The sequence below is a fragment of the Enhydra lutris genome, unplaced genomic scaffold (assembly GCF_002288905.1).
Source record: "Enhydra lutris kenyoni isolate GAN:26980312 unplaced genomic scaffold, ASM228890v2 scaffoldscaffold16, whole genome shotgun sequence".
Taxonomy (NCBI): Eukaryota; Metazoa; Chordata; class Mammalia; order Carnivora; family Mustelidae; genus Enhydra; species Enhydra lutris.
In genome coordinates, this window is record NW_019154100.1 from 24,880,547 (window position 1) to 25,124,339 (window position 243,793).

At 38.5% G+C, this 243,793-nt stretch overlaps 2 protein-coding genes and 1 pseudogene across 3 annotated transcripts; 2 read left to right on the plus strand and 1 right to left on the minus strand.

The window, feature by feature from the left end:
* Positions 1–106,940: 106,940 nt before the first annotated feature.
* On the plus strand, positions 106,941–173,334 carry LOC111147350 (membrane palmitoylated protein 6). 2 transcript variants are annotated; one of them, XM_022503352.1, is made up of 12 exons: positions 106,941–107,057; positions 123,321–123,473; positions 127,446–127,598; positions 128,350–128,577; positions 144,432–144,473; positions 145,948–146,079; positions 147,821–147,920; positions 148,262–148,330; positions 149,874–150,035; positions 161,837–162,039; positions 163,068–163,196; positions 169,763–173,334. In XM_022503352.1, the coding sequence occupies exons 1-12, from the start codon at positions 106,941–106,943 to the stop codon at positions 169,937–169,939; spliced, it is 1,665 nt and encodes a 554-aa protein (XP_022359060.1). In that variant the 3' UTR covers positions 169,940–173,334. The 2 variants fall into 2 exon arrangements, with proteins under 2 accessions (XP_022359060.1, XP_022359061.1); XM_022503353.1 differs by lacking the exon at positions 144,432–144,473.
* Positions 168,968–169,368, plus strand: LOC111147352 (annotated as a pseudogene).
* Positions 173,335–179,461: 6,127 nt separating the features above from the next.
* On the minus strand, positions 179,462–243,437 carry LOC111147351 (gasdermin E). The gene is made up of 9 exons (XM_022503354.1): positions 242,992–243,437; positions 239,865–240,057; positions 209,304–209,475; positions 207,350–207,470; positions 202,565–202,726; positions 200,492–200,619; positions 198,494–198,689; positions 182,720–182,793; positions 179,462–179,881 (listed from the first exon to the last, which is right to left on the minus strand). Exons 1-9 carry the CDS (start codon positions 243,200–243,202, stop codon positions 179,651–179,653), a joined length of 1,488 nt encoding a protein of 495 aa, XP_022359062.1. The 5' UTR covers positions 243,203–243,437; the 3' UTR covers positions 179,462–179,650.
* Positions 243,438–243,793: the final 356 nt, after the last annotated feature.

Consider the following 243,793-nt stretch of genomic DNA (forward strand, 5'->3'; position numbering starts at 1 on the left):
GGTTATTAGCTTCTTAAGCTTCCAGGTGCAATATTGTGCAGAAGTCATTTCATTTCACAGCAAAGCAAAGGAGACACAACCTCCATATGAAAGCAATAGAAGTGTGCATATAGAATTGAACCAGTTTTTCTTTGTTGGAAACTATGCTGCAATTGTCTGAACCACAATCCTTTAGGAAACCGACTGGAGACCCAGGACTCGGAAAATGTTGAGGAATTTTACCAGAAAATAAAACCACAAACACTTGTCCTCTGTGTTGTTAAGTCTTTAAGCAGAGATACCAACATGATGTCACGCCCCCAAAGTGCATATTTTTCAGGGCAAAATTAGCTTCATAACTTTGGACCAGAATGGTCTAAAATACTTTATTCCTTTAACTGGCAGGTACCAAAGCACCCTGACAGATAAACTAGATATTGTGGTGTAATGATGAGAGCAGCATTTTGAAGCCCACACTGGTATCTTTGCATCTCTGTCAGGAAGGCATCCTAGGTTGGAGAAGCCTGACTTCCCAGCTGAGAGTCTCTCTCTGAACAGGGACACACTGGGGTCAAGGTCCTGCAAGTGTATGTGCCTCAGAGCTCAAGAACTAAGTAACCGTGCCTGAACAGTCTCAGATCTGACCCTACTGTGGAAATAGATTAACAATGCTTAATATCAATGAGGAAAAATTAAGACATTCTTAATACAGAGGGACACAAAACCTTGGATGCAAACAATGTAGGTTTCTAGTAGTTCCGACAAAAACAAGACCTCAGGCAGAGAATAACACGATGTTTGTAAATGAGCTTGGGCAGATGAAGAATTTCTGTTCAGTAGCCTGCTGGGGCTGTGTCCAGGGGAAACTGCATGAGAAGCTCCAAATTGCTTTTCTGCTGTCTCAGGAGACAGAACAGAGCAAAGAGGGGTGGCTAAGGCTGCCATGGCTTTCAAAGAATGAGCTCAAAATGGACCCTCTGATGACAGCTCCATCAGAGAACAATCAGATACACTTAAAAAATGAACATCTCTGTTCACATTTTTTGGCGATGATGGCCAAGCCTGTCCAATTTCTGCTTAAAGATCAGCAAACTTAAGTGGAGGCGCTCCAGATGAGAAGCGGTTACGTTTTTGAAGAGCACCACCTCTCCGAAGGTAGGTCTGTCTGCGCTTGTGAGGGCAATCTGGCCTGCAAAGCACAGCGCAGCTGGCATTGTGCAAGACAGACACAGAATACAGATGTGAGGCAGGGGAGGGCTGGGGAGAGCCGGACTCCGACATCACATCCAGGAAGAAATATGCAGGGAGCATTCTTCACGGCTTTATGTTTCCACATCTCGGCTCGGGGCATATTGATTGCTTAGTAGTTAGTTATACCAAGCAATTCAGGGAACTTAAAATCCAGGCAGGATTTGCTCCCTTCTAGGGAGGATGTTTTGGTTTGCAAATTGCTACGAGACAGGCTGGAGCAGAACTGAGTCTTGGGGTGTTGTAAGGGTTTCCACACCGCTCTGCCTTTTTCTCCTTCCCAATGCCAGCGCCCTGGGGAAAGCTGGAGGAAGGTCTGCCTGGTGAGGGAGAGCAGCCCTGAGGGAAGCAGTCCCACACAGGACCAACACCTGTGGACAGCACTCTGTGTGTTTGTCAGATGGGCTCATCCTGCATTCAGCTTGGGGGTCTGTCTGAAGCAGAAGATCTCCCTCACATAGCTATTCCGCCTTCGCCAAGACAAATGGTGAATTGTGAATTGTTTGTTCTCTCCAAAGGATATCCTGAGTGCTGAAACCTCCAAGATGAAAACCAGTGCCCCTAATTCTGGATTCAGCTCACACACAGCAAGTTGTGCAATCTCTTGGGACCAACAGAAAATTAAAACCAATTTGGCCAGATAATAAGGAGCCACGGACATAACTCTTTTTTCTTAATTTGCCAGAAATCTGACGTTCCCACGGGGATGACAGTGAGGCATTTAGAGAGGTTTTAAGAGAAAAGAAGTTGAAAGGGAATGTACCCTGTTCCATTTTCTTTTCCCTGAAGGATTGTAATGCTTAATCCAGACCTACAGCAAAAAGATTCATGAAGTGAGAGGACATAGGAGTTGTGCTTGTTACCAAAAACATTTCCCGTAGTGCTGAATTAGCAAAAGAAGGTATTTCTGTGGAGCTGAATAGACAGAGGTCCTCCATACAGAATCTAACTCAGAGATATCTTGAGTTGTGAAATGATTTTTGTCGCTACATGTGTTAATAGAGACCTCAGAATTATTTTTTTATGTCTGTGCTCTTAACTACTAGACTGTATTGCCTCTCAGGAGGCTTTAATCTTATTTTTCCCACTCTGGCAGGTGTAGTATGAGATAAGTATAAAAAACAGAGGTTTGAGGTATCCCCAATTTTTGATACCCCCCAATCTGATTCTATAGTGAAATAAAGTAAATAGTGCCACACACTTGTATTGTTAACATAACTTCTCTTAAGGTATTTCTATATGAGTAATGAAATCAGTCATTCAAAGGATTCCAATAGTAAATAGTAATATGTAAATATTCCTAATCAAGCTATTTAATTGAACATTTTTCAAGTCTCAAATCTTTCTCTAGACCTCCACTCCCAAGTTAAAATTAATAAAGTCAGTGAATACCACTAGAGAACAAATAGAAAGATGCTATGTTTCTATTGTTAAAAATAGAAAATAAAACATACAATTTTAATGTTATTAATATGGAGAATGTTATTGCCAATTTTACTTGCATCATTGCTCTGCCTTTGATTCTGTTCCATTGATCTATGCAGCTGTTTTTGTGCCACTACCATACTGTTTCGATTACTATCAATTCAGTGATTGTAACTCTGTGTCATTAGTAAAAGATATGTTCATAGCCTTGTTCTTGCTCTCATGAAATGCAGATATAGACATGCTTTACATGCACCTTTCATCTGCCCTTGCCTTCTTGCCTGTTAAAAATATATTCATAGGTAAAATTAAAAAATAAACAGAAGTGGCTGGATCACACATTACATAGTTATTTGTAAGCACAATTAGAACAGCACATCAGTGACTATCAAAAGAAATCATATGACAATGGAAGAATGGAGCCATAGCATTACAAATGTATCCTTGAATTAACTCCAATATCTTTTTTTTTAAAGATTTTTTTTATTTATTTGACAGAGATCACAAGTAGGCAGAGAGGCAGGCAGAGAGAGGGGAGGAAGCAGGCTCCCTGCTGAGCAGAGAGCATGATGCTGGGCTCGATCCCAGGACCCTGGGATCATGACCTGAGCCAAACACAGAGGCTTTAACCCACTGAGCCACCCAGGCGCCCTCCAATATCTTTTTTTAAAAAAGGAAAGAAAAATCATTCCAGAACCCTGATATTTTATAATTGTTAACCAATTAGTTTCTATGTGTTTCATAATTTGTCACAATACATCGTGTGTCCTGACTTTATAGATTAGAATAACCAAGCTGGATGAATTTTGCCGCAGTTCAGTTCAGATATTCATTCAATCAACAGATATATTTACTGAGTACTTCCCATGTGTCCCCAAATATTTGCCCCTTATTGGCATCTCATCAGAAATCAAATTCCCTGTACCTTGTGCCTAATAAAAATGCTCTGTGTATCGAATGATATCATTTTCATTAAATATTTTGGACTTTCCTGCCTTCTAGCTTCAATTCCCTTTCCTGGCAGCCTCCTTCCCAAATGAGTGGTTTTCTCCAGGACAGCACAGGAGAAGGCAAAGACCTTTCTTTTTAGTCCAAAACACCCTCTACAGATTTCATTTCTCGTCTGAGTAAATCAGAGCTGAATAACTTGAGAATCTCAGTGATAAAGTATCCTGAGCTGGTGCTCATTGTCACCTGCCCCTGGCTGTTTGTCGTCAGCCTGCCTGAAAGCCACACTGTCTTGTCCGTCATTGTTTGGAAGCAGATGGAGGAGAAATGTGCAAGGATGGTTGCCGTTAGTGAAAGGAATCAACGTTTCTAGTGAGAGGCAGAGTACTTCAGAAATGATTCAAAGGCTTTTCGCTTTAAAAAAAAAAAAAAGATGATCAGTGAATTAGTAAATTGCGCTGGACGTCTAACTCGAAATTTGATTTTGGCCTCAGGGAAGTCAAAGTCAATCTTGAGAGGGGAAGTTAAGGTGGTGAACTCTGAGCAAAAAAAAATTATACCGTTGTTCTATCGTGACTATATTCCAAGTGCCATAATTAGAAACCTCTGAAAACCTTACTCCCTCTCTCTCTCTCTCTCTTGCTCTCTATAGCTCTGAATTTCAAAAATATGATGGATTTATTCTGCTTGAAAATAACATTCTTAGGGATGAAAGACACTTGGGAAATCCTAGAACAGGAAATTATCCAACCTCTACAAAGCAATTAGCAGTCAATCAAAGTATATTTATTTGCTTTTCATAAAAAAAAAACACTTCATTGTTTACATGACTGCATTGAATTTTTATGAAGCCCATAATAGAAACTTACTGACTCATCGACAGAGCTTGAATTGATTCAGAAAATACTGTGATAAAAATCTCAGCTCGGTATTTTTGGCCTTCTCATAGAAGAGAGGATCTCAGTAGCTCCTTAAAACAAATCCTGAAAACACAGTCCATTACTGGACTATTTGTTTTTTCTTTTTAGCCATCCTGTGTCTGGGTTTTCTCCTGTATTAATCATTTAGTGGCATCCTTTGGTCTACCTTGAAATAATGAACAGATGATGCAAATCACAATCGCAAAATTCATTTAACAGACACCAGAAAGCAAATGAATCACAGGACCATTGGGAGATGGATTTTTAACTTGTTACTGAAGCACAAAACAAGACTTGTGTCTAAGCCAGCAGCCTTTTTCCTTTCACAGCAGATGTGAAATGTGTTCTCTTCCCTTGGCAATGAGCCATAAGAGGTTGGGGGAGCTAGTCTGGCTTAATTCAAAGTCACCTGAAGTCTGTTTGAAGTTCATTAGGGCAATCCAATGCAATTCCACAAACAGTTAGAGAGCTACCTTGTGCAAGAATGTATGTGTGCTGAAGTCTATGGGAGCCACGGTGAGGCCTGAGACACCATGAGCACAGCCCCCCAGAATTCAGATAACAGGCATCCCCAGCAACATCCCCACAACCTTCATCCTAATTGGTTTCAGTGATCCTATAAAACTTAGTAGGCATTGAACCACCTTGAAAACCAAAATAAGTCTAAGCATCCTATTTCCTAGAACTTCTGGAGTCTCCAAATTCTAGACAAAAATTGGAAAAGGAAAAGTCAAGCATTTAACGTGTGATTCACTTCAGAAACCCTTTTCTCACCCATCAGTTTTTATAGCTATGTAATGTTTATGCCAGTGTGTTTTCTCTGTGATAATAATTTACTAAGTTTTAACAAGCTTATTGAGATTTATTTAGACTGAATTAATTTAATTTTTAAAAGAGTTCCAATTTTTAATTACATCTTTAAAATTTGCATAGTTAGTTCTCTATGTCTCCTATCATTTTTTTCAGAGTATAGTCATGGTAGCTAGCATTCACTGCATTTGCTCTGAGCCCAGAACTTTAATACATTACTGCATCTAATCCTCACTCTACCCTTATGGGGTGGATATAATTACCATCTCATTTTACAGATGGTGAAATTGAGACTTAGTGAAATTAAGTAACTTGCCTGAAGTTATACAGTCACTGAGTGGATTTGAATGCTTGTTTGTTTCCTTCATCCCCAACCGGCTCCTCCTTCCATATTACCCATCTACTACCTTCTTCCACCTTTCCAGCTTCAGATTTACTTGCTTCCTTTACACTCCTGGCTCCACACAAAACAACCAGAAGAGCTATTCCCTGCACTGTGTGAGTCTCAAGTTCCTGTCCCAACTCTGAAGTCATCATCCTTATTCTGCGCCATAATCCATCCTAGTCTACATTTGTGGTTCTCAAACAGGGGTGATGTTGCCACCCTGGAGACATTTGGCAGTGGCTGGATATATTTCCAGTTGTCAAAACTGGTGGTGGGGGGTTAGTACTAGCATCTAATGGGTAGAGCCCAGGGATGCTGCTGGATATTCCAACATTGAACAAGACAGTTATCCAGACTAAAATGCCAATAGTGATGAAGAAGTTGAGAAATCCTCTACATGATTTTTCTACGTGATTGATCGACAGGATACACTATGCATTTAGAATAGGATCTCTTCTACTGTGAATTGTATGTTTTTGACATCCAATTTACTAATTAGATTATCCAGAGGAGCTAATCCAGCACTTCTGAACCTCCAGAGGGCTGACACACACTTTGCCCAGAACATGGATTTAATATATCAGTAATGACAAGCCACTTATCCCTTTATTCGCTCACTTCCCTCACTGTTCCATACATAGTTATTCAATATCATTTTATGGTAGGTACCAAACTGGACAGTGGGAATAAAATGTTAACAACACAAATATACCCCAACTTTCAAGAAGCTTATAGTCTAGCAGGAACTCAAACCATATTTGAAGTGCTGAGTGCTGGAGTGGGAGATATATGGGAACTAGGGGTTGGGGAGGCATAGCAGGAGTAAATAACCAGAGAGGATGAGGTGGTGAGAGAGGCTTCCTGGAGGAAGGGACAATTAAACAAAGACCCAAAGGATGAGTGGGAGTTAAACAAATGAAGAGGAGGAAGTGTTCTAAGCAGACGACATAGCATGTACAAAGGCCAAGAGATGAGAAAATAACACAAGTATGGGTGTTCATGCTGCAAGGGACAAGTAAAGGGAAACCAAGGGCCTCGAAGCTATGCACAAATGTTGGGTTTTATGGGAAGGATAACAGGAAGCCACTGAAAGCCTTTACACAAGAGAGTGATTGCATCTGAGTTTGTTTTTAAAGAATTACCCCAGCTCCACATTATTTGTCTTCAGAGAAATACAAATTAAAACTACAATGAGATATCACACACACCTATTAAAATGGCCAAAATCTGGAATAATGACAACACCATATGTTGGCAAAGAAGTGGAACAATAGGAACTCTCATTGAGTGCTGGTGGGAGTGCATAGTGGTGCAGCCACTTTGGAAGACAGTTTGGTAGTTTCTTACAAAACTCTTACAATACTCTAACAATATAATCCAGTGATCACACTCATTGGTATTTACCTAAAGGAGCTGAACATTTATGTCCACACATGGATGTTCATAGCACTTTATTCATAATTGCCAAAACCTAAAAGCAATGAAGATGTCCTTCAGCGGGTGAATGGGTTAATAAACTGTGACACATCCAGACAATGGAAAACTAGTCTACACCAAAAAGACATGAGCTCTTAAGCCATGAAAAGACATGGAGGAAGCTTAAATGCATATGACAAAGGGACAGGAGCCAGTGTGAAAAGGCTACCGCCTGTGTGATAACAACCACATGACATTCTGGGAAAGGCAAACTATGGAGAAGATAGAAAGATCAGTGGTTGCCAGGGGTTAGGGGCAAGAAGGGGTTAAGCAGGCAGAGCATAGTGGATTTCTAGGAGAGTGAAACTGCTCTGGATGATACTATAGTGTTAGATACATGCCTCTAAATCTTTCCAAATCCAGAGCACACGACCCCAAGAGTATACACTAATTGAACTCTGGACTTTTTGCCAGTTCACTGGCATATGCCAGTTCACTGAACTTCAGATGGGAATAATGTGTCATTGTAGGTTCATCCGTTGTAACAAATGTGCCACTCTGGTGGTGGTTGGGGGGGCAGGGAGATTGGTAGTGGGGACACTAGGCATGTGTAGAGGGAGGGGGTACGTAGAAAATCTCTGTACCTCCCACTCAATTTTGTTATAAACTTAAAACTGTTCTAAAATAATTGTTAAGAATTAAAAAAGATTCACTCTGGTTGCTGTGCTTAGAATTGGATGGGAAGTTAACCGTTAACGACAGTCACAGGGAAGAATTTCTTTGGGGCCACAAAGTGCCTCTACAACTTGATGTCAAGATTTCAAAACGTATGAGGAATGACTGAGGAGTACTACAAATCCTAACCAGTGAAGGTGACTGCAATACACGAAAGTCGAAATCTTCGCACACGTATCACACTCAGGCTGGAGTAAGACTGCATTGCTACCAGAGCACGTCAGCCTGCAGGCTGAAACAGGCAGAGCAGAAAGTGAGCATTGAGCTGTATGTCTTTAGTACAAGCTTCCAGACTCGAAGGTGCAGCCCAATGGTATAAATGAGGATATTAGTCTATCATAACTCATGACATCAGCTGTTGATTTCATCCTGCCTAGTAGGCATTCAATAAATATTTTTTTTGCAGTGAATTGGATCAAATTGGATTCCATGCTCACCAAGCAACTTTCTGATCACAATTTGTCTTCCTGTGAATCTTTCTTATGAACATAAAATGTACTGATTAGCTGACACAAGCTTTCTAGTCTGGTTTACATTTCTATTTTTGCCATAAACAACTAAGCTGGTGTTATGATTGATGGATCCTTCCTCTCCGTGTTTGGTCCGTATAGTGGACACTTGTGACTGTTTATCCAGCATCCCATACCCCTCCCATCAGCAAACCCGTTTTCCATGTAGTTACCCAGAATTCCACCCCACAGTCCTTGTACTTCTGGGCTAGCTGTAGGTGGGCCCTGACTGTCTTAAGTCAATCATCACATTTGACCAGGGCCACGGTGGTTGGTTTAAATGCTGGCATGGGAACTACACCAGCGTAATCCAAGGGAAATTCAAAAGACCTTCTTGGAAAATTGGGCCAGAGATGGTCTCATTCCTGATGATGAAGGAAGTATGTATTTCATGGACACAGCTGCAAGCCAGATTGCTATTAAGTTGGTTAAGTTTAAGTGTCAGCATGGCAAGACTACAGTGCCCAGTTGCTTGATCAAACATATGTCTAGATATGGCCGTGAATGTATTTTTCAGATGTGATAAATCTTTAAATCAGTAGACCTTGAATGAAGCAGATTACCCTTCATAATACGTGTGGCCTCACCCAGTTAATTGAAGGCCTTAACAGAAAAGACTGAGGTATCCCAGAGAGGAAGGAATTTTGTCTCCAGAATGGTTTTGAATTCAAGACTGCAACATCACCTCTTCCCTGGGTCTCCAGCTTACTGGCCTATCCTGCAAATTTTGGACTTGCTAGCCCCTACAAATCCTTAAAATAAATTATTTTGATAGATAATAGATAGATATAATAGATATAGAGATATCTATATACAGAAAGATAGAGGTAGATATAAGGATGGAGAGGTTGATAGATCTCCCATTGATTTTGTTTCTATGAAGAACCTTGACTAGGATACCTATTACCAAGAAACAAAGCAAACACACAGAGGGGACAGGGACAAGACAATTTTAGCAGACACAAAGCCAGAGCCTGGATCAAACCTGGTCTGAGGCCCACATGTATCAATCAGGATGACTTCAGCTGCAAGCAACAGAAAGCCCAACTGCCTTAAACAGTGTGGCAACACATCACTTAAAAGTGGAAATTCCAGTAGCAGAAGAGGCATCAGGGTCAGTTGATCCAGCAGGTCATTGTCACCAAGGAACACTGCTCCACTATCCACAATGCATCTAAGTCTGACACTCTCATTTTCATGGGAGCACAGTGATAACAACCAGGGATGCCCACTGGATTTCCATGGTTCTGTCTCTCAAAAGTGAGGAGTGTTCTTCCTCTACCTCACGTTAGCTCAGATTGGCATAAGTTTGCCCAACCCTGGACCAGTAATTTTCAAGGTGGTAGAAAAAGTGGGGATTATCACAATTAGCTTAAATTCACCAGGCCTACCTGTAGGCCCCTGACTGGCCAACAGTTCAGTGCATCCAAGCAACATGTACTGTTTCAACTTTCAGAACTGCTTTTCCTTCCAATTGCTGCATTTCTTGACCATGGCCAAAAAATCTCAGAATCATCTGTAATTTTTTTTCTCTCCCCCTATTTATTTAATCACTACAGTCTTATTTCTTTCTCTTTGAAAATTCTCAAAAATGCACCTTTTCTCTATAATTACAAAGGGAGGGGTGTGGATATAATGCCCTCCATAGTCCAAGCGCTCTCCTCCTCATGTCTGTGCTGCCTCTAGCACTGTCTTTTGCCCTGCCCTTTCACCTTGTCTCCAGTCTCCCCAGTCCTTACCATTTCGTTACCTAATGATGACCTCTTTCAGCTTTGGGTTCTATTCAAAAACACACCAGAGCTCCTCCTTGCCCCCTGAAGTAAGCCAGAGTCTTGTGGCTCTTGTCAGGGTCTCCTCTGATGAGGTCCCATCAATTTCTATTCTCCAGTTAGATCTGTCTTCCTGGATCTTATATCCCCAGCTGGTGGTGCACTAGGTAAAAATGACTTATTCTGCAAAGGAGCTGAGCAGAGCTAACCAAAAAATTTTATTGCAAGTATTAATGATTTATCTATTTTTCCATTTAGCAACATACACTTATTGGATTCTTTCTGTATACCCAGATAGTGTGGGAGGCAGGAAGAAGTAAAAAACAGAGTCCTGTCTTTGAATAATTCACCATCTAGTCAGAGAACCAAAGACAAGCACTTAATAATAACAATAATAACTCCAAAACTCAAAAATAGTTTTTTTAATTATCACACAAAAACAAAAATTGCTCATCACAAAGCTTATATATGCATGTAGTGCATATATTTTGTAAAAACTCAGAAGTATATGAAGTAGTATATATATTACAGAAGTATATAAAATAGTGAAAGAACCCTGATGTTCTGCCTCGCTAATTCTTACTTAGAGTAAATATTTATAGCTAACACATAATACATGCATATATACACACAAATCCATATATGTTTGTTTGCATTTTACAAAAGATAGGATCATTCTATACATACTATTCTGCAATGTTTTCTCACTCAATAATAATGTCTTTCAATGACATACCTGATTCTTTTCTTAATGGCTGCATAGTATTCTTTTGAATTCAATAGTCCTCTATAGATAATCACTTATCCCTCCTATTTTCCTCTATCACAAATAAGGCTTCAATGAGCATTCTTTTACACGTTTTCGGTAGTATGCTGATAATCTTTTAACATTTGGCTCTCTGAATTAAAAACAAAACAAAACAAAAAGCTGTCCTGCTTTGTATATTTGCCAGTTTTCATGGTGTAAATATTCCCACTATCAGTGATTTCAAGCTACCAATGTGATAGGACAGTGGGCAGAGCTAGGATGACAGGTAGGCAAGCAGCCCCGCTAGCCAGTCCCACCAGCTCTGGAATACTGCTGTACATTTTATGGCACACATTCTTTTGAGTGTTTTACAACACAGGAAAGCAAGATATTAAAAGACAATTATCACCCTGCCAGACGGAAGAAACATAACTACCTTATTAGCTGTAATAAAGTTGAGCCATGAATTAAATGCATTTCTTTTGGATTCTAAAGAAGGTCCTTTATCTGTTACCTTAAATAGATTCTGTTTAAATGCGGAGGAAACTTCAAAGTGTTTCTTTTTATTTTGCCACCTGAGAAAATCACTTAAGCCAAGTAGACTGGATGTAGGACAAACTACATTTTAAAGATTCAATAAAAGTACACTTAAATTCACCAATTAGTATATTTGGGCACAAACACACATGAGAAAAAAGAATGCTGACCCTTCCTCTCATTTTAACAAGGCTAAATTACACAGAGGTGCACAGAAGAACCACCTAAAACCTGGCAGTGTGTCAGAGTCATGTGGAAGGCCTAATTTTTTTTTTTTTAATTTTTGCTGAGGCAACAGTGTTTACATGGAAGGTTTATTAAACCCCTAACACTAGGCCCCAGCCCCACTGTTCCCGATGCCATAAGCCCAGCGTAAGGCTAACAATGTGCATTTCTGTGGAGTTCTCCAGTGATGCTAATGCTGCTGTTCTAGAGACCACACTTGGAGAACCATCAGTCTACATGGATTCTGGGCCCAAAGGCCAGGTAATCTTCCATATTCTGGTATCCTGTGAATTTCTACCACTGGATGAGATCTCTTTAGCTAGACACATTCTCCTGTTAAACCACAAGTCAATTTAGAAACATAGTGGGTTCTTATCAGTAATCAGAATATTTGAGAATAGGCTTAATAGGGGAATGGCACAAATCCCTTTTTATAGAGAAAAGCATACCGAGATGTGTTTTCTGTAAATGAAGGGCAAAGTTAATGACTGCCATTAGTGTTAATAGAAAGGGTAAACCTTCAAAGTAGTATCAGTAGTTAAGGAGTTCAAACTTACTCACACTAGTGGTCTCCCGGACATCTGGCTGTGAATCCTGTCCCTGCCACTTAACTGTATAACCTTGAGCAATGTATTTAATCTCTCTGTGCCTCAGTTTATTATCTATAAAATGGGGATGATCATATGAAGATATGAAAGCTCCATGACCTGTCATGTGGGAAGAACCCAATGAATATTGGCTGTAAATTAGATCTCCAGTTCCATATTAAGAAGAAAGTATTCTTTAGGCAAGTAAATTTGGGAAATACTGAGAAACAAAGTAAGTATATTTCTTTGTTACAGGACTTCCAGGTACCTTTAATACACCAGTTGTATACTGTGAATCTGCTAGAAGAAGGTATGATTCATAGTGTTTCCACGTATTATTCAGCCACAGAATATTTTTTGCAAGTATCATTTATCATTTTGAGGATAACAATTTTTATATTATTACGATTATGATAATAAACCAGTGTTATTGACTTAATATATAGCTGAAAGAAACTGGCATGTGGTCCCAGTATACCTAAACTATAGGGGCAAGATTGGGATAGAACAAAAAAAAAAAAGTCTTTGTTAGCCATAAGAATTTTCTACAGCCCTTCTGAAGTGATAATATTTCCCCCATTCATCCCTTTATTCTTCTCTACATTCAATATTTCCAACAAATATTCATTAAGTGCCTCTAAGTAACAGGAAATAGGTCCTGGTGACTCAATATAGAATAAAATGTAAAAAGTTCTGGTCCTCATAGAGTTTACCTTCTAGAAGACAGAAAATACACAAATAAGCAAGTAAATATGTGGTATGTCAAATGGTGGTAAATTTAATGAAAAAACTGAGGTGGGCAAAAGAGAGAAGAAAAACTATGCAAGGCAGTGGCCGTTGAAGCAGAGATGTGGAGGAAATGAGGGAACTAGTTCTGGGGACACCGCAGGGAACCCTGCAGTCCAGGCAGAGGGAAGTGAAGTACAAAGAACTATCCGAAAGTGGAACATGCCTGCATGGCAAAGCTGCATGAGGGAAAGAGAAAGAGAAGTCACAGGGGAGGCTGGAAAGGTACAGGAGTCCACACGGGGAGAAATTTGTATTAGCTATCTTTTTGCTGCATAACAAATCATCCTAAAACTTGCTGTTTGAAACAACAATAGCTACTTACCTCCCCCTAACAGTTTCTATGTTTGAGGAATATGGGATGGTTCAATGGGTTCTGGCTTGGAGTTCCTCATGAGGTTCTGCCAGGTGTCAGCTGGGACTGCCGTCATTCAAAGACTTAATGGGGGCTGGAAGATTCACTTTTAGGACGGCTCAGCACACACTTAGCAAGTTGGTGTTGGCCGTTGCCTGGGATACTCATTTCCTTTCCGTGTGCTCTCTCCAGGGAGCTGTGGAGGGTTCTACCTATTCACTGGCTTCCCTCAGAGCAGCACTCTAAGAGACTGAAGCAGAGACTGCAATGCCTCTTAAGCCCTAAATTTGCAAGTCACATGCTGATGCTGCATGCAAAGACATGAAAAAGGCATAAAAATCAGGATGTGAAGATCATTGACAGCCATATGGGAGGCTGGCTACCACACCATTCTAGGGTTTCTAGCTTTTACTTTGAGTGAGATAGAGCAGTTGAGGTTTGGGACAGAAGAGTAATATGGTCTGACTTGCATTTGTAAAGGATTGTTCTGAATGCTGTGTTGAGAACAGATTATGAAGCGACGAGTAGGAAGGGTGGAGGTGGAAAGCAGAGTTAGAAGGCAATCTCAATATTCCAAGTGAGAGGTTATGACGGCTGGGACCCAGATGGTAGTGGTAAATGTAGGACGTGATATAGAGTGCTCTGGATATACTTTGAAGTTAGAGCCAACGGAATGCCTGATGGATTAAATGTGGGCTGTGAAAAAAGGAGAGTCAAAAATTATCCCAGAGCTTCTGACCTTGTGCCTTTTTAGCCCTCTGCTACCTCCTGGCACTAGCCCTTTACCTTGCCATGGAAATTTATAGAATGGTGGGGGCTTCCAGGGTGTTGATAGAAGATTATTCAAAGTCTGTCCAAATGACACTATTCAATATCCAGCATTTTGCATAAAAGGATCCAGGTGTTGTTTCAAGTGAACTATAAAACCCCCAAATTGCTGCAAACCATTAAGAGTTTTAAGGCACTTGTGGATGTTCCCAAAACTATAGCTGGGCCAATTATAATCTCTCTGCCCTCACTCCCCCCACCTTATTGTTTTTAGGTGATAAAATGTGGCTCTCCACTTTTTGTTTGAACTCCCCATTAACAGAAAAATTCCTGGAATCTGTCATCAGTAGAACAGGTCCCACCACTCCAGATTTAAATGATCTTTCTTTGTTTTATAAAACAAGCAATGCTTATTTAAACTTTTAGCTTTTATAAGGATTAAAAAATTGCTCATTTGATCTGATATCCAAATATTTCTGCTGAATATTCCAAATCACCGTGGAGATCAGCACTCTGCCGAACAATGCTGGAGTTACAAATATTTGCAGTTTAATTGACTAAGAACTGATCGGGTCGGGCCTGGTTAGTACTTGGATGGGAGATCTGGTCTAAACTAAGTATGTCTTTCCATAGATTCTGAGTTTTTGGAGTCTTTGAAAATTGGCAAAGCGATTTTACAAAAATTTTTGAAGACTCCATGTTTAATTATTATAACGGGTCTTTGAAAATGCTATCCTTCCTTCGTTTAGTCACGTATCCATCCCATATTGATCTTACATGACATTTAAGTCTTGTGCTCTGTGCTGGTGATTCAAATGTAGACAGATCCTTGACCTTAAGAGCTTATACTCTACTGGGAAAGAGATTAGAAAATACACAAAGAGCTACTGTAGAAGAAGGACAGGACACTGTGGGAACATGGAAGAAGGACCCCTGCTCAGTCTTGAAGAGCCAAGGAAGGGAGGTTATGAATAAGCCAAGAGCTTAAGCACAGAGTTGGGTGCAAGGGCACTCCCAGAAAGAAAGAATCTGGTACAACATAGCACAAGGAACATGCAGTGAACAGCAAGGCAATTCAATAAGGTTAAAGCTTACTATAGACAGTGGAAAGTGAAAAGACCTCCAGAGAGGTGAACTGATACTAACCCAGAAAAAGCCTAAAATTTCAAGAAGTTCATGGTTCATCCAGAAGTAATGAGGAATCATTGAACGGTTTCAAGTAGGAAAGCTCTACAGTATGTTGGTAATTTGGAAATTTCACTCTAACAACAGTTCAGAATATGGACTTAGGATGGAAAGAAATCCAGCCTTTCTTTTATCTCTTCATCCTATTACCACATTCAAGTCACTATCATCTCTCTCTGGTACCATGCATCAGTCCCCACAGGAGCCCTTTAATCCATTCTCACCAGGCAACTAAATATGCAAGTCAGGGGACACTTGGGTGGCTCAGTTGATTAAGCATCTGCCTTTGGCTTAGGTCATGATCCCAGGGTCCTGGAATCGAGTACTGCATTGGGCTCCTTGCTCAGAGGAGAGCCTGCTACTCCCTCTGCCTGCTGCTCCCCCTGCTTGCACCCTCTCTCTGATAAATGAATGAATGAATGAATGAATGAAGTCTTTTTAAAATAAATAAAATAAAAATACAAATCAGATCAAGTCACTCTCCACTGAAACATTGTTTTGGCATTCCACTGTCCTTACAAAAAAGCCAAAATCCTTAATAGGGTTTAGGAGTCTTTGTTCAGTTAGGTCTAAGTTTCCCATGCAGTTTCAACCTAGCTATACTTCCTCAGGTCTTTTCTTTCTTTTTCTTTCTTTCTTTCTCTCCCTTTTTTTTTTTTTTTTTTTTTTTTTAGAGAGAGAGAAGGAGCAAGGGGATTGGTGAAGAGGGAGGGAATGGACAGAAAGAATACAAGTGGGGAGGAGGTGCAGGGACACAAACTCAAGCAGGCTCTGCAACCATCATGGAGCCCAATGCCAGGCTCAGTCTCATGACCCTGAGACCATAACCGGAGCTGAAATCCAAGTTTGATGTTTAAATAACTGAGCCACCCAGGTGCCCGTTTCCTTGGGTCTTGCAATTCCATTCATGATGGGCTTTCTTCCAGTTCTTCCAAGGGACCAAGCTCTTATTCCCACTTGTTTCTGGAACTTCAGAGGGGCTTTTTCTTCTGCCCAGAACACTGGACTTATCTGTCTCTGGCTAATTTACGCTTTTCATCTGCATTTTAGCCTAACATTCACTATCCCAGGGTTGTGGTACTTTATCTCTTAGACTAAATTAAGCTCCCCACCACACACTAGACACTCTCATTACATCTCATACCTCCCTTCTCATTTCACTTTATTAAAGATGCTTATTGAATGCCAGCCTTTCCTAGTAGACTGAACTTCTCCTTCCCACTTCTCTTGTTAGTCATGGTTCCCCCATAACCTAGCACAATACTGGCTCAATGTATCACTCACTCATTATACAGAAAGTCCCCAACTTATAATGGTTTGACTTAGGATTTTATTTTACTTGAAAATGGTCCAAAGGCAGTACACATTCATTAGACACATACTTCAAATTCTACATTTTGATCTTTTGGGGGCTTGTAGTAGAACACTTTCTCATAGTGCTGTGGGGCAGCTGTGAGTGACAGCTCCCAGTCAGCTTCATATCACAAGGGTAAACATTACTGACACACAACCATTCTATACACATACAACCATTCTGTTCTTCCCTTTCAGTACAGTATTAAATAAATTACATGAGCTATTCAATACTTTGTTCTAAAATAAACTTTGTGTTGGATTATTTTGTTCAACTGTAGCCTAATGTAAGTGTTCTGAGCACGTTTAAGGTAAGCTAAGCTAAGCTGTGATGGTTGGTGGGGTAGCGGTATTAAGTGCAAATTCAACTTATGATATTTTCAATTTATGATGGATATATCGGGCTGGAACCCCATCATAAGTGGAGGAAGATCTATATATTGAATAAATGAATGATGTCAAGAAGACAGTTAAGAGATGTGTCTGAACTGAAGAGGTAGAAAGAAAGGATGGATTTGAGTCTTGAGTGCTCAGAGAAACTGGAAATCAGCTGGAAATGAGAGGGAAGAATTGGGGAGGAAGGACAGGTTCTTATGCATCTGGTTCTCCACTGTGTTGATGAGTATTGGCTGATGCCTGGTACATGGTAAAACAATAAATATCTGTGTCAAATGAGTGAGGCTCAGTGGGTGGCGCCATCACTAGGGTTTCTGTGGAGCTCTAGTGAGCAGCTCTCTTCCCTAAGAGAAGGAAAATGGGACCCAAAGTACTTAACCAGCAGGGCTTCCAGCAGCACTCAGCGATTTGATTTTGAAGAGGCTATACAAGTATTCACCATGACATTCTACCAATAAAAAGGAAAACAGAGCATGAGTGTGTTTGAAGTATTATTGGACTGTATTCAATTTGGTGTTTATATGAGTATCTTAATACTTTAAATTGTAACCAGTTATTTTCATTAGAATTATTTCATCTGATTGATTTCCAATTTTGAGAAAGACAAGATAAGTTTTTGGATGAGATGCCTCTGAACATTGTGGCTACAAATTGCAAACAAAACAAAATAAAACTCCTTCCTCTTAAAGGGGAAAAATTACAGAGATTCTCTGAAAACCTCTCTCCTGTGACCACTTAACTGTCTTTTAACTTTAAAATTGTAACAGTGTTTCCATTTGGGATTTAAAAAACCTTCTGGAACTAGATAGTAGCAATGGTTGCACAATGTTGTGAATGTACTTATTGGCACTGGATTGTATACTTTAAAACGGTTACAATGACAAATTTTACATTTTGTGTCTTTTACAACACACACACACACACACACACACATTTAATACAAAACATGTGTTCCCCAGACCTAAAAGAGCTTGACCACTTTATGCAACTTAGATATTTTAGAAATGTGAGAAGCTTCTCTCTGCCTATGAGATCCTTTTGAAAAGTCCAGCGGGGCAAGGCTGTGGAGATTTTTTCTGGCAAGAAGATTTGGAACCCAGTGTCTGGGAAAGGAATGAAATGCAGGTTGTTTGTGACATGACTTTGCAAGAAAGGAAAAGGGAATCTAAGAAATTCCTAGGTCTTTACAAGAAAAGGATTGTTCTTGATTCTCCTTCCATCTAATTAGGTTTGCTTCTCAAAAGTTGGGACTGCTGGAGAATGTGACTCCGGATACAATTCTGTGCTTAAGAAATCCAAGGATGTGGGGCACCTGGGTGGCTCAGTGAGTTAAAGCCTCTGCCTTCGGCTCAGGTCATGATCCCAGGGTCCTGGGATCGAGCCCCATGTCGGGCTCTCTGCTTGGCAGGGAGCCTGCTTCCTCCTCTCTCTCTGCCTGCCTCTCTGCCTACTTGTGATTTCTCTCTGTCAAATAAATACATAAAATCTTTAAAAAAAAAAAAATGTGGCCTATATGGTAGTTTTCAGCTTTGTCACCAACAAGAACACATTTATTTATTATTTTCCTTCAGGGATTGCATGTTTTGAGAGGTAATTTCTATAAGACAACATCAAATAAACTGCTGTTGTTAACTAAAATGAATTCATTCCTGATTTTCTGCTCATCAGCTCTGCAACATGTATATACCCCCATCTGTCTCTGATTAGCGTGAGGTAGCCAGTACAATACTCAGTTGACATAAAGCCAGGTAAAATCAAAGAATTGATATTTACATTTATCTGTCAGCTTTTTTTTTTAAAGATTTATTTATTTATTTGACAGAGATTACAAGTAGGCAGAGAGGCAGACAGAGAGAAAGAGAGGGAAGCAGGCTCCCCACTAAGCAGAGAGCCCGATGTGGGGCTCAATCCCAGGACCCTGGGATCATGACCTGAGCCAAAGGCAGAGGCTTAAACACTTCCATTGCGACCTTCCTGGGTTCTAATGAGGAATCCCTACTCTACTAATTGGTATTTCTATCAATGTATCTTAACAGAAAGGAGGCACCCACCTTAATCATGTTTATTTAAAATTACCTCCAGGACTTGCTCAAACTCTGCATTTCCCAGAGCCCCTGCAGAGAACCTGGTACATCTTCTGAGTAGAGGCAGGTTGATGGGGGTGGGTTTTTTTTCTCTCTTGAGAATTACTGGTGCTGTAGTGAACCACTCTGTCCAATGAGAGGGAATTGTACTCTCTTTCAAGTGAATTAGGGCCAAGATATGAGTAAGAACCAAACACTGATTTATAAAACCCTTCATGTGAAGCTTCCATAGCAAAATAAATTTCTAATGGCAAGTTGTTGTCTCATTGTCTGCACTGAATAATGTGGGCAAAGAAACAATACATAAAGTGCTCAAACAAACTGATAAGAAAAAAATATTAAATTTCCAATAAAAATGAGCAACAATAATGAACAATTCATAGGAGAAACTAAAGCTACAAACTGATATTGGGGTGGGAATGTGGGGGAATATCTCAACCTGACGAGGACCCCAGAAAAGTAAAATTTCAGTGTGGGCTTGACTTCTGCTTCCAAACAAATGGATTAACAATGACCAGATTTGTCCTCACAATGAAACAATGAAAACCAAACAAGCTATAGGAAATAGCGATTTGTATGACACTAGACATCAGTCAATGGGAAGACTGATTCCTGAGAAGAAGGCAGAAAAATGAGATGAGCCACATGATTGTCCAGCTTCAGCCTGGAGAGAGAGTTTCCAGGCTGTGGCATAGGGCGGAAGACTCAGGCAGGGCCTAGGGAGCTCCCTGAATTGAAAAGATGGAGCAGAGAGAGAGACTTCAGGGAAACTAAGGCATCTAGAATTTGTAGGATAGAATAATGTGAAGGAAAAAGCTGCATACAGAGAGAACCCTAGAAATCTGCAGAAGGAGGTCCCTGTTCAGTCTTTAGCTAAGTACTGAACAGCACATTCATGTGAGGAAAACACCAGAGGCCAGGGAAAGAACCCCAGAAGGACTGAAGTAGACACTGCCTTGCACTCACCTAGGGACTGTCCCATCAGCCAGACTGATTCACATGACCTGGTGTAATACTCAAAAGAGTCTTGCCTCACTAATAGGGAATTCATCTTTGAATGAACATTGCTCTGGTCCCACCTAACATATCTTAAAAGACCTAAAAGGATCAGACTGTTTCCAAGTAATTTATCTGCATTCCAGAACAAATCCCAGTGTGAATACAAAAATATTTAGCACCCAGCAAGGTAAGATTCACAAGGACTAGAATCCAATGAAAAATCCAGCAGGCACATTAAAAAGAAAGAAAATAAGACTTATAAAGTGGAGATAAATTAATCACACTGCTGGTTAATGTAGTAGTATTAGGGGGCGCCTGGGTGGCTCAGTCCATTAAACGTCTGACTTTAGCTCAGGTCATGATCTCAAGGTCCCGGGATCTAGCCTGGCATCATGCACCCCTCTCAGCAAGGAGGTAGCTTTCCCTGTCCTTCTGCCCCTCCCCCTGCTCATGCTCTGTCTCTCTCTCAAATAAATAAGTAAAATCTTTTTTTTTAATGTAATAGTGTTAGAATTGGCAACTAAAGACAATAAAGCAGTTAGTATGTAAATATATTCCATATATTTAAAAAGTTAGAGACCTAGAAGACCAAAAAAAAACAAAAATCCACATCAGACTTGAAGATGAAGATTCCAGTAGGTAGGAATAATAACACACTGGATGAGATTAATAGGAAGAAAAATATTAGTGAATTTGAAGACACAGCAATAGAAACTTTCTCAAATATACTGAAAGAAAAAAGAATCAGAAAAATAAACAGAGCATTAGAGAACTGTGGGCCAACTTCAAGGGGTGAAGCATACACAAGACAGGAGTCCTCCAAAGAGTGGGGAGAGGCAGGAAAATATTTGTTGGAACAAGGATCAAAATTTTTTCAAATTTGATGAAAACTATAAACCCACAGATCTAATGCCAACTAACCCCAAACACAAGAAAGATAAATTAAGTTACAAAAAGGCATATCATAATAAAGTTGTTCAAAACCAGCAAAGAAAAAAATCTTAATATTAGCCAGAGAAAGAAGATATGTTCCGTGCAGAAGAAGAAAATTTAGTATGACAGCAGATATGTCACTGGGAAAAAATGCTAGTGGAAGAGAGTAGAAGAATACTGAAAATACTAAATACTAAAAGAAAAATATTATTAACCCAGAACTCTATATCCAGGGAAAATAACTTTCAAAAATGAAGGCAAATTAGAGGCTCTTTCAGACATGCAAAAGACACAAAAGCTAAAAGAATTAATCAGCAGCAGCAGTAATTAATTAACTATAAGAAAAGTGATGAAAGTCCTCAGACAGAAAATGGCATCATACTGAAATACAATGGAATGAGGAGATCCAAAATGGGAACTATGTGGGTAAATATAAAAGACTGTTTTCATTATTAAAATTTCTTCAAAAGATACAATCTGTTTAAACAAAAATGATAACAGTGAAGCATGGCTTTAACCCATTTGTACAAGTTAAATGTACAGCAACAACACACAAAAGGTGGACGGGAAAAAAATAGAAAAATAATGTTGTTTCTTACCCTCCTATACTTAAAGGCCATTTGGCAATATCAGTCAAATCTTTGCCACACTCTGTAACCATCAGTCTATCCTGCAGGTATATTCCCTCAAAGCCATACAAACAGATGCCTAGGGCTGTTTGAGGCAACATCATTTGCAATAGCAAAGAAGAGCAAACGTCCTAAATGTTGGTCAACAAAGGAATGGTTAAATCAATTTGGATACATAGGCATCATGAGGGATGAGGTGCTAAAAATAATGAAATAGGTCTCCATCTGCTGATTTGTATTCAAGACATAGTAAGAAAAGGTAGGTTGCAGAATAGGTAGAGTGAGATATCACTAGAAGAGAAAGATGGTAGATAGATAGATACATACATACATAGCAGGTAGGTGGGTACAAAGGTAGGTAGGTAGGTAAATCATTTGGATATGCATAACAAGTCTGGAAGAATTCAGTGGAGATTTGTGACTTTTCACTTACTGTCTTGTATTATTTACAGTGTGCATTCACCCTCAGAGCCCAGTGCTCAGGCCAATATTCTCCGACACACTAAGCCTTTTCATGAATGCTTGCCCACACTGTTTCTTCTGCCTGAAATGTTTCCCCTTTCCTCCTTTACCTCACAAACTCCTTTTTTCCAGTAAGGGTTCCAGCTCAGTGCTACATGTTCAAGACACTGTCTTCAGAGTTCCTACTCTGCTTTCATTATCTGTTAGCACTTTCCACACCTTTACTGGCTCTCTCTCTCTTTTTTCTTTTAGCATGCTACCTCCCTCACTAAAAAGGAAGCTTCTCAAGACAAAAACTATGACTTTATAACTTTTCAGAATCTAAAACCATGCTTGGCACCTAATAAGTACCTGCTAAGTGTTTGCTATTAAAAAAAGAAAAAAAGGAATAACTTTTCCAAATATGAAAGTCTAACTCCGAGCAAAAAGAAATTAGCCTCAGCACCCTAATATGATAAATCTGGAATTTCTTTTAAAATTCCCATTTAAGGAAAAAAAAAAGTCTGCAGATCAGGAAGATATGGAGGCCCAATATTGTTAAAATAAGGTTTAATCAAGGGATGCTTTGAATTAAATGAATATCTTGAGTAAATGTTGAGATTTAGTCACATACTTTAAAGAAATTATTCTCTATCAAATCTTAATCATCTTCCATTTCAACTAAGTTTTCAACTTTTGTTTATACAAGGAAAAAATATAAGTGACTGAATTTTTTGGCATTTGTCAGTTATAATCTTATTTTTAAAAATACATGATTGTAGTGTTGATTAAAGGTTATATCTTCTTTTTTCAATGATTTTATTTGTTTATTTGAGAGAGAGAGACAGGAGAGAGAGCACAAGAGCGGGGTAAGGGGCAGAAGGAAAGGCAGACTCCCCAATGAGTGGGGAGCCCGATGTGGGACTTGATCCCAGGACCCTGAGATCATGACCTGAGGGGAAGGCAGACACTTAACCACTGAGGCACCCAGTCATCCCTAAAGGTCATATATTTTTGTAATCCTTTTTTTTTCTAATGTTGAAACTCCTATTCTTGTCTTATTCTTTACTGTAGTTCAGACATGAGGAAAAGGTAAGGAAAGGAGCAGAATTTGACTGGCAGCAAACATAAATCTTAACCAACTCTTCCCAAAGAGACTACAATGGAATGGAAATAATAATATAAATTGCAGGGGAGACTCCTGGCTCAGTGGTGGAGCATGTGACTCTTGGTCCCGGGGCCATGAGTTCGAGCCCCCAGTGTAGAGATTACTAAAAAATAATAATTACATAAGTTGAAAAAAAGTGAAAATCAGTTTCCACATATAGAATGTGCCTCTTGGTTTCTTGGAAGCAGGAAGTGTTGGGATGATTGATGGATGGATGGACATGTGTCCTCTCTGTCTTTAACAAATCACAACAGAGTCCTTTGATAATGCTAATAATTCAGGGATTCAGATAAATGGCAATGCATTCTAAAATTTCCATGGATTGTTGTGATTTCAAATATTTGTCTGATTGTCTCACGAATATATCTTTCATACCGTATGTCTTAAATTTCACTTCTGAGAATACAGCTTACTGGAGTTTTAGACTAATTGTTATATAAATAACTTAGGAAGAATATTGTTTTGTTTAGGAGAGTAAGATTCGATCGTTCTTTTAAGTCTTCTGAATAAACTGTGGGACTTCCCTGTAATAAGAAGTTATTCATATGGAACAGATCAACTGTCCACAGCCAACGGTTGCTCCTAATCATTGCCTATATCCCTTAGCACTTGGTACTGTTCCTTACACAAAATGACCTTTTCAGTAAGTAGTCATTGAATTAATGAAAAGAGTGGAATTCAGGAGTCATGTCTTTAAGCCACTCAGAGAAATTGATCTTCTCTTCTAAACATGACTCTAATTTTGCATTTGCCCAGAACTGGTGATTTTCTGGGGTGTTGCCCCACAGCCCCTAGGACTGAGCATGAAATCCTACTCAGTTTATCTCAAAGCCAACAGAGAAGTGCTTGGATTTTCAGCATACCAACACCCACAAACCCTGTCATCCCCTGCCCACTCTACTCGCTGGGCTTCAAATAATATCTTTGATACTCCATTCATTTGCTTTTGTGGTATTTGTCTTAGAAATTTAAAAGTGCCTTTGTTTGTATTTTTATTGGATTTCAAAATTCAAATGTCTGGAATGAGAAAAAATACTGCTGAAAACAAACTTTCTATGCTTTATTCTTGAATAACCCGGTGATTAAATAGGATCAGTTGAAGATGGCATTTTACTTGTCATTTCTCACAAAAGAGATCTAAGCTTCCTCTGACTATTGGAAATTAAGAAAATTTCAGAGTGAAGATGTGTAATTGAATTAAAAAAATTTTTTGTCATGATATGCAGATTTGCGAAGTTTTTCACACAGCAGCCAGCAGCAGGGATCTCTTTAAAAATCTGATCACAACCCCACTGCCTAAAACTTTTCAATGGTTTTCCATTTGCCCTACAATTAAGTCTGAACCTCTCACACCAGCCTTTAAAGCCCTGCCTGACCAATTCACTGGTCTCATCTTATACCCTTTCTCCTCGGCCCTCACAACTAGACTTAGCAAGTTCTCCTTTTAGGCTTCTCTCCACTAGAAACTTCTTGTGTGCTCTTGCCCTGCTTGCAGCACTCTACCCTCCAGCCAATGCCACCTCATCTCTTCCATGCCCACACCCCCTTCCTACCTTCGCCTGACTACTCCACCTTCCATTTTCAACATAAAAGTTACCTCCTCACATAAGATGCTTTTGTTTCCATAGCATCTAGCAAGTTCTCTTCACAATGACTTCTACAATGTCTGTCTTCCACACTGAGTTGGATGGTTTCTGAGAGTGGGGGTTGGGTCTAACCTTGGCCCTGGTGGATCCTTAACTCAAGCGCAGTGCTCAGCCCGCACTTCTGTAACCATGAATGAGACAGTATTACAGATGTAATACCACAAATGATCAGGGTTCGAATGTGATAGATCTTTCAATTTAGATCTAAATGACGGATAAACATTGAATAATCTTTTTCATCTGTTGATGACTCAAGGTTTAAAGGCACAATTGACCCAAAGGGGCTAAAGGCCTTCAGCTGTGAAGAAAACAAGACAGGATGAAAGAATAAATTCTTACTTTTTCAAAAATTTTACCCATGGTTTACCTGCTGAGAATCATGGAATTCAGCATAGCTTTTTAGTTGTTTTTTTCCAAGTTTATGATGAGCTTAGCCACTTTATATACAGGTTTCCTCCGCTATCCAAAAGTGGAGTGTTCCTATGAAGCCTTTCATAGGCCAAAGTGGCTAAAATGAAGAGGCAATTACCATTTTATAAAAGCAAAAATCCTCTTGGGATTTCTTTCAAATTAGCAAAAAAAAAAAAAAAAAAAAAAGGCCTAATGTTCTTCTGTAAAAGCAAAATAGTGTTAAGCAAGCTTTCAGATAGCAAGGGAAGCCTATATTTCAATATTGTACAGATGAAGGAGTAAAGGAGGGAAGTAAGACATTGTGAAGTGAATGCTGAGTCAGACTCACCCTTGGCCAGAGACTGTGAGGTCTGCTGGGCTACAGCTGCCACAGGTCTCCCTTGGATGTGGCTTCCCCACAGCTCCCATAGGAAACCAGGAATCTACTCACAAGACTGCATTCCAAAGGCAGGAAGGGCTGGGATCTATAGTCTTTATATTCATAGGACTATCCAGAAGCACATGGTCGCTATTTGGAGAACATTTTTTACTGTACTTTACTGTATATCCATTTTTAATATAAAATATAATTTGTATAATTAAAAATATATAAAGCATATATATGTGTTTATATACCCTATACAGATAAAGTAACAGTTTTATCGAGATATAATTCACAAACCATACAATTCATCTGCTTAAAGTATATAATTCGAAGGTTTCAGTATTTTCATAGAGTTGTGCAACAATCACCACATTAAAATTTGAGACCATTTTCATCACCTTACACAGCAACCCTGTATAGATTAGCAGCCATTCCTCACTAAGCCCCAATCCCACATTCCCTTAGGCAACAATTAATTGACTTTTTGTCTCTGCAGATTTGCCCATTCTGGGCGTTTCATATAAATGGAATCATAGTATGTGTTTTTTTTGTGCCTGACTGCTTTCATTTAGTGTGTTTCAAAGTCCATCCACGTAGTAGCATGTATCAGTACTTCATTCTTTTTATTGTTGAATAATATTCTACTGTATGGATATACCACATTATATTTATCCATTCATCAGTTTATAGACAGTTGGGTGGTTCTACTTTTTGGCTATTATGAACAGTGCTTCTCTGAACACTTGTGTATACATTTTTATATGGATATATGATTTTAATATCTCTTGGATATATAACTAGGAGTAGAATTGCTGGATAATATGTTGACTTCATGCTTAACCTTTTGAGCAACTTCCAGACTTTTCCAAAGTGGTGACACCATCCCCCAGCACGGTATGAGGGTTACATTCCCACCAGCAATGTCTTAGAGTTCCAATTTTTCCACATCCTCACCAACATTTGGTGTTGGTTGTCTTGTGATTATAGCCATCCTAGTAAGTATGCAGTGGTGTCTTATGGTTTTGATTGGTGTTCTCTCCTGATGGCTAACAACGTGGAATATCTTTTAATTTGTTTATTGGCCATTTGCATTTCTTTTGAGAGTAATACCTATTCAGATTCATTGCCAATCATTCAATCTGGTAGGTTTTTTTGTATTATTGAGATATAAGAGTTCTTTATTCTGAATACAAATCCCTTATCAGCTACATTATTGGCAAATGTTTTCTTCCATTCTTTTCACTTTCTTGATGGTATCCTTGAAGTATGAAAGATTTTAATTGTGATGGAGTCCAATTTACCTATTTTCTTCTTTTGTCACTTGTGGTTTTGGTGTCATATCTAAGAAGACTTTGCTTGACTTGAGGTCACAAAGTTTTAACCCTAAATTTCCTAAGAGCTTTTTATTTTTTTATATTTTTTAACTTGACATTTAGGTCTTTGATCCATTTTGAGTTAATTTTTGTGCACAGTGTAAGGAAGATGTACAACTTCATCCTTTTACATATGGATATCCAGTTTTCCCAGAACCATTTGTTGAAAGGATTATTTTTCACCATTGGATTGTCTTGGTACCCTTGTTGAAATTGACCATAAATGTGAGGGGTTGTCAGTATCTCAGTTCTATTCCATTAATCTATTTATCTATCACTATGCAAGTACCACAGTGTCTTGATTATGTAGCTTTGTAGTAAGTTTTAAAACCAAGGAATGTGAGTTTTTCAACTTGGTTCTCCTTTTTCAGGATTGTTTTGGATATTCTGGGTCCCTTGCATTTTCATGCATACTTTAAGATCAGCTTTCATTTCTGTAAAAGGTCATCTTGAATTGTGGGAGGAATGATTATAGAACTGCAGATCAATTTGGGAATACTGACATCTTAATAATATTAAGTCTTTTGCTCAAAGAACATGGGCTGTCTTTCCACTTAGTTAGGTCTTCTTTAATTTATTTCAATAGTATTTTGCAGTTTTCACCATTTAAGTTGTATACTTCTTGTCTTTAATTTATCTCTAAGTATTTTTTGATGCTTATAAAAGAGGGTGGTTATCTTGTTTTTTTTTTTTTCAACTATTGTATGAAAGAAAACCAAGGTATATAAGGAGAAGTGGAATAATGTTATGGAATTCTTATAAAGTACTATATGATCTTGTAGTGTACAAAAATGTGTACCCTCACAAAAAAAATTAAAACTGACTGACCAAAGAGATTACTCAATGAAAGGAACAGAACCACCAGAAAAGATCAGTTTTTCTTATCAGTAGATAAGATCCCTGAGTTCTAATGATTGGGCTCCAAAAGTTGAAAGAGGGTACAAGTTAATGAATTAATCAAATATGGAATGGGCCACCTCATGAATTTTGACTCATGAGAATGTTCAGAAATAATAAGTCTTTTTCAACTTCTAGATTCTACCCTATTCATTGCATGATCTGAGCAAGTCCTTAATTTTTCTGGACCCCAGTTATTTCAGCTGCAAAATGAAAGGATGGAATCAGGTGAGCACTAAGGTCTCTTCTAACAATGTTTCCAGAGTATTACTTTATTAAATTTAGACAAGAAAAGAAAGTAATGGCAAATGCTAATTTCTGCCCCCCAAATAGGCACACTCTTTCTAAGAAAGCACTGTACACAAAAATTTTGTCTCTCTCAAGATTATATCTAATGCCTTCCCATTACATATGGTGTTTATGATCAAAATCTATAAATATACTCATTAGTCTTCTTTCCTAATTTTCTACAAATTTTTGTATTTTATTATAGCACAAATGTTATATACCCTTCCTTATTACTCATTTTAGCATTTAAATACCTCTGGTGCCTAACTTGGCCCCTAACTATTTTCCAATTCAGAACCTCCTATGGGGTGGCAGGGTAGACTACTGCTTAAGTAGTACACTGATTTATAGCAGCTGGAGATAGTCTCTAAGGCTCCTAATGTTCCTTACTTGTTTACCACTTCTAGAAATTCTTTATAAAGACTGAGAGAACACTGATACAAACAGAAAACATGTTTGACTTTAAATTTATAATAAATCAACTGATTTTTGAAAAATTTATCATGTGACATCTTCTAAAACTGTAAAGTATAATAAAAATAGTTTTAAAGTGTAAAAAAGCATAATAATAATTTTTAACCATTAAAGGTACAGGCAGTCAGGATCTGACATGGGAGGTAATGAAAATAAACAGCAAAGAGGAGGCAGAATAGACAACTGTGTGATGGGGGCTTTGGAGGAGACAAAAAATATACACACTAAGGGCCCTGAAAATAATCTTTGACTAAGGAACCAATTTGCCTAGGAGATGAATAAATAGATGGATGGATTGATAGACATAATCTTCTAGGAAAATTGGCAAATGTATGTGATATGATGTTATATCACATCATATACCATTTGGACGGCAGTAGGAAATTTGGAGAACTTATCTTGGGCATTAGAAATCATAGTGCATGGCACAAAAATAGACACAGAGATCAATAAAACAGAACAGAAAACCCAGAAATGAGCACACAGCTATAGGGTCAATTAATCTTTAACAAAGCAGGAAAGGATATCCAATAGGAAAGATAGTCTCTTTAACAGATGGTGTTGGGAAAACTGGACAGCTCATGCAGAAGAATGAAACTGGGCCACTTTCTTAAACCATACAGAAAACTAAATTCAAAATGGGTTAAAGACCTAAATATGAGAAAGAAACCATGAAAATCCTAGAGGAAAACACAGGCAGTTACCTCTTTGACACCAGCCATCGCACCTTCTTACTAGATATGTCCCCTGAGACAAGGGAAACAAAGGCAAAAATAAACTATTTGGACTTCATCAAAATAAAAAGCTTCTGAACAGCACAGTAGACAATCAACAAATCTAAAAGGCAACCTATGGAATGGGAGAAGATATTTGTAAATGACATATCTGATAAAAGTTTATTAGTATCCAAAATATATAAAGAACATACAAAACTCAACACCACCCCAAATAATCTAATTTTAAAATGAGCAGAACACATGAATAGACATTTCTCCAAAGAAGACATACAGATGGTCAACAGACACATGAAAAGATGCTCAAAATCACACACGATCAGGGAATGCAATCAAAACCACAATGAGATATTACTTCACACCTGTCAGAATGGTTAAAATCAACAACAAAAGAAACTACAGGTGTTGGTGAGGATGTGAAGAAAGGGGAACCCCTTGTATGGTAGGTGGAAATGCAAACTGGTGCAGTCACTCTGGAAAACAGTATGGAGGTTCCTCAAAAAGCTAAAAATAGAACTACCCTACGATGCAGCAATTGCACTACTAGGTATTAACCCAAAGAATACAAAAATACTAATTTGAAGGGTTACATGCACCCCAATATTTATGGCAGCATTATCAACAATAGCCACATTATAGAAAGAGCCCAAATGTCCACTGACTGATGAATGGATTAAGAAGATGTGGGGGATAGATCGATATCTAGTAACGAGATTGAAGCAGTGATCAAAAACCTCCCAAAAAACAAGAGCCCAGGACCTGATGGATTCCCTGGGGAATTCTACCAAACTTTCAAAGAAGAAATAACACCTATTCTCCTGAAGCTGTTTCAAAAAATTGAAGCAGAAGGAAAACTTCCAGACTCTTTTTATGAAGCCAGCATTAACCCTGATCCCCAAACCAGGCAAAGACCACATCAAAAAGGAGAATTTCAGACCAATACCACTGATGAATATGGATGCTAAGATTCTCAACAAGATCCTAGCAAACAGGATCCAACAGCACATTAAAAAGATTATCCACCATGACCAGATTGGATTCATCCCTGGGTTACAAGGATGGTTCAACATTCGCAAATCAATCAATGTGATAGAACAAATCAATAAGAGAAGAGAGAAGAACCACATGGTCCTCTCAATTGATGCAGAAAAAGCATTTGACAAAGTCCAGCATCCATTCCTGATTAAAACGCTTCAAAGTATAGGGATAGAGGGAACATTCCTGAACTTCATAAAATCAATCTATGAAAGACCCACAGCAAATATCATCCTCAATGGGAAAAAGCTCGCAGCCTTCCTGTTGAGATCAGGAACACGACAAGGATGCCTACTCTCACCACTCTTGTTCAACATAGAATTAGAAGTCCTAGCAACAGCAATCAGACAACAAAGAGAAATAAAAGGTATCCAAATTGGCAATGAAGAAGTCAAACTCTCTCTCTTTGCAGATGACATGATTCTTTATATGGAAAACCCAAAAGACTCCACCCCCAAACTACTAGAACTCATACAGCAATTCAGTAACGTGGCAGGATACAAAGTCAATGTACAGAAATCAGTGGCTTTCTTATACACTAACAATGAAAATACAGAAAGGGAAATTAGAGAATCAATTCCATTTACTATAGCACCAAGAACCATAAGATACCTGGGAATAAACCTAACCAAAGAGGTAAAGGATCTGTACTCGAGGAACTACAGAACACTCATGAAAGAAATTGAAGAATACACAAAAAGATGGAAGACCATTCCATGCTCTTGGATTGGAAGAATAAACATTGTTAAAATGTCTATACTGCCTAGAGCAATCTATACTTTTAATGCCATTCTGATCAAAATTCCACCGGTATTTTTCAAAGAGCTGGAGCAAATAATCTTAAAATTTGTATGGAATCAGAAGAGACCCCGAATTGCTAAGGAAATGTTGAAAAACAAAAATAAAACTGGCGGCATCCCGTTACCTGATTTCAAGCTTTACTACAAAGCTGTGATCACCAAGACAGCATGGTACTGGCATAAAAACAGACACATAGACCAGTGGAATAGGGTAGAGAGCCCAGATATGGACCCTCAATTCTATGGTCAAATAATCTTCGACAAAGCAGGAAAAAAATATACAGTGAGAAAAAGACAGTCTCTTCAATAAATGGTGCTGGGAAAATTGGACAGCTATATGTAGAAGAATGAAACTCGACCATTCTCTTACACCGTACACAAACATAAACTTGAAATGGATAAAAGACCTCAACGTAAGACAGGAATCCATCAGAATCCTAGAGGAGAACATAGACAATAACCTCTTTGATGTCAGCCACAGCAACTTCTTTCAAGATATGTCTCCAAAGGCAAAGGAAACAAAAGCAAAATGAACTTTTGGGACTTCATCAAGATCAAAAGCTTCTGCACAGCAAAGGAAACAGCCAATAAAACAAAGAGGCAACCCACGGAATGGGAGAAGATAGTGCAAATGACAGTACAGACAAAAGGTTGATATCCAGGATCTATAAAGAACTCCTCAAACTCAACACACTCAAAACAGATAATCATATCAAAAAATGGGCAGAAGATATGAACAGACACTTCTCCAATGAAGACATACAAATGGCTATCAGACACATGAAAAAATGCTTATCATCACTAGCCATCAGGGAGATTCAAATTAAAACCACATTGAGATATCACCTCACACCAGTTAGAATGGCCAAAACTAGCAAGACAGGAAACAACGTGTGTTGGAGAGGATGTGGAGAAAGGGGAACCCTTTTACACTGTTGGTGGAAATGCAAGTTGATGCAGCCACTTTGGAGAACAGTGTGGAGATTCCTCAAGAAATTAAAAATAGAGCTTCCCTATGACCCTGCAATTGCACTACTGGGTATTTACCCCAAAGATACAGATGTAGTGAAAAGAAGGGCCATCTGTACCCCAATGTTTATAGCAGCAATGGCCACGGTTGCCAAACTGTAGAAAGAGCCAAGATGCCCTCAACAGACGAATGGATAAGGAAGATGTGGTCCATATACACTATGGAGTATGATGCCTCCATCAGAAAGGATGAATACCCAACTTTTGTAGCAACATGGATGGGACGGGAAGAGATTATGCTGAGTGAAATAAGTCAAACAGAGAGAGTCAATTATCATATGGTTTCACTTATTTGTGGAGCATAACAAATAACATGGAGGACATGGGGAGATGGAGAAGAGAAGGGAGTTGGGGGAAATTGGAAGGGGAGGTGAACCATGAGAGACTATGGACTCTTAAAAACAACCTGAGGGTTGTGAAGGGGCAGGGGTGGGGGTGGGAGGTTGGGGGAGCCAGGTGGTGGATATTAAGGAGGGCACATATTGCATGGAGCGTGTGGTGCAAAAACAATGAATACTGTTACGCTGAAAAGAAATTTAAAAAAAAGATGTAGGGTGTGTGTGTGCGTGCATGTGTGTATGAAATGGAATATTACTCAGTCATAAAAAGAATGAAATCCTGCCATTTGCACTGACACGGATGGAGTTAGAGAATATAATGCGAAGTGAAATAAGCCTGAGAAAAACAAATACCATGTGATTTTACTCATATGTGGAATTTAAAAAACTGAACAAATGATCCTAGGGGAAGAAAGAGAGAGGGAAACCAAGAAACAGACCCTTCACTGTAGAGAACAAACTGATGGTTACCAGCGGGGAGGTGGGTGGGGGGATGGGTTAAATAGGTGATGGGGGTTAAGGAGGGCACTTGTTGTGAGGAGCACCAAGTATTGTATGCAAGTGTCGAATCACTAAATTGTACACGTGAAACTAATATTACACTGTACGTTAACAAACTGGCATTTAAATTAAAAGAAAAAAGGAAGTCACAGTGCACTACTTAGATAACAGTCTGCCCTGCTTTTCCCAAAAGATATTCTGAATAAGAAAATAGTTGGGGCCAAGTTAGACACCAAAGTTATTTAAAGATGCTAAAATGAGCAATAAGAAAGGAGACTATACACACACATACATGCATGTATATGTATACATAAATATACACATGTATACATGTTACATTACCCAGATTTGGGAAGTATCATTCTGTATTCACGAAGATAATATTTATGACTGTCCACTATATGTTAGGTACCATTCTCAACCCTGGAGTTTTATCAGTAAACAAAACAGAGAGGTTACATTCTATTGTTATATTGGATTTTACTGGCTATAGCACCTAGCATATAGGATATGCTTACTTCTTCTGACTATAATATGGGACATTATCTGTATCAGTCCATGTTTGGCGAGAGAAGGACAGTTCCTTCAGTATTATGGAAGAAGGGACTTCTAGAATTGAGCTCGCACGGTTATGACGAGCTGGGAAATGAAGAGCTGGTAGTGAATCTGGGGTCACTCTCCAGTCATGCTGAGAAATTCCGACTCCGGGCTAAGAAGGGGAGCAGAAGGGACAGTGCCAGGAAGCCACAACTTGGGCTTGGTGGTGGGCATGGGCCAGCTGCTGGTCAGCAGTTGGGAAGAGGAGCTGGACAGGAACCAACTGGAACTGGCTGCGCGTCTGTGTGTCTGCCCAGCACTGATCAGACTGTGACGACCAGCTGAGATTCCTGGCCGATCCACCGCTTCTGTAGATCAACGTCCTGCATCTTAACCAGAGTGACACAGCCCAGAACACCACATCTGTCGTCGAGGCAATATGACGTGCCAACGGATTCTAGGGTGGCCCTCATGCCTCCTGCCTCTGAGTGTCCACACCTGGGTAGCACGCCCTCCACCTGGTGCAGGTGGGACCTGTGACTTGCTTCTCTTCAACAGAATGCAGCAAAGGTGATGACTATCACTCCCGTGATTATGTTGCGTTATGTGAAGCTCAGTTTTGAGCAGACTGGAGCTACAGAGGTTCTCCAGCTGGCCCTGAAGGAGCAAACAACCACGTCATGAACTGCCTATGGAGAGCACGCCTTGGAAGGAGCTTCTGGTTGTACCTTTTCTTGTTTCACCCTAGTACAGGGTTTCTCAGTCTCGGTGCTGCGGACACTGCAGGCTGGAGAACATGTGTGGGGAGCTGTCCTGTGCATTGTAGAAGCTTTAGCAGCATCTCTGGCTTCTACAACCTAAACACTATTATTATTCACCACTCCCCCACCCCGTCCCAGTTACAGCAACCCAAATGTTTCCAAACATTGCCAAATATGCCCTGAGGAGTAAAACGGCTCTGTCTGAGAACGACTATTCTAGAATAAGAGCTGCTGTGGCATGGAGTTCTGTGTGGCCAAAAGGAAATCTTTAAAAAGAGAAAGATAAGTCTTGGGCACAGTTAATTTGCACACTAGAAAAATCTATTTTCTAAGCACATACCCCCAAAAGTCAAAGCTGGTGTTTGCAGTCCTAGGTTCAATAGCTTTTTTCATCTTGCTTGCCAGCTAATAACGAAGAAAGTGCTCGTGTGAACACATTACAGGTGCAAGTTCTTTGGAAAACAAGCCTGTATTTCAAACAATGCATTGTAGGAGCAGTTGACTTAACCATTTAATAGCACGGTGTAGATGCAAATCCTGTTCAAACAGCTCCTGCTCGGCAGGAAAATCTCTGAAAAGACATATCTTGAGAAATGCTTCACAAGTGACTGAAGATACAGTGGATCTTCCTGAAATATTTGCTTGAGGTCCCAGGATCCATTCTCATCATTTCAGCAGAAGCTGCCATGCTGCGTGAAGTGCTGGGCCCAAGTGATATTGTAGGATATTAATGCTGATATGAAATGCTCTAAGTGGCACCAATTAAGCATAGAATTGTTTGGAAACAGATATCCGAGGTGCTACTAGGATAACAACTCCTCTGGTAACAGAGCTTTTTAAAAAAATAATAAAATTGACCAAAATATGAATGAATGAGTGAATGAATGAGTTCTTGTCACTTGTCTTTATTGAAAAACAACCACACATCAGGCACTGCTGTCATTTCTAGAGATGCAGTAGGTAAAGGGCGAGATTTAATGACTGGGGTTACAGAAATGATAAGGCTCCTGGTTTAATGGAAGAGACGGAAGAATAATTGCATGAACAGGTGTGGTGTGATAACAATGTCATGCGCAGAGTCCTGTGGGAGCAGAGAAAGAAGGCACCCAGCTCAGCAGGGAGATCAGTGAAGCTTCCCATCAGAAGGATTTGTTTGCATCTGTCACGTGAGAGAAACTAGAAAAGTGCCGCAAGCAGAAAGAACAACACAAGGGAACTTGAGAAGTGTCATCCAGGGAAGACCCAAGGAGAGAACAGGTGAGCAAGTGGTAAGAGATGAGCCTAGATGGGGACGAGGAGTCAGGTGACAACTGGCCTTTCATGACAGGCCAAGAAATTTTAACAATGTCCTGAAGGTGGTGGGAAGCGCTTAGATTTCAGGCAGGGCTGTGACACGTGGAAATCGACATTCCCGGAAGGGTTGGCTTCTGCTCTTCTAGTCTACGGAGTGTGGCCTAGACTTGGACAAATCACGAGTTAGGAAGACCAGTGGGCAGCGAGGGCACAAGCAGTGTTAAAGATATTCATGAAAGCTTGCCTTGACACAGCAGGGATGGAGAAGAGAAGATAGAGGATTCGGGTAAGTTCTCACCTCCTGGTGTTGGGTCTGTAAAGGCTCTCAGGGCCTGCCTCTCAGAAAGGGAAGAAAAGCAGAAAGAAGTCACCTGCTTGGATTCTGTAGGCAACAATGCACATCCAGAACACATTCCTGAATGTCTCAAATAGTTACTGTTACCACCGTAGTCATATGATTTGGAGTAGAAGTTTACTAGTCCCTAAGGAAAGATGTCATTTGGAACACATAGTCATTAAAAAGGAATTCTCATGCTTTACACATCTGTCTGAGATTGTCAAATCTTGCCTTTAGTGTCTCCAAAGAAGATCATCCTGGTAGATGTGCGTGTAAACCACACTTCATTTTTCCCTCCTAAGTCTACTTCGTAGACATCACTCAGTACGGCAAACAATAAGTAATCTATTTTATACATTTGTGCCGAATAAAAACTGCTAGATTCAATGATATTTCAAGTGACAGAGAAATAACCCATAAAAACGGAAAGTAGCAAGATGTTCAAACTAAGTACGTAAACACAACTTTTCAGGAATATATTTATTGTGGATGTCAAGGAGCTCTTCTGCTATAGTAAAAATGTTGTTTAGCTATGTCATGCTACTGGCTTGGCACCGGTTTGTAATTTAAAGCAAAGACTCAGGCCTTGCCTCTTTCAGGCCCAACAAATGGGCTAATTTTAAAATGAAGGGAAGCAGAGATAAATGCGATAGCTTCATTCATATAAACATAGACTGGACAGACTCAAGAACTTAGAGATGATCTGCCCAGAAACCTCTAAAACTGTATTTATTAATACCTAGATCATTTAAAGTAGAATGAACTGTAGATCAAGTCTGAACCAGCAAAATTTGCTCCATTTGTTTCTATTTTCCAGTTATCTAGGCTGATCTTAAGTTTAAATACATTTTCAAGCTTAATTAAATGAAACACTTAAATTATACAAGCATTTAATACTTAACTGGAAATTGAAAAACAGATATCATGAAATCCCTAGGTAAAAAGAAAAATGAAGCAACATCTGCTAGTCCCATTTCTCTATCACTTGGGGATGAATGTATTTAGAAAGACCCACATTTGAAAATATCCAAATGCCTCTGAAATGATTTTAACCTTTTGCACAGTATTGCTGATCAGTTAAAAGGCCTGGAGACCCTTGCAGAGCTGTTACCAAAGAATGTTTCCCAAGGGCATCAGGATGGGGCAGCACCAACCACAAGTGTTCAGAGGATCACTTCTTGGAGCTTGGAAATTCTGGGAAGGTAGGAGAGAACCTAATTCCTGATCACAGCTATTCCAGGATCCAGAGTGCTTACTATTTTGGTATGAATTTTATAGTGATCCATTTATGAAAACTTTCTCCCTGACATTTAACAGTGCTATCTTATAGTAATAAAAAAAGGAAAGAGATTTTTAATAAGTAATGGAAAAATTATAGCACAGCACCTTCCATCCACTTAACACACACTGCTGAATGAATTAATAAGTGAGATCACCCTTCCCCCTGCAATAGAGCATAAGAAACAGAATTCACAAACAGTCAGAAGCCTTAAAGATCATCCACCTTGCATCTCATGACCCCAGGCACACCCAATTCTAAAGATGAACAAACTGAGACCCAGGACTTGAAATAATTTGCCCAAAGTCATGAAGTTAATTTACTAGTGATAGCTAGAGCTACAACACAAATAGAGGACGTTGCTCATTTATTTCCTCCCTCATTAGAGTCTGCTAACTTCTTTATCTTCGTGTATCTCTAGGGCCTCCCTTTTGCCTGCACAATATAGGTACTCAATAAATACCTGTGAAATCAATTCATTATTTATTCACTCATTCATTCATATCATCTGTATGGAATACTTACTCTCTTCTAGACATCAGGTATAGCATCATTTAGATCATTTTCTCCTCCAAAAAAAATGTATTAGAATCAAATATATATATGTTTGTTTCTTGAGTAAACATTAATATTCCTATGTCAGATCATATCATCAGTCTGTCTAGTACTATACTCTACCTTCAGTGGGATTCTCTAGGTGGGGCTCTTGTGGAAACATTGAATCTTCCCACCCCAAAGCTTACTTAGCCCACTGTGCAATGCTGCACATGACCATGGGTTCTCAACTGACTGAATAGCTCAGGCTGTCTGTTAATATTCTGTTTCATAAGATCTGACTACCCTTGTCGTGGCACTTTACACAACCATAGATGTTCGCTGGTAACCACAATAGAATTCAGTTCACTCAAACTTGTCCTAACACTAACTCCAGGAACAACTCACTAAATTCCACAGGAGCATAAAATAGAATACTTCTGTTCACCTCTATGTTATTTATGACATGTGCTCTTTGACATCATTATTTTTTATCTTTTCTCCACCTTACCTTTTTAATTTGGTAAGTTTTCATCCCTGTTCAGTTTCCATCAAAGATCAGATTAGCCTAATTTATAACACTTTATCATCATACATATCCTTGTTTAATGCAACTAAGCTTTTATTTCAAACATTACTAAACACTCGTCATGTGGCATTATAGCATTTCATACTGGAGCCCTGTGAGGTTTTGCCCTGAATCACATGCTTTATACAGATTAACTTGCTCTATCAAATATAGCTTAAAATATTCTAAAAAAGTATTCTAAATGATTCAAGATGACATTAATCACTATATTTTATTTCCAATTAACCAGTTGTTCTCAAACATAAGTGTGCATGAGAATCACCTGGTGGGTTTAGGGGCGCCTGGGTGGCTCAGTTAGTTAAGCTTCTGACACTTGATTTTGGCTCAGGTCATGATCTCAGGGTCATGGGATTGAGCCCTGCATCAGGCTCTGTGCTCAGCAGGGAGTCTGCTGCAGATTCTCTCCCTCTTCCTCTACCCCTTGCCCATACTCTCTCTCACTCTCTCTCAAATAAATAAATAAATCTTAAAAAAAAAAAAAGAAGAAGAAAAAGAATCACCTGGAGGGTGTGTTAAAACACATCTTGCCAGGGGGAAGCAACCTAAGTATCCATGAATGGACAAACGGATAAACAAAATGTGGCATATACATATAAACTGAATACCTATTATTCAGTATTAAAAAGGAAGGAAAGTCTGACACTTGCTATCACATGGATGAACCTTGGGGGTATATCATGCTAAGCCAGTCACAAAAAGACAAATACTGTAAGATTCCACTATTATGAGGGGCATGGAAGAGTCAAATTCACAAAGAAAGAAAGTAGAATGGTGGCCACCAGGGGATGAGGAGAGATGAAATGGAGAGTTGTTGTTTAGTGGGTTTAGCGTTTCAGTTTTACAAGATTTAAAAAGCTCTGGAAATGGATGGTAGTGATGGTTTCACTATAATGTAAATGTATTTAACACTATTGAACTGTACACTTAAAAATGATCAAGATGGCAAATTCAATGTTATGTGTATTTTACTTGAATTAAACACACACACACACACACACACACACACACACACACACTGCCCAGATTGCCAGACTCTACACCAAATTACAGCTATAGGAGGTCTGAGGGGAAGTCTAAGAAATTACGTTGCTAATAAATTCTTAGGCGGTTTTAATGCTGCTGGTTCAGGGTCTTGAGAATGATGGTGATGAACAAAGTTAGTGGGAACTCCAGAATCTCTCTGTAAGAGGAGTTTATGGGTAATAGTCTGGTAGGAAGAAGGATAAAGGGATTTGCCCTTCTAGTTGCAAGCATGCTGTCTTTAGGTTGCATGTTAATCTGCAGAAGCTCTAATGGGGGAGCTGAAGAAATGATGCCCGGTTGCCCACATCTCAGAACCACCTCTTGCTGACAATCTATACCTAGCCAATTGCTCAGGTCAGCTCAAAACTCTAAGTATAAAGGGGAAAACTTAAGAACCTGACATTCTTGCACTTAACAGGTACATTCTCCTTTTATAATTTTTTAATTGGAAAAAGAAAAGTAGACATTTTTAAAAGAATATAGAAAAATACAAAATGCCAATCTAGCAAAGAGCCATGTATTGAACACCTGCTAAAAAGAGCAGATATTTGTTGTTTTGTGCAAACTAAGCACGAAGCAATGTGATAACCCCTACCAAATTAAAATTCATAATACTCCCTGGGGTGTGATAGAGCAGCAGTCTCATCAGCTGCGGTTGAGAATGTAGACGTTCACAAGAACCCTGTAAAGATTTGACCATAGACGTCAACTACCCATAACTTTCACTCAGTAATCCCACTTACAGAGATAGACCTTAAAGAAATAACAGGGTCGAACATAAGAATATTTATCACGACATAATATGTACCAGCAAGACCTGAAAACAACCTAAAAGTAAAGATGGAGACCCGCGAGGGGCGAAATTGATTACAGCGTATCCACATAACAGAATTGGCAGCTGCAGATGATGTCTGTTCTTTGGGGGCTGTTTTACCACCCCTCTTTCGGGCACTTCAGCTTCCTTTATTCTGTTGGTCTCTGATGGTACTGTCACTCAAGAGACCCCCCCACCCACCCACAGACTCACCCACTTCTAACATAGGAGAACCATTCAAGTGCTCAAAACTCATTCAGGGCCAGAGTCCTTTTGGAGGGTTGGGGGCACAGATATGAGTGCTTGACAAGAAAAGTCCTCTTGCCTTGTGAGATTGCAGGCTGTAAGAGCAGTGGGAAACACTCCCTAAGCCTGCCAATAGAGAAGCTGGCACTGAGGAAAGAAGAGGTGAGAGATGGAGAGAGAAGAGCATTCTTACCACCATTGTGTGAGTCCCTGGATCCCACTGTACCTGAAGGTAGCCGGACTGCCTTTGGATTTCCCAGTCATATGAATCAATAAATGCCTCACTTTTTTTTTCTTAAACTCACAACTAAAAGATTCTTGATTTATGTGCTATCATCAAAACTGTATTTTATATGAATGCATAAGAATACATTGACTCAATTTAAATGTATACATATTTGAGGAATACTGAAATGCTTATGATGTTACAGCATTATAGATCAAAAATTTTACTTTCAAAGATTCTTCACTTTAAAAAAATTTGTTTAATGTCTTACATCCTGGCTACTGAATATTCTTTTTTTTTTTTTTTAAAGATTTTGTTTATTTGACAGAGATCACAAGTGGACAGAGAGGCAGGCAGAGAGAGAGAGGAGGAAACAGACTCCCTGCGGAGCAGAGAGCCCGATGTGGGACTCGATCCCAGGACCCTGAGATCATGACCTGAGCTGAAAGCAGAGGCTTAACCCACTGAGCCACCCAGGTGCCCCCTGGCTACTGAATATTCTAAGAGAGAAAGTCTATTGCATAAAATATAGGCGCATATTTCACAGATCACTTGTGGGAATGTAAAATGGCATAATCCTGTTGGAGAAATTTGTCAATATCTAACAAAATTACATATGCCTTTTCTTTTGGACAGCAATACCAACTCTAAGACTCTATCCCAAGGTACAGTTGCAAAATGTGAAGACGTGCACAAAACTACTAATTGCAACAATTAGGGACTGATTGAATAAACTAAGGTACCTCCTCACAATTGAATACAATGCAGATGTGAAAAGAAATAAGGAAGATCTTGTTAAACTCTATTACACAGAGACCCGCAGGATATATAATTTAAGAGAGAAAAGCAATGTGCAAAACAGGAAACAGTACGTATAGTGTTACACTTTGTATGATACAGTGGTATATGTATATTTTTTTTTCCTTTTCTTGCAAAAATAAATAAGGGAAGAATAAGCCGGAAACTAGTACAAATGATTAGTCATCAGGGAAAGCACAATAAAAGCGCAGTGAGACACTCACCAGAAGGAATAATATTACTAAGACAGAAATTATCAAGTGTTGGCAAAGATGAGGAACAAATGGCACTTTTATACATTACTGGAAGAAGCGTAAATTGGAGCATCCACTTATAGAAACTCTTTGGCAATATCTGCTAAAGCCTGAACACACACACATACCATATGACCCAGCAATTCTACTCCTGGGAATCTACCCACCAGAAATACATATGTGCATTGAAAGACACATACAAGAATGTTCTAAGAAACAGTGTGGTTATAGCCCCAAACTAGAAACCCTTATCTCCAACAACAGCAGAATGGATAAATTATGGTATGCTATAAATGCAATACAGTAGAATACATTAACAGCAATGGAAAGAGTGAACACTTCTATTTTACACAGCAACATGGATGCATCTTGTAAATACACTGTTGAATGAAAGAAGCATAACACAAAAGAATGCACACTCAATTACTCTACTTACGTATAGTCCTATGTGTGGCAAAATTAATCTATAGTGTCTGAAGTCAGGAGAGCAGTTGTCTCTGGGAAGAAGAGTGGCATAGGAGTCAGAAGGGCAAAGAACAATCTCTGAGATGCTAGAAGATTTCTTATTTCTGCATCTGGATGGTGCGTACCTGGGTATTTTCAGCTTACAAGAATGCGTGAAGCAGCATGTTCTCTCTGAAGGGAGGGGGAGAACAGGTGGAAAAGACACAATGGGAAGTAAGACTTTTCTGGGTCTACCTCATTATACAGTTTTGGCTTTGGAATCATGTACATGTTTTATATATTAAAAAATAAATTTAATAAAAAGAAGAGACCGTATAGACGCATGTATTAAATAGAGGTAATTAAAACTGTGTTTTGCCAAGTGTTAAATTCCAATGATGAATGACTATGTATATATATATATATATTTTTTTTTTTTTCCCTCTCTTCTAAGGGTACTCTATAGCAGGCTGTTCTTTCAGGATTTAACAGGAGTCTGAAAATGGACAAAGCCAAGTCCTCTGAAGTGCTAGAATGATAATTCTAGGTTGGTTTAACAGCCTGAAAAAAGATTATGAATACTAAAAACTCAAAAGCTCAAGCCGTAGGGAAACAAAGAAGGAAGAAAGAAGAACAGCTGGAAAAGCACTCGCTATTATCCAAAACAAACAGATGTACTACAGTTAGGCATGTTATTAACCTAATGGCCTTTGGAATAAATGCCCGCACAGAGCCCCCACTCACTTGGCCTTGGGCTAAGTCCGTTCTTCAGGACATTTAGTACTGACAACTGCAGTACTGTGCAAAATGTGAGTGAAAAAGATGGTCAGGTGATTCATAAATGTTTTTCATCATGAACTTTAGCTGCTGCTTTTAACTACTTCATGCCAAAGATTTTCCCAGAGGGTCCCCATGGAAAATATCCCCTAACAGAGGAGGAAAGATGATGGGAAGAAGACTAGAATTCTCATCTTGGGGAAAGGCAAGAAATGTAATCATACAGGTATATACAATGAGCAATCTGGATCTAATCTGCAGAAAAGTCTGACTCCCCATCCCCTAATGGATATTACACCATATATGGGATCAGGAGTTTGAACACCCCTCAAATTAGAGGGTTCACATTCAGCTCTGTACCTTATTGATTTTGGGACCTTGGCTATGTTCCTTAATCTCCTTGGGCCTCAACTTTCCTCATCTATAACATGTTAAGAAACCCTATGGAGTAATTCTACGTTTAGATCAGGTAAGGCACATGAAGTCTTTAGCACAGTGTGTTTAAGACACGCTAGCATTACCATGCCACCACACTGTATCTTCTCTTTATGCATGACTAACTAAAAAAATAAGTAAAACAGGGAAGGGGATGGATTAATACTTATTCACCATCTATTATTTGTTAAATGCTTCAGCAAGCATTTAAAGAGTGTAAGATTTTATTTTATTTCATCTTTACAAAATTCTTCTGAGGTTACAAATGAGGAAATAGTGTTCAATCTCAAAAGGTCAGTAAGTGGCAGAATGAGGATTTGAGCCCACCGTCCTCTGACTCCAGAAGTTATTTTTTTCTGTGTCTACAAGGAAGCAATCATCAAGATGAAGAAAGAGCATCAGAAAGAAAGTCTGTGACTGCCAGGAAAGCATTCATCAGTCTTTCATAAAGTAGCTCCCCCCAACACAGTAAGAACCAAGAAGTACCAAACTAAAGGGCTTACTCCCTCTTAGAACGGACAGAGACAGTTCTCTTTGGGAGATGGGGGGTGGCTGGAATGATACAGCGAGGGCAAGTCGGATTTGGTGGCCTCGACAACAGTGACTGGCACAATAAAGGAGTAAAGAAGACATTTAACACAGAGAAAAGGGTCCTCAGTCACTACCAGTCCTCTGGGTGAAGCTGAGGTCAGCACTTAAGGGGTCAAGGCAAACAGGAAGACTTGGGCCAAAGAACATACATTATGAACCAAAGCCAGGGATCATAGAATAAAATATTTAAAGTGTCCTGAAGAATCCAGGCAAGACTGACCTTACCAATAGAGATAAGCAAAAGGCTGGGCAGGGCTCGTAGGTGGAGGAGGAGAATATGCGTAAGGCTCTGACCACTGCAGATCAGATGGGGCAACAGACTAAACAGGGAGGGAAGGAAACAGGGACTAAGCAGGGCGACACCATCCGTTTCACCTGTGAATCCCAAGACAGTGGCTGTTTGCCTACATTTCCGGTTTTATTTAATTATGTTAAGAAGAGTATGTAATGGATCACATTATAAAATGTATTATTTACTATGAGCCCTGAAATCTTCTGTTTTAGGGAATGTGGGACCTACCTGTACCTTATACTGCTGTTAATGGCAGGGAAAGGAGCCACAGTTGTAGATTAGGAAAGAACTGCGGTCTGGATATGCCTCAACGGGTGGCCACACCTTAATAAAATCACTGTTTCCTGGGTGAGGAAATCTGATTGTGCTGCCCATGAAAAGATGGCCAGTATCTTAGGACTGACTCGTTTGTTAATTTCAAACAAGAAATATGGCTGCGCGAAGCTATTCGGATCACTCCCTCCCTGTGGGAAAAATCTGCCCAGGTAGTTGCAGGAGAATGTGGCTTGGCACACACTGAATCAGAAACAGTAATTAGTTTGATAATGTAAGTGGTAGTGACATCTGGGTGTGAAAACTATCTCTGGTAATAATAATTAATAGCAGCAAGCCTGTACTGGGAGCTTATTGTATGTCAGGCATTGTACTCAACACTTTATATCTCATTTAATCCTCACCCTGTGAGGTTTTTCACTGCGGAGATGAGATACACCTGCCAAGCAGATGGCATATTGATGTCCGTTAGACAACCTATAGCACTCGTAAATAAATGCCCACACATTTTCTCTCTGACTCCACTGTACCTGACTCTGCTAATCCTGCCTGCTAACACTGTGTTCCCACCCTTGCCGGAACAATATTCCTGAGGTTAACAAGGAGTTCCAGCGGGCACATAAACTACAGAGTAACGTGGAAATTTTCCCAAAGAATCAACATTCCTTGATGGTAAACAATTTGAAATATTTTTATGTGCAATGAACTGGATATGTTACTGAAAAACAATGAAGAAATTTCATTCTTAAAGTAAAAACCTTGAGATTTTTCTTTCAGGGTACTTGGTGGAAAAGCTTTAAAATCATAGTCTAAGGGCAACACAGAACAAGTTAGTAGAAATCTTTCCTGAATCATAATCACACATTTTTCAACCTTCTTGAGACACTGAGTGAATTAGGTGTTTTAAATTTCATGGGGAATGCCTGGTGGCTCAGTCAGTTGAGCGTCTGCCTTCAGCTCTGATGTCTCAGGATTGAGCCCCATGTCGGGCTCTCTTCTCAGTGGGGAGTCTACTTCTCTTTCTCCCTCCCCCTGCTCCTTCTCTCTATCTCAAATAAAATATTTTATTAATTAGTTAATTTCATGAGCCCCATTATCTCTTAGGCTCTTCCTATAGATAGCGAATTTTATCCATCAACATTTTTTTTTCCAAAATTAGAGTGTATTCTTTCTCTGACCCAACAAGGAACATAAGACTTACTGTGGAAAGTTTTGAAAATCTAGAGAAACATAAAGAAAAAACATAAAGAAAAAAAATAAAGAAAAAAATTTAAGTGCCTTATGCTCATCAGTAGGAAATAAGACTGTCAACATTCTGACAGTCAATTATTTTTGAGTTCCTGCTATGTGTCCAGTAACTATTCTAAGCTTTGGGGCTATGCTATGTATCAGACAGTCAAAATCCCTGCCTTCAAAGACATCCTAGTTCTTCTTTCTTATAGTTAGAGATGATAGATATACAAATACACATGTGTATTTTTATGAGACTTGGATACTACTACACATATTCTTTCATTAGCTGACTTTTTATTTAACAATATGTTATAAACATGAGTTTATTTTATTACATATTCATCCACATCATATTTGCCAAAAGCTGCAGAGTAACATGCTCTATATTATCCAATAAACCTACCTCTTATTGTTGGAGTTTACGTTGTTTTCAGTTTTTGTTCTTAGAAACATGCTAAGACTAACATTTTTATAGACCCATTTGTGTGTGTGTGTGTGTGTGTGTGTGTGTGTAAATGGTTATTTCCTTTGGATGAATTTATTTCAGACCAACGTGATCCTCTTTATGGGTCAAAGGTCATGCATATTTTCAAGACTTTTGATGTCTCACCAAATTGTTTCCCAGAAAGATTTATACCAGCTTCTATTTCTTTCTTTTTTTTTTTTTTTTAAAGATTTTATTTATTTATTTGACAGGGACAGATCACAAGTAGGCAGAGAGGCAGGCAGAGAGAGAGAGAGAGAGAGAGAGAGAGAGAGGGAAGCAGGCTCCCTGCCAAGCAGAGAGCCCGATGTGGGGCTCGATCCCAGGACCCTGAGATCATGACCTGAGCCGAAGGCAGCGGCTTAACCCACTGAGCCACCCAGGCGCCCCACCAGCTTCTATTTCTAAAAGCAGTTTACAATAATATCTCTTTTCCCATTTCCTCAACAACATTAGTATTTATTATTAAAAATTTTAAACCAATTTGTAGGTGAAAATTGGTTTCTTGTTTTAATTTGCTTTTCTAATTTCTCTTGAGGTTAAGCATTCATTGGTCTCTGTAGTTCATCTTTGGTGAATTGCCTTTTCATGGCTATGGCCCTCTTTCTATTCAGGTAGTTCTCTTTCTCTTTTATCTAAGGGCTTCTTTTCTTCTAAATAAAATGGAAGATGACTTGTCGGCCATGTATGATACAGCTAATTTTCACAATTTATAACTTGCATTTTGTTTACTGAGTTTGATTTTGAAGAATTTTTAAATTTTATGGGGTCATATTTATCAGTAATTTCATTTTATAACTTCTGTTCTGGTTTGTAGCTTAGAAAGGCCTCTCCCAGGGGCATCTGGGTGGCTCAATGAGTTAAGTGTCTGCCTCCAGCTCAGGTCATGATCCCAGGGTTCTGGGATCAAGCCCTGTATCACTTAACAGGGAGCCTGCTTCTCCTTCTCCCTCTGCCTGCCACTATGCCTGCTTGTACTCTCCCTGCCAAATAAATAAATAAAATCTTAAAAAAAAAAAAAAAAAGAAAGAAAGAAAGACCTCTTCCACCTTAACATCTGTTACCCTCTCCATTCTTTCTGACTTTAAAGAATAACATCACAAAATGTCTTGGAAACATTCTGAATAGCTCCCAGATTTGAGAGAAGCAATAAGATCCTTCAATTTTCAGCAGAAACTGGGGTGGGGAGGGTTAGCAACAGAGAGGAGGGGCAGGTAGTGCTCTGAGGCAGGCATATTACTGTCTTTTCTGCCCAGAAAGCAACTGGACTCCAATCCAGTGGCCTTGGGTAGGACCCGAGAATTTGCATGTCCAACAAGTTCTAAGATGAGGCTTGAGGCTGCTCTAGTCTATAACAACAGATGAGAACACTGGAATTCCTTAATGTAACAATCAATTTAAAGAATGTATTCTTCTTTTGGGGCACCTGGGTGGCTCAGTGGGTTAAAGCCTCTGCCTTCGGCTCAGGTCATGGTCCTACTGTCCTGGGATCGAGCCCCACATCGGGCTCTGTGCTCTGCAGGGAGCCTGCTTCCACCTCTCTCTATCTGTCTGCTTCTATGCCTACTTGTGATCTCTGTCTGTCAAATAAATAAAATCTTTAAAAAAAAAAAAAAGAATGCATTCTTCTTTTTTCTAATGTAATAACTTTCACTAACCTGACACATGAAGATAAACTTAGGCGTCTGAGCAAAGTTTCTCTACTGTGCCTGTCCCCACTCAGCAGTGACCACGCAAAACCTAGCCATGTGAGAAGGACTCTGTCTAGATGCTGAGTTTTCAGAAGATCGTCATGGCTCCCTGCACACCCAAGATGCTCCTGAAATCACTGGGCCAGGTCTGATTCTGCTGGAGTGCTAGGAGAGGGCCCATTCTTTCTTGCTTCAGTAACTACTTTATAGATAACCTCTGTGATGAATGGAATGTCAAACTCTCCTCTGAGCTAAAAAGTGGTTTTGGTTTTTTTTTCTTTTTAAGTAACAAACCGAATTCCCACTTCTGAGATTTATATTTATTTTCAAACTAAGAAGTTATAACAAGTCAGACCTTAAAGCCAGTTAATATCACCATGCCTCTCATCTCTGTCATCCCAGTCTAGATGCAAGCCCCCAAGGGCTTAACTTTCAACCTGCATGCTCTTCAAAGACTCCTTGGCTGGGTCTGCTCCCCATCCCCCATCATTTCCACTATGCCTTCTGAAATCTCTCCTCTACCTTCTTCCGTGCTTTCCCCACATTTTTGGAGTCATCCCAAACGCTTTCCTGATTTCCTGCATCCAGATACCAAATCTAGGAGACCATGCCCTCTTAATGTCTCTCAGACCTGTCCATTCTTTTCATCCTTGTTGCAACTGCCTTAATTCAAGCCCTCATGATCCATCCCCTGGAAAAGCAGTAGGATACAGGAAAAAAAACTACACCAGTGACTTGGTATCAGAGGGACATGTGCTTGATTCACATCCACTGCTTATTAGTGGCCTGACACTGGAACAATTCCTTGACATTTCCTAGGCTTTCTCTTTGTTAAAATGGAAGTCAAATCAATCTCACAGGCATGCCATGAGGGTTAATGGGATAGCACATGTGAGAGACTTGACATGCTCCTCCACTGAGTATGTCTTCAACAAATATGGGTTTCCTTCTTCTACCCATTTTTTGGTTTTGGTTTTTGGTTTTGATCAGTGTTTCCTAACAGATGCAAGGGAGCAGCTTTTCTGAATCAGAAATCTGCTCTTTGAAAAAAGCAATTAGTGTCTTACTTTTGCTCACAGGACAAAGCCACTCCAGAAGGTGCTTCATTCACTGCCTTCCATCTGCCTTTGAAGACTCATCTTCTATGTCTCCCCTTCTAGATGCTTCCTGAAGTTATACACTCCTCTGAACACACCTTTAGTCCTTCCTGACTTCCCAATTCTGGGGGTTATGGCAAATATCTTTCTCTTTCCCCAATTTTGTGCACCTAATTCCTTGCTCTTCATACCTAAGGCCCACCTGAAGCATTTCCAACTTTAAGAATCTTTCTCTGAACTATTTATAATTGATCTGACTTCCTTTTCTGCCACTACTACACTTGGTATAAAACGTGACTACATCCTTTATAACACTGTAGTATGACTACTTGGATGTCTATTTCTCTACCAGACTCTGAATTCATTGAACATTGAGATCACACACTAGATAGCCTGACATGGCCAACACCTAACAAATATGACCATCTTCACTCTAAGTCCTCTAGACTTTATCACACTTTGCATTGAATATGTTAAAATAAACACACATCCCATAACTCATATAACTTTTTGTTACAATATTTTAAAATAATTTTATAATTTTGCTTTTAAAATTATTTAGTTATAAATAACTGGTTTAATTCTCAAAGGGCTATGATGTCCAAGCAATCATTAAGCAGACTTACCATTCTCCCAAAGTAGGAAATGTTACCTAAAAATTATTTTTAAATATAATGAAAAGGTAAATTAGCCATCATATTTTTCAAATATTTAATAAAATCATTATTATTTTAAATTTAATCATGTTTTTTCTTTCCTCTTTCTATTTATTTTTTTGGGTTTTTTTGGACCCAACAATAAAGGTTTTCAGCTCTCAGATATTTTCAAAGCTCTGAAAAGCTTGTGGACCACAAAAACTGTTCTTATGGTATATAATCGACATGATGCTTCAGTTGACACATACTGGATATTAAATAAATGATAACTGTTTTGGTGGATTAATAAAAATGATGTGGCCTTTTCTCATTTTTTAAATTTTTAGCTATCATTTATTTAGCCTTTACCAACTGGCTGGCACTGTATTAAGTTATTTTTATATATGTTAACCAAATTATACTCATCATTATCTCCATTGTTACAGATGGAAAATCCTGATTCTCAAGGATATTAAGGAATTTGTCCACTCATTTCATCAATGGCAGAGCTAAGATTTGTCAGGCTGTCTGACTCTGAGACCATGTCTTAACCACTACACAATATCACCTTTAATAAACCCCTTAAACAACTGACTGACAGCTTCCTCACCCACAAGCTAGAAATAAATACAGTTTATCTTCCTCTCCCCTCTCAAAATATCTATAGATATAGATATAGATATATAGTTTTTTTTGGTTAACATATAATGTATTATTTGTTTCAGGAGTACAGGTCTGTGAATCATCAGCCTTACACAGTTCACAGCGCTCACCATAGCACATACCCTCCCCAATGTCTATCACCCCACCACCCCATCCCTCCCACCCAACTCCCCTCCAGCAACCCTCAGTTTATTTCCTGAGATTAAGAGTCTCTTGTGGTTTGTCTCCCGCTCTGGTTTCATCTTGTTTCTTTTTTCCCTCCCTTCCCCTATGATCCTCTGTCTTGTTTCTCAAATTCCTCATATCAGTGAGATCATACAATAATTGTGTTTTTCTGATTGAATTATATTTTTTAACATGAAATGAAGAGTGCCTAGCATAGTACTGGGACATAGTCAGTATTCAACAAATAATTTAAGTTGCTTGCTAGGGATTGGAAACAATTCTGCTGTGCTAGAATAATAATAGGTGAGCTTGGTATTCCCTATTATATGCTCCCACAGCAGCTGGACTTCCTTTATTTGAAGCACCTATATTGAATCTAATGCATTTGCTTGTTTTAATTGTCTCCCTGTCTATACTATAAGCTCCATGAGGACAGGACCTATGCATTAGTCACCTTTGTACTCAGGTTCCTAACATACAATCTGACATATATCTTAAGTGCTTGAAAGAAAAATTAGTTGAAATGGTTAATTTAGCAAGGTGCAAATAATTTAGCAGGTGCAAATAACACCAGGAAAGAAGTAGAAATCAAATCTTTAGCCAAAAAGTAGCCTGCACTCTAGCTGGGATAAAAAAAAAAATGAATCATAGGGCAATATTTCCAAAGCAATACGTACTCAAATTATTTGCATAGTAACAATTCATAAGACCTTAACACTTTTTCTATCCAAAGAATCCCAGAAAGTCTATAGTATGAAAAAATTGCCGTAATTCTGCTAATATTCTTTTAGCATACTAAGACATCACTAAAATGTTAGAAGAGAATGAAAAAAACCATCAAGCCCATAATAAAATGCAAATGATATTGATCTAATCAGTCATGTTTGCTGTCATAAAGAAGTCCACATGATTACAAAATATTTCACATATTGTGTGAACATTATTATAGACTGCATCATCATCATTAAAACCCATCTGTATAAAGCAGTCTGCTAGGTACCACGCAAAAGGCTTTAATTAAAACAAGTACAATCCCTACACTTTGGGAATCAAATTCATTCAAGGTATCCTCTTTAAAAAAAAATGTTTCCTGATACTTTGTTTTAAATTTAAAGAATAACTTGAGCAACAGGATTCTATTGATACTTTAATAAATTTTTAAGTGCAAAAGAACATCGATTCAACCTAGTTTACATTTGTCATATATTAATTTAAACTACATCTGCTCATTTATATCTATACTAATTTTTAGATATTCTTTATGAATGATAACACTTTGTCATGGATTTCACTTGTATTTCTAAATTTATCATTTGACTTTCAACTTTGTTTATGGCATCTTTTACTCCAAATAATTTTGTGTAGCCACAGTTTTTAGTCTTTTGATGACAGTTTCTGTCCTGGTAAAACGGTGTATTTTCTTTGGTCACTCATACGGTTTAATCTTTTAGATTTAGCTCTTCAACTGGAATTTATGTTGTGGATGGTATTTTAAAAACATTTTGCCAATTATCTTCACTCCATCTTTTCATCTTTTTTGAGTATCCAAACTTTGTCTAGCTATTATAAACAATTAATTTTGCACTCCCAAATTTCTATATATACAGAGGTCTATGTCTTGACTATTTTGTCCTATAAATCTACCCATTTATTCTTTCTCCTATACTGTATGTTTCAATTACTTTGGTTTTATAGTTCATTTCTGGTATGACACATTTGTGTTGCTATTTTGATTGAGATATTTGCTTTTTCAGTTTAATTTTCTGTCTTGTTATTATATCTATGGAAATGAATTACCTCTTGTATATTTTGATCAGATCTGATTATTTTTCAAATATTTTTTTATTCTATTAGTTCTTTTAGTTGATTATTCATCTAGAGCTACAATTTTGTCATCTGTAAATAATGATCACTTTGTCTCTCCTTTCTAATATGAATATCATATCTCTTCTCTTTCTTATCATATTTCACTGTCTAGAAATTCCAGACCAATGTTTAACGGTAGTAAATATAATGGAAACTTAGTCTTCTTGGAGAAGAAAGATCATCAAATAAGAGAATTCTTCACTTACAAATATGCACTAAATATAATTAGCAAATGGTCATTTGCTATTTTACAATTACTGTGAAAATAATATAGTCAATAATTTCTCTCTGCTCTGAGCAAGCATTTTACAGGTTTAATTTATAATCCTGAAATATCCTGTAAGGTAGGACGATTCTATCTGTTTTGCTGATGAAAAAAAAAAAGAAAGGCTTTCATATATTGAATAACTTGCCCAAAGTTACCCAGCTTACAAGAAGTAAATCTAGAAACAGAACCTAGAGCTCTTTGATTCTAAAACTCTCGCACCCTATTACCTGCATTATAGAAATATCATCTTGCCTTAATTCTGAAATACATGAATAGATATATCTGGGCAACTGGTATATGTTGCAGTGATACACTTTAACATATTTTAAGTACGTATTCAACTTGGGAGAATTACATATTGACTTCGAATGAGATGAATTGCAGTAATCACTTCTTGATTTAAAAAAAATGGAATGAGTTAATCAAATAAATGTTTAGTACCAATAATATGTCTGTGTCTTCATAATTGCCTATCATATAATCATATGATTGTTTTGTGAGTTAACATTTCATAAGCATATAATTTCTCCTCCAAATAGATTGTCTATAAGTCAGAACTCTGTTAGTGACAAGTGATAGGAATCCAATTCAAATTAGTTTAATTTAAAAATGGTCTTGCAAACTTATGTAACCAGAAGAGTCCAGGGCTAGCCTCAGGCATGACTAAATCTTCCTTTCCCAAGTTTCTCTAAGTGTTGATTAGAAGAAAGAAAGAAAAAAAAAATCTTTCTCCTTACTGTAGTATATAAAAATCCCAACTTTCCTTGATTTAGGTAACATATCTACTTCTTGGACTAATCACTTTGGCTCAGGGCAGGGAGTCCTCCGATTGTTTTTGCCTATGTCACATGGCCACTCCTATGACTTGAGAGGTTGGGAAGGATACCATAATTAGCAGCCCTACTGGAATTTAATGCAGTGAGTAGTGACAGAAACATTTCTCTAAAGGAAAAGAGAAGCTGCAATTATCAGAACATAAGAGAAAGATAGATTAACAATTTTAGGTATCCATCATAAATTATAAGTTCTTCTGAGTCAACAAAGTTTCTTTCACTTAGCTGTATCCCTCATAACAACCAGCAAAGCAATTATCCATGTGGATAGAAGACATTCAAACAATGCATAAATAAAAACAATACATACATACAAAAAATTAAATAGATTCAGAATCAGCCATGAATCTTCCTTGAGACAACTGAATTAGCACATAAGACTTGATTATGTTTTCACGTTAAGGTAAAGAAATGTGTGAGGTATGAATTAAAATGTGCCCCTTTCTTGTATCACCTGTTGCAATCTCTGAGAGGCAGACTCTGAGACAGAGTTCAGTGTGTAGTTCAGTAGGTGCATTGGATGAACACCTGTGAAGGAAGAAAAGGTAGCAAGATTGGGCTGAGAGAGAAATCAGTATGGAATGCAGACCTGAACAACAGTCTTAGCTGATTCCACAGGGACATTGAGCTAAGAATAATCACTCAGTAGCTGGACCTTTAGATCCCCTACCCTCTCCATCAGTCATTTAATGTGGATCATCCTGGAAAGGGCTTGGGGGATGAATTTGAGCATATGGGTTTTCTGCAGCTCAGGACATCCCTGAAGGGCTACCGGAAGCTGGAGTCTTTCTTCTGACAGCTCTCCTGCAGCTGGAGTAACAAGTCTTTCCTTGAAGGATATCTGGAGAGTGTCTCTCTGCATCGACCACATCCTTCAGAGAAGGTGAAGTTAATAGGCAAAGAGAAAGAGGGGGGGAAAACCACCAAAAACTGGAGTAATAGTTTCTGTTATGCTCTATTAACAATAATTTACATACACTGCTTTAAAAAGTATTTCACTTAATCCTACCATTATCCTTTCCTGGTAGAGACGTGGATTGACACATCGTGAAGCTGAATTGATGTTCTCCATTCCTTTCTTACTTGCTAAGAACCGGTAGTATAAAACCATCTTCAGTGCAATGTGTTGACGGCTAAACAATGGCCATTCTAAATGGGTAGAAAAAACTTTTCTTAGTCTTCTTTAAGGTGTTGTTTATTTCCTATTTTATTCATTACTCTTTTATTTCTTAAAAAGCCTAGTTCAAAAAAATTTGCACTTTTCTATAACACACTTCTACTGTAACAACAATAACAACAAAAATAGCCTTTCCACAAATGCTACATTGTTCAAATACACACTCACAGTAAGTTTGAAAATCGTGGTGATGAATCCAAGTTAAATGACATGTTACAGAGAACCCTTAATTGTGGCAACTTGTACTATAATTCATTCCAGTTGAATGGACCTGAGAATTACAAAGCACTCTGTATATGAGGTGTGGGAATGAGCAGGAGCTCTGCATTTGAACTGACTCAAACATTTCTAGCTTGGAGCCTTGGGAAGGCTAACTTTACCCTCTTCACTCGTTTCCTTGTTTGTACAGTGGTGGTGATAATAATGATTCAAATGGGATAAAAAGACACAAAGCACTGTCTTCCACAAGGTGTGAGCTCAATCGGTAGTTATCATAATTCACTTATTATTATCAAGATGGGATTGTTTTGAAAGACTGGACTTCCATATTTATAAGCAGCTCTCTTAAGCTGGAATAAGCTCTCTTGAGAAGGAATGAAGTGCTCTGTACTAACATGAAGATGGCATCACTTTAGAATGGGCCATTAAGTTCTTGCACTTTTTAACAGCCGAAGTTGCTTGCCCTCACCACCTTCTATATGCACACATATACACCTGCTCCTGTCTTTGTTCCCAGGCTGCTGATCCTGACCAACTTTCTCTCATTCATATAACAAAAAATGTCCTAAATGCCTGGTATGCACACTCATGACTTGGTTTTACCTTCATAATGAATGGCTCTTCAGTCTTCTGGAGGAGCATCAGACTCCGAGAGTTTTACCATTTGCTTTTGTGGTTGATCACTATTCAGATACTCTTTTTTAGTATAATGGCATAAAACTCCTCAAAAAGACTTCCTCTACCCTCCATGATTCATGCCTCTGCCTCTCCAATGAAGACTATATTTTTTTTCCTGTTTTCATATCTTTCTAAATCTTCATTTGGTACCTGAGTAGGAGGTCTTTTTTTTTTCCCTCAACTTATATATAAATGGGAGATGTGGAATTTAGAGGTTAATTTTAAATGAGAACCCCAAGGGGTTAATTAGACATAGAGGTTGACTGCTGACAAGATAAAGTCAAGCAGCTCTGTTAGGGTCCCTGCCTGAAATCTGATTGTCTTGTAAGAGCCATAACTTGCATATTCAAGAATAGGAGTTCAAGTCTAATTAGCAACATTTTTGCCATTTCATTTTCCTTAATTTAAGCTCACCAATTACTTTATCTATTTCCATAAATAAACCCCTACTATGGTCAATATTGTGTCAAGTTCCACAGGCATTTCTGTACACAGCACCCTGAACTCTTATTTGCAAACAAGAAGGGGCCAGGGATGGTGGTGAAAAGAGTGTTAAGATTAATATTCACAAACATAAATGATGCTATTATGAAGTAGAATAGGAAAAGGGCCATGAGAGATCATCAAAGTGTTATTGGAATTCAAAAGAAAGTAATTGCCTCTTTTTAGGGTGGGGCAAGAAAGTTTTAATAGAAAACGAGGATGTGAAATAGGCATAGAAGTTTCTGTTTGATCAGCAGAGATGTGCATTCCTGCCAAAACAAAGGGGTGGGAATATGAAGGTGCAAGATATGACTGATGTATAATATCCACACATGGGGGAGCCTTAAAGATTGCTGTGAATGACCTTGGGAATGGAGTTCCACAGGAGGCTGGGATGATATGCCTGACACCTGGCATTCAGGTGTGCATGAGATCGGACAAAGAAACTGTAGGGTTAGAGGAAATGGATAAGAGAATCTACTGTAACATTGAGAAGGTGAACATCACAGGACCTGGGTGCAGGCTAGGCTGTCTTTGTTATGGAGAGGGTAAAAAGAGGTGAGGAAAGGGGGGGGCTGTAAGGGAAATTTGCAGGAGGGGATTGAGTAGGGTAGCAGAAGCAATGAATTTTATTTTAGACGTGTTCATTTGAGCTTGAATGGCTTATCCAGCTGGATACATTCAACAGGAAGTTGAAAACATCCCTCAGGGGAGAGTATAACTGTAGATACAGATGTGGAATCATTAAAGATGGCGTTCTAAGGGTCATGATATTCTTTTTTTTTTTTAGATTTATTTATTTATTTGACAGACATAGATCACAAGCAGGCAGAGATGCAGGCAGAGAGAGAGAGGAGGAAGCAGGCTCCCCATGGAGCAGAGAGCCTGATGTGGGGCTTGATCCCAGGACCCTGGGACCATAAGGGTCATGATATTCTTGAGAGAAGCAGTGGTCTCTTTTTCTACACTTTCTCCTTTAAAAGTCTCTTCCTTCTTAGTGTAATATTTTAGTTTAGGAAGTGGGAGGACATGATGCAACAAGAGGTCAGACAAGGAATAATCAGAGAAGTCAAAGAAGTTTCTGGGTTGTACAGTATCAGAGGAATGAAAGGAGAGGAGAACTTTAAAAGGTTGTTGGGGGGCGGGTTGTGCTCGTAAACCTCCTCAAACATTGCAGAGAAGTTGGGTTGTTTGAATACTAAGCTAAGGTTCTCCCTCCACGATTCCATTGTGTCTGCTTAAGATTTCTGACATAGTACTTATCACATGACATTTAAATTGCTTATTATTCTCTGCCATAAGGTAGGGATAATTTGATAATGTTAATTATTTTATTTCCAGCAATTATCACTATTAAATTAGTGAGTGAATGAATAAACACATAAATGAAAATGTCAGTTGTGACATAGTTTCAATAGAGAGGTGGATGTGGAGGCTAATTCCATTATCTAAAGAAAAAGAGTGGTGGTAAGGAGAGTCAGGGAGATATATGAAGAGATATATAGCTCTTATCTTGTAAGAAACAAGAAACAACCCCAAATACATAAATTTTTATAATTGTTGGCTTTCCTTGTGGTGATCAAAAAATGATCTGCCATTGTATCAGGGAAGGTTCTGATTTCAGGTGGGTAGGAGAAAGTTCCGCTAAGAATAACATTTCTGTTTATTTTGAGATTGTCTGTTGACCTGGTGGGACTTCAGAGAGATTTAGATGACAAGAAAAGCCTCTGACAGGTATCTATGAAAACTGGATTAAAACAATAATATATACAATCAACTGTGGTCCAAGGGCTTGTAAACCAGTGCCAGATGGAATGCTCAGAGAACTGGGAACAGCGATCTTTAGGCAGCCAGGTGAGACTAATCTGGAGAAGCTTTAGGAAGGAGATAAATTTAAGCTGTTTTGAAAGGGGACTATTCTAGTCAATTGGCAAAGAGTCTTAGAGCACAGGATTAGGTATTTTAATTTGATTACTTGAGGTAATTTGGAGCCACCCCAATATTCTGAGAAGACTTGGTATAAACGTTGTTTGGAAGATGACTCATTTCAGTAGTTCTTAACTCTAGCTACATTTTAGAATTACTGGCAGAGCTCTGAAAAATCCTGATGCCCATGCTGCACCCCAGAAAAACTAAATCTAGAGGCAAAACCCAGCTATTAGTGATGTTTGTTCGTTTTTTGTTTTTAAAGTTCTCTGGATCACCCCAATAAATAACCAAAAGCAGAAGCACTGTTCTAAGCGTAGGAAAAATTGCAAGCAAACAAGAGAGATAGTTGAATTAGAAAGGTTAGCAAGGTTGGCTGGAAATTGGAGTCTGACCTAGCTTAGTGAACAGGGATAAAAGGGGTGAGGCTAAATAAAGTATTCTGGAGGAAAGCTTGGTTGGACTCTGTGTTGCATGTCAATTGCAATTTTTCATAAAGCTATATTGCAGGAGCATCACTGCTCTTATTATGACGGATTAGTTAGAAAATGAGTAACTTGCTTTGCTAAAATTTGGGGCTTGTTCCTTAGTAAAATTCTCAGTTTCTGACGTAGCAAAGCAGGTCAGAAGAGAAAAGAAAACACAATCATATTAAAAGTATGGACGCTTTTGTTTATATCAGAAGGAGGAAATAAAGCCAACGATGGATGCTGTGGAATTAAGAATCAAAATTCAGACTTTAATTGAGTTATGGTTAGGAGATAGCAGGCTGTGGTAAGATTACCCCTCTAGAGTAACCTTGAAGAAAATGAAAAGTCAGATCATTAAGGACACCGAAGAGAAGGATTCCCCATCATTTTCAATCATAACATTCCCCTTTCTGGAATGAAAAAGTTGTAACAGATACGGGAAATGGATGGGTCATGTCTCAGAAATTATGACCTCTCAGAAGGGTGGGCTGGCAAGCAATGATGAGAGTTCCAATGTTCCTATTAGATCACTTTAAATTTATTCTGGCGTGTCCCACCTCTTAAGTTTAGAGGAAGGGCAGAATGTCATAAAGTGGCATATTATTATAAAAAGAAGTAGTGTTTCATAACATAACCTGTATATGAGTATTTGATAAAATATAGATGCTGAAAGAGAAACTTCACTAGCAAGAGAATCATGAAGAGAAGCAATTGAAGCCATAGATGTGAAGCAAAATCATTTTTCTGGCTCTGAGGATGAGGCGGTCTTACAACTGTGATAAGCCTCTAATAGCTGCAGTCATTATTTAGAGAATAAACTTAGAATTGTAAATAAAATATAATTGTTCTATATTCCCCCTTCAAATGCTGGGTCCTTGGTACATGCAGGAATAAGGGAGTTAAGCCAGGGCTGGTCCTAGCTGGAAGGCAGTGAGGTGTACATGTGATTTGAGAGGCAGAGACTCCCCAACTCTTCCTCCCCAAAACTTCCTCCTATTTGCAGGGTATGGAGGTAGAGTAGGAAGTTAGGACATTGTTTCCAGAAGACCCTTGAGAAAATGAAAGTGCACTACAGGGATCAAAAACACATCCCAAAATGACATTCATCCCCTCCCTCCCAGAGGAGCTTCAGGCACCAGCTGGACAGGAGGGGATGTGGTAAAATTGGGGGTCAGAAGGGAGAAGAGAATAAAAGTTCAGAGGCCTGGGTAGAGAGGGTGTAGCAGGAATGAGCCACCGGGTATCCTGTGGGAAGCAAATGAACCTGGGGGAAGCAAGAAGAGGAAAAGCAAGACGTGAAAGTTACGCTGAGTCTCTGAGAAGAGAAACCTCCTTCTTCCATTCTGCCTCCCCCTTGCCTCACTCTTGGGCACACAACCCACTGTACTTCATTTCACCCAGCTGGCCTGACTGTGGGGGGGGGGGCACCACATGTGCCCAGAGCTACTCTGTTCCCTTTAGTACATTCAAATCTCTGTAAATGCTTCCAACGTCTCCTCCTCAGGATGGCTGCTCCAGAAAAGAAGGTTCTCAATACTCTACAAACTCCCTCTGCATGTTGGTTTGCAAAAGTAATGATCCTACTGGAAAAGTAAACTAATCTTTGATGCTTGGTTGAGGCTAAGGAGAAAAAAACTCTTTAGGGAACGAGGCCACCTTAACCCACCTCATCCATGGTATTCTGTCCCTCTCTTTCACGCTAACCACACTCACAGAGAGGGAGGAACCTACACAGTTTGAAACTCCATCTCTTGAGTCCAAAGGACCATCATGCATCCACTCATCCTGCAAATGTTTACTAAATCCTGTACTGCTCTTGCAGCACAGTGCGACAAGCCCAAGAGAAGCCAAGAAAGACTGCATAGAGGTCTCCTGATGGGATATTCCTCATTTGTCAAGTTCTACTCGCACTTTCTACAGCCACTGTTTGAAAGGACTGCAGTAAACATTTTGCAAAATTTAAATAACATCTTCATAGTTTCTCCGGCTTCAGGAAGAACACAAAAGCTTTTTCAAAAGTCTCCAATCACAGGGCTGACAGTTCACAGACATCTTTGGGGATCAGGTAGCCCTTAAAGGAATTGGAAGTTCTCCTATTGCCTTGCTGTGTTTTTCTAGCCAGAGTCTTTGCTGCACTGCATTGCTCAGTTCCTTTCAAATGAAAAATTCAATTTGCGCTCCTGTTGAAATGTGTCATCTCACCCCCGGACACTAATCACAGTTCACCATACTCCACGCCGAGCCAGAGTTGAGGTGGCAAGGATGGCGCAGTCGCCCCTTCCGAGGTCTGGGAAGGCCAGAGGTTGGGGAGGTGCTGAACAACTGATGCCGGGGGAATGTCCGGCAAAGCCAGCTCTGGGAGTTCCACGGGATAGTCGGTGCTATGAGAAGAGCTCATGTCCGTCCATTTCCTCGGGTGTGAATCTCACTCGCTGGTTGGGCCTTTGGGAGAAAATTCATGAAAGACACCCTCGGCGTTGTAGATCCTGCCAAATACACAGCAGAACCAGGGGTGTGTGTATGCAGGGAAGGGAGGAGATTCTCCAGAGGCTTTTCTTCGCGTCTGTTTATGCCTTGTGCCCCGCGACTGGGTTCTTTGAATGTAAACTCTTGGAAACGGCAGGGAGGGGCGTCTTTTACGCCCCATAGAGTACCTCGCCTATCAGTAAATGTTGAATGACAGCGGAGATTTCGGCCGGAAGCCCAGGCGCGAATTGGGGGATTGGGTCTCACCGACCCACTCGATTCGCGGCCCGCGCCGGGAGACACTGGGTGAGGCCGCTGGGCGCTAGCGGCACACTCAGGCCCCGGCGCCGCGGGCGCAGTCTGCGGGCGCTCGGAGGGGGGCTCCACCTGGCCGCCGCGCCGCGGCCGGAGGGGCGGGGCCGGGCTTCGCGGAGGCGCTGACGCCTCCTTGCGCCCGAGCGCGCGCTCCTCGGCGTTCGGCGCACGCGCGGGGCCGGGAGGGAGCGCGCCCCCGACAGCGGCGGCGCGAGGAGCAGGAGGGGGAAGAGCAGGAGGAGGGTTGCTGAGGGGAGGCCGGCCGAGCGCGCTGTGGCGGCGGTGGCGGCGCCGGCGACCGGAGCCGGGGCGGAGTGGGGAGCGAGGGAGGGGGGCGGAGGGAAGGGGGAAGAGAGGAGAGAGAGCCGCATTTCCAATTCCCAACTACGAGCCCCGAGTTTGTAGATGGGGCTGCTCGGCGGCGCCTGCGGCTGAGCGAGAGCAGCAGCGGCGGGCGCAGGGGAGCGGTGGCGGCGCGGAGGCGGCCGAGGTGCGAGCCGGTGAGTTACTGCGGCCCCCACGCTGCTCGGGTAACGGTCTCGCTGCGCGCCCAGGCGGTCGGAGGGCGCCCTGTTGCTCGTCGCCGTGCGCCACGCGGGGACCCCGGTCCGCCCCGCCCCCTCAGCACCTGGGCTTGGTGAGCCGGGGACCCGGGCGGCGGAGGCGGCGCGGGTGGGGAGGGCTGCTAGCGTGCCTAGCCCGGCCCGGCCGGCGCAGATGGGGTGCGCTTTGCCGGGCCCCTGGCCCGGGGGCTGCGGGAGGGAGGGTGGGCGGGCCAGAGCGCTGCAACGTGTCTGGCCCGTGCTGCGGGCCGCCGCGCGGAGGCCGGCTCTCCACGCGGTCCCCGGCGCGGCCCCGGCTGGAGCAAGGCTGGAGTTGGGGGCGCGCGGGGCCCCCTCCGGGCGCCTGGAGCCGTGCGCGGGCGCCGACACCCTCTGCGGCGGGAGTGGCGTTTAAGGCATGAATGGAGAGCGGCGCCGGGGGCGGTAGTTGCTGTGACTGACACCTTTGGGGTCAGTGCCGAGAGGGGGCGATTCAGCCGGGTTCTGGCGTGCTCCCGAGCCCCAAGTTCTTGGGGGAGGAGGCTTTCTGCAACTACTGCTGCTACTTCCGAAGCACGAGACTCATTTGGCCAAAGTGGTTGTGGGCCGAGCACACGCTGCTCCGGAGGCGTTCGCCGCTGAGGCAGTGTTTTCGATCCTGGGTACATAATCTAGAACCGAAAAGGTGCGGGGCTTTTTTTTTTTTTTTTTTTTTAATTTTTTTATTGGCGGGGTGGAGGGCCAGGAGGGAGTCGCTTGAGGGATCATACGGCCGGTATGATGACAGGCTGTGGATTAGTTGGTGGATATATATATATTTTTTTCCCAGAAGGACTTTTTAACACTTTACTGGGAGTTTAGTCTCAATCTCACGAGCTCCTGGGATTACAGCCGGAGATTACATCCGTTAAACTTCTTCAGATGGGGCATGCATTTATGTAAGGGGGTTGCGGGCAGGCGAGGAAGGGAATTGAAGGCTGATGGGGAAGCTCAGAAAATTCTCCGCATTACTTATAAACAGCCTGTTAAGGTCAAGCTAGCCACGTTTTACTCTTTCCTACGGCTTTGGGGATTGTTAGTATTTTACTTTATGCTTTCTAAATTGGTCTTCTTGTAATATGGCTTGGAACATTTGAGGTGTGTTAAAATGCTCTTCAATTGGAGTATGATTTAGCAGCCATTTCTACCCGTGAAATCTTTCAAATCGCCGTTTGGAAACTTATGTATGTCGACTATATTAGGCGAGGTAACAGTGTTATCAATGCAGAGATAGTTGCGGTACAAACGTATAACAACAGACCTCAGGTAATAATGCTTATTTTAGGTACCGACTGTGCAGTTATGGTAAGGTATCAGGCCTGATTATAGTAATATGTTTTGAGGCCTCATTACAGTAAACAAAGAACTTTTATGGGTTGTGTCATTTTGAGGTCATTTGTATCTGAAATCTATCATATTTAAATACATGTTTAAATACATGTTTGCACAACATGTTACTTTTTAAGGTCCTTTTTAAATTTTAGACTAGGGTTACATAATAGTCAAATGGTAACACTTATATTCTGTTTTGTCCTTTGGGGTTGCACACTAATTATCTTTATGAAAAAACATCCATGAGTGTGTGTGTGTGTCCTTTTCCAATTGATACTACTCAGCTCCTTTCTCACCTGGAATTTCAAAACTGAATTATTTTACATTCTAGATTAAATAAACACTGGAAGAATTAAGATGCTTAAGCAAGTCTGGAAGCGCTATATAAGAGAAAATCATTTTTTTGTTCTTTGAGCCAACTGTTGGATTTTTTAAAAATGAATCATATTTTTCTTAAACATTTGAGGGAGCAGTTTTTTTCCCCCCCTGAGTCTCATTTCAGGCTGAAATTGTTGGAGAAGACTACACAGTCTCCTTCTCTCCCTCCCCACCTCCCACCTTTTTAGCTTGGGATAACCGGGACAACCACAATTGTGTTACCTTTTTAAAAGGCTCTTTTTAAATTGAAGTTGAGTGCCTACCATCTTTTTCTAATTTTCTTTACCACTTAATAATGGATGGTTAGAAGACAACAGATGTTTTAATTAAATGCCTTTCACATTTTTGACATTCAAGCTTTGTTAAAAGCAAGTAACAGCAAATTATTGCTGAGAGTTGCGAATAATACAGGGTTAGTGCTAGTCAAAGGTTATCTAAGTTTAAGAACACCAAGAAAAATATTAGAAGAAACAAGAGGGCTCATTTGTATATTTGACATCACTTACTGTATTATAAATTATCTAGTTCTAGGTGGTTTTTGAAAGTGTTTTCCAAAGTAGACATTAGGTATAGAGCGCTGATAATTTTCTTTTCCAAGGCAGTTCATTTGGTAAGTGACTAAATTTGCACCAGAACTCTAATTCAGGTAATGTGGTTAACTTGCAAGGGATGTGCTGATACTTACTTCAGAAGAACTGAACATCTGCCTGTTTTAGATAAAACAAATACTGGGCTCTCTGAAGATATTGTTTATTCCTTTAAAAATATATGCTGAGAAAAATATGCTAGTTTTATTTTACCTGTAGGTTCTTTCCTTCCAAAAATAGGCTTCACATTTATGAATACCATAGGAGCAGATAAGCATAAAAGATCTCTTTACTGATAGGTTGCTAGTATTGAATTAAAATTTTTATTTCTTTCTTGTAGGGACCAGGTTCTGTATAGTGTATTTTTGGTCAGTCCCACAGAAGCTGCAATGATTTCCGCACTCTTCTTGTTATTTGTCTGTGACCACTGGGGGGAGACTTTATACAATTTAGATTGACCATATCCCTCCCTTTACATACACTTGCTGCTAATCATCCCTGGGCACTTTGCCAAATGCTGGATCTGTGTTGAGGAGGATGCACTCAGAGAATCAAGTCTTGATCGAAGTGTCTAGTGACTTTTATTTTTTTAACTCACACCACCACTCACAAAGTACCTCTCTTCATAGATTGTATTATTAACGTTCTACTTTTTGGTCTGTTGTTACGTGAGCTAACTAAATATCTCACATAATGAAAGATGAGATTCATAAATACATTAGAGCTTTCAAAGGCTGACTTTACTGACATTAATCTTAGTAGCAATGTAAGTTTAATCACTTGCTTAGTGTACACAGATATTAGCTGTCTGAAAAGATCTGGAGATACAGGTGTGCTATATGTGAACCTCTTCAAACAGATTGGGCTTCTATTTTAAAAAGCTTTCAGAGGAAGAGGTATTTCAGCATCCCTTGTACCCAATTTTACCACAAAGGGGAAGTTCTTCCTTTTTCATAGTAGTAAAGATAAGATTAAGACTCACAACTTGGGGCGCCTGGGTGGCTCAGTGGGTTAAAGCCTCTGCCTGCCTTCGGCTCAGGTCATGGTCCCAGGGTCCTGGCATCGAGCCCCACATCGGGCTCTTTGCTCAGCAGGGAGCCTGCTTCTCTTCCTCTCTCTCTGCCTGCCTCTCTGCCTACTTGTGATCTCTGTCAAATAAATAAGTAAAATCTTAAAAAAAAATAAAACACACAACTTTATTGACCATTATATCATGGCTATTCTTTTTTTTTTTAAAGATTTTATTTACTTATTTAACAGAGAGAGATCACAGGAGAGAGAGAGGAAGGGAAACAGGCTCCCCGCCGAGCAGAGAGCCCGATTCGGGGCTCGATCCCAGGACACGGATCACGACCTGAGCCGAAGGCAGAGGCTTTAACCCACTGAACCACCCAGGTGCCCCAATCGTGGCTATTCTTAAAGTCAGAAGTCTGGTTTCCACGTTTGGCAATGTCCAGTTGAATAATAGTGAACTCAGTAAACCAAGGATATTATGTTTATAGTAACTTAGAAAGAAGTTTTGTATTCTTTCATAACTAAGACCTTTGTACATTCCTGATCATAGTAGATAGGATAGAATTTGGAATAGTTTCTAACGTTTTATCATCCTAAATTCTTTAAAAATCGCTTTTCTTTTTTCCTAAATAAAAAATAATGTTGATGGTATACCAGAAATGATGTTTTTTCCTTAGGAAATGTTCTTTTCTAGCTTACTTCAAGATTGTGTCAAATACTTGGGGATGGTAATTTTTAAAGGCCCGTTTTGTTAAAGTTATCCAATGCAAGGCAATATGAGAATTAAAGATAATATACTGTGTTTTTTGTAAAGCTCAAGTTATTCACATCTTTTTCTACTGCCTACTAGTTGCTATACATGAACTGATCCCTACTTGACTAACTTAATATCTTTTCCTTTTAGATTACTCCCTGTTCACTATATTCTATCTTCATTGCCCTTCTTTTTGTCCCTCAGAAATGTCAGGGTTTGTTCCTAACTTAGGACTGTTCTCTCTGCCTGGAATTCTCTTCCTAAAACATTACATGGCTAGCTCCTTTTCATCATTTCAGATTTCAGTTCAGAAATGATCTTCTCAGATAAGTAGTATTCTCTAACCACCCGTTTAGAATGACACTATGCTTATTTCCTTCTGTCTCATTACCTTTAAAAAAAATTTCTGCAAACCGCTTATCACTATCTCAAATTGTATTGTTATATTATTTCATTGTCTGTCTACTCTCAGTAGAATAAGCCCCATGGAAACAGCAATTGTAGCCCTTTTATTTAACTATATTTCAAGGACTCAGATATGTTCCTGGGACACATATGTCATTAAATATTCCTTTTTTTTTTTTTTTTTTTAAATATCTGAGGTTCTGTCCTTCCTCAATTTCATTAAATTGTTCCTTTATGGAATGATATGAATAGATGGTAGTTGTAGTAAGTAGGCTACTTTTGGCTCTAAGTAAAGGTAAGACACATTGTAAAGATGCAGGGAGTATCTGATGGAATCCAAAGGTTGGGACTCAGGATTTCATCCAGTGCTAGCATGATACACTTCATCTCTTTATTCTGGACATGCATTTCCTTCATTTCTTTTTTTGCTGCAGAGGATCACTTCCTAGTCCTCTTAATGGAAAATATGGCTGCCAGCATCTCCTGAATTTTTTCAGTACTAGCCCAGACAACCGGAAGAGATTCATCTAGTACCCTTCACTCCCCTGTTCAACAAACTATATTGTATTATTAGAACTTGGTGGTATTTGCTATAACCATGTGAAATGGAATTGGAGAGAAAACCCGAGTAGATAGTATAATGATAATTAACGTTCACCCTTGACCACCTCTAAAAGTTTGGTTTCCCATCTTTTAAATTTTGCTGGTATATGAAGTTAGAAGATCTGAAAAGCACTGTCCTGGGGATATTGAAAAGAAATGTCCTTTCATGGAAGGAATTTACAGTTTGGTTGAGAACAGTAAGATATATACATGAAGGAAAGAAACGATCAAAAATAGCAGGTGATAATACAGAAACAGGAAAATATTTGCAGCTTGTATTGCAGACAAAAGGTGAACTTCCTTGATATATAACGAATACCTATAAGTTGATAAGAAAAAGACCAGCAATAAAGTTGGGTAAAGATTATAGACAGAATTCATAGAAATGGAAATCTGAGTGGTTCCTAAGCATATATATTCAACCTCACACATAGTATAAATATCGTAATTAAACCAATGAGGTACTGTACTGCTTGTTCAAGAGGGCTGTGATTAAAAATCTTGAAGCATTGTTCCTGCCAAGGTAGTTTTCTTGCATTTTGCTCTTCATTTCAGCATGTGTGTGGGTGTGGATGTTTATAAACAAGACTAAGTCTGATTTCATAAGGGCTTTCTAATATTAATTCTGTCCAATAGAATATGACTTTTTGCTTTGATATTAAAAATCAATGAGTAAAGCAAAAGCTAGTGAAATGTGTTAGCAGCACGCAGAACAAAAACTTTCAACTATATCTCTTGTTATACAGTACATTGTCATGTGAAGGTGTAAATTGGAAGAAATGTTGATTCTGTTTGTAACTGATATTGTGAAGCCTTTTATGAGCTTTAAAATAAAGTTCATCTTATGGTGTCATTTCTAAAAAAAAAATTAGAAGGATCAAAAAAGAATTTGATAATTTTTTCAGGAGGATAGAGACTAACAGGTGCTCACTTACATTGCTGGTGGAAATATAAATCAATAGAATTTGATGTGATTAAAATTTCTGAAGAGTACTAGGGTAAATAGAAATACTTGAGAATATGCATAAATTGGTGTTAGGTGTTTGTGGGAGAGGAAAGTGCTAATGTACAATTTAATTATCTGAACACTAACTTGTGTTGCTTTATTTTTAGCTTTAGTCATGAAACAAGCCCAGGCTAAGTAAATCCAGCAAGGTCACATACCCTCCTAACCCTGAACAAAGGAGTCTCCTTTTAGGATAATATTCAGTTCATCTTCCCAGATCACCCTTTCTTTTACTCTAGTGCTGGTGAAGTTTGTTTTTTTTTTTTTTTTTTTTTTTTTTTTTTTTTAAGATTTTATTTATTTATTTGTCAGAGAGAGAGAGAGAGAGCAAGCACAGGCAGACAGAATGGCAGGCAGAGGCAGAGGGAGAAGCAGGCTCCCCGCTGAGCAAGGAGCCCGATGTGGGACTCGATCCCAGGACACCAGGATTACGACCCGAGCCGAAGGCAGCTGCCCAACCAACTGAGCCACCCAGGCGTCCCTGAAGTTTGTTTTTAAATCACTGAGATTTCTATATACTTTGTATCTTTCAGAGCCTAGCACTTTGTTAACTGCTTAGTAGCACTCAAGTAGATTGAAGGGAACTGTTCTTAGCTTATTAGCTTCTCATAGACCCACTTCATAATTTTATGCTTTTGGAGATCTTTTGTAAAAAGTGATTTAGAATTTCATTTGGTAAATGTACTTCAGATTTTATTACAATAAATGGTGAATAGGGCAGTTTTATAAATTGTTTATAATGTAGTGTATTAGTGAAACCTTACTTTTACATGGTTCCTTTGTTCTGTAAAATACTGTTAGGTCTTAGTTGGGTTAGATAGATATGAAAAGTGGGATAGGGCAGCTGAGGATGCATGAAATCTTTGTGAGGATTGTGAAGAACAATTTGTGAGGAAGTATGAGGAAAATGAGCAGATCAAGGGCATATGGTTTAGAGAAGGTATAAGGTGGATCATAGAAGGGCTACATCTTAGAAGGGGTTTTAACCTAGGAAAATGCTAAGCCAATTTAGCTGAATATATACTTCAAGGATATGATATATACTTTATAATATTTTTATTTTCTAGGTCATTTACCACGAATTGACTTTGGTACAGGGGTTCTCCACCTAACTAGGCATCAGAATCCTTTAGAGTTATTCTATACCAAAGGATTCTTATTTGGTAAGTCTGGTGTAGGGCCAGATCATGTTTATGTTTTTAAAACCAACAAGAGCCAATATTTGTCAAGAAATACATTATGTAAAATACTCTCTTTAATAACCAATTCAGTTAGTGTAGCTTTTAGGATCCTATACCATTTACATAACTCTAACCCTAGAATTTGGTCTCCTACCATGGTGTCTACTTTAGCCACATCGATATCTCTACAAGCATCAGATTTCCAATGCTTTGCTAACTTTTATACGCTCCCTTTTTTTTGTTCCCTTGTTTCTTCTTTACTAATAAATGTTCAAACTTGCCTCTTCCAAGAAGCTTCATTGACTGGCCTCATGCACAGATTATCTTTTCAGTACAAAACAAATTAGAGCACAACACTTATATAAGGCAATTACACACCATTTCAGTAGCTGATTTGTGTGCTTTCGCTCACATGAGCCTTGTATGTATATGCCTGGTTTTACAGTTTGAACCTCCTTAGTTTTTCCTCTCAGTACCAAGAGCTTGGAGCTCAGTCCTAGTATCAGTGGCATGAACAATATTATTGAGGACTACACTAAATGCTTTCCATACATGATCTCATTTGCTTATTGGATTTTTGAAATCGGAAACCCTTATATAATTGTGTCAGTTTTCTGTGTCTGCTATATAACAAATTCCCATAAACTTGGTGGCTTAAAACAAAAGACATTTATTTATTCTCTCACATTCTAGAGGCCAGAGGTCTGAAATAAGTATCATTGCACCAAAACCAGGGAGTTGGCAGGGCTGTGCTCCCTCACAGGCTTAAGAAGAGAATCTGTTCTTTGCCTCTTCCATGTTTCCGGTGGCTGCCAGCATTCTCTGGCTTGTGGTTCCATTGCTTTAATCTTTGGTGGCTTCGGATCTGTCTCAGCTCTGTTCTTAACACCTTCTCCTGTGTGCATGAGAGAAAGAGAAATCTCCCTTTGACTTGCTTTTTAAGGACACTTATAATGGCATTTAGGGCCCACCTAATAACCCTTGATAATCCAAATAAGGTAACATTCACAGGTTCCAGGGCCTACGACCTGGTTGGTTATCTTTGGAGGACTACTAGCCTACTACACTAGGAATTCAGATAGTCCAGAAAAGGAGGGCTGGTGAAAGTCTTTTTACCCCATCTTGTCCCTCTCTTTGTAAATCAGTGTTTCTTAGGCAGGGATGATTTGCTACCCTCCCTTCACTTCCCTCAAGGACATTTAGCTGTCATAACTGGAGGGGATTGCTGCTATTGGAATCTATCAGATAGAGGCCAGGGAGACTACAGCAGTGCACAGGACAGACTTCCACAGCAAAGAATTCTCCAGCCCTAAATGTCATAATGTTGAGGTTGAGAAACACTGTTTTGAAGGTGACTATTGCCAGGAGTTTCTTGTGTATCATTCCTAGAAAAAGTTTTATACCTACACCAGCACATTATCATGAACAAAACCCTCTAATCTGAGTTGATTATGACTGGTGGTAGTTTGTAGTTCACTGAAAGTTGATTTAAGTGAGGAATAAAAAAATGATTCACACATACTTTAAGTAATATATTTTTACTTAAAAATATAAATATTCTGTACATTTATCTGCCAGTGTTTTCTTTCAGTATGTATCTTTTGCCTGGAGTTCTGTGTCATTATTCTTCTAATTATTCTAGTGCATTATCACTGATTCCTAGCTTTCGAGTAAGAACTTAAAAATTTATGCAAGAATCTGAGTGTAGGATCCTTGTAGTGTTTTATGACTCCTCAGTTGTTTTTAGTTGTGTGCTTATATTTAATTATATAGTACATAGCATTTTGTTTTCTTGGTTTTTTTGTCACTTGCTTTCTTTGGGTCTTTCCAAAGCATTCAACTTGGTTTTCATATGAGGAATGATATAACTCCATGGTTTTGTATTAAATAAAATATTGTGTGTGTGTATATTTGTAAAATACATTTTTATATATGAGGAAATACATGTTTAATGTTAAAAATTATATATAAAGAAATTCTGTTTTGTATAAAAAATAATGACTCCTTAAGCTATTGGGAATACTACTCCCAGATGAGCTAATTTGCATAGTTTCTTATCTGGTGATATGATGACAGCTCATGTTCTAGCAGCTTCTAAATTTTTGGAATTTGTAGAAAATTCTGTCTTAATACAAATGAGAGTTTATAAATTATAGGATAATACTTTATGTACTTTATTGCTATACCATCTTAATGCTTGACTTCCTCTTCTACTAAAGGAAACATTGGCTTTTCATTAACTATGGTAAATATTACTTGGGATTTTGCTTACTAGCAAAATATTTTTACTGCTTGCATAGTTAAATCCTACAATTCCTTGAAATTAGGGTTTGCATTTTATCATTTTCTTACTTAACATGGCAGGATAGTTAGAGACATGGGTTGTAATCCCACTTTTTCTAACTTTCAGCTCTTTTACTTTTTCAGAACTCAGTTCTATGTGGTACAAACAATAAGACTGCTGGCAAACATGTCTGCTGTTAGCACTGAACTCAATATACCTCATCTCTAAAACAGAGGTCATAATATCTATTGTGTTAGTGTAAGATTTTAATTAGATAATATAGTCTTCTTAGCACAGACTCTGGTACATTTTAAGTGTTCAGTAATTGTCAGTATCATTTTCTTTTCTTACTATTTGGTACAGTGTTATATGTGCAGTGAATAATATTTGTTGAATAACATTTTCAGTTGCCTTTGCCTGATTCATAACTTCCATTTTCTTTCACTGCGGTCATAACTTCCATTTTCTTTCACTGCAGTCATAACTTCCATTTTCTTTCACTGCAGTATGAGCTATGTCTCATTTAGTAAATATTTTTTTAAAAGAACTCTTCTTTTAAAGTAGTTCAGTAAATTATGTGCTGTTAACTAAAGTTAATAAGTCTTATTTTTTTACATGACATTTAAATGTGTTTATAAAGGGAGATTGAGTGGAAAGAGACTATGTGACCTCAAAGATTCCTTCCAACAAATAAGATTTTATAAAACTCACATAATCCTGATTTTTCCTCCTGCTTTCCCTCTAAAAATCTACAGAAGTAAATAGTGTTTGATAATGTAGCTTTTTTTCTTTTTAATGAAGAGAATGACCATAGTTGCAATATGTTCCTAATGGTCCATTATCATATAAAAGGAATTTTTTAGTATTTTGGATGAATGTGGCTGTCTTCAAATGGATGTGTCTTTCTCTTTTATTTAGAATATATATGTCTTTATATGTATAATAAAATGTTTCATGGAAAATTTAGCTTTAATAAATAAAATTTTGTGCCTTTTTTTCATCTATTAAATCTCTTCTATTTGGGACTTTGATATAGGAAACGTGGGCAACTGAGTTATATTTAATTCATTGAAATTACTTATTTCAGATATTAAACAGTGATCATGGTTATTTTTATGTAAGTTGATTCAAATGCTTTTCATTTTCTTTTTCAAGCTAGTAATCTTTTGGAATAGGGGATAAATGAAAAACTTTTTACCATGTTTTTAAGAAGGTTGGAGCACCTTGTGAGGCATATAGGCGAAGTCGTCAGTGGATGTCTTCATCATTCTTAGCATTAGACTCTTGAAAACCTTAATGTAGAGAAATTCCCTGAAGGAATTTTTTTTTTTTTTAAAGATTTTATTTATTTATTTGACACTCAGAGATCACAAGCAGGCAGAGAGGCAGGCAGAGAGAGAAGAGGAAGCAGGCTCCCCGCCGAGCAGAGAGCTCGATGCGGGGCTCAATCCCAGGACCCTGGGATCATGACCCGAGCCGAAGGCAGAGGCTTTAACTCACTGAGCCACTCAGGTGCCCCTCCCTGAAGGAATTTAAGATGTTATGGGAGAAATAAGAATAAGGAGCTGTGGGGCGCCTGGGTGGCTCAGTGGGTTGAGCCTCTGCCTTCGGCTCAGGTCATGATCTCAGGGTCCTGGGATCGAGTCCCGCATCGGGCTCTCTGCTCGGCGGGGAGCCTGCTTCTCCCTCTCTCTCTCTCTGCCTGCCTCTCTGCCTACTTGTGATCTCTCTCTGTCAAATAAATAAATAAATTCTTAAAAAAAAAAAAAAAAAAAGAATAAGGAGCTGTGGTTGTAAATGAACCTTTAAAAATCCTTATACACTTTTAATGTTCATCCAATTAAAACCTTGAATAAAATATATCAGATTATCAACAACATTTTATGCAATAAATTTGGAAATACCAGGGATGATACAGTATTTTCCATTTACCCCTACTTTCTTAAACTTTTCAGGATTTCCAATCTGGGGGGAATTGGGTGGAGAGTTCTTAACATCTTAAGAAGGATTTTTTAAGGGTGTCTTATAAAAAAGAGCCTTTCTTATTTCCACTTAAAAGTTACCCCAACTTGTGTTTCCAACTGTTGTTCTAGAGATAGCATAACTTGGATATTTAAAAATTTTTTAAAAAAAATAAGCTTTTAGTAACCTTTATTTAACTCACTCAGCTTGCTAGAGCTGCGTAAGTATTTATAGTTCTTTTCTACCCATGATAATTTCATGCCAGCACTCGTCAGAACATAACATAATGGAACAGTTACTTGGCTCTGTCCTTCTCATTCCCATATCCTTTCTCTCCTTCCCAATAGACTGTTTCCAGATCGAAGGCTGGAAATTGTTTTATCTCTTCTGTCTCTTCTAAGAGTGCACTGCCAATATCTTCTACTCCTACTCTGCCATCTTTTAATTTCCCTTCTTTTTTATCTTCTAAAACTCAGTTCCCCTTTTCTCAAAATACCTGCAAAAAGAGCAGCTTAGAATTTGTTATACTCAAGTAGAAATTTTAACCAAAAGTGAATCTGTGTGTATATATGTATATACTGGAATTTCACACAATAAAAGGGTTACTTTATATAGTTTACCTGAAGAAAGAAATGGTCTTTTTTGCATAGCTTCAACCAAGCATTGTCCCATGCTCATAGGCTGTGTTTAATATTTATTACTGAAATTGGGAAACAACACAAATTAGCATGTAAATAGTATTTTATCATGTGCGGCTAAGTTCTGAAAGAGTTTGAAGTTTAGAAGAAGAAATTCTTACCCGTAGGGAGGGTCTTGCCATTCATTTGATCGAATTAATTTTGAAATGAGTCCTTTTAACTCTAAAATTTTGATTCTAAAAACAAGAAGTGTGTCATAAATTATTAGGTATTGAACAGCTAAGAAACAATATTGTTGGGTGGGGTAACATGAGTGGAGGCATTTAAATAGGAAGAGATATGTAGCTGTGCATGCAGTAAGTAAAAAGAACAATGTGGTTGGAATAGTTAGTTTATATTAGAGAATAGAGGAATTCGGCTGAATAGATAAAAAGCTAGATATTTAAGAGAAACTTAAACATTTTCAGATAATGAAAGTTTTTCTAATCTAGTATTGTCCTTAGAATGACATTTTTACATGATAGTCTTGTGCTGAGTGGATTATAGTGATGAATAGTGGGAAGAGACTTGCAATAATAATTTAAGGTGAAGCAATAAGAGCTTGAAAGTGGTGGCAGAAGGAATGGAGAATAAGAGATGAATGTAGGGAAATTATGAATCCAGTGTGGCCTATCAAATGACCTACAGAGGTATCTCGAAGTTTTCAAGGGATCCTCAGACCAAGGGCAGTCCCTGGATTTTCAGGGTTTCGGGATGTTTTCCTAAGGTAAGCCCTCATCTTGTTTTAAAGGTTCATCTAGGGGGGCGCCTGGGTGGCTCAGTGGGTTAAAGCCTCTGCCTTCGGCTCAGGTCATGATCCCAGGGTCCTGGGATTGAGCCCCACATCGGGCTCTCTGCTCAGCGGGGAGCCTGCTTCTCCCTCTCTCTCTCTGCCTGCCTCTCTGCCTACTTGTGATCTCTCTCTCTGTCAAATAAATAAATAAAATCTTAAAAAAAAAAAAAGGTTCATCTAGGCTCTTGTTTTCTTTTTTTAAGATTTATTTATTTATTTATCTGAGAGAGAGCGTGCATGCACATGCAGTGTGCTTGCACACCGGCAAGTATGTGCTGCAAGCAGGGTGAGGGAGGGCAGATGGAGAGAGGGAAAGGGAAAGAGAATCTCAAACAGACTCCCCTCTGAACAGGGAGCCACCTTGGGGGTCAATCTCACGATGCTTAGATCATGTAGGTTCTTTTTTTTTTCCCTTAAGATTTTATTTATTTATTTATTTTTCAGGGTTCTGGATTGAGCCCCATATCTGGCTCCCTGCTCAGCGGGAAGACTGCTTCACCGTCTCCCACTCCTCCTGCTTGTATTCCCTCTCTCTCTCAAATAAGTAAATAAAATCTTAAAAAAATTATGGAAAAGAAAAACTTAGAAAATCAAGACACTGATAGTGCAGAAGACTGTAAGAATGTTAAACAGGTAATTTTAATTTTTAAAAAAATTTTATTTGACAGAGAGTGAGATCACAAGTAGGCATCGAGGCAGGCAGAGAGAGAGGGGGAGGCAGGCTCCCCGCTGAGCAGAGAGCCCGATTCATCACCCGATCCCAGGACCCTGAGATCATGACCCCACCCAGGACCCTGGGATCATGACCCGAGCAAAGGCAGAGGCTTAACCCACTGAGCCACCCAGGTGTCCCTAAACAAGTAATTTTAAAACAAATTTTAAAAGTGTTCAAATGGGGGCACCTGGGTGGCTCAGTGGTTTAGGCCTCTGCCTTCGGCTCAGGTCATGATCTAAGGATCCTGGGATCAAGCCCCACATCGGGCTCTCTGCTCAGCGGGGAGCCTGCTTCCTCCTCTCTCTCTCTGCCTGCCTCTCTACCTCCTTGTGATCTCTATCTGTCAACTAAATAAATAAAATCTTAAAAAAAAAAAAAAAGTGTTCAAATGCCTAAAAGATGCGTGAAACAGTGTTCGAAGTTGTGGGCAAATAAGAGAAGTATGTGACTTGATTTTTATTATTAGATAGCATATGTAAAGTATGGTCAGCAAATATTTCTTATAACCATGACCATACTTTTTATATAAAGCCACGTTACTGTGAGATATTTTCTGGGTAAGCAAGAGAATTGAAGTGTTCTGTTGTTAGAAATATCAAACGGTATTAGCTTGGTGCATCTATTTGCATTATTTAAAATATACCACTGATTTAGGGGGCAGTTTCGCCTCCCACAAGATATTTGGTAATATTTGAAGACCTTTTTGGTTGTCACCATTTGGGGTGGAGGTGGGGATGCTTATTATCATCTGGTGGGTAGAGGGGCACCTTGGTGGCTCAGTCATTAAGCTTCTGCCTTTGGCTCAGATCATGGTTTCAGGGTCCTAGGATGGAGTCCCTATCAGGCTCCCTGCTCAGTGGGGAGCCTGCTTCTCCCTCTCCCTGACACTCCCCCTGCTTGTGTTCCCTCTCTCTCTGTCAAATAAATAAAATTAAAAAAAAAATTATCATCTAGTGGGTAGAGATCAGAGATACTGCTAAACCATTTATAGGACAACCCAATGTCAGTAGTGCCAAGATTGAGAAATCCTGGAATATAGGGTAGGCAAGTTGTGCTGTGGGCAGTTTTATAGACCTATCAATTTCTTTTTTTCTAGGATTGACCAGAAACCGTCTTTCTCTTAACACTCCTTTTTCCCCAGCATCTTATAGTACACTTGGTTGTCACTGATTTATTATGCTCTTATCCTAAGGGTATATATCTTAGACACTTCAATTGGATGAATATTTCCAGTAGTTCTACCTCTCTTAGGGTGGCTTTTTTTCTGCCAACTTTCTGTGTTTTCTTTCACTAATTTAATTCTTGAGGGATCACCCTATTTCCAAATTCTGAGTCTCTTGATATGATTTCCTAAGTATTTTCTTTTGCAACAAGGCTTTTATGTGCTTTAAGGTGCTTCATGTGTCAGGTCTGGGTTGAGCTAGTTCTTGAATCTAGGTTTTTTCTGGTAGTGTTTGCATCTGTTCTATCTTGTTTATGCAAGATATTTTTTTCTAACAGTATTTGAATCTTTTCTAATTTTTCTATACACAAGAAGTTAATTTAAATAAAATGCTTAGCTGAAAAGAAAAAAACATCTAGTATTTCTTTTAGAATAATTTATCCCTGTTTATACATAAAGATTGCCTTAGATACAAACAGCTACATGTGAAAAGGTTTTATAATAGTTTTGTAATGATAAATGAAAAATATTGAAATTCTAGAATGAAACAAATTATGCAAAATGTTTTTTTTTTAAAGGAGTATTTTTTTTTAAGATTTTATTTATTTATTTGACAGAGAGATCACAACTAGGCAGAGAGGCAGGCAGAGAGAGAGGGGGGGGAAGCAGGCTCTCCGCCGAGCAGAGAGCCCGATGCGGGGCTCGATCCCAGGACCCTGGGATCATGACCTGAGCCGAAGGCAGAGGCTTTAACCCACTGAGCCACCCAGGCGCCCCGATTGGTGTTTATTGTTAAACAGTGCAAAATAATTCATTGGAATATAAAGACGAAAGTTGAATGAACATATCACTGATGGAGAAAGACATTTTGAAAGAACCTTAACCACTTCAGTTTGATGTTGATCTAAACATATTGGCTATTTAGTGAAATATACCCATGTATACTAGCTACTCCATGTGAAATAAAGGAATAGAGAGGGAAAGCAAAAGTGTAAAAAAAAAAAAAATCTCTTCTGTAGTGGTCAGGGTGTGGTTATAAAAGGAGAGAGATAAGAGAGAGAGAACATTGAGAATTTGTCATCCTTGAGAGGCAAACTTGTGGAGTAATTGCAGGTTTTCTTTTTAGTAGATAACTTTGTGTCTGCCTCTGGTATGCATAAATTCTGTTTTCACCTTCATTTTCATCTGTGCAAGTGTTTCATTAATTGACCTTCCATCAAATCGAAAACTGATCTGCCTTGTTGTTAGATCAGTTATTAACAACAGTAGGCTTTCATTAGTTTACTAAATGATATATTCTTTTTTTTTTTTTTTAAGATTTTATTATTTGACAGACAGAGATCACAAGTAGGCAGAGAGACAGGCAGAGAGAGAGGAGGAAACAGGCTCCCCGCTGAGGGCTCGATCCCAGGACCCTGGAATCATGACCTGAGCCTAAGGCAGAGGCTTTAACCCACCGAGCCACCCAGGTGCTCCTAAGTGATATATTCTTGAACTGCACCACAGAACCATCCTACCCCACCACTTCAAATATATATGGTTATCTGTCTTGAGTCTTCTTGTTAGCTGTGGAAAGCATTGGTGCTGCAGCTGCTGCCTCACAGAAGAGGTATCATGTCCTCACTTGCATAAGCACACAGCCCACATCAGTAAGCTTATTTTAATTGTGGAGATATTTTAGCTAAGGAACATTTAAATGTTTGAAGAGACTACTCTTCTGAGTCTAGGAATTCTGGGGTAATTGAATACACAGCATTCGTGGTCTGAACAACCCAGTTTATTTGGAGGGAGGAAATTATGTTGACCGGTGGTAAATAGACAGCTTTTCCTCTTTAGTTATTTGTGATAAACTTTTTTTAATTAAGCTTTTAAAAAGTATGTGTTGTGGTGAGCGCTGTGTATTATGTAAGACTGATGAATCACAGACCTGTACCTCTGAAACAAATAATACATTATATGTTAATAAAAAAAATAGTGTTACATGGTAGAGTTAAGCTAGTATAGAAAAATGAACATGCAGTGAAAGTTAAAAAATTTCTGTTCTCAGTCTTACTTCATAGAGTTAATCACTGATAACAGTTTTAGATTTAGTTAGTAAAGTGTTTCTCAACAATTCATAATTAGCATTTTGGCAGTTCTATGTTGTCTGGGATCATCCTGAGCACATCTTAATTTTTAGTGCCGCTGTTCTCTGCCACAGCCATGGAGGCATCAAAAATGCCCTTACTTATTTTCAGATGCTCCTTGGTTAGGGGGTGATATTTATTGTTGGTGAGAGTATTATAATTTTTCTAAACTATACCACATGTCTTAGAAAATGTGTCTTTTTTCAGTTTTACACAGTAACTATATTGACTCCACTATAAAAGAAGACTATATGAACACACATGTACTTCTCAAGGAAGGCCCAGAGGAAATCCACTTGGGAAGAACTGAATGTCATAGATTATAATGTTTATTCAATCTTATCTGCTTTCCTTTATGACAGTGTTACTGTCTTGTGTTTTCAATTACCTTTTTTTTTCTTTCTTGAGTGTTTGTGGTTTTCGAGTTTTGAGCTTGTGCTTTGCAGGGTTTTAGTGAAAGGATTCAGGTTAAATAGCACATTCTTCCAAGGAAGATTTGCTAAGGCTTTTCTTTGACATCTCTAATTTTTCTCCTCAGGGTTTTCTGAACTGGTAGGTATATTGGAACCCTGAATCCTTGAGAGTAGGCCATGGTTACACAATCTCAGGTGATATTCCCCCGACATGGTGGGGGTGATATCCAAGCTGAGATAGGCTAATACTCATTGGCTTCCTTGGCCAGCAGGTATGTCTTTGCTAAGCCACTCTTTTACAAGGTGGGGTTATTCATGTAAGGTCCCAGTCTTCTATGGAGAGTCTCCCTTTCAGTTCTCCGTCTTGGATAGACCCAAGTCCTAAACTGCTGCCGCTGAACTTCTAGGAACTGAAATCTGCAAACCCCAGAGCAGCCATGGTTTAAGCACCTGCTTACCACTTTTCTTTCTTCTTCATGTGGACCCATGGAGATTTTCTTGGCTTGTTTTTATATTTGAGAGGATGTTTTTGGTATTTTATATAGCATTCCTAGCTATTTTATAAATGTGGGAATTATTTTCAGATTGTCAAGTCTAATTTTTTGCTGGACCTTCAAGCCTCATTCATCTTCTTTCTAACTTCTAGGAATTTCCTAAAATTTTTGGTTTGGATAATCTCTTTCATTTCCCTCCCACCTCACCTCCAGTATTGTTGGCATTTTATTCTTTTTAAAAAGTATCCTTTCTGTCATTTCACTGTGACCTTAGGAGAGAATGTAGGCATGTGTGCTCAGTTTTCCATTTTGGCTGGCGGCTTGTCTGTTTTTAGATCTAAGCTCGTTAGGGCTAACTGATAAAAAGTAAATCTCTATAAATGCCTTTTCATTTAACTTTGATTTTGTAGTTTGAACTTGAAGAGCATGATCTTTGGCTATAAAAGAAGCAAGGGGGCAGGGACAGAAGATGAAGTTCAGACCATTAACTGCAGTTGAGCAATGTCTTCCTGGAGTGCGGAACAGTGAGGATCTTGCCATAATGTCTAAAATTTTAGGGTAAAACACATTAAAATGGTGAGAAATCACAATTTTAAAATTACGTGCAAAAACTATTAACTGCAGTATGCATGTCTGCCATAATACTGAGAATTAAAGTTCAAAGATATATATGATGTCATTCCTGTTCTCAGAGAGCCCACTAATTTTGTAGTGGAGACAGATGTGCAAAGGAAAATATGGTCAATTTTCATTATTCATGATAGTTATGTCTTAGAATTCCTTGTGACTACTGAATTAGCAAATGCTGAGCCCATGCTTCTAGGGGAATATTCAAGGATATGTTCCTATGAGCCTCTGATCACATTTTCATTAATTGGTCAATATATAACCCTGTTATTTGTGTGTTTTTTGAGTATTGTTGGTTCATTAACATTGAATGGCCAATGGCATCATAACTCATGCCTGAAGGAAGCTCATTGAACACCTGGTTTTTTTTTTTTCTGTAAGGCACTTCCCCAGCCTTCTTGTCCTTAGGAACATTAAACAATATCACTATGCTTGGGACATTTTAGACAGCAGAATCATTGTGAAAAAGCACAAAAATGTGAAAAACATGACACTAAATAGACCATGAAAAGGATACTTGTTTTCAGTGTGATAGGTGAAACGAAAGGGCCAAGTGTCCCCGTATTGCACCCAAGCTGGGGATGGACGCACTGGGAACATGTTTTTGCCTCTGTGCCTGTCTGCAGGTGACCACAAAAGCATGGCAAATACTGACTTTTAACAAGTAGGCAAATTCACAAATACGGAATTCATGAATAATGAGGATTGACTCTACTATATATTGAGTGCTATACTTCTAAATCTGCTAGGATGGGTCAGGAAAGGCTTCATTTTAAACAATTAAGGTGAAGTTCTAGTAGTATGAAGCAGTGGATTTAAGGAATAGCAAATGGCCCAGTGTGGCCAGAATCAAAAGGGCTCTTCTGAGAATTAGCAGGAGAGCATGTTTAAATAGTTAAGGAGGGAGATGTGAGGCCCTTGTGCCATATTAAGGAATCTCGATTTTATAAATGACAGAGAGTTACTGAGTGATATTAACTTAGGCATAAGCATGGTTATATTTGTATTTTGGAAAGCTCACTGTAATGGTGGTATTGAGGATAGATGAAAATAAATAGAATGTTATAGAGGTTAAGGTGAGAGATGATGAGAGAATGAACTAAGGCAGTGACAGTGGAGATAAACTGATATATTTGAAAGATATGAAATATATTACATTAAAAGATCTTGGCAGCAGGTTAGCTAGAGGGAATAAAAAAGGTTAACCAGGTGTTCCTGGGTTCCTTTAACTGAGATAGGGAATATAGGAATCACACCAGATTGAGGAAGTAATGCGATACTTGGATGCACTGAGTTTATAGTGTCCATGAAACATCTTTACAGAGATGTAGGCAAGGAAATATGATAGAGATATCAAGATATCAAGAGACAGAGCTTTGAAAGACATTAGAATGCATTTATGAATTGATAAATATCTCAGTGCCTACTATGTGTCAAGTTACTCTCCTAGTGCCAGAGTGAAACAATGAATGATTTTTTTTTTCAAGTGAAGAGAGAGACGGACAACAAGCAGAGCTGCTTCAAATAAGTACTCTGATGAAAACAAACCTAGTTGGAGGGCAAGTGGCTAAGTGTGTATGTGTGTGGGAGAGACTAGTTTGGATCAAATGTTGAGGATTAGTTTCTGGGGAGGTAACATACTGAGACAAATGAGAGAAAAAGGATAGATGTGTGGATATCTGGAAAGATCATTTCAAGCAGAGAGAACAGACAATGGTAAAGATGAGAAATGGGAAATGAGACACGTTTGAAGCAGGGAAGGCAGGCCAGTGCAACTGGAGATGAGCAGATGAGGGAGAGATTGTCACGGGGGTACTCAGCAGGGCACACGGAGTGCCTAGTCAGGAAGGCTGGTATAGTTCATAGTCAGGTTTGGGACATTTTCAAAGTGTAGTGGGAAGCCACTAGACAGTTTTAGCAGAACAATAACAAAATCTTTTTTCTGTTTTAAAATGATGTCTCTAGCCACTCTAGAGAATATTGTTGAGAACTAGAGTGAAAGTAAATGACCAGTTGAGTGCCTGCTGAAGTAAATAAGCAAGAGGTGATGGTGGCTTAGAGTAAGATGTGCCAGTAGAGCCACGAGATCAGGTTTTCAGTTAGTTACTTTTCTTCAATCACCCCTGTCATGGCTGAATTTTTAAAAACCACTTTATCACTGGATCTGTAATGAATTCTAGGTATTTTTGTCAGTGCATATATGAAATGTTATCTTAAAAAAAGAAACTTGATGAAATTTATTACTCTAAAATAACCTAGTTTTGAGATACAAATTTTCGTGTTTAATAAGATCTGGCAGTGATCCTGTAGTCATATTTCAGGTTTATTAGTGCTTATTAGTTATGTAAAAACACTTCCAGACAATTCAACTGGTTTAGTTATAACACTGCATATTTTTCTTTTCTTTTTTCTTTTTTTTTTAAAAGATTTTATTTATTTATTTGACACAGAGAGAGTGATCACCAGTAGGCAGAGAGGCAGGCAGAGAGAAAAGGGGAAGCAGGCTCCCCGCTGAGCAGAGAGCCCAATGCGGGGCTCGATCCCAGGACCCTGAGATCATGACCTGAGCTGAAGGCAGAGGCTTAACCCACTGAGCCACCCAGGTGCCCCAACACTGCATATTTTCTTATAATAAAGTAATGAAGCTTTGACCTGCTTTGTTAATTAGTGGTAAGGTCAGTAAAAATAGTCAAAGTAGAGCTACTACACTGTGAGAGTAAATTAGGGACATTACTGTTATTTACCTGAGCTGTTTAAAAAAGAATCTCTGTAGATCTAGCTTTACTCTGGATGAGCTCTGCACTTTAACTGGGATACTTCCAGTCATAATATGGAGCAGGCACTAGGGTGGGGAAGGACTGGGGGTTGGTAGGCTAGTTAAGGGAATTTTAAAATAGTCTATGCAAAAGAAGATAAAAACTGTATACCAGTGGTCTGAGAGTGGAAATTTTGAAGAAGATGAAATTGAATCTTTTATGAAGCAGGGTAAAAATATTTGGAAGAAAATTAGATGGAGGTTAGGGAGAAGAAAGAAAGTCAGATGATTCTGAGATTTTAAGCTTTGGATAATGGGTGGATGATCGTGATGTCATAATAGGTAGAATCTATAGTGGGAGGAATAGGCTCAATTAGGTGAGTGAGTAGTTTTGAAAATGGTAAATTAAAAGCACCATCTTTGGGACTCCCCAGGGAAGTATGTTAAGAAGGCAGTCAGAGAAAGGTGAGTGCTGTCACTAGATTTCAAAATCATATTCATGTGGAAACTAAAGATCTAAAAGTGAATGAGATCGCTCAAGAAAAGAATGAAAACCTGAGAGATGTCAGTAGCAGTGATGGTCTGTCCTCAGACAGGGTGAGGACAGATAATATAACTGATTTATCATTCAGGTCATTCTTAAATTTATTTACAAAGTTTGAGGAGAGCAGTGGCTGAGATGGGAAGGGTGGAGAATTGAACTACTCTTTAGAGGAGCTTGGTGCAGTGGGAAAAGGAGGGAAGGCTATGTCTTAGGGAAAAGGGAAGTGGGGTTCCAAATAGTAATTTTTTAAAAAAGTATTACTGAAGGATGAAGAAGATGTTAATACATTTATAAAAATGTGCAAGTATCAAATGAGGAAGAAGTACTGAAGGTACAAGAAAGGGATGATGTGTTTCATGATCCCACAGTGGGTGGGAAGGACTTGATTCATTGTAGTCTTGTAGGGGAGGAGGGGTATATTTTCTTCTGATGTTGGAAAAAAGGAAGTAAGGAATGGTGCTGACATTTGATTCTAGAAGTGGAGGGGAATTTTAATAAATCATAAATGATACCCTCTTTTTTCCTTTCTCTCCTAACAAAATCCTCTGTTGGCAGTTTAGTGTAGTGAATGTTTGAAATGGGATGGGAGGGAACCCATGAAGGGACAAAGTAATGGAATAGTGCAGGAATATTTGGGACCTTGTTGATTTTTGGAGAACCCAAAGAAGTTGGAACATATTGAAAACCTGGAGAAAAGAATAGATAGGAGTGCCCTGAAATGAAGGAATGAGCTGTGGACATCAGAGGCGAGCAGAGAAGACAAACTTGATTCCCTGACAGTTTTGTCTAGGGCTACCGATACTGAACCAAGTGTTGACAAGCTTTAGCCAGGACACTGGGTGACTTTTTTCACTAAGTGTAAATGTAAACTACACCATTAATGCTATTTTATCAGACCAAAGGATATGAAAACATTCTGCTACAGCAGAAAACTATCATTATAGAAAAGGACTTATAAAACATCCTGCAATATTTGAAATAATATTTTTGTGTAACCTTTTAAAATTGATGAAAAACCAAATCACCATATTTTTAGTTCATTTTGTTACCAATATTCTCAAAACATGGTATCCAGTTTGATCCTTAACTACTAGAAATGCAGCCTTTTAAGGATATCCAGTTGTGTCCAGTGTTTATGCTTGCCATAGGGAAATTTACAATGAGAAAAAGATTTAAGTAGTACCAGTGTTCAATTGTCATTTCATCTGTTTGGAGTACTCTTTGATCACTTTGAATATATTGCATATTCTTCAAGGTTACTGTAACTGGAAAGTCTTCCACATACAAAATGTGAGGTTAAAGCCCAAAATAATCCTTTCATTTTGGATAGCTATAATTTGCTGCTCTCACCAAAGTAGGACCTCTTTGGATTCCCTAAATTTCTAAAACTTTATTAAATAATTAGACTATTCTATGCAGGGTTTTCATCTGGACATATAAAATCAAAGTCTTCTAATATTTGGACTGTTTTGACATTCCTGTGACAAGGACTTATGTGGGGATCCTGTGTCCCCCGTCTTCTCACTTGAGCATTCCTGCCCAGAGGGAATGACCGAGTGACATTATACCTTTAAGAATATTTCCCACTTCTTTTTCACCACCAAAAACAGATTTTTGTGCTTATTTTTAATGCAATGCCTTGTACTTACTTTTACGTAATGTTTTGCTCAGTGCTTTAAAGGCTGGTATAAGTAGAAATGGACAAAGCCTGAGTGCTGAGGCAATAAAACATTCCAAATAGATAGCTAATTCTAGTAGCTTATAAAATATATTTGCATAAAGATATCTCTGTCACCTTGGCATAACATTATTATAATCTGGATTGCATTTGAGTACAGGTCATTAATTTTTAAGTCCCAGTTTTTTGTTAGGGTGGAATTGGTAGGTACGAGTTAAGGAAAATGATTTGGTTGATACTAGATAAACATGGCACTAAGTAGAAGCAGTTTTATGATGAGTTAAAATGAGATTGACTAAAAAGTTTCCTTTAGTTTAAGTTAAATCTGTACACTCATGAATGTAGAAAATATATCTTTTGAAAATTGAAAATATTCTTTGTAGGCTTTTAAATATTGATTTTATTTATGTTATTGATATATTTTAGTGGAATATTTCCCTCAAATGTATTTCATGTCATAATGTATACAAAGAAGAATTTAATGAAGCATATCATCCAAGGACAGCGTGGTGTTCCCCAAGCTTTCACCTTCAAAGAAAAAGTGCTATTTGTTTTTAGCTCTAAAAGAATGGTTATAATTCTCTTGATTTTTCTGCATTCAAAGAGACATTACTATTTATACATGAGAGATGTATTTTATTGTACTTTTTAAAAACTGAAATTGTTAGAGCATATATAGGTGAAAGGCTAGCAGTGCTCCCTAATTCTCTTTTCTATTTCTTGCTCCCCAGAAGCTACTACTTTGAACTTTTTAGCTGTGTCAATAAATGTCATGCTAATGTTGCTGATTCTTGACTTGTCAGTTTTAACCATTATGGAAGATGAACATTTCGCTCTTTTTCCACTCTACTCCCACTCTCTTTATAAATGCCTCATATACACTTCTGATCCCTCAATTCTTCTAACATAATTATATTAGTAATCTTGATTAGATCAGTATGTGTTAATTGATCCATTAGTAAACTATAGTCACCTTTCTCCTTTCTTGTATTTTTATTTGCTTGGAGTTCATAATTATTTGCTTAGTTTTCTGTGTATAACAATTATCAATAATTCAGTCCCCAAATCTCTGCTAGTTTTCTAAATCACTTTTCAGTATGTTAATTCAAATTGATCAATTTTATTTTTTTTTTGAAGATGTCACTCGTGGAGGCTGACCTATTGACTAGGGACTCATTATTCTCCATACCTGATACACACTTGTCACCATCTTCCTGAGAATCATCTTTGCCTTTCTTCTGGTTCGGGTCTTCTAGTTCCTGTAGTTCCTGTATTTCATGTCTTTCCTTTTTCTATTTTGCCACTTTGTTTCATGCTTAGAGGATAGCACATCTTTTTCTTTTTCTTATTTTCTTCTTCTTTTTTTTTTTAATCTGAGAAAAAGTGTTTGTAGTAGATTAATTTTGTGAAGCCTTGTAAGCAAGTCTGAAAATAATTTTTAACTACCCTCACACTTGATTGATACGTAGGCAGGGTAAAGAATATTAGGATGGAAATTTTTTAAATGGATCATTTCATCATCTTCTGTCTTTAGATGTCATTATTGAAAAGTTCAAAAGCACTGATTTCTGATTCTTGACATGTATGTGTATGTGTGTGTGTGTTTTTTTTCCTTTGTCCCTAGTTTTGTAAAATCTCAGTGATGTGTTGTGCAGTAAGCCTCTCTTTCTTGATTTCATAGGGTGCTCCATGTACCATTTAGTCTAGGAACTTAATATTTTCCAGAATCAAAAGCAATAAGAATAAGCATTTTATCAACATTTTCCTCCTTTACATAACTTCTTGCTTAGATATCCTCTATCAGGTCTTGTAATTCCTTTGTTTTTCCTGCCTCCGTGCTTTTCTACTTTTTTGGTATTTCCCCAAACGTATCTTCTATGATTTCTACTGAATTTTTTATTTCTACTTTTGTATATTTATTTTCTTAGAGCTCTTTTGTTTCCTGTGGATGTTCCTGCCCTAGAGCAATCTTATTCTGATTTCACAAATACAATATTCTTTTATTTCTCTGAGAATGTTAATGATGTTTGGTTTTCTTTATCCTGACTAGTTTCATTATTCCAAGTAGATTTTACCTGTTCGATTGTTTATTTTGATCTGTATCTTTCATGTTCTAGGCTTTTCTCAGCATATAGTATTGATAATAAGGTTATTAGCTCATTGTTGAGAGTGAAAAACAAAACACGAAGCTCTTTTTGCATATTGGACTTCTCTGTAGCCAGTGTTAATCATAGCATCCAGCATCTCTGGACCCTCCTGACTGCAAATAGTTTTTAATGGCCATTTCTGACCATTAATCTTAAATTTTATTTCGGTCATCTACTATTCTTGCAAGCATTTATTTCAAACACTGGCTGCTCCTGAGCACCTTATTACTGGCAATTCATTTTCTTCCATTGTACTAAACTTTGCAACTGCTTTCAAGTCTCTCCAAGGTATTTCTGATTCCATTAGTATGTCCAGATGTAGGAATGATGAGAGATAGCTGATGTTGGCCTGTGGAAATTTGTGTCTACTTTTTCAAGGCTAAAATCATAACAAAGTCATACTGCATAGTGGTAAGACTAGAACTAGAAACTGTATTTTCTCATGCCTGGTTCTTTCTCCAGAGTAGATTATTTCATGATTTTTCTTCATACCTGCCACATGTTGAAATGCAAACTCTTAGTGATAGAACTGAGCTCATGATATCCCTATGCTTGTGGGCAGTTCCTTGCAAAATGTCCTGACTTGCTATCTTTCCAGTGTCTTGGACATTATCCTTCTTTTTGTTTGGGGAAGATATTGAGGTTGCTTTATTAGAGGGATTATGCATGGGAAGTGCTGTTTATAATCTGTGATTACAGCTGAGAAAGTTGAACATCGTTTGGGGCCAGTCAGTTGAAACGAACTCTTAATTTCTTTTTCTCCTATTGACCCCCTCTAGCATTTCTCTTAAAGTTTTGGGGCTCTTTTTTTCATCTATAAAATGGAAATAATACCTATCCCATCCAGTGTTCAGCATTTTTTAAGACTAAAATGGGATAGACGATGTAGGAAAGGGTAATAATCGACACATAGGTGGTTACTATTCGAACTCAAGTAATGACTTAGATTTACTAAGGGAAAATGCAAAGGTGGATATTGAATTGACTAATGTAGGTGGGAGGCAATGGACTACCAACCTAAAAATGAAGTGGAAATAAGGTAGTGGGTATATCTATGGTGGTATTCAGGCAAAATTCAGTGGTGGTAGAGTTATAAAGAATACCTGTTGTTAAGACTTCTACCACCAGTACCACTTGATGACTTTTGGTTAAATTATCAAGTGTAGGTGGGTGTTTATATTAGCAGAAAAGTCTAAGAGAGCTCTTATAAAAGGGCTCCTTAAAGCAACAATAGTAAGAAATTATTCCTAAGTCATAAAGTATTAATACAAAATGTTGTTTTATCATTTCATAATTGTGAGAGTAATGTAATATAGGTGAGTAAGAAAAGTCCTCTGGCTTGATAAATATTTATCAAGAATCAATATAGAATTTAATTCTTAGTAATCTCAAACCAAATACCCTGGAGCTGCGTGTGGGAACTATGATGTGTGTGTAGCTTAAAGTGGAAGGTTAAGTTGTTTTCACTTATAATCACACTGTCTTGAAGGTTCTGTTTTCTCTCTTGAAATCTATAAAGGTTGTGATTAGGGTGAAAATATTTGGAGAAAAAAATCTGATTTGTAAGATGAAATTTAAAGAATTAAGAGTGCTTGTTAATGAGTTTCATTTACTGTAATTCTTAACTGTAGGCATTAAAGAAGCCTTGTAACTTAAAGCGTGCCATTAAAGTTATTAAAAGGTATTATTTAGTATGACATAGCTGAAATGGCTTACTAGGGAAGAAGTCCATGATGAATAGTACAAACTAATATATGAAGCACAGGATAGTTAAGGGATGAAGTATCCTCTCTGAGGAGATGCTCTTTAGCAAATTCATGACTTGAGAAATGAGGCTAAGCATTTTTGCCCAATAAAATCGTATAGATAATAGTACTTAATTTTATTAGGTAAAATGGTTTTCTTTAATCCTTATGGGTCTATATAAAAAGCTCTAAGAACCCTCATGATAATGACTTTACAAATATGCAATTCATAGCTAGAACAACCCATTTGTTAAGTTACTGTTTTGTTACACAGGGTATACATAAGTATATTAATTTTGTAACAGTTACCAGATAGAGCCAAGACTAACCCTTCTTTCAATCTCTGCTCCTTCCCCAGGGGTGATACCCGTTATACTTTGTTTTATATCTTTTTAGACTTATTCCTGTATACTAACATTTATACCTATGGAAAATATAAAGTACAGTTTTGTGTGCTTGGTTTCTATAAATAAACACTTGTTTTTTTTTCTACAGAAAAATTTGTTTTGGAGAGCATTTTCATGTTAGTGTGTAAAACCATGTTCTTTTAACTGTCAGTTTATTCATCGGGTGGGTTTTTAGCCACTCCCCTCCTAAGGAACATTAAAGGTTGTTTCTGTTTTCTTATGTTTTCGAATGATGTCACAAAGAACATCCTAAAAAATTGCCTCAGTAGAGGTAATATTACTAATTATGATCTTTTTCACTTGATAGTAAGTTGTGATGGTGAAGGTTTGGTATAGTTAAAACATTGAAAATCTGTTATAAAAGATATTACTTGAATTCTGGTAATCGTGGTATGAAGAGGCTGGCAGTTCTCCTCTGCAAAAAATAAATATAAAACTGGACAAAGTCATCAAAAACAGCCATTTAAGCGTACTGGAATTTGACCAAAGTCAGTTAAAAAATTGATATTGCACAGCTGTTAGGGCTTGGGGTGAGAACAGTGTGAGTCTGTAGCCTTCATGCCTGGGCTCTTCCCAGACACCATCCCAGTATCCCTGTGCCCTCTCAGTCGGTGAGAACTATTAAGTTTCAGGTTGGCACTAACAGAAAACCAGCAGCTTTGCTGACAGAATTAAGGAGTGATATAATTCAGGGAATAGGAGAGTGGACAGAAAAACCTATGGCTTTGCTGGTGAAAAGTGGTAGAAATAGAGACCTGCTGCCTTGCTGGCTTAAGGTTGTGGAACCTGGTTTGGGGTGAGCAATTGGACAAGTAGAAATTTCATAGGGAAATCCTAGAAAGGAGAGAGCCACAGATGGGGTAAGACAACCTCTCCACACAGCTCTGGTTGCCTGGGAAACCACGTATGTGGAGGGGAGACCTGAGGGAGCCTGGCAAAAAGTTCAAAGCAAGGGAGAGTAGAGAACTGGCTGTAAGTTTGAATCTGTTCCCCACTCTGTACACAAACCAACTGGCAGATGGTGCAAATCTTATAGGCTTGAAATGTTTTAGCACAACTTTTGCTCAAGTTAGTGGCTAACCATTTAGCTATATAGACATAGGCACAACTCCTAGAAAACCAATCTAAAATATAAAAATAAGAATTAAAAAAACTAAACATATACATCCCAACTGTAAACCGTAGAGGGAAACATATTCTGTGGTTTAAATCCAGATGAATTGGAGCGCCTGGGTGGCTCAGTTGGTTAAAGCCTCTGCCTTCGGCTCAGGTCATGGTCCCAAGGTCCTGGGTTCGAGCCCTGCGTCGGGCTCTCTGCTCCACAGGGAGCCTGCTTCCTCCTCTCTCTCTCTGCCTGCCTCTCTGCCTACTTGTGATCTCTCTCTCTGTCAAATAAATAAATAAAATCTTTAAAAAAAAAAATCCAGATGAGTTACTAAAAAGATCCAATGATTCTGAAAAATAAAATGAATGCACAGTTACTATAATACATTAAAGATTCAGTTTTCAGGCAGAAACTGAAGGAAAAAGAAAGGGAAGAAAGAAAAAAGCCAGAGAAGTATGACCTATAATCAGGAAAAACAGGCAATGGACTCTGAACGTGATGTTGGATTTAACAAAAACGTCAAATTGGCTTTTAAATATGTTAAGAGAATTAAAAGACAGTATACTCAACAAATAAAGAATCCCAATAAAGAAACAAATTAAAGAAGAACCAAATAGAAATTTGTATTTGAAAAGTACAGTAATTAAAATGAATTCATTGGATAGCCTCAACAGCAGATTTGAGGTGGCATAGAAAATGTGAAGATGAATAAAAGATATTCAGTCCAAAGAAGGGAGAGAAAAAAAATGTTAAAAAAGTAAACAGAGCCTCAGAGACCTTTGGGACAATGTCCAGCATTTCAACATACATGTAATGCAAGTTCCCAGAAAGACACGAAGGAGAGAAAGAGAAAAAATATTTGAAGAAATAATGGCACCAAACCACCGCAAATTTGGTGGAAAATATAACTTGTTTACAAAGGGTTCCAGGAAGGAGGCGTAAACATGCTACACCCTCTCTCCCAGTGAATGCAGCTATAAAAATTGGCCTGAATACAGGAATAGCTATTTGTAGACTAAAAAGTCAATAGTAGCAGGCAGGTTGGAGAAGACAACCAAAAATTTAAATACCACTGAATCAGAGGTGAGTTTACTCTTTTTCCCCTTGGTATCTCCTACCAACTATATCCTTAAACCCAGAAGTTGGCATCAGAATGTGCAGCGAGAACTTCAGAAACCTTCTGCTTCTGGTTAAAAGAATAAGATACTCAGAGTGCAGAAATCTCTTTCTTCTTTTTCTTATTCTGAGTTGTCTTGCACCCCAGCTCCCAGCAAATCCTTTGGTAGTAATGTTGAAGCAGTTGCAGCAGCCAAGGGGACCCTAACTCCAGGGGAGGAAACCTTCCTCTTCCATTGAAAAGTTGTGGTTGTAGGAAGTATATGGCAGAATGGCTTAAATAGAGCCCCTGATCTCTGGCCAGAGCATTGATAAAGAGCATCACAGAAAATAGAAGTACCGGACAAATTTATAGAGAGGGAGTAGGCCTGGAGAAACTCCTTAAAGTTGTTTGTGCACTCCTGGACTCACCCTTGAGCTGTGTGCGTGCGTGCGTGTGTGTGTTTGTGTGTATCTGACCATAAGAGTATACACAGATGTTAGGCGCTGAAATGCTGATAGACCACCTTGAGCTGCGTGTGTGTGTGTGTGTGTGTATCTAACCATAAGAGTATACACAGATGTTAGGCGCTGAAATGCTGATAGATCACTACCAAAGTCCCAGACTGACTAGTAGGTAGTACATAATGTGGGACAGATCAAAATAACATGGTGAAAGTTTTGAACAGTTTAGTAGTTTCTCATAAAGTTAAATGTATACTTATCATGTGAACTAGCAGTCTCACTCCTAGGTATTTACTGGAGAGAAATGAAAACTTATCTACATCCTTTTTTGTGAATTTAAGCATGGAAGACTAAACTAAAATGGCAGTAGTACTTCAGAGAGTCAGAATTTAAGGTCTGAAGTCAACTGAGTAAATTGCTTGCTACCACAAAAATATCAACACTCTCCAGAAGATTTCGACAAGACATTCTCAAAATATACTATTAAAAATATAAAGCATACATTCTAAGATTACTTAGCACATAGGGAAGCAGGAAAACGTCAACTCACGTGGCCAGAGACAGTCAACAGACACAACACTGAGATGACACAGATGTGGGAATAATCTGAGAAAGATTTAAAGCAGCCATTATAAATACACCATAGCAGGTAAGGGTGAGCTCTCTTGAAATGAGTGGAAAGGTAGATTGTCTCAGTAAAGAAATAGAAAAAGAAAAACCAAATAGAAAATTTGAACTGAAAAATATAGTAACAAAAAACTCATTGGACAAGTACAATAGCAGAATGGAGATGACAAAGAATCCATGAACTTAGAGATCAACAGAAGTTTATCCAGACTGAACAACAGAGAGAAAGTTGAATAAAACAATGATCAGAGCTTCAGGAACCTATGGGATAATACCAGAAAGTCTGACATACTTTGTTTCATCAGACACCCAGCAAAAAAGAATACTGTGCAGAAAAAAATATTTGAATCATCACTGAAAACTTCCCAAATTTGGTGAAAGTTATAAACATATACACTCAAGGGGTTCAGCAAATCTCAAAACAGGATAAGCCCAATGAAATCCATGCCTAGTCACATTATAATCGAACTGCTGAAAACAAGTTAAAAGAAAAAAAAAAAAACACTGAAAGCCAAAAGCACTAATAGAGGAACTGTTTAAATGAATGTGAATTTCTCATCAGTAAAACCATAAAGGCCAGAAGGAAGTAAAACAATTTTAAGCATGGTGGTGGGGAAGGGAGGAGGTATCATTTCAGAATTCTTTAGTGAAATATTCTCCAGATGCTACCTTTTTTGTTTTTTTGTTTTTTGGAGGGGTCTTCTTTCTTAAAGCATTACCAGTAATAGGAAATTGTTTTTAGCAATAAAATGGATGGAACTAGAGAGAATTATGCTAAGTGAAGTAAGTCAGTGAGAGAAAGACAAATACCAATGCCATAGGGGTGGGGCAGGGAGGCAAACCAAGGAATAGACTCAACTATAGAGAACAAACTCGTGATTACTGGAGTTGGGGAGGTGAGCAGAGGATGGGTGAAATAGGTGATGGGATTAAGGAGTGCACTTGTGGTGAGCACTGGATGTTGTATGGAGGTGATGAATCACTGCATTGTACACCAGAAACCAATATTACACTGCATGTTAACTAACTGGAATTTAATAAAAATTTGGAGAAAAAAATTGTTTCTAAGAATGCCAGAAAGTTATACTAGCTGCTTTTGTAAGACACTTGATTTATAGCAGGAATATTGACAAGTTCATTACAAATGATAGGTCACTTTCCTTTCTGAATTAGAGTTAACAGAAGATGACAAGATGCAGAGTAGCAGTTAAAATGATAAAATTAGGAAAAAGCTCTCAACTATTCTAATTTTTTAAAAAACATTATTTTTAAGGTGGGAAAATTATATTGAAATTGCTGTTACTGTGATTTGTTTTTCATTGATACTTTGAATAGTTAGCAATAGTCACAATGATAGATGAAGAGATTGAGTTGCAGAATATTAACTAAAACAATATTTAGCATTTACATGGTTTTAGTAGGTGAGTCCTTTAATTTTGTTGTATAACCTTATGAGTTGGATTGATGTTATTTATATTTTACAGATAAGGAAATAAAGGCATAGTTAGATTTTTTTTGATGCCATGTTGGAGAAAAGTGAGATTAGAATTCAGAATTTAATTCTTTTACAGGCACTCCTTTTGCTACACGTGTTGTCAGCATTTATATTGATAGGTTTTTATAAGGCAGTTCATTATTATTATAACAAATACTGAAATGAGGATCTTTTAATGGAAATGTAATTGATACAACCTGTTTAAAAAACAGTTTCACAATATCTGAATTGAAAAATCATGTATTTTCTGACCTAGCAATCTACTCTTTGTATTTATTCATTTATGGTACATACATTAAATGTATATTTGTGTGTGTGTGTGTGTGTGTGTGTGTATAGATACAGATATTTAGATGCTGATTGTAACATTGATTTTAACTGCAAAAAATGGGGACGTTTGTATGGTTCAGTAGGTTAGGCGCCTGTCTTCAGTTCAGGTCATGATCTTGTGGTCCTGAGATCAAGTCCCACATCAGGCTCTCTGCTTAGCAGAGAGTCTGCTTCTCCTTCTCCCTCTTCCTCTCTCTCTCTCTCTCTCTCTCAAATAAATAAAAATCTTAAAAATTAAAAAAAAATGGAAGCAACCTGCATATCTTTCAGTAGAGGACAGACTAAATTTTGATACATTTCTGGAGGTACTGGATACATTGAAAAGAGTGACCTCCATATGGAAAGAACACTAAGATGTTAATAAAACAATCACATTCGTATAAATATAAAAGGACATATTTACAAGCATATATTTTGTCTGGAGGGATATAAAGAAATCTCTTTTCAGGAGGAGATTGTTTTTTGTGTTTATTAAATATTTCAGTATAGTTAAACTTTCTTTTGGGCACCTGGCTGGCTCATTCGGTAGAGCGTGCTACTGTTGATCTTGGGATCATAAGTTCAAGCCCCACATTGAAAGTAGAATTTGGTTAAAAACAAACAAAAAAACCCCCAAAATCTGGAAACATAATTAAACTTCTTTTACCACATATGTGTATGCACACACACACATTTGTATGTATAAAAGTGTGTGAATGTATAATGGCTTCTAAAAAATAATGTAATTTTTAAAACTTATTTCTCATCAAAACTTTGACATTTTTACTCTGTTATCTTTTGGTATTCAGTATTACCAGTAATAAATGGCATACAAGTCTGATTATTGTTCCTTTTACATAACTCTTCTTTCTGGAAATATCCACTTACACCCTGCCCCCCTTTTTATCCTTGGCATTTTGAAATTTCACTTAGATGTTTCCAGATCTGGGTTTTTTTCATTCAGTCTGTTTTGTACTTGGAAAGCCTTTCATTCTGAAGTTTTGTATGTCATTTAAACTCAGGGACATTTTTTTCTATTTGACAGCTATTTCCTCTTCATCCTTTTCTCTGATCTTGTCTTATGAAACTCCTGATAGGCACTATTAGACTTGCTTATGTGTTTTTTTCTTTTGTTTTCCATGTTTTCATCTTTGTTCTGCATTTAGGAGTTTAACTTGACTTGATTTTTCTGGATTGCAGTTTTGACCTTATCAGTCTTATCTTTTAGGTTACCGTTTGATTTTTCTAAATTCGACTTTTTTTTTTCTTTTAAGGATTTCTTATTTATGAGAGACAGAGAGATGGAGACAGAACAGGGGGAGGAGCAGAGGGAGAGGGACAAGCAGGCCCTGTACTGAGCATGGGGCCCGACGGCGGGCTCAGTCTCAGGACCCTGAGATCATGACGTGAGCCGAAACCAATGAGCCAGTTAACCGAATGAGCCATCCAGGCTCCTAAATTTGACAATATTTTTAATTGCCAGGAACTTTTTCTTATTCTCTAGGTACCTCATTTTCTTCCTCTTAGTGACCTCCTTTATGAATGCAATTGCCTCTCACGTCTCTGAGTATGCTAATAAAAATTAAAATTTTAAGTTCTATTCTCAGCGCCATCTGATTCCCCTTAGTTCAGTTTGTTCAGCTTTGTCCACTACCCTTGAAGTTTTCTTTAGATGTCTGGTGATCTGTAAGTGAAGGACTAGGTTGATTAATCCAGAATATATATCTAATGAGGATTTCCTCTGTCGTATATAAACTGTCCCCTGACCTTGCTGCTGTTTCCTATGGGATAAGAGGCCTTGAGTGCGGGCTAACAGGTAAGCCTGTCCCCAGGCAGGCTTCTCTTTCAGATTTGTAGGCAAAGAGCAGGTGAACAAGCTAAACTGAGAAGGAAGAATTTATCCTGGAGATACACATATTAGTGCAAGCCTTTCTGTTGGAAGAACAGAAGGGAAGAAGGTGGTATCAGCCATCAAAGTGTTAGGAAATGTGGTAAGGGGAATTTTTGATTGTCATAATAAATGTAGAGCAGTACAGGCATTTGGTGGAGAACAGTTCTGGGCCAAAAGAAATCTTTGTTCCCCAAATGCTAATAGTTTCCTGTTTGAGAAATACTGTTTGTTAGCGTGTTCCCTTCTGTAATGTAGCTTTTCCTCCACCCCTTCTTCAGGGTCCATCAATAAGAACCAGATTTACCTTGGCCTCTGTGCTTCTTTGTTCAGGCCCAACATCTGTGTTAGGAATCCTTCCCAAGCAGAATACCCACCACTGTCTCTGCAAAGAAATGTGTGGTACTTAGGCTAAAAAGAATGCTCCTGTATATAGGGTTCCTTACTTAGCTCTGAATGGCCGCCCCTCCACTATGTCTGTACTTTTCTTGACTCCCAACTTAGAAATTTCTCTAGGAATGCTTTGGAAAATACAATTCCATATTTTATTTTGAAACTTTAAATATTGATCATGAATTCAGGATTTTGAATAGGGTCAATCACTTTGGTCATTTCCACTGAGATGCTTCCACTGGTTATCTATATGGTTTCCCATGTTATCATCCTGTCACCACCATCAAAGAAAGTTAATATTTTACTCCTTTTCTGAACTCCCTCAATGTTAATAATGCACCAGGAGGTATTGTTCTAGGAGTTTTCTATATATTATTTAGCAGCAGCTACCTTGTGAGTTAGATACTATTGTCCTTTTCCACTTAACAGGTGAAAGAAAATGGGGCACCTGGGTGGCTCAGTTTGTTAAGTGACTGCCTTCGGCTTAGGTCATGATCCCAGGACCGTGGGATCGAGCCCCACATCAGGCTCCCTCTCCTTCTGCCTGTTGCTCCCCCTGCTTGTGCACACTCTATCTCTCTCTGCCAAATAAATAAAATCTTAAAAAAAAAAAAAAAGTGAAAGAAACTGACTTGGGAATGTTAAGTCATTTACTCAGATTTTTAGAGCTAGTTAAATGGTTAAGTCCAGGCTCTTAAACAGTATGCTATATCACCTAACTGCAGTTCCTTCATAGTGTTCTTACCCTCATCAGGCTTTATATACATGTTTACACATTTTGGTCTACTGGTTTGACTTTTTGAAGAATATTTCTCTAGTCTCCTCAGCAGGTAACATCATGCCTAGCCTACAAGTCCTCAGCAAATGTTGATTAAATTGGCTGAGCACATTCAGATTTGATTCTTTGATTCAGTATAACTATACTAAATTAGATTTTCAAGATACTAGTGTGAGAGCTCGGATGTTGACAGTATATTGTCATTTTATGGAAAATGAGTATTACTGACTTAACATTAATGGTTCACATGAACTCTGCTGTGATGGTTAAATCCGTTGTTTGAAAATAGTTGTGTCACAATTTAAACTTAAACCTGACTTCAGGTTTAATCTACTTTCAGTAGATTTTTTTGGTATCATTTCTTAGAAATATATTTTTTAAAAATTTTGCTGCTCTATTGCAGCCACATTAGTAGTCCAAATGACTTCTAAGTACCTCCTTTAAATTTATGCTTAATTATTTCCAAAAGCACATAGAAGGAGATTTCATTTTTCATTTAAGGAATTCTGTAAATTATCCAGCTTGGTTCTGGTGAAATAATTGTTATTTTATCTACAAAATATTGCAACAGAAATAAATTTTAACATCTTATGAAAAGTTAACTTACCTGTCATATTTTCAATGGGGAATCTAGTTTGTTGAGTCAAATGGGAATGAATATATCACCAAATGTGGTTACAAAGGATTTTGTATATTAAAATGGGCTTAAGGCCTAATTTATTAAGAATAACTCATGTAGGGGCACCTGGGTGGCTCAGTGGGTTAAAGCCTCTGCCTTCGGCTCAGGTCATGATCCTGGGGTCCTGGGATCGAGCCCTGCATTGGGCTCTCTGCTCAGCGGGGAGCCTGCTTCCTCCTCTCTCTCTGCCTGCTTCTCTGCCTACTTGTGATCTCCGCCTGTCAAATAAATAAATAAAATCTTAAAAAAAAAAAAGAATAACTCATGTAATTAGTTATAGTTCTAAAACCAGGCAGAAATGCTTACATAAAACAATTCTAAAGAGATTTTGGAACAATTTTGGTGGGTAAATACCATTTATTTTATTATATTTGCCTTATGTACTGAATTATAGAAAGTTAGAAATGTATTTATATGAAGAATTACTGAAAAAACCACTTTAGTAGACTAGGCGTTGAAAGAAAACACTTCTATCTTTATGGCTTATTATATAATTTATGGAAAGTTGATAGCTTTAGGATTACTGCTTTGTAAACTACACCACATTTTGCTAATTCCAAGTATTGCAAAGATATTTTGTTTATAAATAACAATATATAATTTGAAACTGTTCTTGATTTTAGTAAGAGAAAAATACTACATTTTTGTGTCTGAAACTGTATTATGAAGAATTTAGCACGTACCAGAATGTAGGATGGTTGCTGGGAATATAGTTTTGAACAAGACAGATCTAATTTCTATGCTTATCAGACTTAGAGTTTAGAAAAGAATTGTACATTAAACAAATACTAAAATAATTATAGGTTTATCAGGGTTGTAATGTATAGAATACTATGGAAATATATATTAGGAGAATTTATCCTAATTGGGGCATAGAAATTCTGCTTCTAACGGATGATATGAATTAGGTACACAAAAGTGGTTGTGCATATGTGCTGATAAGTGGAGGGAGGACTTTGCATCAGGACAGGGAATTAGATTGATGTAACTAAAGCTGTAAAAGGTGGTGCAGATTGAATCTAGCATTGTATTAAAATGACTTATGGGCCATAAAATCTACATTTCAATTACTTACATACACACATTCGGAGACTATTGTGGTAGCTTGGGAAAGAAATGATGATGGCTAAGACTCATGAGTGTGGGATGGAATGAAATTGTTAGATTCCCCAAATATTTAGCAGGTAGAATCTACTTTTGCTCTAAGTTAGTTTCTTTCCCACACTGTTCCAAATATTTTTGCTATATTTTTTGTCCATTTTTTTCTCTTTATTTTTGTGGGAGTGTACTTTTACTAATACTATGCTACTGTTTTAATAGAGGTTCTGAAGGGATAGAATATAAGCTCACGTAGTCATTCTACCATATTTAACTGAATCCTACCCACACTGATTTGAAATATCACCTTTTAACATATATTAAATACTGGTTAGCTCCTATCTTTCAAGATTTGGTAATTGCAATGCCAATACTGCACTATTTTAAATTACACTGTTTTTATACTTGATAACACAGGTACTTCCTTTATATTTGTGAGATATATATATATATATATATATATATATATATATATATGCACATATGCAAAGTTACTGGCTAGTTTTACCCATTTTCTCTTTCAAGTAAATTTTGGAATAGCTTTACAAAAAATTCTGTTGGGGTTTCTATTAGAATTTATTCATTTTTTTAAAAGAATAATTGGGAGAGAATTGATATTTTTATAGCATTGAGTCTTCCTATCCCAGAACATAGTCTCTTTATTTATTTATTTTAAATGTTCTTTATTATATTTTATAGTTTTTCTCATACCTATCTGAATGAACATTTTTATTTTAGCATTAAATTTTACTTGTTTACTTGTTTTGCTTGATCTTGTTGCTATTGTGAATGGGATATCTTTTTTATTTTTCTCCCAGCAATGATGTTTTCTAATTAGTTATAACTATTATTAGGAAAGGGTTTGTTTTTTTTGTTTGTTTGTTTATTGCTCTTATGTCTAGTCATTAGCCAAAACTCTTTTAACTAATTTAAATAATTTTTCAGCTGATTCCTTGTGACTTTTCCAAGTAGATAGTTATCATCAGTGGCTTTATTTATTTATTTATTATTTTAACATTCATATGTGGATTTTTTAAACGTTTGATCAAAATTTTTAGTATAGGGGCACCTGGGTGGCTTAGTCAGTTAAGCGTCTGACTCTTAATTTCGGCTCAGGTCATGATCTCAGGGTCATGAGATTGATCCCCATATTGGGCTCTATACTTGGTGGGGAGTCTGCTGGGGATTCATTCTCTCTCTTCCCACCCCCTTCTGCCACCACCCAATAAAGAAATCAATCTTTAAAAAAAAAAACAAATTTTCAATATACTTTTGAAAAGTAGTGGTCTTAGTGGGTGTTCTGGTCTTGTCCCTGACTTTAATGGTAAAGCTTTTGCCTTTTCTCTATTAAGTATGATGTTTCATATAGTTTCTGGTATCAAATGACTTTGTTTTCCTCCTTCTATTCTTACTATGGTATGATTTTTCTATTAGGATAGAGTTTTGAAATTTATTTGTACTGTATTCAAAGCATTGAGATGATAGGGTTTTTTTTCTTACTATGATAATTACTAAATTACATTATATATTTCTTAATGTCAAATCATTTTTATATAACTAGGTTAAACTTTACTTGGCCATTGTTGTTTTTTTAATTTTTTTTTAATTTTTATTTATTTTTAAAATTTCTTTTCAGTGTTCCAGAATTCATTGTTTATGCACCACACCCAGTACTCCCTGCAATACGTGCCCTCCATAAAACCCACCACCAGGCTCACCCAACCTCCCACTCCCTGCCCCTCCAAAGCCCTCAGATTGTTTTTCAGAGTCCACAGTCTCTCACGGTTCATCTCTCCCTCCAGTTTCCCCCAACTCCCTTCTCCTCTCCATCTCCCCATGTCCTCCATGTTATAGCCATTGTTGTTTTTTAAGGCCTTGTTAAATTCAGTTTGCTAATGTGTTGTTTAAGATATTTGCCTGTATGTTCATAAGTGAGTTTAAAATACAATTTTCTTTTTTTATTGAGTTTTGAAATCTGCATAGAAGTTGAAATATTTTCAATCTTTTCTGTATTTTCTTTTTTTTCTGTGTCTTTTAAAAATGTGAAGTAGCTCTTGAAGTCTTGCCAGAATTTTTTTTTAAGATTTTATTATTTTTAGGTACTCTCTACACTCTTTTTCATTTTATTTCTTTTCAGTGTTCCAGCATTCATTGTTTAGGCACCACACCCAGTGAAAAGCAAATATTTTTAAGGACGCTTTGACAGGAAATGTTAGAAATAACATCTGAATTCAACAACAGAAAAAAGTTGCTATCGGTGGAAAACAAAGTCTTAGTGAATGTTCTAAAACTGCCCATAAAGAAAGGGCTGGGGAATGATCCTTTAGGCATGAGCTCTAGAAGCTTTGGACTCAATAAGGCTTTGGCGGGGCCATTCTGGATCTGCCTGGCAAGCACACTGCAGTCTGTCTGGCTCGGTCTTCAGCGAGAGTCCTTCAGCGCCATCATAGCGTACTCCACAGTTCGTTACAGTGTCCTTAAAACTCTTCAAAGAGGTGCTTGGCATGCTTACTCTTCTAACTGGAGTGGGGGGTATATTACCTGATGGTTGTTAGGGAGACTTTAGGAGATTGACTTAGGTCTCCAGCTGCTGACTGTTGTTGCAGAGTGCTCCCACTCTGTGCGTTGGCCATGGTGGCCAGCTTGGTCAGGATCTCCTGATAGGAACAGTACTCTGTCTGGCTATAGACTTCTGTCTCATACTGGGCCATCTCAGCCATCCAGAAGGGATCGGGCATAGTGAAAACTTTGAGTACCCCTTGAAAGGAGTACTAGTGACTCAAAGATCTAGCAACTAGGGGTGGAAGTTCTTGCCCATAAAGAAACAAGGATGCCATCCTCAGCTGGAAGTGGGATCTCAGGGGCATGGATGACATCCAGAACTTTCATCCTAGAAAGACAGTTGTAACTATTCTGATTTTCAGCTCTAGCAGCTTTGCATCACCATCCTCAATGGGCTGGGGGTTTTACCGGATATCCTAAAACTTGAATACTTAAATATCAGTCTGCTCTTTGAAGTCCTGGGGGCATGGGTCCCAAAGGGACATGAGGATCCATTGAAGATTTCCTTGTAAAACACATAATTTGCTTTTTCCTTAAACTAAATAGCAGTGGATATACCAGATTCCTGTGGACATTTACCAGCACAGCGTTGCCCTAGGACAGCCACTTACTTCCAGATGCTGTAACCTCCCCGACCTGTGCAGAACTGCACTGGTTTCACCTGCTCCCCTGCCTCCCAGCCCAGGTTTCTTGGAGCTCCCTGGACATTTCCTTAATGGGGGAAGAACAAGCCAGACCTGGCCTGAAAACATGTGGAAGGTTCTATTGTATTTTGATTAGAACTCCATTAAACGTACCAATTAGTTTGGGAATGCGTGGCAACTTTATAATATTCAAGATCCCATTTCCAGAACATGGGATATTTGGCAGACTTACCAGTGTTTAATTAAATTTCATATAATCAAGAATCAAGAACTTATGAAGATCTTTAAAATAACCAAGGGTATATTTTACAACCTCCACCACTTTTCTTCCCACTTAATTAAGCACCAATATAAAAATTTCAGTATCTTAAGAACCAATATACATTTGGAAGGTGCATTTTAAAAAGATTTTCAGTATAACAATTTGGTGATATTACATTATTGTTATTTTGTTAGGTGTGCTAACAGTATTTTGGTTACATTGTTTAAAAAGAGCCCTGATATTTTAGACATAAATACTGAAATGTGGTATCTGGGATTTGCTTCAAAGTTATTTAGGGTAGAGAATATATAGGGGTATGAAACAAGATTTGCCATGAGTTGCTACCTGTTAGAGCTGATAGTTATTGGGTTCATTATATTATTTTGCCTCCCTTTTAGAAATGTTTGGAATTTTTCATAATGAAAGTTAAAAATTAAAAAAAAAAACAGATATAGAACATCAAAGGAAAGAAAAAAGTCATCATGAGAAGTAGAGCTAACTATTTACAGGATAAAAATACTTCTGAAGATTATTGATTCTGTTGTTCTCTACCTACTGAAAGGTACACATTGGGCCCCAAACAAAAGTATGAAAAGGCTTTGTTTTTATTCTTTATTTCCTAGGTTTCCTTTCTTCATTTTAGCCCAGTATAGGTTTTCCTTCTCCTTGTTTTAAGAGCACATTTTTCTCCCATTCACATCTCTCAGAATTGTCACTCATTTTACACAGAGTGAATAGGAGGTCTAGAGATGAACTGTCCAGATTAAAGTACAAGACAAGAATACTTTGGACTGGAGTTCAGGAGTTGAAGTCAGGGAATAATAGGTCTGATAGAGTGTTGGAAAAATTCTTGAGCATTTGGAAAAATTACAGAAATGTGAAAAGTTTGTTGGAACATTTGGGGGAAAAAATGTGTAGGATTCCCATATGGTGACTTTATGAGAAATTGCCTTAATGGAGATAGAGGAAGGTAAAAGCCTAACCCTCAAGTATTCTAGTAGAAAATAGATACTGTCTAAAATGGGTAAAAGAAAAAGAAGCAATATTAGCATATTATACAGAAATACAGATGTTATTAAATGAAACTATAACAAATTCAAAGTAGTTACTTCTACAGAATAGTGTAAGTTGGGAGGGAGGAGGACACTATGGAGCAGAGAACTGCTATATTTTGTTATAAGCCAGTGAGTATAGTCTGACTTTTAACAATGCTTATGTTTTATTTTAATAAAAATTAAAACATACTAAAAACTTCAATTTTAATAGACTATACCAAAGAAACATCAAGAAGAGACAACACCAATAAAATTAATCTGAATAATATTAAGATTATGATATTGAATGCAGTAGGAGTCTAGCTTCACTCTCTTACATATTCATATTCTGTTGTCCCAGTTCCATTTGTTGAAAAGACTATTCTTTGCTCTGTTGAATTGTCTTGCCACCCTTGTTGAAAGTCAGTTGACCTTAAATATATAGATTTATTTCTGGTCTGTAAGTTGTTTTTTGTTTTTTATTTTTAAGATTTATTTGAGTCAGGAGGGGCAGAGGGAGAGACTCTTCAAGCAGACTCCCTGCTGAGTGTGGAGCCTGATGTGGGGCTCAGTCCTATGATGATGAGATCATGACCTGAGCTGAAAACAAGAGTCAGATGCTTAACCAACTGAGCCACCCACATGGCCCTGGACTCTTAAGATTTATGTCTCTGTGTATGCTGGTACCACAGTCTTGATTACTGAAGCTTTTTAGTCAGGTTTGAAATAAAGTGTGAGTCTTCTAACTTTGTTCTCTTTGAAGATCTTTTGCCTATTCTGGGTCCACTGCATTTTCCATATGAATTTTAACATCAGCTTCTCAATTTCTGCAAAAAAGGGGGAGAGGGCAGTAGAGATTTTGACAGGGATTACATTAAATTTGTAGATCAATTTTAGGGAGTGTTGCCATGTTAACAATAGTAAGTCTTCCAATCCATGAAGGTAGGATATCTTTCTAACTTCCTTCCTTTCTTTCTTTCTTTCTTTTTTTTTTTAAGATTTTATTCCTTTATTTGACAGAGAGAGAGATCACAAGAAGGCAGAGGAGGCAGGCAGAGAGAGAGGGGGAAGCAGGCTCCCCACTGAACAGAGAGCCTGATGGGGGCGCTTGATGCCAGGACCCTGGGATCATGACCTAAGCCAAAGGCAGAGGCTTAACCCACTGAGCCACCCAGGCGCCCCGCTTTCTATTTATTTTAGTTCTCTTTAATTCTTTTGATTATTTTTATAGTTTCAGTGTACAAATCTTACCCTTCTTATGTTGCATTTATTCCTAATTATTTGTTTTTGATGCTGTTGTAAAAAGAATGTTTTCATAAATTTCACTTTCAGATTATTCATTGCTAGTATTTAGAAATATATTCGATTTTTGTATTTTCATCTTGTATCCTGTAACCTTTCTGAACTCATTTATTCTAATAAATTTTTTTTGTATTTTTAGGATTTTCTATATACAAGGTCATATCATTTGCAAAATGAGATAGTTTTACTTATTCCTTTCCAATGCTTTTATTTCTTGCATAACTCCCTTGGCTAGAATCTCCACTATGATGTTGAGTAGAAGTGGCAAGAGTAGACATCCTTGCCTTGTTCCTGATCTTGTGGAAAGGTGTCTAGTCTTTTATCATTAAATATGATATTGGTTATAGATTCTTCATAGATACCTTTCACCAAGTTTAGGAAATTTCCCTTCCATTCTTAGTTTGTTGAATGTTTTTATCATGAAAAGAGTTTCAATTCTGTTGAATGCCTTTTCTGTTCCCATTGAGATACCATGTAGTTGTTTTGGTTTTATGTTCTATTAATACAGTATAGTACACTGATTGATTTTCATTCTTGTATTCCTGAGATAAGCTGTACTTGGTCATTGTGTACAACCCTTTTCATATGTGGCTGGATTCAGTTTTTCAGTATTTTATTAAAGATTTTTGCATCCATATTTATAAAGGATATTGGCTATAATTTTCTTGTGATACCTTCTTGTGGGTTTAGTATCAGGATCTCATAGAATAATTGGAAAGTATTCCCTCCTCTATTTTTTTTTTTTTTTTTTTTTGAAGAGTTTGTGAAGTACTGGTTTTAATTCCTCTTTTAAGTTGATAGAATTTACCAGTGAAACCATCTGGTTCTGGGCTTGTGGGAAGTTTGTTGATTACTAATTCATTCTCTTTACTTTTTTATAGGTCTATTAAAATTTTGTATTTCTTTTTGAGTAGTGCTTTAAATTTAAAAAATATAAAGCAAGTGTAAAGTGGTAAGTATGTATAAGGTAGTCTAATAAAGCCCAAATTGTGTATAAAAATGTGTCCTCCTAATTCACGGGAATTCAGTTTGAAACTTACCATTTAACAATTGTTTTTTAAAACATGACTTTTTGGGGCACCTGGGTGGCTCAGTGGGTTAAAGCCTCTGCCTTCAGCTCAGATCATGATCTCAGGGTCCTGGGATCGAGCCCTGCATCGGGCTCTCTGCTCAGTGGAAAGCCTGCTTCCTCCTTTCTCTCTCTCTCTGCCTACCTGTGATCTCTGTCAAATAAATAAAGTCTTTAAAAAAAAAAAAAGATTTATATTAAAACATGACTTTTCAAAAGAGTTTTGTTAATGTCTTTTTATTTGAATTATTTTAAATGTATCAAATATTTTATAATTTTATATTGTATTTCATAATGGCTTGGAATTTAAGGGTTTGGGGTTTTTTATCATTATTACTATTTTTATTGCTTTTATCTCAGCAGCAATGCAGCAAGTGTTGGATAACCTTACGGAGCTGCCCTCATCTACAGGAGCAGAAGAAATAGACCTAATTTTCCTCAAGGGGATTATGGAGAATCCTATTGTAAAATCACTTGCTAAGGTATAGTGGTTTATTCATAAACTTACTAAATTATTTTTAAAATTGTCTTTACAAATATTACTATTTCAGAACTTGATATGCCTTCAGCTTAGTTAGCAAATAATAACACTCATGCACATGAAAATTAGACCACTTTTGCCTTTCTTGTGTTGACTTTAAATACAAGATAAAATAACTCTTAGTTTTAGCCTAACACATTTAAATTCTAGGGAAATTGTAACTGAACAGTCATAACAGGACTTACGAAAAAGATCCTGGTACTATCTCCATTTCAGGAACTGCAAAATACTGATTTTCTTCTTTTATATTAGACTGTGTACTTGTTTTTCATTTTGGTTCTTGATTTCCTACATCTATTACTTTCTGAAATCTTGTTTTCTCTTGGATAACCTTGGTTTATTAAGTCTGTTTCTGTAATCAGCTCTCTAGTAGTCTCCTTAACTCATCCGTAAATACACTTTTACTGCTATTCTTAGTCCAGTTTTATTTCACTTATACTATATCCTGTATTAGCTTTTATAAACATCACTAAAGCTTGGTGTATTAACTGCTTCACAACCCTGTTCTCCCGTTCTTCAGCATTCCTTCAAGTGATTCTTGTTTTCAGAAACATGTGCCACATGTCCTCTCTGGCGTTTCCTTCATGTAGTCCTCTTGTTTTTCCATTTGCTTTTCGCACTCCCAGTATGTTGATTTCACCCTCTCCCATAATTGTTTTTAACCATAGTCAATTCATCTTTTTCTTCTCACTTGTGAAAAATCATACTTTTTACAAAGTTTTTCATATCTAAAAGTGAGTCAATGATGCAGATTCTTCATTTTACTCACAAACTTAATCATCCTAAGATCACATAATATAAAACCCTTGGCTCCTAAGTAAAAACTAATCTAGATGTTTATCAACCAACTGGAATTTTAGTCATTTTTTAAAAATTTATTTATTTGAGAGAAAGCGTGGGTGTAAGCCATGGGCGGTAGGGGAGGCAGAAGGAGAGGGAGAGGGAATCTTCAAGCAGAGCCCTTACTGAGCACAGACCCTGAGATCATGACCTCAGCTGAAACCACGAGTTAGCTACTTAGCTAACTGAGCCGCCCAGGTGCCCCAATTTTAGACATTTTTGATTACAGTTTTTCCTAAGTTTATTAGATAGTCCCTTATCTTAATAGTAATATTATAGGATATAAATTACTTTCAAATTCAAGCGTCTTATCATAAATAACCAATTATCATACAATGTCAAGGTAGAGTAAAAGCTTCAGGGTCTATTGAAATATGTAAGGGCTTGTTACACCTGTATTAACTAGCTCACCCTTAGCTCTAAGTGGTGCTTTTAAAATAGGTCTTGAGGGGCACGTGGGTGGCTCAGTGGGTTAAGTCTCTCCCTTCAGCTCAGGTCATGATCACAAGGTCCTGAGATCGAGCCCCACATTGGGCTATCCACTTAGCAGGGAGCCTGTTCCCCCCTCTCTCTGCCTGCCTCTCTGCCTACTTGTGATCTCTCTCTCTCTGTCAAATAAATGAATAAAATCTTTAAAAAAAAATAGTTTCTGACTCTTCTTTTGATATAATGTTGGTTGTCAGTTTTTATTGTCAGTATCTATTACATCCACATCCCCATGTTTATTCAATTTATTATCTTTGTAGATATAGAAACTAGATAATAAGGCATTTTATAATGTGTTTATAATTCACAGAGGTTTTTAAAATATATTGTTTTGTCGTCACAGCAACTTAATGAATTGAAAATTAAAGTAGAATAATTATTTGTCTAAGGTCATTGTCCTAGTAAATTGGCAAAGATGAGGTTTAGACCAGGTTTTCTTTCTTCAAATTCTGGCTCTTTCTACTATAGCACAGGTTTTGTGTGCATGTGTATTCCTAAGAATTTCTGTGGGTAAAAATTATTTTTATTCTGGCTTTTGTGCTATTGATACTGGCCTTATAGAGGATTATCTTGTTCATTCTCAACAGGTGAAATGGCTGGATGACTTTTGAGCAGCTCAGGTGCTTATGTAATCTTCTGATGATAAAAATGAAATTAAGGGGGCACCTGGGTGTCACAGTCAATTAAGTGTCCAACTTGGTTTTGACTCAGGTCATGATCTCAGTGTTGTGAGATTAAGCCCCATGTATGGCTCAGCTCAAAGTCTTCTTGAGATTCTTTCTCCTCCTTCCTCTGCCCCTTCCACTCATGCATTCTTTCTCTCTCTCAAATAAATAAATGTTTTTAAAAAATGAAATTAAGAACAGAATCAACCAATAACATCTACCATTGGTCAGGCAGTTTCTCAATAAATAGAAACAATGATAGCTTAGTATTCCCACAATGAAAGAAAAGAAATCCCAGGAGGAAAGGAAGACTTTTACTTCCAAGAAAGAAATACTGAGTCACAGCAGGCTAACATTCCCAGTACAATAAGTAGAGAAAAATGGTTAAGTTACTGAGGAAACAGAGAGGCATATGTTGCTAGTAACATGGAGAGGCAGGAATATGTAACTAATAATCATGAGGAAAAATAACAGCAGCTCGTTAGATGGTCCTTTTATTAGAGTTTATAAACAAATATTTTTAAATAATGTATTATATTTTAAGAGAAGGAAAGGGAAAATGAAGATATAAAATTTTACTAGGAAATAGAATCAAAATTAGAATCAAAGTCAATCAAGTAGTCATTTGTTCTTTTAGATTCTACACATAAGTGAAATCATATGGCATTTGTCTTTGTCTGACTTACTTTACTTACCATAATACCCCTTAGGTCCATCCATGTTTTGCAGATGGCAAGATCTCATTCTTTTTTATGGCTGAATAATATTCCATTGTGTATGTATATATGTATTCTATTGTGTATGTACATATATGTATATAGGTGTTCCATTGGGTATGTATGTATATATGTATGTGTATATATACATATGTACCATACCATCTTTTTTTTTAAGATTTTATTTGTTTATTTATTCAGAGAGAGTGCAGGGGAGGGTGGGGGCTGGGAGAACAAAGAGGGAGGGAAGGGGCAAGAATCTTAAGCTGACTCTGCACTGCCCCAAAGCATGGCTCCATCCTACGACCCTGTGAGCCAAAACCAAGCTTCAGTTACTTGAAGAACTTAGCCACCCTGGTGCCCCCCCCCAAAATCATTTTTTTTAAACATTTTTCTTTTGAAATACACTTGACACACAATGTTACATTAGTTTCAGGTGTACAACATAGTGATTCGACAAGTCTATACATTATGCTGTCCTCACCACTAGTGCAGCTACCATCTGTCACCATATAACACTCTTTCATTATCATTGACTTTTCTCATGCTGCACCTTTTGTCCACATGACTTATTCCATAATTGGAATTCTCTCCCACTCCCCTTCAACTGTTTTGCCCATTCTTCCCCCTACTTCCCCTCTGGCAATCATCAGTTCTCTATATTTAGGGGTCAGTTTCTGGTTTTTGTTTGTTTTGTTTTTTAAGATTCTACCTGGAAGTGAAATCCTACAGTATTTGTCTTTGTTGACTATTTCACTTAGCATAATACCCTCCAGGTGCATACAGACCTTGCAAATGGCAAAGTCTCCTTTTTTATGACTGAGTGATATTCCATTGTATATATACCACATCATCTTCAGTGACATTTGTGCTGCTTCCATATCTTGGCTATTGTAAATAATGCTGGAATAAACATAGAAGTGCATATATCTTTTTGAATTAGCCATTTGTTTTCTGTAGGTAAATACCCAATAGTGGAATTAATAGATTATGTGGTATTTCTGTTAATTTTATGAGGGACCTCCATACTGTTTTCCACAGTGGCTGCATCAGTTGCATTCCCACCAGCAGTGCAAAAGGGTTCTTTTTTCTCCACATCCTTGCCAGCACTTATTTCTTGTCTTTTGCTTCTAGTCATTTTGATAGGTGTAAGGTGATATCTCATTATGGTTTTGATTTGCATTTTCCTGATGATTAGTGAGGTTGAGCATCTTTTCATGTATGTGTTGGCCATCTGTATGTCATCTTTGGAAAAATGTCTGTTCGAGTCCTCTGCCCATTTTTAAAATCAGATTATTTGTCTTTTTGTGTGGAGTTGTAAGAGTTCTTTATATATTTTCTATATTAACCCCTATACTATATGTCATTTGCAAATATCTTCTCCCACTTAGCAGGTTTCCTGTCATTTTGTTGATGGTCTTCACTGCAAAAGCTTTTTATTTTGGTATAGTCCCAGTATACCACATCATCTTTATTCATTTATCTATCAGTGGACACATGGTTTGCTTCCATATCTTGACTTTTTAAAGAAGTGCTCAAACAACCAGACTCTTAAATATAGAGAACAAAGTGGTGGTTGCTGGAAGGGTGGTGGGTAGGGGATGTGTGAAATGGAAAAGGGAGATTAAGAAGTACAAATTTCAGTTGTAAAAAAAAAAAAAATAGTCTTGGAGATTAAATGCGTAGGGAATATAGTCAATGATATTTAAGTAATGTATGATGACAGTTGATGACTGTACTTATCACGGTGAGCGTTGAGTACTGTGTAGATTTGTCAAATCAATGTACACCTGCAATTAATGAAACACCATATGTTAATTATACTTTAAAAAACAATCATGGATATTCAGGGACTCAAAAATATATCTGAAATAAAAGCTCATCTGATAGGGTTAAGAGATTAAACATTGCAGAGAAGGGGATCAATGGATTTAAAGACAGTCCAGTAGTAAGCATCCAAACTGAAACTCAGTAGCAAGTATGGAAAGAACAGAAGAGGGAATAGAAGGCATTCTCAAAAGGTTTGATATACATGTAATTGGTATTTCAGAAAGAGAGAAGGGGTAAATGGGACAGAAGAAATAGCTGAAGATCTAGTAGCCAAGAATTTTCAAAACTGACGAACAGCATCCACTGATGATCCAAGAAGCAGTGAGCCCTCCTGCAGGAAAACCTAAAGAAAAACATTCTTTGGAACAACATAGTCAAATTCCTGAAAATCAGAGACCGAGTGAATATTTGTCAAGTAACCAGAGAAGAATACTTTTAAAGAGAAACAATGAGACTAATGGTTAGCAATAGAACAGGAACTATATATGTCAAAAGCAGAGTGCACTGAGATCATTGAAGTTTTGAAAAAAAAAACACTGCCAAACTTGAATTCCCTTTCTGGCAAAAGTACCTTCAAAAATGAAAGTAAAATAAAGATTTTTACTTTTAGACAAATCTGAGAAAAATAATCCATTTATTTTATAAGAAATGCAAAAGGAAGTTTTTCTGGCAGAAAGAATGACAAAGGGAATACTAATGGTAAATATAATAATTTTTAAAATAAAATAACAATGTCTTGGGGCATTTTAATGAATCAAATAATTTTAAGATCCTTTCATTGTTCAGGAAGTGGTAAAAGAAATGGCTTATAGTGTATGAAGAGTCAGGGATGCGTACTGAAATCTCTAGGGTACCATGAAAACTAAAGTTACAAGAATGAATCAAGTTCATCCAAGCTATAAGGAAGAAAAAATAGTCTTGAATTAACATCACAAGTTAGCAAAATATAGGATGGGAAGGGAAACCATCTTTAGACAGGGATAGTAGGCAGCCAGGACCATGATCCCTGACAGAAAGGAAACAAAGTGAGCAATATGAAATTGAGGATAGTTTTCAGGCTGCAGTAAAGGATGAAAATACAAATAGGCCAGCAATCTTCATAGGGGTCAGGATTTGAGGAGATGGAGGTGACTGGAATTTGTGTGGCAAAATATTGGGGAGAAGGAAGCTGAACACAGAAAGGGCTCTGGAGATCTCCTGTCAAATCCTTGGCTGAGCACTGACCTATATATGTATGAAGTAGGCCTCTGGAGTTCTAGAGAAGATCCCCTGGAAAGCACAGTAGACCAAACAATTTCCAGGGATCACAAAGTCTGGAGAATAGTTTGCATTCCCACTACTGAGTTGAGAGTCCTCATGCTACACAGTACCTTGGGCAGATTCACCCCAGTTTTTTATAGTAGACCTGTGAAACTAAAGCAGAATTAAACTAAAATTCAAAACAGAGTTATTTGAAAAATGTCCAAGTATCTGGAAACTAAACAACATACTTCTAAATAACCACAGGGCAGAGATTTTCATTCAGTCACAAACAAAAAATGTTTTGAATTGAATGAAAATGAAAATATATGTCAAAGCAATGCTTGGAGGAAAATGCCGTAATTAGAAAAGAACAATATGTAAATCAGTCATCTAAGTGTCCACCTTGAGAAAATAGAAAAAAAAGAGCAAATTAAATTCAAAATAAGCAGAAAGAAGTAATTAATAAAAATAAGACTAAATGGATTAAAGGCAAATAGACAAAGTCAGTATAACTTCAAATATATCAATAAAATCAATAATCCTATAGCTAGACCCAAATTACTGGTATCAGAAATGAAGGAGAGGACATCACTACAAATCCAACAGATACTGCAAGAATAATAAGAAATATCATGAACAACTTTATGACGATAGATATGACAACTTAGATGAAATTGACTGATTCCTTAAAAGACACAAACTACTAAAGCCTACGTAAGAAGAGACAACCTGAATAGCTCTATGTTTTTTTAAATTGAATATTTGCAGTTCCACTTGATTCCTTCCAGAAAAAGAGGAAGAGAAGGAAACATTTACTATTTTATGAAGCCTAATGTTACCCTGATAGCAAAGCCAGCTATGGACATTTCAAGAAAGGAAAACTATAAAATAATATCCCTCATGAACATAGACATCAAGTTAAGATAATACTAGCAAATCAAATCCAGCAACATAGAAAAAGGATAATACTCCATTATCAGGTGAGTTTTGTCTAAAAAATGCAAGACTGCTTTAATATTTGAAAATCAATAAATGCCACCATTTTGTTGATATGATAAGAATCATGTGATTGTTGCAGGAAAAGCATTTTATAAAATTTTATAAAATTGAACATTCATTCTTGATAAAAACTTGGTAAACTTGGAGGTTGCCTCAACCTGATGGATATCTATTAAAAAACTGCAGTTCACATCATAATTCATGATGGAAGATAGAATGCTTTCTTTCTGTGATCCCTTCTATTCAACCTTCATCATTTCCATTCATGTTTATACCCAGGGGTACTAGCCAGTACAAAAAAGCAAGGAAAAGTAGATAAATAAAAGGCATACAGATTGAAGAAGAAAAAATAAACTATCTTTATTCAAAGATGACATTATTTTTTATATTGAAAATCCTAAGAATCTATCAGAAGGAAGAACAACAAACCTAGAACTAACAAGTGATTTAGCAGGGTCATAAGATACAAGATCAATCTATATAAATTAGTTGTATTTTTATATACTTGTTAAAGAAATAGGGATCAATTTAATAATATGTGCTAGTCCTATCCTCTGGACACTAAAAAAAAATGCTGAAATTAAAGGCATACATACATACAGGGTTTGGAAGGCTAAGTACTCTTAACATTGTCTGTTCTCCCCAAACTGATCTGTAGATTGAGTAGAATCCCAGTCAGAATTTCAGGCTGACATATTGATAAACTGAAATTTATGAAGGACTTAGACTAAACCAGAACAGTTTTGAAAAAGAAGAAAATTTGATGCTATCCACAGCCAGATATCAAGGACTACTATTACCCAGCAGTAAAGAAAACACTGTAGTATTGGCACATAGATCAGTGGCACAGAATGGAGCCCAAAAAGAGACCAATATATGTATGGTCAACTGGTTTTTATTAATAGCACCATGGTAAATCAATGAAGAAATAGTCCTTTCAATAAGTGTTGGAACAATTGATTATTTATGCGCAAAAAAATGTACATCATCTTTTACCTCACATTATAAACAAAAATTACCTCAAAATCTAAAAGTAAAAACTAAAATTTTAAAACTTTTAAAAGAATACATAAGGAAAAACTTAGCAACTTTGGGTTAGAGAAAGACTTCTTAGATAAGACATTAAAAGCATGAAGCGTAATGAAAATTTGACTAATTAGATTTTATCAAAATTTAACTTTCAACTGTAAAAGATACCATTAAGGAAATGAAAAGGCAAGCTATAGATTGGGGGAAAATATTAGCAAAATATAAACAGTCATACTTCATTTTATTGTGCTTCTCTTTGTTGCATTTCATGAATACTATGGTTTTTGGTGGGTATTTTTTTTTTCCTTTTTTAGTTGAAGGTTTGTAGCAACCCTGCTTTGAGCAAATCTCTCAACTATTTTTCCAGCAGCATGTGCTCACTTCATGTTTCTGTGTCACATTTTGGTAATTCTCACAATATTTCTACTTTATCATGATAATATTTGAATTGCTGCAATCTCATAATAAACCTTTTAATGGGTGAGGAGTTTGTGTTTTTTTTTTTTATTTTTTTAAGAGAGAAAGAGTATGTGCTCATGTGCAGGTGGGGGAGGGGCAGAGGGAAAGACTTTTAAGCAGACTCCATGCTGAGTGTGAACCTGACACAGGGCTCAGTCTCATGACTCTGGGATCATGACCTGTGCTGAAATCAAGAGTCAGGTACTTAACCAACTGATCCAGTCATCACCCCAAATGAGGAGTTATTTCTATGGGTGAGCAAAGGCAGTGATTTCTTAGGGTGGAATCTACTCTTAATGAAGATGCTATGAAGATTGTTGAAATGATAGCAGTGGATTTGGAATATTACATAAACTTAGTTGATAATGCAATAGCAGAGTTTGAGAAGATTGACAGAAGTTCTGCTATTGGGGAAAAACTGTCAAACAGAATCTCTTGCTACAAAGAAATTTTTTTATCAAAGGAAGAGTTAGTTGATGCAGCAGACTTCATTGTCTTATTTTAAGAAATTGCCACAGCCACCCAGACCTTCAGCAACCACTACCCTGATCAGTTAGCAGCCATCAGTGTTGAGGTGTGACCCTCTTTCAACAAAAAGGTTATGACTTGCCAAAAGCTCAGTTGATGGTTAATAGTTTTTAGCAATATGGTAATTTTTAATTAAGGTATATACAGTGTTTTTCAGACACAATGTTATTACACAGTTAGTGTAAACATAACTTTATATGCACTGGAAAAACAAAAAATTCATTTGACTTTGTTGCAATATTCCCTTTTTGCAATGTTCACTTTATTTTGGTGGTCTGGAACTGAACCTGCAATATCTCTGAGAAAACCTGTATCCTAAAAAGGAGGCTGTTCATTTATAGCTAGTAGCAGTGCAAATAGTACAACTACTTTGGAAGACACTTTGGCAGTTTCTTACAAAGCTAACATAGTGTTACCATACAATCCAGCAGTTGTACTCCTTGATAGTTACCCAAGGGAGTTGATGACTTATGTCCACAAAGAAATCTACATGTGGACATTTATAGCATATTTATTCATAATTGTCAAAATTTTGAAGCAAACGGTGATGATTTTTATAGGAGCAAAGATAAAGTGTGATACATCCATACAATGGAGTATTATTCAGCAGTAAAAAAGAAATGAGCTTCAAAACAATATGGAGGAACTATAAATACATATTGCTAGATGAAAGAAACCATGCCGGAAAAGGTATATACTATGATTCCAACTACATTACATTCTGGGAAAAGCAAAAGTTATAGACAATACAAAAGAATCAGTAGTTGCCAGGGTTTAGGGGAGTACAAGGGAGGGATGAATAGGTGAAGCATGGAGCATTTTTCGGGCCGTGGGACTATTCTGTATGATATTGTAAAGGTACACAGATGACATTCTGCAGTTGTCAAAACCCATGGAACTACAACATTTAGAGGACATCTTAATGTAATCTATAGTCTTTAGTTAATTATAGTGTATCAGGTTGGCTTATTAATTATAACAAATGTATCATACTAATGCAAGAGGTAAATAAGAGAAATGGAAATGAGGCAGATAACATGGAATTCTCCATACTTTCTGCTCAATCTTTCTATAAATTTATGAGACTGACACGCTGCCTACTGTGCTAAGGAGACACCTTCAATCTTTCTATAAATTTAAAACTTTATTAACTTAAGTCCATAGTTTATATCAGTGTTCATACTTGGTGTTATATATATGTGTCTATGGGTTTTAACAGATGTATAATGACATGTAATGTTTTTGTCCAGTTTTGGCATTAGAGTAATGCTGTCCCTATAGAATGAGTTAAGAAATGTTTCCTCTAACTCCTGGAAGAGATTGTAGAGAATTGGTATAATTCTTCTTAAATGTTTGGTAGAATATACCAGTAAGTCCCTGTGGGCCTGGTGCTTTCTGTTTGGGAAGGTTATTAATTACTGATTTAATTTCTTTAGCAGATAGAGTACTCTTCAGGTTATCTATGTCTCCTTTTGTGAGTTTTTATGGTGTGTGTATTTAAAGGAATTGGTCCATTTCATATAAGTTATCAAATTTGTAGACATAGATTTGTTCATAGTATTCTTTTATTATTCTTTAATGTCTATAGCATTAGTAGTGATGCCCCCCCTTCATTTCTGTTATTAGTAAATCTGTCTTCTCTTTTTTCTTAGTTAACCTCGCTAGAAGTTTATTAATTTTAATCTTTTCAAAGAACCAGATTTTTGTTTCATTAACTTTTATTGACTTCCTGGTTTCGCTTTCATTGGTTTCTGCTTTAAATTTGATTATTTCCTTTCTTCTACTTACTCTAGATTTAATTTGCTCTTTTTTTCTTGACTTTATAAGATGTAATTTTAGATTATTGATTTTAGGTTTTTTTTCTTTTCTCACTGTGCATTCAGTGCTATAAATTTCCCTTTAAATACTGCTTTTGCCCCATCCCACAAAATTTGGTAAGTTGTATTTTCATTTGGATCGTATATTTTTAAATTTTTCTTAAGACTTCTTCTTTGACCCATGTATTCTTAGAAATGAGTTGTTTTGAGGGTGCCTGGTTAGCTTAGTCAGGCATCTTCCTTCGGCTCAGATCATGATCCTAGGGTTCTGGGCTCAAGCCCTGCATCTAGCTCCCTGCTTAAGTGGGCAGTCTGCTTCTCCCTCTCCCTCTGCCCCTCTGCCCCTCTCCTGAACCACACTCGTGCACTTGTGCGCTCTCTCTTGTGAATAAATCCTAAAAAACAAAACAAAACAAAAAACAGTGTTGCTTTGTCTCGAAGTGTTTTGTGGTTTTCTGGCTGTTTTTCTATTATTGAGTTTTGATTTGATTCCATTGTATTCTGAGAGCATACTTAATATGATTTTTATTCTTACAAACTTTTTAAGATATGTTTTATAGTCCATACAGTGGTCTGTCTTGGTAAATGTTCCATGTGCGCTTCAGATGAATATGTACTTTGCTCACTAGTATGTTCCCACCAGGGGAAAAAAAATGTATGAGAATGTCTGTCTTTTACTGTATTTTCACCAACATGGTACGTTACCAGAACTTTTATCCTTGCCTATCTAATTAAAAAAAATATATAGTACTATATATTTAGTTTGTACTTCTTATCATGAAGGTGGTTGTATATCTTTTCATATGTTTAAGAGGTATTTGAATTTCCTTTCTGTATATTTCTTGTTCATATCATTTGCCTATTTATGTGTTGATCTTTTTCTTACTGGTTTATAGAAGTCCTTTCTGTAGAGGTGTCTCGGTGGTTCAGTGGGTTAAGCCTCAGACTTCGCTCAGGTCATGATCTCAGGATCCTGGGGATAAGTTGGGCTCCCCACTTACCCGGGAGTGTGCTTGTCCCTCTTCCTATCCCTGCTAGTGCTCATGCTTTCTCTCTCTCTCTCTCCGTCTCTCTCTCTCTAAAACTTCCTTTATGTATAAGAAAATTAGCCCTTGGTCTATAATATGATTTGTAAGTATTTTAACCCTGGTTTGTCATTTGTATTTTGACTTTGCTGGTTTTTGACAAGAAGAAATTAAATTTTTAAATGTAGTTAATTTTATTGGGCCTTTTTTGTTTAGTTTATAGCTTCCAGATTTTGCAGCATAAGTTAGAAAGGTCTTTCTCACTCAGAGATTATAAAAAGTATTCTTTTATATTTTTTCTGAATACTGTTATAGCCAAGCTTTTAAAAAAAAGAAAAAAGGTCTTTTTCATTTTAAAAAGTATAACAGATTCCCATTTCTAGTTTTTTTGGCATCTGTGTGGTTCTCTTTTTCCACAGATAACTCTAAGAGTGGCTCGGCAATGTTATTTAGAAGCTTCCTGAGTACTTCAATATATAATTAATCTAAGAATTTGAACTCCTTTTGTTAACTAGATTTCTGGCAAGTTCTTTACTTATTAGAGAATTCAATTCTAATTTATTTATACTTATTTCATCCATTTTTTTTTTAAGATTTTATTTATTTGACAGATAGAGATCACAAGTAGGCAGAGAGGCAGGCAGAGAGAGGAGGAAGCAGGCTCCCCGCTGAGCAGAGAGCCCGATGTGGGGCTCGATCCCAGGTCCCTGGGATCATGACCCGAGTGAATGCAGAGGCTTTAACCCACTGAGCCACCCAGGCGCCCCTTCATCCATTTTTTTATTCAGAACAAATCTCATTCTCTTTGATATAATGGATGCGGAAGCAAAATAGAAATTGACTTTTCTATTCCCTGTCTCATTTCTATTTTCTGCTCAGGTTATTTATATTTTTGACTATTCATGGGCTTCTCTTGATCTTTCTCTTCCTAAACTCTTTAGAATAGAAGGGGATGACTGACCACAGCAAAACTTACTTCCCATTTACTTTTCCAAGAAACATTTAATGGGCAACTACCACATACTTAGCCATATTCAAAGATAGAAACAAAATTTATATTTTCGTCCTTTTGAGGACAAAAGGCAAGGTTTTACACATAATGATAATAGTATTAGATATAACAAAATAAATGATAGTATTTTTCACTTTAGTTACAGCCCACAACTTGTTAAAAAAAATTTTTTTTTTTTGCTTGCAAGCATGGCTGTACTGTGCTTAGAAGAAATACCTAGAAGTCCTGAAAGAACTTTTTCTTCTCTGCAGTTCATTTTTCTAAGGTGCAGTGGTAAATAGGACTCTCGGATCTGGACATACAAGAAGGCTAGGCCGTATTTGTATCAACTCCAAGTGTTCTATGAAGCCAGTCATAGCATGTTCTTTCAACCACTTGTGGCAGGTGGAATATGTTTTTATTATGCTAGCTTTCTCATAGTGTCTTAAAGGATGCTAGACCCATTCATTCAAATAGCTTATGATTCATCTCTCCTTCTGGATAATTTTCACTATTTCCTTTTGTCCTTTTTTTTCTTTTTTGCGGTGAGGTCTTATCTGTTAAATTCAAGTTGGCACTTGCCTCTTAAAATCTACTAAATAAATTATGACTTTAAATTGACTAGAGGTCCCAACTTCTTTCACAGTATCTTCGAGCTTAAAAATCTACATATTAACAAATATGGACCTGCTTTTGCTTTTTTGGAAAAATTAAAGTTGATCTTGATAGAACCCAACTATATTTTAGAAATTGGCTTTCTGTGTTATATAATAATAGCTGCAGTTTCACTAAAAAGCCTTTTAATTTTTTCCCTGAGAACTTCTTATTGTATAGTGAGATTCTTTCCTACTATAGCACCAGTCTCTGTAGTTTGGTATGAAAAAAACTTTGGGTGTGTTTGTTTTTATAACATAATTTTGCCCTTCTCCTTGACATCCTCTTTCTGGTAGGTCTTTCCACCTTCCCACATGTCCTCACCCAATTTGGGAGCAGTAAGGTAAATGAACATAGGAACAAAGGGAGCTATATTAGAGTTCTCAGATCAGTGATCATTTCTGCTCTTTACTTGTCTGAATTGAATCGATATATTACATGACCAGAGGATGTTATAGAAAATATATTGATACAGTACCTGAAAATTGTAAGGTACTCCTTATCTCTTTCCTAGAGAAACAGATGGTCTTTATAGCTCTTACTTGGAGTACAGGGGTGCAGGTTGAAGGGACGGGGGTAGTATTCTGAACCACAGGAGTACAAAGTAACTGTAGGGATAGACTCAGTAGAACAGAATGACACATCTGAACTAGAAGAAAGTGCTAAGAAGCAACAAATCAACTAGCAGTCAATGAGAGTAAATCTCAGAGTTAAATGAATTAGAATAATATATAACAGATGGAATAATTAACCACAGTATGATATTTCAGTGGCTGTCTGTATAGTGATGAAGTCAAAAAAGCTTAGTAGGTAAGCATTCAAGCCTTGGTATTAGACTACCCGACTCTGCACTTAGCAGTAGTGTAGATTCAAGCAAATCACTTTATCTTATTTTGCATCAGCATCTAGTTTGCAAGGTGAGGATAACAACAATACACCTACCTTTGCTTAATACAGACTCACTTACACTGCACTGAGAATATAGTTCCTGACACATACACAAACAGCCCTCAATAAATGTTCAGCTTCTTTATTTCCTTTCTTTCCTTAAACTTTATTCTACTTCCATAAGAGTAATGGAGTGTTGCAAGGTTAACGATGCTAAATTAAATATTTGTTAACAGCAAATATTTGTATTAAAGCAATAAGCAATTCTAGCTTGTTTTATAAGAGTTAATAGCTAGTTATGTCCATTATTTTAGGTTTTTTTCCAATGGTGATAATCATTTTATGGTATATGTTGAGTGTCATCATTTTATCCTTATTAGGCTTACATTAAACTTTCAGAAAGTTACAGATTTACCCATTTCATTCTTTATGGCATTTTCTAATCTTAATTTTTTTCTTATCTAAATCTAATAATAACTCCTTTCTCAAAATTACATTTGGTCTTTTGACATTTTTCTTTGTTTAATAACAGTTATAATTTCTTCTGTCATCTCATATGACTTAAAAATTTTTTTTTCCTGAGGCATTTCTTAAAAATGTTGCTTAATATAGCCCCCCTTTCACTTAAACACTCCCTGATCAAGGTGTCTGCTTCTCCCTCTCCCCTTGCCTGTGCTCTCTCTGTCTCTCTCTCTGTCTCAAATGAATTAAAAAAAAAAAAAAAATCACTGGTTTGAAATCAGACAGCCTTGCCCTTGAATTCTGACTTGCCACAGCTTCCTTAAGCTCTGTAAACTTCAGTTCCCGTTCTGTCAAATGAACCCAATAACATCTACTTTGCATTGGTGTTACTGAGAAGATTAAATGAGACAATATATGTCAGGGGCTTGACACAGGGTCTGGCTGGAAAGGGGCACTCAGCAAGTGACTCTTGTGACAATAACTAACTCCCCGAGCTTCAGGCCCTTCAAAAAAAAAAAAAAAACTTAAGTGAAAAAAATTGCATTTTAAAAATCATGTGTTTGTCTTTGAAGGATCCACTCTATGGTAGATATAACAGCTAAAGTATTATAGGTACAGATAAAGTTTAATTGATACTGTTACTACTTGAAACTTGGGTTTTTCCTGAGCACTTACCGACATAGATCTTAAAATACTAAATACAAGATTTGTCATCTTACCTGGTTTCATTTATACATTAAGTCTTAACAGTTATGGCTTTGCCTGCCTTCAAAATCGGACAGCAACCATTCATTAGAAAAACAAAGAGCACTTAAAGAGGGAGACTGCTTAATGTTCATTTTCAGTTTGAATTTAAAACTGTTTTATTCCCACTATTTGAGGCTAAATAGGGCTACTTGTTTCCTGTGACAGTGTGATTCATGGTCCATTTTCCGTGGAAAAGATGGTGAGATTAAGAAAAAAAAAAGTGGCTTAAGATAAAGAGACACAAGGTGATCACTCCCCTAATGAAATCAAACAGTCCTTCAAAGTCCAGTTCAAGAGCTGACTTCCCTAAATTGACTTATTTTGCTGATTTTCAAAAATTGGAAAATGGTAGTTTTCAGATTTGGTGCTCCCCAAATGATTTTTATTATTTTTTAATGGCAGTCCATGTAATAATTACATTCTTTTTTTAAAAAATTTTTATTAAATAATAAATAATCATTTATGTTCATGAATCACAAGCAGTATCCTCTAGAGTTTGAGCCTAGACCAGAAAGTCATTAGGAAATTCTATTGGGTAGGAAATGTTTTTTTTTTCTTTTCAGTTGTTATCTGACTATAGTTTTTTCATGGTTAAACAAGTTTTCCATGACTTTCAGAATAGGGACACAAGCCAAGATTTATTATATTTCTTGATAACATTTACTACAAAATCTATATATTGCCTCTGATTGGAATATTACATTTGGTTTCAGTAAATCAAACTTTCAAGTAGTATCTTTTTAAGTCTTCTTTATGAAAAGAAGAAAACCATGGTCTGGAGCAAAACAATATGTGCTATGACTTAATTATACTGTTATCTTTTCAGGCTCATGAGAGGCTAGAAGACTCAAAACTAGAAGCTGTCAGTGATAATAACTTAGAATTAGTCAATGAAATTCTTGAAGATATCACTCCCTTAATAAATGTGGATGAAAATGTGGCAGAGCTGGTTGGAATCCTCAAAGAGCCTCACTTCCAGGTATTTTGCGTATTATTCTTCTTCCCAAGTGCCCTTTATCCCCAAAGTATTCTCTTTTAGTAGTTAAATTCCAGTTTATGGTGATTTATTTAAGATTATTTAGAGCCATAGTTTGTAAATATGTAAATTCCAACTTAAGTATTTTAATATCCTGAAATACTGAGGATATCAAATCAGACACACCCACAACTAATAACACACTACATAAATGTATAGCAGAAATACATCAGAATGGATTTTCCATTGTGTAATTAAAATCAGCCTTGATTCACCACCAGACCACATGCTGGAGACATTTTTCTTACTGTGATAATAGGTTTTCCTTCCTCACTACCACTGTTTCACAGCCTTTCTTATGAAAGCTATTGCAGTATTGCTTCTGAGACTGAGATGCAATCAATGACCTTGGAATAAAATAAAAGAGAACTGTGTGAGGATAGAAACTAATCCATAACATTTCCTCCATAGCTGCAAAAAAAAATAAGTGCAATTTAAGCTTTGGTCTGTAGCAGTGAAAAGTAAATCTGTTTAACAAAGAGTCAGTTTTAGAAGAGAAAGTGGAGGGGAGTGGGGGAGAGATTTCTTATTAACCTGTGATTAAGTGTGGTGTTGGGACAGTATTAGAAAAATAGACCAATGGAAGAGAATAAAAAACCCCAGAAGTACATATACCTGTATATGACAATTTGATTTATGATAGAGATACTACATTTTAGGGGAGAAAGAATGGACTGTTCTGTAAGTGATGCTGGGATAGAAGAATATAAAGTTCTTTTCACTATAAATCTTAGCATTGAAAATCAAAATGGCAACACCTCTTTGGTTTTTTCCAAGGACTTTCTGTGACTCTTCAACAACGTGACTGTAAAATACAAAGGTTTATAGTGAGTTCGTTGCTCCATGAATCAGTATCTCAACATACAAAATAATGGACATGTATCAGAGACATCCTATATGCTTGTGCCAGTTGATGAAGGCCTTATAGGGCACAGTAAGCCATTTGAACTTTACCCTGAGGACAGTGGGAAACCAAGAAAGGGGAGAGTAGGAGGTATTACACGGGGAGAGGGGGCTGATTGTGGAGCATCATGGTTAAGCACTAGGGCAAGAAACTGCAGCAGTGTTGAGAGTAGAAAATGTGAAGATTTTCAAGTTTTAAGCAGTAAAATCAACAGGACTTGGTGATTGATTACGTGTGATCATTGCAGAAGAGAGATGTGGGAAGTTGATAAGGGTAGGGTTTCTAACAAATAATTGATGGCACTCACTGAGATAAGGAACACTCTAGAAGAAATTGACATGTTAATATTCAGGTAACCAGCCTTGTTAAGTTTGTGATACTTCAGAAGCATCTGATAGAGCTTTCAGACATGCTGTGTATCTTTAATAAATATATAAAATTTAATAAATATATAAATTTATATAGTTTCATAAATATAATTAGAAAATACTGGCAAGCAAAAATTTAAAAATTAAGATATTGCATTATTACCCAGATCTACTGTACTATCCTAGTACATATTCCTCTATACTTTCTCTATGCATAAATGTACATATTTTTTTCTTTACTGATTGAGATCCTTTTGTACAAGCTATTTTTTAACTTACCCTTTTTTTTCAGTCATTGATTTCCACTTGGCCATTTCAGTGGATCTCAATCTCATGTAATACACATACTATATTCAAACATTTCCATTTCACACCAAAATATTCTTTATAGCTGTTTTGTACTATGGGTTTCCAACCTAGATTCGTGTGTGGCATTTGGATGGACCATCCTTTCTCCCTTGATTATGATATTGACCTATTAAGAGACCGGACCATTGCCCTAAAGAATGTCCCACTTCCTGGATAATCTGGTTGTCTCTTCGCTTTGTTGTTAGATAATAGATAATAGAGAGTTACCCCCTCTATTTCCTTTGAACAGAACTTCTATCTAAAAGGATGATTCAAGTTAACTATTTGGAGCTAGAATGCATCATTAGTGATGTAATGTTAATATGAATTAAAGTACATCAGAAGATATGTGACACCTGGTTGGCCCACCAGTATCGTTGCTGAGATTAGTCCCTTGAATAAGGGCATAGACAATCTAATCCCTCCTTTGAAATACTTTTGACTAGGACATAATCTAGTGTGTTATTATTCTAGCATACAAATGCTATTTCCTGTTTAATCATTTATCTACTTATAAACACAAATTAATCCTTGCCTGAATCAGTATTTTCTTTAGAGGCTTCAAAATGACATTTTCCAGGTTCTATCATTCTACATTTTGTAGCTGCTGTTCTTATATAAAGTAGAGCTTTTCTTCATCAACTGGACTATTTAGTTACCCCATAATGCATTTCATACTGACAAATCAGGGAAGTGTCTGATCCTTCCCTTTACCAGTTTTTAAAGTAAAGAATTGTTTAAAATAGCAGTCTTAAATGGCAACAGATGAGTTTTTCAGTCCTTCTGCTATTTTTTAAATAGCATTGTGCAGTTACAGATTTTTCATTTAGTATGTTTCAATCCTCTACCATGTTTACTCTTTGATTTTCAAATTTTCATGACTAAATGGTTATAGACAGATTTTTAGTCTATGAATCTGAAGCTCATGAGAGTTCTGGATGAGAACTCTCATCTCATGAGAGATGCTGGAAGTTATCAGCATCTAAGTAGTGGTTCAAGTCACAGGAGTATAATTCTGGCTAAGAAGGCATAGAGTGGAAGCTAAGCAGCCCAGGTTAGAGATTTGAGCAACGTCTAGCATTTATAGGAATAATCCTTACATGTGGACTTGTGATTTTTTTTCTTTTTGAAATTTTCTTTAGTCTCTTACAACATATTTTCATGAAATGACCAGAAATTACACATATCCTGATTGCTTCTGTTCTAATTTGTTGACATTTTCTCCCTTCTTTCTATTTTGATTTGTTTTTGAGCTCCATCCACTCAAAATTTTTTTTAAATTTTATTGTTTATTGTTTATTGTTGAGCATACACAATTATAGTGTAAGTGAAAAATTAAAATAAATATATTTAAAAATTATAAGAAATTCCTAGAAAGTAGATCAAAGTCATCCATGATGGTAACACATACATCATAAATGTAGGACGTAAAATTATATTCAGGACCATTACTAGCTCATTAGGGTTTTTTTCCTCTTAAAATATATGTTTTATAAACTAAAGCCTTTGTCAGTAATATAAAATCTCTCATCACTGATATAAGATATAAGATGCTGTATCCATTTTTCTATTGGATATCTTTTTAGCAGACTTTTATATGTGTAAAAAATATATGGTATTACTAACATAAAAAGAGTAAAAATTAGGGTCTGTGCCATTTAAATTTGGTTTTTTGTTTGTTTGTTTGTTTGTTTTAAAGATTGTATTTATTTATCTGAAAGGGAGAGCAAGAGAGCACCAGTAGGCACAATAGCAGGCAGAAGGAATGGGAGAAGCAGTCTCCCTGCTGAGCAGCCCTGATGAAGGGCTCTATATCAGGACCCTGAAATCATGCCCTAAGCAGAAGGCAGACGCTTAACCGACTGAGTTGTCCGGATGCCCCTGTACCATTTGAATTTGTATGATACCTAATAAATAGGGATTGATGATAAATAGGAAATATGATAATGTTGATGACAGTGGTGGCAGTGAATTCCAGTGCCTTCAGTGTACCACACTTGCAAATCTAGGTTCAGTTTCCACTGAACTTGTCACTTTTTTTAAGAAGTCATAAAACTCTTATCAGGAGTCTTCAAATCTTTTAAAACAAGAAATACAATATTGTTTATGTTAGTGTACTATATATATTTATATTTCTTTAAAAGATTCTGGCGCATTTGGTTTACCTCATCTTTTAAGAATTTAATAATGTGTGCCTCGGAAGGTGTTAGTACTCCACTGGAATAACGGACTGTTATTTTTAAGAACTTATTCCATCAGTAATTAATAACCACAGGCTTTTTTGAATCCTTACAGTCACTCTTGGAGGCCCATGATATTGTGGCATCAAAATGTTATGATTCACCTCCGTCAAGCCCAGAAATGAATAATTCTTCTATCAATAATCAGTTATTACCGGTAGATGCCATTCGTATTCTTGGTATTCACAAAAGAGCTGGGGAGCCATTGGTGAGTAGATAAATCCGTGCCTTTTAAAATCTGAAATCTGACCTATTTGTGGCTCAATCATATCTTTTTTTCTTTTTCATAATTTGTATTATTATAAAAACTTCAATTCATGTTTATTTGTTTTATCAGTGCTTTTTGGCTTGTATAGAAATATACAACTGATGCTCTCTCATCTTAATATAGCATATAAAATTAAGCCAAAATAAAAAGTTTAGCTGAAATAGAGGCCTGAAGAAGCTGGCTAATGGGCAGCAAAAATTATAAAACATAACTACCCCATTTCTTCCTATATCCTTTGAAGAAATGAACTCAAGTTGCTTGCTAATGATAGTATCAAAACACAAAAGAAAGTTATTAAAAATTGAAGGCATGGTAGGAGTCTGTAAGTAGTGAAGTTTTCTATTCGATGCAAAAATTATTATTTTTCGGTCCTGACTATCAGAAAAAATGATAAGCTTAGAACAAGTTATCAGAATGCATAAATACTTTTTCTCCTCCTTTGAGCTTTTTATCCTGTGGAATGCAATTCCCTGAAAGTCCTGTTTTTATGAGGTAATATGTGTCATCACAGTTGCCTGTGGTCTAATGAGATTAAAATATTGAGACACGGGAGAGAACAGGGGGAAAGTAGGAACAATTAACTCATCTACTTTTAGAATTATTTTCTTACATATTCATATTAATGAATATTTAAGATTTCTTCCTAATAATCTAAAATCATTATTTTAGATAATTCTGTTATTTCCTTTAGGGTGTAACGTTTAGGGTTGAAAATAATGATCTGGTAATCGCCCGAATCCTTCACGGAGGAATGATAGATCGACAAGGTCTACTTCATGTGGGAGATATCATTAAAGAAGTCAATGGTCATGAAGTTGGAAACAATCCAAAGGAATTACAAGAATTATTGAAAAATATTAGTGGAAGTGTCACCCTAAAAATTTTACCAAGTTATAGAGATACCATAACCCCTCAACAGGTTAGTAATAAAATTCTTGGTAATATCAATAATACTTCTATTTCTTTAATCACATTGTTAGCTATAACTGCCACTTGTTCCTCTTTTGCTAAAGAAAATAGGAAAAAAACTATGATTTAAGTGCTCTGAATTGCCTTATTTTGTCATGGGTGAATTTTTGAATTTTTAAAACAATTAACACTGTCTTATTAAGAAGGAATAACAAAATGTCTTTGTGAATACTATGAACCTTAGCATTACAGTAACCTACAGCTAGGTATCTGAAAAATCATAAAGCCTTTTAGTCCTTAATCTAGCAAACACTTTTGGCACCTGTTATGTTCCAGGTATTATATTAGGCCCTGTGAGAGGATAAGAATATAGCTCTGAATACCTCTTACTTAGTGTTCATGTGATGGGCTGAATGGGGAATGAGGTCAGAAAGGGAGGATAGGTATATAGATTGAGAAAAATCTTGAATACCTGGATTGTACACATTTGGTCTGATTTTTATAACTAATTTTTAGGTAAAGTAGATTATTGAACAGGGTAATGTTCTAATGACAGTGATTATCTAGTTTCATCATGTTGAATGAATTTCCAATAGGAGAGAAGTGATATCCTTTAACCAGGAAGCAGAATTTTGGAGGTGTGAGGTGATTTCTGAGAGACAACTCTAAAAGAAGGTTAACACTGTTTGGATTCAAATACCAGTGCTACCACTTACTACCTTAGCCTCTCTGTGCTTCATTGTCTCATGTATATAGTTAAGGATAATATTTCTTTTCTCAGAGGGTGTTTCAAGGATTAAATGACTTAATTCACGTAAAGCTCTCTTAGCAGTGCCTGGCATATAGCACTTAAAAAGGAGCTGCTACTGTTGTTGTGATGGTGGTGATGAGGTAGTGATGGTATAATAGAATTGTAAGAAAGAAACGTAATAAAGTAATTGCAGAGAAGGATTTGGCAATCATGGTGGGAGTGTTGGAACTGAGGAGAGGGTTTAAAAGACCTATATAATGTAGAAATGGGAAAAAGGAATGTTTTAGATTGATACCTTTAATTCAACTTTGTTTCACAAATTTATCATTTCATGGGTAAGTGAAATTATAAAAGTTTCTACATAAGATGCTGCCAGTGATCTTTCAGTATCAGAACTTAAAAGTCTAGTTTTTATATTTCTATACAATTCTTTGAAATAACACATGTTGATCACTCTTTTACATTATTCTTTGAAGGATAGGGAAAAATATACACATTTCTTTTAAGTTTTTATTTTAATCACCTGGTGCTCAACATGGTAAGTGCACACCTTAATCCCTATCACCTGTTACACTCATCTCCCTACCCATCTCCCCTCTGGTAACCATCAATTTATTCTCTATATTTGAGTCTGTTTCTTGGTTTCTCTCTCTTTTTCCCTTTGCTTGTTTGTTTTGTTTCTTAAATTCCATATATGAGTGAAATCATGTGGCATTTGTCTTACTCTGACTGACTTATTTCACTTAGCATTATACTATACTCTAACTCCATCCATGCCATTGCAAATGGCAAATTTCTTTCTTTTTTATGGCTGAATAATATTTCACTATATATTTGTATATATGTGTATGTTTTTATGTATATTTATATGTGTGTGTATATATCCACACACATACATACCACATCTTCTTTACCCATTCATCAATCAGTGGACACTTGGGCTGCTTCCATATCTTGGCTATTGTGCATAATCCCTCTGTAAACATAGAGGTGCCTACATTCTTTGCATTGATGTTTTTGTATTCTTTGGGTAAATATCCACTAGTGCAATTGCTGTATCATAGAGTAGTTCTATTTTTAACTTTTTGAGAAACCTCCATACTGTTTTCCACAGTGATACACCAGTTTGCGTTCCTACCAATGGTGCAAGATGATTCCTTTTTTTCCCCACATCCTCATCAACACTTGTTACTTGTGTTTTTGATTTTAGCTGTTCTGACAGATGTCAGGTGCTATTTCATTATAGTTTTGATTTGCATTTCCCTGATGATGAATGATAGAGAGGATTTTTTCATGTGTCTTCTGGAGATCTCTATGTTTTCTTTGGAGAAATGTCTGTTCATTTTTTTAAATTGGATTATTTGGTTTTGGGGTGCCGAGTTTTATAAGTTCTTTATGTAATTTGAATACTAACCCTTTATTGGATATGCTATTTGCAGAATATCTTCTCCCATTCCATAGGTTGCCTTTTAGTTGTGTTGATGGTTTCCTTTGCTGTGCAGAAGTTTTTTATTTTGATGGAGTCCCAATAGTTCGCTTTTGTTTTCCTTGCCTTAGGGAACCTAACTAGAAAAAAGTTGTTATGACCAGTGTCATATGCTCTTTTCTAGGATGTTTATGGTTTCCTGTCTCACATTTAGGTCTTTAATCCATTTTAAGTTTATTTTTTGTGTACGGTATAAGAAAGTGGTCCAGTTTTCCCAACACCATTTGTTGAAGAGACTGTCTTTTTCCTGTTGGATATTCTTTCCTGGTTTGTTAAAGATTAATTGACCACATAATTGTGGATTTCTTTCAGGATTTTCTATCCTATCCTATTTATCTCTGCATCTGTTTTCGTGCCAGTACCATACCGCTTTGATTACTACACCTTTGTAATATAACATGAAGTCTAGAATTGTGATGCATTCAGCTTTGCTTTCCTCTTTCAAGATAAGTTTGCCTATTCAGGGTCTTTTATGGTTCCATAAAAATTTTTGGATTGATTGTTTTAGCTCTGTGAAAAGTACTGGTGGTATTTTGATAGGGATCGCTTTAAATGTGTAGATTGCTTTGGGTAGTATCGATATTTTAATAATGTTTGTTCTTCCAAAATGGGATCGGGAGGGAGACAAACTATAAGAGACTCTTAATGTCACAAAACAAACTGAGGGTGGCTGGGGGGAGGAGGGCAGGGAGAGGGTGGTGGGGTTATGGACATTGGGGAGGATATGTGATATGGTGAGTGCTGTGAAGTGTGTAAACCTGGCGATTCACAGACCTGTACCCCAGGAGCTAATAATACATTATATGTTTATAAAAAATAAAAATAACAATGTTTGTTCTTCCAATTCATGAGCATGGAATGTCCTTCCATTTCTTTATATCATCCTTAATTTCTTTCATCATTGTTTTATGGTTTTCAGAATTCTCTGGCTTGGTTTATTCCTAAGTATCTTATTAATTTTGGTGCAGTTGTACATGGAATTGTTCTCTTAATTTCTCTTTCTGTTGCTTCATTATTGGTGTGTAGAACTGCAACAGATTTATGTAGGTTGATATTGTATCCTGTCACTCTTCTGAATTTGTTAATCAGTTCCTGCAGGTTTTTGTTGGAGTCTTTTGGGTTTTCTTTATGTAGTATCATGTCATCTGCAAAGAGTGAAAGTTTGACTTCTTCCTTGGTGATTTTTAATGCCTTTTATTTCTTTTTGTTGTCCAATTGCTATGGCTAGGTTTTCCAGTACTATGTTGAATAAAGGTGCTGCGTTTTGTTCCTGACCCTAGGGGAAATCCTAGTTTTGATCCTTGTTTTATTCCTGACCCTAGGAGAAAGGCTCTCAGTTTGTCTCCAATGAAAATTATATTAGCTATGGTTTTTCATTAATGGCCTTTATTTTGTTGAGGTATGTTCCTTCCAAACCTGTTTTGTTGAGGATTTTTATCATGAATTGATGTTATACTTTGTTAAATGTTTTGTTCAGTGTCTGTTGAAATGATCATGTGGTTCTTATCCTTTCTTATTGATACAATGTGTCATGTTGACTGATTTGTGAATGTTGAACTATTTTTGCAATCAGTGTCTTTTGAAATGATCATGTGGTTCTTATCCTTTCTTATTGATACGATGTGTCATGTTGACTGATTTGTGAATGTTGAACTACATTTGCAGCCCAGGAATAAATCTCACTTGGTCATGGTGTATAATTTTACTAATGTATTGTTGGGTTTGATTTGCTGGTATTTTGATGAGAATATTTGCATTTATGTTCATCAGAGATCTTTTCTCTTTTTTTGTGATGTCTAATTTTGGTGTCAAGGAAATGCTGGCATTATAGAATGAATTTGGAAGTTTTCCTTCCTTTTCCCTTTTTTGGAATAGTTTGAGAAGAATAGATACTAACTCTTTTTTCAGTGTTTTGGCAGAATTTGCTTGTGAAACCATCTGGTCTTGGACTTTTGTTTGTTGGGAGTTTTTTAATTATTGATTCAGTTTTGTTGCTATTTCTTCCTGCTTCAGTTTTGGTCAGTTATATGTTTCTAGGAATTTATCCACTTCTAAGTTGTTCATTTTGTCAGCATGTAATTTTTCTTAATATTCTCTTGTAATTGTATTTTTGTGGGGTTTATTGTTATTTCTTCTCTCCCATTTTGATTTTATTTGGGTCCTTTCTCTTTCTTTCTTGGTAAGTCTGGCTGGGGGGTTATCAGTTTTATTGACTTTTGTTTTGTCTTGTTTTTAAGAGCTAACTCCTCGCTTCATTGATTGTTCTAGTGATTTTATTAGTTTCTCTATCATTTATTTTTGCTCTAATCCTTATTATTTTCTTCCTTTTTCTGGTTTTAGGTTTTGTTTGTTGTTCTTTTTCTATTTACTTTAGCTGTAAGGATTTGAGTTTTTCTTTCTTTTTTTTTTTTCTTAAAGATTTTATTTATTTATTTGTCAGAGAGAGAGAGGGAGAGAGAGCGAGCACAGGCAGACAGAATGGCAGGCAGAGGCAGAGGGAGAAGCAGGCTCCCTGACGAGCAAGGAGCCCGATGTGGGACTCGATCCCAGGACGCTGGGATCATGACCTGAGCCGAAGGCAGCTGCTTAACCAACTGAGCCACCCAGGCGTCCCTGAGGTTTTCTTTCTTGAGGTAGGCCTGTATTGCTCTAAACTTACCTCTTAGAAATGCTTTTGCTGCGTCCTAAAGGTTTTGTACATTATAATTTCATTTTTATTTGTTTTCATGTATTTTTAAATTTCTTTGATTTCCTGGTTAATCTATTCATTGTATCACGTTATTTAACCTCTGTGTATTTATAGTCTTTCCAGGTTTTTTCTTGTGGATGACTTCTGGTTTTATAATGGTATAGTCAGAAAAGATGTATGGTAGACTTTGATCTTTTTGAATTTGTTGAGGCTTGTTTTGTGGTCTAATATGTGATTGGTTCTGGAGAATATTCCCTGTACACTTGAATAGAATGTGTATTGTGGTATTTTAGGGTGGAATTTTCTGAATATATCTGTTAAATCCATCTGGTCCATTGTATCTCAAAGCTATTGTTTTCTTGTTGAGTTTCTGTTTTTTAGATGAGCCTTCCATTGATGTAAGTGGGGTGTTAAAGGCCCCTACTATTATTGTATTATTATCAATTACTTCCTTTATGTTTGTTATTAACTTTTTTATGTATTTGGGTACTCCCATGTTGGGTGCATAAATACTTAAAATTGTTTTATCTTTATGTTGAATTTTCTCTTGTATTACTACATTGTGCCCTTCTTTGTCTCTTGTTATAGTTTTTGTTTTAAAGTCTTTTGTCCAAAATAAATATTGCTACTGTGACTTTCTTCTGACATCCATTTGTGTGATAAATGTTTCTCTAACCCCTCAGTTTCAATTGGCAGGTGTTTTTTTGTCTAAAATAACTCTTGTAGGCAGCATTTAGATGGATCTTGTTTTTTTATCCATTCTGTCACCATATATCTTTTGATTGGAGTATTTAGGCCTTTTACATGTTAAGTAATTTATTGATAGATATGTATTTATTGCCATTTTATGGTTGTTTCTGAACATTTTCTCTGATCCTTTCTTGTCTTTCTGTCTTTCATGGTTTGCTGGTTGTCTTGATATATTTGGATTTCTTTCTCTTTATTCTTTGCATATTCAGTAGTGGTTTTTGATTTGTGGTTACTGTTAGGTTTGTATAGAACAGCTGCATATAGCAGTCTATATTAAATTCATAATTGTTTATGTTTGACTCCATTCTTTACTTTTCTCCTACCCATGTTTTAGGTATATAGTGTCATAATTTGCATCTTTTTATTTTGTGAGTTCCTTGACTGGTTTTTCACAGAAATACTTATTTTTACTGCTTTTGTGTTTTCTACCTTCATACTGTCATTTTTGGTCTTTCCACTCAAAAAATTCCCTTTAATTTTTCTTGCAGGGTAGGTTTGGTGGTCATGAACTCCTTTAGTTTTTGTTTGACTGGGAAAATCTATCTCTCCTTCTATTCTGAATTATAGCCTTGCTGCAGGTTTTTCCCATTCAGCACTTTGAATATATCATGACACTCCTTTCTGGCTTGGAAAGTTTCGGCTGAAAAATTCACTGATAGCCTCGTGGGGTTTCCTTCATATGTAACTGTCTTCTTTGGTCCCATTGCTCTCTATATTTTTTCTTTATAACTTTATTTTTCCATTTTAATTACAGTGTGTCTTCTTGTCTTCTGCTTTGGTTGATTTTGTGGGGGTTCTCTGTGCCTTCTAGATCTGGATATCTCTTTCCTTTCCTGGACTAGAGAAGTTTTCAGCTATTATTTCTCCTGATAAATTCTCTGCCCCCTTTTCTCTCTCTCCTTCTTCTGGGATTCCTATAATATGAATATTACTACATTGATGGAGTCACTGAGTTCCCTAAGTCTATTCTCATTTTGCATAATTCTTTTCTCTCTTTTTGTTCAGCATAATTACTTTCCATTACTCTGTCTCTAGGTCATTAATTCATTCCTTATTTCTTCCAGCCTGCTTTTCATTCCATCAGGCATATTTTTTACTTTGTTTATTAAGTCCTTTATCTCTACTCTATCTTTTTTTTATTTTATTTTATTTATTTGACAGAGAGAGAGACCACAAGGAGGCAGAGAGGCAGGCAGAGAGAGAGGGAGAAGCAGGCTCCCCGCCATGCAGAGAGCCCAATGCGGGGCTTGATCGCAGGACCCTGAGACCATGACCTGAGCCGAAGGCAGAGGCTTAACGCACTGAGCCACCCAGGCGCCCTTACTCTGTCTCTATCTTAATGGTCTCACTGATGTCCTCCACTCTCTTCTCAAGTCCATTGAGTATCCTTGTGATCATTGCTTAAAATTCTTTATCAAGCACATTACTTAAATCTGTTTCACTTAGCTCTCCTGCTGTGGCTTTGTCTTGTTCTTTCATTTGGTACGGGTTCCTCTGTCTTCTCATTTTGTGCCTGTTTCTCTGTGTTAGGAAAGTTAACTACATCTCTTATTCTTTGAGGGTAATGCCTTTATGAAGAAGAGGGCCTGTAGAATCCTGCAGTGCAGTGTCCCCTGTTCCCCAGCTCCAAGAAAAGAATCAGGAAAGAAAAGGTATTCAAAATTAGACATTTCACATCACTATTACCTCTAAGACCTCCTATATTTCTCAAGTGGCACATTTTCATTTGGACTTGAATAGATTGGAAAAGTAGAACTTAAGATTTTTTTTAAATTATGTGTTAGCTGTGATAATTAGGAAGATTTTTTCCCCCCTGTGGTTTAAACCAGAATTCGTACCAGTTTACCAAGGCTATCATGAACTTCTACAGGCAAGGTATTTTCATAATACTGATATGTTACATGTTAGCACTTTGGCTCAAATACCTTTCTAGATTCTGCACCCAGTGAACTGGTCTGAATAGCATAAGATGCTAGGATCTTTAGCCCTCTCAGGCTTAAATTTATTCCCATCCCATACCTTCTCAAATTCTTTAATTTAGCCTTTAGAACTGGGAGAAAAGATTTAAATGGGTTAGGAGAGGTCATCTAAGCCTGAGGCAGTTCTTAGGCCTATCTATCATAAAAAAGAAAAGAGATTATAACAGGAAAATTTCCAAAGGTGAGTCAAAACATGTCTAAATTGGGTTATTTTTTAAAGTGAGGAAATTATTACTAATTATGTTGGAATAATAGGCCTAAACAATGCCTGTCCTGGACAAACTATGGTCATTTTCCTAGGAGAAGCTGTGGGGAGGCAAGGGCATTTGACCTCTTCAGCTCTTTCACTGGAAGCTCTACCATATAGTTCTAGTGTGCCTATCTTAACTCCCTCTGGACTGCTAGGAGAGCAGAAGGGAGCCAGGAGCTCTCCCTGCCAGGTGGTGTTTCTCAAAACATGATCAGTAGATATTTTTATCAGAATAATTTGAAGTGCTTATTAAAAATCAAAATTTTTCATGAGATCTAAGAATCTATCATTTTAAATTAGAGACCAATGTAAATTAGAAGTTGTAGCTAATTCTGAGGTTTTTCAACTTACATAATGGTTTAGTTTCCAAAGGCTGTTCATAATTCCATTAGTTCATTAAGGTCAAACTGATGGGAATTCTCTTACTCATTTTTAAGGCCACCATGATGTAGATACCAAAAATATTTTAAGAAAAGAAATTACAGTTCCATATGCATTTGAAAATTCTTAACAAAATAATAGCAAATGAAATTTAATGATATATAAAGGGAATAACAGGACATGTTCAAGTTGGATTTTTCCCATGGGTGCTAGGGTGGTTTCATATTGGAAATAAGTGTGAAACCAAACACATTAACAGATTTAAAAAAAGAAACCTCAGTAAAGAATTTGATGAAATTCAATACATAGTTATGATTTAAAAAAAGATTAATAAATCAAGAACAGAGGGAGACTCCTTATGCTTATTTAAAAACAAAAACAAAAACTAAAGACAACATTATCCTGAATAGTTGAATATTAGAATCATTCTCTTTAACATCAGGAACTGGACCCTCAGGTAGTCTGCCTAAGACTTAAGTACAACCCCACTCCCCCAGAAAGCCTCATTTCCATTCCAACAAGATTAAAGAACCTACCATAAACTGAGAGAAACTTGCCAAACTTCAGGCGTAATTGTGCATTGGTTTAAAAAAAAAAAACTGCCCTGAGAATGGTACATAGAGTAACAGATGATACAACAAATATCTGTTATAGTAAGTGATAAAAATTTTCAGTTCTCCTTAAAGAAACCAAGAATAAGCAGTATCTCTGATATTAAAGAGGTAAGTGTATTTGCAAACTAGGGAATGGTTATCTACTTACTTTAACAATCCTAATGCTCAGATGCCTCTGGCAGCAAACACTTTTACCATTACCAGCCATGCTGAGACACAGCCCCTGACAGAAATGCCACCTGGCTTCTTAGACCAACTTGGTGCTGAGAAGCTTAAGGACACTAGCAGAAGCTGGATGGAAAAGCACCACTTGCTCCTGGGGAGAAGGGTGATCTTGTTCAGGGTTTTGATGAGGCCTCCAATAATTAGGCAAATAATTGACTAGATTTATTTTTTAAATAATAAAACTTCAATAATTTTGACTGCTTAAAAAATTTTGTTTATGGCAAATATATAGAATGATGAAATATAGAAACCTATAATTTAAATTCTGAGGACTTTGGACTCTGCTGCTTTTTAATTATTGCCTATACACAATTATTTGTTTGTAGTTAGTTAAGCCAAAGAAGCCACAATATAAAGTTTAAAAGAAGAGTTAATAAAGTCCTTGCCTAGTTACAAAAAGTAAGAACTAGAGAAGGATGTTCAGTAACACCATTGCAATTTAGTATCTTACTGAAAGTTTCATAAGCACAAAAAGACAAATTATAGAAGCAAAAAGTTCAGAAAGGAGAAAATTACTATTTTCAAATAATATTTTTAGCATAGAATGCCCCCAAATCTATAAATTAATAGAAATGAGTTTAGCAAGATATTTGAAACTAAGATTAATATACAGAAGTCAGTTGCATTTCTGTATGTCATCAACAAACATCAAGATATATAACCAAGACAAACATCATTTACAGTAGTCAGAGAATGTCACATTTATGTTTAGAAATCTAACAAAAAGATTCAAGTCCTCTACAAACACACACACACCCCTATACACACTGTGATGAAGATCTTAATAGATATGTCATGTTCGTGGAGAAGAAGACAATATTGTGGTGTCCCGTTTTCCTCAAATTGACTTTTAGATTCAACAAAATTCCAGTAAGATTTTTCATAGTATTTGATAGGATGAATATCCCACAGTAATGAAAAACAGAAAAACAGTAATGGGGCATTCCTAATATGTAGGAATTAAGATACCATCATGGTATTGCCATAAGAGCAGATAGAATGATTAATAGAGTTCAGAAAGAGTGCTAACACATATACTGTTTTGATAAGATGATATATCTTTCATGGAGAAGAGGAGAGACTATTCAATGAATGAAACTGGTTATTAATGGGGATAACATGAAGTTGTGTTTCTGTTTCTCTTCACATATACAAATCAAGTTAGAAGAATCAGTCAGTGAACAAATGAAGAGATATTAAAAATGACTGGATTACCATTTATAACATTCAATTGGCAAAAAGTGTACATGTGACTTTAAGGTATCTCTTTTACACTGCTGGTGGCAGTGTAAATTGGTATAACCACATGGGGTGGTGGGTGGAGTTTAGCATTATCAGAGTTGAGTGTTCACGTATACTGGAGTAATTTCCTAGAGCAGTTCATAGGTATGTACAGCCAGAAATATATTAACAAGCATGTAAATTCCAAAAGATTGTATGCTATGATGTGATATAATTTTTTACGTTTAAAAAATCTAAATGCATACTTTTAAAGAATGTGTATAACTGCACAGTGAAACTATACTGAAGGATACCAAAGAGTTAATGAATACAATATTCAGGGTAAGGGTTACCTTAGCTGGGGAAGTCAGGGTGATGGAATGGAATGAGAGCAGGAGGACCACTTAAGATTCTAGCCTCTGTTTTGGGTACAAGTTTATGGCTGTTTATCAGGTTTTTAAAAGGAATAAAATAAAAATAGGCTTTGCATGAACCAGTGACTTAAGTGTGATATAAATTACGAATTATTAGTATAATTCTGAATAATTTAATAGTTTTTTACAATAAACTCTTTGACAGAAACTTAAATTTGTGGCCCACAGATGGATGTTTACCAAATAGGAGTATGAATTGCCCCTCAAAGCTTTTTTAATTAGCAATAATCGCGCCTCGGATAAACCTCATTGGCTTCGATACTGCCACTGCGCAAAGCTTCAAAGCTTTTTTAAACAAATATATTCTAGACTCCCTGCTGATTGTGTGTGTGACTGCATTTAACTGAGTAGGCTGAGTTCATAAACTTTGAAAATCTTTAGAAGAAAAACATCCTTCCTTAATCATCTCTGCTATTGTCACAGTGAACTTCATAGCAACTATGATCACTGCATTCACCACGTTGTCACTTGCTCTAATTGCAAATTTGAATAGACCTGAAAATATGTGTTGAGACTGAGGGTGCATAAAGAACACTTGCACTATGTTCAGACAACATATTTCCAAATTTCGAACCACCTTCTGATTTAACATAAAGATTATGGTAGGGCTATTTCTAAAGCCATTTCATCCATTTGATTTCTTTTCTCTTACTAATTATTATCCTTTAATAGGCCCAGCATAGTCCTGTATAATATTTTATTTTTTCAGTACTTCTAAAATTTTTATATTTACTTTTAAAAAATACTCTTGAGAAGAAGCTTATATAAATAGCATATATTTAAAGTGTTCAATTTGATAAATGTAGATATATGTACCTGTGAAACTAACAACATAATCAAGACAACATATATATCTAGCGCCTCCAGAATTTTCTTTGTATCCATTTATAATTCTTCCTTCCTTCTTCCTCCCCCCACCCTGCATTCCAGGCAACCACTGCTCTGCTTTCTGTCACTATAGTTTAGTTTACATTTTCCTTATTTTTATATAAATGGAAGCATACAACATGAATCACCTTTGCTGGGTTTTTTTGCTTTGTTTTGTTTTTTTAATCTGTCTTCTTTCAGCATAATTCTTTTGGGATTTATCCATCTTTTTATGTGTATCAGCAGTTGATTCCTTTGTGTTGATGAGTAGTATTCCATTGCTTGGCTATACCATAGTTTGTTTATCCATTAACTGGCTGATGAACATTTTTGTTATTTCCACTTTGGGGCTATTATAAATAAAGATGCCGTGGACATTTACATGTAAGTCCCTTGGGTGAAAACCTAGGAACTGAAGGATTGGGTCATGGTAGGTCTATGTTGAACTTTCAGAGAAGTGGCTGAACTATTTCCAGAAATGGTTTTACCAGTGTACTTTCACCACAGCATTTTGAGAGTTTCAATTACTCTACATCTTCACCAACATTTGGTATGGTCAGTCCTTATAATTTTAGATACCCATATAGGTGTGTAGTGATAACTCAATATGATATTAATTTGCATTTCCCTGATGACTATTTAATATTGAGTATCTTTTCTTGTGTTTGTGTGTGTGTGTGTGTGTGTGTGTGTGTGTGTGTGTGTATTTTTTTTAAGTCTGTTTTGGTGATTGTCTTAAAATCTTAACAATTTTTTATTAAGATTTTTCTTAATTTAGGTTTGAGAGTTCTTTATGTATTTTGAATACAACTACTTTTTTTTAAAGAATTTATTTATTTATTTGACAGAGATCACAAGTAGGCAGAGAGGCAGGCAGAAAGAGAGAGGGAAGCAGGCTCGCCGCTGAACAGAGAGCCCGATGCAGGGCTCGATCCCAGGACCCTGGGATCATGACCTGAGCCAAAGGCAGAGGCTTTAACTCACTGAGCCACCCAGGCGCCCCTGAATACAACTACTTTATCAGAATTATGATTTGTAAGGATTTCCTCACAGTGAAAAGGCTTGTCTTTTCATTCTGTTAACTGTGTAATACAAAGAGCAGAAGTTCTTAATTTTGATGAAGTCCAATTTTTCCATGTTTATCTTTTACAGATCATGCTTGTATTATTCTGTGTAAAATATTGTTGCATAACCTAAGGTCATAAAGATTTTCTTTGATATTTTTTCTGAAAGTTGTATAGTTTTATGCTTTATATCTAGCAATAGGATTCATTCAGTGTATGAGTTTTTGTATAGGTTTAAGATATGGACAAATGGGGGTTGGCATATAGATAAACAATTTTCCAGCCCCATTTGTTGAAAAGACTATTTCTTTCATCAAATTTGGAAACATTTTGACTATTACCTCTTCAGATTATTTTTCTGTTCCCATTTCTTCTCTCCTTTGGTGACATCATTTCTGCATATATTAGGCTTCTTGAAATTGTCCCATTTCTCAGTGATTCTCTTCATTTAAATCTTAATACTTCCCTGTTTTTTATCTTAGTTTCTATTGCTGTATCTTCAAGTTTATTTTCTTCAATGTCTAATCTGTTCGTCACTTCTGGTGTACTTTTTCCATTTTATTTTGGTTTTCATCTCTAGAAATCTAAATTGAGTCTTCCTTTTTTTTTTTTTTTTTATCTGCCATGTTTCTACCTAACATGCCTAGTCCTTCCTCTAGTTTCTTGAACCTAAGAATACAATATGTAAAGTTAAAATAACTATTTTAATGTCCTTCTCTGCTAATTTGATTATGTTTATCATTTCTGGATCATTCTTAATTGATTTTTCTCCACAACTGTAAATTATATTATTTTTGATTGGTTGTTAGACATGAATTTTACCTTGTTGAAAGCTGGATATTTTTGTTTCTTTAGAAAATTTTTAAACTTTGTTCTAGAATACTTCAGTTACTTGGGAACAGTTTGATCCTTTCAGATCAAGTCTGGGGCATAATCCTTCCATCTACTCAGTGCCTCATGAATTATGAGATTTTTCCACTCACCTTGATGAGAAAAGAAATTATTTCTGACCCTGTATGACTTGCTGATATTGCTTCTTATCATGCAGGTTCTTTACCTGACTTTGAGTAGTTTTGTTATATCCATGCACTGATCAGTACTCTCCTGAAGACTGGAGGGAGTGCTCTGCAGTTCTTGAGTATGCAACCCTTTCCTCACTGATTATTCTGTTCTGTACGCTGCAGCCACCTTGATCTCCCAGGTCGCCCAGCTCATCTCCTCAACTTGGAGACCACACAGGCTCTACTAAGATTCTTCCTTTCTGAGTTGCAATCTGGGAACTTTCTCTGTGCAGTTAGCAGGGTCAACTGAATAGTTCATCTTGTTTGTTTCCATTTTTTAGGGATCACTGACTTCATTGCTTGATGTCTTAAAAAATGTTTTGTCAAATTTTGTCCAATATTTTAGTTGTTTCAGGTTGCACAGTCCTTTATTGGTTCATCTTATTCAGAGTGTGAGTCATTTTATCTTATTTTTATTACCATGAGAATTTAATTTTTAAATAGGTGAATCATTCCAATGGTCAAAATTCAAGAAATATAAATAGGTATTCAATTGAAATCTCTCATGATCCACTATAAGCCTAGTCCTCACTCCCCGTAAGAAACCATGCTATTAGTTTATCTTTCTATCATTCATGTGCAAGTAAGTAAAAATTACATATTATTATTCCTGTTCTACCTCCTTTTCAATGAAAAGGTTACATAGTATATACACTACTTGGTTTTTTCACTTAACCATGTATCTTTTGGATGTTTCCTTATTGGTACATAGACTACTTCTTGACATCATCACCACCTCCCCACCCTTTTTAATAGCTGCATAGTATTATATCATGTATTATTGTATTATATAATACAATGTATTATATAATACTATTATATCATAGTATTATATCATCATTTATTTAACCAGTTCCCTATTATTAAACAATTAGGTTGCTTTCGATCTTCTGCTACTAGGACTAATTTAGTAGTTAATAGTCCTGTACATAAGACATTTTACATATGTCTGAGCAGCATTGCTGCTTAATACATTCCCAGAGGTGGATTATTAGGTGAGAAGATTTTTACATTTGTAATTTAATAGCTATTGTCAAATTGTTCTCCCAAGGGATTGAGCCAGATCCTCCACTAACCTGTTAGGAAAGTGCCTATTGGCTCAAAGTCTTATCCATAGAATTCTACCAAATATTTGGATTTCTGCTAATCCAGCAGGAAGAAAATGTTGTTATAATATAGTTTTAATTCATATTTCTATTCTGAGTGACATTGAACATTTCTTGTGTTTAAAAGCCATTTGTACTTCCCATTCTCTGTTCCGTCTACTTTAGATTGTCAGTTGTTCAGTTTTTCTTTTAGTGATAAGAATATGAGATTGAATATTTTAGTAGTGTTTAATAACTTCTTAATAATGAATTGTAAACATCCATAGCCTATTAGTAAAACATTTTACAATATACTTAATAAAATAAAATATAATGATATTAAATTTGATCATAACTCTAATGACTTTCACATCATTACAAAATCTTCAGATCAAAGGTTGGGTTAATTGATTTTTCAGACAGATTTTTAAAAGTCAAAGTAAAACCAGGCTAATCTGAGTTTTTGAGCATTAGAATGTTCTAAAAGTAGTTTAATAAGTGAAATAATAAGAATTGTTCCCTCTAGAAATGTTTTACATTTGAGAGATATGTTTTGTTCCACAAATAATGACATTTCCAAAACAGTTTGATGGGAGCAGGGGAATAATTATTTAAAATTTAGACTACTTCAGAAAATCCGGATTTATGGCTACAAAATGTATGTTGTCCCACAGATAAGAATGATAAACACATTCCTGGTTAGATGACAGGATGCTCTTATTATTCATTTGGTGCAGCTTTCTTGAGAAGTAAAGAGTATTCAAGTATTTTTTTAAAACTTTGCATACCCATCCTTTTTCTCTGCCTCATCACAAACACTTTGACCTTTTTGCTTCTATCGTTTGTAATTTTCAGGTGTTACACCCTATGAACAATTAATGAGGGAAGTAGTTACTTTACCAAATGAGTGAAGTAATAAAATGGGCCAGTAGTTTGTTTATGTTTTGTTAATTTATTATCAATTTAAAAGTCTGGCTTTATTTATGCAATGAAAAATATATTTTTAGAGTTGCATCAGTATGGAGAGGCATCCAGCACACGTCCGTCAGGTATGATGTCATTCCAGGACATTCTTTGGTACTCCGTTTTTCCGTCTTACCAGCCAACTAAATTTACCTTGATTAAATAATAATTTGGGTTTTCTTTTTCCATTACCAAAACATTGAGCTGCATGCCATTTTCAAGTTAGCCAGTTGTCACATTTTAGCAATCTTAATATTGTTTGTATGCTTGCTTTTTAGATGTTTCTAAATTTTTATATTAAAAAAATTGGCTTACTGATTTTTTAGATAATACTTAGCCTTTCCAAAGTTATTGAAAATGTTCTGAATGCTTTCTACCAAAATCATGTAATTGTAAATAACTAAAATTTTGTCACATGTTCCCAAATTAGTTACTTTTAAATTATTATTTTAATATGCATCCATCACATTGTGTTTTACCACACTAATAATATAATGTATCTGCTGTGTTACTTGAATATCTTCTTGGTTACATTTATAAAGTATGATAACAATGTTATTTTGACTAATTTTGTGCTTTTCTGCTTGTTAAAGTTCACCTGCTGATTAATGCCAAGTCAGTTCTTCAGTAGACAAAGTTTGTATTTTTATAAATATGCATGAAAAAGCTTTTTTAAGAAAGTAATCTGAACTTGCCATCAAATACTGAAAATACTTAACTTATTAGGATTTACATTGAAGTGAATAAGCAGAATATTCTAGTTATTGGATCCAGTTATTGGATCAGTTATTGGAGATAACTAATAGTGGTAACTTACTGGCATACTTTTATTAACAAAACATATTTAAAAGAAGTTTGTATAGTTTAGTGACTTTAAATTGAGAAATAGTTTCAAGGTCTTTTCAGTGTTTTTCTTACAGTTAATTTAATGTTAGTTATTTAGATCAAAGCAAAATGATTTCAGAAAAGTATTTTCCACACAAATTTTGGTCAGTGTAAATCTGTGATTATAAAACATATGTTACCAGTGATGAAAATTAGGTTTTTAATTTTTTTTTTTTTTTAAGCTACTAAATATATTTCAGGTCTGACTTCAACATCAATTTTCATTGTTTAATTTTGATTTCTGGGCTCTTTCAAAAAGCAACCTCCCCCCCAAAAAAGTCCTGTTATATCTGAAATATATGCCTTAAATCAGCTGCATATATTGTTGCTGGGTATTAATCAGAAAGTGTCATTTAATTGAACAAAAATTATGCAGAGTTAGAAATCATGTGAAAAGATGGGGAGAAAGTATAAGAATGGTGGAGTAAAATGATTATCAAACTGTTGGTTTAAGATTAGACATTAATGTAGAAACAAAGTTTTAATTGTAGTACTAATATTTTCTTTTCTGATGCCAAATTATGCATAATAATTGATTTTTATTTGAGTGGGACAAGGTCCTTATTTGAAGTACTAAATAAATTCTCAATTATAATTAACAATTTGAAAAAGATTTTAAAAATCTAGTGACAAATGCTACATCCATACTACTTTAAATTGTGCTGTGTGTTTTAGGTATTTGTGAAATGTCATTTTGATTATAATCCATACAATGATAATCTGATACCCTGCAAAGAAGCAGGATTGAAGTTTTCAAAAGGAGAAATTCTTCAAATTGTAAACAGAGAAGATCCAAACTGGTGGCAGGTTAGTATGCTTCTCATAATTTCCACAACTGCTTTTTTGTTTTCAATCTTAGATCTGGCCGATATTATTCAAGAAGGTATTAGCATTTGTTCCAATGATTTTTCCTACCTGGACAGCTCCAGCTTCATGGCTGCTCATTTTGTGGACAGAAAAGATCAAATTGAGAGGGACTTTGTGAGTAGCTGTTACTAAATGCAAAATTAACTAGCCTGTGGAGATACTCCATTGGTTTAAGGATTAGAATAGTTGGTTCTTCCACATGAGTGTTTGTAATAAAATATAGTATTGGTCAAGAACAACTTACTTGGGGTCATCCCTTCTCAATGTTTATTGTTTTAACTAGAAGTCTTTTACTATGTGTGTAGTAGTGTCTTTCTCTGTTGTCTCCTCTCCCTCTATATACATTCATGGCAAAAAAAACAAATTTCTTAAGCTCTTAAATTTGTTTCCCTACCTCTCCTCAGTTACTTAGAAATGAAAGTTTAGCTTATGATTAGTGTTAGTTGGTCTTGGATTAAAATATGTGTATATGAAAAGGGATTTTGTTATCACCATATTTTCCCCTACTACAGCTTTTAGAAATCTCTAGCAGCAGATTAAGTCTGATTTTGTAATTGTTTACACTGTCCAATACCAACAGTATTCAGAGCTGGAGAAACTGACAAGTCAGAAAGTCTAAAATTCCTTAAACTATCAGAACAAGTGATTAAAAAGGAAGGTGTACGAGGAAAGGACCCAGGACCTAGCACTATAAACTCTAAATTAAATGGAGATACTAGTAACTCACATTTGCTCTGTTAAGTTATATTGATTGATTTCTAAGGGGGAGTGAATAACAAGAGTGAAAATAGTCTTACTAATGTGTCCTTAAATTTAAATGAAGACGTTATTATATACAAGTGCATTATGCAGTGAGAGAACTAAAACGTAAGTAAGTTTAAAAGAATCCATGAGATCTAGACGTTTCCACTGAATTTCTTAGAACTCTCTTCAAAAAACACTTTCTGTTTTCTTTATTGAACTTTTCCAGGAAATCTTTCTTTTCTACCCCTTTCTGTGAATGTTGTCTCTTCGTTTCCCTCTCCTCCTGTCACCGTTATTTCAGTCTCTTCTTGCATTTGGTGATCTGTTACTTTAATTCTATTTTTTAGGATTTTAATGGCTAAAAATGATAACCAAATTTTTCAGTGCTAGTTGTAAATATAAAAAACCCTAACCTCGTGGGATAAGTCTCTAGCACACAGTTCTTTAGTCACTATTTTAAAATAGCACTTTTTTGGATTTCAAAACTTAGTTTCTTGACAGTAGATGTAGTTTTACCTATTTTAAACTTAGGTTATTAAGATTCTATCTCTCTAGTAAGATTAAGGTTGATAGTAAGTACCTTATTAAGGGTGCTAATGAAATGTTCTTTTAACACATAAAATAGTATTTATCCTTTCTGTTCTCAGACTAACTTAACATTATGAATAAAAAGTTGCAGTAATTTAAAGATCCTCTATACCTTTGCATTTTGGTCCCAAAATTTTGATACCAGATGGCAGAGTGATTAGGTGCCATTTGATTCCTTAGTGCTAAAGTGTTTAAATATCTTAACTGACAATGCCATGGATTTACATCTTAAGGTCAGTTTTGAAGAGCTAATGTGTTATATTTTTACTGACTACTGATTGTCCTCCTCATTAGAATATGGTCTTAAATTTTGGTCACTGAGATATGCAATTCATTGATTTGATTCTAGGCTAGCCATGTAAAAGAGGGAGGAAGCGCTGGTCTCATTCCAAGCCAGTTCCTGGAAGAGAAGAGAAAGGCATTTGTGAGAAGAGACTGGGACAATTCAGGTGAGGAGCTCAACACAGAGTGTAACAAGTAGTCCTTTGTGGTGACCTTTCTTTTCCTCTTTCATCCGAATCAGCAAAAGAATTTATTTAAAATATATTTGAAATTAATCCATCCCATCTACTTTATTGTATCTCTCTCAAAAGTAAACTTTTTGATCCCTGTGTGCCACCTGCTGGTATATAGTATCACGATTTAGTGGCTCAACTCACTTCTGCCCCCTTCTGCTTTGTAGGACACAACACTGGAAAGGTAATTCTCCCACCCCTATAGAATACCACAGGGCAGTTTTATCATATTCTGACATACTGTTTTAAGTTATATTTCTCTTGTCACCCTTCAGGACCTTTTTGTGGGACCATAAGTAGCAAAAAAAAGAAAAAGATGATGTATCTCACAACCAGAAATGCAGGTATGTTTTAAATACTTTCTGAATGGTCCAAATGAGATAGCTTTATATCATTAATTAATGTGGCATAAACTCCAAATATATAATTTTAAATGAAAGTAATTCAGATTACTGCCCGATTGTAAGGGGCTGTCACTTGAGCACATAGTGCAATATAATATGCAGATTATTTTAATTTTTACATTATATATACTCATACTGTTACCAAGGTGTTTTCTTTATGAGTATAGTTCACAGTAAAATGGATTGGTTAGGATTTATTCTTGTATTAATGAAGGAACAAACTTATTAAAACTATTTATTCAGAGAACTTTGATGGTAATTTATGTATCATTTCTAAAGAAATGCCTTTAGGAAGATACTAATAGAGTTATGATTAAGGGCAACTATATTCTGCCTTAACATTGTCCATGATACTTTTGGGAAAATAGTACTGGACCAAAAAGATCTTAGCCTGATCTAGTAGGATTCTCTCTTAAATCTTTTAGATGTAAAGAAAGGTAAGTATGACAGCTACCATAGTTATTCTTTTCAGTTCTAGAGGCTGATAGGCATGAATTGCAGCTCTTTGAATGAGAAGGCCTTCTGAAAGGAATTGACAATTTTAAAGTACTTTCTAGACTTCAGAGCTGCCTCTATACCGGTTATAAACTAAATAGCACACTATAAGGGAAATAATACATAATAATAATAAGAAGAAAATAGACTCTCCCTTAATATTGGTTTAATCTTCCGTGGAGAAATTATGCAAAGAAGGAGTTGCTGTTAAGATAATAACCTAAGGAAGAAGTGTTATTACTGCAGATTGAGAATTATAACCCTAATAACAGGTAATGTACTATTTCAAATCCACTTTGTCCTTATTATTCATTAAATATATGTCCTTACAGCTTTTTTGCAAAATAGAAAACTTGCAATTTTCTCATTGAACAAGATTTAATTTTGGAATGTGTTTTGACTGAAAATAGTTTGGCTCCAACATTTTATACAGAAATTCATAATCTTAAAATGTAATTATCAGTATATTTTTATGCATTTTATTTAATCATACTGGTATTTGCTGAGTCAATACACAGGATGTTTTCATTTATATGATTGGAAGGGCATACTCATTCTGTGGGACTTATTTAAGCAGCCACACTAGGTGTACTGACATCTTTTATGTCTGATACACATTAGTGGCTGAACAAATTACTTAAGGTAATTTGCAGTTTGATTATATATATTAAAGGAACTACTTCTACTGAGAATTGATAAAAAAGCCTAGATAGATGGATAGAATGTATGATAAAGATAAAGCACAGGCATTTTCTTGCTTAGACAAATTTTTAAGAGCAAATGGATAGAAGCAGATGTTTAAATCAAGATAAAAAATAGTTTCTTGAACTTACCATATTTATAAAAATGAATCTATAGTAAGTTAGTACAATTCAAGGGATATTTACCTGTCAGACAACCAATCCCTTACTGAACAGAATTGCAGAGGTTTTTCATCCTTCTAAAAGATAACTGAGTATCACAATTCTCCATTTCCTTTTACATTTAGAATTTGATCGTCATGAAATCCAGATATATGAGGAAGTAGCCAAAATGCCTCCTTTCCAGAGAAAGACATTAGTATTAATAGGAGCCCAAGGTGTGGGACGAAGAAGCTTGAAAAACAGGTTCATAGTGTTGAATCCCACTAGATTTGGAACCACAGTGCCATGTAAGTTTTCTCTTTTTGCTGTTTAATTGGCATCAAAGAGTAGGGTAGGGCAGATTATTATTTTTATTCCCAAATAATTTTTTATTATGCCAGTGGAAATGAACAAGTAGAAGATACTGAAAAACTCAATGACTCTACAGCTGTCTTGAACTAGTGCTATAGCTCTGTTGGCTTGCTGCCCAGTGGCAGTTGCTTCTCCAAACTCTTTAGTATAGAAATGCTGGTTAAATGCAAGTGTTAGGAGTTGTGGCAAAATCAGCATTAACTTTGTATTTTCTTGTATAACTGATGTTTATCTGAAAAAATGTTTTGGTTTTTTTGTTGTAGTTGCTGTTTTTGTTTTTACTCATTTTAGTGTAAAGAGAAGAGGGAAACCTGGATCCTCAGACACCCCCCGCCCCCCGCCCGCCATCCAGTGTGGCCATCCCTTTGTGAATTTTGTGCATTCTCACTTGTACCTCTATCCTGCAAGGTCATTAACCTGATTTTTGATAGCACATCAACAGCAATTCATCTTCCTGAGCAGGCAGCATTAATTAAAGTCACAAAGGTTGACATATAAAATAAAAATAATGCTGATGAGAAGTATAAAATTAAATAAGCCAAACATTCATTTTATGATCTTTGCATTCTTTCCCTATTGGCATATTTATAGGGAAAATTAACTAATGATGTCAGAAGTGTGCTTGATAAGAATAGAACCACATCAAGGAGTTAGATGATATCATAGACTTTTTATAAGGACCAGTATACATTTGTCTTTGTTTTAGAAATATGTGGGAATTTACATACTCTCTACCCTGAACAATGGAGGAGACAAGCCAGCATTGTCTTTATAATCTCTTTCTGTGCCTCAATTGCTGACGAAGCCCCTTTTGGATTAACAGTATTTCTTTAGGTATATTAATGGCATTAAGCTGTTCTGAGTTCTTAGCCTAATGTCATTCCATCTCTTTTAGATGAATTTTAGGGTTTCTCTGCTTTTATCTAGTATGGTTTGAGGTTTAACTTTCAGTGAGTAATCTTATTGTTGAAATTCTTACGGATTTCTTAGGGGAGTAATAACCATGTGCTATTTGTAATCCCTTCAGTGTAAGGCCTTGGATTCCATTGTAGGCACTGTAAGTCACTAAATTCAGACAAATACTGGCTAAATAGCTAAGAAAATAAAAACTTCGTTGTGACCAAAGTATTTCAAGTATTTCAAAGTATTTTGTTTCTCATCTTTATCTAGTTAATACATGTACAGTACTTTAATCAAGGAGTTCTTGAAGATATGTAATAGAAAAATTAACTGCCTATATTGCTGTACCCCACCTGCTTACCAGAAACATTTGCTTTTTCATATTTGTTCCTGTTTATTTTGGAAGTCTTCCATATTTCTTAATAATGTCATCCTTCTGCAGTTTCTTGCTTTATCCAGTGTAAGCTTGTCTGTTGACTTCCTGACTCTCTTCCCAATATAAAAATAAGTTTAGTTTTAGTTCATTGAATTTTACGTCCTTGAACAGCTTCTTTCTCTCCTCCATCCAGCAATTGATGGAGTTCCTTTTCTTCCTGTCTTTAACTTTATTTTAAACCAAAGTTGTCCAGGAAGTCATATTTATTTTCTTGGAGATCTCTGTCTCAGAACCATAGATCTTCCTGCTTCAGTGAGGACCAGCTGCTTTCCATTCTGGCTGCCCCACTGTTAACATGGGCCTGTTTCCCTTTGTTGTTCTCCTGGGTTGACGGTAACTTGTTATGCTGGAATGTATCCTCTTGTAACTTCATAAGAAATAGTATATGAAATATAATTTATTTATCTTTGTATTTGAAGATATGTATTTTGCCATATATTTGATTGTTTAACCAAGAATAGAAATTCAAGATAGTAAAACTTAAAAGATGTTATTCTTAAATCCAGTTCTATTGAGGACAGTGCCTTTGTAATCTTTGTTCTTTCACACGTGACCTTATTTTTCTTTCACAGACATTCAGGATCTTTTGTTTGTTTCATTTGTTGTTTTTCAGTATTTTGAAATGTAATAATGGTGTGCCTTCCTGTTCATCTTTTTTAATTCCTTGTGCTGATGATCAGTGAACTCTTCAGACTAGAGATTCTTGTCCCTCAATTCTGGAAAATTATTATTTCTTGAATGATTTCTCTATGTTCTGTCTGTTTACTTTTTCTAGAATCTCTTTTGGCTGAATGTTGAGCATCCTGGAATCATCTCCTCAATGTCTTTCTCTCTCTATCGGTCATGTTGTCTCTCCCTTTATCTTTTTATTTTACTCTTTAAAAAATTACCTTGACTTCTTTATTTTCTCTTCCATCAATGTTTTATCATGAGTAATCTTATTTTTCATTTTAGGATTTTCCGTTTGTTGAGGGCTATATCTTAGGTATCTCTAAGAATAGTAAATAGTGTATTCTTTTTTTAGGTTTTTCATCTATAGCTGAATTACCTTTGCTTTCCTCTGGATTACTTTGTCTGTTTATGGTATGATTGTGTGTGTTTTCCCTTTTATGCTAGAGGATTTATTCTTTTATGCACTGATCCTAGACTGTACACCCATGCTTAAGTAAGTGTTAAAACTGGTTGGAAGCTCCATGTACTTGAGCAGGTCTTGGCAACTGGCTGAGCTTTATTTTGTGAAATGGGCAAGGAGACAGCTGTTTTGTTGGAGGAGCCAAAAAGTTGGCATAAAATATTTCTGGGGCAGGGATGCCTGGGTGGCTCAGTTGGTTAAGCATCTGCCTTCAGCTCAGGTCATGATCCCAGGGTCTCAGGGATCCAGTCCCACATCAGGCTCTCCTTCTCCTTCTGCTTGTGCTCTGTCTCTGTCTCTGTCTCTCTGTCTGTTTCAAAAAAAAAAAAAAAGAACAACCTTAAAAAAATTTTGGAGAGGAGTTATTTAATTTTCTAGAGAAGAGTTTTCAGGTTTCCTCCCCTGCTGAGACTGTTCTCTAACAAGATAAAGAGGGAGAAGGTATAGATTAACCTGCTCCATATGCATAATTACACCACCAACTTCAGTTTTTAGTTCCTTGCTTCAAAGTCCTAAATCTCTTCAGTATTCTGGGGATAAAGTAGTCCTCTCATCCATAACTCTCTAACACTTTATTCTTCCTTAATTTCTTTCAGTAGTATTTGTAGTTTTCAGTGTACAAGTTGTATGTTTTTTTAATCAAATTTATTCTTAAGTATTCTAATTTTCCTAATTTTCTTTTCAGATTGTTGATTACAAATGTATAGAAATAGTCCTGATTTATTTTTTAAAAGATTTTTCATTTTATTATTTGAGAGAGAGAGAGAGAGACAGAGAGAGAGAGCATGAGTGGGGAGGAGAGGAAGAAGCAGGCTCCCCACTGAGCAGGGAACCTGAAGCAGGACTCAATCCCAGGACCAGAGCCAAAGGCAGATGCTTAACCAACTGAGCCACCCAAGTGCCCCCAAATACACCAGATTTTTGTGCATTAATCTTGTATCCTTGTAATCTTGTAACCTTGCTGAACTCATGTAATTTTTTGGTAAATTTCTCAGGATTTTCTATACGCAAGATCATGTTATCTGTAAGTAGAGGCAGTTTTCCTTATTCCTTTAAACTGGATGCCATTTATTTCTTGTCTGATTGCCCTGATTAGAACCTCCAGTGCAGTGTGAAAGTGGCAAAAGTGGATATCCTTGTCTAGTTCATGATCTTAGAGGGATACTATTCAGTCTTTCATCACTAAGTTTGATGTTAGTTGTGGGTTTTTATAGATAACTTTCATCAGGTTAGAGAAATTCTCTTCTATTCCTAGTTCACTGACTTATCATGAAAAGGTATTATATTTTTCCAGATGTTTTTCCTTTGTTTATTGAAATGGCATGATTTTTGTTTTTTATTCTTTTACATTAATTGTGTTCCTGTGGTAAATCCCATTTAGCCATGGTGTATGATCCTTATTTTTGCTTATAGAATCAGTTTGCTAGTATTTTGTTGAGTATTTATGCAGCTATATTCATAAGAGATACTGGTCCATAGATTGCATTTCTTATGATGTTAACCATGTTGATAATCGTGGTAATACCGGACTCATACATTGAATTGGGAAGTGTTCCTTTCACTTCTATTTCTTTTAGAAGAGTTTGTGAAGGATTGATCTTAATTCTTCTTTAAGTGTCTCAAGCTTGAAGCCATTCAGTCCTGGTGTTTTTTTGTAGGAGGTTTTGATTACTGATTCAGTCTTATTATTTATTATAGGTCTGCTGAGGCTTTCTGTTTCTTTTTAATGGGTTTCAGAATTTTTGCAGCACCCATGGTAATATCCCCTCTCTTATTTCTGATTTTAGTAATTCAAGTCCTCTCTCCTTGGTCAGTTTCCCTAAAGATTTGTCAATTTTGGTGTTTTTTTAAAAAACCAGCGTTTGCTTTTGTTGATTTTCTATATTGGTTTTCTGTTCTCTGTTTAATTTCTTTTATAGTCCTTGTTTTTTCTTTCTTTTTCTGGGTTTAGTGTGCTATTTTTGCATTTTCTTTAAGTGGAATGTTAGGTTATTGGATTGAGATTTTCGTTCCTTTTTTTTTTTTCCTTAAGATTTTATTTATTTATTTGAGAGAGAGAATGAAAGAGAGCATGAGAGGGAATAAGGTCAGAGAGAGAAGCAGACTCCCCACTGAGCAGGGAGCCCAATGCGGGACCCAATTGCTGGACTCCGGGATCATGACCTGAGCCAAAGGCAGTCGCTTAACCAACTGAGCCACCCAGGCGCCCGAGATCTTCATTCTTAATAGGCATTTGCAGCTATAAAGTTTCCTAGAAGCAACTGTTTTAGCTATATTTTATAACTTTCGGTGTTGTGTCTTTGTTTTCATTCATCTCGAAAACTTTTCTAATTACATTTGTGATTTCCTTTTTGACCCGTTGGTTGTTCAGGAGCATATTGTTTGATTTCCACATTTTTTTTGCATTTCCCATATTTCTTCTGTTACTGACTTCCAGTTCATTCCATTGTGGTCAGAGAACACTGTATGATTTTACTTTTTTAAAACTCATTGATGGGGCACCTAGGTGGCTCAGTCAGTTAAACGGCTGCCTTCAGCTCAGGTCATGATCCCAGAGTCCTGGGATTGAGTCCCGCATCGGGCTCCCTGCTCAGCAGAGAACCTGCTTTTCCCTCTCCCCTGCCTGCCGCCCTGCCTACTTTTGCTCTCTGTCAAATAAATAAAATCTTTTAAAAATTAATAAATAAATAAAACTCATTGAGACTTGCTTTATAACCTCAGGTATGGTCCATTTGGGAGAATGTTCCAGGTATACTTGGGAAGGATGTGTATTATGGTATCATTGGGTAGAGTCTTCTACAAATGTCTGTTAGGTCTAGTTGGTTTATAGTATTGTTCAAGCCTTTTATTTCCTTGTTGATCTCCTGTCTATTTGTTCTATCCATTATTTCAAAGTGTGGTATTGAAGTTTTTGTTGATTTAGTTAATTTCTCCCTTCAATTATGTCAGTTTTTGCAGCATGTGTTTTGAGAACTCTGTTGTTAAATCCATATATGTTTGTATTTTTTTAATCTTTTTGATGGATTGACACTTTTATCATTATAAAATGTCCTTTGTCTCTAGTAAAGTTTTTGTCTTTATTTTATGTGATATATGTATGGACACTCCAGGTCTGTTTGTATGGGGTATTTTTTAGACCTTTTACTTTCAGCCTACTGATTTCTTTGAATCTAAAGTGTGTCTTTTGGGAACAGCCATATTGTTGGGTCATGGTTTTTTGTTTAAATCCATTTTGCCAGTCTCTGCCTTTTAATTGGAGTATTTTATCCACTTAATGTAAATGTCCCTCATCAGGGGTTTACCTGGTTGTTTCCCCATGATTAGGTTCAGGTCATGCATTATTACAAAAGATAAATCATGCTTTATCCTTCTCTGAACATTACATAGTAGGTCCGTCTTGTCAAATTATCCCATTACTGATGAATTTAACTTTGATTATTGATTTAGGTCATGTCTGATAGATTTCTTCACTGTAAAGGGTAACTTCTTCCATTTGTCATTAATAAGTCATTTGTTCAAAGATACTTTGAAACTGTGTACTTATTCTCCTCAGCAAGCTTTTACTCAATTGTTTTAGCATCCATCAAATTAATCCAAATTAATCCATCATTAATTTAAAATCTTTTCCTGAATTTGGGGTAACAGCTACCAGGCCACTAAATTCCTTTCTTACAATTGTTTGAATACACATTCATTTCTTAGTATCCTTGCAGTTAGCTATTTTGACTAATTTGTTTCTGGCAAGTATATAACTAAGTGGTTTGTTGGACGGCTGAGCTCTTTGGGAGTACAAACAGGAAAGAGCTTCATTTTCATCTATCCACTGACTTCATCCATGCTCTGTCACATTTTCTTTCTCTACTTTCCCTCCTCCCCTTAGAAGATTCCATAACTTTGTAGTCACTTTCAGGTATAAGAACTGTGCCATTTTGCTTAAATAAAACCCTATTTTGGGGTGTTTAAAAAAAAAGGCTACTCCAGTTCAAAACTTCAGTGTTACATCCAATTCACTGTTTCTCCCTTCCTCACAGCTCATTTCTGATCCTTGGCTTGAGACCTATATTCTGAGGTGAACAGTATAGTTTTTTTTTATTACTCTGCCTTCACATCCTGCTCTGCCACTTCTTGTTTTCAGGGTCAGGACAGGAAGAAGTGGGGATCAAAGGCTGTCATGTAAAATTTTGCCTTGTAGAGACTAGAGTTCTTTTTGTCACAAATGTCCAAATACTGTCTCTTCATTAAGGCCTCTTGGTAGGTACTTTGGAGACCTCCATACTTTGCCATTCCCTGCCCAGGATAGTATGATCTCCAGCTGTCCCCTTGAGACTAATGCCAAGCCCCAATCCCATACTTAATGTTCTCTTTTGCTTCATTCTCTACCCTTCATTCTGTCTTTCTGTGCAGGATACCTTTAGTACAGTTCAGTCACTCTATCTTTTGAATACACAAATACAGACACACACTCTCACACACACATATCCCACAGGAAACTCATTCTTGCTTTGTCAAACAGTGAGAGTACAAATCACCCCACTGCTACAGTATGTCATCATGGGTTTTCAGAATTCATCAGGGAGAATCATTTTACCATGGGGTAAAGGAGAAGAAAATAAAGTATTCTGCCCTGAACCTACAATTCATAACCTCAGCAACTCCTTTCTGAGTATATATAATAAGATAGAGATAGGTGGACAGATGATCCTAGGACCAAGTTGGCCACTTTTTAGTAAACTCTGAAAGAGGAAGCTATAAATCCTTGGTATTTTAGCTTCTACTTGGGACTTGAGGGATACTGTGAGATTGCAAAAAGGAAAAAAGAAAACACACCTTATTCAGTGTTCTATTTACTAATACAATGAACACAAAATAACTTCTAATTATGGAATTATGACATTATTCATATAAAAATTTCCATACTTTTTCTCCTACTTAACACACTGGTCTTTCTTTTCTTCAGATTCCTCAAACTTATCATTCACACCCTTTGTTCTTGTTGTTCCCTCAGCATGAAACACTCTGCCTCCCAGATCTTCAGATTCTTAAATTTTTCTTTTTATTCAGATATCACTTTCTCATAGGACATTACTAAAGTAGCCTCCCCAGTACCTAGTGGTTATGTTTTAGCACTTAAATTCTTATTTTTTTGACTATTCACCCATCAATACATTCAAGAATATGTCCCACGAGAACAGAGAGCTGCTCTGCCTTTTGTACTTATGTAGACTCAGAATCTAGAATAGGGTCTGGCACTTAGGATATACCCAAGACATATTTGATGAATAAATGAATGAACATTGTAATATGAGCTTTTTCCTCACAAGTTATTGTCATTATATATTTTTATGTAAATATTAATCCTACAACAACAATAAAACAAGCAACCCGATTCAGAAATGAGCAAAGAACTTGAATAGACATTTCTCCAAAGACTATCTACAATGGCCGATAAGCACATGAAAGGATGCTGAACATCACTAATCATTAGGGACTTGCAGATCAAAACTCCAGTGATATACCACTTCATACCCATTAGGAGGTGGTATTATGCATTAAAAAAAAAAATAGATAATAACAAGTACTGGCAAAGAGGTGGCGATATTAGAACACTTGTATATTACTGATGGGAATGTAAAATGGTATACTTCTGTAGAAAACAGTATAACAGTTCCTCAAAAAAATAAACAGAGCATTGCATATGATCTAGTAATTCAACTTATAGGTATATACACAAAAGAATTAAAAGCAGAGACTGAGATATTTGTACATGAATATTCATAGCATTATTTACAATAGCCAAAAAGATAGAAATCATTCAAATGTCCATCCGTGCATAAATGGGTAAACTAACTTATATGTACAGGCAATGGAATATTATTCAACCTTAAAAAAGAATGAAATTCTTATCCATACTGTAATATGGATGAACCTTGAAAACATTATGCCGAATGAAATAAGCTAGACACTAAAGGACAGATATTGTACAATTCCATTTATATGAGGTACCTGGAATAGTAAAATTCATAGAGACAGAAAGTGGAGTAGTGGTTACCAGGGCCTAGGAGAGAGTGTTTAATGGAAGTCAGTGTTTAATGGACACAGATTTCAGTTTGAGATGATGAAAAGGTTTGGAAATAGTAGTGATGTTACACAGCAGTATGAATGTACTTAATGCCACTGAACTGTGTACTTAGAAATAGTTAAAATGATCAATTTTATATTATATATATTTTACCATGATAAACCTAAAAAAATAACTTCTTAATATTCCAGTGTATAAGTATAGTGTTATTGCCTATTTATATGGTTTAGTTATGTTTGTTATAAGAGATAAAGTGTGTATATATATAAATCTCAAATATAATATTATTAGATCAAAAAATATATATAGATGTTTCAATTTCTTGATTTCTTGGTGTCAAATTTCTGGAAAGATGCTATTTTGCCTTTCAACAGTAAATAAATATTTTAGTGAGGATTCAAATCTAAATTTTTATATAGAAATTTTAGGTATATCCATACATCAGGGTAACTCTCACTTCTTCATATAATGTAGATGTGTTTTACTTCTCTTTAAAACATTCTCATTTAAATAGCATCTAGCTTTTTTTTTTTTAAGTCACAGAATGCATCACAAAAAATAAACACTGCAAAAGTGTGACAAGTTTGCCTAATTCCTGATATACAGTATTGTGCTGCATATTGTCGGATGGTATGGATAAGGAAGTCTCATAGGGAAGGTTGTAAATGCTGGCATTGTATTAAATTGATTTTTCTTGGGTTGCCTAGGTGGCTCAGTTGGTTAACCATCTGCCTTCAGCTCAGGTCTTTGTCCAGGGGTCCTGGGATCCAGCCCCGAGTCTGGCTCCCTGCTCAATGGGGAGCCTGCTTCTCCCTCTCTCTTTGCCTCTCTCCCCTGCTTGTGTTCTCTCTTGCTCTTTCTCTCTCGCAAATAAATAAATCTTAGAAGAAATAGATTTTTCTTTATATATTATTAAATGATCCTAAAATAGAAAAAATTATTAATCTAGGGGGAATAGGCTACCTTAGGAATCAAGTTTGCTTTTTAACATTGACATCCTGAGTTTAATTAACAGAAAAATGTTACTTTGCTGTTTCCTCATTATTTGAAGAGCTATAAAAATTTAGAATTTTGCCATAGTGATTACATTCTAAGAAATCACATTGTTTGCTTAGCATATAAGCCTAAGAAGTGAGTTGTAGTCTAATTTCTCTGTCCTAAGAATGGAAAGGGACTTAAATATGTAGCAGTATAGTTGTTGGGTTTTGATTTTTGTTTTGCTTTGTTTTGAGTTTTCATTTGAGAATGAGATTATGGTTAAAATTCACTTGTAAATTAGGGGCGCCTGGGTGGTTTAGTCAGTTTGTTAAGCATCCGATTCTCGATTTCACTCAGGTCATGAGCTCTGGGTTGTGGGATCAAGCCTTGCATGGAACTCTGCCCTCAGCACTGAGTCCGCTTAAGATTCTCTCTCTCCTCTGCCCCTCCCCCGTTCATATTCATGCTTGCTCTCCCTCTCTCTAAATAGATAAATGAAATCTTTTAAATTTTTTTGCTTGTAAACTAAAAACATTTGCTAAGAATTAAGATTCCCTCAACATGGAGGTGGTGATGGGGTTAATATGTGTGCTTTATACATATTTATTTCAAGCAGCATATTCCCATATATGATTTCACTATAGAGCTTCACCAAAAAACAGTGCTCTTTTAAAATTATATTCACAGATATTGAGCCAAGTCCTAGTATGTATTTATTTGGGAAGTTTAAAATTGCCTTAGACATACCTTAGACATACCTCTGATGCCTTAGACGTCATACCACTTTTGCTGAATAATTCCTGAAACATTGGATACTACACATTTTTTAATATGAAAAGGCATCATAGCATCTTGCAGGTCTTTAACTTACTTTATAAATGCTCACCACAGTTGTCTGGGATGATCACCCTAAAGACTGAACCACAAAACAAAAGGAGAAGAAAGGGAGTCCTATTGTGCCTAATGATCTCATTTATGAACTAGACCCTTATTACTGAGCTTGAATTTCAAGTTCATTCTGTTCTCATAAAAATTTTCTTGATGTGCTATACTTATTACACAGTCAGAATAGTGTCAACTCTTGATCTGGATTACTTCTTAATTGCATGTACCTAATGATTTCATCAGATATTCTGCATGTCTAAGTATTTGATTTTATATCTGATCTAGCCAAAATCAGGTTAAGGCTAAACTGTAGAATAACAGACACACACACAAATTACTTTCCTTCTTCCAAGCTAGTGTTAACAAATTGGAAGGGAGTATCTAACTGCATCTTTGCAACAGTATGAAAGAGAATTTCCATTTCTATGCTAGCCCAAGTTGCAAAGGAACTGTCTATCTCGGAAGTACTCAGAACTCTGTCAGACAAAAACAATCTTCTAAATTTTGACTTGGTCTGTTTACTGTTACTCTCTCAGGAAAAAAAAAAACACTTTAGAGTAGAGGAAGTTAATAGAACATAGTAGTATCAAGTGTGGCTAGATCCACCACAAAGTTGCAGAACAGAATAGTTAACATTTCAGAATATCAGTAAGCAGGAGGCCAGAAGAAGGTGTGGTGTTAGGGTGAGGAGAAGGATAGATAATTGGTGGGTAAAACTGTGCTTCAGAAGATTGATAATACCAACTAAAAATAGAATTTGCTCACTTGTTGTGTGCTCTATTAGGAAGTGTTCAAGTGTATATTCCTTAAGGGGGATGCGGTGGCAACTGGAAAAGATATTCACTTACAATATACCTCACACTTAGTAGGACTCATCATAATTAAGAATTTAAATTTAGGACTCTGTCTATGTAAATATATTTGCTGTATGTAAATGTAAATATAATATAAAGCGGACTTTATAAAGCACATTTTTTTAAAACATAAATTGTGTATTGGGTACTACCTCTTAAAATATTCCTATAGGTCAGGGGTCAGCAAACTTTTTAATTCAAGGGCTACAGAGTAAATATTAGGCTTTGTGGGCTATCTGGTCTGTGGCACAACTACTACACCACGAATGAAACCAGGGATGATAAAACAAATGTGCCATTGCTGTGGTCTAATAATACTTAGTTTTTCAAAGTAAGAAGCAAACCAGATTTGGCCATAGGTCATAATTTGCCAACCCTAAACTAAATGGAAAAATCTTAAGCTACCCTGTGCATTTTAGTCTCAATTTTAATACCCTGTGTTCTCTTTGTATAAATTCTCAACATTATTTTAGTTACTTCACGGAAACCAAGGGAAGATGAAAAAGATGGTCAGGCATATAAATTTGTGTCACGGTCTGAGATGGAAGCAGATATCAAAGCTGGAAAATATTTGGAACATGGGGAATATGAAGGAAATCTCTATGGAACCAAAATTGATTCTATTCTTGAAGTTGTCCAAACTGGACGAACTTGTATTTTGGATGTCAACCCACAAGTAAGCTGCTCGAATTCCAAAGCTGTTTTTAAAATTTTAATTCCTGTGGAGTTTTGTTTGGTTTTATTTTCAGATTGTGAGGGTATCTCTTTCTATTACCTGTTTATGCGTCTGCAGCTAGTTAAATAAATCTCTGATCATTCATTAACCAGCAGAGGTTTGGATAGCAATACAACTTGATAGAAGTTTAGTATTTACTTACTTGCTCAAGTAATGTATAAATGCATGTGTTAGGAAATATTAATTTTAAAATTTCAGCAAGCTGCAACATAATCAAGTCGCACCCCTTCTCAACACACGCACACACACACACACACACCATTCTCTTCCTCTCATTTCTTCTCTCAGTGACCCCTTCTCATCCCTCCACACTCAATCCAACTTAACGTCCCTACTCAGAGAGAACTATTAATAGTTTGATATATATCTTTGTCATTTGAGTATGCCTTAAATACAGATATATACCTATATAGTTTTATTAGATTTTTTTGTTTTCTATTTTTCTTTTTTACATAAATAGGAAAATTCTATATAGATTCTTTAGCTTTTTTCCCATTAAACAGTATCTCTTGAAGATCTTTTCATGTCAGTTTTATAGAGCTTTTTAGTTCCTTGTAACTGCTACATAGTGTTTCACAGTACAAATGTATATTAATTTATATAACCATTCTCAATAAACATTGAGATTATTTCTGCTCTTTCAATATTAACAGAATTGTACAAATAACATAGAAAGCATTTACATCACTCTTGATAATTTTTGGATCATTAAGTTCAATACTTTCCTTTGTTCAAGAGGATTAAAGGGTAGTATGACTGAGGTCAGAACATGGTTAATGGATCACTGTTTTAGAAACATACTGTATAGAACCGAAAGGATAGAAGGGGGCAAGTATTAAATTACATCCTTCATCCTTAGTGAGAGGGCAGATAGATTTTTAATAGTTAGCATTTATTATTAATTAAAGGGTAACATAATTCAAATTCTATTCCCATATAAATTGGTTTGTAATTTTTCTTCTACACAGGCCCTGAAAGTGCTGAGGACATCCGAGTTCATGCCCTATGTTGTATTTATTGCTGCTCCAGAACTAGAGACATTACGTGCCATGCACAAGGCAGTGGTGGATGCTGGTATCACTACTAAGCTTTTGACGGTGAGCAGTTCTTTTCAGGCTAACAATATTATTTCACTCCTAAGATTTTTTCTTTTTTCTTTTGGGCATGTTTAATTCTAATCATATTTATGAAATAAATATACCATATGATATACTACAGAATAAAAATCCATTCATGAGATGCAGCTATGATTTGGAACATAAGGCTTTTACTTAAAAATCATTGTTCACTTTATTTTAAAACACAAGTTTAGGGATGCCTGGGTGGCTCAGTCAGTTAAGCATCTGCTTTGGCTCAGGTCATATTCTCAGGGTCCTGAAATCAAGCACCGAATTGGGGTCTCTGCTCAGCAGGGAGGCTCTCCCTCTCCCTCTCTCTCAAATAAGTAAATAAAAATCTTAAAAACACACACACAAGTTTATTCCCCCTATACAAATGAAAGGGAGCAATATTAAAATATGCATATTAATCCACCTCTCATTTTACCAGTGAGGAAATTGGGCTCCAAGACCAATAATAAGTATGTTCATCATAAGGTTTACTACTGGTAGGTAGTTCTGACTTTTAGTTTCTGTTATATTTTCTCTTGTTCTGCCTTTCTCTCTTTTCATATTATTAGAAATTCAGAATACATACAAAAGAGGAAAAAAATGAGCTCCCATATCCCCATCACCTATGTTCAATAATGTGTAGCCATTTCTATTTCACTTAGCCCTCTCTCACTTCCTCCCTAACATGAATTATTTTAAAGCAAATCTTTGATATGTCAACCATAAATACTTCACTATCTATCTCTAAAAGATAAAGACTTTTAAAACCTCATAGTGTTAATCCTCTTTTTTCTTTTTCAGTTTTTTCCATGTCTCTACTTAACTTTTTGAATATCTGAAACATAGCTGTAATAAGTGCTTTCATGTCATCACATACTAATTCTGACATTTGTGTTCTGAATCCGTTTTGGCTTGAATGACTTCTCTTCACACTGGCCATATTTTCTGCTTCTCTTCCTAGTAATTTTTTTATTGGATGCCAGACATTGTGAGCTTCGTTCTAGGATGTACTTGTTTAGAAACAGTTTGTTCCTTTCAGGTATTGCTTTTAACATGTGTTAGGTAAGACCAGAACAATTCTTAATCTGGGGGCAATTATTCTCCATTCCTGAGGCAAGACCATTTGAGGACTCTTCCAAATGGCCTGTACATCGAGGTTTTCTGTTCTTCCTGGTGAGAAGAGGTCCTGTTCCTGACTCCAGTTGAACACTTCTCATTTTTTTCTGGTGGTTCTTTGGTGGTCTCAGGTACATGTACACTGCCCTGATTGGTATACAGCTATATGCTGGAAGAGGGGACCATTTGCTAGTGTCGGAAGTTCTCTCTCCATGCTGCTTTTCTGTTCAGGAATTCTGTCCTGTGAACTCTTGCCACCTTGGTCTCTCTGGGCTCTCAGCTCTGTCCCAACTTGGAATGTTGTATAGGCTCCTTCTGGGCTCTACCTTGTATATTGTGGCCTAGAAAGTCTTTCAAGACAATAAGCTGGGGTTAATAAGTAGGGCTCACTTCATTTGTTTCCTGTTTCTCTGAGATAAATTGGCTTGTTTTTGCCTCGTGCATAAAGTCTTAAAAGCTGTTGTTCCATACATTTTCTGTTTTCATTGTCAGGTAGGAGGGTTAGCCGATATCTGTTAGTACATCTTAGCTGGAAGCAGACATCCCTTTACTTGTCCTAATTTGTAAATTCTCCCCATTTCTCCTCTCTCCTAATTGAGTTGTTCAAAAAAATGGGTTAGGGCATCTGGGTGGCTCAGTTGGTTAAGCATTCAACTCTTGATTTGGGCTCAGTTCATGATCTCGGGTTTGTGAGATCAAGCTTTTGCTCTAATCAAAATAACAACAACAAAACAAAAAACAAAAAAGTTGGGTCAGTTAGGGACGCCTGGGTGGCTCAGTTGGTTAAGCAGCTGCCTTCGGCTCAGGTCATGATCCCAGCGTCCTGGGATCGAGTCCCACATTGGGCTCCTTGTTCTGTGGGGAGCCTGCTTCTCCCTCTGCCTCTGCCTGCCACTCTGTCTGCCTGTGCTCGCTCTCTCTCTTTCTGACAAATAAATAAATAAAATCTTTAAAAAAGAAAAAAAAAAAGTTGGGTCAGTTATCCTACAGAGTGCTTCAAAGTCTAGATCTTGCCAATTTTGTCCCCATGGTGTCATTTCCCTCTATTCCCTGTGAACTGATAGAAGCTTGAACAGGTATAGGTTTACTTATTTTTCCCAAAAATAATTAATTAACTGATACAACTTTCCTTGTTACATTATGAGGCATATGAGAGGCTCTCTTTTTGTGAGATGATTAATCAGTGGGTTCAGATGTTGTGAGCCTGATCTGTAAAGTTCTCTACTAGCTTTTTACCTAATGATTTTGGCAGGTTTTATTCATCTTTGCCTGGATCACATATTTCTTAGGGATTGTAAAATGATAACACCAAAGAGTTTGTCATTCTTTCTGAATTTATAAACTAGAGTTCTAAGAAATAACTTTTCTTCATCAACTAGTAGATCACTCTGAAGTAGAGTTCATATAGGAAAGTCAGAGTATATGTTGATACTTCGATGGGTCAGTTTTCAGAATAATGGGTTTGTTCTGAAAACCCCTAGAAACAACAGGTGATCAAATAAGGTTCATTTTCTTTGTTTTTTAGTTTCATTATGAGCACCTGATGTGAGTTTTTGATGTGGTTACTCTATTATGGTTATTCTTATTGATGCTCAAATTGTCCCATCTTTGACCAGTAGGAGCTTATTCAAGTTGGCCCTTGAGACCTTTTAGTCTCAGCTTCCTTACTATCTGGTATGACAGATGTTCCAGGCTCCTCTTGTACATTTTCTGTTCTAGGCCGGGTATGAGCTGTTTCTTCAAGAAGCTCTGGTTCCTTTTAGAGTAAATGGTATTTTAAGACCATAATACTTAGGGGTGCTCATTGTCACAAGATTGATTCTTGTTTCTAGCTATACCTCTCAGGTAGAGTTAGGATATGTTTTTCTGTTGTATTTCTGAAGGAAACCATTTCATGAATTCATACTGCTATTTCCCATTCAAATTCAGAATTACAGGGTTTTTAGTTAACCTCTTTTAGCTTATTTCCATTCTAAGTACTGAGTATCCCAGTTCTCAAAAACACTGGGAATGTTAGACTTAAAATATGATGTAATTGTTCATTTGCTTTATCCCACAGTACACACAACAGTCTGAGAATAAGTACACCAACACTACCAGGTGTGATTACCATGAACTAGTTTTTTGGTAGGTTGTTTTGTTTTGTTTTGTTTTGTTTTTGTTTTTTTGTCCTTAAGGTTTATCTCACTAAGTATATGCAGTCAAATTGCTGTGTTTTAAAGTCTCTTGGACTACTTCATCTCTGATAATTTAGTTACAACTCTTCTTGGTGTTTAAATTGGCTTATGTTTAGCTTGTGGGAATATTCAGCTTGTCTTCTGAGTTTTTTTTAACACAACCCCACTAATCTTTGATGACTCTTTTCTTCCTAGCTAGATAAGCTGTTCCTGGTTTTCTTACACATTTCTTAGCCCAGACCTGGAGCCAGCCATCCAAAAAACATGGTTCCTTTTAGTGGAAAATGGTATTTAGAGGCAATATAGGTGCTGAAGTTGTGTGATCAACTTAGTTGCTCATTGTTTCTAGGCTTTTTGGTGGCCAGATATAGGAAATACGTTTTTCTTTTTTAGAAAGCACACATCATTTGTTCATTTTGATAATTCTAATTTAAACTTTCCATTATTTTACTTAACTTCTTTGACTCTATGTTTGTGTTTTTTTCTTATGCTGAAAATCTTGGTTCTTGATGACATTAAAATAATTTCTTACTTCACATATATAAACCAAGAACCCACTCTATATAATTTCTGAGTAACAGTATCAATACTGATATCAACAGTATAATTATTGAAAACTCTTAAGTTTCAGGCTTTTAAAAAATTGTTCCTAAGATATATCCCACTGGGTATTATTTTAAAGTCAGTGAAATAATTCCTTTCTGCGTGGTTAAACCATTAACTTGAAACACAGGTCTGTTTCATTTTTCTTTTTTTTAAGTATTGTTCTTTTTTTATTTGAATTTAATTTTGTATAATTCTATACAATTTCATAGTTCTAAAGTAAATCTTAACAGGAAAATCTGGCTTTTCTCTGTCCGCTCCATTCCCACCTACGTAGGTCGTCATTTTAAAAAAATTTTTTTAATATAAGCAAGTATGTATGTGTACCTTCCCTCCCTCATTTCTTACATAAAAAGTAACCTGTCATATTCAGAAGTCTGCCTACATTTTCCACTTATCAGTATATTTAAGATTCGCTGTGGCCATATATAGAGATTCTTTATTCTTTTTTCTATCTGAATGGTGTACTCCACTGTTGTAAAAAAAAGAAAAAACTTTTTTCTTAAATGAAGCAGATTGCTAATGACTGTAATAGTAAAGAATGGTTTCCAAGTTGAACTGAGGCTGTTTGCACATCTATCACAAAAGATATTTTAGTTGTTTCAAATTGATTTAGAGATGTCAGTGAAAATATTAACTGAAATGTTATTAGTGTCCCTCAGGCCTAGTTTGGAATTCATTTCTCTCTCTACACTTCCCTTCTGGTGTTTTCACCAAACTCATTATCTTATATGCCATTGTTACACTGGTTATTCCTAGTTTTTGTATAGGTAACCCAGAATTCAGAGCTCCGACTTGCATAACCCATCACTACTTAGCTCACATCTGCACTTGGCTGTCACCCAAGACATCTTAAACTTAACATGTGCAAAGTAGAACATTGTGTTCCCCCAGCTCCACTCCCCAACTCTGCATTTTCTACAACTGCTTCTTTCTACATTTTGATTTATTCGCCCATTCATTCATTCATCACTTTTCACATTCAGCCCATCAGCCAATCTTGATGACTTTATCACCAAAATATATTTCCGGTCTGCCGTCATATCCATCTCCTATTTCTCCATCACAAGCCAGTGATGTGTTTCTGTTGCATGTGAGTTCTCCACAACCTAGCTCATACTTATCTCAAGGCGTCTCAAGGTACTGCCCTCAGTCCCTCTATCCCTCTGGTCTTTCAGTATCTTAAAACATATCAGGGTCATTTCCCTCCCAGATTTTGCATTGCTTTTTCCTCTGCCTGGAATGCTCTTTCCCACACTATAGTTCTCAGTTTAAATGTCATTTACTCAGTATCTTTGTAATCACTCTATCTAAAATAGAATTCTCAAAATTCTTTGTTCTGGTTGGTTTCTTTTATAGTACTCACTACAACTTGGAAGTTTTTGTGTTTATTTGCCCTTCGTCTGTCTCCTCCTCTGGAGGGTGGGAACCCACTCTGTCTTGTTCATTGTTATGTCCACAGATGATGAAATATAGTAGACAATTTAATAGCAATCAATAAATATTTGACGAACATGTAGAAGTACTGTGAAATTTCAAAACAGTTGCAATTTAATGAAAAGCTTTACTTGCTCATGCAGAACCTATTACTTATTGTTTCCTTATATCATTCCAAAATGACTAGAAATATACAAAATATAAACAGTGCCAGCTAAAGAAAGAAATAAATATGTGTGTATGTGTTGGTGGGGATAGGGAGCATGTAGTTGTCTTCAAAATACATTCCTAATATTCTCTTTCCTGGAGACAGGCAGCAAATTTGGCTTTGAGCTTAATAGGCACTGCAAAATGGTTTCCATGATCTCAGAGCCCATAAGATAAAAGTCTTTCGAGCTCTTTCCACAGTCTTTCTGTGTCGCCCTAATGGTGCACATGAATGTCTTGGCAGATGCTCTCAAGAGCATTAACACTCCTGAAAGGAGAGGCAAACGCTAGGTTCTTATTAGGCTATGCTCCAAAGTCATTAACCAGTTACTAACAGTGATGATGAAGCGTGGTTACATTGGCATATTTGAAATCATTGATGATCACAGAGCTGGGAAAATTGCTGTGAACCTCACAAGCAGGCTAAACAAGTGTGGTGTTTGAATTGGTGTTTGAGCAGATTAGATGTACAACTCAAAGATCTACAAAAATGGCAGAATAATCTGCTCCTGTCCCCTCAGTTTGCTTTCATTGTCCTGACCACCTCAGCTGGCATCCTGGACCATGAAGAAGGAAGACAAAAACACACAGAAGGGAAAATCCTGGGATTCTTTTTCTAGGGGTGTATTACATACATGCAAAGTTAAAAAAAAAAAAAATCATTTGAAAAGGATGATATAGTTGGGCTGGAAACCTGCAATAATTCTTTTATTACCTTAGATTTCACCCTGAGATTATTGTCAGCAGTTGTTTAATTAGGAATCTTATCCTAAGATCAATGAAACAGAAGATACAGAATACTTACAAAGCAAACATGAGCACTGCTAGAAGGACTGGGATATGAACAGGTGGTAATGTCTGTTTTAACACTGTAGAGATTAGATTTTGAGCATTAATATCAGAATCACCATAAAAGTCCCAGTGTGCTTATTTCTTATGTTCACTTTGAATCGGTGTTTGAGCAAGTGAATACACATTATGATAGAAACATTTCCTTTTAACACTCTTTGACAGGACTCTGACTTAAAGAAAACAGTGGACGAAAGTGCACGGATTCAAAGAGCATACAACCACTATTTTGATTTGATCATCGTAAACGACAATCTAGACAAAGCCTTTGAGAAACTACAGACTGCCATAGAGAAGCTGAGAATGGAGCCACAGTGGGTCCCAATCAGCTGGGTTTACTGATGATTCAATAAGGTTCATAATGGAAATAAAACTTTTTAAAAATGACTGCAATAAATAAGCCTTCTACCAAGAAAATACATGCACAGATAGAAGATATCTGCCAAGTTCAGGCATTTTTATTGTGTAGATTGTAATACCAGTACACTATTTGAATTTTTATATAAAATGTGGTTGGGAAGGTGTACTAATATATAATTTATCTTAATTTTTCTAACTTTTTATGGGTAATCTTTCTATTCATACCACATAAAGAAATGCGTTGAAGCATTTTGTATGTTTTGATTTAGTACCCTTGCCTTTTCATCAAAGGAATTTTCAAATCCTTCATTCTCGCATTGGTCTCCCATTTTCACTGTGATAATGAATACTTGAAGTAGTTTTGTAAAGCTGTCCTTTAGTTCAGTATTTAACTAGTGAAAGGTCAGTTACTCTTTATTAGGAGAAAATAGTAATTATTGGCCTTCTTTCCTAATATAAGTTGAAGCAGAACTATAATGTCCATACCTTCCAAGTCTGACATTAGAAGTCTGCTCAACAATACATGGTTTCATTATTTCAAAGATACATGGCTGTCCTTTCTAATTTAAGCAGGTGTATTGTTTTTTTTCCCCTTCATTTCCATCTTGAGGGAAAAAGTGAAGAGCAATACTTTGCACTCTCATTTGTTGCCATTTCAGGCTGATGCTAAGTGAATGTGTACACAGCAAGCAAGGCCTTGTAGGCTAAGAGAGTGCCTTATCCTGTAACACATAACGCAGCAAAATGACGCATAAAGTTGATTTATTTTCACATGTAGAAAATACCGACATTGACAAAAATGAACCTACTGTAGCTTCAACAGTGTTTTATTAGGATATGGTTAGCAAATGTATCATGCCTTTGCAAATTTCTGTGATACTTCAAGTTTGCAAGTGGGGGATTTTGTGAACAATCGGTGTGCTTTTTGAAGTGTGATATGATTGTTAGAATATTTGTTAAATCTGTCTTGTTGAGAACCAGATCCATTGAACAACTTATGAGATCTGGAAATAACTGTCAGCTGTCTTATCTATATATAACATATACATTATATAATATGTACATTGTATGTATTATATAATATAAAATAAGGTTTTATATAGTTTTTACATTTCTGTTAGGAAATGCACTTTTTTGTTTAGTAATTAAGAAAACCGCTCTCTTTTAGATGCATTAACATTCAGATTTTTAAAATTCATCTCAGTTAATAGGATTCTTTAGGATTCTGGATGGTATAAATTCTTCCTCAAACATATTGAGATGTAGCTCATCATTAAACTAAGTTAGCTGTGTTTTATATTGCTGCCAGCTTTTCACAAGGACAGTATTCACACCTCCAGGGTTAGGTGCTTGTGGTCATCTTTGTCCATGGTAGGCATCTGGCTCCTGGCTGTTAAATTTGTTTTCTCCTCAGCAAAGCTGTGACAGAACACCAGCCGGGAGGGCTTCGAGGGGAGAGAAAATACATGGCAATAAGCAGTTATGCACACATTGCTTTAAATCATCTTCACAATAAACAGAACAGCCAAGTTGCTGTATTGTTAAGATTGGAAATGTATAGGTATTTTTTTTATTCTAGAGTTTCATATCCAGAACACAGATCATGTTCTTAGTCCTAGGATAGGGAATTAGTGGTAAAATGGATCACACCCTACCCTTTTAATAACTTTGCTAACTTTTAAACCACATGTATTTACTTCAAATTCTCAGCTTCTCAAAGCAACCTGAATCAAAGCACAGTGTCGAGGTAATGTCTTATGATTTAGTGTTTCAACACTGAAAATTTTAAGAGAAATTTTGTTTCCAAGTTCTCAGGAAATGTTTTGTCTTCTGTGGTGTGCCTTCCTGCTGCTGCACGGAGCCTCTTTGAACAGCTTTGGGATCATTGTAGCAGCACAAGAAGTTTATCCACAAAATATTTCAACTATCGTCACATGATGGAGATGATTTTTACATCATATATATTTTTAGCTTTATCATATGATTTAAAATGCATATTATTTAGAAAATAGTCTATACTTAAAAGGATTATTTCTGTTATGAATGGTATTCATGACTAGTTAATATACTCTAGACCCCCATAATACAAAATAATGCTATTTAGTTTATTTCAGTCTAGATGCCAGAGCTGAAGAGAATAAATTCAGAAAAGTTCATTATATCTCAATAGAATCATTGAACTTGAAACTGAAGTTCCATCTGAGTCTTCAGGACCCAGTAAAGCTCTACTGGGGCAAGGAGTCCCAGAGGCCCCAGGATTCTTTCAAGGCTATGAGAGTACAGTTGTAATCAATGAAGTATGAACTTCTCTTGTGGGAAATATCTAAAATAATTAGATTTACTGAAGAGAAAATGGTTTAAAGTGACGCTAAGCAATTGGTAACAGTTAAAATACACATGCACATGCAAATGCCTTTGGGAAGAAACCTGTGCCAATACATTAATGTACCTGAGGATTCTTTGTGGACTGAAGAGTGTCCACATTCAGCATTCAGGGCATGACTATTTATATATGACTAATTACTATATATATGTATTTTTTATTTTCAAATGTACAAATACCCGTAGAGGTGATGTTCCTGGATAAGTCATGTAACCTTATAACTAGTGGAATATATGTGATGCACTACATGTAATTTTACTTTTATTCCAGCCACGTCTTGATTATGCAGTCTTAATTTCTGTTTGATATTTGGATATTATCAAGTATCTAATACATCAGGACTTTTACTTTTCCCAATTCTTAACTATACAATTGCTGAACATAGCTTTCTAAAATAGAAATCCTATCATAAACACAGTATGACTACAGCAATAGTAGCCTGAGCCCTAGATTCTAGAATCTAGCAAATTTACTTATAATAGCTTATCAGGACAAGTTTTCTGGGAAAGAGCAAATTGGTTATTAACATAAACTTAGGAAAGAATGCAAATTAGCAATAAAATACAATAGTGTAGCATTATAGATTATGGCCAGATACTAACTGCTTTGACCATACTATCCCAATGACAATAAAAGATGATATTTGCTTTAAAAATTCATTAAATTGGTACTTATTGCTGGGCAAAATGATAAGTGTCATAATCTGGTGATTGGAGTTGATTTTCAAGATGGATAGCCATGGAGTTAGGTATGATTATTTTGAACTGATAAATGTTAACTGTAAAAGTTTTGAAAATTGGTCAAAATAGTGGTCTGCTTAACATTGTACTTTTATGACTTCTGAAACAACACTCCATTTTCCAGAAATCACAGGCTAGGGAGCCAATAATTTTGTAGTAATGAATCTTTATACTAAATATGGAGACAGAAATCCTGAACTTTTATGTACATATATAGGTCATTTTTTAAAATGTCTGAGTCACCATATATATATTATATATAGATAGATATATATATACAGCCATATGTATAATATGTAAAATTTTCCAAAGTACATGAATAATAAAACTAAATAGGTTCACCCATGTAATTATAGCTGTGTTCTTAAATATTTACTCCCAAATTCCTAGACATTCTGAAACTTTTTTCACATTGTTTTATAAGGCTCCAGTTTTGAGGCAGATACTAATCTTTCTGAAAAATACGAAATTTAGCTCAGAAAATTATAACAATTTCTTTAAGCAAAAAGGACAGAGTTCTAGATGGCAATGTCTTGGGAAATACTTAATTAAACTTTCAAGTGAATTTGTGATATGGTTCAGGCTTAGAGATTCTGGTAACTGCCCTCCTGTTGTTCCAGTGGATTCGCTGTGGCAATTCATGTAATAACATCTGTAATGTATTTTAAGTTCTTGAGCAAGATTCAGTATTTTAAATAATGGGATTATTGTATATAGTGCAAGTGAATATTCACAGACTTCTAAGAATACAGTCAACTAATAATCAGCAGCATCATTTTTTGAGTATACACTATATATCTTAAGAAGATAACAATTCTGTAATTCCTTAAGATAAGATTATTTTTAAGTTACATTTTTGTTAGCTTCAAGTTTTATTCATTTTTTAAATATGTCCCTTAATTCATTATGTTACTTTTTGTGTACCTGGAATAATTTAGTGCACAGAATCAAAAATGAATCTTTAATACCCTAAAAAGTGAAGGAATGATATCTCATTTCTAAGGTAAGAATTTTGAAGCCTGATTGGTACCACTTCTGCAGTACATTGCACTACTTTCTTTAAAACAATCTCTTTTGTTAAAAATAGAGATGGCGTGCTTCTACTAGCGGAGATCCTAATTCTGACTGTGCGACCTTTAATAAAATTTATATTTTCCTTTACTTTTAATATTCCATCAGTTAAATGAGGCTAGCTTACTATTTGTCTTCACCTTAAGTTACAAGAAGTAATTTGTAACTCTGATGTGATAAATGCTAGGCTGGAAAATCCTTATTAGGCTACTTAATCTATTTATTACATGGATTCACTTCTATTGAGGTTTTTAATCTTTTAGTTTGTTTAAAATGTATCTCTTTCAGAGGTAGCATAATGAATGGTACATACTATTCCAGAATCCTACCTCCAGTTTTAAAACAGCTCCGAGGAGGGTCTGTTCTGCTCTCTTGTGGCCTTGGTCAAGAGGTCCTTTTGAGTTTGGACTCTCAGTCCAAACCTTTAACAAATTGTTGTTACTCACAAATCAAATAAAATATAAGCAATCCAGTATTCTGACATCCAAGACATTCTGATCTTTGGCCTTTAAAGCTGCCCTACCTTAATTCTTATGCCTGAAATTTATCATTGCAGCCTTATTGTTTAACCCATAGTATTAAGTTTAAAAGGCATCTGTTTCTTTGTAGGGAGAACTATTGTTACCTCCAATTAGTGGACCTTGAATTGAACATGAAGACATCTTATTTGCATTCTCTTTCTAATGGCTTCATGGCTGTTGGCTGATAATGCAGTGCTATGATAAATCTGATTTGCCTCCACACACCAAAGTTAGCCAGAAGTGACAGTTCCTTCCCTTTTTTTCCCCTACCAGTTTTTACTAATTACTAGCACAAACCGAATGAACATGTCTACAATGAGCATAAATGCCACTTCGTACTTGGGAAAGTAAATGACTCAGTGCTTGTAAACCTGCCTTGAGTCCCACTGAATAGTATTGTTGTTGCCACAAAGCAGAAGCCAAAAGGTCTTATTTTAAAAGTTGGAACTAGATGTCTTTGGTGCACTTCAGCAACAGTGGGGGGTAGAAACATACAAATATGACAGGCCATACCTGAAATTAGTTTTTCCTCATATCAGTCAAGGTGGCCAAGGAGCTTAGAGGAAGTGGAAAAAAGCAGAGCATTCAAAACTCCTCAGCTATAAATTACCACTGTTTAAGCAGAAGTCATCACCAGTTAAAATATGTGGTCTTCATCTTATTCTGAAAAAAGAGAGGCAGTAGTATAGCAACATTGCTTTGAAGACAATGCTTATTCTGGTAAATATGGTCCAAATGAGGAATGCCTTCACCTTTTCAGGTAGAGCCAGATTTGAGGAATTGCTCGTCTCTACTATAATTTAAGTATAAGATAAATATTCCTTTTGGCTATGTGTTCTTTTAAAAGAACTGCCGACTCCTCTTTCTTTGGTAACATTGATTTTTAAGGAAGTGGGATCTTCGGTTTTGCTGGGGAAGAATGAGCACTTAGGGTTCGGCAACAAGTGTAGTTTTCTGCATGTTGAGTTATTTTAGAGCCCATGGTGAGTATTTGATGTGAAAACCTTGCTTTGGGGATTTTTTTTTTTCCATTTCAGTTTGGTATATCTTTATTTTGAACACAAATGCATGCTCTTTTAAACCTCTAATCTTTGAAATAATTGTAGAACTTTTCTTTCTTAATGGAGGGCAAAATGCTTGTTAGCAATCTAAAAATAAAAGCTGAACAAGCTGCTAAAGTTAACTTTCTGATGAAAAAGTTTAAAAATAAAATTTGCTACTGCTTTCCAAGTAATTGTATTACTAGTTCCTGTATAAAAGAAACATTACTGCTGCCCGTGTATAAATAAAATTTTCTTGCAGTACAATTATTGATTTTTCAGAAACTGTCCCTATAAATTTCTCTTTTCACATATTTCCTGTGTAGTCCAAAACAAAAATTATTGAAATGTTCAACATGTGAGATTGTATATTCCAAGTAAAATATTTTTGTACATATAAAAATAAATATTTAATATTGCAAAAATATAGTGTTTCATTTATAGGTAGAACTGAGGTTTAGAGATGATAAATACAGAGGTTATCAGATTAGCTTTGGTAATTTCTTTTTAAATGCTAGTAATTTTGCAAAAAGCGTGTAATAACATGTAGTTTTTGCCACCAAAATATATAAATTTTTCACCTGCTTCTCTTCTTTAACAAGGAAACCCTAACTGTTGTTTCCTCTATCCCAGCCCAAGCCATTTGGTGGCTTTCAAAGGTGACATACTCAAGGAAAAAATGGCAGAGACAGGGAAGATTAAAATATAGGATCAAGAAAAAGCATCTATGCTTAGATGACATGAGATGCTAGGACAAGTTAGCCAAGCAGGAAAAGCCCTGGTGGGAGATACAGCACCTGCTGTGGCACAGCTCAGTCCTGAGGCCTGCAGTGGAAAAGGGAGGCGGACCCACCAGGCTGGCCAAGAGATGGGAGGCATGACCGTGGGTGAGTGCGGGAAGCTGATGTCCAGAAAAGGTATTTTTGCAACTCTTTCTCAAGCTAAATTTCTGGGATTCCATGCCCAGTACTTCAGAAATTGCTAGTCTAGTGTACTTCTCATGTCTCCCAAAGAATTCGGTTTTAGATTACTCACTTTCATCTTGTACTGTCCGTTTTCTCTCACTACAGTAAAAAACTGCCACAAACTTTGTAGCTTTTTTTTTTAATTTAAGGATTTTTATTTATTTGTTAGAAGCACAAGCAGGGGAGGCAGCAGACAGAGAAGCAGGCTCCCCACTGAGCAGGGAGCTGAATGCAGACACTCAATCCCAGGACCCTGGGATCATGACCTGAGCCAAAGGCAGATGCTTAACCAACTGAGCCACCCAGGTGTCCCAACTTCAGAGCTTTTTTTTTTTTTTTTTTACTCATTTATTTGAGAGAGAGCACAAGCAAGCAGAGAGAGAGGAGGAAGCAGGCTCTCTGCCGAGCAGAGAGCCCGATGCAGGGCTCGATCCCAGGACCCTGAGATCACGACCTGAGCCGAAGACAGAGGCTTTAACCCACTGAGCCACCCAGGCACCCTTCACAGCTTTAAGTACAAACTCAGATGTGCAGGTTGAAAATGCAACGCAGGTCCCACCTAACTGAAATTGAGACCTTTCCCAGGGCCTGCCCTGGCTCTTAATGCTGGAGAGAGAACCTTCCTCCAGGCTCTTGCAGGTTGGCGGCAGATTGCAGTTCCATGCTGTTGTAGAACTGAGGTGTCCGCTTCCTTACTGGCTGTCACATGGACTGCTCTCTTGTTCTTGAAATGACCTCTCTCTCAGAGTCAGCAACAGCACTGAATCCTTCCTGTGCCTCATCTTTTCTGCATTTTCTTTGGCCAAGTCTCTCACTGACTCTTTTGCCCTCTAAGGGCCCACCCAGATAATCCAGGATAATCTCCGTCTCAGGATCTGTCACCTGAAGAACATCTGTAAAGTCCCTTCTTGGTACATAAGGTAACATGTTCACAGGTTCTAGGGATTATTAGATTGTGGACACCTGAGGGACCCTAACAAAAGTGCTTCTTGACTCTTCCTGCATCCACTTGGAAAAAGACGAGTGGTCATGGAAACATTTGAGTGAAGGTGGCTTTCCACTTCTGTTCTGGAAAATACTCTATTTTCTATCTGTTTTCTAGGTATCTGGTCTACCAGAATTTGCTTACAAATGTAAATGTACATTTACAATTAATTGTATGTGGTGATGAAGATACTAGATACTTAGAAGAGCCTTTTGGAAGCCCACTCGAGCATGCCCAGCACTACTTTGCCCACCATGTCACAGTGGGGTCTGCTAAGGCATGGCAATAATTGGGAGGCTGGGGAGACCTGTAGCAGCATATGGCTACATCCTTTTTAATTGCAAATTTTTTAAAAGATTTTATTTGCTAGAGAAAGACACATTGAGAGAACACAAGCAGGGGGAGTGGCAGAGGGAGAAGCAGGCTTCCTGCTGAGTAGGGAGCCTGATGAGGCGCTCCATCCCAAGACCCTGGGATCATGACCTGAGCAGAGGGCGCCCTTAATTCCAAATTTTTAAGACACAGTTCAACAGAGTAACTAGCTGATAGTTGTAGAAATGGCCAAATGCCTTAGCTGTCTATTTGATGTAACCCAAACTTTTTGGCATGTGCTGGGATGGCCTTTTTTCTTTCTGCCTGAAGCTGATCTTTTAGTTTCTGTTGCTTTTGGATTTTTTTTTTTTTTTTGGTTTGGCTTGGCTTTGGTTGGTTGTTTTTTTAAGAGGTTAATATATACAAAATTATAACAGGAATAGAAGGGTAACACCCCAGCGTCTTGTCCCAACTTCTAAATCCTCTCCCCAAAGGAATCACTGTCCAGTTTCTTGTAGACTTTTAAAGGAGCTTCCCACTGCCTTGTGATGTGTAGCTATGTGTTTACACAAGTTGATTCTTAGAAAATCTGCCATCAATTTTTTGTTTATAAAACTTAGAAAGACAAAAAGGCATGTATAGTGCCACCATTGTAGCACAACTATTCACTTTGGCAGATTCCTTTCCAGTTTGTTATAAGGTGCTTTTTCTGTTGTTGCCACACAGTGTGCAACTCTTTTTTTCATGTATTGAAGTATTTCCATAAGATTTAGTCTTATTTTTGAGGTGATGAAAGGGTTATTTTGTTTCATTTCTTCCATGTTAATGTTCATTAAAATCTGAAGAGCAGAAAAGCGAAAAATAGATGATGTTGAGGTTAAAAAAAAAAAAAATATGCTGAGTAACACATTTCTCTTTCAACAACTGCTACTTCTATCCTCCCTGCTCCTAAGGTAAGACTAATTTTAGGAGGAAGTCTTAGCTACTTTTTGCTAAGGAAAAGTGGTTTCAGGTCCCCAGTAGTTAGTGGCAATGGAATCAGAGGCACTAGAGAGACACTTCAAGTTATTTATAGAAGAATTTCAAACAGAATGTAAAATATACACAGTTCCCTTTGATACAGTATGTGGTATTTTAGAAATTAAAAATCGAGAATGCATGGGAAATCAGCATTGTTCTAGACATAGAATTGGTGTGTTCGTCAAAGCATTACAAAAGAAAATGTCTATAGCTAGACCCCTAAGGAAGGGGGTCCTGCTACTAGATTAGTGTAATTTTGTTTAGCAGAGTATATGTACTATAATGGCATTTACAGTTCATTTGTCAATCAGCACATCTATAACACAGACTCTTCTATTAATTGTCTTCCTATAGCATTCACGATTTAAAATGAATTTTTGGATCAAAGTGTCATATTCAGCTGTTTTTGTATAGAAGAAATAAATGGACCCATTTTTTCTGTGAAAAAAAAAAATGCACACTGGCTTAGAATTCTCAACCATCCTCTAGCTCTTCAGATGCTAGAATCTAACTTAGACACTGGGTCACCAGCATAGGCCTTTTATGAAAAACTGTTTATAGAGTACCTAGTGGCTAAACTCAGTAGTATCTTAACAATGCTGGAAAATACCCAGCCTTGGCTGATAACATGTATTTGTAATTCACATATGGTGCTATTAATGTGCTCTGCTTAAAGCACAGAGTCCATTTAGGCTTATATAAAGAATTAGTGGGAAAATGTTAGGGTCCTTCTGGGTGACAACTTTCACAGATGACTGCAGTCTCTCCAGGTTCATGTCAGCTGAGGCAAACAAACGCTGCACAATCATAAACCTTTCCATATCCTTCAGAGGAGCCAAGTCTGGGTTTTCAAGATCAGATATTCCATCATCAGAGAGAGCACGGAGCTGAAATGACACATTTAAGCAAATTCACTTAAAAATGTTACAGATAATCCACATAGCTAAATAATAATGTATTTCTAGATGATTATGGGGAAAAATCAAATTGTTATTGTTCTTTAAATTCCCCAAGTGGTGCAGAAAAATCCTTAAGATGTAACAAGAGCTGTTTCTCCCAGGCCAGGAACTTACACCTGATTTTTTCCAATTTGCCTGGAGTTCTGACTGAATCTCCACTCTGAATTCTACCTTCTATTAGATCCCGTAACTTCAGGAGATGAGAAACTTCAGAATGTAACTTTCCCATAGAAACAGTATGTATGGTTTGATTTTTCTTTTTATTTCTTAAATAGTTGCTTGATCTCCTCAAAAGGGTAGGTACCACTGTTTAGTAATGCTTCCCGCCTAAAGAACCTTTGCCCTTGCTATTCCTACCTGGGACACCCCCTCCAGAGTTCCATGTAAATCCTTTTTTTTCTCATCTCTCATTGTCTTCTGCAATGCCTCTTCAGAAGGGTCTTTCATACTCTCCCTTCTACCCCCATATCCCAGCCACTATTACCCTACTGTCTTTCTGAAACTATCCTCTTGACAGTAACTGTTTAGTCTGTTTTCTAAAACCTAAGCTTTTTAGGAGCCCAGGGCCCTGGTCTGTCATAAGACATGGCCCTCAATGTGCTGAATGAATGTTAGCTCTTCAGAGAGGCCACTTCAGATGCTGCACTAATTGCAAGTTTTCAGAACATTTGAAATTTTGTGACACTTCATTTTTTTTTTACTGGTACTCTCTACATTAATCTCATCTGGTTTTGAATGCCTGGTAAAAATCAAATTGGCTAATCTTTATAGGTTTACTTATTTTTTTTTAATCTTCAGTAATTATAAAGTATGTATGAATTTCAACTGAATCTGAAGGGAATCCAAAAGATTTCCAGAAATGTCCTAAGCAATGCTAACCTTACTAAAAGCTTGCCCCGAAGGGCAGCAGTCACTTGACTATAAAAGTACTTAAGCCTGATAGGTCTACACCATGTAGATTTACCAACTACCACTCACACAGTGTTACCACAGGCTTTACACCAGCCTTTGGCCAAGATCAGAAACTCTCAATTTTGCTTTAGAAAGTGGATTAGGCCGGCTCTCTGGTAGAAGAATCACATCCCAGTAATTTAAGAAGGAACTCCACTAGTGCAGGCTGCCCACAGCAGACTGTGTGGCTGCAGTCCGGGCAGCATCCAGGTTCCTTCTCTGAACAGCTGCCAGCCCCACGTGCCCACGGGCACTTACAGTCACGCAAAGGGTGGTGGGGCAAAATTAACAGCCTCCACTGATGATTCCACCTGATGCTATTCTAAAAGCTTTTCCGAATGGCTCTCGAAGTTACTCTGGGCACCAGACAAGAGAACATAGGAATGCAGGTACATTTGACACCCAAATTCCTCCAGGAGGCAGGAGCCTCACTATCTAGGTCAGATTATGTGAAGATGCCCAGGAAATTGTTTAAAGGAAAATGTTTTCTTTGCCTATGTTAAGCAGCCCTGGAAAAGCAAACGACTCTATGGGTGGGTTGTTTTGTGTCAGTGTAGAATACCAGTCATCCTGGAACTCCAAATGTGTCCTGGCTACTCTAGGACCAACAAAGAAGAACTTGCAAGGAACATGAAGATCAAATCTAATGCTGACTGCAAGGAAGATGACAAGTAAGTGTGAGTTTGTTGGGAAAGGGAATTAGCTAATGTGTTCTTGCGATATTTTGGTAATTTTGTAAATCTTACTAAGGGTAATCTGAGAAATGCTAAGCACTCACCTACTGCCATCCTAATGACCGCACACAGGTAATGGTACTTATTGTCTCCATATCCCAACTATACCACCAGACTTGACCCACAGCTGGCCCCAGAACATACATGCTGGCATGTTTCCAAGTAGTTCAGTTTTAGTGGTCAAAGTATAAGAACCCAGCATTCCTCTGGGTGGGTAGAATCTACTTTCATTTGTGAATGGGTTCCAAACTGTTCCTTAGAATGATGCCTTATTCAGATGTCTTTGCTATGCAAAGAAATACCTAAGGCACTAAGCATGGTGTTAGTGGATGGGTAACAAATTTCAGGATCCTGGCCAGGCATTTAATCTTGACACCTGTTTCCTAGATCTGGGAGCAGAGCTCTGACCTTTGCTCTTTTGAGCCTACAGAGCATATTGGTCTGGGCTCTTAGTAATTAATCCAGCCAGGTGTGCTCAGCTACTCTGCCCCAGGCTGAACAACATCTGCCCATTAGAGTGGCTTCTGGGCAGCCTACTCATGGCTCCTTCTATTAATGACCCAGTTTGTAATTTAAAAAGGAAAAGCTTAATCTTGACTCGCTAGGGTTAAGGTCATCATCACCTAACTCTTGCTCTTGCCATGAAATTTCTTTAGGACATAAAGCTAATGATCTGAGACAAAGCAGTTCTCTCAAATACCTCCTTGGTGAATTAGATGCAGAGCTGAATCAAACCGGTCTAGGCTTAGCACTGCCATTACAAGTAACAGGGTGTCAGGCCCCTTCCCTGCAAAGTTACAACCAAACCTTAGCCAAAATTCGGTCTCAAAACAGTGGGAAAAGCTTGAGATTTAGAATCTAATGAGAGAGTTGGGTCCTAGCTCTGCAAGCAAGATCTTTGTACAAATGCTTTCCTCTCAGCCTCAGTCTTCCTATAGGGTAGGATGTCTGGTGTGATGTGGATGGTGTATAAAAAAAGTCAGGTTAGTAATAATACTTGGCTTAACCTATTTTGAGGGGCTACTGTAGATGAAAAATCTTAAAGGTTGTTAGTGCCCATCCCCACTGAAAATTTCCTTACCAAGTGACACAGCGAAGGAATAATCTGGAGTTTACAGCAAGCACCCAGCAGAGCTCCTGCATTATCTGGCATTTCTGCAGGAGACAAAAATCAGTCAAGGTCCAAAAAACAAAACCAAAAAATCCATGGGAACAGGTCAGCCCCTGAATTGTATCTAATTTATACTTTAGTGCTCTCCCAGCAGAGGACATGCTCAGTAATCACTGAATGAATGAATGGTGCTAAACAGGCAGCAAAGGCCTTTTAGAAAATAGATGTTGGAATAAAGTAACGAGCTCTGTGTTCACTAGAGGATAGTCCTTGACATTTCAGTTTGCCAATCAAGAACTGTACAGACTCTAGAAAAAGCAAATCATATTGAAAAGTAGAACCTATCTTTTCACAAAGGAAAGAAGGAAGCCCCTGCCCCTCCCAAAGTCAAAGGAGGCTTTGAAGGCCAAGAAAGCAATGCTGAAATACATCTATTTTTTTTTTAAGATTTTATTTATTCATTTGAGAGGGAGAGAGAGAGGGAGAAGCAGACTCCCTGCTAAGCAGGGAGCCTGACACAGGACTTGATCCCAGACACCTGACTGAGCCACTCAGGCAACTCCACATGTCATCTACTTTTTGACAGCCCAAATATCTTCAAAAGAGTGCACCCCAGGAGAAACGAGCTTTACCACTATGCCATCATCAAGTTCCCCCTGATTAGTCAGCCATGAAAAAAACAGAAGACAACATACTTATGTTCACTGTGGATATCAAGGCCAACAAGCACCAGATCAAGCAGGCTGTGAAGAAGCTCTATGACATTGACATGGCTAAGGTCAACACCCTGATCAGACCCCAGAGAAAGAAGGTGGCATATGTTCAACTGGCTCCTGACTATGAAGCTTTGGATGTTGCCAACAAAACTGGGATCATCTAAACTGAATCTAGCTGAATTAAAAAAAAAAAAATTTTTTTTATATATATTATATATATAAAAGCTACGATTTGGTGACAAGAGCTGTGTTTGAGCGCTGCTACGAATTTGGGGTGCGACTTTGGGTATACCTCTGTGAGCATGTTTCCTCCTCTGACCAACCATAGTTTGGTTTTTGCAGATGTCAGAGAACAGGGTAAAATATAAAGGGTTCCACTTGGGTCATTAGTCATTTTGGGGAGAAAAATGCAATGTGGGTGGACTAAGGCGTGGCACTGCAGAACCTCCCAGCCCACCACTAGTTCAACACAAGGGGCACCAGTGACAGAAGTAGTTGGTGGAGGGCTGCACCAGAAGGGCCCTGCCAAGTCTCGGGGAAAGGGAATCCAAGTCAATGTTATTCAAAATAGATTTTAAATACCAACCAGGATAAAACAGATGCAGTTTCCAAAAGAACCAAATCCCTCAGGATATAACCTTTGAACTGAGAAGGCAAAAGAGAGGAGAGAGTCACCTGCTACATCATCTGGCCCAGGAACCACTCAAGAACCTGTCTCTTATAAATAGCATGCCACTGAGGTTCTGATCCAGCAGAGTACGATGCAACATAGCCTATTCCCAAGGAAGGAAGTCTGCTAGAGGATGGGGCAGCTCCAGGGAATGATCCTGCTTGAGAATCCCCTAAAATTACATTTAAATATTGTGTGGGCATTTGCCCACAGAAAAGGTCCATAGTCAACAAATTATCAAGGAGGCCCTTATCCCCAGTCAGGAATATGAAGCTGGGAAGTGTCCCCTGGTGGAAGGATCACAGCACTGGAAGGGCAATGACAAAGTCACCTGGGACATGAAGTCCTAGCTGAACCACTGTCACACATCACCTCCACTGTTCATGCTTCCATTCCCTCACTTTTCAGGTGGCTCCTGAGTTCCATGTAATCATCATCCACTCCCCCCCACCACCACCCTTATTCTTGGAAATGTGTTAGTTCCACATTATGCAGATGGTCATTCACTATTTTGAGTATGGTGCTAGGGCCACAAGGATGAAGTAACAGCATCTGCTTTATAGAGCTTACCAACTAATTTTACTACTTTAATTTCCTGCAGGCACGATAATTATTTTTTCCTACCTCAGCACTCTTCCATATTATGACTATGTTTTACAAATGACATCGAGGGAGTTCATGCTTAAGGTCACTAAGTGGTTGAGGTGGTGTTGAGAAAGTGTTCAAGAGACAGGCAAGATGCTGGGGTTGAACTGCTTTAAACAAGGTAAGCATGAAGAGGCTATGTTGGAAGATCCTGAATTCACTTCCAGCTACATACAGAACAATTGCCTTGGAAAACAAAACTACCAGAGCACCTTCTACACATCTGGCAAATAAAACGGACATCTAAGCAAGTAGGAAAGGCTGAGACACAATCTCACCATAAACTCCACCCTTGGCACAGTGACCCACAATTGCAAGGGAACAAAAAAGCTTCTCTCTGAGGAGCAAAGAGTTTGAACCCCACATTTTTAAGACAGGCACTGGAGAGACCAGCTCCCCAGATATCTAGCTTTGAAAGCCGATGGAGCTCCTGTTCTTGAGATCCACAAGGCTATAACAAGCTGAGAAATGGTTCTTAAACGTCTTGCCCATGAACCTATCTGCAAAAAGGCAGCCCTTTGAAAGGTGTCCAGACTCTCTGTGAAAGAGATTTGTTATCTTAAAGCAGCAATCTGGAGGGCAGACCTCTCAAAAGATCAAGGGGCCTGCTGGAGTACACTGTGAGGATGGTGGCCAGTGCTTACCATTTTGCATCCTTCCTCTGCCACACTCCAAGGGAACAGTATCTCCTGGAGGGATGCTATTACACAAGTCTGATGCTCTAGTTTTTAGGCTGCCAGCCAGTGAATACCTCTTGATCACTTGGCTCTGGTGGCTAGCAGGCCTGAGAGCCTGGGCCCTATGGGACTATAACAAATGGAGAGACAGTTCTTGGCTGACTACTACCCGCCCCCCAATCTTTCTGTGATAGAGGCCTACTTGTAGAAGGAGGGGAAGATGGCAGCTGAATAGCAGGACCCAAGGTTTGCCTCATTCCACAAATACAACTAGGTATCTATCGTATCATCCTAAATACCCCAGAAATCTATCTGAAGACTGGCAGAACAAACTCCACAAATAAAGGTAGAGAAAAGGCCACAGCAATCAAGGTAGAAAGGACAGAGATGTGGCTTGGGAGAGAAATGGATTATGGCAAAAGCAGTGAGAAGGGAGCCATGGTCACAGAGAAGGGCAAAAGATATACAGGAGAACACACAGGGAAAACAATTGGCTTGGAAAGCAGAAGGGCTCATATTTTGTGACTCCATGCAACCAGTGGTGCTTAAAGCCGGGAGTTTTAAAGGTTACCGTGCTTGGCTCCGGGAGAGCCTGGAGGACATTGCCTGTCTTCACTCCAAGGGCAGCTGCAAACAGCCTGTGAACATAGAGCCTGGAGACAGGAATGTGAAGGGTACCTAGAGCACATAGTGGGGAGGTTGTTTGCTCATCAGAGAGACAGGGTTCATGGAGAGACCCCCTCCAGGAATATAGGAACTGGCCATCTGTGGGAACCGACACAATGCAAACACTTGGTCTTAATTCATTTACACCAAGCCCTGTGGCCTGGAAGAATTGCCCTTTCCATTCATGCTTGCCTCAGTCTCAGGAGAGTAGGCCCCTCCCCCAGAAGACTGCCCCAAACTCCAGCCAACACTGCGTCTCCGGACTTGCAAGTTTGGAGGCCTCAGTTCCTGTGGCGCAGTGAGAGATCTCATTATATGCAGACAAGAGCACACCTAGGTAAAATGTGCCACATACAAACCAGAGACCAAACCCTGCCCACAATAGGCAAATGACCAGTGTGAAGGATAAAGATACCAGGACACATTGGAGACACTCCCAGAAGTGCTAGGCCATGGGAAACGGGACACAATATACTGTAGCAACTACATGTAGGACCTCTTATTCATAAAGTCATTACCCTCAGGTATAGGAGACAGAACTAACTTTCCTGACACAGAAACAGAGAATCTGTCCAAAATGAAAGAACAAGACATGGCCATGGCCAGAGATCAAAGTGAGACAGATATAATAGCATGCCTAATAAAGAATTTAAAGCAGTGATCAAAGGAATATGCACTGGACTTGAGAAAAGAGTGAAGCACATCAGTGAGACCATTAACACAAGAGAGAAGGAATAACATAGCAGAGATAAAGAGCCCAATAAAGTGAGAAACATGCTTGATGGAATAAACAGCAGGCTAGAAGTATGGGAATTAATGACCTAGAAGACAGTAATCAAGTTGAACAAAATAGGGGGAAAAAAATCCTGCAAAATAAGAACAGACATAGGGAACTCAGTGACTCCATCAAATATAATGATCATATTTTTGAGTCCAAAGAAAGAGACAAGGGGGCAGAAAATTTATTTGAAGAAATAGCAGGAAACTTCCCTAAACCAGGGAAGGAAACATATCTAGGAGGCACAGAGAAACCCCAAAAAAGCAGATTTACACAAAGACATAACTGTAATTAAAATAGGAAAATACAGTGATAATGAAAATGTATTAAAAGTGGTAAGACAAGGAAGAGAGTCATATACAAAGAAAACCCCATAAATTAGCTGTCAGTGGAGTTTTCAGCATAAACTTTCCAAGCCAGAAAGGAGTACCATGATATATTCAAAGTGCTGAATGGGAAAAATGGCATCCAAGAATACTCTGTCTAGCAAGGCTAATATTCAGAGTAGAAGGAGATAGAGTTTCCCAAACAAAAACTATAAAGAGCTCACAACGACTAAACCCTGCAAGAAATATTAAAGGGAACTCTAAGTGGAAAGGAAAGACCAAAAATTATAGTATGAAGGTAGAAAACACAAAAATTGAATATTTTTGTGAAAAATCAGTCAAGGCTTAGTGCCTGGGTGGCTCAGATGGTTAAGCACCTGCCTTCAGCTCAGGTCCTGATCCCGGGGTCCTGGGGTCAAATCCCACATTGGGCTCCCTGTTCCTTAGGGAGCCTGTTTCTCACTCTGCCTCTCTCTCCCTCATGAATAAATAAATATAATCTTTAAAAAAATCAGTCAAGGAACTCACAAAATAAAGGATGTAAAATATGACACCATATACCTAAAACAGGGGATAGGAGGAATAAAGAATGGCTTCAAACATAAACAACCACCAATTTAATATAGACTATGCAGAAGATGTTATACCACAAATCAAAGACCACTAATGAATATGCAAAGAATTTTTTAAAAATCCAAATGTATCACTAATGAAAACCAAATCATAAAAGACGAGAGGATCAGAGAAAATGTCCAGAAACTGCACAGCAAGTTAAAATATATATATATATATATATATATATATATATATATATACACATGTATACATAAACACATATATACCTATATGTTTACATTTACATATGCATTTATATATACATATATATCTATGGCAATAAATACATGTCTATCAATAATATTTTGGAATGAGGTTTGCACCTGGGTAGCTCAGTCGGTTAAGCGTCCAATTTTTTTTTTTTTAAGATTTTATTTATTTATTTGACAGAGAGACTTGGTGAGAGAGGGAACACAAGCAGGGGGAGCGGGAGAGGGAGAAGCAAGCTTCCCACCGAGCAGAGAGCCCGATGCGGGGCTCAATCCTAGGACCCTGGGATCACAACCTGAGCCGAAGGCAGACACTTAACGACTGAGCCACCCAGGTACCCCATAAGCATCCAGTTCTTGATTTTGGCTCAGGTCATGACCTCAGGGTCCTGAGATCGAGCTCCAAGTCAGGCTCAGTGCTGGGTATGGAATCTGCTTAAGATTATCTCTCTCCCTCTCTGCCCCACCTGTCTTTAAAAAAGACAAATACAATGCTTGGAATGAAAAAAGGACTAAATTTTCCAAACAAAAGACATAAAATGACAGAATAGATTAAAAAAAACAAGACCCATCTATATGCTGCCTACGAGAGAGTCATTTTAGACATAAAAACACCTGCCAAGTGAAACTGAGGGGATAGAGAAACATTTATCATGCAAATGGATATCAAAAGAAAGCCGGAGTTGCAACACTTACGTTGGACAGAAGACTTTAAAACAAAAGCTATAATAATAGACAAAGAAGACCACTATGTAATAATAAAAGAAATGATACAACAAGAAGATATAACAATTGTAAATACTTATGCAGTCAACATGGGGACACCCAAATACATAAAACAGTAACAACAAACATAGGGAAATAATCTACAATAATAGTAGGGGACTTTAATACCCCACACATCAAAGGACAGATCATCCAAACAGAAAATCAACAACAACAAAAAAAAAACCAGTGGCTTTGAGAGACACGATGGACCAGATGGATTTAACATATATTCAGAATATACCATCCTAAAGAAAGTGTATTCTCTTCAAGTGCATATTGAACATTCTCCAGAACAGATCATGTATTAGGCCACAGAACAAACCTTTGAAACATATTTAAAAAGATCAAATTCATACCATGCATCTTTTCTGACTACAACATTACGAAATTAGAAGTCAACAAGAAAAACATCTGGAAAGACCACAAATACAAGGAGGTTAAATAACATTCTACTAAACCATCAATGAGTCAACCAGGAAAAGAAAGAAGAAATTAAGAAGTACTTGGAAACAAATGAAACTGAAAACATAATAGTCCCTAAAAACTTTGATGCAGTAAAAGTGCTCATAAGAGGAAAGTATGTAGGAAAACAGGCCTACCTCAGGAAGAAAAATGTCAAACAACCTAATCTTACACCTAAAGGAGCTAGAAAAAGAACAAACAAAACCTAAAGTCAGCAGAAGGAAGAAAATAATAAAGATTAGAGCAGAAATAAATGATATAGAAATGAAAAAATAGAAAAGCTCAATGAAACAAGGAGCTGGTTCTTTGAAAAAATAAATAAATAAATAAATAAAATTGATAAGTCACCAGCCAGACTTATGGAGAAAAAAGAGAACGGACCCAAATAAATAAAATCACAAAAGAGAGATTAGAAACACCACAGAAATATAACTGTAAGAGAATATTTTTGAAAAACTATATGCCAACAAACTGAACAACCTAGAAGAAATGGATAAATTCCTAGAAACATAACCAACCAAAACTGAAGCAGGAAGAAATAGAAAATTTGAAATTACCAGCAACAAAATTGAATCAATAATTTAAAAATTCCCAACAAAACTCCAAGACCAGATAGTTTCACAAGCAAATTATGCCAAACATTTAAAGAAGAGTTTTATCTATTCTTCTTAAACTATTCCAAAAAATAAGAAAGGAAGGAAAACTTCCAAATTCATTCTATGAGACCAGTATTAGCCTGATACCAAAATTAAAGACACCACAAAAAAACAAGAACTACAGGCCGAGATCTCTGATGAACATAAAAGCAAATATCCTCGACAAAATACTAGCAAACAGAATCCAATAATACATTAAAAAAATCACTCACCATGACCAAGAATTTATTCCTGAATTGCAAGGGTGGTTCTATATTTGTAAATCAATCACATGACACATCACATTAATAAGATCAAAGATAAGAACCATATGATAATTTCCAATAGACACTGAAAAAAGCATTTGACAAAGTATAACATCCATTTATGACAAAAAACCCTCAATAAAGTAGGTATAAAGGAACATACTACAACATAATATAGGCCATTTATAAAAAACCCACAGCTAACATCATCCTCAGTGGGGACAAACTGAGAGCCTTTCCCCTAAGGTTAGGAACAAGACAATGATGTCCACTCTTGGCACTTTTACTAAACATAGTACTGGAAATCCTAGTCATAACAATCAGACAACAACAACAACATAAATGAAAGGCATTCAAATTGGCAAGGAAGAAGGCAAACTTTCACTCTTTGCAGATGACATACTATATATATAGAAAACCCAAACGACTCCCATCAAAAAAACTGCTAAAATGGATAAACAAATTCAGTAAAGTGGCAGGATACAAAATCAATCTACAGATACCCATTGCATTTTTTCTTTCCTTTTTTTTTTTTTTTTAAAGATTTTATTTATTTGATAGCAGGAGAGCACAAGCAGGGGGAGTGACAGGAGAGGGAGAAGCAGGCTTCCCACTGAGCAGGGAGCCTGATGCAGGGCTCAATCCCACAACCTTGGGATCATGACCTGAGCCAAAGACAGTCCCATTTACTGTTGCACCAAAAATAATAAGATACTTAGGAATAAACCTAAACAAAAAGATAAAAGATTGTACTCTAAGAACTATAAAATATTGATGAAAAAATTGAGGACAATATAAAGGAACAGATTTTGTGTGCTTATATTGGAGAAACAAATATTGTTAATATATCTACATAATCCAAAGCAATTCTACATATATAATGCTATCTCTATCAAAATTCCAACAGCACTTTTTACAGAATTAGAACAAACAATCCTAAAATTTGTGTGGAACCACAAAAGACTCCTAATAGCCAAGGTAGTCTTGAAAAACCAAAGCAAAGCTGGAGGCATCACAATTCTGGATATTAAGTTATATTACAAAGCTGCAGTAATCAAAACAGGATGATCCTGGCACAAAAACAGACCTATAGATCATTGGACCAAAAGAGAAGACCCAGAAATAAGCCCACAATTATATGGTCAGTTAATCTCAACAAAGCAGGAAAGAATATCTGATGGGAAAAAGACAATCTCTGCAACAAATGGTGTTGGGAAAACTGGGCAACAACATGCAAAAGAATGAAACTGGACCACTCAAAATGGATTAAAGAGCTAAATATAAGACAGGAAACCATGAAAATCCTAGAAAAGAGCACAGCAACTCTTTTCTAGGTATGTCTTCTGAGGCAAGGAAATAATACTAAAGGGCAGCAATGGAGAAGATATTTGCACGGTCCTCTCTAATAAAGGGTTAGTATTCAAATCTTATACAGAACTTCTATATCTCAACATCCAAAAAACAATCCAATTAAAAAATGAGAAGACATGAACAGACATTCCTCCAAAGGAGACATAAAGATACTAACAGACACATGAAAAGATGCCCATCATCACTCATCATCAGGGAGGTGCACATCAAACCTACAAAGAGTTATCACCTCACAACTGTCAAAATAGCTAAAATCAACAACACAAGAAGCAACAGGTGTTGGCAAGGATGTGGAGAAAACGGAACCCTCCTGCACTGTTGTTGGCAATGCAAACGGGTACAACCACTGTGTGGAAAAAGTATGGAGGTTTCTCAACAAGTTAAAAATAGAACTACCCTAACATCCAGGAATCGCGCTACAGGTATTTACCTAAAGAATACAAAAGCAGTAATTCAGAAAGGTACATGCACACCTATATTTATTGCAGTGTTATTTACAATAGCCAAGTTATGGAAGCAGCCAAGTGTCCATGGATAGATGAATGAATGCAGAAGATGTGAGATATGTATACACACACACATATACACACACAATGGAATATTACTTAGCCATAAAAAGGAATGAAATCTTGCCATGCACAAGTACATGGATGTTGCTAGGGAGTATAATGCTAGGTGAAACAAGTCTATCAGAGAAAAACAAATACCATATAATTTCACTTATGTGGAATTTAAGAAACAAAACAAATGAACAACAACAACAACAACAACAACAACAAAAAACACAAGAAACAGACTCTCAACATAGAGAACAAACTGATGGTTACCAGAGGGGAGGTGGATGGGGGGATGGGTGAAATAGATGATGGGTATTAAATAATACACTTGTCATGATGAGCACTGAGTAATATATATAGAATTGTTGGATCCCTATATAGGATACCTGAAATGCTGTATGTTAACTATACTGGAATTAAAATTTTAAAGTTAATAAAAGAAAAAATGTGTAATTCTAAATAGTAGTAAAATACTATACAATAATTTGTTAAGGCATACATAAGAGATAAAGGTATAAATTGTGATATCAAAACCTTAAAATGTGGTGGAGGAGGTAGTAAGACTGTAGGGCTTTAGAATGCATTCAAACTTTAGTTGTTACCAACTTAAACTAGACTATTATAGGGGTATAGGGGTGCCTGGGTGGCTTAGTTGTTTAAGCATCTGCCTTTGGCTCAGGTCATGATCCCAGGGTTCTGGGATCGAACCCCACCTTGTGCTCCCTGCTCAGTGGGCAATCTGATTCTCCCTCTCTCTTCCTTTGCCCTCCCCTCAGCTCGTGCTTGCTCGCTCGCTCTCAAATAAATAAAATCTTTTAAAAAATTACTTATAAAAATAAGTTTTTATATATAAGCATCCATGGTAACTGCAAAGCAACAACCTATAGTAGATACACAGAGAACAGAATCTGAGCATACAACTATAGAAGATCATCAAAAGAAGAGAGCAAGAGAAGGAACAAAAAACTACAAAACAGCCACAAAATAATTTTTAATAGCAATAAGTACATACCTATTATTAACTAGTTTAAATATAAATGAACTAAATTCTCCAGTCAAAAGACATAGAGTGGCTAAATAGGAAAAATATTTAAAGATCCATCTATATGCTGCCTACAAGAGACTCACTTAGGATGTCAAGACAGGACTGAAAGTTGGTAAAAGGTATTCCATCTAAATGGAAACCAAAAGAAAGGGGACATAGCTAAATTTAAACAAAATAGACCTTAAAACAAAGACTGTAATAAGACAAAGAATTACATTATATAATGAGAAATGGGTCAATATAACAAGAAAATATAACACATTTATGCACCCAACACAGGAGCACCTAAATATATAAACATTAACAGACCTGAAGAAGAGAGAAATACACAGCAATATAATAACAGTAGGGACATCATACCCCACTTATCAGAGATAGATCATCCAGACAAATTATCATCAGGGAAAGCTCAGCCTTAACACATTAAGATGGACTTAACAGATATATATAGAATATTCCCTTGGTTAGATCACATGTTATGCCACAAAACAAGTCTTAATAAATTTAAGAAGACTGTGATTGGAAAAGATGCTCAATGTGATTTCAGAGGTATAAAACTAAAACCAATTAACGGAAGAAACTGGAAAAGTCACAAATATATAGACATCAAAAATGCTTCTCAATGACCAATGGGTGAAATTAGAAATCAAAGGAGAATTCAAAAGATACCTAGAGACAAATGAAAATGGAAATATACTGAAACTCATTAGATGCAGTAAAGGCAACTCAAGAGGGAAGTTCATGGCAATAATTTCCCTTAAGAAACAAGAAAAATCTCAAATATACATCTAACTTTATACCTGAAAGAACTAGGAAGGGAATAATAAACTTAGCCCAAACTTAGTAGAAGGAAATAACAAAAGATCATAGTGGAAATAAATGAAATAGAGACTAGAAAGACCAATACGATTAAGAGCTGGTTCTTTGAAAAGATAAAATTGATAAACCTTTAGCTATACTCACCAAGAAATAGAAGACTCAAGTAAATACAATCAGAAATGAAAGAGAAATTACAACTGACAACACAGACATAAAAGGATCTTGAGAAATTACTATGAACATCTACACACCAACAAACTGGACATGCTAGAAGAAATGGATGAATTCCTACAAACATACAACCAAGACAAAATCAGGAAGAAATAAACTGGATCAGTAACGAAAAACCTCCTAACAAACAAAAGTCCAGGACCAGATGGCTTCATGGGCAAATTCTATGAAATATTTAAAGAAAAATTAGGGCAATACCTTCAGGTCCCCTCCCTCCTTGGGAGCATTATACTATTACTTTGCTACCACTCAGTAAGTCACTCAATAAACCTTGCTTTGCTGCCCACCAAAAAAAGGAAAGAAAAGAAAAAAATTACTGGGGAACCTGGCTGGCTCAGTTGGTGAGCATGTGACTCTTGATCTCAGGGTCATGTGTTCAAGTCTCACACTGGACATAAAGCTTACTTAAATAAAAATAAAATCTAAAGAAAAACTAATGCGAATCCTTCTCAAACTCTTGGAATCTCCTTTTTCAAGGCCAGTATTACCATGACAACAAAACTAGACAAGGAAGCCACAAGAAAATTGACAGACCAATATCCCTGATGAACACAGATGCAAAAGTCCTCAACAAAATATTCACAAACTGACTTTAACAGTACATTAAAATGCTCATTCACCATGATCAAATGGGATTAGTTCCAGGAATGCAAGGATAGCTGAACTTCCACAAATCAATCACATGATCCACCACAGTAACAAAATGAAGGATCAGAATCATGATCATCTTAATAGATGCAAAAAAGGCATTTAACAAAATTCAACATCCATTTATGATGATAAACAAAAAAACTTGTCAATAAAGGATAGGGGTCATGCACCTCAACGTGAAAAGGCTATATATGACAAGCCCACAGCTAACTAACATCATTAATGGTGAAAAGCAGAAAGCTTTTCCTCTAAGATCAGAAACAAGACAAGGATGCCCACTCTTACCACTTTTATTCAATATTGTATTAGAAATCCTACCCAGAGCAATTAGGCTAGAAGAGGAACTAAAACACATCAAAACTGGAATGAAAGAAGTAAGACAGTCACTATTTACAGATGACATGGTACTATACATAGAAAATAAAGACTTCACCAGAAAAACTATTAGAATAAATTTAGACAAGTTACAGAATACAAATCAATATACAAAACTCTGTTATGTTTCTATATACTAATAAATAATCAGAAAAGAAATTAAGAAAATTCCATTTGTAATTACATCTAAAAGAATAAAATAATTAGGAATAAATTTAATCAAAGAGACGAAAGACCTCTACACTGAAAACTATAGGACAATGATGAAAGAAATTGAAGAAGACATAAATAAATGGAAAAATAGTCTGTGCTTGTGAATTGGAAGAATATGAATGTAATATTAATAGGTCCATACTACCCAAAGCAATGTACAGTTTGGATGCAATCTTTTTTTTTTTTTTTTTTTTTTTTTTTAAAGATTTTATTTATTTATTTGACAGACAGAGATCACAAGTAGGCAGAGAGGCAGGCAGAGAGAGAAGGAAGCAAGCTCCCTGCTGAGCAGAGAGCCCGATGCGGGACTCGATCCCAGGACCCTGAGATCATGACCTGAGCCGAAGGCAGCGGCTTAACCCACTGAGCCACCCAGGCGCCCATGGATGCAATCTTTATCAAAATTCCAATGGCATTTTTTACAGAAATAGAAAAACATGTATGGAATTCTAAAACATGTATGGAACCACAAAAGACCCCAAATAACCAAGGCAATCTTGAGAAAGAAGATCAAAGCTGGCAGCATCACATAGTCTTATTTCAAACTATATTACAAAGCTATACTAATGAAACAGTATGATACTGGCATAAAAACAGACTATAGATCAATGGAACAGAATAGAGAGCCCAGAAATTAAACCCATTTGGGCCATTAATTTACAACAAGGAGCCAGAAATATACAACGGGGAGAAGATAATCTCTTCAGTAAGTGGCATTGGGAAAACTGAACAGCCATATCCAAAGCCATAAAAAGAGAAACAATCATTATTATACACCATACAAAAAAATTAACTCGAAATGGATCAAGGATTTGAACATAAGCCCTGAAACCATAAAAATCCTAGAAGAAAACAACAAAGGTAATAAGCTCCTTGAGACTGCGTTAGGTGTCAAATCCAAAAAATCATCACTAAGACCAAAGGTAACAAAACCAGAATTAAGTAGGACTACATCAAACCAAAGAACTTCTACACAGCAAAGGAAATCAAAAAATTACATGGCAACCCATTGAATGGGAAAAAATATTTACAAAGATAATTCTGAGAAGGTGTTAATGTCCAAAATATAAAAGGGCTCATGTAACTCAATAGCAAAATAAAATGAAACAAAAAAATCCAAACCATCTGATTGAAATGAGCAGAGGATCTACATGAAAAGGCACTTAATGGTACTAATCTTCAGAGAAATGCAGATCAGAATCGCAGTGAGATACTACCTCACACCCGTTAGAATGGCTATGTTTCAAAAAGGCAAGAAATAACAAGTGTTGGTGAGGATATGGAGAAAAGGGAATCCTTGTGCACTGTTGGTAGGAATGTAAATTAGTGCAGCCACTATAGTAAATCATGAGCATGTAATGTACAACATGATGTCTGTAGTTACAACACTATACTGTGTATTTGAAAGTTGCTAAGAATGTTAAAAATTCTGTAAGAAAAATGTATAACTATGAATGGTGATGGATATTAACTAGACATATTGTGATCATTTTACAATGTATACAGATATGGAATCATAGTACACCTTAAACTAATATGATGTAAGTTTTATCTCAATTTTTAAAAGTCAGGCACGGTGAAGCTGGTACCTGGTGCTATTCAGAAAGCTGCAGATAGGACTCAAGGAAAGGCCATTTTCCGTTCCAGCATTTTCCCCAGGTTCTAAAGAGAGAAGGCTGTTTTCATAAGAAGAAAAGGGCAACTCAGAAAGGCCGAGGATTAGGAGGAACACTAATGGAAGGGCTTTACAATGAAAGAGCTGATCTGACCTCCACAGTGACTGACATGTAAATGAGATAACAGTTCAGAGAGATGCAAGAGGGCATGGTGGGTTCAGAAATTGACTATTTTCAGCTGCACTTAAAGATTCCACCACCCCCAAGCTTCCAGCTCAGGAACAGCAAATAAGTCTCATGTTATGAGTCAACTCCCAGCGGCTCCCTGTGTGCAAGGTTTCAGTGTGATGCATTCATGATGTCAGACACATGCTGCGTATTTCATATCACTGAACTAGCCTATTGATAGAAATATTTCAATAAGTAATAGGGTATGTGAAGAAAATGCTGGAACACTGTGGCCAGTAGATTAGCCCCTGATAGAATGACTATATTTAAAAACTCTAGTACAACACTGACGTTAACTTCAGGGGCAAAAGCTCTCTGGTGATGTTCCACAGGCCTCTATCTTATGTCCTGTCCCAGCCAATACTTTTATCCATGACTTAGAGAAGGAGCAAATAAACCTGAGAGAGGGATCCTCTCTGACTAATTTCGTAAAAACTGAAGATCTCCTTGCCCTTTGTTCTTCTGTGGCACTGGGGAGGAACCATAAATGCATCCTGAACTCAATACCTCAAGAAATATCACCAGGAAGGAAAGTTGTGGAGACAAGGATCAAGGCTGATGGGCCAGGCAGGTCTTGCCTTTCCTTGAAGGAACTGAAAGCCCACACAGAATGTCTACCTTCTGATATCCCAACCCCTCTGGCATGGGGAACCCTGGATGGCAGTGGTAAAGGAGTGGCAGGGCAGGGTCCACTGCTAGGTGATAACTCCATGGCCGTGGCCCTGGGAGAGCCATCTCGAGATCAGGGTAGAGGGCTGTGTTGCTACTGGGCCCAGCATCCTAGTGTATCAGGATGCTCACCACACTCTCCCTGCCCAAATGCCCACAAAGTGGCCAACAAGTTTGCAAAGAGGATCAGAAGTACCAAAACACTAGGGGGGAGAGCAGGTGCCAGATGAAAGCCACGGCCACGCAGCAGTGTCAAAGCCCAAGAGTGAACCACAGGCTATGTTTGAGGAGATGCCTTCCTGTGTTGCTGAGGATGTGTGCCCGTAGACAGCTCTCCCCGGAGGAGGAGAGAGACATGAGAGGAGACTGGTGTCACACAAGTCCGTGGTTTCTCACAGCAGTCATAAAGGCTTCCTCAGCTTGCCACTCACCGTCCCTGTACTGCCGAAAGGGCGGGAACAGCATGTACCAAATCTTCCATAATAGTAAGCAAAGCAATTTCAAAGCAACAGCAGCATTTCTTTCTTTTTCCATACCTGCTAGTGCACTGACCAAGAAGTACGCTGTAGAAAAGAGCTTCTGGTTGCTGACTGCATCCTCCAGGCCTGGACACCCGCCCTGCACTCTGTACCCCACCGAGCATAGGAAAGCTGTGAGGTCCTGCTGCTGTGGGGGCTTCAGCTCCCCCAGTGTCGCCAGTGGGGATGACAGGCCACTGACCACATCCTCACACTGCAGGGGGAAGAGAAAAGAGAAAGATCTAGTAAAGCCAAAGGCCAAGCTGAGCCTCTGCCCCATGACAAGCTGCTGCTTACCCTTCCACTATCTCCCAAGTAAAGAAAACACTGTATTCTTTTCTGCTTTGAAATCACTAATCTCCCATAAGTAAACAGGCTTGCCCAGTACTATTCTTTCACAGAGAGGGGAGGAGGGATGCAGGAACTATGGATAGAACCTTTCAGGACAAGGCAGGTTCTGTCAGGAACAGGTGACTACATGCAGAACTAAGGAGGGGTACATAAAAGCATTGTCCCATCACGGTTCTCCAGCTTTAAACTTGGCACACCAACCACCAACCACATTCCCAGCTGGGCCCAAGGCAGCATCAGCCATCCACACTGGGCCACTGGGAGGTGAGTGGCTGTGCCAGGGAGGGCCACCTCAGCCAGCTCAGCACCACCTAGCAAGCTCGCTTCCATTGAAACCTCCACATCAGATGCATTCATAGAAAAGCCCACCGGCCCCACCTGGGCAGCTTGCTCCCACCCCTGACAGGGCAGTTGATGTTCTTTCCAAAGGGTACTGGTCTGACATTTCCCTCTTGGAAGGAGCTATGTTAGGAAGTATAAGTCGGTGGGCTTTTTGAAACATCTGTGTTCTCGGGTAGCACACCCTCCTGCGAGCTCCAGATCCTCCAGAACACCCAGATCTCCTGGACGGCTGGACTGTTTCTACAACTGCAGGTTCCATCACTGGTAGCTAAGCTCTTTTGCCACAATCCAGTTGCAAGAAGGAAAAATAGCATGAATGCTCCCCTGGAAACCATTAAGCATTGAATCAGAAAATCAGAGTTCAAAAACTCTAAATAATAGAATAACAAAACAAAACAAAAAACTGTAAGTCATCTTAATAGTGCCCCAGCCTTCTTAACAAAGGAGCACAAAGTCTGGCAGGTTGGCAGCTGGTGGGTCCTTTACCACTTGTACAACTCATAGTTAAGGAACTCAAACTCTCCAGAAAATCCTTCTGCTACAAACCAGAAAACTACAAAGGCCTGCTTTGTAATCTATTGTAAGTAGAGTAGCTTGACTTATTGGACTCTACCACACAGCCCCCTTATAGTGGGGTTGAATCGAGGCCCCTCAAACATAGGTTTACCTAGAACTCCAGAGTATGACCTTATTTGGAATAAGAGAAAGAGTTTTTGAAGATATAATGAAAGTAAGGATCTCAACATGAGATACTCCTGGACTGGAGTGGGCCCCATATCCAATGGTGAGTGTCCTTTAATGGAAAAGGGGAGGACACGGACACAGGATGGAGGCATGGGGAGACATGGAGCAGTGTGGCCACAAGCCAGGGAGCATCAGGGGCCACCAAAGCTGGAAGAGGCAAGGTAGTGTTTTCCACCTGAGCCTGTGGGTGAAGAAAGGCCCTGCTGACATCTCAGCTCCAGACTTCCAGCCTCCAGACCCAAATCTAACAGAATAAATTTCTGTGGTTCCAAGCCATAGAGTTTGTAGTAACTTGTTACAACAGCCCTTAGGGAACCAATCTACCCTTTGATTCCTTACTTCAGGCACCTTTTTTCAGTTAGAACACTAAGGACCTTCCTTACTTCAGGCACCTTTTTTCAGTTAGAACACTAAGGACCTGGGAGTAAGAAAAAAAAAAAAAAGAAGCTTAAGGTTTAAAGGAGATGGGGACATTTCATATACAATCTTATCCCAGCTCATGGCTTTATCCCAAGAGATCTAGTCTGTCCACTTCCGCAACCCAGGTGGAGCGCTAGCCTGCGAGCTCCCTGGTCTTACCACTTGCTCCAGGGCCCTGAGTAGCTCTTCATCAGACAGGACGGCCTGGAGGATGTGGCTCAGCGCCGACTGCTGCTGTGCCGGCAGCTCTGCAAAGGGACGGAAGTTCCGCTCCAGGAGCAAAGTGGCTGTGAAAACAGAGAGCACCCGGCCTCATGATGGAACAAGGGACAGCAGGCTTTCTGTAGTCACTGTCCTCGGTTCTCATAGACACTCCAGGAGTGGGGCCAGTCATGCAACTTGAGCCGGACCTCGAGCTAGCTACCGCCCTGCGTGTTCTCAATAACCAGAAGGAGGAGGACGAAAAGAGACAGAAAAGAGAGGGCACCCAGATTTGCTTCAGACTTCCCTCTTCCCTCCCTAAACATTAAGTCTATTTTCTAGAAAAGTCTGATCAATTATTTAGACTCCTCTTTAGCATGATCTCTATAGAAGCAGGTTATCAAGGCGGAATTACTAACCTTCAGTACTTTTATAGGGCTTCACAGCCAAGCAAATCCAAAGCCATTATTTTCCTTGTCCTTTCTTCTAATAACATGCAGATTTCATCCTTTAATATTTAATGCTTGCTTCTCCAACTCTGGCACCCTGTTTTCATGGCAAACATAGCCATTTCACTTTTCCTACTCCTTATTCTTCACCCATCCTGGGGAACAGGCACACAGGCACACAGGCACACAGGATCTGCAGGATGCTTGAGGCGCTCTCCTTAAAATCTTTTTTTTTTTTTTTTTAAGACACTGAAACACTTTTGGTAAATTAAGCCCAGCGGGGCTTTACAAGCAAGATTTGATAAACCACAGCTTTTATATGCAGGGATGCATACTCCTACGTAAGGCACCACACCTCTGCTCATGGCAAATTCCAGCACACAGCTGTCAGCCCCATGGACAGAATAGGTCCCATCATTCCCTGATATATTCAAAAACTTCCCTATGAACACAGCTGTGTCTTTGCCACCCCAGCCTAGAGATGAGAGCTTTCTGGGTTGGGCTGGGGTCTGAGAGCACAAAGGCCAGGCTGCCTTCCATCCTACTCCTGCTTCACAGGCCCAGCCATCCCACTTCATCCCAGGCTGACTAGAATGGCCAGCTGACAGGGTGGATGGTGGTAAAGGAAATTATAAGGAAGCTGCAGCCCACAAACGGTCTCGTCACTTCCCTGGAGCACAGTTCACGGCTGCGGGGCCACTCTGCTGTGTTCTAGCTCGTGGCAGTGCTGAAGCAGCAGCTGGGAGTCGGACCCAATCATCAGCCTCAAGGAAGCAGAGGAGGGGCCTGCAGCCCTGCATAAAATGGGGGGACGCTGCATCTTAAGACGGCCTTCCTTGCCATGTCTTCCAACACTGGCACTTCTGCTAATAGAAACAGAAGCATCTTCTAGTTTGGGACTCACCGAAGCCCCACATGTAAGAATCTTCTTACCCTCCCAGCCAGACTATATTCTGAGCTGCTCCTGGCTCTTTTTGCCAAGCTCTTTCCTGATTATTTGTTTCACCTTTTTCTTGCCCATTTCCTCTTCTGCCATATCGTGCACTACCCCCTTGCCCATACCACCACAAGAAAAGCCAACTTTTTAAAACACAGCACACTAGAGGAATAAAAGCTGCCGCAGGCGAGTGGCAGGTACCCCACCACCACCACCCCAGATGCCAAGGCACCGCAGGGCTCAGGCCATGTGCAGAAAGAGCCCCCAGGAGAGCATTGCGCAATGCCCACAACCTTGCCTGTGCTGGCAGTGAAGGCTGGAAAATAATGAAACAGGTGCAAATGTGGGGTTCTCTCTGTTGCTGACGAGCTATTTTTAATAGCAAGGCTACTTTGGTTAAAATGAATGAAAATGCCCTCTCAGTCCTCCGTCTTCTACCCCTTCCTCAAAACACGGCACCTAAGACCTGAGGATGCCTACGATCCCCCTGAGGTGCATCCTGCTGAGTGGACTGGGTCTGACCTGGAGGCACTATCCTCTCTGTTCTCCAGGAAGTCTCTAAGGAGTCCTTGCTCACGAAGGCCCTGTCACTGCTTGCAGTACAAGTAGCCATCAGCTCAGCACACCCCATTCTGCTGGTAATACCTTGTTTTAAAACACTCAACGGCCAATCCAGGGCAGATGGTCCTTGAGCAGCATCTGGCATGTCCCCAAATGCAAACTCTTGAAAGGGCAGAGGGTCCATGAAGACCGAGCCACTTCTCTCAAGCTCAAAGCCACCGTGTTTCCCTTGTATGAGGCAGAATTCTGTAATGTGGGAGAAAAGGACAAGCAGGCACAGGGTCAGCTGGGCCTTGCTGGCACACCTCAGGCCCAGCTTTACCTAAGGGGAAGTGGGGGCAGGGGAACATATGCACTCTGACCCCAAAACCCACTTCCTACACGTTATGCTATTAGATGAAATCTCAGCCCCTTCCCACAGTTACAGGAGAAATCATTGTTCTCAAAGCTGTCTAGTGTGTCCTCTCTGAGGAGGTAGGAAGCAATCCTTCAGACATCAGAAGTACTTTCTCAGCCCGACTTGAACAAACCATTAAATAAAAATTCAACTAAGTAAATTTTAAAGGGACACCATTTGGGGCCTGTGGTTTTCTTTTTAACAAAAGATCTTACACAACTCACCATATATGTAACAAAAAAATTAAATCTGATTAATAAATTTGACTTGACTGAACTGGTAATAAAATATTGTTGTTAATATAAGTATATAAGTGGTATGTGGTTGTATTTTTCAAGTCAACTTTTACTCATTAGTAAATAATACACAATAAAAAATGAACTTTTGACTTCCACAATTGTATGAATGAATGTTACAAACATGTTGAGTGAAAAAAAGACACAAATGAATACATTCTCCATGAATCTATATGAAGGCAAAACTAGTCTTAAAACAGCCTCACCTTTGGATACACTGAAATATTTAAAGACGGGACAATATAATGCCTATGATTTGTTTTGAAATAATTGAGTGGGGTGGAGTGAGGTGGTAAAGTTACAGATGAGACATGAATCACCCTAGTTATTAAAGCTGGATGGCAAATACAGGGGAGTTCATATTATTATCTCTGCTTTTGGAAGATGTGTGACATTTTCCACAATAAAAGGTTTTTTAAAATAAATATTTGCTTACATATTTACATATTTAAGAACTCAACTATGTTAATAGTTATTATGTAATAATTACATCCTTAATAAGCCAAAACAGTAAGTGAACTTGTGAATTAGGGCTCTTTTTACGCTTTTAATTAATAACTTGTGTACTTAAGCACAGGCTATGGAATAAAAATGTGGAAGGCATGAGGATTAGCATATATTTTTAGTTGCTTGTGGCCACAAATGACATAGAAGATCAAACAGCTGTCTAAAGACGGAAACAATCATTCACTCATCATGACCCACACTCACCGGGCATCCAGAGCAGCCTGGCTCACTTGGCCCTTTGCACCAGGCTCCGAGAAAGATGAATGTGAACCAGCCCTCAGGTAATAAAGTAGTTCCCCCAGGACAGCCACTATGACTGTTTATATCGTCTCAGATGCTGCCAGGAGCCGCCAGGGCCGCCGACTGCTATTTCCAGACTCTCTGGCACCAGCACCACTCTTGCCCGTACACATGCATGGGCCCCCAGAGACACTACCAATTCCCTCATTGGTTTTTTTTTTTTAAGATTTATTTATTTATTTATTTGACCGAGATCACAAGTAGTCAGAGAGAGAGGAGGAAGCAGGCTTCCTGCTGAGCAGAGAGCCCGATGTGGGGCTCGATCCCAGGACCCTGGGATCATGACCTGAGCCAAAGGCAGAGGCTTTAACCCACGGAGCCACCCAGGCGCCCCCCAACTCCCTCATTCTTTTCAGTGTTGGGTACTGTGCTGGGAGCCAGTGCTACAAAGGGATACAGTCCAGGCCTCGACAAGAAGTATATCTTGAGTGGGGACAGAGGTAACAGGTGGTGGGGGAGGAGGTAGACAGGTCCCTGAAGCCAGAGAGAGAACTAGAAAAGGTTCCTTGGATGAAGCAGTGTCTAAGGAACTCCCTAATGTTTCGGTAGGAGTTAGGCAAAGAGGCGGCATGCAGGCAGTCATGGAACTCCAGGAAAAGAGCGAGAGGAGTGTTCCCAGACGGGCTTAACTGGCCAGACGGCACATGCAGAGCAGGTTAGGAGGAGGGCCGGACAAATACCGGGCTGGGTCACAAGACACCTGAAGTGCAGGCTTTCTCTTGTGACAAAGGGAGCCTCACACGGGTGTTTAAGGAGGTGTGTGAAATGACCACAAAGTTTTACTTTTAAACGTTCACATTAGCTATACTGCTAGGATGGGACAGATGGGGAAAGATTCAGAGAAGCAGGGGAGCCAAGTAAGAGTGTGCGGCGGGACCCAGTAGGGAGATGCTGTCAGGGCCTGTGGACCAGCCGAGCAGGCACAGACCCAGGCAGGGTGGGGAGCACAGGCTCCTGTCTACCGGGTATCCAGTCAGAAGGACATGCCGAAAGGACATGGGCACGATGCCTGATTATACAAAGCACAAGGCTAAAGTTCAAGACCATGAAATAATGTTTCTGATTGGCATATGAGGGAGCTGTTAGTGAAGGAAGGGTTCATGGCTGAGGGAGTCTTGGTGAAGACAGACCGCACAGGTGCTTCTCCCAAGGGATACAGGGAGTCAGCCTCAGCAACCTTGTCGAGTGTACTCCCTCCCAGAAGGTGGGAGGAGACCTTAGACAGCCTCTTAAGGGCCCTTCTGGCCCCTGCAGGTCTATGTTTATGAAGGCAGATCAGAATATTCTGTTGCAAGAGCAACAGAAACACAGGTGGGAAAATGGGGAAAAAGCAGAACTGCTTAAAAATCAGCAGCGAGTCATATGTGATGTCAGCGCGGTCACCAGGCTGCACAGGCGTAACAGTGAGCAGAGGGAGAGAGCGATGGAGCGGGGCTTCCAAGGCCAGGGCGTGGGAAGGGAGCCAAAATAACCTCCAGAATTCCCGTCCCCCCTCCTACCTGCCCCGCCCCACCCCAGGCACCTCTTCTCCACTTCTCCACAGCAAAAGGGGAGGCTATTGTCAAAGACAGCAGAAGCCAGCCAAGACAAAAGGTTTGAAATCGAGATGCAAACAGGAGAGCCACAGCCAGACAAGGCGGTCTTCCCAAGCCTGTCTGAGGGGAGAGAGGCTCCCCATAGGAGCGACAGGCGCCCCAACAGGGATGCAAGCAGAGCAGGATGCTGCCACCTCCTCGGAGAAACAGGAGGGGGTCCCACGTGGGACCACAGCCTGGAGTGGCAGCCCCGGCCTGATTCCCAGCTGCCGAAAGTCCTCAGAAGCACTCAGGGCAGCCCCAGGTGCAGGCCGAGCTTTCAAGAGGCTGATAACCGCGCCGGCCCGGCTGGACAGGTAACCAGGCCCGGATTACATCTTAGTCTGGAGCCATGCACATGCGTGTGGTAACGTGCTGATAACAGAAGCAGGGACAAAAGAATCCTCTTAATGATGCAGTTTGTTCAGTACACAGAAGTCTTCCAAAGAGACAGAAAAAGTAATAAAAATGCCAACGAAACAGATTTGGAACAATGGCCTAATTCTTGGTCTTCCTGGCATTTCATGTGTCCTGACCAACCTCTCCAGACTGGCTTCTTCAAACTGACACCCTCACTCTTTGTCACCTCCCTGAAACGCAGGCTGCTCCATGTGTAAAGAGAGAGGAGTCCCTGCCACTGCAGCCCATGCCTCATGTGTGTCTCCTGTGGCGGCTCGTGCACCCAGGAGCTCGTGACTATCCCATTGGGACGGTCCACGTTCTAAGTGCCTGTAGTTGTGGCTCCACGGCATGGTGACCTCGTGTGGGCCAAGTGCACACAAAAGGCTGACTCTCGGACAACTTCCTCCTCCCTAACCTTACGGAGAACAAAGTGGGGCGGGGGGAGCAGGAGACCCCAGTAGATATGTGCATGGTCTATTATGGCACCCCTTTTAAAACATTCTCCTTATGGAAAAGGTGAAATGGCACAAGAATAGAGTCAAATGAACCTCCACATACCCACTGACCAGCTTCGATGATTACTCTTTACCACTCTGGACTCCACGCACACACACCATACGCTCTACCCAAATTATCTCCGAAGCCAACCACAGATGTGTTACCATTTCATCCGTGAAGACTTCAGTACAAATCTCTAAAAACGAAGACTCTTTTTTATAAACATAACCATGACACTATTATACCCGAAAAAGTCAATCATTGTATTACATTTATGCATTCACGGCTCCCTGAAGGGGTCAGTTTTCAGGCTCCACACAACCTCTTCCTAGGACCAGCATGAGGGAGGGGCCACCCCGAGTCCAAGATCAGCAGACATGAGTGCAAAGCTAAAGCTCTTGTTTTCTTCAAATGATGCAACAACCAGGATCTCCTGGCTTTGAACACTGGTGATCAGCAGAGCAAGGTCAAGTGCCACGTTTTTGGTTTCATACTGGGGGTGAAGGAAGGTGAGATGCTGCTGCTGCTGATGGTACGATTAAGAGGTGAGACAGAGTACTTACTAAACATTCACCACACCGGGCACTTCAGGGGCTCCTCCCACGGAATCCCCACCTCAGCCCTGCCAGGGAATGCCTCACCACTTCCAGAGATGGGGAGTGAAGGCTCAGCGACATCCACAACTTGCCTGAGGCCTCACTAAAAAGGCACCATAGCTCCAGGGCTGATACCCAGTCTGATGGCAGAGGCCACGCTGCTGACCCTGTGCTGTGTGGGTAAAATCTCGCCCACACCAACGTCCTCCCGAAGCAGCCCACCTTCCTCACTTGTCCCAGGATACCCCCACACTTCCCATCTCTTTCCTCTCATGCCCAGAGCCAGAGGCGGCACTCACCGAACTGGCCATCCGGTTTCACGTACAGCTCGATGACGCTATAGGCGATGGCGGTGGGAGCCGGGATCTCTAGCACCACGTTGGTGTCCTTGGTGATGTTCCCGTCCTCCTTTGCAGACACCTGTGAGTGAGAGCGCACGTTGCCACCTGTGTGCTCAGACCCCCCACCCCACGTTTCTCTCACGCCACCCCCCACCCCCGGCTGTGGCCTTGAGCATGAGAGGCATTCAGCAAAAACAAAAGCCGGCCAGCAGAGGTAAGGATTTTATCCCTGTGGGCTTCGTGATGTAGGGCACATACTGGGAAGTAAACAAGCAAACTTTTGTGGGGACGCAAAAGTGGGATTTCAGAGTGTGGGAGACAGTGAGGCCAGGTCTCTGGTACTGAATAAAGAAGATAAACAAGATAACTCCTCATTTGCCTCACACAGGATTAGAGTAACCACTTTAACACCCCAGGCAATGATGAAAATCCAATGTCAAAGTCTGACTGGAAGAACCTTGCTAAGACCAAGAAGCCCCCAAAAGGGCATCATTCCAGACTCGGTGGACAGCACACTGTGCTGTTCGACAAACCCAGAGTGGGGGCAGGAAGGAGGAGAGGAAAGGATGAGAGGGGGATGGCCAGGAAATGCCAAACAGTCAGGCACTACAGCTCTCTCCTCTCAACACTGTTACAAATATGACCCCTTCCGTTCGGCTCAGGTCGTGGTCCCAGGGTCCTGGGATCGAGCCCCACATCGGGCTCTCTGCCTGGCGGGGAGCCTGCTTCCTCCTCTCTCTCTGCCTGCCTCTCTGCCTACTTGTGATCTCTGTCAAATAAATAAATAAAATCTTAAAAAAACAAACAAACAAAAAAAACAAATATGACCCTTTCCCATGATGGCCTAGGGAGATCGTTGCCTCAACACTGGAGATCAGAGACTCCATTTAGCAACTTGATCCTGGTTGGTGTGAGGACAGGCAGCCTCCTGATTGCCAGCAGGTGCCAGGCCTGTGCGGGGGGGGGGGGGGGGCACCATGGGCAGAAACCCTGGCAGGGCCGGCCAAAGCTCTCTCCTGTCGGGCATCTCCCTCATCACTGCCCCACAGAGAGTCCAGCTCCAGACCAGACCTCTGTCTCCATTTCCTTCCAGATACAACTTTCCCAGGTCCTCTAGCAAAAGCCAAGTTACCCCAGGAAGCGAATCTCTAAGAATAGGACATCAGGCACGTGGCAAGCTGTGGAGGAAACAGTTTGGGATTGGTAGCCTCTTGTTCCACAGAAGTTCAGTACTGGCTCAGGGGTCAGCCTGATAGGACTGTCTCTATTTTAATCCAGAAGCTTCTGTTTATGTGTATAGAGACACATATACTGCTCTTCACCTTCCCTCACTCAGTCCATAAAGGATTTAAGGCAGTTGATCCCAAAGTAATCATTCTGAGACCCTGACTCTGAGGGGCTCTGGCAGTTACCTATGCATTCAGTATTCCTTTGACCCATTTTCTTTTGAGAAGGCACCCGACCAAGCCTGCATGGCCATTCTGAGGGCCCTAGAGCCCTGGCCTTGGGTCTGCTTCAGGAATGGCTACAACCAGGGATGGTCCAGCGAGAGCCTACCCAGAGCACACTTCCCGCTGGGGCGGCAGCAAGCCGGACGAAAGCCGCACCACAGGGAGAACGCCCACCTGCGCGGGGATCTACCCCCAGGGAAGGCAGTGCGTGCGGTTTTGCACAATTCTGAATCTCGACCTAGCAGTGACTGAAGCCAGACAACCCCGAATGTTTCAGTTACATGAGCCCTAAATTAGTTCTCATTTAAGCCGGTTTGAGCTGGATTTCTGTTAGCTCACTGCAGAAGAGTCCTGGCAAATGAAGACACCACCTCAAGAGGCCCCTGCCCCCGGCCGCAAGGACTGGGCCCCGAGAGGCTGCTGAGCCCATGGAGCCCGTGCCTGCCCCCCGGCACACACACCTGCACCGTCTTGGTCTGGATCCCCACCATGCCGCCACACTTCTCCTCTATCTGAATGTGCTCTGATATCACACACGGCTGCGTCGTCACTATCCTCTGGGTCAGGACACACAGGACCTCACTCTTCCTCTCCAGCACCTGCTGCAGCACCGGATTTCTCAGATTTATGACTCTGAAAGAGAAAACTGGCCGTGAGCGGCCTAGTGCCTCAGGGGACATTGAGGCAGCATGGCTTTTCTCCTGTCCTGCAGCTGAGGAAACAGGTAGCCGCCAGCATCGTTGCTTTCCTGGCAATGAAAGCGGCGGCAGTTCATCCAGGAAGACATAAATCACACTTCCCAAGGCCACCCAGCACTTCCAGGCATCCAGACAAAGGCTGCTGGGAGGGAAGGGCACCCCCTGTCTCGCTGCACCCCAGTGAGGGGGAGGGGAGTTTAAGGGGTGGGGACAGCAGCAGTCCCTGGGCCCAACATCCGGGAGTTGGCTTTGTCATCCCATCACGGGAATATAGGATTACTACAAGGGACACTGACCAGCAGCTTCTCAAAGAGGAGAGAGGCACGGGCTTAATGTACTAATAGCAAGGAAGAACCCAGAGTAGAGTTAGAAACGAACTTCACCTCTCTGTCTGGGAAGGACACATGAGCTCTTAGAAGAAGTTTAATATCATTTTAGACGCAGACACCAAAGCCAGATAGACATGGCCTGCCCAGGGTCCCCCAGCAGAGACTTGGGGCTCCTGGGTGGCTACTGTGGAGAATTTTGAAGGTGAGCTAAATTTCCATCTACAGGAAATGATTTTGCTTAGAAGTAAACAAAGAAATAACCCCTGTGGACCTCTCTGCTGCTCTCTGTCTACAGAGCGGACAGTGGGAGAACCTAATTAGAACTGGTGTTGGCACAAGAACAATTACAGTGTTCCTCTTGAGTTGTGTGTGTGTGTGTGTGTGTGTGTGTGTGTGTGTGTGTGTTTTAAGTATTTATTTGAGAGAGAGAGAGAGAGTGACTGGAGAAGGAGCTGAGGGAGAGGGACAAGCTGACTCCACAGCCCTAGGTGGGACTTGAACTCATGACCCTGAGATCATGACATGAGCCAAAATCAAGAGTCAGGGGCTCAATGGATAGAGTAACCCAGACACCACCCCCTTGAGTTTTTTCAATAGAGCAAGGCTAGTTACCTTAAACTCAGCAACTCTAACCACACACACAGTGGAGGGTCACCCCCAACCTGGGACAAACACAGATTTGCCAGGAATCAGAAAGCATCCCCAGAACAGGAGTGAGTAGACGTAAGGTCCTGTCTCTGTGTGAAAAGCTGCACCAGGTGGAAATTCCATCAACAGATCGACAGACAAAATGTGATATGTATGCACGATGGGACTTTATTCAACCATAAGAAGGAATAATGTTCCTACGTATGCTACTTCGTGAACCAACCCTAAAGACCTAAATCCAAGAAGCCAGGCAAAAAGGACAAATACTGGATGATTCTACTTATATAAAATATCTAGACTAGGCACATCCATAATGACAAAAAAGTTCTAGAAATAGATGGTGGTGACGGTTGCAAGAAAGTGTGAATGTACTTAGTGCCACTGAACTGTACACTTGAAAGTGGTTAAAATGACATTTTATATTGTATGTTTTTATTATAAGTTTAAAAATAGACACATGAAAAACTACTCCATCTCAGTAGTGTTCAAATGTTTCACATCTATTAAATAAGTAGTATGGGGCACCCGGCTGGCTCAAAGGAGCATGAGACTCCTGACCATGGGGTCATGAGTTTGAGCCCCACTTGGGTATAGACTACTAAATAAATAAATCAGTCATGGGTTTTAAAAAAATAAGTAATAAAAATAAATCGACAACGATAATAAAAAAGCTGTCTAGGGGTCCATTTCCAGGAAGGTATAGGGAGCAGAGGCTTGGCGCTTGCACAGTGGGTTTCGAATCCCAGGTCTGCCCTCTGGACAGGTGAATCCCTCCACCTCTGCACTTTGCTTTTCTGGTAGATAAACAGCCGGTAACAATGCTCCCCTCGTGGGGCTGTTGTAGGGTCTAGATGAAATGACACGCAGTGAGCAGCGAGTTAAATGCCGCACAAACTCCAGCTGGCTCCAGCTACCTTCTGCTGTTCTCTGCTGAGGTCCCCCACGTAAACCCCACTGTGTGCACCTGATGGGAATTATGAGTCATTTAATTGAGTCGGAGGGAATTTTTCACTCACTTGCTTGGAAACCTTCAATGAGGACATCACGTCCTCTGATCTGGCTCCTGCCTCTCATCAACTCCACCTTCCGGCTTTCTCTCTGTGCCTTAAACCTGACAGGCATGGGCCTGCCCATGATGCCTGTCATGCCTTGATGCCATGTCCCCGATTCCCACATCTTCTGACACTAGTCCACTCCTCTGGGTGGCAGGCATTCCCTGCTTGCCCTGCGGAGAGTGACCACTCAGTCACACTGTCACATCCTAAGACCACTTATCTGGAGAGCACTGGCACCCAATACTTTCCTAGCACATTTGTTTATTTGCATCTTGTCCATCTCCTCCTTCTAGGCTATACACGCCATGGAAGGAGGGACTGTGCGCGTCTTGACTACGGTTTATCTCAGGACAGTGCCTCATACCTAGCAAGGGCCAAAGGCGCAATGTATAATTTTGGAATAAATGGATGGATAAAACTTGTGGGTTTTTTCCCTCTTTGTCTCTTTGCCTTAACGAATGTACACGTCTCTGTGTGAGAGAGAGGACCCGCAGGAGACGGAGGAAATGGAGGATTTGCCGTGTAGTGGAAAGAATGATATGCAGATGGACATCTTCCTAAGAGACCGTATTTGGGTCCTGGAGGCACGGACTCTGAAGGAGCCCGTGTATCCACACGGCAGAACGCGTGTGTGAACCCGGCCCTTCTGACGCTCTCCTACTGAAGGCAATTTTGGCTTCTAATAGATTTTTGAAAATCGGCCATTTCAATTACAGTTCAGGTACTGACTGCAGCGCACATGAACACACATACCAGAAACAGCAGCTCCCGGCGCACAGAGCCCCCAGCTCCCAGCAGAGGGACGACTGAAGGCCGCGCTGTGGTGTCTGGAGGGAGGCTGGCCCACTGGGAGTCATCGCACGGCTCAGCGCCTTCCACAGGCGCACAAAATCCTTGATGTCGTCTTAGCCGATGTTAAATTATCCGCAAAGAAAACATGTGGCCTAGGCCACCCAAGACTCCATTGCTTAAAACACCGACCTCCCTCCAGGGGTGCCATGCCCAACACCAGAAGGAGGAGGGCAAAAGGGCAACGGCAGGAACCTAACTTTCTTCTGCATCTGCTGGCAGGCCAGTCCTGAGACAGGCACCTGTGAGGCCCAGTGGCCCCGTCACACGCCGGCAACAGAAGCTTGGCAGGCCACCATCCCTCTCCAAGGCTAAGACTCCGGCGACCAGGATGGAGACCGTAACACAGCGTAAGACCTGTGCAGGCCGACTCCGAAATTCTCCACCAGGCTAGAGAAGCCCGGCTGTGAGGGCAGCTGCTGCCCCTCTCTCCCCAGCAGGCTGGGATTCTGTCTCCCAGAACAGCGCTGCTACCTTTTGGAAACCTAGTCCTCTTCAGTTAGGAGAGACCTGTGTGGACAGAGGGGAAGCTAATTATGGGGAGAAAGGGATTGTTCATTTGACTCATTGTGAAGTCGCCTCAGAGGGATCTTTCCCCCTGTCTTCTAGCGAACACCACCAGGCCCCAAGCAGTGCCAAGATGCGGAGCAGCCCGTGGGAGCCGGAACCTGGCCGTGGCCCTCCTCAGAGCAGGAGTCTCTGTCCGGTGGGACTACTCAGGGGCCACCATGTGGGGAAACTGCCATATGTCAGTGTCATTGTTTTCATTTATAATCCTGCATGTTTCACGCATGCATTTAAAGAAGTCTATGGGTTCCTTCAGACTGCTACAGGGGCTCAAGGAAAAAAAAAGTTTAAAACCCTAGATTAGGGGTTTCATAAATGAGGAACAGGAAGCCCAGAAAGGATGAAGACAGTAAGCTTTCTTAAAGCCCCACCCAGCCACGGCAGACCCACTGTTGCTGTCTCGGTCCTCTGGGGGAGGGCACTGTCTGTCTGGAAGTACCAGGAATGTGACCTTCGTCTCTAGTGAAATCTTGTATTATTATGTCCATTCCTGCATGTAAATATCTCTCCTGTCTGGCGAGACCCAGGGCTGGGGCTGGAGCGGGGATTATACTCAAGCCCTCCGGGATATCTTTTTCAGAATCTCTCTGCCTGCCCATCCTCCCTGATCCCATCGCCTGATGGCTGCAGTCATGTGCCCTTAGAAGATTTTGCTTGGGTTGTCCTGATGAGCTCCACCTTCTGGGGCCTGTTAAAAGCCACTGAACGACATGAAGAGAATGTCTTCAGAAAGAGACAGAAGACATTACTCACAGTAGTTACCCCTCGAGCGGGAACTAGATGGCTGGAAGAGAGGGGAAGAGACGCTTAACTTTTTCTCTTTTGATTTGCTGACATTTAAACCATGGGAACATATCAATTATTCAAAAAGAATTTATTGTTAGGTGCACCTGGGTGGCTCAGTCAGTTAACTGTCTACCTTTAGCTCAGGGCATGATCCCAGGGTCCTGGATCAAGCCCCACATTGGGACTCTCTGCTGAGTGGGGAGTCTGCTTCTCCTTCTCCCTCTGCCCTTTCCCACACCCCATACTCTCTTTCACAAATAAATAAAATGTTTTGATAAAATTTATTCTTTAGAAAAGATCTCTGGACAAACTGTAAGCTCCTGGAGGACGGAGTATCCTGCTCCTTTTATTGGTCTCTATGCTTGTACTTTCTACCTACGCAATGGATAAATGAATAACTTAACCCATAAATTCTAAAAGGCATGGTTGGAATAAATCTCCCTCCCCTACCAGGACTAAATCATGAAATAGAAAATCTGAACACACCTATTACTAGTAAGGAGATCAAGTTAGTGATTAAAAACCTCCCAACAAATGAAAGCCTGGGACCAGACAGCTTCCATGGTGAACTCCACCAAATATCCAAAAAGCAATTAATTAATTCTTCTCAAAAAATGCTTCCAAAAAATAGAAGAGGAGATGATGCTTCCATCCAAAAGATGATGCTTTTATGAGACCAGCATTACCCTGATACAAAAACCAGATAAGGAGACCACAAAAAAAATGAGTTACAGGGGCGCCTAGGTGGCTCAGTGGGTTAAAGTCTCTGCCTTCGGCTCAGGTCATGATCTCAGGGTCCTGGGATCAAGCCCCGCATCGGGCTCTCTGCTCAGCAGGAGCCTGCTTCCCTTCCTCTCTCTGCCTGTCTCTCTGCCTATTTGTGATCTCTCTCTCTGTGTCAAATAAATAAATAAAATCTTTAAAAAAAAAAAAAGTGAGTTAAAGGCCAATATCTCTGATGAACACAGACACAAAATCCTCAACAAAACATTAGTAAGCCAAATGCAACAACGTATCAAAAGGAGAACACACCATAACTAAGTGGGATTTATTCCAGGGATTCAAGGCTGGTTCAACATCTACAAATCAATCAGTGTGTTCTATGATATTAATAAAAAATAAAATAAAATCATATAATCATCTCAATAGATGGAGAAAATTCAACATCCATTTATGATAAAAACTCTCAACAAAGTAGGTATAGAGGGAACATACCTCAATATAATAAGGCCATGCATGACAAGCCCACAACTAATATCATACTCAACAATGAAAATGTGAAAGGTTTTTCTCTAAGATCAAGGACAAGACAAAGATGCCCACTCTCACCACTGTTATTCAACATAATACTGGAAGTCCTATCTGGAGCAATTTGACAAGAAAAGGAAAAAAAGAAATAAGCCACCTGGGTGGCTCAGTCGGTTAAGCATCTGCCTTCAGGTCTAGCCCTTGTCTCAGGGTCCTGGGATTGAGTCCCACTTCAGGCTCCCTGCTCATCCAGGAGCCTGTTTCTCCCTGTCCTCCCCACTTGTGCTCTCTGTCGCAATCTCTGTTGTTACCTCTGTCTGTCTCCCTCAAATAAATAAATAAAATCTCTTAAAGATTTTGAAAAAGAAAGAAAAGGAAATAAAACACATCCAAGGGCGCCTGGGTGGCTCAGTTGGTTAAGCAACTGCCTTCGGCTCAAGTCACGATCCCCGAGTCCTGGGATCGAGTCCCACATCAGGCTCCCAGTTCCATGGGGAGCCTGCTTCTCCTCTGAACTTCTCCCCCCTCATGCTCTCTCACATTGTCTCTCTCTCAAATACATAAACAAAATCTTTAAATAAAATAAAATAAAACACATCCAAATCAGAAAAGAAAAACTGACACAATTTGTATATGACATATTACATACATGAAACCCTAAACATGCCACAAAAAAACTGTTAGGATAAACAAATGCAGGATAACAAAAGCAATAATAAAAAAAAAACTGTTGCATTTCTTTATATTAGTAACAAATAATCAAAAGAGAAATTAAGAAAACAATACCATTTGTAATTATGCAAAAAGGATAAAATACCTAGGAATAAATTTAATAAGGAGATGAAAGACCTGCGCACTGATGAAAGAGAATGAAAGCGCAAATAAATGGAAAGATAGTCTGTGCTCGTGGATTGGAATAACTAATAGTGTTAAAATGTCCATAGGAGGAGAACCTAGATGGCTCAGTCATTGGGCATCTGCCTTCAGCTCAGGTCATGGTCCCAGGGTCCTGGGACTGAGCCCTGCATCGGGCTACCCGCTCGACGGGAGGCCTGCTTCTCCCTCTCCCACTCCCCCTGCTTGTGTTCCCTCTCTCATTTCGCTCTCTCTGTATCAAATAAATAAATAAAATCTTTAAAAAATAAATTAATTAAATTAAATGTCCATACAACCCAAAACAATCTATAGATTCAATGTAATCCTATCAAAAGCCCAATGGCATTTTTCACAGAGCTAGAACTAACAATCCTAAAATTTGTATGGAACCACAAAAGACCCTGAATAATCAAAGCAATCTTGAGAAAGAAGAACAAAGCTAGAGTCATCACACTCTCTTATTTCAAACTGTATTACAAAACTATGAATCAAAACAGTATGGTATTGGCATAAGAACATACCCATAGATCACTGAAACAGAATAGAGAGCCCAGAAATAAACCCATGCACATATGGTGAGTCAGTCTATGACAAAGGAGCCAAGAACATGCAAAGGAGAAAGTACTATCTCACTAATTAGCATTGGGAAAACTGAACGAACACATGCAAAAGAACAAAACTGAACCACTATCTTCCACCATCCACAAAAATTAACTCAAAGTGGATTAAAGACTTGAATATTACACCTGAAACCATAAAACTCCTAGAAGAAACCATAAGTGATAAGTTCCTTAACATTGGTCTTCACAATGATTTTTTGAATCTGACCCCAAAAGCAAAAATAAAAGCAAAAGCAACAAAAGTAAAAACAAACAAGTAAAAACAAACACATCAAACAAGAACCCTTCTGCATAACAAAGGAAACTATCAACAAAATGAAAAGGCAACCTACGGAATTGGAGAAGACATTTACAAACCATAGATCTGATAATGAGTTAATATCCAAAATATATAAGGAACTCATAAAACTCAATAGCAGAAAAACAATTAAAAATGGGCAGAGGAGGGCACCTGAGTGGCTCAGTGGGTTAAAGCCTCTGCCTTCAGCTCAGATCATGATCTCAGGGTCCTGGGATTGAGCCCCGCTAGGGCTCTCTGCTCAGCAGGGGGCCTGCTTCCCCCTCTCTGCCTACTTGTGATCTCTGTCTGTCAAATAAATAAATAAAACCTTAAAAAAAAAAAAAAAAACGGGCAGAGCAGCTGAATGGACATTTTTCGAAAGAAGACATACTGATGGCCAATGGGTATAAGCAAAGGTGCTCGACATCACCCATCATCAGGGAAATGCAAACCAAAACCAGTGAGATACCACCTGACACCTGTCAGAATGGCTACTTTCAAAAAGACGAGTAATAACAAGTGTTGGTGAGGATATGAAGAGAACCTGCATGGACTGTTGCTGGAAATATAAACTGGTGCAGCAACTATGAAAAAAAATCACAGGACGATAGCTCAAAAATTTAAAAATAGGACCACCACAGGATCCAGCAATTCCATTTCTGAGTATTTATCTAAAGAAAACAAAACCACTTACTTGAGAAGCTGTATCCACCCCCACATTCAATATAGCATCACTTACAACAGCCAAGATTTAGAAACAACCTAAGTGTTTACCAGTGAACAAGAGGATCAAGTGTGGTAGATACATATAATGGCACTTTATTCAGCCATAAAAAAAGAGCTAAATCTTGCCATTAGTGACAACACGGATGGACCTTAAGGATATACTGTGCTAAGTGAAGTAAGTCAGACTTAGAAAGACACACACAGTGTGATGTCATACATGGAAATCAGAAAAACAAAAAATGGAACTCATAGATACAGAGAACAGACTGGTGGTTGCCAAAGGTGAGGGCTAAGGGTTGGGGGGGGGTGGATAAAATGGGTGAAATGGGTCAAAAGGTACAAAATCCCAGGTATAAATAAGTCATGAGTATGTAATGTACAGTATAGTGACTACAGTTAATAACACTGTCCCGAAGCCGCCGCTTTTGTGTGGTTTCAGTTATCCAGGGTCGGCATGGTCTGGAAGCAGATGATCCCCCCCCCTTTTTTTTTTTATTTGACAGACAGATCACAAGTAGGCAGAGAGGCAGGCAGAGAGAGACAGGAGGAGGAGGCAGGCTCCCTGCTGAGCAGAGAGCCCAATGTGGGACTCGATCCCAGGACCCTGAGATCATGACCTGAGCCAAAGGCAGAGGCTTTAACCACTGAGCCACCCAGGTGCCCCAGATGATCCCCCTTTTGATGACTCATCAGGTCAACAATACTTACACTACATCACAGTGCCCACATCATTTACCTCCCCTCCCCTCGCCATACAGGCATTTTCCAACCTCACATTGTCATCATCAGAAGGAGGAGTATGGTACATAAGATATGTGAGAGAGACACCACATTCACATAACTTTTATTACAGGACATGGTTAGAATTGTTCTACTTCATTGTTATTCTTGTTAATCTCTTACTAGGCTTAACTTGTCAATTAAATTTTATCTTAGGGGCATATATACATATTATCTACATATGAAAAAAATGTATTTAGGTATTATCCGTGGAATCAGGCGTCCACTGGGGTCTTGGAACATATCCCCCACGGGAAGGGTGGACTAATATATTGCATATTTGAAAGTTGTTAGAAGAGTAAATCTTTAAAGTTCTCATCACGAGAAAGTAAATTATTTGTAATTACATACGGTGACAGATGTTAACTAGACTTATTACAGTGATCATTTAGCAACGTATACAAATATTGAATCATTACCTTGTGCCACTGAAACTAATAGAATGTGATATGTCAATTATACCTCAATTAAAAAATAAAATTTGTCCCTTCCCTAGTCTGGCCTGGGATCAGTGTTCACAGGAGGAAGGAGAGAGAAGCTCTTCTATAGGAAAATGAACAGCCAGATGTTCTTTGTCTTCTTTGCACATATTTTTAAGGACAGCCCAAGGCATTTTTCTCTTCTTGGGGGACAGCAGTGTGAAAGCGAGAACAGAAGGCCACCAAGATGGAGACATCATACAATCAATCTGAAAGGGTTAGACCCAAGGCGCACACCTGGAGGTGAGTGACGGGGGTAACACTAAGTGGGGAGAAGCCTGCCCGTTCCTCACTCAAGGCACTTGTCGGACACCCTCCCTTTTGCCCCCGTTCTCCTGTGATCATCCTACTTCTTTTTAAAGATTTATTTATTTTATTCGAGAGCGAGAGAGAGAGCGAGCGAGAGAACCCCTGCAAGCCGGAAAGGGGCGGGGCGGGAGGAGCGGGGAGAGAATCTGAAGCAAGCTCCACACTCCACACAGAGTCCGACCCGGGGCTGGAGCCCAGGATGCTGAGACCGTGACCTGAACCCAAACCAAAAGTTGGAAGTTCAACTGACAGCCACACAGGTGCCCCCAAAGATTGATTGATTGATTGATTTTAGAGAGAGGGCATGTGCACTAACAAGGGAGGGGCAGAGGGGGAGGGAGAGAGAGAATCTCAAGCAGGCTTCATGCTGAGCGCAGAGCCCCAGGCAGCGATGGATCTCACGACCCCAGCCCCCAGATCGTGACCTGAGCAGAAATCAAGAGTCAGATGCTCAGTAGCTGAGCCCCCCAGGCGCCGAGGGGCCGTCCTGCTCCGTGTGCCGCAGACTCTGCAGTGCCTCTGCAGCTGGTCCCCAGCTTTGTCTCCTACCCACCGGGGGGCTACTTTCTTGAGCCCTGGTCGGCCTCCCGCAAACCGAGAACTGGCTAGGAGGCTTCTGTTCAGTGAGGCCTCGCATGCAGGGACCACACTGTACCCACTTCCTTTCGGCCACTACTGGCAGGGAGCACACTTTCCCGGCTGGTCAAAGACATGCCGGCCACTTGCAGGGGGCTTCATGAGGTGAGCCCTCAGCCAGGAAGTTGACCCTCAAAGCCATTAAGAAATGGCTGTAGAGATACAGAAGGGAAGATGCGCGAGAGCAGAGCAGGGGGAGGCGCTGGGAAGGAGCAGGCAGGGAAGGTGGCAGGGGAGCAAGGCTCAGAGCTGGCGAAGCTGCTGGGGACCAGGAGAGGGACCTAATAGCTCCCCAGCCCCCGCTGCAATGAAGCTGCCTCCTCTCCCAGGCTGAAGCTTTGCTTTGAATTCTATCTCAAAGGCTTTGAAAGCCAAAATGCAAATTCAGAGAGAAGAAATCCAGAGAAGGCTTTTACAACTCTAATAATATCCAAAAGAAGGAGGGAAGCAGCTTTTCCAAAGCATATATGTAGTCCCCAGGATCCCTCCTACAGAGATGGGGTGGCATGCTTTCTCGTGCAAACCACCACCCCCAAACTCATTCATTCAGCTCCACAAGCAGCTCAGTCCTATTATGACCCAGGCACTGGGCTAGGTGCTGGTGATTTCTCAGAGAACAAGACCAAGGCAGGCCCTGTTGCCACCATTCCCCTGTGCAACAACCCTTGATAATACCAGGTCCTCCAGGAATACGGTTTCTGATGGCATTCTCATAAGGCTCTTAAAAAGCAGACGACATCACAACAGAGGAGGAAACCATCAGCTTTTATCCACTCTGCCAAAGAGAAATGACAAAACTACAGGGGCCCTGGGGTTCCTGGTTCTGGGGTGGAAAACCAATTGCATCTCAAGTATCCCATCGACAATGGCTGCCTACCTGTAGGGAAAAGGATGTTAAGCCTGAGTGTAGGCCAGGCCCGAGGCAGTGCAGGGCAAGAAAGCCACGACTGATTGGCAATGTCTGCACAGGCCTGAGAAGGCAATGGAGGCTGCCCCACCCCCTGACCTGAGGTTACAGACTCACCTAAATCACAGCATGTTAGTAAACAGCCAAAATCAGGACACACAGCTATTTTCTATGATTTTATTTTAATTCCAGTATAATTACAAAAATCCTAAAATTGATATGGAACCACACAAGACCCCAAATGGCGAAAGCAATCTGGAAAAAGGAAAGCAAAGCTGGAGGCATCACCATTCCAGACCTCAAGCTATCTTACAAAGCTGTCGTGATCAAGACAGCATGGTACTGGCACAAATACAGACACATAGATCAACAGAACAGAGAGCCCAGAAATAAACCCACAATTACATGGTCAATTAATCCACAACAAAGCAGAAAAGAATATGCAACAGGACAAAGACAGTCTCTTCAACAAATGGTGTTGGGAAAACTGGACGGCCACTTGCAGAAGAATGAAACTGGACAGCTTCCTTACGCCATATGCAAAAATAGACTCGAAATGGATGAAAGACCTAAACGTGAGACGTGCCACCATAAAAATCCTAGAAGAGAGCACAGGCAGTAAGTAATGTCCTGACATCGGCTGTGGCAACATTTTTCTAAATATGTCTCCTGAGGCCAGGGAAGTAAAAGCAAAAATAAAACCAGTGGGACTCCATCAAAGGGACACACAGCTTCGGACTCCTGGACCAGTGCTCTCTCTGCTACACTGCTCTGCAAACTAACAGCAAGGGGCACAGGGCGCAGCAGAGGTGCTCTGGGGAAATGGGAGGATGGCCAGAGCCGGTTTCAACATCTCCAGGAACAGAGACTGGAACATTACAGAGAAGGCAAAAGATGGTGGCTGACCTATGCTTGGGAGAGGATTAAGCAATAATTACCAGCCCCCAGAAACCTAGATACATACCGATGACTCGAGCTCTAGCAATTCAGGTATTTCCACACACACCGCTCAGGAGCACAGCCTTGCTCTCCGGAGAGCTCACTAAGCAGCCAAGGCAGCTTCTCTTTCCATAGGCAATGTCCTCCAGACTACGGATGCCGCAAAACGCCCACCAAGGCCGACGAGCGAATCTAGTTTTAGGCATCACCCCCTAAAATCCTGAAATGCAGATGCTGATGCTGCTTCCCTTTGCCTGTTAACCCCCTGGAGGGGACACACCATCCCCTTTCAAGTCTGCATGCTCCCTGAGAAGGAAAGCGGGGCAGGCAGCACCTCGCCTGTGTCTGAGCTGTCCTCCAGGTGCTGCACAGGGCCTTCGGGACCTGGAAGGTTCTGGAACCCTGAGGGTGGTTCACCACTAGCCGCCCACCTCAAATTTGTTCAGGCTGGATAGCCTGGTGCCAGAGGATGGCAGAGGGAAAGCCAGCCCCACAGGTGGGTCTCTTGGTCAATTCTGGTCATTCTACTGCTCTTGGTGGGGACTGGAGTAGAACAGGCCACTGTGGAAATTCTGGGCAATTGACCTGAGGAACACCTGCTGAGGGCTCCCACACCGTTTTTTCCTCTCTCAAAATGAGGTATGTGGAAGAGACCACTTTTCTGCCTCTGGACCTTGCTGTCTGCAATGCAGAGCCATTTGGGGACCAAGAGAAGTAGGCTGCTGAGACATGCAATGCATGGAGGCTACCAGGGGTGGGGTGGGAGCAGTGCTCCATGGAGCCACTGGATTAACCCTCCACAATTCACCTGGGTCAAGGGTGGCTTGTCCCACCTCAAGAGGATTCCTTATGTGAGGCTCTTGGCAACTAGAGACACCCTAACTGGCTGGTTCATGAAATTACTGTCACCTTCTTTGACAGGGAGACAAGAAACACAGAGGGCTCATGAGCCAATGACCCGAGGGCACACGGCTAACCAGGGACAGGATGAGAATGCAGATGAGTGTGTCCATCCCTGAGGCCCTGAGGCTTTCTGTCTTCTCTCTCCCTCCAAGACCTCCACGGGGCCTTGCTCACAGAAAATACTAAATACCTACTCATCCAAGATGAGCAGCCACCCCTAGGCTGGCTTTTCAGTCTCCATTTCAATGAAGAATTTCCCACATACCGGAGATACGGAACCCAGGGGCAAGGGTGAGGAAATCTCTAGAAACCTGAACTACTGCACCCTGGGGCCAATACTGTAACCTAATGAGAGGGCTTGCGAGCGCTCGCACTCTCTCTCTCTCTCTCTCTTGCTTGGCTGTAACTTCAGGACTGTTAAGTTGCCTGAAAACAATAAACACCAAGGCACAGGGCTAACCACACATTCACCAGCCTGACCAGGTGCCCCCCACACCGCGACAACACCACCTCCATTCCCAGTAAAGTCTGGAGGACACCTCCTCTCGTGCACATACCCCCCAGGCAGAGAGGGGAAGCGACAGCCGAGCAATGAGAGGCGTCCAGCTCTAGGACAGACTAATCCATCCACCGCCACCGGCGGATGAGATGCGGCTCAGGGCCGCAGGACGACCGGCCAGGCTGAGGTGAGTTCCCACAGGAGCCCTTGGGACCGTCTTCTCTCCAAGCTCTGTGCTTCGGCCACGAGACTGGAAAAATCAGGGGTTTTGTGGATCTGGGCTTAAATCCCAAGTCCAGGCAAGAGAATTAACATCAGCAGCTGAGGCCCCTCACAAGTAAGAGGAAGATGAAGCAACGACTCTGTCAGCCGGACAGTGCCCACTAAGCTGCAGACAGTGTGCGGGGCCAGAGCGGGGCCAGATGGTGTGCCGGGAGGAGGGCGGACACGGAAGCGGGCAGGTACAACCTAGGTTACCCCCCAGAGCCACACTGGTTAGTGTCCCAGCGGGAGAATCTTGGGTGACATGGCTCCTGAAGGCAGCGGGGCTAATCTGAGGAACGGGACAGAAGCAGAGGAGGTGAATCTGTGTCCTTCTGTGCGTCTGTGTGGACAGGAGTGAAGGAGCTTTCAGACAAGGCCTGACGGTGAGGAAGAGCCTGGAGCTCAATCCCAGGAATTGAAGTAAGTTCAGGGGACTGGCCTGGAGAATGGGAGGGAGCAATGGTGGGAAAGGACACTGAACAGCAAAAGCTGGGCTTTGTCAACCAGAGGGGGATGTGGACGTTATCCTAAGACACCGGGGAGCACAGAGGGCACAGAAGGCACGAGCCAGGCAGGGACACGCTCCAACCCACTGCCTGCGGAGAACCCACTGGGAGGGGTGACAGTGGATACGGGGACGAGGACATCCGCTAGCAAGTTCCATGAACATCCACAGAAGAGACAGTGGAGACCAGCACCAGGGAAGTGGTTGTGAGGCAAGGACCATGGGAACAGGTAAGAAAGATACTGAAGAGGTAGAGTCAACTAGCCAGAGACTAGGTGTGGGCGAGAAGCTGAGGAAGGAGCCATGTCTGGTAATAAGATTTCTGGCTGAGACAACTAGACTCAAGCCTCAGCAATCAGCACCTCAAAGGGAGTCAGGCCAAGAAGCAGGTTGAGAGAGAAGAGGACAATTTCAGTGATGGCCCCAGGCTATGTGTCAGACCCTATGTGAAGAGCCCAGGTGGGATAGACATCTGCTCATCGGAACTTGAACTCTTGACTTGTTCTAGGCAATCCAGTTTTGAATCTCATCTCATCCACATCTCATCAATCTTAAAACATGTATTTTTTTCACATCTTAACATCTGAAATCAGGATGTTTTAAAATTGATGGGTGACATGCTTTAATTGGCAGTGTTCTTTCTTAGTGATATGTCAAATAGTGGTGCGTCTTACATGGATGACATCTTGGATTTGATGAAATATAATGTCGACCAATCTTAGAAGAAAACAGTACTTGAGTGTCTCTCCTTAGGACATAAATCCTACATAGTTCCAAAAAGATCCTAAGTAGCCTGTCAAAGTAAAGCTGCTAGGACATGATGGGTTCTGCGAAAAAAAAATAACAACTAGTCCCAGAACCAAATATTAGGAAAGAATCCCCAGAACGCCCTTATCTCCACATGAGGGGTTATTAGTTGGCCATGATGTACACTGTGGATAAAAATAACAGAAAGTGAAACCAGCTTTCAGAAGCCCTCAGTCCTAAGAACTAAGACTAAAACCAGGAGACAGAATAATTTGAAAACAAACAAACAAACAAAAAACAGTAAGTTCACTGACTTTTCAGACAGCACAGAAATGGGTGTGGTCTGGGGGGGGTCTCAGAAAAGTTTTTGTTTTTTTTGTTTTTTTTTAAAGATTTTACTTATTTATTTGAGAGAGAGAGCACAAGCAGGGGGAGCGGCAGAGGCAGAGGGAGAAGCAGACTCCCCGTTGAGCAGGGAGCCCGATTCGGGGCTTGATCGCAGGACCCTGGGATCATGACCCGAAGCCCAGGCAGACACCTAACTGACTGAGCCAGCCAAGCACCCCAGAAAAGACATCTTTTTAAAAGAGTGGCCCTGGTGACACCTTGAAAGCTTCATAGCTGCATTTCTCACAAAGACCTTGATGACCAAGACAAGGCCCACTAACGTCTTCCTGATGTTGTTCAAGGGCTCTGTAGAGCTTTATTCAAGAATTGAACAAGTGTTTCCCATGACAAAACATATAGAGAACAGCCTCCTGCTTTCCAGACTTGATGGCCCAGCCAAGTGTCTGGGTCCACACTCATCTCGGAAGAAGCCAGGCTGTGGCTACAGACAGGAACCAGAGCCTCTCCCACCTTCCCTGAAGGTGGCTAGTCCTCCCGCAGTCCGTTCCCAACGGCAACTCCAACGCTGCCTGCCTCCTCCCAGATGTGAACATCAGAAAAGCTACACTTCAGTCTGTAAGGACGTCACTTGATTTCTCCTCTGAAACGTGCCATCTCCCTGCTCTATTATCAAAGGCTAAGTCACACGTTTCCCTCCGACAGCTCTGACCTTTCCTGGCTTTTATAACCAAGCTCTGTTTGGGGCTAGCGATAATAGCAATAGTTCTAAAAGTGTTCCCACTGATAACTACATGCAGCGCGAACTTGCCACGCATCCTGCCTGGTTTATAGTCTCTCATTTAATTCTCACACAAATACCTTGGGAATACTAATCCCATTTTATTAATGAAATCCAGGGCAATGAAGGAGAAACAGATGGCTCCTAGGTCTTGGTTTAAAGAAAAACACCTTTTTTAAGCCAGGAGTGGGAGGAGGTGGTATATTACTATTCATTATACTATTCTTTATATTTCCACATTTCCACAATTTTTTTTCGTTTTACAGATGAGCCTGAAGTTTACCACTCCACGATGGGGCTAGAGTCCCCCTACCCCCAACACTGAGAGAAAAGCCTGAGGAGGTGCTGTTGGCTGCTCCCACACCCAGACTTTGGGGTGCCCTCCCCTCATTTGTTTTGACTACTTTAAGGCTGACCCTGAAGGAGAAACAAATTAAAAAGAGAAAAAAATGAAAGGACCAAATTCAGGAGACTTCGGTCTTCAAGTACATGTGACCAGAAGTCTTTAAATTGTTAGGCACAAACTCCATTAAAAATAATAATGCGGGGGGCGCCTGAGTGGCTCAGTGGGTTAAAGCCTCTGCCTTCGGCTCAGGTCATGATCCCAGGGTCCTGGGATCGAGCCCCAAATCGCGCTCTCTGCTCAGCGGGGAGCCTGCTTCCTCCTCTCTCTCTCTGCCTGCCTCTCTGCCTACTTGTGATCGGAGTGTCAAATAAATAAATAAAATCTTTAAAAAAAAATTAAAAAAATAATAATAATGCGGGGCGCCTGGGTGGCTCAGTGGGTTAAAGCTTCTGCCTTCGGCTCAGGTCATGATCCCAGGGTCCTGGGATCGAGCTCCACATCAGGCTCTCTGCTCAGCAGGGAACCTGCTTTCCCCTCTCTCTCTGCCTGCCTCTCTGCTTACTTGTGATCTCTGTCTGTCAAATAAATAAATTAAATAATAGTAATGCCTGGGGCACCTGGGTGGCTCAATGGATTAAGCCTCTGCCTTTGGCTTGGTTCATGGTCTCACAGTCCTGGGATCGAGTCCCGCATCAGGCTCTCTGCTCAGTGGGGAGCCTGCTTCCCTCCTCTCTCTGCCTGCCTCTCTGATTACTTGTGATCTCTCTGTCAAATAAATAAATAAAATCTTAAAAAAAAAAAAAGAGTTGAAAAATAATAATGCCTGTGCAGAGTTGAACACTGGCACAAAAGGATTTCCCAACTATCTGCTGGCCACAGGGAAATTTATCAGGTTGGAAAGAAGACAGTTCCAACCACAGTGCATGGTTTCTTTAAGAAAGACATGGGCCCTCCAAAACCTGCCCTCAAATCACTGCTAAATCAGGGAAAAGCAGACAGCACATGCGGACACGCTCACGAGAGCTACGGTAGGAACTTTAGAGAGGTCAGATGTGGGCCGCAAGAAAGAGGAGCTTTTAAAAGTTCTTGTGTGCAGGTTGCCTGGGTGGCTCAGTCAGTTAAGCATCTGTCTTCGGCTCAGGTCATGATCCCAGGGTCCTGGGATCAAGTTCTGCGTCGGGCTCCCTGCTCAAGGACAGCCTACCTCTCCCTCTGCTCATACTTGTGCATCACACATGTGTGCTCTCTCTCTCTCTCTCTCTGACAAATAAAATAAAAATCTTTAAAAAGAATTTTTTTACATAAAAATTTTTGTGTGTAAACCTTTGGAATTTGGAAGTATTTAGATACAATAAGACTGAGTGTAATTTTGAAATATTTTAAATAATTATGGAAGTTTGTCGTTGCCGTACCGCTGCTGGCATGATATATTAGTGGCACATCATTTCGAAGCTGGAATTCTTAATGAAAAGCCAAACTTCTAATTACTAGGTATTCATTCAGAAATTGAATCTGTTTTACTAGAATTTGCTTTACAATACAACAGAGAATGAGAATGGTATCTGCCCTGGAAATCAGCTAAAACCAGGGCCTGAACTCAGGGAGAAGGGGCTGATGCGTGTACTCTGGAGTCCACTCGCTTCTCATATTTAGCCAGGAGAAAACCCTCAAAGGTCATCTAGTCCAGATGCTTCAGCAACAGCTGAGAAAACAGACCAGGGGCAGAAGTGACATAGCAAGTTATAGAAGTTATTTACCAGAAATAAACCTCCCCAAAACCCTAGGAGATTAGGGGCAGAGATGGTTCGGGTGTGGTGGTTATACCTGAGGCAGCAACAGACGGCTGCTGACAATGGGCGACAAGGCAGAAAAATGAGAGTTTATTACAAAATAGTGATGAGCTTAAGAATAAAACATGAGGGGCGCCTGGGTGGCTCAGTGGGTTAAAGCCTCTGCCTTCGGCTCGGGTCGTGATCCCAGGGTCCTGGGATCGAGCCCCACATCGGGCTCTCTGCTCGGCAGAAAGTCTGCTTCCTCCTCTTTCTCTGCCTGCCTCTCTGCCTACTTGTGATCTCTGTCTGTCAAATAAATAAATAAAATCTTTAAAAAAAAAAAAAGAATAAAACATGAATCCAAATCATTATGAAAATATCTCAATAAACATGGTTATTTTAAAAAATTTTTAAAATTTTAAAAAAAAGAAGTCCCTGATATATCGTAGCGTGGTTTTCCATCAAGAATATTTAAAGATAAACAGAGCTCTCATTCAAAGAGGTCAGCTCCAGGTGTCTGGAAGGTTAATTCCAGTAGAATACCTTCATGCTCAACAAGGCTAGATAATTTGTTGTACATGCAGGTGCCCGTTTTTTCAAGAACAGAGGAAGTTTTTGAGAGGTACATACATTTCATGGACAATAAAGCTAATACTCTGAATTCTGAGGGTTAAAATATCTTTTACCCAGATGACAAGTTATCTAAATTACCTGAAATAAAATTATTGACTACAAGTAAGTCCTCAAGAATGTACAGTACTTAAGCATTACTAATTACCTCTCCCAAGGCCACACATGTCAAACAGTACCTTATCAATCCAATGATGTTGTGGGAGTCCAAAGACAGGCAGATGATGTAGATAAGAATTTATGACTCCAGCATGAAGTAAGAAGAACATTTGCTCTACATGATCTCTGTCCCATGACTGGGAGAGTCTTCCCTTGCCATCCCCCCTCCCTCCGTAGCTCACCTTTACCTCTTAGCAACAGAACAAGGAGGAGGTGACTCTGTCAGAAGACTCATCTTCTATTTCTAGGTGTTAAATGTGTTCCTTCCCATGTTCCTAGTGCCACCCTCTTCCTCACCTCCACCTCACCACCTTCATCACCTCTACAATGAACAAGCTTCTAAAGACCCTCTTGAGGTGATCTCATCCCAGTGTACGGCACCTCCAGGTGGGCAGGCCTAGCCACGCGCTGGGCTCGCTCACACATATGTCCGGTCCACTGCGCTGGGAACCTGGATTCATGCTTTACCTTTACGTTCTGTGCCAAAACATTAGCTACTTTTACCTCAGCCAGTTTCTTTGCCTCACAGTCACTTAAACACAATTTTGAAGAAAGAACAGGAAATTTAGAGCCGGAAAATCCTGGGTTGAATCCCAGCTCCAGCATCCAAATTGAGCTCGGGGACTGAAAACAAGTTACTTTTCCTTCTGAGCCTTAGATCCTAAGTGAAAAAGAAGAGAATTGTGCAGAGTAAATGCACACTTTGTGTCTGTGCCTTAAAGTGCCTGGCACACAGCAGGTGCTCAGTAGAGGCCTGTTTCCTTCCCTTCCTCTCTCCCTGGCTTCCCACTTACAACTTCTGGCAAGAACTTCTTTCCCTTCAGAATATTTTCTCCTATCTCTACTCACTGACCCCTTTCCATATGCTTCCTGTTGGCATCATCCTCTACACCTGAATCACAAAGAGGGTTTGGAAAACCTATACTGGGAAATATGATTATAAAGCATTGCCAAACGTGGGTCACAAAACAGAAGTAACAAGGGGTGCCTGGGTGGCTCAGTGGGTTAAGCGCCTGCCTTCCACTCAGGTCATGATCTCAGGGTCCTGGGATCGAACCCCACATCAGGCTCACTCCTCAGCAGGCAGCCCACTTTCCCCTCTCTCTGTCTGCTTTTCTGCCTACTTGTGAGCTCTCTGTCAAACAAACAAATAAAATCTTTAAAAAAAAAAAAAAAAAACCCTTTAAAAATTAAAAAAAAAAAAAATAGAAGTAACAAAACTTCCCAACAGGACTCAACTACAGAGATCTGTCTGATGACTGAGAATCAGAGGCCCCTGACACTCCTAGCCCACCTGTACTCCTTCCTCCTTATTTGCCAGACTTAGCAAATAAAAATGGATGATGCCCAGATAAATTTTATTTTCAGATAAACAACAGATGTGTTTCTGGTGAGTCCCAAGTATTGTAGTAGAAAAGGAAAATGCCTCCCTAGCAAAGAAAAAAAGCCACAGAGAAAGGAAAATAAAGACTATGACTGTCACAGAATGAAATGGCTGTCCCTTCCACCCAGTATCATCAGAGAGAGCTTAAATTTTTCTGACCAAAGGGAGATTCTTGCCAGAGTCTTAGAGTCCTAGGAAGTACTGGGAGGAAGTGAATAATGGCCAAGGTCTTTCAAGTCCATTAAGCACCAGTGGTTAGTGAACAAGCTTTGAAGACTGCAGTTGCCTCAGTGTTCTCAAGGTCTATACAAAATCCACCCACTACATGCTTGATACATGACTTTTATGGTAGTATTTACTCGTTAATTTGTTTAAACATAATTTTGTTCAATGAGTGAATGTATTTTATATTTCATATAATCCTAAGAATGTTGGGAAAGTGAAAATAAACCACCTATACACAAATGCAAGTGAGTTTTCTCTTTATTTGGAGTTGCATTTTCTGTTTTAAATGAACAAGAGTAAAAACAAAAAATGAAAGAAAGAAAAAGGGAGATAAAACTACACAGAAAAGCACACATATGTTAACATACAAACGGAAACATCAGCTCTCGTGAAGATGATTGCAAAAACTTCTCAATTGGACTCCCTGCTTCCACTCATCCACTCTCTTCTCAAATCAGCAGCCAGAAATATCCCTCTAAAAAATGAGTCCCACCATGTCACTTCTTGCTCAAAGTCTTCTGGTGGCTTCCCATCTCACTCTGAATAAAAGCTGAAGTCTTTCTAGCAGCCTGCAAGTCCCTGTAGAACTTGCCATCCACTCCTTTTACGCCCCCGGCCTCCCTTTCTCCTGCCCAGCTTACTTACTCCAGCCACACTGGCCCCTGCCTACAACAGTCTTGCCCAGGATACCCCTGTACTTGAATCTGTCCTCCTTCAAATATTTGCACTGATGCCAACTTCCCTGCAATGCCTTCTATGGCCACTTTTTCAAATCATAAACCCCATTCCTAGTACGCCCTATCTCCCTTCTTGCTATATTCTTCTCCATAAAACCAATCCCCATCAACCTAGTATATACTACACTGAGTTGGACATTTTGTGTCTCTCCCCACTAGATTATACAGCAGAAATGTTGGCATTTTGGTCACTGCAGCATCCCAAGCATGTAGAACATAGTGGGCACTCAACAAAATTCCAAATTCCAAACATGGCACATAGTGGGCACTCAACAAAATTCCTTATCGACTGTTTAATAGACGTAAGGTAAAAAGAATGAGTTATATGGAGTAAAATGTATTTACTACAAGCTAAGCAAGGAATAACTGTGGGGTTTTCTTCAAGATCTCCTAGTTGAAAACCAGCTCTTCTGCTAAAGCCCCCAATTTGCTTTCTTCTTTTCCTAATCAGAAAGCTAGCAGGAACCAGAGGGGAATGTCATTTTCTTGCTTCTGATATCAATATTTAAAAATGTAGGTCATAGCATTCTCCTCATTGGCATTTTATAAATAGCAGAACTTTTTTTAAAAAGTACATATTTGCCTGAAGTAACATCCTTTTAGAGTGCTTCCCTTAAGCTTTGTGCAGTGGTAGTATCCTACCCAATGAGGTTTATCCAAGGCACGATTATTGCTAATAGAGTGCTTCCCTTAAATGTAAATGGACTAAATTCTCCAATAAAAATGCATAGTAGCTGAATGGATAAAAAAAAACAAACAAACACTTGAGACCCATCTATATACTGCCTATAAGAGATTCACTTAAGATGTAAAGACACAAATACAGACAGTGAAGTTCTGGAAAAAGATATTGCATATAGATGGAAACCAAAAGAAAGCTAAGCTAGCTATAGCAGACAAAAAAGACTTTAAAACAAGGACTGTGATAAAAGACAAAGAGCATTATTTGATGTTAAAGGAGTCAACCCAACAAGAGAATATAATATTTGTAAATGTTTATGTACCTAACATAGGAGTACCTAAATACATAAAGCAAATATTAACAGACCTAAAGAAAGAAATAGATAGCAATACAATAATAGTATGGGGCTTTACTATCTCACTTTCATCAATGGATAGATCATCTCAGACAGATTATCAGGAAGGAAGTATCAGCCTTAAATGACATGTTAGGCCTGGTGAACTTAACAGATATATACAGAATATTCTATCCAAAAACAGAATACACATTCCTCTCAAGTTCATATGGAACATTCTCCAGTATAGACCATTATGTTATGCCACAAGATAATTCTTAATAAATTTAAGATGACTGAAATCATATCAAGAATCTTTTCTGAGCACAATAGTATGAAACTAAATTCAATTACCAGAAGAAAACTGAAAAATTCACAGAGATGTGGAGATTAAAGAACATACTATGGAACAACCAATGTGTGAAAGAATAAAAGATTACTAATAAAAAAAAAAAAACACCTCGAGACAAAAGAAAACAGAAATATAATACACCAAAACTAATGGGATGCAGCAAAAGTTCCAAGAAGGAAGTACATAGCAATAAATGTCTACACCTCAAGAAACTAGAAAAACAAATAAACAACCTAATATTACACCTCAAGGAATTAGAAAAAGAACAAAGCCCAAAATTAATAGAAGAAAGGAAAAAACAAAGATGAGAGCAGAAATCAATGAAATAGAGACTAATAAGACAATAGAAAATATCAATGAAACTAATGGCTGGTTCTTTAGACAGACAGACAAAATTGACAAACTTTTAACTAGACTCACCAAGAAGAGAGGATTCAAATAAATAAAATCAGAAATGAAAGAGAAGACATATTCCAAATGATACCACAGAAATACAAAGGATCTTAAGAGAGTACAATGAACAATTATACACCAACAAACTGGACACAACCTGAAAGAAAAGAATAAACACCTAGAAACATACAACCTACTAAGACTAAATCAGGAAGAAATAAAAAAATCTGAACAGTCCAGTTACTAATAAGGAGATTGAAAGAGTAATCAAAATCTCCCAACAAACAAAAGTCAACCAAAGAGCCTCAGTGGTGAAGTCTACCAAACATTTAAAGAATAGCAATCCTTTTCAAACTCAACCAAAAAACAGAAAAGGAGAGAACACTTCCAAATTCATTTTAAAATGCAGCATTACCTTGGTACTGAAACCAGACAAGAATATCACAGAAAAGAAAATTATAGGTCAGTTGGGTAACACATGTTAACAAGACTTATTGTGGTGATCATTTCACAATATATACAAAAATGTAATCATTATATTATATACTCGAAACTAATACTATGTTGCATGTCAATTACACCTCAATTTTAAAAAGAAAGAACATTACAGGCCAATATCCATGATAGACATAGATGCATAGATCCTCAACACAATATTAGCAAACTGAAGAAAACACCACATTAAAAGAATCATACATAATGATCAAGTCAAATTTACTCCAGTTATGCAAGGATGGTTCGAGATCCATGAATCAATCAATGTGATACACCACCCTAACAAAATGAAATCATAGCAATCATACGATCAGTTCAGTAGATGCAGAAAAAGCAGTGTTAATAAAATTCAATATTCCTATATGATAAAACCTCTCAACCAAGTAGATACAGAGGGAACATACCTCAATATAAAGGCCATATATGATAAGCTCACAGTGAAAATCCACACTCAACAGTGAAATCCAAAGCTTTATCTCTAAGAATAGGAACAAGGATGCTCACTCTCTCTACTTTATTCAACATAGTACTAGAAATCCTAGCCAGAGTGATTAGACAAGAAAAAGAAATAAAATGCCACCACACAGGAAAGGAAGAAATAAAACTACTACTATTTGCATATCACACGACATTACATACAGAAAATCCTAAAAACCCCACCAAAATACTGTTAGAACTAATAAAGAAATTCAGCCAAGTTCCAGGATACAAAGTCAATACACAAAAATCTGCTGCATTTCTATACACGGATAGGAACATTCCAAAAGAGAAATTAAGAAAATAATTCCATTTATAATTACATCAAAAAGAATAAAATATCTAAGAATAAATTTAACCAAAGAGATGAATATTCTGTACACTGAAAACTGTAAGCCTCTGATAAAAATAAATTGAAAAAGGGGCACCTGGGTGTCTCAGTGGGTTAAAGCCTCTGCCTTCGGCCCAGGTCATGATCCCAGGGTCCTGGGTTCAAGCCCTGCATCAGGCTCTCTGCTCAGCAGGGAGCCAGCTTCCCCATCTCTCTCTGCCTACCTCTCTGCCTACTTGTGATCTCTGTCAAATAAATAAATAAAATCTTTAAAATAAATAATAAATTAAAAAATAAATAAATAATAAGATATTCTATGCTCATGGATTAGAATAGTACTAGAATGTCCCTACTATCCAAAACAACCTACAGATCGAATGTAATTCCCTTCAAAATTTGAATGTACTGGGGCTCCTAGGTGGCTCAGTTGGTTAAGCATCTGCCTTTAGCTCAAGTCATGATCCCAGGGTCCTGGGATCAAGTCCCATCCTGGGCTCCCAGCTCAGCAAGGAATCTGCTTCTCCCTCTCCCTCTGCCTCCTCCCCACACTCCCCACTCATGCTCTGTCTCTCATTCTCTGTAAAATAAATAAATAAAATCTTTTTTTAAAAAAAAGATTTTATTTATTTATTTGTCAGAGAGACAGAGAGGGCACAGGTAGGCAGAGTGGCAGGCAGAGGCAGACAGAGAAGCAGGCTCCCTGCAGAGCAAGGAGCCTGATGTGTGACTCAATCCCAGGTTGCTGGGATCATGACCTGAGCCAAAGGCAGCCGCTTAACCAACTGAGCCACACAGGCGTCCCATAAATAAAATCTTTTAACAAAATTCCAATGCAGTTTTCACAAAAAAAAAAAAAAAAAAAAAAAAAAAACACCTCTAAAAATTCTAGAATTTGAAGAGAACCACAAAAATTCCTGAGTAGCCAAAGCAATCTTGAGGAGGAACAACAAAGCTAGAGATATCACACTGTCTTATTTCAAACTATATTACAAAACTACACTAATCAAAACAGTAAGACTTGGACATAAAACAGACATACAGATCAGTGGAACAGAATACAGAGTCCAGAAATAAACCCATGCACATACAGTCATTTAATTAATGACAAAGAAGCCAAGAATATAAAATGGGGAGAGGACAGTCTCTTCAATAAATGGTATTAGAAAAACTGGATAACCATATGCAAAAGAATGAAACTGGGCCACTATCTTACATCATCCACAAAAATTAACTCAAAGTAATTAAAGACTTTAATGTTACACCTGAAACCATAAAACTCCCAGAAGAAAGCATGGATGGTAAGTTCTTAGACATCAGCCTTGGCAATTAGTTTTTTAATCTGACACCAAAAGCAAAAGCAACAAAAGCAAAAATAGAAAATGGGACTACATCAAACTAAAATACTTCTGCACAACAAAGGAAACCATCAACAAAATGAAAAGGCAACCTACTAAATGGAAAAAGTATTTGCGAATCATACACCCAACACAGAGTTAATATATAAAATATATAAAGAACTCATACATTTTCAAAATTCCTTTGGCTATTAGAGGTCTTTTCTGGTTCCATATAAATTTTAGGTTTATTTATTCCATTTCTTTGAAAAAAATGGATGGTATTTTGATAGGCATTGCATTAAATGTGTAGATTGCTTTAGGTAGCATAGACATTTTCATAATATTTGTTCTTCCAATCCAGGAGTATGGAACATTTTTCCATTTGTGTCTTCCTCAATTTCTTTCATGAGTACTTTATAGTTTTCTGAGTATGGATTCTTAGCCTCTTTGGTTAGGTTTATTCCTAGGTATCTTATAGTTTTGGGTGCAATTGTAAATGGGATTGACTCCTTAATTTCTCTTTCTTCTGTCTTGTTGTTGGTGTAGAGAAATGCAACTGATTTCTGTGCACTGATTTTATATCCTGACACTTTACTGAATTCCTGTACAAGTTCTAGCAGTTTTGGAGTGGAGTCTTTTGGGTTTTCCACATATAGTATCATATCATCTGTGAAGAGTGATAGTTTGACTTCTTCTTTGCCGATTTGGACAGCATGGTACTGGCACAAAAACAGACACATAGATCAATGGAACAGAATAGAGAGCCCAGAAATAGACCCTCAACTCGATGGTCAACTAATCTTCGACAAAGCAGGAAAGAATGTCCAATGGAAAAAAGACAGTCTCTTCAATAAATGGTGTTGGGAAAATTGGACAGCCACATGCAGAAAAATGAAATTGGACCATTTCCTTACACCACACACGAAAATAGACTCAAAATGGATGAAGGACCTCAATGTGAGAAAGGAATCCATCAAAATCCTTGAGGAGAACACAGGCAGCAACCTCTTCGACCTCAGCTGCATTAACATCTTCCTAGGAACATCAACAAAGGCAAGGGAAGCAAGGGCAAAAATGAACTATTGGGATTTCATCAAGATCAAAAGCTTTTGCACAGCAAAGGAAACTGTTACCAAAACCAGAAGACAACTGACAGAATGGGAGAAGATATTTGCAAACAACATATCAGATAAAGGGCTAGTGTCCAAAATCTATAAAGAACTTAGCAAACTCAACACCCAAAGAACAAATAATCCAATCAAGAAATGGGCAGAGGACATGAACAGACATTTCTGCAAAGAAGACATCCAGATGGCCAAGAGACACATTAAAAAAGTGCTCCACATCACTCGGCACCAGAGAAATACAAATCAAAACCACAATGAGATATCACCTCACACCAGTCAGAATGGCTAAAATTAACAAGTCAGGAAATGACAGATGCTGGCGAGGATGCGGAGAAAGGGGAACCCTCTTACACTGTTGGTGGGAATGCAAGCTGGTGCAACCACTCTGGAAAAAAGCATGGAGGGTCCTCAAAAAGTTGAAAATAGAACTACCCTATGACCCAGCAATTGCACTACTGGGTATTTACCCTAAAGATACAAACGTAGTGATCCGAAGGGGCACGTGCACCCGAATGTTTATAGCAGTAATGTCTACAATAGCCAAACTATGGAAAGAACCTAGATGTCCATCAACAGATGAATGGATAAAGAAGATGTGGTATATATACACAATGGAATACTATGCAGCCATCAAAAGAAATGAAATCTTGCCATTTGCGACGATGTGGATGGAACTAGAGGGTATCATGCTTAGCGAAATAAGTCAATCGGAGAAAGACAACTATCATAGGATCTCCCTGATATGAGGAAGTGGAGATGCAACATGGGGGGTTAAGGGGGTAGGAGAAGAATAAATGAAACAAGATGGGATTGGGAGGGAGACAAACCATAAGTGACTCTTAATCTCACAAAACAAACTGAGGGTTGCTGGGGGGAGGGGGGTTGGGAGAGAAGGATGGGGTTATGGACATTGGGGAGGGTATGTGCTATGGTGAGTGCTGTGAAGTGTTTAAACCTAGCGATTCACAGACCTGTACCCCTAGGGATAAAAATATATGTTTATAAAAAATTAAAAATTAAAAAAAAAAAAAGAACTCATACAATCCAACTGAAAAAAGAAATCCAATTTTTAAAATGGGCAGATCTGACTAGACATTTTCCCAAAGAAGACATACAGATAGCCAATGGCCACATGAAAAGATGCTCAGTATCACTCATCAAGGAAATGCAAATCTGGGCACCTGGGTGGCTCAGTTGGCTAAGTGTCTGCCTTCAGCTCAGGTGGGAACAGGTGGGAGTCCCAGGATTGAATCCCACATCAGGCTCCCAGCTCAATGAGGAGTCTGCTTCTCCCTCTAGCCCTCCAACATCTCATATTCTCTCTCTCTCTCAAATAATAAAAATCTTAAAAAAAAAAAAAAAAAAAAGGAAATACAAATCAAAGCCACAAGGAGACATCACCTCCCACCTGTTAGAATAGCTCGTATCAAAAAGACAAGAAGTGGGCACCTGGGTGGCTCAGTTGGTTAAGCTGCTGCCTTTGGCTCAGGTCATGATCCCAAGTTCCTGGGATCGAGTCCCGAATCAGGCTCTCTGCTCAGCAAGGAGCCTGCTTCCCCCCTCTTTCTCTGTCTGCCTCTCTGTCTACTTGTGATCCCTCTGTCAAATAAATAAAATCTTAAAAAAAAAAAAAAAAAAAGACAAGAAGTAACAAGAGTTGGAGGGGATGTGGAAAAATGGGAAACCTTGGCTCTGTTGGTGAAATTATAAATTGGTGCAACCACTATGGAAAACAGTATAAATGTTCCTCAAAAATTTAAAATAGAACTACCATACAATCCAGAATTTTCACTTCTGCGTATTTATGCCAAGTATTCAAACGTTTTTGCAAAAAGATTTGTGTCCCCATGTTCACTGCAGGATTATTTAGAATAGCAAAAATATAGAAACAAGCTAAGTATCCATGGATATATGAAAGGATAAAGAATTAGAGTATATATATGTTATATTGTGATTTATAGTAAGAAATATATATTTGGTCTTCAACCCAGTTCTTGGCACAGAGCTTCTAAAACCTGTGGAATTTCCTGGGAAAGAAGCAATAAAGGTGTCTTTTGTTATGTTAATGTAGTGACTTTGGGAAAGCCTGAGGTAACCTAAAGATGGGGGCTGGTTAGGGAGTCAACCTGTAATTAGAAGGTTTTAACTTTCAGTACCCACAGCCCAATGTCTAGGGAGGGGAGAGGGGCTGGAGGCTCAATCAATCACCAATGGTCCATGAGGGTTTAATCAATTCTGACTGTGTGATAAAGCCTCTATAAAAACCCAAAAAGACAGGGTTCAGAGAGCTTCTAGATTGGTGAACACATGAAGATTTGGAAAGAGTGGTGACCTGGAGAGAGCAGGGAGGCTCCATGACTTTTCCCATACCATGCCCCATGCATCTCCTCCACCTGGCTGTTCCTGAGTTATTATCCTTTTGTAATAAAAGTGATCTCCTATGTAAAATGTTTCATATTTCAAATTAACTGAACTCAAGGAGCGGGTCATGGGAATCTGATTTTTAGCCAGTTGGTCAGAAGTACAGCTGACAACCTGGACTTGCGAAGGGCGTCTGAAGTCCAAGGACAGGGGCAGGGGAATCTCCAACCTGCATGCCTCATCGTCAGAAGCACAAGGAATAGCCTGGGCTTGCTGCTGGCATCCGACACAGACTAAGGGTTGAGGACAGTCTTTTTAGGACTGAACCCTTACCCTATGAAGCTGATACTATCTGTAGGCAGACAGTACCAGCACTGAGTTGAGTTCTTGGACACTCCTGGAATACACGATGGAGTAGTATTCAGCCACATAAAAGAAGGAAATCTTGCCATTTGGGACAGCATGGATGGAGCTCGAGGGGATTATGCCAAGTGAAATAAGTCACACAGAAAGACAAGAAGAGCCCAATCTCACTTATATATGGAATCAAAACAAACAAGCTCATGGATACGGAGACCAGATTAGTGGTTGCCAGAGGTGGAGGGTGGAGGTACGTGAAATGGGTAAAGATGGAAAGGTGCAAAAGTCCAGCTGTGAAAGATGTAAGACACAACACACTGACTACAGTCAGTCATACTGCAGGTTTGAAAGTTGCCGAGAGAATACATTTTAAAAGCTCTCATCACAAGAAAAAAACATATTTGCAACTACATATGGTGGTAGATAGATGTGGTGATCATCTTGCAATAGGGACAAATAACAAATCATTATGTTGTGCACCTGAAACTAATACAACATTATATGTCAATTACACCTCAATCAAAAAATAATAATAATAATAATATTTTCCACTTCTCCCCACTCCAGCTAAGAACAATGAAGAAATTCCAGGCTAAAAGGATGAGCTCTCAGAAAGTTTCAACCCAACACTCAATCAAAGCAACTTTGCTTTGGGGCAAAGTTCCCATCCGTCACCCTTTTTACAAAGGTCCCACTGAATGAGATACGTGTCAAATCCAAAATGCCAAACAGAATTATCATTACCTCTCAGTGGAATCTCTGATGAGCTGCTGCAGGTCCACCTCCTGCTTCCTCAGGCTTCCAAAAGAAGACTGACTTTCCACAAGTCCTTTGCCTCCAACATTCAGCTTGACCTTCCCTAGTGCCGTCTCGATGGTCCCGCTCACGTGGTTTTGAAACTTGCCCTCGTATTTCACAAAGTCCGACTCCACGACCACTGGAGTGAATGAGACAGGCAAAGGAGTCTGAGGATAATTTGGCCACCTAGCTGCCTTAGGTCACCTACCTTCCCAATCCTGTAGAAAACCACAGGAAAAAATTTTGAATTTCCATTTAAAATGGAAAATTGGCAGCCATGCTCGGTGTGTGTTCAAACCAAAATGGAGCTAGCCCCCCGAGGTACTGAGAGAGGGATGGGGCTGGTGGCCAGGGGGCGCTATTGGGTGCTGTTTTTGTTTATTTCGTCTTTCATTTCCAATATATATGTATGTAGACAGGGGCACCACAAGTATCTGAAGAGTTTAACAAATAAGTTTAAAGCCAGCATCCTGGGGCCCCTGGCTGGCTCAGTCGGCAGAGCACTCAACTCTTGATCTCGGGGTTGTGAGGTTTAGCCCCACAATGGCTATAGAGATTACTTAAAGATAAATAAGTAAACAAACTTTAAAGCAAGCATCCATTTAACCACTATTCAGATAGAATTTTTAAAATTTTTTTAAATAGAATATTCTATATTTTATTTTTTTTTAAAGATTTTATGTATTTATTTGACAGAGATCACAAGTAGACAGAGAGGCAGGCAGAGGGAGGGAGGAAGCAGGCTCCCCACTGAGCAGAGAGCCCGATGCAGGGCTCGATCCCAGGACACCGAGGTCACCACCTGAGCCGAAGGCAGATGCTTAACCCACTGAGCCACCCAGGTGCTCCTAAATAGAATATTTTAAATGTGTGCTTTCCCCCGGTGAAGACTGTAAAGGAACTGCATGAGGAGGACACCGAAGCAGAGTGAAAACGGCAGTTCTGCTCATGACCCACCTTCAAGTGGTCTGCCTTCCCCAGCCATGTGGAGTGCGGGCATCTCCCCTTCCCACCCACCAGTCTGGGAGGACATTCCCCTGGCCTTCGCTACCATCTCTATGAAAAAATTTCCTTTCCTGTACTTACTTGTTTATTTTTTATTTTTATTTATTTATTTTTTAGAGCGATGGCACGGGCAGAGGGAGAGACAGAATCTTAAACAGGCTCCACCCCCAGCATGGATGCAGGATTGACAGGGAGCTGGATCTCACCGCCCTGAGCTCCTGACCCAAGCTGAAATCACAAGTCTGAGGCTTGACTGAGCCACCCAGGCATCCCAGGCTCACCTGTTTACACTGACCTCTACCCAGCCATTTCATTCCTTATCATACAATACCTTATCTCTCCTCAGATAAAGTCAGTGGGCATGCCTGCCCTCCCTTCCTCCCTCCCTCTCTCTCAAACACCATCCTCGGACCGACAAGCCCCAGGCTCTCTGCCCTTACTTCCTGGCTTCCCAGACTTGGAAAGATGCCACCTCCCCCCAGTCCAGGTGTCCCAGCTTCAGTCAAGTCCTCTGGGAATTACTGTGTTCCTCACCTGGTCACACCTAGGATACCAGCACATTGCCTTCAAGACCAGCCGTTCTTATCCGGACACCGAAGATAAATATGTGCTGATCTCATCTCAGAATTGACCCCTGCTCTTATCTCCAGATTTCTACTGTTCTCAGTTTTAATCCAGCCAAATACCACCAGAAAAATGTCAGTCATTTTCATTTGATATAGCTGTATTTAGAGCCTCTTAGGAACTTTTACACTTGGCTTTTTCCACTTCCCTGACCCAAGGCTCTCCTGGGCTCCTGGCTGTATTTCTAAGAGATTCAAGTCTGTCTGAAGTCTGCAAAACTTCTTTCCATCCACTCACTGCCGCCTACACCTGTATTTCCTTCACTTCAGTCAAGGAAACCATTCCTCAGCAAGGGCTGAGAAGTTATCATCAATCACTATCTTCACAATTTACGAAATAGAGAATCATCTCTGTCACCACCACCACCGAAAATAAGACATCAGTGAAAATCCTTTAATCCCAAATCTTTTCCTATTTATATCTTATGGAATACAAACATTTTGGGAAATGCTTTGGGAAGTAGCACAGAGCGCTTGTTAAGAGCACCAGATTTTAATCGCTATTCTACTATCCCTACCTAGAAGAACTGGCTACCACGCATCTCCCGGAACCTCCGTCTTCTCAGCTGTGATCTGGAGACACCACCTTCCTGATGGGTTCTGTTACACGCTGATGTATGTAAATCACATAACACAGAGCCTGGCACATAGCACGTGCTCAATATGTCCACTGAGTTTAGGCCAGAACAATGTCATTTTCTGATAAAAAGAACAGTTCTAGATCATACAAAGTGCTACACAGAAATTTTATTTCTTTACCTCCCCTCTTCTCTAGCTATTTTTTGGAACAGCTTGATAGCCTGTCTGCTCTGCTCTCACCAGAAAGCTCCCTTATGTGAATAACAAAACTTTCCACACCCTTCTGATGGATAGTGGCATCATCAACTTCAACCTAAATCAGATTTTGGGTGGCAGATCCATCTTACCTATGCTGGGTGGCCACAACACTTACAATGGGCATGTATTATTTTAATACTCAAAACTGCAATTTTTTTAAAATTAAGCTATAACTTCTCTTGTCTGGCCTGTAGAATTTTGTTCATTTAAAAAATGGGGTACCTTGAGGCACCTGGGTGGTTCAGTCAGTTAAGCGTCCAACTCTTGATTTCAGCTCAGGTCAGGAATTCAGGATTGTGGGTTTGAGCCTCACCTCGGGCAACGTGCTCAGCGGGGAGTCTGCTTGAGATTCTCTCTTCCTCTCTTTGTCCCTTACACCCCCCTCCCAAAAAAATATATAAATTCTAAAAAAAAAAAAAAAAAAAAGTAAGAAAAAAAGGAAGGGAGGGAAGGAGGAAGGGAGGAAATGTCTTTAAGAGCGTATGCAAAGAAACAGAATTCATTGTAAGGTCTCACCTTACAATCGATCACTCATGACACCATGTGCCTAGAAGATGAATCATCATCTTTTCAGGGACTAACTGTAGAATATACCCAAAGACACTTACCTGGACTCAGAAACTGGTCTTCTGTGAGTACATCTCCAAGGGTGACAGATAAAAACTGGTACTTGGGTCTCTGCCAGCACCAGAATCTCTTCTTTTTGGTCACCAGACTTAGAAGTTGTAACTTATCAGAGTCATTCAAGTTTGATACTGCAATCAGGTTACCTCCAGCATCAACTTCTTTAAGAAAATTCCTCGTTGCTTTGGCAAACATTATGAGAGCTCCAGATTACCTGGATAAAAAATCAAAGTTACCCCCCAAATTAAACAAGAAGTTATTATTTCATTTATTTTTTTCTAAGACCGCCTTATTTTTCCTTTGTGTCAATCACTATATATTAAAGAATACCTTCTCCTTAGAAAACCCTCTAGTGGGGGTTCAGTTGATGACAAAGAAATCAAATGGAAATACTGAAAGAGACTCCGTAGGTCTGGATAGGCCAAGTTACACTTCTGACATAAAGAACCTCCAAATATTACTGGCTTATACCAAGAAAGGTTTATTTACTGGTCACTATGTCTGGTAGCGAGGACAGGAGAGCTTTTCTCATCCTAGTCATTCAGTGATCCAGACTGAAGGCGCAGCCACCATCCAACATGAAGGGTTCTGGAAAGTCTCACACCAGCAATTAAATGCTCTGGCCCAAAACTAACACACATCATGTCCACTCAAAATTTGCCAGACTGGTCATATGGCCTCAGCCAGCCAGAATGGTCAGGAAATACAATGGTACCATGTATCTAATAGGTAGAGATCTGAGGATATTTGTTGACCAACATACCGACTACCCTAATTTATAACATA

Coding starts and splice junctions, on each gene's coding strand:
- LOC111147350 (XM_022503352.1), top strand. CDS start 106,941: ATGCAGCAAGTGTTGGATAACCTTACGGAGCTGCCCTCATCTACAGGA. Junction 144,474..145,947: donor ATCCAGCACACGTCCGTCAG/GTATGATGTCAT, acceptor TGTGTGTTTTAG/GTATTTGTGAAATGTCATTT. Junction 162,040..163,067: donor TTTTGGATGTCAACCCACAA/GTAAGCTGCTCG, acceptor TCTTCTACACAG/GCCCTGAAAGTGCTGAGGAC.
- LOC111147351 (XM_022503354.1), bottom strand. CDS start 243,202: ATGTTTGCCAAAGCAACGAGGAATTTTCTTAAAGAAGTTGATGCTGGA. Junction 209,476..239,864: donor ATCAGAGATTCCACTGAGAG/GTAATGATAATT, acceptor TTTCTCTTTCAG/AGTCATAAATCTGAGAAATC. Junction 207,471..209,303: donor TCCAGACCAAGACGGTGCAG/GTGTGTGTGCCG, acceptor TCTCACTCACAG/GTGTCTGCAAAGGAGGACGG.